This window comes from Panthera pardus, unplaced genomic scaffold, assembly GCF_024362965.1.
Source record: "Panthera pardus isolate Hobbes unplaced genomic scaffold, ASM2436296v1 HiC_scaffold_26, whole genome shotgun sequence".
Taxonomy (NCBI): Eukaryota; Metazoa; Chordata; class Mammalia; order Carnivora; family Felidae; genus Panthera; species Panthera pardus.
The window spans coordinates 16,404,021-16,638,346 of NW_026526832.1; the positions used below are offsets into that span (position 1 = coordinate 16,404,021).

A 234,326-nucleotide genomic window follows, 5' to 3' on the forward strand; every position below is an offset into this window, starting at 1 on the left:
TTGCCTTTTGGTTCCATGTCTTGGCCCAGCCTGCCCAGCACAGCACCTTCCTGGGACCTGGCTCCCACTCCCCTACGACAAAAGGTGTTGCTGCAAGGGGTGTGCTTCCAAAATGACCCTAGCGGAGGGGAGTGGAAGGGAATTCACGTTCACCCAGCACATGCTATGTGCAGGCGTTTGCACCAGGTGCTTTTTATGAGCAATCTCAGCCAATCCTCAAACTCCACCTATTAGAGTGGAGTTAGAGCCTATTTTGCAGGCAAGAAACTGCCACTCAGAGTGAGGTGGCTTATTCAACGGGATGATAAGAGATAATCGCAAACTTTCAGATTTCGCTTACTCTGTGCCAGGCACTGTTTTAAGTTCCTTACAAATATTAATTCATTTTGTCCTCACACGAAATCTGTAGTGGATGGAGGCGGATTATTATCTATCCATTAATGTAAGGGCCAGAGCCAGGCTCTGAAGCCTGGGCTGCCCTTTCCACTGTGTGATGCTGACCCCACTATCAACACTAAAGATAACAGCTCAGGAAGTGCGAGGTCAGACGCACGGGAATGAGCTGACACTATATTGGATGGTGAAACAGGATGCCAAGTGGGATTTCTCCTCACATCCCAGAATTGCAGCTGAAGACCGAAGCTGAGGGTGGAAAGCATTAAGGGCCCCATGGTCTCAGTTCAGAAATCCACCTGCAGGGGCACCAACCCCTCCCTCAGACTCAGGAAGAGAACTGTCTCCCGCCAAACACCAAGTGCTCTGCCCACTCAACCTGCTGGTGGTGCCAGAAGGTGCAAGAAGAGGCCTGGGGGAGGACAGGGGGGCCAGGGCCTCCACAGGCTGGTGGAACTCGTGGTGAGAGGCTCCTCCCCTGCAACCTGGTGAGAGGATTGTCAGAGACCCCCTGGTTACTTGAGTGTCTGCGTCAATGAGAGGAGGTTGGCCTGTTCCGAGGCTGGACTGATGTTCACTGAGCTGTAGACCTGATGCCATTCCTGAGTCTGCTGCTGGGGCCATATGACAAGGGGAGTCTTGGGGAATGTTCTGGGAACACTTGTCTGATGTAGGCCCTCCCTTACTATGGGAAAAAGGGTGCATGGCAGTTTCCTCTCACCCCCTATACTAGTGCCTACCTCTGGTCTAGAGATTTCCAAAGGCAGAAGCCTGGTAATTCTCAGTTTCCACATTCTACTTTGTAATTTTTCCTTCCTGCCTTCCCTAATCCCCATCCTCAAGAAAACATTGATTCTGTGTTATTATCACTATAGATTAGTTTGTGCTTTCCAGAACTTTTTGTAAATGTAGTCCTAGACCATGTACTCTATATTGTGTAGCTTCTTTCATTCCGTGTAATTATTATGAGATTTACTCCTGTCCATTCCTTTTCATTGCTTAGTAGTATTCCATTGTGTGGAATTTGTTTATCCATTCACCTATTGATGGACATTCATTACAAACAAACTGCTGTACATATTTTTGTACAAGTCTTTGTTGGGGATGTATGTTGTAATTTCTCTTGGAAAGCACCTCAACGTGGAAGGGTTGAATCACATAGAAACTGTAGGTTTAACATCTTAAACTATCAAACTGATTTACAGAGGCACCTGCGTGGCTCAGTTGGTTGAGCATCTGACTCTGGCTCGGGTCATGATCTCACAGTTTGTGAGTTAGAGCCCCATATTGGGCTTGCTGCCATTAGCATGAAGCCCACTTCAGATCTTCTGCCCCCCACTCTCTACCCCACCCCCGCTTGCACTCTCTCTCAAAAATAAACATTTAAAAAAAACTGATCTCCGAGTGGTTGTACTATCTTATATTTTTACTACTAGTGTTCCAGTTTCTCTGTATTTTCACCAAAACTTGGTATGGTCAGTCTTTTACAGTTTAGCCATTTCAATAGACATGCAGTAGTTTCTCTGTGTAGTGGTTTTAATTTGTATTTTCATGTAGTTGTTTTAATTTGCATTTACCCAGCGCCTTATGATGCTGAACACTTTCTCGTGTGTTTAATGGTCATCCATGTGTCTTCTTTGTTGAAGTGCCCAAGTCTCTTGCCCATTTTTAATTAGGTTCTTTGTTTTCTTATCACTGGTTTTGAGAGTTCTTTTCATATTCTGTATACAAGTTCCTTTTAAGTTCCTTACAAATTATTAGATTTATGCTTTGCAAATATTTTCTTCCAATCTTTGGGTTGCCTCTTTTTTTTTTTAATTTTTTTTCAATATTTATTTATTTTTGAGACAGAGAGAGACACAGCATGAGCAGGGAAGGGGCAGAGAGAGAGGGAGACACAGAATGTGAAGCAGGCTCCAGGCTCTGAGCTGTCAGCACAGAGCCCGAAGCGGGCTCGAACTCACGAACTGTGAGATCATGACCTGAGCCGAAGTCGGACGCTTAACCGACTGAGCCACCCAGGCGCCCCTGGGTTGCCTCTTTAGTCTCTGACAGTATTTGATTTTGATGAGGTCAAATGTATCAATTCTTTTGTTCATGGGCTGTGCTTTTAGTGTCATAGTCTAAAAAATCTTTACCGAACACAAATTTACAAAGATTCTCTTCTCTTTTCCTCTAGAAATATTGCAGGTTCAGGTTTTACATTTAGTTCTGTGACCTATTTTGAGATAATTTTTGGGTATGGTATGGATTGTAGTTTGTTTTCTGCATAAGTATGTCTGATTATTCCAACACCATTGAAAAGTAGAGTCTTTAATCCATATTTAATTTTGCTAAGTCTTGAAGTACTCACATGTTCTTTTCCATGACCCTCCACTGGTTGCTCTCAGAAAGATTGGGGGAAGGCAAAACCTATATTGGTAGCAATAAGCATGAAACCCAGGTAATTTGCCTTAGAGGAGGGGCACAAAGTCCCATTCCTATCCAGGACTCTTTTACAAGCAAAGAGCCTTAAGCCACTGGAAGGGCAGGAAACTAAATACCTAGGCATAACTCCATTACCTCTGGAAGAAAATAGAAACAAACCCATTTGACACTGGAGGCCTTTCTGTTCCCTGTCTACTGCTGGTGAGTGCCAAGAGACCACTGAGTTCCAGGACCCTGCATTGATACAAAGCAGAGGTCTACCATCACCGAGGTTGGGGTAAGGGGTAAGGCAGGAAGCCCTCCCCTGCCCAAGATGTCCCACAAGTACAGGCAGGGTTTGGTTTCCACAAATGTGACAGGCAGGAGAGGTGAAAGCCAAATGCACACAGTCTACCTAGGACAAAGGCAAGATCAGAAACCTGAGAACCCCGTCTGCTCCAACGTGAGCCTTACACCCAGTACTGAGCCGTAACAATCTATAGCTGGGGAAGAATACAGAGAGGCTCCCTCTATGATTCAGGCCACACAGGACCTGAACTATTGGCCAGTAGGAACACTGAGAAAAAGTTTACAGCATGCAGATCTCACACGAAATGCAAGATACCACCACTTCACCACTGGAGGGATGTGAAGTCCGTGTTGCAATGAGGTGAAGTATAATGATTATTAAACTAAAACTCAGCACAGCTGATGATTCTATTTGGTTCAACCCCACACACTAATAGCCTGACAGAAAAAAGAGGGATTCCCCACTTCCTGTCATAAATTCTATTTACCTAAGTCCTTACTGTTATTCTACATACAATATTCGAATACATTTACAAATTATAAACACAAAAACACAATTATAAGACATAAACAAAAAACAGGAAAAAAAATGCCAGCATATTATCAAGAGATAAAACAATTCACAGAATCAGACTCCAAGATTACACAAATGTTGGAACGAGCAGAGGCTTTAAAGTAATTATGATTATTTTGTGGAAAAGGATCTGGTAAAAAAAAAAAAAAAGGTGGAAAACATAAGTGAACAAATTGAGAATTTCAGCAGAAACATATAAAGTATAAAGAGAGTTAAATATAAATATTAAAATTAAAAAAGACAAAGCATTCCTCTGATAGCTTATAAGCACACTATACACCCCAGAGGAAAGAAGCTGTGAACTTAAAGTAGTTCTATCAATAGATATTATCCAAACTGAAACACAAATTGGCAAAATAATGGGAACATCCAGAAATGTTCCAACATCCAGAAAGCATCCAACAGTTGTGGGCAATGTCCGTATCAATGATCCAAAACTGAGAGATCAATGATCCAAAAAGAGAGAAAATGGGGCAGAAGAAGTATTTGAATGTATATAATATCCGAGAATTTTCCAAAATTAATTAAAAGCAACAAACTATAGTTTATGGTTCCATGAAATTCAGAGAACTCCCCCCCCACAATAAAGATAAATTTAAAAATGAAACAAAATGAACAACAACAGTGACAAAAACTCAAAGGGCTGAAACTCAAAGAGAAAATATTGATGGCAAACAAAGGGGGAAATACGATATGTACGGGAGGAAAAGGTTTGAATCACAGCAGACTTTTCTTCACAAATTCTGCAAAACCAGAAGTTAGTATAACATCTTCAAGGTACTTGGTGGGGAAAAGAAACTGTTGACTCATAGTTTTATACCAGTGAAAATATCTTTTGAAAACAAAGGCAAAATAGAGACTCTTTGAGACAAGCAAATCTGAACGAATTCATTACCAGCAGATCTACACTATAAAAGACATTAAAGGAAGTTTTGCAAATAGAAGGAATATGATATCAAATGGAAATTGATATCTGAATAAATAAGTGGGGCACCTGGGTGGCTCAGTTGGTTAAGCGTCCAACTTTCAGTTTCAGCTCAGGTCATGATCTTACAGTTCATGAGTTCAAGCCCCAAAATGAGCTCTGTGCTAACAGCGTCGAGCCTGCTTAGGATATTCTCTCTCTCTCTCTCTCTCTCTCTCTCTCTGCCCCTCCCCCCTCACTTTCTATCTCTCTCAAGAAATAAATGAATAAACTAAAAGAAAAAAAGTAAGTGAAGATAGCAGGAAATGATAAGGACAAGGGTAAATGTAAAAGACTTTTGTTCTTATTTTCAGTCTCTTTTGCAACAAGTAAAATGTCTGACCACAATAGCTCAAGGATGGAAAGGGGGAATGAAAGTATCCTATGACCCTCTTACACCATATATGTGTAATGGTATATGTGAAATCTATTTATGATAAACCCTAGAGCAACCACTATTTCAGAAAATTGTAGATTGGAGTCAAAAGTCAAAATTCAGGGTTGTCTGAGTGGCTCAGTGAAGTGTCCAACTTCGGCTCAGGTCATATCTTGTGGTTCGTGAGTTTGAGCCCTGCGTTGGGCTCTGTGCTGACAGCTCAGGGCCTAGAGCCTGCTTCTGATTCTGTGTCTCCCTCTCTCTCTCTACCCCTCCTTCTGCTTACACTCTGTCTTTCTCTCAAAAACAAATAAACATTAAAAAACCAAAATCGAACTAACATATACCCTGACCATATACTGTTGGTACAATTATTTTAAGTAAGAGGGACAGGCTAAAAAGACTGAAAGTAAAGTTTGCTAATTGCCTCATCTGTAACCTGTGATCGTGAAAATCTAACAAACATAGCACTAAACGTATGTGCATATTTAACATGGCAAAGATAAATACAAAACGATATATTTAAAACTCCTACAACTCATTAGCAAAATAATAATAATCCAATTTAAAAATGAACTAAGAACCTGAGTAGACATCTTTCCAAAGAAGATATACAAGTGGCCAGTAGGTACCTGAGCAGATGCTCAACACCAGCCATCAGGGAAGCACAAATTAAAACCACCATGAGATATCACCTCACACGTCCTAGAATGGCCATCATCCAAATGACAAGAGAAGACAAATGCTGGGGAGGATGTGAAGAAAGAGAACCCTTGCGCACTGTTGGTGGGACTGCAACTGGTGCAGCCACTACGGAAGTCTGGAGGTTTCTTAAAAAATTAAAAATAGAACTATCATATGATCCAGCAACTCCACCCCGGGGGGATATACCCAAAGGAAACAAAAACACTAACTTGAAAAGATATCTGTACCCCATATTGATAGCAGCATTGTTTACAATAGCCAAGACGCGGGAACCACCTAAGTGTCCGTTGATGGATGAATGGATAAGAAGTTGTGGTGTAAAAAAAAAAAAAAAAGTTGTGGTATATATATAATGGAGTATTATTCAGACATTAAAAAACAAAGACATCCTGTCATTTGTGACAACACGGATGGACCTTGAAGGCATTATGCTAAGTGAGATAAGACAGACAGAAAAAAGATAAATGCTATATGATAATTATTATATATGGAATCTAACTTAAAAAAAAACCAGGGGTGCCTGGCTGACTCAGTCAGTTAAGCATCCAACTCTTGATTTCAGCCTAGGTTATGATCTCATGGTTTGTGGTATCCAGTCCCACGTGGGACTCTGCACTGGGCGTGGAGCCTGCTTGAGACTCTCTCTCTCTCTCTCTCTCTCTCTCTCTCTCTCTCTCTGTCTCTCTCTCCCTTTCTCTTAAAAATAAGTAAAAAGAAAAGAAAAGAATATTTTTAGATAGGCTCCCAAAACAAAACCCAATTCTGTGCTACATGCAGAAGACAAACCTATAACAAAGTGGTTTGGGAAGGCTGAAAATAAAAGAATAGGTAATGTTATGCCAGGCAAATGCCAATGCGAAGAAATCAAGAGTCATAAAGCTAAAATAAGGAAAGGAAGAATCCAGGTCAAAGAAATCATCAAACAAGTCAAAGACAGTTTGTAACGCCAAAGGTTATAATTCAACAACTCAGAATAATTATGAATAAATATGCCAGTCCACATACTAAAAAATTTCGTACAGCAAAAATTACAGGAAATAGGAAAAATTGACAACAACACAGGAGGATATTTTTGTCTCGGTCCTGGGCAGATCAAGAGAACAAATGAAAAGAAATAGATCCAGTTATGGTCAGCCTTAGTTAAATAATAGGGCAGACTCTGTACCTGATAATAGAGAACACACCTTCTTTCCAATGCCCAAGGAAGTTATGAACATTCGTGAAAACCTTATATAAAGCCACAAACATCACTACATAGTATAGATGATATTCTCTAATCCCAGGGTAATAAAACTAAGAATTTATAGCAATATCAGAAAAAAATTCCTTTCACCTGGAAATTTATAAACTGCTTTTAAAACTGCTCTGGAGTTAAAGGTGAAAATACAAACAGAACTTCTAAAACCCAGTGGAAGAGCACACACATTAAATCTACTGGAGTCACAAATAGAGCAGATCTCAGGGGGAAATTAATAATGCTTGATAGATAAATCAGTTACAAATAATTAAAACAGGTGAATTAAGAGCCAACTCAGAGAGAAAAAGAACAAAAAACAAAGCAAAAGGAAAGAAAATATAAAAACAGAAAGTAATTAATTTGATGACAGAGGAACCTAGAACCCATGCATGAATCCAAAAGCTGTTTTTTCAGAAAAAAAAAAAAAAAAGCAAATGAAATACATATTAGCTAACCTAATTGAAAAATTAAAAAGCAGGCACAAACAAAAAGCAAAACAGAAATATGCTAAGGAATCGAGAAGAGAAAATTAAAACAATCATGTGAAACTGCTTTGCGCAACTATTAAGTAAACAGACGTTAAAACTTTGTGAGACGGAAATCACTTCAGGCCCAGAGGAGTTACACGAGTAACTGGTAGAGCGAAGACTGTTTTTCAGTCTTGTGACCTCCCAAGCCAGGGCTTCGCTAACCGGCCCGCTGCCTCCGGCCTCCCACCGGGGACCTCCGTGGCCAAAGGCTGTCTAACATCTGCAGGAAGGACGATTGGCAGGAAGGGGAGGCTCTGGATTTGTAGAACCAGTGAAATAAAATCGTGCATCGTGGTCCCAGGGGCCCAAAGGACCCAGCCAGGCAGGGTCCCCCTTCTTTATGGCAGCCCCAGCCCTGTCTACTAGGATCAGCCAGCACTCCGGCAGTAGAAGACTCCGCAGTTCACGGTGCACCCCATATCACAGCCCGGCCTGCATCCTCCACCTGGCCTGGAGTCCTCACTCAGACACGGTACGGGCTGGGCTACTTCCTCTATTCCTCTGCTTCTAGGGTTAGGGCCCAGCTGGCTGCCACGGAGGCCTTGGTCTCCTCAAGAGCCCAAGGGGTGAGGGGTCACACCAGCATTCCCAGACCCACGTGGGGAGTCTACTCAACAGACAACAGGCTCCAAGAGAGCCGGAATCTGGGCGGTACCGACAGACACAAAAGCTGTCGCCCATATGTGACTCAGTGGAAGAGAAAGTTAGACCGATGTGATTAATACGACCTACTTTGTAAACTGTTTTCTTGCTCGTTGTAAAAGCGGAATAGAGAGAGAGACACGGAGCCTGAAAGAGGGAGAGAAATAAAATATAAAGTGAAAGTAAATTGTCTTATCACCCGACTCCCGTCCCCAGCCCCTATGTCCAGGAGGCAAGCTCTTTTGCTAGTGTCGCATGTATTCTTATTTTTCCAAAGACATTCCATACCTAAAATAGCATATACCTGTATATAAATAGGTTACGCATACACGCTGACACATCATATTAAATTGTGACACCAAATGGAGCCATTCATTCAGTCAGTCGGTCAGTCCTTCATTTAAAACAGATTAGATGCTAAGGATACAGGCCCTGCTTGCACGGAGTCCAGAAGCCAGCGCAGTCCCCAATTAACCTCATCAGTACAGGTACAATCAGGAACCGAGAAACAGTGAGGAAATACGTGTGAACTGAGAAGCCCCGCAGGTCATAGTCTGTCATTGTTTAACAGACGGTCACCAGCAAGCTGGGCGCCCGGACCTGGCCGCGGTCACACTCTCTCCAGCGCTCAAATACGCTTCCGATTAAGGGGCAGAGCTGTGACTCACTGGCCTCCACCATCTGCTGTGCGGGACTCACATGACTCACGCCCCCACCCCACCCTGTCCCCCAGGAGTGCTTCAGAGGAACGAGAGACAAGATTATTCCGTGTGACTCAGGCAGAGAAAGGCACAGCCTGGCCTGGCTTTCGCCCACCACTCCCTCCCTGCCTGAAAAACGGTGGTGGGCATGGCCCTGCCTCGGCCTCCCAGGGACACATCTTGTTAGCCTTGTGATGGTGGAGGGACCGTCCCCTCCCAGCAGGGGTCCGCAGAACACCAGTCGTGATTAGTTTTCCACCACAGACGCCAGCTGAGCTTGCCAGGGGAGAAGTGAGGAATCCTGGCCTCGGCCCCCCACCTGCCTCTGCAGGGCCCTCCCTGCCACACCCTTTTGTGGACAGTCCCAAATCTGGGGCTCTGCTCCGCAGGCACCCCGGGCCCGGGCTGCTGCAGCCATGCGTTTGCATGGGGCTGCCCTACCCCAACACCTCAAACTTCACACACCCAGCAGAACACCATCCTCTGCTCGGCCTCCTTGACTTACTCCTCTTTCCGTCCTGCATCCTGGTCATGAGGTCGGTGTGCACAGACCCCCTCGCTCCCTCCCCACCCCCCCAGTCTGCCCTTCCTTCCATTCCCCTGCCTCTGCTTTCTTTCATGCCCTGCCCTCCACACAGACTCTTTCAGGAACCCTTCACTGACTCCAGGCTCCAGACTTCTCTTCACTGCCCTCAACATAGTTTCTTAAACACATCTTGGTGGCAATTCCCTACCCAGATGCCAGATACTGCTGGCATCTCCTCGGGGTCTACAGCAAAGACCACAAACTCAGAGGCCTGTGGAGGGCGGGCAGGTGACACCCAAGAGGGAAGCAGGCTGAGGGTGAGTTGATAATTGGCCACAGTAGGGAGTGGTGAGGACTAGGGCGGCCTGGAGAATGCTGGTCCTGGGTAAGGGTGGCCACCACCCAGCCACAGCTAAGTGTAGCCACAAGAGAGCCAGGGCCTCAAAAGACCAGGCCTTCAAGGCTTTCACGAGAACCCAGATTTGTTTCTGAAATCCCTTGATCTATGAAAGTTGGTACCTAATTCACATTGGAAACCCTCGGAATGATTTCCCTGTTCCTGTATTTCCAAACCTCCTCAGTCTTGGTGCCACCTACTCGTCCAGAACCATCTCCCATGGTGGCCGTCCTCCCTGCCTATGGCCAAAACCACACCATGCTCCGGGACACGCCTCCCATGCCACACTGACGCTGTTCCCTGCATTGCCATTTGCTTCCTCTTTGATGTCCATCCACATCCTCCCCGCTCATGAAGGCCACCTTCCTGCCACCCCTGAGCCTGATCACTCTGTCCCTCTCTGCTCTTATGCCTCCCCTGCATGTCGCCCCTCTGTCCTTGTACGAGACACAGTCCGACCTGTGTTACCAGCCGTATGTCTGCCCATCGTCCTTGCAAGAGTGGAGACTCTCAGATACAGATGCTGTTCTATTCACCCAACCTGCACGTGTTAGGCTCTGAGAGACATTTCAGGGATTGTGCTAATTAGAAGTGAAGAACGGCACGATGTGGGGCTGGGAATTTGGGGATTCGGAGTCTCCAACCCACTCCACATCCAGGGTCTGCCTCCTTGGCACGCCTTCCCCGGGCTGTGCACCCAATTTCTCTGGGGCCTCTGGGCCTGCGCCCCAACCCAGCTGCTTGTGTGCGGAGATCACCGCCTGAGGAAGTTCTGAGTCACCATCTGAGCTTTGGCCGAATGTGCTTCGCAGACCTTGTCATGAGTAACCTGGCTCGTGTCTTGCTCTGCAGCTTACCCACCCCCCCGCCCCAGTTTATGGCTAAAAACATCTGTATGAAAACGGACCTCGCCAGAGTGTTTGTACTCTCCCTGCCCCTCCCCCTGCACCTGAAGTCCTGGTCCCCTTCCGGCTGTTTATGACTGTTTGCTGTGGAAACGTGTGGCTTCGTGGCCCAGGAGGGAGCAGGTGCTGAGGAATGGGAGAGTGAATGAGTTCATGCAAGTCAATGGGCCTGCTTCTCTTTCTGACCCCAAGGAGGAGCGGGGAATGTGGGCCAGAGCAGCCAAGGGAGGATGTGGAACACAATAAAATGCGGGCTGGTTTTCCGGGAGGTGTGAGCGGGATGTGAAATGACCTCCAGATGTGGGTCTGAGAGGTTGCCCGAAGTCTGAAGCAGAGCTTTTAGCAGTCTCCCTTTGAGGAACCAGAGAGCCCTCAAGAAGAGGCAGCTTTGTGTGTTTCTTTGCACAGGGGCCAGGCCACGGTCTACACCACTGTGTGCAGCTGCTGGGCCCTGCACATTCACACAGGCCTAGGCCACTGAGACCCGGGCATCTAGAAGGACACGGAGCCATCCCGTTCAGTCAGTTCCCCTGCAGGGGTCCCTTTCACCCCTGGGTTTGGTTCACATTTAAATTAGAGAAAAGAGGGGCGCCTGGGTGGCTCAGTCAGTTGAGTGTCTGACTCTTGATTTCCACTCCGGTCATGATCCCATGGTCCTGGGATTGGGCTCCACATCGGACTCCGTGCCGAGCATGGAGCCTGCTTGAGATTTGTTCTGTCTTTCTCTCTCCCTCTGCCCCTCTCCCCCACTCACACTCTATCTCTCTCTAAAATAAAATAAATAAAATAAAATAGAGAAAAGATGTTGTGGGGACCAAGGGAAAGGCTTGATGGGCACTGGAGACCACTATTTCTTATTGGTGGTGGTATTCACAGGCCAGGGAGCCTATGAGGAAAGAGAAAAAGGAGAGAAAGGGACCGCAACTCACTAGCAAATGCTCTTATTCCAAGTAGTGTTAATATCTTTCACTCAACAGGCTCTTTTCAAGCTTCTCCTATGTGCTGAACACAGTGTGAAACTCCACGGGAGACACAGGTGCAAGCCAGGGGTCCTGCAATCCATTAGGGGAGAGAAAACATACAAATCACTGCAAGTGCGGGGCGCCTGGGTGGCTCAGTCGGTTAAACGTCCGACTTCGGCTCAGGTAATGATCTCACGGTCCGTGGGTTCGAGCCCCGCGTTGGGCTCTGTGCTGACAGCTCAGAGCCTGGAGCCCGTTTCGGATTCTGTGTCTCCCTCTCTCTCTGACCCTCCCCTGTTCATGCTCTGTCTCTCTCTGTCTCAAAAATAAACATTAAAAAAAAAATTAAAAAAAAAAAAAAAACCAAATCACTGCAAGTGCTACAGGCCTAAGAGAAGAGCTCAGGATGGGGAGGAGAGCATCTACAAGGACAACGGACCAGGAATTTGAGCCTCATGTGCAGATGTCAGGGAGGGGTGCCCGCAGGCGGAGTGCTGAATGGCAGGGGGCGAGGTGGGGGCAGAGTTTGAGCACACGAAAGAGATCCAGAGAAAACCACCCTTTCAAGCACACCTGGCCAATGGCTTTGTCTTTGGGAGTTGATGGGAGTCCTGCTTTGTGGGGTTCCCTGAATAGTCATAGACAGGAACTGGTGGTCAGTGGAGTTGGCTGATGAAAACGGGGGTCTCCTCAGTTTGGAGGAGACAAGAGGCTGTTTCATTGTTGATATGAAATCACAGTATCTGCTTTGAGACTCCAACAGTGTCAGTCCCTTGGGTTCAGGGTGCTGACCCAATGGTCAAGGAAAGGCCTTGCAGCTTCCTCCTTGAGGAGATGGTCAGCTGTCAGGCTCCTTTTCCATGACTTTGGTGACATTGCCAGTTCTTTCTGCTTCAGAAGGAAGGTTTTCCCTCCAAGCAAGTAATCCCCTGGTCTCCATAGTTAGAGCCTCTGTGACCTCACGGAACCGTGCTGTTCCTACACAGGAGCTGTGCGTCTGCCTGGATTGTCTTGATACTCTCTATTCAAGGTCAAGGCTCTAGTTACACGTTAAGAACTTAGCCAATTTCTTGTTGGTAGTTAGGAGTTGTTACTGTGAACAAGGGGAGACATGTGTCTTCAGCTACGCTCCACTCTCTACACTCTCAAGCCCCCATGGTGAGTTCCTTGTCTATTCTGAAGTACTCTTTCTTCAGAAGTTGAGGAGCTGACTTTTGTTGCAAGTAGGAGGGGATTTCCAATCATGACACTAGAGGGTTTAATTACTGCTTCAAAGACTCCTTACTGGAGTGCCTGGGTGGCTCAGTCTGTTGAATGTCCAACTCTTGATTTCGACTCAGGTCGTGATCTCTCAGTTTGTGGGATCAAGTCCTGCATCAGGCTTTGCGCTGACAGCACAGAGCCTGCTTGGATTCTCCCTCTCCTTCTCTCTGTGCCCCTCCCCTTCTCTCTTTCTCTCTCTCAAAATACACTTGGTCTTAGCCAAAAGGCCGAGAAGCAATCTCTCTCTCAAAATAAATAAATAAACTTTAAAAAAATTTTTTAAATTAAAAACGAATATATTTTAAAGAAAGACTCTTTACCCATGAGTTCCCATAAGGCCTAGGAGATTTATACAAATTCGCTCTCCCTCCACTTCCCAGCTCTCACCATGTGCCAGAGTCCTAGGGCAGGTTGGCAGATCAGGCGCGACTTTGACCCAAAGCCACATGTCTAACGAGGAGCAGCTTCATGATCCAGACAGCATTCTTGTTCCTTTCCTTAATGTCTCCCAGCCGGGCTAATAAAAGCTCTACCCAAAGAACAGCCTCATGTGTATGTGTCCTGAGCTAACTCACCCAGCACAACAGCTGTTGGGTCAGAGGAGGCCTGTATTCTACATAGGTTTCTTATTTCAAGCCAAGAATGTTCTAGATCTTGATTAGCTGCTATTGTTATCAACTGCATACTTCTGCGCAACCCCTCAGGTGGAATGATTAACCACATGGAGCATTAGGAGCATGGAGGGAGACCAGGTGTTTTTCAGAATGATTCTTCTTACCTTCAGAGAGGCGAGTGACACTAAGGTTGTGCTCCATGTAGAGCTGGGAATGACCCAGATTCTGGGAGGGTCAGCACACTGCCCATGACTATCGTGTAAGGCAAAGGAGTCATGGACATCATCAGCCACACCTCCCCACCTTCTTGCCAGTTACATATTCTTTGCCAGGTGCCCTTTTTCAGGTCTGGTGCTGCACTACAATTCCATTGAACCAGGACCATAGATTAAAAGTGCTGCAGACCTGGGCTGGACTTTTCTCTGGAATGATACCAAGGGTTGATTGTCAAACAACTTGGGGCCTCAAATAAAAGGAGCTGTTCCTCATTTCTTTTCATGAAGAGCCAACATTCGCTTTCTGGGAGCACTCAAGAGTTTGAGCCTGGTTGACCATATGGTATAATGGGCTCCATAATTTTGTTTCCTCATCATGGAAAGGAGCCTTTTCTTTTCTCTTCCTCTTACTTTCCAGGCTCTACTGGGGAACAAGTTTACATCCATCCTATCCAACCATACTTTTCATGATGTTTTGTGAACTTTAACCATCTGTCCCCTCCTCCTTCATCTTCTCATCACTAAGACCCTGACTTCTTGAGTTCAGAAGGTACCAACCAGAAATGCTAAGTGTTCCTGACAGCCTCCCTAACGGGGCATACTGAGCTCAAAGTGGCTAAGTTAAGAATTGCCTCTATGACATGATATGATGGAGGCTTGCCTGTTATCGAGGCCTAACTGCTTCTTCCTGGGTTCCTGGAAGTCCTCCAGCTCCAAGGAGACATTGGCTGCTATCTTCTGGCTCTGTGCCTCATCCCTTCCTGGAGGATTATGACAGAGCCTGGGGCCCCACATTCATGCCAGACTGACCTGGGGGAAGCAGGATGTGCTGTAGGCTGTGACATTGGGGAATCCATGTAAGCCCAGTTGGCACTTCAGGAGCCCAACTTCCATCTTCTGGCCTCCCTTCAACCCTGGCTTAGGGGAATTCTTTTCTGTGCCGCTCCAGGGACTTTTGCATTGGGCACCTACCTGGAGGTCTGGGCTTCAGCACAGGGGCTTTCTCCTCTTCCATGGAGTCAGGACAATGTGGGCTCAAGGCCCTGGGGCTTTGGCTACCAAGGTGCCAGGATCTCTTTGTATTGGGGTCATTATGAAACCAAAGTTTCTTCCAGAGGTGGGTTCCATGTCACAATGTAAAATAGTAATCAGAACTCGCACCCTTGGGTTTCCCATGTGGCTGCGTGTAGTAAGGCACCTTAACTCTGTGAGCCTCCTGCCAACCCTTTAAAGTGCTATGCATGGAGACCTGTGTGTCTCTCAGTCCGTTAAGGGTCTGACTTCAGCTCAGGTCATGATCTCGTGGTTCGTGGGTTAGAGCCCCACCTTGGTCTCTGTGCTGACAGCTCAGAGCCTGGAGCCTGCTTCCATTTCTGTGTCTCCTTCTCTCTCTGCCCTTCCCCCACTCTCTCTCTCTCAAAAATGAATAAGCTTTAAGATAAACAAATAAAAAAGTGACAATCATGCCTTCGCAGACTTGCTCTTTCCTCCCTCTGAATCGTGTCTCCACTCCTTTAACTCTGCCTCCTCCACGCCACTCCTCCACCTGGAAAATACCTCCCCACCTTTTAAGACACAACTGGAAACTGTCACCACATCTTCTGCCTCTGGAACAACTGCAAGCATGGGCAGTGGCCACCTCCTCTGTGACTCTGCAAGGCTCTGTGCCCACCCTCTCCACAAGCTCTTACCACGGATGGATCGATCTGTGGGGCAGCTGGGCTCCAAAGATGACCTTGAACAACTCTGCCTCTTCCTGCACACACCTTCCCCTGCCCCCACCAAGAATCAGGGCCCATTTCCTCTCTCCTTGAATTGTGGTGAGGCCTGTGGCTGCTTTGAGGAAATGATCCATTCCAGGACGGCACCTCCTGCTTCTTCCATCTTGGAACCCTCGCTATTGGGGCGCTCCTTAGAATCCAGCCACCATGCCTTGAAAAGCCCAAACTGCATAGCAGGCCCCATCTCTGTTCCACTCTCTGCTGCTGGCCATGTGAGTAAGTCATCTCAGACATCCTGGCCAGCCTGGCCCCCAGGGGACTGAAACCCCAGCCAACACCACGTGGGGCAGAGGAACGACCAGGCTGAGATAATAAAATGATTGTTCACAGCCATTAAATTTTGGGTGGTTTGTTATGAGCCATGGATAAGTGAAACAAAAGATCTGTATTGCCTATGAGACTATAAACCCATTGAGGACAGGAGTTGGGGTCTTGGTCATATGTGTGTGTCTAGTACCTAGAACAGTGGTCTAGCTGAGTGGTTAGAAGCTTAGAATCTGCTTTTGAGGGGCCTGGGGTTGAACCCCTTCTCTACCCTTTACCGGTTATGTGGCTGTATCGGTCAGGCAACAGAGCCAGTAAAATGATTATGGGACAAAGAGATTTATTACAGGAATTGGGCCTTAAGCAGATAAGAGCTGTAGAGATGGTGGTCTGGAAGGGGAGTCAGAGGATCAGAGTCACTAGCCAGGCTGCCTGATGGGACAAGTTGGAACATACCAGGAAATCCGAGATGCCAAACCCACCCAGCCCTATGGTGGGTGAAAAGGGGACACATGTGGAGAAGTCTAGCCACCACCTCTGTGGGCCCACTGTCAACCTTCTGGTTGACAGCGCAGAACCTCTGTTGGTCAGGAGGATCAGAAGTCAGAGTGACAAGCCTGTGACAAGCCTGATAAGAAGCAGAGGAGAACAAGGGCAAGGTGGGACCTGCTAGATACCTTTGAATCTGTCAGACACCAGATGCATTGTGACAGCCTTCAGAGAGCAATGGCCACTGCTCCCCTTCCACCTTCCAGATCTCATACAAGTTGTTTTTTTTGGTCAACTCTATGCAGCTCCTATAATCTAGAGCCATATAGGGAAAGGAATTCTGGGAAGTGTAGCACCCAGCTTAACCTAACTGACACAGCACCGTCCCGCACAATTACCTTTACTTTAGCAAATCACTTTCCTCGGAGCCTCTGTTCCTTGTCAGTAGAATAGGAAAATTAACACTTACCAAATTCAGATTGATGGAAAGGTTAACTGAGAAACCCATGCATGGTTTGGCATATGCTAAATTCTCAACACATGCTAGCTATGTTGCTTGAGGTAGAAGAGCCCATTCATGCTTATGCTTGTTGGATGAATGAATCGGAACTCTTTGGGGAGGCATAAAGGGGGCAGGAAATACATCATGCCCCAGAACTTCAAGGCCAAGCAGGAGTAATATGGACCTGTCATAGGAAGCTTCACTTATATCTTTAGTGACTCAAGGAAGAAGAGGGAAGAAACCAGCATCGGTGGCTTTGTGGGACCCCAGGGCTTCCCTGCAGGCTTTGCTTCATAATGGGAAGTTTTGCAAATGTGGAATATATCTTCCTCTTTAATTCTCCAAGTCTGCCAAGAATTTCATAGATACTAGCTTTGGTGTGTTATCCCCAGGGTATCTACCAACAGTGGAAGAGGCAGAGAACAGCTGTGAGTGTGAAGGTGAGGGCAGGGGCTGTGCTTTTGGGTCTGTTCAGAGCTGATGTTTGGCACATAGCAGAGTGTCGCTTGGGTGGCTGGGAGAATGGGTGGAGTCACCAGGCCGGAGGATATCTAAGGGAGAGATCTCAGAGCAGGTTTGGCAGAGTATGAGGGGAAGCGAGATGCTGGCGTTCCTCTTTATGTGGACAAGAAATGCCTTCGCCCAGTGGCTTCCCCTGAATTGACAAGCTGCTCACCACAGTTCCACTGTTAACCCCTAGAGCCCATCCTTCACACAGAGCTAAAGTGATCTCTTTATTGAAAACATAAACCAGACCATGAGACTCCCGAGCCAACTCTCCAATGCATATACAATATGCCATGTACATCCTGTGCTGTAGCCTGCAGGATCCCGTGTGAAGTGGCCTTACCACCCCTCCCCTCCTACTATTCTGCACCTCAGTTTCTGTGCTGAACTGCTCTCCCCCTAATCCCCCCATCCACACCCCCGCCCAGAGTGAGTAAGCAGACCTGAGCTGCTGACTGGATCATGTCTGCCCCCTCGATCTGTTCTTTTTTTCTGGCTTTATTGGAATATTATTAACATATAACATATGTAAGTTTAAGGTGTGCAACATGATGACTAGATACACGTATATATCGTGGAATGATTGCCACAGTAAGGCTAGTTAACACTTCTATCCCTTTACATAATGGATCTTGTGTGTATATATATTTAAAATCTACTCTCTTGTGGCACCTGGGTGGTTCAGTCAGTTGAGCGTCTGACTCCTGATTTTGGCTCTGGTTGTGATCTTGTGGTCATGGGATCAAGCCCCGTGTCAGGTGCTCGCTCTCTCTCTCTCTCTCTCTCTCTCTGCCCTTCTCCTGCTCATGCATGTGCTCTCTCTCTCTCCATAAAACAACAACAATTAAAAAAAATAAAATGAAATCTCTAACTTTTTTTTAAGTTTATTTATTTTGAGAGAGGGGGGCAGAGAAAGAGGGAGAGAGAGAGAGAATCCCAAGCAGGCTCTGTACTGTCAGCACAGACTGATGTGGAACTCAACCCATGAACCATGAGATCGTGACTTGAGCCAAAGTTGGATGCTTAACCAACTGAGCCACCCAGGTGCCCCACAACTTTTCAGTATATAATACAGTATTGTTAATTATAGTCACCACACTGCACATTAGATTCCCAGAATTTATTTATCTTATAGCTAGGAGTTTGTACCCTTTGAATCAACATCTCCCTATTTCCCCCACCTCCAGCTTCTGGCACCTACTATTCTGGTCTCTATTTCTAACGAGCTCAACTTTTTTAGATTCTGCATATAAATGAGATCATACAGTATTTGTCTTTCTCTGATTCCTTTCATTAGCATAATGGCCTCAAGTCTCATCCATGTTGAAAATGGCAGGATTTCCTTCTTTTTTATGGCTGAATCATATTCCATTGTACAGATACCACATGTGGTTTATCCATTTATCCATCGGTAGACACTTGGCATGCTACCATCTCTGGACTATTGGGAATAATACTGCAGCGCAGAGTGGAAACTATCCATCTCCATGGGAGTGCGGATATCTATTTGAGATAGTGTTTTTATTTCCTTTGGATACACATCTGGAAGAGAGAATGCAAATTCAAATGGTAATTCTATTTTAAGTGTTTTGAAGGTCCCCTCAGACTGTGTTACATAGTGGCTGCACCAGCTGACATTCGCAGGGAGGCTTCCCTGGCTTCCACATCCTCACCAATGCTTGTTATCTCTTGTCGTCTTGGTGACCAGCCATTCTGACAGGTGTGAGGTGGACTCTCATTTGTGGTTTTGATTTGCATTTCCCTAATGATGAGTGATGTTGAGCCTCTTTTCATTTCCTGTGGGCCTTCTGTATGCCTTCTGTGGGAAAATGTCTATTCAGGTCCTCTGCCCATTTCTAGATTGGTGGGGGTTTTATTTTGTTTTGCTGCTTGAGTTGCAGGAGTTCCTTGTATATTTTGGATACTAACCCCCTGTCAGAGAGATTGTTTATAACAATTTCTCCCATTTGGGGGAGGTTGCCTTTTTATTTTGCTGATTTTCTTTTGCAGAAGCCCCTCGATCTTTTCCAACCCCCTCCTTCTGAGCAAAGGGACCTGACTTTGGGGATGTCCAGTTCTCCACTATTCTCTGACTAGGTTTGACCAAACTCCCACTCAATTCCTCCTAGCATCTAGAAGTTCTTAAAGGGGCTCACCCAGCTCAACCTCTGTCATGATGCAGTGAGTATTTGAGCCCTAGAGGGGGAAAGTGAATCGGCCAAGGTTAGGGAGAGGCAAGGCTGCACCTCTCTCTGGCTGCCACCTGGAGGGCAGTGCCCCCTGCTGCCCCCTGGGCTTTGGGGCCTGAGCTGCAGGATCTTGGAGAATGGCTCCTCATCATTCCTCTGGCCCCCTGACAGGCTTTGACCCCGCAAGGGTTGCAGTCTAGCCTCTGCATGCCCTGGTCGCTACCCAACTCCCTCCTGGCTGAACCTGAGCCCCTGCTGACACCTGGGGCCTCTGGAAGCATCTCAAGTCAGCCCCAAGGAAGATGGTCTTATTGTTCTAGGAGCAAGAGGGGAGCAGGAAGGAAGCTGAGGAGGATGATAGAGAGGGGAGGGCATCTAAGCTCACTGTGAGGAGGGAGAGAAAGATGGTTCCAGAGGGAGCATTTCAAGAGAAGAGACGGTGCCGGGGTAGAGGGTGAAGAAGGGGGATGTGGCAACAGAATGGAAGCTTGCAGGTAGCATCACTGTTTGTAGCCAACTAGTCAGAAAGCAGGGGCTGAAAGCAGAGGCCCGGAGCCAAATCTGCCAAGCCTTCCAACCTCGGCTAGTAACTCAGGAACCTTGACCAAGTAACTTAACCCCTCTGAACTGAGTTTCCATACCTATAAAGTAAGCACAACAATGGTACCTATCTGCAGTAGACCATTATTTGGTGGACCATGCTCCTACCCTGGTGAAACCCTCTTCCATGCTGACTCTTGGGGTGATTCTGTGAGGAGCTTTGTCCAAAGGGTCTTCCATAAGGGTGATGCAAATGGAGGTTTGCTGAGCTCTCGCACACTGGAACTTCTCCTCTTGGAACATTTCTCCTTAGAGGCCACCCACCATGCTGTGAGAGAGCGCAGGCAGGCTTACAGACAGGCCCACATAGAGGAGAGTCAAGACCCTGGCCAACAACCCCACTAAGCTCCCAGCCAGTAGCCAGCACTACCTGCCAGTCATGTGACTGAGGCCATTGTAGACCTTCCAGTGGTTCCAGAGCCCCAGTGAACACCAGGCAAGATGGAAGAAATGCACACTCCATCTCATGCAGTTATGGCGAGGACAGCAAGTGTGAGGCAAGCGCTCCATCAATGCAGCTGTTATTTGTACTGTGGCCTATGATAATCATAACAAGCCATGAAATGTTAATCCTTGCTGCTCTCCACACACACGTACTTATAAGTAACAGGCATAATAGTTTGCAGTTTGCAAAGCACTTAATCAGATTTGATCCACATTATGACAGCATGAGCCCCAACGGGATTAAGGGACATGCCCAAGGTGACTCGGCTCCTAAATGGCTGAGCAGGGGCAGAAACTCGGTCTCCATATTCCAAATCCAGTGCCATTTGACACAAGAACTTCCTCACAGGCAGCAACAACAGGTCTTGGAAAGAAATGCAACAGTGTAGAGACTTAGCGGTTCCCTAGAAAAAGTGGACTCGGGGACCACTTCCTAACCATGTGGTCTTAAGCAAAATACTTAAAGCAAGCTTGGGGGCCACATCTGGGAGATGGAGGTAATGCCCATGGCCTGGCTTCCTTCCATTAGGGAATGCCATGAGATTCAAATAGAAGAATGCGTGAGAAGGGGTAATGGGTTTTCAGCAGTTTCTGTAAAATTCTTGGACAGGTTCTGGCCTCTTCTCATCCCCATGGTGGTCATGCATCTCTCGCAGGACAGTTTGGGGTGCCCAGAAGGCCTATATGCCCTGCCCTCTGAGCGCTTGGAGTGTGGGAACATCTGACCGCTGCCAGGGGCTGGGCAAGAGTGCTATTGGTCTGAGTCACTGAGCAGGGCTGGCTCTGGCCCTGGGCCCTGAGCAGGAGGGTAGAAGCTACCCTAGTGGGTAGAAGCTGTCCTTTGTTCTACCTAACAACACCCCATTTGGACATCTGCAGGCCCCACTCAAGGCTACCACCCCTTGACCTTCTTTTCATCCAGCCAAGAAAGATGACGCACTAGCCCAGCCTCTCCCACCCTTGATATTTTCCTTCCCGGTCTCAATAGGAAGATTGTGGGGATGTTTCCTGCAAAGTGAATGGGGAGCACATGGCTCAGTTGAACGACATTCTCCCACCGCGGAAAGCTGATGACATCTGAGACCTCAGCATGTTTGAGTAAAGACCAGAAGGGAATGAAAAAACAAACCATGTGGCTATCTGGGATAAGAGCTAGCCTGGCGAAAGAAACCACACGGGCATGGAATCTTGAGGCAGGAGTGTATGTACTTCCTCTGGCTCCCCCAAATCTTACCATCTCACATAACCAGAGCACAGTCATCAAACCCAGTAAATGGACATGGGTGGGATGATATTAACTGAGTCATGGAGCATATTCACATTTTGTCAGGATCTCATCCATGACCTCCCTTCGCGTTCAGTTGTCTTGTCTCCTGAGTCTCTCTACTTCCCCAATCTGCTATACCTTCAGTCTTTGTCTTCCCTCACCTCAATGCTGCCCAGTTAGCTTGCAAAATGTCTCTCAACTGTCTGAGGTCTGCTCATGATTAGATTAAGGTTGTACATTTGGGGCAAAAATGATGCTGTGCCCTTCGCAGGAGCTGTGTGATGTCAGTATGTCTTAGGCCTTGTGATGGTGATCTGGATCACCTGGTTAAGGTGCATTTTCTGGACTTCTCTGCTACAAAGTCACTATTTTTCCCTGTGTCATTAGTGTCTTGTGGGGAGATCCCGTGAGGCTCTCTAGATTTCCTGTTTCTCATCACGTACTTTTTGCTCACTAAATGTAGCATTCATTCATCATTCTTGGCTGCACCGATTATTACAGAGGTGTTTGCCAAGTGGTGATTTGCCCTTCCCATCATTTCTTCCACATTTACTAATTGGAATGCTACTGTAAGGGAGCAATGCCTTCTCTCCCATTTGTGTATGTATTCAATTACTTATTTGTATCAGGATGAACTTGTGACTCTAACTCTACTCAGTGGGTTATCACCCATTTCTATGTGTTTCTTTGTTGCTCGAACTGCTCCAGCTTTGACGTTTGGGTGTTCTGTAGCCTTGGTTCCTGCGTGTTTGTATGTGCCACGTGGAAGCTTCTATATCTGGACCCCCAAGGTAGCCATCCTGGTGTAATTGATGTGGAGTGGGGCCTGGCTTTCTGACTTTCTAGCTGCTCCCCAGGCCGTTCTGTGCAGCCTGGGTTGAGATCCACTGATGGAGTGCAAGGCCTCATTCACAGATGAGGAAGCCAAGGCTCAGAGAGGGGAAAGCATTTGCTCAGAGTTGAGCCGTTGAGTCGGGGGGCACCTGGGACCAGGGCCTTCTCTCCGGATTTCCAGGCCCGTGTCTTCCCACTCCTCCCTGGCTGCCAAATCACATGCCAGAGCAAACAGACATTCTGGACAGTGGTGTGTAAGATTTTCTTATGTTTTTTATTTTTGAGACAGAGCTACAGCATGAGTGGGGGAGGGGCGGAGAGAGGGGGAGACACAGAATCCGAAACAGGCTCCAGGCTCTGAGCTGTCAGCACAGAGCCGGACGGTGGGGCTCAAACCCATGAACCACGAGATCATGACCTGAGCTGAAGTTAGACACTTAACCGACTGAGCCACACAGGCACCCCAATAAGTAAATGTTTAAATACAACAGTGTTTCTTCCAATGGAATGGTAGATAGCCATTTAAAAGTTCACATTTCTAAATTAGGTAGAGACATAAAAAAGCTTTTTTTTTTTACATTTTTAAAATGTTTATTTATTTTTGATATCAAGAGACAGAGCATGAGCAGGGAGGAGCAGAGAGAGAGGGAGACACAGAATCTGAAACAGGCTCCAGGCTCTGAGCTGTCAGCACAGAGCCGGACGGTGAGGCTCAAACCCATGAACCGTGAGATCATGACCCGGGCTGAAGTCGGATGCTTAACCGACTGAGCCACCCAGGAGCCTGGACAGGGGTGTTTATATCTGGGGACCCCTGCAAGTCATTTTAGAGAGTCCATCAGGTCAAAGCCTGTGTGCCCTGCCCTCTGATCGGGTGCCACCTTGGAATAACGCTGAGATAATATTTGCCTTTTTCACTCCCACTCTTGTTCACACACGCAAGTGTACAATGTAGTTTTCCAGAGACTATATGACAGGTGATATTCAACAGATTGACTCCAGAAGCAGATCTGGAAATTCAGTCTTCTGTTAAGCCAGACGTTAAAGAGATTGGAAAAATAAAACGACACCGTGTTTCTCACTAATTTCTTTTTTGGAAAATACAGTTATCTGTCATAAGAAATGCATTATTCAGGTTTATTATTTTAATGAATTAATGAACATCTTAAGTATTTGTCCCAGTAAGTGTTGATAGAACCCATACCAAGTGCTTGGGACTTCTCAATAAGTTTTAAGAGTGCAAAGAGGTCTCAGTACCAAAATGGTGTTCTAGAATATTCTGGAAACCTGTTTTTCTAGAATATTCCTGCCAAATGAGGTATAACAATTTAAAAAAGAAACCTACACTCTACCACCTTCGAATTCTCTAAGCACTGGTGGAATCTGAGAAGGGTTTTCTCGTTTGCTGCCTCGCCATAGTGCCAGGGACATAGGCTCCTTCTCTGCCTTCCACAGAAATAAACATAGAACTTCCCAGAACACACATGAACAAAGGGCAGTGTGGCTCACACATCGTGAAAATAATTTCCAAAATAAATGACAATATGATAAGTTTATGAAAAATACCAGGATAATTAAAACATCTGCCAAGCAGATATTTTCTAGTTTCGAAGGGGCCGTGATACAGATGGAATTCTTGAGTTGTAGGTGGGCACCAGGGACAGTGGGGAAATCCCGCAGAGGCCCGAGTCCCTCTGTCACCCTGTCCTCGGGCGGGTCGAAGCAGCTTGCCCTGGGGTGTCTGTGGTGTTTCAGCCCCAAGGTCTCAAGAGGCAATGAAACTGGTGTAGATCGCACGTGGGGTTTTAGTGTAAAGGATTTGGATGGGTGGGGGGGAATGTTTTTTGAGCACCGGCTGTGTGTTGGTTCCAGGATTAATGAGATCCATCCAGTCTCTGCCCCAGGGAATGGGAGCCCGGGAGCTTCTGCGCAGCCTGGCTGCACGTGAAAACTGCCCTGGGGGGTGGGGGGGTGGGGGTTGACACAACACTGATGCCCGTGCCATCCCCATTTTGGGGAGGGCTGGCTGCCTGCAGTTTTAAAGAGCATCTGGTGATTTCCATGAGCAGCAGGGCTGAGGGCGATGATTCTAAATTAGACTTTCCTGGGTCTGCTACGGCCTCCAGCAAGGACTGGCCATGCAATTCGTGGGGCCTTGTGCAAGGGGAAAATGTGAGGCCCCTTGTTCAGAAAACTATTAAGAGCTTCTGGACAGTGAGAGCAGAGCATTGAACCAAGTGTGGGGCCCTTCTGAGCCCAGGGATTCAGTGCAGCTGCCCAGGATGCCCACGAATTCAGACCTGCCCCTGCCTACTATTTCCCCAGCCACATCCTCACAAGGACCCATAGCCAACTTTGCATCCTCAGTGGCTCTCCCAGGTAGAGTCATGGGCTGGTTCTTCAAGGCGGCCGGCCCTCTGGTCCCATGTACCTGAGGACAAATGAAGTCATCTCCAAAGCAGGAGGCAGGCGAGGGAGAGCTGGGCCCTTTGTTTGCCCAACTCTCCTTCTCCAAACGACCTCATTCTTCCTCAAGGTCCCCTGCGCACTGGCTTCTGGCTGCAGGCCCAGCCCTGCATCTCTCACTGTGCCCTCACGCCCTCTGAGCAGTCGGGCCCCTTCCCTGGCCCACTCCCTGGACCCAGAGGGACCGACCAGGGGACGAGGCTGCTACTAGACTCCCCGGCAAGTGCCGGTCACTAATGGCCATTTCCTGTTGGAGCGGAGCCCTTATGGAGTGAAGAGGTTAAGAGATGACGGACCCTCTCCAGTCAGCCCAGGGGATGGGAAGTTCCCACTGTGGGTTGTGGTTACTTGTCGTCTTACCAAAGTTTCTGGAAATCGTGCTGCTGGCTGCTGTGCAGATCACCTGCTTAGCCCTATAGGGCGGACAAAGCGGTCACCGGGCTGGTGACTTTTGTTTGCCAGGTGCATTCAGGGAGTCTCCGGTCCTGTCTGTGGCCAGACTTTGGCACCAGGTACAGGGCTATGCCGCGGCCAGGATGCCTTCTCTTATTTACCCTCTTCCTTTCTGTCTGGTTGGCTTCACACCTGGAAGGTGGAGCTTCATAAACAGCGGTTTTGGGGGAAAGAAAAAAAGCAAGCGTGTATGTGGGCAGGAAGGGCAAAGCATAAAGCTTATTTGTCTTGGCTCCCTTCCCAGTCCTAAGCCTGGGCCTTACATCCAGTAAGTAGTTAATAAATATTTACTGAATTAAATCACCTCACAAATCATCCCAGATTTCCAGAACATCTCAGTCCAAAGGCTCATTTTATGCGCAGGGGCATGGGGACCTAAAGAGTGGACCCCCTCACTCTGAGCTCTAAGAAGGTGGACACCTTATTAGAGTCACCTGGGGAGCCTCAACGGCTCCTAATGCCCAGGCCGCACACCTGAGCAATTAAATCAGCATCTCAGGGAGTGGGACGTGGGTGCAGTTATCATAGCAGGTGGCCCACGTGAGCTGGTTGGAGAGTCCTGACCTCAGAGGGAGGCAGAGGCAGAGCTTACGCCTGGGGACCAGGCCAGAGGGAGCACTGTCCGGGTGCCTGCTTGCTCGCACGAGCCGCGGTGCCCGTGAGGTCCCTGCAAGGGGACCCCCAGGGAGAGATTGCAGGCAGGCATCTCTTAGGAAGAAGAGCTGGGTGGATTCGTGCAAGCTCGTGTCTACCTGGCCGGATGGCCCAGGACAGGATGAGGGGCAGCAGCTTGCCCTGGGACAGGCCCCCAGCCCTGGCTCAGGGAGAATAAGGGATTCGGTCAGAGCCCCACTGCTGTGAAGAAACTCGTACTAGATGCGGCCCCTGCAGCCCCCACACACCCTGCTCTCTTCTTTAGACTCGCCCTGCCTTCTTCTAATCAGCCAGGGGAGCTGAGACACGCATGGAGCTCTTGAGGTCGATTATTTAGCAACGGTTTCTTTGAACAGCTTATTATCCAAAGTGGACACGGTTTAGAGAGACCAGAATGATGCAGGCTCGCACACCCACCATGAGCTGCACGACCACCCCCCAGGGCTCTGCTTATCCATTCGTCGTCGATTCGTTCTGATCATTTTCAGTTCAAATTTAGAATTATGGGGATTTGGGTTAACTTAAAAAAATTTTTATATAAAATGTTTTTCCTTTAACAATGGAAATCTTGGTTCCTAGCAATAGCATCATAATCCCTCACAGGATTTATCTGAAAATAAACGCAATAATTTCAGAAAATAGCTATCATTACTAAGAGTATGATGACAAAAACAATTTGAGATTTTTTCTTTTTTTTGGTAATTCTTTTTGTCCTTAGGATATATACCATTAAGGATCTACATTATAATTCCCTGAAGTAATTCCTCTCTGCCTCATTAATCCACACACCTGATATGTTACATTCCTTTGCTTCATTTTTCTTTTGATTTCTAGAAGTTGCTTTTTCATTTTTTCATTGAATTTTATAATTACATAAAACATCCACTTGGTTCCCAAGTCAAGTGTATCATGTAAAAATAAGATGTAGTCAAAGAAGCCTAGCTTCTACTGTGGTCCCACCTGTCACGTTCCCTTCCTCCTTCTTCACGTTGCCATTTTACTTTCATGATTCATATTTTGAAATGACTAATGAACTAGTTTTAACATAAGCCTGTGTGCAAGCATCTGTATGGCTTCACCTCCTTTGATACAAGGCAGTCTGAGTATACACATTGTTCTCCACCTTTCGTTTTTCACTTAACATAATATTCTAGAGAAAAGTCCCCATCACAGTGTCTACACAGATGTTCATCATGCCACTGGACAGCTGTACATAACCCAGTCACGGGATCACATCATAGTGTACTCAGTTACTCCCTCCCATGAGCTTCTCAGTTGTTTCCAGGATTTTATTCCTACAAACGAAGCTAGCAGGAAGAGTTTTGTGTACGCATCTTATATTCCTTTCGGCCAGTGTTTTTGGCATAGATTTCTCAAGGTGGGATTGTGGGACAAAGGTAAACGGCGTAATCATTATGTTAGAACTTGGGAAATTTTCCGCCATAGGCATAGTTGGAGGAAAGTGAGATTAGTTGGACATCTTCTTGAGGATGTACATTTTAAGCCAAGTGTCTACTTTTTCTGACTTTTTTTTTTTTTTTTAAACTTATTTATTTATTTTGAGAGAGACAGAGAGAGCATGAAAGGGGTGTGCAGAGAGAGGAAGGTAGAGAATTCCAAGCAGACTCCATGCTATCAGCACAGAGCCTGATGCAAGGCTCGAACCCACAAACATTGAGATCATGACCTGAGCCAAAACCAAGAGTTGGGTGCTTAACCAACTGAACCACCCAGGCTCACCCCGCCGCGCCCCCCCCCCCCCCCCCGCCCAAGTTTCCACTTTTAATAGTTGACATGCTAATATATTTTGGTAAATCATATCATCAGTCAAAATGATTTGATTCTTGTAAAAAACAAAAAACAATGAATCATCCCCCAGATGTAGACGGCTTTGCATTTTGATTTTTTTGTTATTTTAAATTTGTAAATTTTTGCACCCAGCTTTAGTTTAGAGATAAACTAAGTCCTTTCTGAATGACTCCCATGGAATCACCAGTAAGAATTTATTGTGCAAAAAAGAATGGAAAAGAGAAATGTGAGGCATCCTTATCTTGGCTTTCCAGAAGCTTATATTCCAGCTGGGGTGATAAGACTGAAAAATAACTATAACGCAAGATAGTATGTAATGCAGTCAAGCATGAGCTGCAGAGAAATGACTTTGTGGCAGGAGGACATTTTAAGCTAAATTGATCATGAAAATGTGAGAGAAAAAGTGGGATTTGACTGGTCGTGGGTTGGTGACAGAAATGCCTTTCACGTGTGAGGGCTCTGTGTGAAGGTGGGAAGGGACATGAAGCAGTCAGGTACATTCATGTGAACCAGTTCACACCTGGGGACAGTCCCGAGGACTGGTTGGCTGGGTTGGGAGTAGGCTGTCTGGCAGTCAGCAGGAAGCCACTGGGGACTGCGAGAAGGGGGTTCCACGATCAAACCGGGTCAGGTGTTCTGAGGTCCGTACGTGGAGACCGTGGAGCAGGGAGAGCTGGTAACAGGTCCCCAGACTTGTCGGATCTAATGCACCAGGAAGGAAGGACACACGCGGAGGCAGGTGAGGGAAGACTGAGTGACACTGCAGGTGCGTGTGCAGTGCTGGGACATGGAGGGGCGTCAGAGCTGCAGTGTCATTACTTTAACAAATCCCCATGGAGAGAAAAATGTTGTCAATGTTGTCTTGCTTGAGTCTGGGTGTTGTGTGTGGAAGCAGTAACAGAAGAATTCAGAGGGACCAGTCATTGATGAGATGGTCTGTGCGCAACCATGGACGCCTGGGTTCCCAAATACCCCCTACTGTTGATGGAGAAGGCTCCCACTGTGCAGGACCAGCAACCCCGGCTGGACACCTTGTTGACCTGCTTGGGCCACATTAGGAGACATGGGAGCTCTCACAGTTGAGATGGCCGTGTGGCCATCCACCATCACCCCATCCTATTCTCAATAACAGTCTTCTTAAAATCCATCCCTCTCTGACACGCATCCCGGGGACGAGGGACCAAACTCCACCCCTACTCCGGGAGGTGGCAAGCAACCCAGGAACTCAACCCACACAGGGTTTCTGGGCAAGTGAGCAGTTCAGGAATAATCACTGAAACCCAGTTTAGGGTTTTTGTTGGGCCACTGGGGAAGCGGTTCCCTGGGCTCTTTCCCACTAGGTTTGCTCCTGGGAGGATATAGGGACACAGCAACCACAGGCTCAGGTCATCACGTGGATCCTGCGACAAGTCAAGCATGGCCAGCAGAGCACACATTTCCTCTTAGCAATTTACTTCTGTTAAAATGTTTTGACACGAAGATTAGCACGAAGTTGATGGCACAAAAATGCAATATGCATTGCACACACATAGATGAGCTTCTGTACACACCCTAGGGCACACTGGCTGGCATTTGAACTGCCTCATCAGAAAGCCATACTCCACTGGGAGTTGCTTAAGCCCTGTACACAATTTATCAGTAAAGTGAGTAATGTGGAGGACAAGTGGGCATCTAGCAAGACTATGCTCTCCTCTCTCTCCCTTGCATCAACAGTGTGTGGAAATCCCACCAGGCTATGGGCCAGTCCTTGAAACCAGCTCTCAAGATCTGGGCTCCTCGGTCCCTGTGTGTCCCTCTGCTAGAGAATGACACCGTGGGCTCCCCTCAGAGTGAATCCTTCAAGCAAAATGCTTGTAGAACCTGAAGACAGAGCGGCAGGCATGGTAGAGCTTACAGGACAGGTTCTGCAGGAGAGGAAAAATAATTTTCCCTCTACCCTTCTGAGTTCTTGTCTTGGTGATAACAGATTAACACGAGGAAGACGATCAGAAATTTATTAACATGTATCTCTCAGGTATACATAGAGATACCCAAGGAAAAAGGAGTGACTTCCAGAGGTGGCTTAGAATTCGGGATTAGGGATGCCTGGATGTCTCATGGTTGGTGAGATGGAGCCCTGCAGTGGGCTCCGTGCTGACATCGTGGAGCCTGCTTGGGATGCTCTCTGCCCCTCCCCTGCTGTCTCAGTCTCTCTCAGAATAAATAAACTTAAAAAAACCAATAACAACAAAAGAACTCAGGATTAAATGACACCTTCATCAGGAAGGGGAAGAGGCGAGTAAGGGAGGCCTCTTAGGGGAGAGTCAATGACTTTTAGGAAAGATGTACTGGCCCTTAGAAGACCAGATGGGACATATGATGTTTTGTGGCACCATTTATCTGGGTGTGGTGTTGACTTCATCTTCTCTCCTGTGACAGGAGTCCACCCTCGCTGGTTGATGAAACTCCCAGGGAGGGGGTTTATGGCTGTTGAGTCCTTTTGGGGAATGAGAATGGGTCTTCAGGCAGATGAGGGCCATTCATAGAAAGTCTTTCCCTCTGTTTGCTGCTTTTCAAGTGCTTATAGCTCAAAACCAGCAATGCACCCAAGTGGCATAGTTTGGGTGGCCTGTGTTTAGCTGTATTTTGGGGTGGCATATTCTGCCACCCTTAGGTTCCATGATTTGTGTGCGTGTGTTTGTGTGTGTGCAAGCATACTTGCCAGGCACATTTTCATGCTTTGATTCAAGGCTTTGCTCCAAGATTTGCTTTCCCAGTTACATACTCCCTGACAGTGATGGTGGGTGCAGAGTCCCATTTCCCTCTTGCAGCTGGTGGTGTGGAGATCTGCCATTACAGCCCCGCAAGTGTGAAATAACCAAATCGCCCTCAGGGCTGAACTGAGAAAAATGGAGGAAAACCAAGTTCTGATGACATTTACTGAGACCTAAATTCGACTGTGGCCCCTAGACTTTTTCCAGTTATCAAAGAGGTATATTCCCTTTGTGTGTGGGCATTTTTTTTTAAACATCTGTGAAAGAAAGAGCCCTGATGAGGATCTTCTTATACTACATACTGTATGGCTTTACCAACGTGGGAAAAGAAAGTAGCACCTGGTCGCCTGGCAAGAACAGAAACATGACACATGGGCAAACTGTATCTAATTCATTCCACTTTATTCTGGGATGTAAATTACAGATAACACAACTCACAAACATACCAGTGGACATTGAAAACTAAGGCCATTCTGTGAGTTATTTTTAAAACTTGGTGTTTTGTACATAATCTTTTAAAAAATAAATTACCAAAACCAAGATTCTCTTCTGAAATAAAAACTTAAGGTCGGTACAAGGCGGCTTTTGGGTCATCTCCAATCTGAAGCTCATGGTGTGACGGGAACGTTTTTGTTTCCTACGGCATAAATAACAACTCTAAGGCAAAAGCCACCTCAGCATCTAGCTCTCCTCTCTGGATGTCATCACAAAGTTTACGACAGTGATCAGTGTTTACAAACCATTTTCTTCCCAGTGAGTAGCAAAGAGAGACTCTTACCTAAGAAACACATTGCAGAATTCCTGGAACAAGAAAAAGAAAGGGACCTGTAACTAAGGCACTGAAAGCACATTATTTATATAAAGAAATGTAAACAGTTGGCTACCAACAGGCTCCCTCCAGCAGAGTGTCGATTAGGGAAGTGCACGGGGGCATCATGGTCGCGGCCCGGGTGAAACGAGAAGGGCCCCCTTTCTGCAGAATTCGGGCTTGGCCACCAACGTCCGACTCCTGATGTGGTGAGGAGGAAGGAATGAATTTCAAAGTGACGTGAAGGGAAGCTGGTATTTCTCCCTAAGCTGTGGGTTAGTGTTATAACAAACAAGGAAGGGTTTTAGTAGGACTTTCAAATTACGGCCGCTGACTGTGTTTTCTTCCCGCCTCTCACCACTTGCTTCTGCTGATTTGCACGATGGCTTCGGCCTGCTTCATCAGCGGGGTCTGCTAGAACGTGTGACCTGGCCGGTGCCCTTCCCTGCAGGTGCCTACTTCAAGTACAATGGTTCACGGCCCACACAAACCACACTTCAGTTAAAATGCTTCTAAACAGTGAAGATTGAGCAAATTGGACAGACAGTACTGTAAATGTTTCACGGTCCAATGGGTTTACCTTCAAGGGCCTGAGAGGGCGCGAGGTGGGGTATGGTGTGTAGACGCAGCCTGACAAGTAGCTGTGGAGTCCAGGGTGAGGGGTGGGAAGGGTGGGTGCATTCCTGAGGCCGATCACGACACCAAAGTTCAATTACTTCCTGCTTGACGTTTTGTTACCAATTTTACAAAGCTCTGAGTTCCAAATCATCAAGTGAATAGTTCTTGAACACTTTTTAAAAGAAAAAGACCAATATATAGGAACACAAATAATTATGATTTTAAAAGATGCCTTGTTGCAAAAACACAAAGACCCCCTCCCCCCAAAACCAAAAAACCAGCAAGAAGCAGCTTTTTTCTTTTTGAAGTTATCATTCCTGATTCAGCAGGTACAAGGTCTATTATTCCCCAGTTTTAGTGTGTACGAATTTTGGGTAGATAAAACAAAGTTTGAATCTTCTATGTGTATTTTTTTATGATCAAAAGGAAAACATTTTCTACAAAAGAAAAAAAAAAGATTTCCTCTTTTACGGATCTCACGCCTCGTATGGAGGTTACACTTAAACCAGGAGCCGTGAGAAGCTGGAGGAGGGTGGCAGGCGGCAGTATAAAGTGTGGGGCGGGAAACAGCTTTTCTTTATCGCCCAGGACAATGTGAATGCGATGCTGTGAAACTCCTTCTATGTTTCCAAATATAACCAAAAGGAAGTCTGAGAGAAACCTAAATTCGAAAACTCTTTCATTAAGGAAAAAAAAAAAGCTAAAAAAGAAAACACCTGAAAAAGCCAGGAGATTCAACAGCTGGGTTTAGAGCAGATGTTCATAATAACGAATTAGTAGCTCCAGGCAGCATTAAGAACAGCCTTGGGGGAGCAGATAAATACAGGCTGGTGCGTGCCTGCGCGGCACTGGTTAGGTCCCTCCCAGGAGAGGTGATGTGTCAACAGCGTCATACGGGCAACCTGTACTCTGAAGGAATGTCCTCCGTAAGTTGGGCTCACGATGTGCTCACCTTTCACGGCAATGCACACTTCAATTGTCGGGCTAAAAGTCGCTGTGGAGCAAAAAGAGGCCGTAATTAAGGAGAAGGCATTCATGCCAAAAGAGTAATAAAGCAATGGCTTTTGAGGCTGGTTCAAGGCAGGGGTGAAGTAGACGGGTTTGCTAACAGCTAAAGGCCTTTCACTGCCTCTGACCAGCACCCCTGTCCTATGACAAAAAGCACAGTGCCTGGCCTCAGCAGGGTGGGGAACATGACCCCGCACTTCTGCCTCAGAGATTGGTGCTGTTGGTTTGCTGGATTTCCCATGGGCTCCAAATCGAGGACTACTGAGGCAAACAACTGGTCAAAAGTGGGTCTGAATTTTAGTACTGAAAAAAAGCCTGGGCCTAAAAAGAGTGAGCGAGCCCTGGTTATCCTTAAAAAGGGGTTCATTTTCGTGCTACCATTTTGGTTCCAAGAGTAAAATTTGTCAAGGCTACGAGGGTTGAATAATTTAGGATAAACCATTACTGCCCCGTCTGCAAGTGCTGTTGTTTTCGTGGCAGATGTTACAGATACCTATGCACGTACAAGAAATACAATAACTTTCTCTCTGGGGGCAGGTTTGAAAGAAATATTTCAAAAGACACAACTTCGAGAATTTCTGACTCCAAGAACAGAACCTTCTCTATGCTGTTCCTTTAGAAAGGTAAGTGACCTGATGTGTATCATTTTTACGCAGAAAGAGCTACACCTGCCAATAAGCGGCAGAGACCCCGGCACTGAGCATGCTAGGGTACGTAGAAATGAAGAACTGTATTAATTCCTATCTTTAAAAACTCAAACCAAGGTTTCTAAGTGGAGAGCCTGTGGTTGCTCCCTGAGACACGTCCAGGTCTTCGTGTGAAAAGAGGGCACAGGTGGTCTTCTGATGTCTAGGTCAGTGCAAGGCTAAATGCCAAGGTTTTATGAGTAATGAAGGGCTTCTTATAGAAATGGTTGGTTTAAGGGCAAGGGATTTCTGGTCTCTGGCCTTAAGGAAGGCTGCAGTGGTCTGACTGGTGTAGAAATGAGTGTGGGGACAGTGCCGAGGGAGGGAGCTGGGAAGAAGGGCCCTCACCTCAACAGTCAAGTGCCAGCACTTGATCTGAGCCAGTGCTCCCAAGCCCCAGATCTGCTTCTTGTCTGGGGAGTTGGCTGGGGAATTGGTTAGGGAAGAGGACTGGGCCTTTAGGAAAATCGTGTATGTGTACCTTAACAGCCTGGCGATTGCTTAATAAAACTCTGGCCCGAGTTATTTCACAGCGATCGCTCCCTGCTTCGTGTATTGAAATTACATTCAGAGATTTAAAAAAAAATCGTGTGTAGCAATATTTTCCCACAAAACTAAGTGCAAAATATCTTTAACAAATAATGATGGTAGTAGAAATATCTGACATAGTCATGCAAAAATGCACCTCCATTTAAAAAGGCTCAACACATCTCCAAAAGACCCTTGGGTTGTTACCCTACGAGCTCACTCATTTTTTTTTACATTTAAATGTGGCTGCTTGTGTAAAAAACGATAACATGCAAGTTCAATGATCTCAAGTCCACCAAATATTCTCTCTTGTAGCACAAAGACAACAACGGTGATGATAAAATACCACCGAACAGGACTGTACAAATATATGAGGAGGCACATTGCAGGGCTGAACAGGGTCCAATAAAGTATAGAGAGCAGTTTGACCGCAAAGACCCTCAGCTCAGACTTGCAAGGTGGAATTATGGTGTGGCCGGTGAAGTGAAAGCTCTTCTCCCCTTGGTAGAAGGAGCGCAGCCTCTGTTCCTTCTCCTCCCACCGCCTGTGGCACCAGAGCTGGAGGCCCTCCCTGGAGGCGGGGAGAGTGTCCACTGGGTAGCGGTGCACGTGGAAATGGATTTCCTTGGGAAAGTCGCCGTAGAGAAGGTGCTTCTCTGTCTGAGGAATGTTGTGAGGGTACGCCACTGTGATGTCATGGACGGCATCAAGGTTCTTCCCTAGGTTTTGTAAAAGATGAAAACACAGACTGAGTGATGATCAATGGGGGTAGTAACGCTGATGCAAACCACAAGGCAGAACCAAAAACGGGGGTGGGGGGGGTGGAATCGGGACAGAGAAAGCCACGGTGAACAAAAAGGGCTATTTAAATACTGGTGTTTCTAGGCATTTGGGTCAATAAATTTACCCGTCATTTTTAGTCTTTTATCTGTTTGCTAATCACCACCAAAACCGTTAGAAAGAAATTATCTTCACAGAAAGAGTAACCTGTCATTCTAGAACTAAATGGATGAGCACATTAAGTCAGGTTTGAGGTAGAAATAAAAGGATTAGCCCTTTTATACCAGGGGGAGTCACTGCTTTGATACCTCTTATTAATATACCTTCTCTCCAAATAAAAACACAGAATTTCTTACCTTTAACTCATTGCTATGAAAGTACTGGAAAAAAACACTCAGAATTAGATTTAGTGAAGTGGTCAGAAACGTCTGAAAAGTTCCATATGATTTTTAATTTTTTTAATTTTTAATATTTTTATGTGATTTTTCTATTTTTTAAAACCATATCAGCTTGAAGTCCAAGTAAGACCCTGCCAGGACACCATCATCCTTAGCAGTCTCCTGATTAATTACTTTGGGGTTAAGTGTTTTTAGCAAAGTCACATGCCAGATGCTGAGAGAGAGAGAGAGAGAGAGAGAGAGAGAGAGAGAGAGAGAGAGAGAGAGAGAGAGAGAGAGAGAACACAAACATAATCTCTAATCTCACTCAAGAGTTCATAAGAGAATCAGGGAGACAGCTGCATAAACAGTGCCCTAATAGGGGAGGAGAAGGAGGGGAGGGAGCTGGCCAGGCAGGTGCAGTGGGCCCAGAGAGCATAGTGGGGCTAAGGGGCTCACAAGTACACTGGAGGCATCTGGTAAAGGCCTTCAACTGTCAAACTTGAGAATGTGAACTCCATTCTGTAAGCGACAGAGAAGCACCTTAGATGGTGGAGAAGCACTTAATGATTATCAACAGAGAAGGGATGAGAATGTGTTTCATTTTGGCAATGGTTACCTTGGGGGCAGTGACAAGAATGGTCTGGAGAGGACCACGGACAAGAGAGGTAGTAAGAGTAATTTGATGGTCATGACAAGGCAAGAAATGACAGTGAGGCAGGGGCCAAAGGAAGTGACATGTCTAAAAAAATTACAAGAGAGCTGACACGATAAGAGCGGTCAACTGGATGTGGGAGGATAAGGTGGAATGAGCTCCTGTGTTCTGGCTCAGGGTACTGAGTGGATGGTGGTGTCTCTGAGATTAGAAATGTAAGCAGGAGTAGTAAATCCTTAAAGAAACATGAGGATCGCCTACTTGAATCCTGTATACAAGGGCCAGAGAGGTTAAGCTTTTTGTCCAATGCACACAGCATGTTGGTGCACAATCTCTGAATGTTGCTTTCTTCCATACCATGCCCTCTTCAGTGAGAGCCCTTGGATCGGGCTTTGATTCATTACAGAAATGTATGATGAAGGCAAAATTAATCTGTGGGAATAGAAATCCAAACAGTGGCTGCCACAGGGGTGAGAACTGATCGGCAAGGAGCACAAGGAAGTGTTCTAGGTGGCCGAAACACTCTGGATCTTGATTAGGGTGTGGAATATACCCAACTGTGTGCATTTAAGACCCATGCACTTCACAGCATTTAAGTTTTACCCCAATATGAACAAGACACAAAGCAACTTCCCACCTTAACTCACCATGTTTACCCTTCCCATTGACCTTACTATTAGAGGTTGTTCTCCTTGCTTTTTTAATGATTAGGTCTTCTGTAAATGTCTACTGTCTCCTTTACTCTGTGATTTACTTCAGGATAAGGACTGGCTTGCAGTCTGGTTTCCTAAGTGTCTGATAGATATAATCAGCCCTTAATTAGGACTGTGGTCTAGAAAATGAAAATACCTATGTCAACAAGGCTTAGATTCAAAATTGGAGGACAGTGTTTTAGGGATGCTGAGCATTGTTGATAGGAGAGCGGAGGGGGACGGAAGGCCCGCTCAGGACGGGTCTGGTGGAGTTGGATCAGAATGCCTACAAAAAAAGGCGAGGCTGGACCTTTTTGACTCCAGCGGGGGGTCCACTTCATCTCACCTCGGGAAAATAACAGGACACGTTTTGTCACTCGTCATGCCGCTTAGCCTCTTATTCAGAACCGGGTGCGCATTTCACTTACTTTCAAAACTCCCCTGCAATCAGTCAACATTTCTGCTTCACCTGCCCACACCCTGCCCTGAAAAGGTTGCCAGTCTCCTCAGCCTCACTCATCCACGGCCTCCCCCAGCAGCTGCCACCATCCTCAGTCACCCCAAACCACTTCACAGGGCTCCCCCTGAGCAGGGGGCTCCTACAAGCCCGCCTTCCTTCCACAGGTGGCCCTTCATGCTTACAAACTGGTATCAAAAGGACAGGCCATACTAGTAAGAAACTAAAGTGCCCTTGCTTTCTATTTCTTCTGGGCAACCCGTAGAGAAGGGCATGTATGCAAACACCTGTCTGTTCACTGAACAAACGGCAAGTTTTAAAACTCTGTTGGTAGCACTTACAGAAATGTTCCTAAGTGAAAAATTCTAGAAACCCTGCTGTGTAGAGCACGGAGAGCTGTGGAAGGAGACCCTTTGGGTTCAAATCCTAGCTCTGCCTCTTACTGACTGACTAAATTACTTGTCTCTGTAGCTTAGTTCCTGTATCTACAAACTACTTCACAGGGTTGTTGAGAGCATTAAATGAGCTAATACATATAAAAACACAAAAATAGGATCAAAAGTATATATAGTAAATACTCAATAAATGTTAGCTGCTAACATTGAGTGAGCAGGAGAACTGGGGAAGGGAGAAGAGCCGGCTTATACCTTGCTTCTCATTTCCCTTGAGCTGCACTGGATCCTTAAGAATCACAGAGACTCAGGGGCGCCTGGGTGGCTCAGTCGGTTAAGCGTCCGACTTCAGCTCAGGTCACAATCTCTCGGTCCGTGAGTTCAAGCTCCGTGTCGGGCTCTGGGCTGATGGCTCAGAGCCTGGAGCCTGCTTCCGATTCTGTGTCTCCCTCTCTCTCTGTCCCTCCCCCGTTCGTGCTCTGTCTCTCTCTGTCTCAAAAATAAAAATAAACGTTAAAAAAATTTTTTTAAAAAGAATCACAGAGACTCAGAAACGCATTAAAGCCAGAGCAAGAGAGGAGATGGAGAAAGGCTTTTACACCCTGAGGTATCTTGATACTTCGTAAACTTTATAGTAAGTTTCTTGTCTCCAGATAACTCAGAGCCACACGCAACCCTTTATCGCTAATAGAGGAGCTTACTTTTCACTGACATCCTATCAAGACCTCCTGGCCTCTAAGCCTAGAGGAGGCATTACTACTGGACCTGTTAGTTTCCTCCCAGAAGGTAACAGGTGAGGGTTAGCAGACTCGAGGGGCATGCTTCGTTCCAAAGTGACAATAACAAAATGCATATTCAAAAGTTGAAATGTGCCTTCATTACATGTATCAGCTTGTAATAGAGCTAAAATAATGCAATAATAGATTAAGTTCCTTCAAGTGCAAAGGATTTATACAGCCTTTAAAGCTTTTGGTATGAAAACAACATACTTTAAAATATGCAAATTAAGATGGCTGCCATCAGTAATATCCGTTTTTAAAAGCTCTCATTTTTAGATAGCATCTAGAGTTGTAATCTCAACTATCTAGCCACTTGTCATCTGTCTGTATGGTGCTTAGAAAATAATCTGTTCTGTTGCTGATACTGTGTCTTCTGGAAAGTTTCAACTTTATTATTATTATTATTATTATTATTATTATTATTATTATTATGTAAAGCTACCACTCTGTTACAACAACCACACTCATGTGGGTCCATAAATATTTCTTTTCCTCTCCTGGAAGAACAGGACACTTAGTACTTCAAATCTTAATTTTTAGTCTAAGGCTGAGACTGAGGGAATATTTAATACATCAGTCAGGTTTAAGTAACCAACAGAGGTTTAAAAGATATGACTGGAATTTATAAATGTAATATGCAGCAGGGAGTGTCTCCAAGCATGTCAAGTTGAGCCCATGATGATTACAAGAGTCCTATTCAATATGAAAAGCTCACTGGGAGTGAGACAAGTTTATGTTTCAAATGAGAGTTGGGTGAAGAAATCCTGGTCTGCCCACAGCTGCTGAAGAACACATCCATCTATACAGTTCAGTGGCAGAACAACAGAAATACAAACTTTTTTTTTTTTAACCCAAGATGGTCTGAAATTTCAGTTATCAACTTTATTCTTTCCCCATTCTACTTTAAAATACATGGAGAATATACAAAAGTACAATCTATTTTGGATTTCACCTTAATACTTTTTTAAAAATTAAAAACACATGTAAGCTGGAACACCAGGGTGGCTCAGTCAGTTAAGCATCTGACTTCATCTTGGGTCACGATCTTGCAATCTGTGAATTCGAGCCTCACGTCGGGCTCTGTGCTGACACCTCAGAGGCTGGAGCCTGCTTCACATTCTGTGTTTCTCTCTTTCTGCCCTTCCTCCACTCAGGCCCTGTCTCTCTCTCTCTCAAAAATGAATAAACTGAAAAAAAATGAAAAAAAATACATATAAGCCTATATTCTATTACTCAGATCTAAATCCATAAATCTAACTATATATATTGGAGACTTATTTTTTTTAATTTTTTTATTAAAAAAAATTTTTTTTAATGTTTATTTATTTTTGAGACAGAGACAGAGCATGAATGGGGGAAGGTCAGAGAGAGGAAGACACAGAATCTGAAACGGGCTCCAGGCTCTGAGCTGTAAGCACAGAGCCCCACGCGGGGCTCGAACTCACAGACCGCGAGATCATGACCTGAGCTGAAGTCGGCCGCTTAACCGACTGAGCCACCCAGGTGCCCCTATATTGGAGACTTTTAAATAAAGTAGCTTGTCATCTAAGATGCATTTGTGTTAAAATGCTGAGGCTGCTGGTTTTGTGCACTGTTTTTCAGATTAAAAAAAAAATTACTCCAAGATGATAAAAGTTGGATTTAGTAACTCGACAATCATTCACTGTGGCACTTTAACACTGACATATAATAGTACATGGCTAATAATGAGCGTGACAAATTGGCACTAGTCAGAACACTTTGAAGAATGGCTTTGAACAGACAGATTTAGATAAACTTAGACTAAAAACACTAATAAGACAACTTTCAGCTTCAAAATAAAAGGGCATGCACAAACCCACTGAAAATTAAGTGGCATTGGGACTCAGTACCATTTTCTTACAGAAAATACTACTTCCCACTGAGAACATTATTCATTTTGCTTTTGTATAAGTTGAGTAGTTACTTAAGGAATGAAAAGTAGAGAGAGGCAGGCAGCTTCTGATCCTACGTCTCACCAGCTCTCTGGCCTTAGCTTGTTAACCATAAGCCTCCTCTGTGTGTGCAGATAATAACAGTGCCTACCCTCCTAGGGTTTTGTGAGGATCCACTACGTAAGACCTGTAAAGTGCTCAGAGAAGGTCCTGGCCTGTGGGATCTGCTCAGATTCCTGTCACTATTCCTCCAGGTGGAGTGACCACTTAGAGCACCTGAAGGGAGTTTAGGTTTAGGCTGCTACCCTCGACCTTCCTTCCTTCCTCTAGACTTCCTCTTCCTCTGGGAGAGGTTCCAAGTGGGCTCTAGCACACCTTGTGGTTTATCCTCTGATTGCAGTCACGCCTCTCCCATAGCACAGAAGCAAAACCGTTGAGGAGACTGACCTTGGCTCTAGAGGGAGGCCCTATTCCCCTTTGGATACACATTTCTCTCCATCTCTACCAACTCATCCTTAGACATTCTCAGGGAAGTGTAGATACTAATCCTCTGCTGGCATTCAGAATTAGAAGGTGATGGTCAGTGCTCTAGCATTGTTGACCTGCCCCATCTTGCTTTTACTTTCTTAGAAATCAAAATTAGTACCTCCTCTTTTTCTAAGAAAGAACCATCCTATACTTAAAAATCAACTTTTAGGGGCACCTGGGTGGCTCCGTCTGCTAAGTGTCTGATTCCTGATTTCAGCTTGAGTCATGATCTCACAGTTTGTGAGTTCCAGCCCCATGACGGGCTCTGTGCTGAGTTGGCTTTGAATTCTCTCTCCGGTCCACCCCCGTTCAACACACACACACACTTTCTCTCTCTCAAAATACATATTTTTAAAAAATAAACTTTCACCTGGAAAGGTGAAATTAAAAATTGTGTATTTGTGAACAATTTTGCTTATCTAAACTGAATTTGGTTCCTACAGATAATTTCAGGGACCTATATTTTCACATTCCTATCCTGAATCTGTTCAGCTTTGGTGTTTTGTATAAATGTTTGAAATCTTTTCAGTTTTGACAATCTGTTGTCCAATAGACACTGCTTCTCTGAGTCTTTAAAACAAGTTTCATTTTCTAGATAGAATGAAAACATGTTGACATTTTCCACAATTGACAACATTGGTGTATTAATAGATCATTTAAGGCAAGATCAGAATAGTGTATACTTGGTGAGGACAGACTCACATATATATAGACATATACATACATAAGTATATAAAATGTATGTCCTGAAAAAAGAGATCTGTAAACATTTAACAAATAGGACCATACTATACATACTGTTTCATAACTTGTTTTTTCATTCATTTTTCCATTCGTGCCATTAAAGATTTTCTAAGATGTCATTTTATGGGTGCATAATATTTGTGTAGAAATCTTAAAAATTCCTTTGTTTTTCAGATATTTAAGGTGTTCCCACATAAACTACATTTAAATTGATCATTATATAACTAATGATGATGATTTTCTAGAATAAATTCCAGTAAATTGCTGGATCAAAGAATATGAACACCTTAACACTTTTTGCTAAATATGGGTAACTGACCTCTACAATGTTCAGCTAAAACCTGAGAAACGTAGGATCGTGCTTTTCACACTTTTACTTATAATGCTTGGTATTATAATTTTTATTAAGTTGCAAACTGTATCATTTTTGTTTTAATTTGTATGTCTTTGATTAGGTTAAAAAGTCCATTGGATGTATATACTGGTCATATCCTTGACTTGTTTTGAAAATTCAGTTGTTTATCTTCTGGTTTGTAAGAACTCTACCCTCTATCCTAAGCGGTGAATCTTTCACACTGGTTTCATCAGCTGGTCACTAGTGTTTCCCTGGCCACAATGAATCGATTTTGTTGGATTTGCTGCTCTGTGAAAGCAGTGTTTCTTTTAGCCAGTTCCTCTGTTGTTTGTCTCTTTTTCAGTCAAATTTGCAAAACTCCTTCTTCATCATGGATTAATCCTCTGCATTTTTTTGTTGCAAATATTCTTACACAATCCATGATCTATGCCATTTATAGAAACTTTTCCAATAATTGTGTGTGTGTGTGTGTGTGTCTATATAAGTTCATTTTTCTATTATAGCTTTTGGATTCCTATTTATCTCCCCTGTTCCTAGACTGTATGTATATTCTATATTTTTCTGCAAGATGAAAAACATTTTTTCCATTTAATTTTATAATTTAATTTTCTTTCAGTAGACATCAGTTTTTCTAGCATCTTTTATTAAATGACTCCTCTTTCTCTATAGTTTGGAAATACCAACTCAGTCACATGTTAAACTCTCAAATATATAAACATGTAGTCTCCCTCCTCTCTTCTGCGCTGTATTTATTCTGGTTCCAAGACCACATTGATTTCCCTAGTGACGTATCTTCGGTAAAGCAAATCTGACTGTTTTCTTTTTCACACTGTACTTGATTCCTGCTGGTAACTGTTTTGCAATGTAAACTTGAGAGCATTTAATTCCATTCTAAAATAACAACCCTCCCCGCCCCCCCCCCCCCCCCCCCCCGAACTTCTTCAGAAATTGCATTTGCATTATATTTACATTGTAACTTTGAAAGATCTGACCCTTTAATATTGTTTTTTTCTCTAAGAAAAAAGTGTGCTTTTCCATTTGTTCAAAACTTATTTTATGTCTTTCCATAAGATTTTAGTTTTCTTCACACAGCTTCTGTGGCTTTTAAAATTTATTCCTAAGTAATTGAAGAATTTTTGCTGGGATTATGAATGGAATATGTGGTCCTACTTCTGCTTTTAGGCACTTACTGCTAGAGAGAAATCGTTTGCTGTACATTTATATGCAGCCGTCTTAACAAATTTTCTTATTAAATTGTTTCCTTTTTTTCTACATTCTTTTTGACTTTCTAGATTTTCTATCAGCTGCAAAAACCGTTTCATGTTCAACTTTCTCATCTTTAAGGTAGTCTTTAATTTTTTAAGTTTATTTATTTGAGAGAGCACAAGCGGGGGAGGAACAGAGAGGAAGAAAGAGAGAATCCCAAGCAGGCTTTGCACTGTCAGCACAGAGCCTGCCTCAACTCACAACCTTAAGGTCATGAGCCGAAAATCAATAGTCAAGAGGCTTAACCGACTGAGCCCCCCAGGCATCCCAAGGTAGTCTTTTCTTAGTGCCTTCATTAGCATTTACTTACTAATAAAAAGGATAGTTCTGACTTTACGATGTGGATTTTAGTGCATTAGATCACTGCTGTTGAGTTTTGGTAAAACACTAGTGTATGTTATTCTATTTTGTTCTAGTTTTTATTAGGAATGGCTTAAGGTTTATCAAGTATCTTTTTAAGCATCTATGGTTAAGATTAAACTTTTTCTTTGTTAAAGAAAATAATAGCCAAACATCTGTATGAACCAAAGTAGGTGTTAAATATTAAAAGGAAAATACGAGAAATGCAAAGGGAATTTAAAATTATAGTGTAGGCTTCAGTGTCCTCCATAATAGGTCACTCCAGTAATAACCAATCACATGAAAGAACTGAATAACTATTGATAAATTTGGTTTAATAAGATTATATAGGTCTATAGGTCTTTCAAAAATATTTTAGAGGGGTGTATCCATGGAACACCAATAAATAGGATTACTTGCTTGGCAATAAGAAGATTTAAACCCATTTTGTAAAAGTTAAGATATTAAAAGCCACATCCTTACATCAAAATCCCATAAAAAAATAAAATATGATGTCCTCCTTTAACAGAGCACTTTTAGATAACCCTTGGATCAAAGACGAAATCAAAAGGAAAATTATGAACTCCTTAAAAAAGAATGAAAAATGGAATCAATGGGATATAGTGAAGGCTGTAGTCAACAATAAATGCTTCATTATTAAAGAGGAAAAAGGAAAAAGAGAAATTACTAAGCTTGGAAACTGGGTGGTGGCAGTGGGGTAGTGGGGGTGGGGGGAGAATACAAAGGGAAATATAGTGGAAAAAATTACTACAGATAAGCAATAATTAATGAACGAAAACTAGGAAATAGTGAAAGAATAAAGAAGTACAAAAGCTGGTTATTTAACAAGATCCATAAACTACTAAACTCTATGAATGTGATTAAGGGGAAAAAAGAGAGAGGCATATTTAAGATTACAGATAGCAGAGGAAACCATCATAAATATGGAAGAGATGAAAAGAATTATGGGAATGTACACATGATAAAATCGCTCTTACACATATACAAACTAGAGCAGAGTGTGCTTGTGCAAATGTACTGCAATACTAGAGACGTGCCTGATAAAATTCTGTGGTCAATTCAAAAGCCATCCAATATCATTATTGAGTCTATTTTCACCAGAAATGCAAACTATTCTGGCACTACTGTGTGATCAGGCCAAAGGGCACAGGTGCTAATTTTCTAGGCAGGCCAACCCAGCAGCTATACTCTGGTGCCACGTCTTCTCAATCACAGGTATTTTAGTGTAGAAATTACAAAGCAAAAATGGACAGCCAGGAACAGAACAGCAAAATGAGCTAGGAAGTAAAGGGACAAGAATCCGAGTTCCAAATTCATCCCAGGACCTATTAAGCACAACGGCCACTTAAACTTGTTTATCTGTAGTGGGTGGTGTTGATGACATGAACGTATTTTGCCTAGTCTTTGAAAAACTTAAAACTTTGCTCATTACTCTTCAAAAGAAATATATGTGCTAAAATGCTGTTGAGAGAAGACCATCAAAATGCAGTGCGAAAAACCAGAGCATTGACGACATATAATTTGTCGTTACAAAGTTGTTTAGATGTTCCCAAACTGCTAGACATGCATCAGTAACAGATGAAAAGATCAGTAGTGTCAGCACATGCATCCTCTCTACTCATTTGCTGGTCTTCAAATTCAATGAGATCAGAGACCACACATTATTTAGTCCCCTCGCTCTGGTGTTAGGGTTGAAGGTGACTAATAATGCATTTGGGACATTACTATTTATTTATTTCTAAAAAAAATTTTAAATGTTTTCATTTTTGAGAGAGAGAGAGAGAGAGAGAGCGAGCGAGCGAGAGCGCACGCATGAGCAAGGGAGGGGCAGAGAAAGAGGGAGACAGGCTCCGAAGCAGGCTCCAGGCTCTGGGCTGTCAGCACAGAGCCTGCTGCGGGGCTTGAATCCATGAACCAGGAGATCATGACCTGGGACGAAGTTGGCCACTTAACCGACTGAGCCATCCAGGAGCCCTGGGATATTACTATTTATTGAATGACTACTAAGTGCCAGGATTTTGAATTCAACAAGCTCTCTTTTGAGCACATCTTCACTGTGCCAGACACAGCTGTAGGCTTAGGGGTCACACTGGTGGACAAAAGGAAGATCTCTGCCCTCGTGGAGCTTAACAGGATACAGTCACTTTAAAATAGCATCTTTTTTAAAAACAAATTTTTAATGTTTGTTTATTTTGAGAGAGAGATACAGAGCACGAGCAGGGGAGGGGCAGAGACAAAGGAAGACACAGAACTTGAAGCAGGCTCCAAGCTCTGAGCTGTTAGCACAGAGCCCAACGCGGGGCTTGAACCCACAAACCGTGTGATCGTGACCTGAGCAGAAGTCGGTTGCTTAACTGACTGAGCCACCCAGGAGCCCCTAAAATACGATCTTTAACAATCTTTGTGACATCATCCCTCTTTTATAGTTGTAGAAACTGAGGCACAGAGAAGTTAAGTCACTTGCTGAAGATCAGTTAGTCAGCAATTAGTTTGACTAACTGCCTGTTTGACTCAAAGCCTTTCCGCCACCCTATTCTACCTCCTAAGAACTGCGTATTAAAAACAGGAGCTACAGAGTCAAACTGACCTGGTTTTATACCTAGGCACAGTGATTTATTAACCATGTGGCCTTGAGCAAGTTACTTAACCTTCCTGAGCCTCAGGCCCCTCATCTGCAATCAATAATGCTTCTCTTGGAGGGCTACCAAAACCCAGAAAAGGAGGACCTGTCAAGCCAGTTTATAAAGGTGGTCTAGTAATGTAAAGAAACCAATTCTATGCAAATGAAAGGTCTTGATGTTTCTATTCAAGTTTCTTTTAACCTTGCACTATTATTATTTCCATCTTTGAAGCACAATCACACACATGTTCTGAGTAAGAGCTTTGTTATGGTTTGATATAAAATCTAAATGATGACCTCTTCTATAAAATTCTGTTATGCATTCCTGGAATGTTTCATTGATGGACACACCCAGTCTCAAGCTAGGCCCTACCACCCATTTTTGGTAGCTATGTAAAATACAGTGGAGTATCTAAGTTGCAATCTTGTAAATCTTAAAAAAAAATTTTGCTAGTAACAGTATAGCTCAACTTAAAAAAAAAAAAAAAAAGTTCCCAAAGCAAAGCCTAATGTGACTACAGAGTCTTTTCTGCAATTTCATCTTTTTCTCCTCTAAGAGGGAAAGGAAGTTTGGCTGAGGATATGGGGTATTATTAATGGGGTGTAGGGTAAGTTGCTGTTTTCAAGAGCAAGGCAACAAAGTAGAAAGAAGGTGAAGGCCTCTGGTTGCAGATGAGTTTGATCCTTGCCCTGGGCTCCGCACGGGGAGCCACACGGGTCCTCAAAGGTCTCATCAAACTGCCTTAGGCTTGTGCCACATCCCCTGTGACACACTTTCTCCTTGGATGATCTAAGAATTAAATTTCCTTGTTTTCAATCATTTAAGAGTCCGAATTCCCATTCAGTAAGCTTGACCGCAGTCTAAGATTCGGAGATCTCAGTAAAACAAGGTTTTCTCCATCAACCAGGACTGATCCAACCACAGTTGTATGCATTCATTCTACAGTAGGGGCTTATTAATCCACAAGACCCTCTGGGCGATGGAAGGCATGTGGGGAGATCTTTCTGAGTGAAGGGCTATGCCTATTTTGAAGACTGTTTCCCACTTCTTCATCCCACCGCCACCTGCTCATACGATGTTCTCTCAAACAACCAAATTAAATATGCCACCAGGGAAAATACTTTATAGCCTTGAGTTCTTTCTTGTGTTTGTATTTTGTTTTAATGAGTCCTGTAAGGCAGAGTACAAAGTGAGGTGGTGGTGGTGAAGAAAATGGATCAATCCGGGGGACCACTCCAAACTTCAAATGACGAACTCTCAAATGCAGGTCGTCTTATGTCCAGTTCTTCATTTGTGCAAAGGGTGCCACCATGGGATGAAGGGATAATCTGACAGGGCTGTAACTTCTTTTTTACTGAGAGGATAAAGAATCAGGCTGTGTGTAGCTCAACCAAAGGACAAAAGTCTCAGGTGCTTCCAAGATGGCAAAAGAACAGCAGGCTCTTTTCTTATATAGTATATGGAGCATCTTTTGAAGTTTAAAACAATAAGAAAAACCAAATCAAGTTTACGTAGGTCAGAGGATGTGTCTCAAAGAACAGAGCAGACCTACTGATAACAACATCGTATACCATTTTGATACTTCTGGCCAAAAGAGGTTACATTTTTCTTTTTGCATGTTGTTTTCCTTTTTGTACTTCTTTATTTCTTTTAAAAAATATATGTGGATGAATCTTAAAGACAAATGGTTAACATAACACAGAATCAGACATGAACCCAAATAGTCCTAAACCTTTTGATCAGAATACCAACCAGGTGGCAGTCTACACCTATAGACTCATAATTCTTAGTTTTGAATAACTGCCCTGCTACGTGCTCTGCCAGGCAGAAAACTCATTTGTTTGCATCCCGTAGACTCTAGACTCAACTGTTGACATGAGGGAGGGAATATTCCATATAACAATGTTCCTTCTTTGTATCTTATGCCTTAGAGTAGACAGGATCAAAGATTCTTCTAAATATTCCCCAAACTTCAACAAGAACTTCCTTAGTGTTGACCTATTTCTCAAAGGAATACTCTCCAAAGAATCAATGGAGACTGGGGATGGGGAGGAGAATTAAGGGTGAGTTTATTTTCTAGTAAACTTTGTCCAGTTTCATCAGAAAGCAGAGGTCAGGGCTGATAATCTAGCCCACTTGTTTAGTAAGTGACTATATTCCATTTGAGCCGCAGAGGAGTGGAATCAGGACTGGGGGCCACTAAAGTACCGTTTATTAAGGAGCAGTTTCTTTCTTTGAAAACAGTCATCAGGACACAGGATGTAGACAGAGAAAAGGGCTCCCCGCTAAGGATCAACTCCTATGAATTGGCATAAAATCAGTCATTGGAATAATAACTTTAAACTTTCTGTTTAAAGTTCGTTATAAACACATCCCTCATGAGGGAAATGTCAAAACTGCAATGAGCTATTACCTCACACACCTGTCAGAATGGTTAAAATAAAAAAACACAAGAAACAACCAGTGTTGGTGAGGATGTGGAGAAAAAGGAACACTCATGCTCTGCTGGTGAGAATGTAAATTGGTACAGCCGCTGTGGAAAACAGTATGAAGGTTCTTCAAAAACTTGAAAGCAATAATAACATGATTCAGTAATTCCACTACTGGGTATTTACCCAAAGAAAGTGAAAATGCTAGTTTTTAAAAGATATGCACACTCCTATGTTTACTGTATTATCACTTACAAGAGCCAAGATATGGAAGTAACTTAAATGTTCATCAATAGACGAATGGATAAAGATATAGTGTGTGTGCATGCGCGCGCGCGCATGCGTGAGAGAGAGAGATTACTCAGCTATAAAAAAAAAAAAAAAAAAAGGATCTTGCCATTCATGACAAGGATGGACCTGGAGTGTATTATGCTAAGTGAAATAAGTCAAAGAAAGACATAATTTCACTTATATGTGGAATCTAAAAAACAAAACAAATAAACAAAAAAGCAACAGACCTAAAAATATAGAACTCATGATTATCGGGGAGGGGGATCAAGGATGGGCAAAATGGGGGAAGGGGATTGGCTGATACAGGCTTTCAGGTGTGAAATGAACTAAGTCATGGGAATATAAGGTACAGCACAGGGAATATACTGGTACTGGATACTGAATATACTGGAATATCAATGGTACTGTCATAGCGCTATACGGTGACAGCTGGTAGCTACACCTGTGGTGAGCACAGCGTAATGTATGGAACTGTCAAATCACTATTGTACACCTGAAACTAACATAACCTTATGTGGCAACTATACTTCAATAAAAATAAAAATAAATAAAATTTAGTTATAGGAGCGCCTGGGTGGCTCAGTAGGCTGGGCATCCGATTTTGGCTCAGATCATGATCTTGTGGTTTGTAGGATTGAGCCCTGCATCAGTCTCAGCACTGACAGCATGGAGCCTGCTTGGGATTCTCTTCCTCTCTCTCTCTCTCTCTCTCTCTGCCCCTCTCCTGCTCATTCTCTCTCTCTCAAAATAAATACACTTAAAAACATTTAGTTACAGACATATGGAAAGTCAACATCTGGATATGTAACTACCAATCCTGAAATTTAAACTGGGAGAATAACAATGTATGAGGGAAGCAAATAAGTATATGTAGTGGGATGAGTAGTGTCTTCCTGAAAGCTCACTTCTACTGGAACTTCAAATGTGACCTGATTTCGAAATAGGGTCTTGGCATCTTGGTAGATGTCATTAAGGACTGAGATGAGGCTGTTAGGTGCTCGGCTAGACTGGAGACAGCAGCCGGCCTGCCTTCTAACTCAGCCTACTTCCTCAGTTAATCCCACTACCTTCATACACCAGGATGAGGGCGGGAATGTTTTTGAAGGGTACATGGGTAAAGTCTTATTAGTGCTAGAATACAAAGTGTCCTATTTGTAGAAATCTGCATCAGTGGGACAATGGGGATGGGGCTGCTGACCATGAGCGAGGGAAATGGCAGACACATACTAGAGGCTTCCTGATTGATGGCAGGGGGCGCTGAAATCTGGTGGTCTGCACCCTAAGGTTAAGGAGAAAGCTATGGCCTGAGTCTTAGAGCCATGTGGTACAGTAACCTATTACCACTTCCCCACACCAGTATTCACTCAGCTGAGGCTATACTTCATAGTGGGTTTGGGTTTTTTACATTCCAGTGTTTATAAGCGGTATGTAAAGACCTAAAGTTTTAATGTATGATAAAAACCAGTGGTTCTCACCTTTTTCCCCAGACCTAGCTAGAAGCTCACCAGCACAGAGATGCTCAACAAGGGGTAGGGAGAGCTGTTTGAAAAATTAACCCAAGTTATTAGGTAGAATATTCCTGGTCTCTCATTCCACATATCTGAAATAACACCAAAGCATATACCCGTCCTACATTAATATGATAGCACTTAATATGACACACATGGTATGCAATGCCTAATCATTGCAATAGGCAGAAAAAGGCACAGAGATTGAAAAGGAAAAAGTAAAACTGTCTTTATTCAAAGCAATATAAAAGACTGTACAGTATCTTTAGGAATCTACAAAAAAGGTTGCTGGAATAAGTGGAGTTAGCAAAGTTCCAGGATACAAGTTCAACATAAAAAGTTACTTGTACATACTAGCAATTAACAACTGGAAATTCAAATTCTAAAGAATACCATTTAAATATATGGAAAATATGAAACACCTGGAAATAAGCTTAACAAAATATGTGCAAGACTGCAAACTGTAAAACATTGCTAACAGAAGTGAAAAAGGCCTAAGCAATTGGAGAGATACTAGAAGATGGACTATTAAGATATTTCTCCTCCACACTGACCTATAGATTCAAAGCAATCTCCATTAAAACTCCTAGTATGCTTTGTGTAAATTAACTGATTCTAAACGTTATAAAGATCTGCAAAAGAACTAGAATAACAAAACAATTTTGAAAAACAAGAACAAAGCTGGAAGCCTTCCACTAACCTATGTCTGGACTCACTATAACGGTTCAGTGAGGGACTGGAAGAAGGCTAGATGTATACATCAGTGCAAAAGCAGACTCCAGGAACAGAGCCACATGCAGACAACTTCATTTTCAACAAAGTTGCCTGGGTGACTCAATGGAGAAAAGATGGTCTTCTCAACAAATGGTGCTGGAACAAGTGGATGTCTACATGCAAAGGCAAACAAATCGGATGCTTACCTCACACCATATGCAAAAATCAACTCAAAATGCATGACCGGCCTAAGTGGAAAGGCTAAAACTATAACATTTCTGTAAGAAAAAACAGAAAATCTTTGTGACTTGAGGTAAGCAACAATTTCTTAGGACAAGAATAACAACCTAAAATTAAGAAATGGAGAAACCCTCCTTCATCAAATTAAACACTTGGGCTCTTCAGAAGACAACCTTAAGGAAATGAAAAGGCAAAGCCACAGACTGGAAGAAAATATCTGCGAACTGTATATATGAGAAAAGACTTCTATGCAAAATATATAAAGAAGTCTTACAATATAGTAAGACAATGCGATTTTTAGGAATGGGTAAAAAGACTGGATTTGACACATCTCCAAAGAAGATATAGGAAAGGCATATAAGTCCAAGAAACACGACTTAAACATCTTTAGTTATTAGGGAAATACAAACTAAAACCACAATAAGATAAGCACTGCAAGGTAAGATACATTGTACACTTATTAGAATGGTCAGAATTTAAAAGGCTTTCATGGGGTTTTGGTGAGGGCACCAAACAACTGGAATTTTCCAACACTGCTGATGGGGATGTGAGAGCACAACCGCTTTGAAGGGAGTTTGGCAGTGGCCCAGCAACCATACTCGTAGGTATCTGCCAAGGAAACAGAAGCCCACACAAATGCTTATACACAAATGCTCATCTCAATTTTTTATAGTATATTCTAAAACTGGAAGCCAACCCAAATGTCTGTCAACCTATGAGTGGGTAAACAAACTGTGGTATATTCCATACAGCAGAATACTACTCAGCCATAAAAAGGAATAAACTGATAAATGCTGAAAGAGGCCGACACAGGAGACTACATACTACTTAATTCCACTTCTATAAAAATCTAGAAAAGCCAAAACCATAGTGACAGTAAATAAGCAGTTGCTAGCAACTGTAATTAAGGGGAGATGTCTGAGTGCAAAGGCGGCTGGGGGGGGCATATGAAAGAAATTTTGGGGGTGATGGAATGTTCTAAATTTGTACTATAATGTAGTTATGTGACTGCATTTATCTAATACATCTAATTTGTACACTTAAAACATACTTGTGTTTTACAGCAAGTAAATTGTACCTCTAAAAGCTGTTATTTTTTTAAAGCTTTTCAAATATGTGCCCTAAAAAATACTTAAAGTGATAATATATCCCAAATTTGTAATATCTGCTAAAGTCTAAACGGAGCTTTAATATAGGCTGGTTGGATTCTAACCAAAAGGTTAGAAAACAAAGTATTTAAACCTTGAAACAAATCCAAAATTTATTTTCATGTACTAATTTTTAATGACTTTTTTGGTATTAGCATTTTGTGGAATGCAGAACATTTTCCTATTCATTCAAATGAGCATTAACATATCCATATGCTCTGCATTATTGTTTTGCAACATTTCCTGGCTAATGCAAGATATAATTTCCTAATTAAAAGATTACTCTAAATACAACCCGATGTTTTAAAATTTCTACTATCATAATTTCTTTCAGGTCAACAAATAATACCTAACATGTTTTCTTGCTGCTATCTAGAAAGGAAAAAGATCAAATCAATGTGCTCCTGAAAAAGTCAGATAATTCAATTAGGATTGACAAAGAAAATAATAAAGATAACAAGATAAACAGAAGACAATGTGTCTTGAGATCAATATTTTTTAGGAGCAGATATTTCTAATTCATTAGATTACCACAGTGGCAGGTTTATCAAATGAAGCAAACACACACACACACACACACACACACACACACACGCACCCCTCCATCCTTGGGCCCTTCAATATTAGAGTAACAGTACAGCATCTAATCTCTTCAGATTTGGGAGTATGTACTTCTGCTTTTAATGCTATGACACAGAAACTTACAAAACATTTGGGAACTAGTTCTACATACCCCCTCTAACCTTCCCCCTCCCCTGGCAGATCCTCCCTCCCCCACCACTCAAAAGGACAATCCTTTCACACCCTACAGCAACTCAATGGCAGCATTCTCTCTCAGCTGTGCACACAGCAGGACACTTGTGTCAAAATGACCTTGCATAGCTTTGCTGACTCTTGCCTGGTGGCTGTAGATGAGGCCAGGCCTGGGCAGACTGTGGAGGGCACACCTGCTCTGTAACCCAGGGCCCCTTCCACCTCTGGTACACAGGGAAAGGTCTCCCTTCAGTCCTTTATACAGGTGATCAATGACTGCTTAATATTTTGTTATGAGTGGATTTCAAGAAGTCTTAACCATTCAATCAGTCTTGAGACTTTACCATAAAGTAATCTGATTTTGTCCTCCTGACATAGAAGTTCTCATTCTTTTCCTGGTAAAAATTCTCCACCATACCTCCACAAAGCAAATCAAAGCAAGTGAACTGGAAGGCCCAGTTCTGAAGGTTTATCTCCTTTCACTTCACCCATTTATGGTACCACTCTCGCTGCTAAAGGTTTCTGAGTTTGCTGACTCTCCTTTGCCCAGAAATTCATTTGAGCTTATTAGATGGGTACATGTTTTGGTGGGCGTTATTTTATTTGATTTTTTGGCTGGGAACGGAGACGAGTGGGAGTCCTTGGTAAATTCCGGATTGTTACGCAGAAGTGGGCCCTCAGTGCTGTTTGGCAATCCTATGTATCTCTGTAGTCCATTCTGTGTCCCATCTGCCCAGATTTGAGTGCTTCATGCCTTTGCTTTTCTCTTAAAGCTTCACTACTTCCTCACCATCTCTCATTCTCATTCTGTTTCTCCCAGGAAATAAATAAGAAACTTCCACAGGCTCTTACCATTCCATCTCCCCACCTAAGTGGGCACGTAAGTCCACGTACTTATTTTGCCTTCTCTGCTTTGTATGGATGATCTGTACACACTTGTGTTGACAGCCAATGCCTTCCCCTATGTGCTCCATCTTCTCCCCTCTTGTCTACTTGATGATTCTGCTCCAGCAATCTCCCCTCTCTCCTACGTCAATTCCACCTTTAATCGGTCAGTCCCCTCCCCCTTCTTGCTCATCATTAGCTCATTAACATGCTCATAAGTTCTCCCATCATTCTCCCATCATTCACTTGATGCCCATGTCCTTCCAGCTACCACTCATTTCTCTGCTTGCCTACACAGCTAAACTTGTTTGTACTGTCTTCAATCCTCCTCTCTCATTTCTCTCTTGAATCCTGCTGTCATCACTCTACCAAAACCATTCCCATCAAGGTCACTGGTGACCTTCATAGAACGAGATCCAATAAGTCCCTCCCTCCTTGAAAGACCTTTTTACTTGGCTTCCCGCCCACATTACTCTTGGTGCTTTTCTGGCCTCACCAGTCACTCTTAAGTCTCCTTTGCAGGCTGATCTCTAAATACTGGAGCTCCTCCAGACTTGGGTTTTACTCTTCTTTCTCTGCATTCCTTCCCTAGGTGACCTCATCCAGTCTTGGAGCTTTAAATTCCAAATGTGTGCTAATGCCTCTCAAATCTGTATCATCAGCCTGTCTCCTGCCCTTGCAGACTCACATATTTGACTCTTAACTTCACATCTCCTTTTATATGTCTAATTAGTACCTCAAGTCTAACATTGTCTAAACTAACTTCTTCCTGGTCTTTTCCCCCAAAGCTGTGCTTCCCACATTTTTTTGCCTCAAAGGCCAAACTGTCCTTCCTCCAGTTCAGGCCAATAACCTCGCAGCCAACGATGTTTCATCTGTTCGTAAGCTCCACACCCAATGGGTCAGAATGTCCTGCCTGTTCTACCTTAAAAGATACCCAGGATCCAGCCAGTTCTTATCACCTCACTGATTTTACCTTAAGCCCCCCTCTCCCACCTGGATTATTGCAAATACCCTTCTAATTGGTTTCCCTGTTTGCCCACCTTCCCCCCTATAGACTTTTTCACCCTAACAGGAGAAAACGGAGTAATCCTTTTAATGTTAGTCACTGCACTGTAACACCCTCATTTGTCCCCTCACCCCAACAGGCAGACCACCCACCGAGACAGAAGACCAGAGTCCTTCCCACACTTCACGCTCCATAAAGCTGTGTGTTATCTGGAAGCCTATTACCTTTCTGTCCTCATTTACGAGGATCATGCCCCTGGCTCACTCTGCTTGAGCCACACAGAGTTTTGGGTCCTTCTTTGAGTACACCAGGCACACTCCCATCTCGGGACCTGTGCTGTTTCTGTACCTGAGATGTTCTTCTGTCAAATTTACCTTTTCGGGGAGGCCCAAGTACCCTATTTAAAATGGCAGGCTTCCCTCATTCTGGATTTACTTTGCTCTACAGCCTTTATCATCCTCTGACATACCACGTATTTTACTTGTTAACTGTCTTTTTCTCCTGCTAAAAGTGCCACAGGGTAGTAATTTTTGTCTATTCACTGACCTTCCCTGGTGATTCCTCAATGTGCTCGGTAAATACTGCTCGCCGAATAAGCTGAATAAGCTGAAAAAGAGAAACTGAGCTGAGCTTCCCTCTCTGGTGTATTTATGCATGGAGGAGCCCCTGAGAATACAGCCCTGACTCACAGCCTGCTGGAGAGAGAGGCGCTGTGAGACCGCCACCAGACAGTCCTTGTGCTCAATGGTCCTCCAAACCACAGGAGAGAAGGAAGACGAGAATGTATGCTTCTGTTCATCTGTGAACATCAGACACTCTGCTCCTGCCATCCTCTATGCCTATTTGTGTGATCACTGCTCTCTTACTGTCACAAGCACTGGTGTTCCTGAGTTCTCTATGAGTTAGTGGGCAACCTGGGATAATTTCAGTGATCTATTGGGAAGTCAAGGTCAGGTGTGTGGTAACACTAGCTCAAGGGAGCCAACTGCAGGATTTCTACAGGGAGCCACAAGGATAGGCGCTAGCGATCTAACCTATCCAGTGTGGACAGATGCCTGTTGCACGTTTGAAGAGCTAAGTGAGTTTGATATCTGCCCTCTCTCACTACCTTCAAACTCCCAGATGGATATTTTCTAGTTGATGGCATATTTGATAATGTTAAATATATGCTTTTTTTTTAAGCTGAAATTGTTTCCTGAGATTCAGAATGCAGTGCTGAGTGCTTTCTGCATCATTTCTCTCTGATAACAGAAGATGTTTCGTTAAGCATGCTGGAATGCAGCCTCTTCCTTAATTGAGCTATTACTGTGGAAGTATTTGTTTCCTAATCAATTCTCAAAAATACGTCTTGAAATAGAAGCACCAACCTCCCCAAAGAAAGCCTTGTAATTCTCTACTGTGCTGGGTTTTAATTTCTGTCCATGAGCCACATGGGTTCCTACCAGCGTGAAAAACTCTCAGAGCTGGCAATTCTATCAGCCCAGACGTTCCTCTGAAACTAGTACTTGGTGCTGTACTTGCATGGCACCCCCGTTTCTACTTTGATCGCTTATGGGGGGGGTTCTTTGTCAATGACCACAGTATTTCATCACTTACAGTTTAGCATCCTGTGGGTTCATGTGGTCTGTCTGCTACACGGTTCATCAACCACCTCCCTCTGCTCACTCAGACAAGCACCTTTCGCCGCTGCTGAGCTGCTTAGAGCATTTCAAACCATGCCGACCTGTGAAGAATCTTACTGGACTCAGTCTAAGACCCCTCAGTTTCCAGTCCTGACTCCAAGCACCCCAGCCCGACTGGTTGGGTTCTCTGTGCCACTGTGTTCAAATGGAGAATAGCTCACTGGGGCAGAGGGGAGTTGGAAGGGAAGGATGAGCCACTCTCAGGAAGCTGAGGCCTGAAGGGACAGGCTGCGAATGGGACCTCAGAAAGTTCAGGATACAGAATGCCTTTCTTTTCCTCTCATGGCACTCCCTCTCACCTCCACTGAGAATGTGGACGCGCGCGCGCGCACACACACACACACACACACTCCCCTTTCCCTAGGATTTCCAAAAACTGGAGTGAAATTATGATTGGAACAAATTTAGTTTGCTTCATAATGGACTTTCTTGATATCACAAAAGAGTATTTTCAGGATCTTTTTTTGGTAACAGATTAGATATGTTTTGGCTTCATCTGATTAGTTCACGTAGCTGTAGTCCTATTCACATGCAGACAAAAATGCAGGCTTGCTTCTGGTCACACAATAGGAAAGGAGCAAGGACTGAAAAACCAAAAATAAGCTGAACACAGGAGTCAGAAGAAAAAGGCTAAAAGTTTAAGACTGAGCGGTCAGGTTAGACTTCAATGAAGTATGGGGGAATGTGGGAGGAAAATAGTTAAGAAGGAAGTAGACAGATCCCATAATAAAGTATGGGGGAATGTTGAAGAGAAATGGTTAAGAAAGAAGTAAACTGACCCCAAACAAAATTAAATTCAATATTTAATATCTATTAAATGTTCATCATTGAAAAACAAAGGAAAAGCAGAAGAAAGGTAAAAGGTAAGGAAGCAAGAAGGAGTCCCAAGTAGTTAAAAAAAAAAAAAAATAGCATTCATGTTCATGGAGGCCCTTAATTAAGGATATTTATAGATGGTCTGCTTGTTTCTAGTAAACAGTGAAGTTCTGGTAAAACAGAAAAGGCACATTTGATATGTTGAACCAGCTAACTGGAATGAAAACTGATTTCCAAACCTGAGGAATACAACAGTGTCCTAACTCTAAGCCCAGTATTTTGATATGAAATAGAATCAGTGTACTATTTTCAGTGGTGGCCCATTCCAGCACTTGTGATCCACTAGAATTTAGCAGGGGCATCAGACCTGGTGGACAGAACAATTCAACTAGCAAGGCCTTAAATACTTGAGAGATCTGTGAATATCAAGATGATTTTAATATTCCTAATCTTCTGGTGTTAAAAACAATTTCTACCAGACCTTGATACACAAGTGGATAAATCACATTAAATTAAATCAGTCTGTACTTGGGGAGCTATCTTAATCAGAAAGAGATTTAATGAAAAGCCTTAGCTTAGATGAATACTCTAATTATTACAAGCTAGTATTTGTCCACAAAGAAGAATTTGTTTCAGGATTAGTCAGAGACCAGGAGAAGCCAGAGACACCAATTCAATAATGGAATGCCTAATTAAATGATAATGGAATCCTAATTATAATATATTGCTCTCCCTTGCACATGATTTATTTACCACCACTCGGTTCATTAAAGAAAACTAAATAAAATGTAATTACTAAAAATAAAGGGGGGAAGAAAAAAGAATTGGTAAATTAAAACTTTTTTTAATATGGAGAGATTGAGATGTAACAAAGTCTAATGGTGAAAAAAATCCTGCCACACAAGAGATGGCTATGTTGAATTAGTGCATGTAGACACTGTATATTTGTATTATGTCCTTCATAAGTCAGTTGTTGCTCTTCTATGCTTAGAGTTCTTTTAGGGAGACACACATCCGTCAAATCAAAAGTACTGATGAAAGGTCCAGTAAGTGCTAAGTCCCAGTTATGATGGTGATCATAGATCCTATGTTAGCTACAGCTACAATAGGTTCAAAGACAGAGAAGAAATCCGTGCTTTTTTATGTTTATAATCTAATTAAAATATAAAATATACACATGTGAAAGGTTAAGTAATAACACAGGAAATAAAAGTTAATGCAAAATTTTAACAGAAGTGAAGTGAGTGTAACAGAAAAAGAGTATCATGGGTTGAGAGAAGGACAAGATCACTGAGCTGAAATGTGTAAACCATGTATTCTAGTTTAATATGTGCATAAACTAGTTGCTTGAAATTGAGAAGAAACAGGGTCTTTAATATGGGAAATACATTCTAAAAGAATTGAGTTAGGGAAAAACACACACCAGATATCTCTTTTAAAAAGACAAACTAATGCAACAGAATAGAGTTCAAAGCCATTCTGATGGATGAACGGGAACTTCTACAACACAGGTGACCCCACAAAGCAATGGCGGAATGACTGATGGCTTAATACATGGTGTTGGAGAAAAATAAAACTGGGACCTCACCAACAACAAAGGAGGATTCCAGATGGATAAAAACTAAATGTAAAAGGTAGTTCTATAATTAACAGACAACAGAGGCTGTTTTTCTAATAAGAAGCAAGGAAGGTTTTCTTAAATTTCAAGAGCATAAATTTTAAGGTAAAAAATAATGATTTTGATTACATTAAGAATTTCTGTTTAATGCATATGTCATTGAAGAACATATTTGAAATGTCTAAAACTGAACATGGGATTAAATATCTAGCACATAAGAATTAGTACGAATCAGTAAGTCACTATGGTAATCTCAATACAAAAACAAATTATAAACATAAAAGAGAAAACCCAGAGACCTACCAGGCACATGAAAATCCTTTCCGATCTGATAAAAGCAAATCAAAACAACAGGGTACCCACTTTATATATATATTCAACTGGCAAAAAGTAGAAAGCTGGATAATACCAAATGTTGGTAGGAGTGAGAGGAGATAGGCACCCTCGTGGCTTGCCAGTGGAAGTTCAGGGGAGAGTAACCAATTAGGTTAGTCAATTTGGAGCTAGTCAAATTAAGGTCACCCAGGCCTAGGACTCAGCAATTCCACTCCTGGGCATCTATCCCTAAAGAAATTCCCACATGGGCATCTAAGAGAGCCTTTAGAAGATACTCTCTACAATGCTCCTGTGATGGTGAGAATCGGGGGCTACCTGGGAATCCATCTTTGGGATTCTCATAAATGAGTTGTGCAAAGGACATACCATGGAGAAGAAGGCCAAGTCAGAAGCCAAGGATTAGATAAGCACATAACAACATGAATGTATTTTAAAAGCAAAATGCTAAATTCAAGAGCAAGAAACCAGAATGAGATATAGAACCGTCCTATTTATATAAGCTTAAAAAATATAGGTATGTAAAACAAGTTTTACAGGAACACTGTAAAGCAAAAGATACAAATTAAATATATCAGAATGGTCGCCCGTGGAATGAGGAAGAAATGGGAGTAGGGTACAGGGATAAAGTGGAATAAATAACAATAAGACAAAAGAGAAGCTTTTCCCAAAAGCAATGATAATATTCTCATAAACTGAGAAGTATGACTAACTCAGTCATCTCAACCCAAGGTCTTTATCAAGTAATAAAAGTATTCTTAAATAGTTAACAGACACTAAAAAATACAAATCAATCAGGCCCTTTAAAATAACACAGCCCACAAGTCTTTCAACTAGCTACCCTACCCATTCAAATAATAGCATATTTAGAAAAGAAGCGCTAACAGGGGTGCCTGGGTAGCTCAGTCGGTTAAGCGTCTGACTTCAGCTCAGGTCATGATCTCCTGGCTTGTGGGTTTGAGCCCTGCCTTGGGCACTGTGCTGACAGCTCAGAGCCTAGAGCCTGCTTTGGATTCTGTCTGTCTGTCTGTCTCCCTCCCTTCCTTCCTCCCTCCCTCCCTCCCTCCCTCCTTCTCCCCATCCCCCTGCTTGCACTCTCTCTCTCTCTCATGCTCTCAAAAATAAACATTTAAAAAAATTAAAAGAAAAAAAAGAAAGGAAGAGCTAACAAATTTTTGAAGCAGAATTTAAAGGTCAATCCTGCCATAGAATGCTCTAATTTTAAAACACATCATGGGATAGGGGAGGAGAGGATGGTTTGTCTTGGCCGGTAAAACCTGTTGTAAACTGGAATACAACAGATTCTGAGAACAAGATTATTTAGATCTCTTTGATTTTTATATGCATCGTTTTAGTTTTTGGTTGTGGGTCAAATGAAACCTGTCAAAAGCTTTTTAAGATTTAGGAACTAGCTTTGCTGGGTTTGCTCAGCTTCCCTTAATTCTCCCGTATAAATCTAAAACAGATCTCTCCTTGAGCTATGTGAATCTGCAAAGGATTTATACTATATGAGGATCCATTTTCTTGCTTTTCTTGGTTTTAATTTGAGATAATTTCAAGTTTATAAAAAATACTGTGAAGAACCAGGAAGAGTATTTCAAGTAAACTTGACCTTATACAGCCTATACATGTTAACATCTTTTACAATCATAGTACAATTAAGCAAAACAAGATTCACACTGATACTTTACTATTCGCTAACCTAGAGATCCAGTTTTATGCAAATTTTTCCAATTTGTCCCACTGTTGTCCTTTTTCTGAGGATCCAATCCAAGAACTGATGCTGGTAGTTATTTTGTGGAGTATCTCTGTCTAGTTTGCCTGATGTTTCCTTATGACTAAATCCAAGGTATGCATTTTGGCATGAATGCTTCAGAAGTGATGATGTGCCCTTTTCAGCAAATCCTATCAGGATCCATTATCTTTTCAATATAAGCTGATGCCACTCGTGATGGGCCACGTTCACCTCTTAACGCATACATCAGTGTGGTCTGTGGTGATAGTTACAACATTCAAAGGTTTTATCCCCACCCCCAGTCCTCTAACCTCTGGGGTTTTGTGAGGACATCCGCGTGGCCTTCCTTCTCTAAATCCCACAGTTCTTTACGTGGCCTTCTCCCACGCACCTACCATTTTTCTAGTTTATACTAAGCATTTATTCAAAACCATTTGTCTTAGATGAGATGATCTACTCCTTAAAGGCAGGATGCATGTCTTTCTCATCTTTGTTGTCTTCACATTGCTTTGAACATACTCTTTGTACCAACAGCTGGGAGAAAAATGGTTCTCCTGTATCATGGAGACTAAGACAAAAAAAAAGAAACCCACTGAATAAGTGCCAAACAGTATGCTGGGTACTTTCTCTTGTTACTTTATTCAACACTCATAATTATCCCATGAAGTGGGTCTTGAGACTCAGGTTGAGTAATCTGCCCAAGGTTACAAAGCCAGTAAGGGACAAGGTGATGGTTCTAACGTAGGGTCGATAGGATTCTAAGGCCCTGGGGTTGGGGTTAAGAATTTAATATTGGGAGACAGTTGAGAATTTCTCCTTGTCAGTTTGGTAAACAGAAGATCAGACAGATTAAGTAAATTTTCAAAAAGGCTTAGAGTTGGCTGAATAAAAAGACTACATTTAGAAGCTAAGTTTCCTGCCTCCCGGCTGTAGTTAGCACTTTCCACTGCGTAAAAGGACTGGAGTGAAGGCCCCCATATTGTACTCTGGTATTCTCAACAAGCACAGTTCTTAAAATCTGGAAGAATACAATTGGTTTCTACATTATCTTTTAAAAAGTCTCTTAAAATGTTAAGTTTGGCAACAAAAGCCCTTTAGACACACTTAAATATCTTAATTTTATTACACTGCAAATATAACTGAAATTCTTTCCATTTCTGAAACGTATTACAAACAAAACATCAATTAATCAACATTTACCCACAGCAGAAAAAACACACTGTTCTAATTGAGAATATGTCCAATGGAAAAGGAGGGGGCTATGGTATGTTTTCTTGCATGTGGTACTGAAATGGAAAAGTTTTCCATTACTCTTCTAGGTATGATTATGAATGCCTAATTTTACTTGAAAGAATAATGGGCTCACATGTAAATTTTTAAATGCTTCCTTCATTGACCTATAATAAAGTAAGAAATGGTATGGTCGATCACATTCCTAGGGTGAACTGGGTTAGCTTTTACTCCAGTGAATTTACATTGCTTGAAATAAATTTGTTACTCTTACTTTACTAAAAGGAGGTTTGTTCATATTATCTTCTATATCCAGTCTGACCGAGAAAACTAAAAGTTTGTAAGTGAGGAGGGTGATCATATAAATGAATATTTTCTACTGGTTCATTTACCTCTATAGTTTTATCTTTATGGTGCTGCTACTGTCCATTATTCTCGTGAAAATCAGTGACTCTTGGGGCTACAAAGCAATACTCTCTTGTAGTTCCGTTATATCTGGCTCAGCTGTAGTCACAGAATGACTTCAAGTCTCTCTGATTTGACACACTCCGAGACCCTCTCCAGATGTAACATCCACCTTTCTTAACCAAAGGCTAAGTACAAAACTAACTGAGAAAGTCAGGCAAAGCAACTTGAGAGCAAAAGTACATTCAAGAAGACTCCCTCAGAAATATTAGCTTGCACATTTAAAATGAAGGCTAAACTTACACTCTGGTGTATCTGTCAGTCTAGAAAAACAGCTCATTCTAAGGCTATTTGTCTTACATACTGCTGCAGATACAGTTTATAGAGGCTCCGTGTGTGTGTGTGTGTGTGTGTGTGTGTGTGTGTGTGTGTGTTTATTGGGGGATCCTGCTCCAAGTTGCAAGGTCAAAGTCCATTTCAAAGTCAAACTAGGCTGTCCCTGTTCTACAATGGGGAGGGATTGAGAACACCTCATTCTTGATCCTATCAGTGTTTACAATGGCTTAAAAGTAGCCACACAATCAGCTCTGGACCCTCGTAAATATACCTAAAATGAGAATTAACACTTGAGACTTCCAAAAATTGTCACAGACCATAGGAATTCATCACTGAATCATATGGAAGCAGGAAGCTTTCAATCTGATAGGTTTTTTTTTTTTTTTAAACTCACCAACTCAATCAAGAATTTTACTAAATTGCGTAGGTTCCTCAAGAGTAATGAGTACAATGATGCCTTTATAGGTCATACATCACTTAGTTCAATGCTATCTCATTATAGACATTCAATAAGTATCTGTTGAGTGAATGGATAACTACCATAATTGGCTTAATAAAACCGTCTCAGCCTTCATTTTCATTGACGTATCAAAAAGATATTAAGTTATATCTTAATGACTTTAAACTTATGTGGCTTTAAATTCATGACTTACATGTCCCAGTCACCTGGGACAATCAGTGATAATGATATCAGATTTGCCAGAAAATGGGGTATACTCACATTTCTTACTGCATTTGAATTATAAGCCCAGCTGTACTTGATCCTCAGTCATGTACCTGAGAAAAGAGCTGCATGAGCCACTCATCCAAGAAACAGAATGGAATGCCACTTGCTAAACTATTTTAAAAAGCAACCATGGGAGATCCATTTATAGCCAATAAATAGCCAATAGCTCTGGGCTGATGACCTGGACCACCCTTCCCCTTATGATGCTTGAGAACAGAGTAATTTCAGGACCCTCAGGGAATTTTGTTCATTTTAATTAAAACTTCAAATGATTTGGAAACTCTTGATCCAATTAAATCCCTATCCTCCCTGCCTAATGAGAAGCCCCATAAATCTCTGCATGGTGGTCGTGGTGGAAGTTGAGGGTACCTGACTGAGGGCTAACTATAATTTCACTGGGTCATTATTAATGGAATAGATGCTATGGGTATGCTTGGGCTGAGAAGAACTTAATTCTATTCAACTGGCCTAAAAATAAGACAGGTTTTTGGCATTCATCGAAAGAAACAAATGAACTATTCTTTAGATTTTCTATATTAAAGCTTTGTGGGCTACCTCCTAGAACATTTCTAGCTTGAGAGGATGTAAGAATGGTGGCATTGCTGAATAGAAACCAAGAAGAAAGGAAGGAGTTTAGCATTAGGTACATTATATTTGAAGCAATAGCAATATATCTAAATAAAATTATCCAATCCACTTATTGGAGACACAAGTAACTCAGACCCAGGAGACAGGTTAGCCAGAAGCATAAATTTGGAAATCATTAGCAAACAGATGACAGTGCATGGAGGTATATTCTACAGGAGACACTATAATGAAAGAAGAGCCAAAGCGCAGGACATAACTTTGCTGGATGGTTTTTCCACTGGAGACCATAAAATGAAAGGAAGCCAGCAAAAGAAGTCCAAAAGGATAAAACTGTTCTGAGGAAAATCAGCAAGATAGGAAGGTACTGGCAAATAGGTGAAAGATAAGGTCCAAGATACCCACAGGGTCTAGGTACACTGAAACTTTTCTATCTGAACTTTTTTAATGTTTGAGAGAGAGAGGGTGAGCGAGCATGTGCGCACAAGTGGGGGAGGGGCAGAGAGAGGAGAGAGAGAACCCCAAACCAGGCTCGGTGCTGTCAGCATGGAGCCTGATGCAGGGCTACAACTCACAACTGCCAGAGACAGCCAAGTGCCCCTTATCTGAGCTTTTTGCACTCATTCTGATAACTGGTTTTTTGGCATGGCTGGGAGATCCTTTTTGTGTCAGGGTAGCAGCAAACTCTAGGTTATCTCCCTTGTTTTTGTTTATTTATGTATTTTGAGAGGGAGAGAGAGAAAGCTGGGGAGCTGCAGGAAGAGGGAGAGGGAGAATTCTAAGCAGGCTCCATGCTGTCAGCACAGAGGCCGATGCAGTCGAACTCACAACCTGTGAGATCATGATCTGAGCCGAAGTCAAGAGTCAGATGCTTAACTAACTGAGCCACCAGATACCCTAGGTTATTTGTTTTGATTAACTATCTCTTGTGTAAAATTAGTTAGAATTCAGGATTTTGGGGGAGTAAAAAATGTGAACTTGGTATTTAAATTGGCACTTTCAGAATATAAAAGATAATTTAGAGGACTTCACGTGACACATGAGATTTTGCTCATCAGTTTCTAGAACAATCTAGATTCATTGCAATCGTTCACTAAAACTGCTACTGAAGTGTTCTTTAAAGGTGGAGCTTTAGAACTACAGGGGAAAAAAGAGATGCGTATTTCACTCATAGGAGGGGGAATTATGTCACTGATAAAGAAAATAGCTTTCAGAATTATTTTAAAATTAATTTTGCTAGACTGAAATTGCCTTAAGTATCTAAAAATTGTACATATTTGAACGCTTTTTGAAAGCCAAAGCAATTTCTAAGAATAGCAATACAGAGAAATCTGGAGAAATAAATATACTAAAATGTGACATGCAAATTGGTCTACTTTAGAATAAATCTGCATATAGAGTCCTGCAGTGGTACATTTTACAAAGGGAATTAAAGCCATGAAATTAACATTTTAATGAAGCAGACAGACTATTGACGTCAAGACTACTCACTGATTGCAGCTTCCAGGTGGCCTAATGAGATGAAAATGAAGTTTATACCTTCCGCTAGTCTAGGCTAGGGCTGTTTGGAGATTATGATTGAATTTAAATTAGAAAATACTGCTGTGTGCAAACATGTTTAGGCTAGCAAGCAGGCTCTGCAAACCTTGGCACCATAAATGCTTAATTTAAAATACTTCACACACACACACACACACACACACACACACACACACACACACCTTCTTCTAAGAACTGTCCTAAAACCCATGGGAAGTGACTATACTCTGGAAAACATGGAAATAGCTTTATCAGAAGGATTTTCCTCTGAATTGTGTTATAGGGCCAGGAAACACAAGAATTAAAAGGGAGCTCAGTGGTTGGTCATCTAGGGCAACCTCCCACCTCTGTGTGAATATTTCAAGTACAGAGACACCCTGAGGCAGCCTTTTTCATTGCAAGGCAGCTCTAAATTTGTAGAAATGGTCTTGTTATGCAAGGAAATTTGAGGCTGAAACTGATGCCCCTGGGACTCCCACTCTTGAATTTCAGGTTGTCTTCTAAGAACAACAATAGGGATACTGTTAGATTTTGTGCATAATAATCCTTTGAATATTTAAAGCAAGTCAGCGAATTCCACCTGTGTTTGTGTAGCCTGTGGGCTAGTTAAGAATGGCTTTCCCCATTTCTGAGTGGCTGAAAAAATCAAAACATTAAATTTTACAGCACATGAAAGTTATATAAAATTCAAATTTCAGGATCCATAAGTAAAGTTTTACTGAAACACAGACCCACCTCTTCATTTGTACTGCAACAGTGGAATTAAGTAGCTATGAAAGTAACTGTAAGTAAGGCCTGCATGGCCTACAATATATACCATCTGTCCCTCTACAAAAAAGTTTGCCAAATCTTCTCTTAGTCTTCTAAGAGGTCACAGTTCTAAAGAACATAGGAAAGTTTTCCAGACTACTGGACATATTCCAGTCTGTCCCTGTCCCTTCCAGGTTGCTGAGGCATGGGAAGGACGAGCTGAAGGACCAGGCTGCCATAGTGCTCCGTCTAGGCCAGAGCTGGTCATACAGTCCTGACCAGCTGGGAGGGTGTTTGGACACACATGTGCTTCCATTTGTCCGAAACGAGAGAAGAACTGCACTGGTGAGCATTAGTAATGTTTGCCATGGCTTATAATCAATACAAAAAGCAATCACCTGCCCGACACCTCTGATCTGTAATGTCACTCTCCAAAGATAAGCATTTCCAACATTTTAAGCTGTTTATTCTCAGGTTTACCTCCATATAGCTAACTAAAATGCCTACAATGATCTTTCTTAACTTTTTTTCAGTTTCCCTGTTATCAACTTTCCTGTTATATAAGAGGATTTTCCTCTTACAGCCTTTTCTCCCCGTATTTCCCTTCCTCCAAGGTCCCAATATAATAATAATAATTCTCAGTAAGGTTAATATATAGTCTTCTCTAACAAGACAGATATTCACAGAGTGGTGGTGTAATGGCTATTATATATCTTTTTTGTGCTACTAACCATTTTCCCTGGAGTTAATGTTCCACGTTTTTCTCTTTGCTTACTTTTCTAGAGACCTGCCTCTAGTTCATCCCCCAAACTTGGCTAGAAGGACAAATCTCTTTCTAATAGATTCATACACATCAGACAATCTATCAGTCTCATCTTCTTGAAGACATTCCTTGGAGACCTCTGTGTCCCTGCTTTGATCAGGAATATAGTCCACAAGGCCTGTTGCACAGCCATCATCCTGGAAACTCCCTTCCTGGGTTGTTTCCCTTGTTTCCTGAGTCCACTCTCTTCATCTTTTTCAGTTTACTTCTTTATTTTGTTAGAACACCTCCTTCAGGGGCACCTGAGTGGCTCAGTCTGTTAAGCATCTGACTTAAGCTCAAGTCATGACCTTGTGGTTTGTGAGTTCGAGCCCCACATAGAGCTCTGCACTGGTGGTGAGGAGCCTGCTTGGGATATTCATTCTCTCTCTCTCTCTCTCTCTCTCAAAATAAATAAACCTAAAAAAGAAAAGAAAATCTCCTTCAGTAGCCACCTAAAAAAGGTGCATGAGAGGTAAATTTTGAGACCCTGAATGTGTAAAAAATGCCTATTCTGTCTTCACACTTGAGAATTTGGATATATCAGGATTGTTAAATGGAAACCATTTTCCTTCAAAAAAAAATTGAAGGAGTTCATCCACTTTTTCTACACACACACACACACACACACACACACACACACCTTCGTTGTGTTGCGTTGGATAACAAAATACTCTAATTTTTGATCTTTTCAATGTTATTGCTCCTCTTTGGAAACTTTTAGGATCTTTGTTTTGTTGTCAGTTTTCTGAAATTTAATACTTTATGTTTTATGGTAGGTCTTTTTTCTTTTCCTTATATTGTGTACCCTCTTGGCTTTCTCCATCTTAAACAGTCATGTTTTTAAAAAAATTCTGGCCTGATGACTTCTTGAAGAATTTCTTTGATAACTAACTCCCTGGGGCAAAGACTGCAGCATTCAGGAAACGACTGTGTGAGTGATTACTCTGTGCACGTACTGTTTCTTACATACTTTGTCTTATAGATTGTGCATTATAGATTAATGTAAAGCTTCTTACATTTATTTTACTGAAGCAGCACAATAAATGTTAGGTAAAGCCTTATTATCCTTATTTACCAATGTTAACTCACCAGGGTCACACAGCTAGGAAGACATAAATCACGATTCTAGCAAAATTCTATGCTTTCCTAATGACAATGTTCTAAATTATTAGGTTTGTTTCTGAAAGAAAGATGGAAAGTCTCTATTTCTAGAGATCTCATCTTCCTCTAAATTCATGTGGGAGCAATCTAAAGACAAAAGAAGGGAAACCAGGGATGGCCTTCTACTAAGTGTGACTGGAAAAGCCCTACCTAAGGACCAACAAGCTAAGACTCCTGAGTAGATGGCCATGATGCTTAAACTTTCCACCATTAGAATCACTCCTTTATTTCAGAGCATTAAAACAAAAAAGCTCTCTGTTATACATAGAAAGGAAGAAAAAGAAAGGCTTTCAGAAGAAATAGTTGGTTAGATTCACTGGTCTGTGAAAAACTTAAGGAAAACAGACACGGAACTGATGCTTTTGAACAGGTCTGGAGGATAGAAGAATCCACAGTGCATGTGTGTCCAGGCAGAAGCCTCAGGTGGCCAAAGAACAGCAGGATCTCAGTAAAGGATGGGGAGTCCAGAAAGGATAGGCAATGACCTCTGAAACCAATCTCAGCTTCTTAACCATTTTACCAAAGGCTGGCTTCATGAAAGCACTTCTCAGGACTCTCTTGAACTCTTGGAGTTGAAATACTTTGGACTTGGTTGCCTGCAGGAGGAATGAACTACACATTCTTCTGAGGAGGAATTTTCTAAGGTGCTGGTAAGGCCCAGTAAGATTGATAATACTAGAAAGGGTGTGTGGTTTCAAGCTCAGTCTGCTCTGCTGTACTGTTACCACAGCTGCAAGGATAATCTCACTCAAGCACACTCACCAGCCCATTACTTCCTGGTCAAAGCCCTAAGGTCATCCACTTGTCTGTCTGATGAAATCTAACTACTGTAGCCTAGCACTGGAAATCCTTTTGAGAAAAACGCTGGATGAAAGACAAGCAACCAGTCCCCTTGACCTAACAAGAGAGGTCTGCCAGGTGCCTCCTGTCCCCATTACTTCTATTCACCCTGACAGCCCACTGTTGGAGTTGGCCCAAATCTGTCTTGTTCTCAACTTTGTTATTCCATTCTTCTGCATTTAAAAAATTTATATGGCTAACAATTGTTTTATATTTATATGATATAGCAATTGAATTGTACTATTTACAAAGCACTTATATACAACACTGATATCACTTTGTTGGTATGTCTCTGGCATTGCATTAAAAAAAAGGCAAATACTTTCATTAAAATGTATTATTTTTCTGTATCTGCTACCTTTGGGATATGAAGCTTGTACCACTGACGATGATAAATGGGTATGTGCTAAACTAGTCTTATTTATGTGAATACTGAAAAGTATGTGTTGAAGTTAACTGGCCCACGTGGGATTAAACCCACAATCTTGGTCTTATTGGTCTTTAACCCAAAGAAATAACACACTGAAGCAAAGTTAGTGTTCTGCTTTGGTTGTTTTACCACTTCAACAATTATCTTCACTGACAGAGCAACTTAAGTGTTGAAAAGTCGTCCAGAAATATTACAACAGTTCTTGGCACATGGTAAAAATATTTGAAAAGTGATAGCATACCATATTCAAATTCAGAATCCCAAAATTCAGACTCTTGATAACTATGCAGACCTATTATTTGAAACCTTTGTTATAAATATCACCTTGATATAAACAAAGAAGCCTTTCTAACATACTATTTTTAAATGTACCTCTTAAGGTCAACAAAAGCTCAAAGTAGCTGGGTCCGGATGGACGCTGGTTAAGAATGACATGGGGTGGATGGAATTAGAATGGCATTGCAAACAAGGGCAAATGTTCCAGGTGGAAAAGGCTACAATGTGTTCAGAAGGTACTGAGAATCCAAACTCAGCAGAATGGGAAGATAGGGTGGAGGCATCTTTTTGGCTCAAGTTCGGCCTGGCACACTCAATATATTGGTGATGTGAAGGAATAACTAAAGCTTGAGAGAAGAAAACTACTGGGTCTACTATACAAATCAGAAAGTAGGCAGGTCTGGGAGAAAGACAAGGAATGGGAAAGCAGACAAGAAGGTGAAAGGTCAGAGGGGCTGACCAGAAGGGTACACCAGTGATAATGTAGTACACAGAGCAGTACCTTAAAAAAAAAAAAAAAAAAAAAAAATAGGTAAAGGATGGCGGAAATTAGGAATATAAATGGGTGTATCCCATACAACAAAAATGAAAACAGATTCTCTTTAAGTTTCAGGGAATAAAAGAAATATAATAAACCTCTTATTTTCAAAACTGGCTATGATTAAAACTGATCTTTAAGTAACACAGGAAAATGATCAAAGGCAAACCAGTAAAATCTATAGGCAATCACTTCTGAAAACTAGCATAATCAAGGTGATAGCCTTTAGGTTCATGATTTATGGAGAAAATATATATGTATACAACGATTATTTTGTGCTTGATTAAAATATTTGAGGATTACATGGCAAGATTCCTATATGGCATAAACTCCGTAGACAACTTTATCCACTAAAATTTGCCTCATTGCTTTTTTTCCTAGCAAAGCATTAATTATGTACTGTTTCATTTCAATTAAAATTCCTGAGACAAGAGTAGAAAGGAAAAGGGAGATCACAATTTTATACACGGTGCTGAGAAATAAGACCTTCCCACATGATGGTTAATCCAGTAGAAATAATTGGTCACTTTGGTGGGAACTCTGGTTCTGAAAATGTATGCAATAACCCACACATACACACACATGATCAAGGGAATCTTAGTAAATAGGGCTAAATGAAACTGCAATATAGCTTGATGCATATAAAGAAAAAAGGTAAGCCAAAAAAAAAAAAAAAAAAGAATTCATAAAACAGCACTAATTAGGGATTACGCCCAACTACCCAAGTGTCTAACATTATCTAACAGATACATGATCAAGTAAAGTAAGGTGTTTGGTGTAGAATCTTGATGGTGTTGTTTGGATGTTCACTGTAAACTTTCCTGAACTTTGTACATTTGAAATTTTCATAATGTTTGACAAAAACTAATAACTAAGTGAATCTGCAGAGAATATAGAGGGGGAAAAAACATATATTCTGGCAAGAACAAGTTTATAAAACTTCTGATTATTTTCCCTTAATTTTTATTAGAATAACATACACATCAATTAAAATATCAAATAGCACAATAAGGCTTATAATGAAAACCAGCAGGCCCTCAAGCATCTGGGTGGTTCAGTCGGTAAAGTGTCTGACTGGCTTAGGTCATGATCTCATGGTTCATGAGTTCAAGCCCCACCTGGGGCTCTGTGCTGACAGCTCAGAGCCTGGAGTCTGCTTCAGATTCTGTATCTCCCTCTCTCTGCCCCTCCCCCAATCGCACTCTGTCTCTCTCAAAAAAGTAAACAAACATTAAAAGAAAAAATCAGCAGGCCCTTACCATATCTCTGAGTTCCAGATCCTAAAGACACTAGTGTGAAACTAGAAAAACTTTATCAAAATATAAAACCTGTATTACACCTCTTGCGTAAGTTGAAAATGAGCGTGTGGGGTGAATAAATGAAGAGTCACGGAATGCCAAAAATTTTACAATTAAAATTTTACACCTTGTGATGAAACTCGCAGGAAGTTGTCTTCTAAAATGTCACAGAAAATGTCTTCTGCATATAACTGGAGGGAGTGAATAAATCACAGCGAAACGCAGGGAGCCTAGTGGAGCAGGGGTTTCTTAGTGGTGCTTATTTCTTGGGCAAGAGAAAGGAAAATGCTCAGCTAATTAGGAAGCCACACAACAACTTAAATATTGAGACTTGAGCATTTACATCATTGCCCAACCCACTGATTAAAAGCCCAACCTGAGTCAAGTACTACGTGAAAGGAATGGATTGGTATATTGCCTTGAAATTAGTTTCTGGCAAAATTACCTATTCTCTAACTAGATAGGTGCTAGGATCGATCCCAGGGAAAATCTAAAATTGATCTGCCATTTTGCCAGTTAAAAAAAATTTTTCGTATGGAGTTTTGCAGAAATACCAAGATTTTAGTATGTCCAAATTCTTGATTAGCTAGTCAGGATCACTCTTTTTAAACAGTGATGTTAAATTCTAATTAATTCATTCTGCCAATAATTAAAATGAACAATTTACCAAGCACAGGAAAAGTATTTTCTTGAACGTGACTTTCTGACAATTCACTGAAGTTTCAATATAATATTCTCTTCATAGTTTTTAAGCTTAAGACTTACTGAATTTTGCCTTAAGTAATTTAAAACAACTGGAAATAGCAATGGATTTCTTGGCTCTTAACTTCTAAGAGCTGAAAGAGTTCAAGAAGAATATGTAGTTAACACAAAGGGAAGCCCAAGAGACCCAAAACAGATTCTAGCTCTATCGATTTTTTTAGTGTAGTCCAACTCTGTCATCTAAGACACACATCATTTTAGTATAAATGTCAAATAACCTTAGTTTTCAAATAACAAATACAGTCAACCAGGAAAAACTTCCTAGAGATTTAGAACATTACTCTAAAATATTTTTGTGATGTAGAATCATAGAAAGGACAACACTAAAACAAAAATCAGCATAAGTAACAAATGGAATTCTTTTTACTTAAAGAAGTTCTTAGGTTTAGCTCATCATTTAGTTGCATCTCACAAAAAGTAGATTTTCAAGTGCTGAGAGTGATTTTTGAATAATAAGTTTTATATACATCTGTAAAATCCTTGTAGATAAAGCATTCTTTGGTGGTTAATCGTATCCTAAATACTGAATATCGGTTTTAAAGGGATATGTAGAATCCATGATCCATATGCCAGAAGATACTGATATACTGGATTTGATCTTAAATTATAAAAGTCCTTCATCTAAGCGTTTGTTCTATAGCTACTCAACGCTAAGAGTAGGGAATTCAAAAGCTATTTAATTTGGATTAAGTGGGAAGATGAGGAACTATTTTCCAGTTCAGATTTCTTCAAAAATGGCATTTTTGTTGCCTCAAGTGTATTCTGTTAAAGGAAACTGCTAACTTGGCAAATAATAGCTCCTACTGGATATACTTTTACAAACAGACCACTCTTTTATTATCATTTGTAATCAATATCATACGTAGCTGAATATAATCAAACGAGTGCCATTAAAATGTACGAAATGGTTAAACAATCATCCAGCAGCTTTATTCACACTATTCTCTGCTTGGCAACCTCCTTCTTCATACATAAAATAGTGATTTATTTCAGTCCTGTTCTATAAGCAATGTAATTCATTCTGAACTGAGAAAGTCACATTAATAGGCCTTTGTTATACATGAATATAACTATTAAGCTTGGAATGAAAAATGTTTTCCTATCAATCGACTTCATAACTTATTATTCCTTTCTACTAATGAGTTTCACTTCAGGTGTTTGATGTTCCACCACTTGTTTTCAAGGTGCATGATGGAATATGGGAAAGGGGCTGGAGAAGGAAGGATAGAAAGTATCCAGTCATTCACATTGAGGGAGTCCTTGGGAGGTGCTTAGTGCTGTGCTGGGAGCTGGGATCAAAAAGGTGAATGATCACTCTCATGATGTTAACAGTCCAGTAAGAGAGATAGGCACGGAAATAAACTACGAGAGTACTGATATAAGAACGTATGAGATACAGAGACATTCAAAGAAAGGAATGAGTAACTATGGTGGAGGGGTTGAGGCAAGGAAATTTCTAAGAAGAGCAACAGCCAAACCCCATATTCAAGGTGTCTAGCTATTCACCTCTAGACTACGGGAGTATTTATAAGGCAAAGAGAAAGATAAAGAAGGGTAGAATGGTATACAGTGTTACTGTTCACGTTTGTTTCCCCTGAAAGTCTACGGGCTTAAGGATATTATGCAAGACAGGCCTACATTTTATTAACTACTGTAGTTTCAGGGCCTGGTTATATATAGTAGGTGCTTAATAAACAAAACAAAACAAACAACTTTTGCAGGATTGTTTCCTCTGTCAGTGGCCATAACATTCCACCTATAACACATGAACCATAAAACACTTGTTTTCAACATTTGTAGACAATAATGACCTAAATTTAAAAATTAAAGCAACATGTCATTTTACTTAATGCAATAAAAAGGACTTCCATTTGTTGACCTTAGAGGATGCAACAAATATTCTACTTCCTAAGTTCATTGCTAAACTCAGGACACGGCAGTTGAAATCTGTACTTGAACAGATAGTAATACTCCTGATGACGTATTTATAGAATGCCAAACACGGTCCGGGTACTGAGCGAAGCTCTTTATACAGGTTATGTCACCTGTTCCTGATAATAATCCCAAGAGGCAGGTATCTTCATTTTACAGATGTGACGGGGATAATAGTTTAGCCCACTGATCATCACACTCTAGTTTGGGAAGTAAAGTGTTTTTCTCCTATGGTTGTAATCAATACATTTCAGTGATACAAACTGTTTTTACAATGCCCTAAACTGTGGAAATGGCACTATTTTATCTGCTGATTGACAAATGTCAAGCAAACTGCCTATCAGCTATCCAATTTTACCTCTAAGTTGAAGGACTGAGAAGAGGGGAACATTTTAGAACGTGAAGCCTGTAACTGACAGCATGTTTTGATGTTACAAATCACACAGTGTATTCCATTAGTGATATCTAGGCAAGTAATGGATGGCATATTAATTAGCCTTGGCTAGGCATAGCCTTGCTGGTTTATTAGCACTATTTTTTCTTGTTTTAATACGGTATTGGGCACCTTCAAATCTTGTTTTATTTGTGCAAAAATAAACTGACCTGGCCCTTTGGTATGCCTGAGTATCTGAGTTTTCTATGTATATTTATTTCCATGCCACTACCTGCTGCTACACAATTAGTTCCTGAAACTCTTACTGAATTTCAAACAGTGAAACCTAAGATGATCTGTTTTAATGTCAAGTTTCCATTGCAAAGAAAATTTGTAATTTTCCTATTAATTACCCTCCTCTGTGTAGGAGTCATGCCTTATCACTCCCAGAATATAGATGAGGCCCACCTTCTCATAAAAGTAGGTAATAAATAGGTTTATTGCCTCTTGGTAGGGCCATCAAATCTCTTTCTTTCTAATGCATTCTTCTTTTTGGAAGCCAAGTGATCTCCTTGCCTCCTATAAAGTTGCTTCATCTAAGGAATAACTAAGCAACTATCTTTTTTCCTATTTAAAAAGTAATCTCTCAAAAACCCTCATTATAGTATTATAAAGTCAATGATGGAAGCTGAAAGTAAAGAGGTGGCAAAAGTTATTTTGAAGTTTTAAGTCACATCTTCACCTCCAAATGTTCGAGAATCTCTAGGGGTTTATTTGGATGAAGGCCCTTCCTATGCAGAAGGATCCAGAATTCTTACAGACACAGCAGGTTCCAAAAATCTTCTCTAGATAAAGTTGAAGAGTAGAACAATTACATAAGGAATATCAAATGCACCAGAAGGGCAGCACTGAAGGCAGATGTCTTTGAACTCTCGCTCATGAGGAAACATAATTATCACCTCTGTTTCAAAACAGTTCAATAAAATAAAATTGAAAATGCCATACAGAAGGCAGAAAACTTAGTTTGAATTGCCTCTTGGATGCTGAATTTTATTACAAGGGTCCCTTTTCAAATGCTGAATAAACAGCAAGAAAGAATCCTGGCCCTAATTTACCAAAGAAAACAAAAGGGATAAGAAAGCTTGTAGGAGAGGCAGCAGGCCCCAAAAGAACTACAACATTACTGGGTGAAAGTTCGTCCCTCATCATTGGATACTTTAAATTAAAAGCTTGCAATAAAAAATATATCTAAAATAGCTTTTTATGTATAGTTGTGTCTATGTGTGCATATACACATTTGTGTTTTGTTTTATTGCTTTGGGGTTTTTTTTGCAATGTTAATATATAAATTCAATTCACTCTAATACTAGCTTAAAGAACAGACATTAATAGTTCTATAATTTAGGAACTAGGTGAACAGGAGAAAAATATATTCTCACTCAGTTGTATGTGAAATTTAAATCTTTAATAGATGGTAATATACTGTCCCCTTTCTCTACTTTTTCTCCTTCACACGGTACCCCTCAGTTATGCTCCAAGCCTAGGATAAACGTATTCCAGCTATCACCCTTTCCTCACTTTGTCCAACTAAAAAGAAATGAAAATAAGGTCAGCATCCAGCCGTGCTGCAGGGTACTCTAACACTGTATCCTGGAAGAACTACGGTAATTGTGTTGCAAACACCGATTATAAACCCCAGAGAGATGACAACATTTTGTTCTCAATAAACCCAAATGTGGAACAACATTTCAATTGAATACCTCATATATATTTAAAAAGCATTCTGAAGCCCACTGTCCTGAAAGAGCTATGGCAGTAGGAAGTCCCAACTGAAGCTGAGATTTAATATCTGATGTACTGGAAAGCAGCCCCATTTGCTAAAGGACCCATATACCAAATAACCAATTTGCAGAGTTTACAAAATGTACCGTTTACCAAAATCTTATTTACCTATCAAGTTTGTAGCAATTTGTATTGGAAAGGAAAGATATTTTTAACAACTTTTGTGTAGCTTTATTTGACTAGATTTCTTTGAGTGTTTCACTAATTTGTTACAACTGGACAAAATGGGGGTTGGGGGACTAAGAGGCAAGGGGAGAGTCTGAAGCCTCAGAACCCTGGAGTTGTCTGGCTCCCAAGAGCTCTAGCAAAGTCTCCAACGGGACTTTTCCTCCACTCTCCTGCCCTCCTCACCTCCCTTTATGAGCACGGCAGTGCCAAGAGGCCTCTGCGGAGGATGTTTGGGGTCCAGCCACAGGAGCAGAAACTGCTACAAAGAAGGCAGAAAAGAGAGAAAGGAGTTTTCCCCCAAGGATGAGGTCTGAGTACTAGGCGGTGAGCAGATGCTAACTAAAAGCCTAGGGAACTCTTTCCAGGAGGGCCTTTGGTCATATCCAAGGGAGTACAGGGCCACATGGCCCTTGGGAGAGGGCAGGCTGGGGAGCCTTAGGCAGTGAAGCCATATCCATGGCCCTTGCTACCCATGATATGACGTGAGCTTCCTTGAGCAGACTGCAGGACAGACTTCTACCAGGAGCTCACTCCCAGGAGAAATATTTGGAATTACTGGTGAGAAACACCTAGAGAGAGATGCCAAGGTTCAGTACCTGGGCTGGAGGGCCTCCAGGACAGGACTTTGCCGGTATGAACAGTGTCTCATCTGCATCTGTAGGCTACAAAGAATCTGGGACATTTAGAATGAGTGCAACAGTATCGAGACTGGCCAATTATATTGTTATTTTTTTAATGTTTATTTATTTTGAGAGAGAGGGAGACCACGAACAGGGGAGGGAGGGAGCGAGGGGCAGGAGGGGGAGAGGGAGAAGGAGAGAGAGAATCCCAAGCAGGCTCTGCACGATCAGTGCAGGGCCCGACATGGGGCTCAAACCCATGAACTGTGAGATCATGACCTGAGCCAAAATCAAGAGTCAGATAGTTAACCGACTGAGCCACCTACGAGCCCCTGGCCGATTATCTTTTAAATACTTCTCTTGGATAAAAACCAAATTGTTTAATAGAATAAAATGGTTTGTCTAAAGGGAGACGTGTTTAAAATTTTTTTACCATAAACAATGGAGTTCTTCATAGTCGAGATATTTTTAGGAAAAGGAGGAAATTCTAAACTATTCATGTTTTGCTGAATTCTTTTATCAGTTTCTTTCCATTTTCTCTTATTACTTTGTCATCTTATCCTCTTTGAAAAATTAAATTAGATAATAAACCTATTTTTATAGATATAAAGCCTTAGGATATTACAAGAGGACCTTTCAGACTTCAGAACTTCAAAAGATAACTTAATACATCAAAGTCTGTATCTTCAGATCTTAGAATTTTTAAACTCAGTACAGCTAGTTTCTATTTAAAGTTTCCCTAGTGTGTTTTCTATTTCTGAGAAATTTTACAACAACAAATACAGTTACTAAAAATAATCTCTTTGAAATTACAGTAACTGCATGAGAGAGATGTTGCATTCTGTAGTCTCAACTTTTTTAAAAAAGCACTACCAATGTTTAACCACAAATTGACTAAAAGTTTTTTTTTAATATGAAACTTATTGTCAAATTGGTTTCCATACAACACCCGGTGCTCATCCCAACAGGTGCCCTCCTCAATGCCCATCACCCACCCTCCCCTCCCTCCCATCTCCCATCAACCCTCAGTTTATTCTCAGTTGTTGTTTTTTTTTAACGTTTATTTATTTTTGAGACAGGGAGAGACAGAGCATGAACAGGGGAGGAGCAGAGAGAGAGGGAGACAAAGAATCTGAAACAGGCTCCAGGCTCTGAGCTGTTAGCACAGACCCCGACGCGGGGCTCGAACTCACAGACCGTGAGATCATGACCTGAGCCGAAGTCAGATGCTTAACCGACCAAGCCACCCAGGAGCCCCTATTCTCAGTTTTTAAGAGTCTCTTATGGTTTGCCTCCCTCCCTCTCTTTTTTTCCTTCCCCTCCCCCATGGTCTTCTGTTAACATACGGTATCTGTCTTTCTCTGTATGACTTATTTCACTTAGCTTAACACTCTCCAGTTCCATCCACATTGCTACAAAAGGCCATATTTCATTCTTTCTCATTGCCAAGTAGTATTCCATTGTGTATATAAACCACAATTTCTTTATCCATTCATCAGTTGATGGACATTCAGGCTCTTTCCATAATTTGGCTATTGTTGAAAGTGCTGCTATAAACATTGGGGTACAAGTGCCCCTATGCATCAGCACTCCTGTATCCCTTGGGTAAATTCCTGGCAGTGCTATTGCTGGGTCATAGGGTAGGTCTATTTTCAATTTTTTGAGGAACCTCCACACTGTTTTCCAGTGTGCACCAGTTTGCATTCCCACCAACAGTGCAAGAGGGTTCCCGTTTCTCCACATCCTCTCCAGCATCTATAGTTTCCTGATTTGTTCATTTTAGCCACTGAGACTAAAAGTTTTAGAAACACAGAGAACTGAAGATTCCTGAAATCTCAAAAATCATCAAATCTCAGAATTGGAAGAAATCTCAGAAATCTTGTAGTTGTATCTGAGAGCGGGGAAAAGAATAAAGGCATTAAGCAAAGGGAGGTATTAATGAGAACAGCTACGGGGGGCAATAATTTAAAGTTATAAGAAATGATGGCCAGAAAATGAGGTGTTTAAATTTAATGTTTCACAGTTGGAGCAGCTCCAAAAGACGAAATCTGAAGTATGAACTAGTGTGGATAATGGGGAGATCAGGACACTAAGCTAAACGTGTCCATGTGTCGATAGTGTGGTGACCTGAGAGGAGGGCTAGACCAGAGGCAAGAAGGCAGGCCGAGGGGAGCCAGGTGCCAAATCTCCTCCCTCCGGTGAAGTGAGGGCTGAGAAAGGATGGCTAATATCCAAGAGGAGTAAAAGTCGTTGCATTTATATGCAAAAGCCTCAAAGAAATCAGTTATTTTGTGATTTTTTTTGGTTGCTGTTATAGCTCCAAGGTGCATAGGTCAGAAGTGAAGAAAACTTCCTAAGGTAGAAAGACGGGACAAGGAACAGATTTCACTTGGGAGGGCAAGAGGATAGAAGCATGAGATCAGGAGACAGCTATGTTTTAATAAAGGCAGTAAGGTAGACTGTGAATGTTATGGGTAAGGCTTCTAGTGGCTATCAGTAGTTAAGTTTTGGGGAAGTCAAAGTTATATGTGGATTTTTGACTGTGCAGGACAGTGTGTGTGGTGCCCATAACCCCTGTGTTATTCAAGGGTCAGCTATACTGAGCTTTATTTTAACGACAAGCCACAGTAACGACCTTGTAATTAATACCCAATAAATAGTTCTATCTGTTGGCTAATTTAGCTGTATCTTAAATTTGTGTAGGCCAACACTTTAGATAAAAACACCAAAGAGCATAAAATAAAATGAACTGGTTTATAGGGCAGGAAGTATGGTCAGAATACAAAGATCTGAATTATTAAAATTTCTGAAGTGATATAAAAAAAGGATGACCTTTACGTGAGAATAACAATGTGCTTCAATTTATGCAAATGTTATGAGCGCCTACCCAATGGGAATCAAGGCTTCATAAAAGCTAAGAACTCTCAGGCATGCTTCATCATATTTTGCTGTGTCTAACTCTGCCATTTTCTGTAATTGTTGTTTTCAGGGTAAGTGTCCCTCCCCTAGCCAAACCTTGTAAAATGTTCAAGTTGGTACACAAAGTTCCTTCAGCATAGCACAGTGAAATCACTGAGCAAGAAACTAAAAGGGAATTTAAAAAGGAAGCCTAATCTTTGGACAGATGGTATATTAAGGTATGAGTGTCCTTACCAATAGAAAAGGCAAGGTAAAAGCTCCATTAAGAAACAAAGGTGGGCACATTAGAGCTTGGGGAAAACAGAGAAAATACAGGAGAATACAAATAATCTAAACACTAAATCACCTGAGCCACCAAGTTAGAGTAATCTTACCTACAAATACAACATACTTCACTGTTAGTGTTGAGAGGGAAGTTAAATACCTAGAGAAAACAGCATTCTCCAAGTTAATGCCTCTGGGGTATTAGCCTGGTAAAGAATTCTGACACACTTTACCCTCCTATAGAGGGCCACCATTCTCTTCTACAATGTGGCTGCAGTGGATGTGTGGTCTCAATTTAGTCATTCAGTAGCTACGGAACAGCAGAGCAGCACTGAGAGAGAGAGAGACAGAGAGAGAGAGAGAGAGAGACAGAGAGAGAGAGAAAAAGACAGAGAGAGAGAGAAAAGAGGGGGTGGTGCACACAGCAGCCTGACACACCCATGAGTCTTGCTCCAAAGAAACCTCAATCTAGGGAAGAAGATAAAATAAGTTTGCAAGTTATTTGACTCTTAAATGTGGTTCAACTGTTGCAGAAGGCTGCAGGATTGGTTTTGCAGCTGAAGAGATGGAGACATGAGCTGGACATAGAACAGGTGGGTCTGTTCAAAAGGAAAAGAGACGGAAGTGTTGCAGGCCATGGGGGGAGGGAGGAGTGAGGCTGGTGCAGGCAGTGTGAGTCACCACTTTGGATGGGGCTTAGAGCTGCAGTGGGGAGTCTGGGAAGCCAGACGGGGCCTGTAGCCCAAGGTCAGAGAGCTCAGCAATGCTTTCACTTGTTTTTATCAGCTTCCTTTTATTTTCCACGGCAAATATTCCAAAATCTCATTAATCACCTCTGTGTCCCAGGCACCCAACCATCATCATCACATTACCCGACCTCCGATGTGACCGAACAGTCTTCCATCAAAGCATGGCTCACTGTCTCACCACCTACTCCCTAAACCAAAATATATATTCAAGCTCAGCCTTGCTTCCTGCCTTAGCAAGTGAGGAATCCTCTGTTCTTTCCTTCTGTTCCTGTCCCCTCATGATTTCTGAGAAAATTTGCTCTGTCATGAATCCACTCTGCTTTCAGCTTTTCCTCTATTGAGTTTTCTCCACCTTTAAAAATACGTCCCTAGTCCTCCTTGATGCAGCTGTCCCTTCTAGTGACCACCCCAGCTCTGCCCTCTCCTTTATCAGCAAGTTCCTTGGAGGAGCCACCTAAACTTGCTGTCTCCACTCACATCCATCTTTGCACCACTTAAATCTGGCTTCAGAAACCCCCAGTACCAAGAAATTCCTCTCGCCGAGATCAACAAATACCACCTAGTCACTGCACCCAAGGGACTCTGCAAGTAAAGATTCCGTTGGCACCTAGAACTTCAGAGAAGTTGCACGTGTTTCAGAGAACGAATCCATTAAAGTCCATGAGCATCTGACCTTGCTAACAGGCCAACTACTGCTGAAAAAGACTTACTTAGATGAAATCAATATTTGCAAATACAAAATTGTAGCCATTTATAGCCATATACAGAAAAGCTAAGATGTTTTTTAAAGTCTCAAAACCATTTGTACAAACACAAATAAGACATTTGTCCCATGATTCTTTCTTAGGAAATAGCTTTGTAATTAGGATGAATCATACTTTTTTCCTACTATATGCCACCATTCAGTCTGTAAATACCTCACTCATGAATCAAAAGAGATGTAAAAAAAAAAAAAAAAAAAAGATGCAATTACTTTTACGGAGTTCTTCCTTTAAACTGCACATAATTCAGAAATCTCAAAATAGGACTCTTTGGCAACGACTATGATGATGACAAAGCCAAGAGATCTTACTTTATCTGAGAACAAGTAGTAAACTGCTTTCAAAGTTTCTCTAGTATTCTCTTAGAATGCTGAGAAGAGAATCACTTACTCCCCAGCCGCAGACTATATAAAGTCATAAATACTACTTGTGAAATGCCCACTATTTCTGATTCCCTTTAATCTCTACTTTGTTAGAAGTGAGGCTTCATGACAACTAAGACGACCTCTCTAACTTCAGATCTTACCACGTAAAAAGATGACCTCTGGCCCCTAGTCAGGCCAGTCTCCACTGCTGGACCTTGAGCCCTCACTGTTCTCTCAATTCCTTTACCAAATCAAATCCTCCTATTCCTCAAGATCTAATTCAAGGTCTGGGGCACCTGGGTGGCTCAGTCAGTTAAGGTCCGACTCTTGATTTTGGCTCAGGTCATGATCTCACTGTTCATGAGCCGGAGCCTGACGTTGGGTTCTGCACGGACAGCAAGTAGCCTGCTTGGGATTCTCTCCCTCCCTCCCTTCTTTCTCTCGGCCCCTCCTCTGCTTGTGCTCTCTCTCAAAAGAAAGAAACTTAAAAAGCTCTAATTCAAGGTCTAACTCAATCTAACTCTCCCCCTTACTCTGCCAGCTCACTACGCTTCTCTACTTTACGCTCGTATATTGTTTCTGTGGTACTTGATCATACACTTTCTAAATGTGAGCACACGGATGTGCTCACCAGTGTTTATTCTGATGCTGCCAAGAGCATGCCTTGATTACACAGTATCAAATGTAAAACACGGGTCTTATCTAAGATTCTTATCTAAGGTTACATACATTTAACAAAAAGACACTTTCTTTAGAATATTTAAATACAGGGGTGCCTGGGTGGCTCCGTTGGTTAAGCATCCCACTTTGGCTCAGCTTATGACCTCCTAGTTCATGAATTTGAGCCCCACATCGCGCTCTCTGCTGTCAGTGCAGAGCCCATTTTGGACCCTCTGTCTCCCTCTCTCTCTCTCTCACAAATATTTAAAAAAAGAATACTTAAATATAAACACCTTATATTTACAATATTTAGTCACAATTTTAATGATAATACATTACAGGGCAAATTTTTTATAATGTTTGTCTTTGCCTAAACTCTATCAAGTCTATCCTAATTTCAGCTCTTACCAATGTCCATCTCTAACCTATTAAAATATAAGCCTTCATTATGACTGATTTAGTAACGTAAGTAGTGGGTACAGTCTACCTGAATTACTAAGGAAACTAATATTGGAACCAACATACTGTTTTTACTGATGAGAAAGGTTATTAATTTCTTTAACAAAAATTAATTGGTGGGGTGCCTGGGTGGTTCAGTCAGTTAAGCATCCGACTCTTGGTTTTGGCTCAGGTTGTGCACGATCTCACGGTTCGTGAGTTCGAGCCCTGCATCAGGCTGTGTATGGACAGTGCAGAGCCTGTTTGGGATTCTCTCTCCCTCTCTCTCTGTTCCTCCTCCACTCATGTGTGCATACTCTCTCCCCACCCCCTTCAAAATAAACATAAAAAAATTAATTGGTAAACTACTTGGAAACTTCATCTGGATTTACTATTATGAACCTATTGTGCTTGTTAAAATTCTGTTCTAGAGGAAAGCAAGTAAGCCTTAGGACATAGAAAAGAATATGCAAAGTCATTTCCATGTATTCCCACCAACAGTACGAAGTTGCTCTCCTGAGCGGAAGCATAGACTGGCCAAGTGATAGATTGTCTATCAAAATGACATCTAAGGGCAGTCTGCAAAAACACGATACAGGTGGCTGTCCAGCTATGAGGACTGCTGATTAACTGGTTGAGGAGCTCGTCAGATCTGCTACCCCAGAGCAGTGATAACTGTGGCAGAGCAGATACTGACTAACACCACTTCTGCTCCAAGTTAGTTCATTACCATCATAAGTCACCAAGAACTTCATACCCAGTGAATAAAATGCAGGAAGGCCCCTTGTGTCTTGACTTCTAAGAAGGTCACTGCCAAGGTTCATGTTTGACTAGGGCAGTTTTTCTTAGTTTGGGTAATAATATGCCTTCCCTTCAAGGCCTATGCACACATACGCTCTAATACCGGACTTTGGCACTGCGGGCCATGTTTTCCTTACGTGACCTTCTGCTAGAGGCCATTTCAAACCTATGAGGAAATGGGAAATACAAATCATAAACGATGAATACCGGATTTTAAAACTTTTGTACAACAGACTCAAGAGTTCTGCCACAAGTTCCCACATGGAGCCCCAAGGTACTTTCAGACTATATGTATGCAGTGCAAAATTACTCCAACCAATGGACATTGTTTGGCGATACAATCTATCACTTCAAAGAAAGTAGCTCTTAACCTATCAATGAGACACACAACCCTCAACACAAATATCTCACATTATCATCTAGGAAACTGTATAGCACCTTCACAGCTTCAAACCCTAGTTGTTTAAAAGTCTATAATATGTTCTGTAAACTCTTTTAAAATGTGTTCTGTATGATAAGGAGTCACAGACAGATGTTTACTTCACAGTACTGAAGTCTCTGTTGGAGAAGTATCTTAGTCCCCATAAACAGGCCTGTAACACGAGCAGGAGAACAACAAAGACCAAGAAGAAGGGCACAAACAGAACACCTGCTGTCCCAAGATTTAAGACAGTATTGTTCTCATGTAATCTTAGAATGGAAAGAATCTAGCACATAGTAGGTTACTGTGTGTTTATTATATTCAAATGAACTATAACTGGAAAAGGGACTTGATAAAACAAAACTTGAGAAATCAGTAGAAGTCAGTGGTTACTTTCGTTTCTCTTTCAATTATCATTTCCTACGAAAAAGACAACTAAGCCATAATGAAAAGTATTTGCATGACGTTATTATGACAGGATAAGCACACTCACATGGGCATGCTGAGCGTCTGTGTCTGCTCTGATGGATTCTCTAAGTTGGTTATCTTATCAAGTAGGAGAATACTTGGAACGTGCTTTAATGTGTTCAAATGTAATACTTCTGTACAGAGGGAATGAAAGCCATTGAGGACAGACATGCTTCCCTCTCCCACACAACTCTGTTAGGAGAAAGCAACTTAATTTTAGAAAGTTCCTAATATACTTTCATCTGGCCCTTCCTCAGTGCAATGCAGAGGGACCAGCTTGTGACAACTGTGCCAGGACTCGCTTTGCTCCGTCCAGATTCTATGACAAAGTGAGATTGCGTTTAGCAATCCGATGATAAATGTAGGGTGCCTATGTTACAAAATCTGTATAACGACATTATATAGAAGTGAGATTTACATCACATATAAAAATATTCTCTGCAGGGGCATCTGGGTGGCTCAGTTGGTTAAGCATCTGACTTCTGCTCAGGTCATGATCTCACGGTTCATGAGTTCGAGCCCCACATCGGGCTCTGTGCTGACAGCTCAGAGCCTGGAGCCTGCTTCAGATTCTGTGTCTCCCTCTGTCTTTGCACCTCCCCTGCTTGCGCTCTCTTTCTCTCTCCAAAATAAATAGACATTAAAAAAATTTTTTTTTTCTGCAGAAAAAAGAAAAAAAATGCCTTATTCAGAAAGCTGTCCAGATATTGTTCAACATGAATAAGTAAACAATTTCAGTATGTAGTTTTATGTAAGAGACTGATTGTTCACCATCTATTTGTAAAAAGCGAAGGCACATGAACTTGGTCTGCATGTGCGTGTGCAGAGACACACACACCAGCGAGGTCAGTGTTGTTTTAACAATACCTTTGCAATACTCAAAACAAACATCAATTTATTTAAAAACAAAATAAGAAAAGGTCCTACACCAAGTGGAAAACTACACAGAGAAAGTATTTTTAATACGGAAGAAAAAAATCTGTAAAGCTAAAAGAGAAAAGGTACAACCTTTTATAAATAATGCAATGGACACATGCCCAGAATAAAGGAGAAACCAAGTAAAGCTTTTTTGGACAAACCCAAAAAAGAAATCTATCCACAAAGAAATTATATACTATATAAAACCAAAAGGCAGTCACAAGTTCCTGTTAAGATGAATTTCTGGATTCACGGGTCCAGAGGATTTAGATTCAGGCCAACAATTCAACTTGCATGAGGATATATTTTGATTTTCACATTAACAGGAAACTAAAGCATATTGCTACATGCATTTTGCATTTGCACTAAATTCTTAAAATTTGCTTCAATACAACAGTATAAGGACAGAAAAACTGAACATGTAGCTGCCACACGGGTCTCGAACCGCGTGAGGGAATGGTACTGGCGTCCTCTACTGTCGTTCTGTAGCTCCCACTTCTACCTTCAGAGGGAAAGCTGGCAGAACATTTTAATGTATGTAACAATATTCTTTGCAATCAATGTACAGTTTGCAGAAAGTTCTCAAAGGCAATTCCACAAATTTTACTTACGCAGCTTCTTCCGCGACGCTGAATTCTAAAATAAACATATTTTTGAGTGTCACAGTTATCAGCGTTTTTCAGCATGTTACTCTTAAGAAAATAATATAAACATGGTAATGGCATCAATACTTAGGCAAAGACAAGCCTTTTGAATGAGTAAAATATACCAGGTATATAATTTTCACTCCCCTATGAAAATGATAATCTAACCAAAACCAGTATATAGATTAATGGCGCCACAAGACCTGCATCCATAGTCATCCTGGCCTACCTTCCACACTAATAGGTATTTATTATAGCTGGCTGGTATTAGAAAAACAGTAGATAACCCTAGGGCAAGAGTTTCCTCCTAATGAAGTCAAATAGTACAAGAGAGGCCCTAGGTTGCAATGATGGTCTCCTCAGCACTATCTCAGAATCTGAACCTCACTGAGTAGGGAAATACTAATAAACTAGGGAAACCCTACCTAAGAACCCCAATTCCATACTGATTTTTACATGACCAAATGCCAAGACCTTGTTCATTTAAGTTAAAATTAATATGCTTTTGTTAATGTCCCTTATAAAAGCATAGGTAATCTAAAAAACAGGAACAACAAAAATCAGCCCTACTTTTGTCCTTTGGTAATTAAAAAAAAAAAAGACTATCTTAAGATAACATTTATTATCAAATGTGCACCTGCCTTATGTGGCCCTCTAGCACTGCCACAAATCTCTCCTCTATTGCAATAAGAGAGTCCATGTGAATTAATATCTGATCGCTAGACTGAGGGTGGTAGGGGCATTACCAATCAGACGTGCAGAAACAAGCATATCAAGTGCGTATGTGTAAGATGCTGAAAATAGATCATCTACAAAAAACTGTACAAACCATAAATACACTGAGTACCTGTAATATTCATGACGGTGTCCTAGGGGCTCAAATACAAAAACAAGACACATTATCTATCCTAAAGGAGCTCAGAGTCCAAGGGAGAGAGAAAGAAGAAAAAAAAAACTATAAAAGAGGATGAAAGAAGTGATGAAGACAAATGTATAAATGAGAGTAAGAAGAAGGAAGCCCAATAACCTGGAGAAGCCAGGAGATGGAATGAAGTAGAAAAGTCATTTGAACTGTCTTGAAGGATCAACAGGAACTACCCAAATGGTTGGAACAGTTTAGGAAAAGGAATAGCATGAGAAAAGTATATTCCACGTAGGTGGACTGAAGAGAGGGCAAGAGGTCACAGGAAGAAATCAGTCCAGAAAGGTCAGACAGGGACTGAGCTTTGGGCAATGGTCCACTGACTATGTGACTATTTGGTTAAGCATTGCAGAGGACATAATCCCAAGTGTCTTATAAGAAACACACTGGCCAACCTCAGTTCAGAGGTAGGTTGCCTTCACTTCACACAGGATGCTTCACTCAGTAGGCTCTTCAACGACCCTAAGAGAATCCTATTAGTAAAAGCCCCTGGCCCCACACTTAAACTCGTGACACAAGATATCTGTAGAACAGATCCTTTAGGAAGAATAATCAAACTCTGCGTGAACTAATTCCTACCTGAATCTCAGTGAGTGAAATCCTATTCATGGAGACGGGTTGAAGACATGCAGTGTCTCCAAACCTCTGGAGTTGAGACACTCTCAATCACATATAGCCGGCTGTGCTGGCCTCTTAGGAGACTGTCTTTACTGAACTGCTCTTTCTCATTCTGCTGTCAGCCAGTGAGGATGAACGCTCTGAGGCTATGTGTGACATCAAACTTAAAGTAAAGACGCTGGTCACGACAGTGTACAATGTCTTCCGTGAGGAGCCATGCGTGGGAGGTCTTTCTCTCAAGTCCTTCAGAAATGGTCATATTTTTTCTGAGCATAGGATATGCTTTAATCTTATGGATTTGTCAGTGATACTATCCAGTTTCCCCCTAGAGAAGATGCCAGAAAGCTCAAGCCAATTTATGGACCCATATTTTATAAGAATATAAAACCTATGTATTTTGTGTATTAACCATATAACATGTTTTATATACCAACCTTACACCCTTATTTTCCCTTTAATTTATTCCCTAATATTGTGGTGCTGCTGTCATTGTAGCATACATATTTATGTCCACCACTTTAGCTCTTTATGGGAACACAGCAGGGTATGAAAATACATCAACCAGTTAGCTGATGGGTTCAAAAAACTTAGAGTATTATATGCGAGGCCTATGCTGAAGGCTGGGGATAAAAATGGTCAGGGAGACAGACTTGATTCTAATGGACATGAAATTGAAAGTTCATAGATGAAATAGACAAATGATAATACAGTCAGTAAAACATCTATGCAGGGCGGGCAGAGGAGGGAACGCACTCATATGGGGAACAAAGAAGTCTAAGAGCCGTGAAGGTTTCCTGAATGAGGCTAGGAGGGGCTATGCCCTGGTAGGCAAGGCTCAGAGTATTGTGCACTCTGGGAATGGGAAGCAGTTCAGGAAGGCAAGGAGTAAAGGGACAACAAAGGAGAACGGGGAGAGGTGAGAAAGCTAAGCAAAGATCAGGTCATGGAGGGCCTGGAAAATCAGGTTAAAAAAAAAAAAAGGAGATTTTTAAAAAAAGGTTTATTTCTTTAAGAGAAAACACAAGTGGGGGAGGGGCAGAGAGAGAAAGAGAAGACCCCAAGCAGGTTCCGTGCTATCAGCACAGAGCGCGACACGGAGCTCCATCTTGCAACCATGAGATCATGACCTGAGCCGAAATCAAGAGTCGGACACTTAACCAACTGAACCACCCCGGTACACCTAAAGAAAGTAGATTTAACCTTGGAGCATTGTGAAACCCAGGACGGGTTCTGGCCAGGAGCTGACACAATCAGATTTGCACTGTAACATTTATCGAGTGCTTGCTCTTTTCCAGGCACTGTGCTAAGTGCTTTATGTACTGCACTGAGTCCTTATAAGAGCCCTACAAAGTAAGCACAGTTACTCCATTTTACAGATGATGGAAGTAAGGCTTGCTGAGGGACACTGCTAATTCCGGTGATGCCAGGGTTCTCTCCCAGGTCTTCTGACTCCGGAGCCTGGGCCTCTAACTTAGTGTGCTGCCACCCTCATTTAGAAGAAGTCTTGATGTTCCAGTACAACATGGAGAAAGGACTGGTTAAGGCAGGCCCAGAACTAGGAAGACCAGCTGAACCGCTATCTGGTAATTCAGGGGAGATATGATGGCAGAGAGAATGAAAAGAGAAGAATGAATTTGAGAGTAAAGAGAATCCCAAGGCACTTACTGGTTGGGGTTTCACGGCATGTGAGAGAAGCAGAGGGGACGGATCCAAGAATGACGCCCAGGTTGTAACTTGAGTAACTGAGTTGATGATAAACAGCGGTTAAGGCAAAGACTCCACAGCTAGATTCCTAGCTCTGCCATTTCAAAGGTGGAAATCTTGGATGACAACTTAACTTCTCTGTAGCTCGGTTTCCTCATGCATAAAAGGAAGATGATAATGAAACCTCCTCTAAGAATGGGATGATTTAGTTCATGTGAAGCACTTAGGATAATCCTGACCAATAAGTACACAATCTCACCAATATTACCATTATCGTCATTATAGTGCCAGCAACTGGTGTGGGGATATGGGAGGAACAGCAGTGTAGGGGGAAATGACAAGTTCAATTTTCAACAGCACCTACAGCACCTACAGCACCTCCAAATGGCAAAGTTCACATGTATGGCTCTGCACTAAGAAAGGGATTTACGAACAAAAGATTTGGACTCAAGCCAAGAGCATATGGAATGATCATTCAAGCCACCAACCTGAGTGACATGGAGTGGGAGAACAAAGGAACCCAGGAAGCCTTATAAGGAACACAGACACTGAAGGGATACCCAGGTAGGAAGACTCTACAAATGAGTCTTGAGAAGTGGCCAGAGATGTAGGAGAAAAAAGGAGAAGCCCCAGGGAGAAAGTATTTCAAGAAGAATCTACAGTGCCAGTTGTTGCTAGGAGAGGAAGTAAGATATGGATGGAAAGATATTCAATGGATTTAGTAATAAAATCTTTGCCCTAATGGTCTAGGTGACATGGCCACTGCTGTCCGTTTTGGAAGCTAAGAAGTAAAATGTATTAGAGCAGCTATTAATAACAGGTCCACTATGCTAACTAAGTCCTATTAGAGTGGAAAAAGATAGTTCAGATGACTGCCAGCAGCGGAAATAGGGATGGACCCTTAGAAGATCACTAAAGGACAGTATCTGGGGATTAAAGCAAGGAACAAAGCACTACAGGTTTTAGCCTGAACAGACTTAACTAGACGCATGATGCACAGAGCATAAGGCACAGTCCAGAATAGTCAATTATTTCAAATAGGTTGGCTCACATGGTATGAAGAGGGGCTTCTGAGTGGTAAAATTTAAAAAGTAGATTAGAACCATATTATAGAAAGGCCTGACCATGAAATATGGAAGTGATGCAAACGTTTAAATGCCTTTCCTCCCTGGAAAATGCCTAATTATTCTTTAATTCTCAGCTCATATGCCACCTCTTCAGTGTCACTTTAGGTAAAGATCAACTAACCTTCATGTCCTCAAAATACTTTCTATTCACATCTTACGGCACTGCGTTACAATTATGTTTTCTAAACCGAATGATACTCACAGGAATGGACTATGTCTTGGTACCTGCGTCTTGCAGGCCAAACAACACCTGTGCCCAAGAAACATTTTCTGAATAAATATATACACAATTACATTAGAGTGGAACCTTATGAAGACTGAGAGCTAAGTAATATGGATTGGCAAAGAAGAAACCAGAGGTAGACCAGTCAGAAAGCCAGGAAGTAAAAAGGAGAAGTAATGGGGTCCCATCCATTCAGGCCACTGTGGAAACAGAAGAAGGTGGGATGTCTCTCTAAAAGGCAGTATCAGTAGAATTTGGTGGCCGATTGAAATAGGACAGAGAACAGGAGTAAATTTTTTTTAAAAACCTTAAGAAAATGGGGGCCCCTGCGTGGCTCAATCGGTTAGGCGTCCGACTTTGGCTCACGTCATGATCTCATAGTTTGTGAGTTCAGGCCCTGCGTTGGACCCTGTGCTGACGGCTCAGAGCCTGAAGCCTGCTTGGGATTCTGTGTCTCCCTCTCTTTCAGCCCCTCCCCCACTCACGCTCTGTCTCTCCCTCAAAACTAAATAAACATCAAAAAAAAAAAAAAGTCATTTAAAAACCTTAAAAAAATGTATACCCTTTGACTCAGTAATTAGCCTTGGAAATATATCCCAAGGGAATAATTAGAGATTTATGCATACTTTGGTATTATTTATAAGGGTGGTAAACTGGAAACAATTTTAAGTTTGAACAATGGAGGACTAGTTAAATAGTGGTCCTTCTATCTAATACGTGCATACATTAACATATACTTACACCAATTATGCAAGGATAATGATAAAACATGCACATTATAATAAGTCTTAAAAATATTTCTAAAACAAAATATATGATCTGACTTTAATTTTGTTTGCTATGTATGAATACAGGTGGAAAAACACAGGAAGAGTTTCTGTCAAAAGGTATACAAGGCACATACCAGGTATTTCTGAGATGTGACTGAGCAGACCATAGGTACCTTTTCCTTCTTTATAATGAACTTTCCAGTATTTTTATAATAAATATATTGTTTTTATAATTTAAAAAATTCCGTTTTTACAGGAAGTGAGTTAGTATTGAGGAAAATCAAGTCACCAGTTTATTGTTTTGAGGCTCAGCGGCAAAAGAAAATTACGGGACCACAATTTGAAAGAACAGTAGGAGTGTCACGTTTCTTTGTTTTGCCTTACAGATTAGAGATATGAAGGAGGAGCAGATAAATACAGGAACCAGAATAATGACATGCTTTACAAAAAGGAAACCCTTGATGTATTTTTCCATTTAAACAAAATGCAGAGTATAGCTAAGGATACCAGGCAGAAGGTCTTGGAAAGAGAGAAGAAAAAGAAAAAAATCCTACAAAGGTTACATCTTTGTAGCACTTGGCACAGAAAAATTGTTAACTTACTACATAGTGGGAAGAACATGGGCTTTGGCATCAAATGGAGCAGAAGTGAACTCATGTACCACCCAGCAGCCATGTGACCCTGGGCAAGTCGCTAGAGTGAGTCTGTCTCCTCAGGGGTGGCATGGGGCAAAGCACTGCCTAGCGCAGCCATGGGAATGAAATGATCTGTATGACAGTGACTAGTCGGGTAGACATGAGCTCAGGACCCCACCACTGGAATTTGATTCATTTAGCAGGTCTGAGCCCACAACTGATCATCTGTGTTTTAAATAGCTCCCTGGGCATTAGTACTGCTTGGGCAGGGTAGAGAAACATGTGAACCGCTCAGTGCCTGGCACATGGTAGGTACTTGTTAGATGGCTGTTTTCATGTAGAGAATGAGGGCTCTGTCACTTTTCATTAACACAATGCCAAGACCTGTCCTAAATGAGCAGCTCAGATTTTCTGCTATGAAAGAGAACTAAAATGAACAAAGATAACAGAAATGTCATTAAAGACCTAAAGGCATGCCATGGCATTCAGAGATTCAACCTGACAGACTCCAAAGGTCTTTGACATGTAATCACATATAATTTTGCTGAGGAGAATTTAAATCATTTCTGCTTCATGACATGTAGGACCAAGTCCTTTAGTTGATCCATGTGCTTTCTTACTGATCAGAACCCAGGTTCATTTAGGTTTGCTGTATTCTATTCATCACCATAAACAGATGAAAGCATTGTTCTTTGTAAAAGGGTCTCAAAAGAGAGTCAAATGCTATGCTACAGAGAAATTTGCAAATTTGGGGAAATGGAAAAGGTTTCAGAAAATATTCTAGCAAATGTCAAAGATCTGTATAATTACATTTTTTAAACATAAGGGAAAGGTCTTATCCTTTTTCATAGTTTCCAGCAATAAAAAGTCACATGAAAAGGTCAGAGTGCATGGCATTTAATGCACTCAATATTTCAACAGTTTTTCTGTCTTTCTTCCTAGTATCCTAGATTATGCTAGCTGTTAGGAAGAGTCACCGAAATGCAATCCCGAGGGAGGCTCATCACTCATCAACTAGGATAAACATAATGTGAGCCACAGACAGCAATGGCTCCTACTGGCCATCTTTGGTCCCCCACCATCTACATCCACTATAGGCAAGAAACAGAATGGATTATTAGCTGTGCATGAAGCAAAAAGTCCAAGAAATTAAAACACTCTGAAAACACTGAAGATTGAGCTATCTATGATTAGTCTACTGCCTAAATGCCAACTTTCGTGGAGCAAATGAGAACTATCATAGACCAAAATGAGAGAGCCAAACACAGGACTACCAGATACTACATATGTAATCTGGGGATTCGAGTAAGCAATTCTCTGTCCCTGAATACAGACCGAAGAGTTTTTTAATCAGATGTGCTGATCTAAATTACCTGGTGGGAATTTTATTTTTTCCTTAGTGACTAGCCCTATATCCCCTAGATTAGTAGAAATACACCATCTTTCATATTTAGAATATAAACATATGAGCTAAACATGGATTATCTTGGAATTTAAAAACTCAAAACTTGGGGTGCCTGGGTGGCTCAGTCGGTTAAGCGCCTGACTTCAGCTCAGGTCATAATCTCGTGGTGAGTTCGAGCCCCACATCAGGTTCCATGCTGACAGCTCAGTGCCTGGAGCCTGGAGCCTGCTTCAGATTCTGTGTGTGTGTGTGTGTGTGTGTCTGCCCCTCCCCTGCTCACACTCTGCCTCTCTCTCTCAAAAATAAATAAACATTAAAAAAATTATTTTTAAAAAACCCAAAACTTAAATATATCTATATGATGTTTTATAGTCTTAACACCTGAGCGGATTTGCTTGAATGACTTCAGCTAGAAATCGACATCTAAAAACATGACTATTTGGGGGCAGGAGTTTAAGTTTTTCAACAATGGCTCCAAACAACCTTCTTAACTACTGTCTATTATTCTACAGTACAAGTCTTCAGCTCGATCACATTCATTGTGCCTAGTTTACTGCACAGCCTCATACTGGCCCAAACTCTATGCCCTTTCTTGTACTCTTCCTATCTTGCCCTCAGCCATCCTTGAAAGTCCAAGGAGAAATTAAGCTTCTTAAAGAAGTGAAGTGTTTCAGGGCACCTGGGTGGCTCAGTTGGTGAAGCGTCCGACTTCAGCTCAGGTCATGATCTCGCGGTCTGTGGGTTCGAGCCCCACATCGGGCTCTGTGCTGACAGCTCAGAGCCTGGAGCCTGTTTCAGATTCTGTGTCTGCCTCTTTCTCTGACCCTCCCCTGTTCATGCTCTCTCTCTCTGTCTCAAAATAAATAAATGTTACAAGTGAAGTGTTTCAAACTATATGCTCTCTCTTTACTGAACACTCCTATAATTACTCAAAATGTTTATATACTATATACCATAAAATTTAACATGTAATGTGATATTTTTTAAGAATTTTCTAGGTGTATTCTTATCTACCCAAGAAGACTGTAAACTTCTAGGCAAGGTCATATTTTATTTTTAATGTTCACCAGTTTATTAAAGGATATGATAAAGCATACATATGAACAGTCAGATGAAGAGATACATAGGGTCTGGGAGGGTCCCAAGCAGAGCAGCTCTGTCCCTGTGGAGTTAGGTCAGTTATCTTCCTGGTATGTAGATGTGTTCACTAAGCAAGGTCGTATTTTAAACAAGACACACCCTCAAACAAATATGAAGTGTTTTATCCTCACCCCCAACCACTTTAACCTAACTTCAAGTGTTTCAAATGTACACATTTGTGCCGCCTAATGGTGAAAAGTAATTATTGCAGGGTTATAACTTAGTAATTGGCTTCTAAAACATTTAACAAAATCAAATAATGGTGGGACCAAATCTTTATTTAAAATCAAAGAAGAGTAAAGCTATTGTTAAAAATGATGAAGCACCAGGGGCACCTGGGTGGCTTAGTCGGTCGGTCATCTGACTTCAGCTCAGGTCATGATCTTGCAGTTTGTGGATTCCAGCCCCATGTCGGGCTCTGTGCTGACAGCGCAGAGCCTGGAGGCTTGCTTCAGATTCTGTGTCTCTCTCTCTCTGCCTCTCCCTTGCTCATGCACATGCTCGCTCGCTCTCAAAAATAATAAACATTAAAGAAAAAATTTTTAAAAATGATACAGCACCAGAGATGATGATAATATAACTAACTTTTGGTATGAATGAGTTACAAGTTTAAAATTGTCTGATAAATTTATTAGCACTGTCAATTAAAACAAAAAAAACTTTCTCATATAAAAAGCCTTTTTTCCCTAAGTTAGAAAGTTCCTTTTGGGTTTGGGTTAATATAGTACTGGAAAAACATATAATCACATACTGAAAGGTTGTGAAATCATCCAAGACAGATAATCTATCAGTGTAATACATACTTAGAAGAACATCCAGGACACTAGGCTTGTCTTCTTTTTCAGATAAAAGGAAAAACCATTTAACTCCACCATGTGCAGAACATTCCATACCCTCAAGAAGGTTATGATCTAGTAAGAGTATAGAGCAAGCACATTAATGGTGAAATTTAAGGTACTCAGGGTAAACCTTTTGCAGTTACTACCACAGGAATAACACATCTGTGTAACATTATATAATGGGTGCTATATTTCAGGGTAAATGTGTGTCTTCTAAATGTTCCTAATCTCTGTGACATGTATTCAGAACAGAAGTGCAGAAGCTACTTTCCTTGTTTTGCATTTTCATTTATTCAGTCCTTCTTGGTAGGACTTCATCCTTAGTTTCTTGATATCCTAAACTTCTCACGTGCCCATTGCCAAACAGACATCAGCAATGCTGAATTTAGTTATTATGGTGAGCAGTATTCCACTGCAATAGTTTATTTATATAGTCATTTGTTTTAACAGAGAGCTTCTTTTTCCACCTAACTGCTTATCAAAAGCAGATCTCAGGAAGCTAAAGATCAGAAAGTTGGGCTTGGCCCTTTTGGGGGCTTTAATTTGTTTCTAAGATCTTCACTTCTGATCCTTGATGAAACTTTTGATGCTCACTAGATACCACCCCTCGTCCCCCAAAAGTAGAGCTGCCCTTGACTCTCCACCTGATGCCCCCTCCCCTGTCATCTTAGGCAGAACCATAACCTCCTCCTTCGGGACTACCATCCCTCCATGATCTGGCCATTTAGCTACCGCTTTTTCTTTTTCAACATCTTTTTTGAGGGAAACCACTCAGTTCACTATTACAAAAGTGCTTTATGGAGACTCTGTTAACTAAAATCATACTACAAATACAAGAGGCATGGGGCATGCCTGGGTGGCTCAGTTGGTTAAGCGTCTGGCTTCAGCTCAGGTCATGATCTCACAACTCGTGAGTTCGAGTCCCATGTCAGCTCTGTGCTGACAGCTCAGAGCCTGAAGCCTGTTTCAGATTCTGTGTCTCCCTCTCTCTCTGCCCCTCCCCTGCATGTGCTCCATCTCTCTTTCTCTCAAAAATAAAACATTAAAGACAAAATTTTTTTAAAGAGCATAGGATATTCAGTCAGAGGAACCAGATTCTAATAACTCTGACAAGCTTCTTCATCTCAATTTCTGCTTCAGTTTTGTCCTACAAGTTAAATATTAATAATAACTACCATGTATGGTAATTGTCAGGATTAATTGACCTTAGGCATATGAAATACTTGGCTCAATGCCTGGTACTTAGTAAGTGCTCAATAAATGTTAGCTGCTGTTACTATGATCACAATCCTATTTCTTTATTATTATTATTATTATTATTATTATTATTATTATTATTATAAGGTACAGATTCTATTCCACTTTTCCAACTGAAGTAAATAGAACCATCTAACTGTGTTTCTCTTTTTTCTGATATGGCGGGTGGGGGGAATCAGTTGCCAGTTCTAGCAGGAAAAATTACACAGTGGTTGTCGACTAGTTCTCTGAGTGATGACTAAGTAACACACATTCCCCAAAGTTATAAATCAGCTTGCTTCTGAAATATTTTCCAGATCTCAGAACAGAGAGCTCTACAGATATATCCTTATTCACTATAAAATAATCTATTATCCTGCCTACATTTAGGAAGATCTTTTTTAGCAAAAGATGCGTTCCAACAGCATGCTTGTATTTACAGAGGAATCCAGTCGATGAATGTGTTCTATGATGTCAGAAATACCTTCAAAGAAATCATTAAATACTATAAGCTATCAGATTAGTAAGGACATAAAAAACACATTATTGAATAAGAAGGGTGAGCCTAAGCTGGATGCCACAGTTAAGTGGTACCACATATTAAAACAAAAACACACAAAAAACCATCGCCACTTTAATGTCTTGGTGCCTCCCTGTCCCATTCCATAGGCAGGAAAAACTGTGTTCTCCAGGAGCTTCACTGGGTAGAGGGACACTTGCTATTCATATACAATATGGCCATCAAGCCCACAAGTCCATTTCACATTAGCTATGACCATAGAATTTCAAGAGCAAGCCAAACTAATAGGAACAACATTTTTGGTTTACTATCACAATGTAGTTTTGGATTGACTATACGTTTTTTTAAATCATGAGTATTTACTTGGAAAGATGCTTCAGCCTGGCAGAGTTCATTAAGATTATACTTTGTACCTTAAAGCACATTAAACCCTAAAGGAACAACAATGATGCCATTAGGGAAAGATAAAATAACTTTATACCTTTGCTTGTATGATGGTTCAACATCTTTCATGTTAATCCACAAGCAGTTTTATGACAATGTAGCAATTATCAGATGAAGGTGATAATTTGTCACAGATGCCATCATCGTACAATATGGCTTGGTAGAAATCAGAGTGGAGAGCAGAAACACGTAAACAAGATTTTTCTTCTAGGTGTCTGTGGGCTTCAAATCATTCTTGTAAAATCAGTAACACGTCAGCACGTTTCTGGATAGTTCCATTTCCATATACTTTCATAAATGTTATGTGTCTCTACACATGTATGTATCCATATACAAACATATAAACATGCAGCAATAAGATGTACAATTGGCTTTTATATAACAAATATAAAAATGTAAGCATTTAAATGGATGTGATATCATCAATGGAATCACCTTGTCCTGATATGCCCTTCAACAGACACAACTCTTGAGGAAGTGTGAGGTAGAATTATGAGCTACAAAGTAGGAAGCAGAAGAATGAGGTTCTATCCCTGACTATAGAAATTTCCTAACCACCTGGAGGTCAGTTCAACTTAACTATAAAATGGAGGATGCAGTCAGTACTTGCCTTCCTACCAACCAGAATCATTTGTTGGAATGAGCGGAATAATGAATGCAAAAATACTTTATAAGGTATAAAGAACAATAGTGTAAGTGTTAAGATACTTTCAAGGTAGTTTTGCTACTTTGAGAAAAATTTAAAAAGAGAATGATAGTCTACTTGTATTATTTTCTGTTATTCCAAGAGAAGGAAACATTTTTTATAAGGCTATCTTTGATATTTGATAAAGAATACATACTAAGACATTTTAGTGCATGGGGTCAATTTAGTATAAATGTGACAGTATCTTATACCTTGAGAAGAAAATATGAAAAAGTGCTTTGTAAATTCTAAAGGGCTACATACAAAGTTCAATAACCATTGCCACTTAACATAAAAACACAGCCTTTTGATGGTGCTTACCTTCTCTTAGGCGGTCTACGACAAAAGTGAAGCCTGTAGTTCTTGGGTGTAAGACATATTCATATTTCTGAAGCCCATTCTTTTCAGCAAAATCATTACTTCGAGCTTTGCTGTTTTCTAAACAAAACAACAAACTGTTAGAAGCCATAAAATAAAGGAAGAGAAGTGAGATAAGGAACCCCTGAAGGATTTCTTTGATGAAATGGCAGTTATTCCATCTGTAAATACTGAATATGGCATATTGAGTCAAATGAGAAGATACAAACACTGCAGTCCCTAACAAAGATCCTAGAGTTTGGGGAATTTTGAAATTTTTATAATAAGGTATTAAATAGGACTTGTTAGAATGTTTCCTGAAATTCATATCAAAATCTTTAAAATTCTTAAAGGGATTTCATAAAATAGTCAACATACAATGAAAGCTGAGGTACAAATAAAATACTAACAAACCAAAATTTTCATAAAATAGTCCTTACATAACAAAAACTGAAATACCAAAAGAGGTTAATAAAACTAAAATACTTTAAATAAACATAAGGACCTCTACACTCAGAAAAAAACAAGTAGTCAATATGCCAAATATATCAAATCAACATTTTTTTAGCCCAGTAATTTAGGGCTTCAATGCAAAGTGAAATCTCTGCCCTGCTCAGGCATAGAGCATGCTAATATTACTAACCAAAACCTCTCCCCAACAGAATGGGCACATGATTAGCACATCGTGTACAAACATCTGAACATGGTTTGGCTGAATATAGTTACAGAGTCAAGTATATGTTCCAGTTGTTGGCAAAAGTTGCTTTTTCCATTCCATGAGGTAACTTTATAAGTTCCAAGAAGAACCAAACCCATTATTCAGCAAATATATTTGGAAAAAGTAGTGTTCAGAAATTTGGCCTCAACTGCTGGGAGAGATCATGAAATACCTTCTGATGACAGCAGATGTTAGAATCCGCAACTCTCAGCTGCATCCTAAAATTTATAGACTATTCCAAGTCACAAGAAAAAAAACTTTATATAAACCCAACCCTCCTCGGAATAAATTTAAGATCACGGAGTCCTCAAACCTCAAAAAACCATAGATGAATTCTTCAACATGACAATATTCAAAGAATACCCCTTTAAAGATGTTAACACTATTTTATAGTTGAAGAATCGAGTCAAAGAACTAATACCCATAGTCCCTAGCAAGACAAAAGTACAGGCTGGAAACATGAAAAGGAGTAAGCTCTTCTCACGTTCATTTGAGAATATCCTGGGTATGGGACTCCAAAATAGTTTTTGATAGACAGCCAGGGGGCCCTTCCATGGAATGAAGAATCCCAGGGACACTACAAAGATGAGTAGTTAACTACTCTTCAGTTTCCTCTTCTGGTGCATCACAGACTCTGGGGATCGGAACTCTGTCGTAGAATGGGAACACAAGTAGTTCTAAAAATGTAAGGTCACAACGTGGGGCAGTAGAGATAATCAGAGACACAAAGAGATTAGAGATGCAGATTTTTCCTTCCATCCCACTTCATCTACCCAACCCCGGACTCTGATTATTAGTAAGCATACCAGCCTCCCTCTTTCTGACCACAGCCTCCTGTCTCGTCAGCTCACTGCTGGTAACACTCCAGCCAGCCCTTCTTACTCCTTACACTTGGAGTTGACTACTGGCCACTCTGCATTCTCAAACCAGCCAGGCATGTTTCTACTTCAGGGTCTGTTCAGGTATTCCTTTCCCTGCCTGGAATGCCTTCCAGATACCTGCAAGGTTTTCTGCTTCATTCAATTAGTCTCTACTTTAAGAGAAATTTAACGGGCTTCTTTTGACAAACTTCTATAAAAGAGTACTCTATACCCTATCTATTCCTCTCCCTGTCCTTATCTTGCTTTATTTCTCTGCACAGCATTTATGAAGACTTGACATGTTTTTATTAACTGATTGGTTTTTTATTCTATCTTTCCTCATAGAATGTAAGCCTCATGAAAGTAGGGACTTTGTTTTGTGTATAAAACTTCATGTACTCACATTTCTTAAATGAAGAAATTCTATGTACAAAGTGTTTAATTACATGAAGTATTATAATTGTTAAAACCCAGAAAAGCTTTTTTTTTTCCCCAAATCACAGACACAGAACTCAAAATTACAGTATACCAGCTGTTATGGTTAATTTTATTTATCAAAGTGGCATAGCCAGGTTACCCGGACAGTTGGTCAAATATTATTCTAGATGTTTCTGTGAAGGTATTTTTCACTGAGATTAATATTTAAATCAGAAGACTTTGCATAAACAGATTACTCTCCATAATATGGGTGAGCCATATCCAATCACTTACAGGCCTGAATAGAAAATGACTAACCTCCTCAAGCAAAAAAGAGGTCTGTCAGCAGACTGCCTCTGGACTTGAACTGCAGCTCCTCTCTGGGTCTCCAGACTAACTTACCCTGTAGATTTTTGACTCGATAAACCTCCACTACCATGTAAGTCAGTTCCTTAAAATAAAGTCCCAATTCCCATCAAAACTTCTTTCCATCTCACTCTCTCGCTCTACACACACACACACACACACCCTGTTGGTTCTGTTTTTCTGGACCCCAACTAATAAACCAATATAAAACTCCCCAACCTTTAAAACACATGTTTTGAAAGAATAAATAATGAAAGGAGAGATAATACCACATTAAGTGCAAAGAAAAGTGTAATTCCAGTTTCACCATTATTCAAAATTATATGTGTGTACATATGCACATATACATGTGTATGTGTGTGTGACCAAATGACCAAAGCAATGGACCAAAATTACAATGGTATTTGTTTGTGGGCAGTGGGATTATAATTCTTGTGCTCTCTTCTGTTTCTAAATTTCCCCAAATTCACATCTATCACTTCCATACGCAAGAAAAAAGTTACAACCAATAACATATAAAGATAAAATATATGTAAAGTTACATTTAAAAACACTAATTTGAAAATGTTGCAAGCCAGTTGGACTCTGAACTTAAGGTTATAAAACATTCCCTTCAGGCTTAAAAAAAAAAAAAACAAGTTTCAAGTTAACTGTGGTAACTAAAAACACCCTTGAATTAACAGACACTTTTTCAAAGACAATCATTATCTTAACTCAAAACTACATGTATAACCCTGTTAAAAAAAACTTCTGAAAGCTTCAGGACCTGTTTTTTCTAGCTTTTGTAAGCTGGCCTTAAAAAATGTAAATATCATTTTAACTTAAAAAATATACAACCACAACATGTAATGGTGAGCAGAACCCTGAAAATAAGCAACTAGATGTTAAGTTCATCACATAAAAGAGACAGCTGAGAACAAATACAGACTGAAAAAAGTTTTAAATATATACTTCATAGGCTCTGAAGATCTAACATATAAGCATTTTAACACTAATATACCATAAAGTCACACCAATCCAGAAGCTTTTTTTCCTTTAGCTTTTAATGACTAAGTAACTTCTAAAGCTGCCATTCTTTAATGTACATTTTGGCATTTGCAAATATAAACCAATCTATCACTTCAGTAAATTACCTTTTATAATATGGCTGATATTTCAACACCCAAATATATTCTACATTCTTTTTTTTAAAGTTTATTTATTTTGAAAGAGAGAGAGAGAGCAAGCATGAGCGAAGGAGGGGCAGAGAGAGAGGAGAGGAGAATCCCAAGCAGGTTCCACGCTGGCAGTGCAAAGCCCGATGTGGGGCTCTATCTCACAAACCGTGAGATCATGACCTGAGCCGAGAGAGTTGGATGCTTAACTGACTGAGCCACCCAGGCACCCCAAAGTATTACATTCTTAACTATTATAAGATTTAAATATGGCTATGTGTCCATGGTAATTTCCTAATGATAGTTCAGTTCTGGGAATCAATTAATCTACAAGCTACAATACATTTTCAAGCTTCAATGATATGTATCCAATATTATCCTCAGTATTATTCTCTGTGATCCAACTACTTTTAGAATTTTAACTATAAAAATCAAACCTATATAGTAAGCATATATTAGTACATTAGTACATAATACTACTGAATAAAAATTGCCATGGTTCACTTAGCTCCATCCAAACAGGTAAGTCCAAGATCTCTTCCGTGATATCAACGGTGAATGTTTCCCAAAATATCTGAATTTTCCTCATTAACATATTATGGCTTAGTCACCCATTCACTTAAATAGTTGTATAAAATATATTTTTCATCTTGAACTCTCTTTGTAGGTACCAGGTTCCACAAATTATTATGTCCACATAATGAATTAGTATGTTCATTTACATCTTCTCCCCTCTTAAGCTCTAAAAGTTGCCCTGAGTTCTCAGTAGCTCTTGAGTTGCCTCGATCTGGTCTTGAAGATTTGGAAGACAAGTTCATGTTCTGTCTCTCCATACTATTTGTGACTTTTAGACTTTAGTTTGTCTTCTCTCGTACAGCAGACCTTCATTGACTGGATCCTTCCCAAATTCTACTGTATCTTTCTTGAAGTAGCCAGGTTATTAACAGCTTTAAAATTTTGCTCTTTTGAGTCGGATTCTATAGAACTGCTTCCTGTCCAAGCTTACCCACCCTGCCAATATTCAACCACAACAGTTCTTCTGTCTTAAATGCTAGACTGCAGTAGGTGGCTTCATCTGCAAAAATGATCTGTGACTTAAAAAGTGTGAGAACCACTGATCTGGAAGAATAAAAGACTATTTTGGTTTTAATCTTGTAAAGAATTCCTTGAGATCCACTGGTATTCTTGGCCCATGCATATAGTTTAATAACTGGGAAGGCACAAAAGTCCTAAATATATCCTCCTGTGTCCCCTCCACAAATCTGTGGTAGCTGAATTTTCTTGAGGACAGGACAAAGCCTTTCCTGCTTATAGTAGGGATAAAGCTTTAAAATATCCAGAGAAAGGGGCACCTGGGTGGCTCAGTCAGTTAGGTGTCCAACTTCGGCTCAGGTCATGATCTCACAGTTTGTGAGTTCAAGCCCCGTGCCAGACTCTGTGCTGACAGCTCAGAACCTGGAGCCTGCTTCGGATTCTGTGTCTCCTTCTCTCTCTGCCCCGCCCATGCTCACGCTCTGTCTCTCTCTCTCTCTCTCTCTCTCTCTCTCTCTCCCCCCCGCCCCAAAAATAAACATTATAAAAAATTTTTAAGAAATACCCAGAAAAAGGCAACATAATGACTTAAATCAACAATAAATGAATGGGTTACATCATATGTTTTTCTTAGGAAAAAAAGTTGAGAAAGAAGGGCTTGATGGATAAATATATGTATCTTGAAAGAGGACAGAGAATATATAGAACAGGAAGGGGATTTTAAAATTTGCCTTTATTCTTAACATTTCATTGGCTATTTGGGTTTGTGTGTGTGTGTGTGTGTGTGTGTGTGTACAGTGGTTCCATACAAACCATATACAATTATATAAAAAGCTGATACATGATATATATAGTGAGACTTAAAACATAAAGCTTGGGGCACCTGGGTTGCTTAAGTGTCTGACTCTTGATTTCAGCTCAGGTCATCCCAGAGTCTTGAGATCGAGCCCCACACTGGGCTCCACACTAAGTGTAGAGACTGCTTAAAATGCTCTCTCTCTCTTTGCCTCTGACCCTCTCCCCTACTCACGCTCTAAAATAAATACTGTAATTAAAAATAAAATAAAAATATAAAGCTCTAGGATGGCAAGTAGGAACAGTAATGGCCTCTTGAAGTTGCCCATCATAGATTCTATGGTCTGGAAACCAGGAATTCTAGGTTCTGACGTGCTACTGATGAACTGAGTGAGTGATCTTAGTGGCAGGCCATTAATCTTAGTTCAGTTGCTTCATGTGAGGAATAAGTTTAGACTAAATGATTTCTAAGTTCCTTCATGTTTTAAAATTCTGTGATCTAATCCTAGGTTACCTACCTGTGAGATCAGTCCCTTCTGGGAATATGAGGAGTTGAAGTGGTTCATGGATGTCACAAAAATAATCAATCATGTCTTCAAAATGGCTCTTGTCATCCTTCCATTTCCTATGAATGAAGATATAGGCAGCAGCCTGCATGGCCCAACCTAGAATCAATTTAACAAGTATTTACATATAATTTTATTACCAATATCCACATAGTATTGAGTATTTCAATTTTTTTTTTTTTTTTACTATGGATTAGTTACTATCCTAATCACCTCACGATATACCTTGGGTTAAATAACACCTATACCAGAGAATAGTCTTAAAGGGTTTGCAAAATTCTCAAAAACTTTTTTTCAAGCCAAGCCTAGCTATTAAAATAGCAAGGAAAAAAACTTTCCTAATATTTACCAGTAAACCATCCAAAGTTTTAACAATCCTAACCAGACATTTTAACCAAGGTACCTACAAGAGATATACAACAATATGTTATTAGGCTTATAAAACAGTAAGCAAAGGATTGTTCTCAAGTCATGTATACAAGCATTCTCTTTCATATTTCCCATTCTGTACCAGTCAATCTCTAAATTCAACTATTTTCAATGCTGGCCACTTCTTTAGATTTTATTGAAAAGACAAAATGTGTAATGGGTACTAAACACACTAACCAGAATATACACTGTGATCACAATCCCTTTACACTTAGGGCGAATCAACCTTGCTACCAAAGAGGCAGCCAGCCTTGGACGAGCCATGTTTTACCTAACCAGCCATCCCTTCCTGGCCAGAAATGACTAAAAGTAGTGTGGTAAATAGCTGACTTAAGGCAGCCAATCTATAGCCTGTTCAATAGTCTATGAAGCACGAAACACTTGGCCCAAACACAGTAACTCTCGTGGCCAATCAAATGTTCTCTCTCAGAATTTTACCTGAGACCATGGAGAAAAAGCACTGGCAATATAAAGGTAAATGGATGGATAAAAAAGCAGATACTATGACAGTAGCAGCTGAGGGAAAATAAACATTGCACACTGTAGTACAGATCTAAAAATCTTGCTGAAGTGCCTAAAGTTGATTGTAATCCAGAGCAGAAGACAGTTTTAGTCTCCACAAACTGGCCAGTCTATGGATCCGCCTCTCGGGTGTCCGTAAGAGTCCATCTCCCTTACAGCCACGTGTATCTTTGCAGTAAGTGGTAGTTCCTTGCAAACAAAGAACACGACTAAAACGATAGTTTTAAAACGTCATTTGGTAAAGACAGTGGCACCCTGGGAATATATAAAAGGATCATTAAGTCATTTGTTAATGATTTTAAAAACCATAAGACTCTTTGGTTTGAATAAGTCCGAGCTAGAATACTGGAGTCTACAAATGCAAATGAACACACACCCAACAACCCACTTCAGCGTAGGTCTTGCTGCTGTACTCCCAATTATTAGTCACGCACTGTACTCTCAGTCATATCCATCAGTACTGGACTTGATCCCATCATCTCTCCTCCTTCACCCGAGGACACCGAGGCCCACAGTGTAGCACCTTTCGGCAGTGTAGCTCTGGAGTAAGATTGCCTGGGTTAGAACCATAGCTCTACCACAAAAGAGCTGTTCAGTCTTTGTCCCTCACCGACCCCAAATGTCAAAATGAGCATAATGCCGTGATAGTATGTACCGAATAGGGATTGTTGTAAGAACTAAGACTTATCACAAACTGCCAATAAATAATAGCTATTATCATTATTGTGATTAAGAAGTTATAATAATACTAAGAATATTATATCAAGGAACATAAAAATGTAACAAGTTCCTATTCACAATATCAAAACAAAAATGCTTTAACGGTCAGTTATATGAATATGCCACAACTTATACTCTTGAGGGAGAGATTTCTTAGCTATTAGGAATAAAGTTAATATGGATATTCTTGTATCTTCTGTCAAATGCAAGCACTAAGTTCTATAGAGTTGAGTACTCAGGAGTGAAGCAGCTTCATCACAGGATTTACGTATGCCCAGCGTCAGTAGACAGCATGTTTTCGAAGTGATTGTACCAACTGACACTCCTACGGCAACGTATGAGCGCTCTACCTGCTCTATTAATGGCCTCAGCAACTCTAGGTCTTATAGGTCCTTTTAATTTTAGCCCTTCTAATCCAGGTACAGTGGTTTGAGCTTGAATTTCTCTTATGATTAATGACAGTAACAGCCTTTTCATATGCAAGTCTTCGATGTCTTTGTGAAGCGCTTCTCCAAACTTTTTGCACACACATACACAGTAAATCTATATAACTCTAGGTTGCAAAGATACAATATGCCAAATATCATCCCTCAATCTGTAGCTTGCATTTTCTCTCCCTTAACGGTGTCTTGTTATGCACTAACATCTAACACTAATGAAGCCCAATTTACAAATCTTTTCCTTGTGGCTGGTGCTTGTAGTGCATCATTTAAGAAATTTTTGCCTGCTCCAAAGTTAAGAAGACATTATTCCATGTATTCTTCTAGAAGCTCTACTGTTTTAACTTTCACATTTTGGTTTATAATCCATCTCAAATGAATTTTTATATATCATGTGAAGTAGCAGCATAGGTCCTATTTTCCATATGGATATTCAAATGACAAGTATTGAAAGGACCATGAGATCATTAAATAATAAAATATTTAAAAAGCATTACACAATAAATGAAAACCTATTACTATAAAAAAAGTATCAAACAAGATAAAAGTATATAGATTCAAACAAGAAATATGTCTTTATTACCACATCTTTCAACCCTGGTCCACCTGTCATAATTTGTTTTATAATCACAGCTAATAGTTTGATGTGACTTATTCTACATTTAAAAAATTCATTACATGTGTGATTGGGGTTTTAAAAAAACACTTAAGAGTCATACCTTGTATACTGTTCTGTGATTTCCTTTTTTTCATTTAACGTGTCTATACATATGGATCTACTTCATTTTTTAATACCTGCACTGTATTCTTTACTAGTGTTTCTCAAACCAGTTTTAATTTTAATTCCTTAACCATTATTGACTAACAGTTTCGTAAAATACAATAAAATGAATTACTAGGGCAATGATCACACACTTGGAAGTTATAACAATGTCACGACACTCTAAAAATTCCCACCTACTATTCTTCCCTGTTTATGTCCTTACCTCATAGTGGACCAGCCAGAGTTTGCTAACAGTCACTGTTACAAGAATCACACTTTAAGTAACACTGTTCTGTGCAGATATACCATGATCTGCTAACCTATTAGCATTTAGGATATACCCAATCTGAGAATCTGTCTTTACTAGAAAAGTTTACTCCATTCACATTTATTAGGGGAACTGCTGTTTCTTTTCCTGACATTTATGTTTCATGTGTGTTGGACTTTGATTTCTCACCCACCTCTCTCCCCTTTTCTGTCTTTAGCTGAAATTACTAAGTTTTCTCAGCCTCCTTTCTTTGTTCTCTGATGCAGAGGTCAGCAAATTATGGACCAAATCCAGCCCACTGTCTTTGAATGGCACACAATCCAAGAATATTTTAGAAGATACGAAAAATACATCAAATTCAAATTTCACATTAATGAACAAAGTTTGATTGGAGCTCAGCCATACCCATTTATTTATATAGATTATCCATGGCTGCTTCTGTGCTGCAGGGGCTGAGTCAAACAGGTGCAGCAGAGACAGTACTGCCCACAATGCCTGAAATATTTTACTATCTAGCCCTTTATGAAACAGTTTGCTAACTCCTACTCCAGTGATTTGGAAACTGCATACTCTATTTTCTTCTTTTAATGGTCATCAAAGTTTTTTCAACTTTCTATTTTTGACAAACATTTAAACTTCTATAATTATATCAACATTGAGTCAGACAATAATGCTCTCCAAACAAAAAAGTATGTTTTCCTCTTGTCCCTTTTCCAAAATTTGTATAAATCATCTACTAGTTCTCCAAAGTTGCTATTACTAACACATTCCTTATGCTTCACAGAAACAATTTTTTTTTTCATGGAAACAATTTTAATTACTTAGACCTGATTCAAGTTCACTGGCTTCCCTGCTTATCACTGGTTCTTTTATCTTATGTCCTTTTTAGTCCTCCTGAAGGAATTTCTTTCAATAAATGTTTGACTCTTTGCATTCCTAAAATGTATTTATTTGTCCTCAACTTTTTGGAGGGTAGTTTCGCTAAACACAAAACTTGAAATTCCAAATCATTTTCCCCTGAGAATTTTAAAGCTTTTTTCCCCACACTCTTCCATCATCTAATATGGCTTGTGAGAAACTGGACATCAATCTGATTTGTGGAGATAACCAAATTTTCCCCTCTGGAAGCTTTCATGATTTCCTCTTTATTCTTAGTTTTATGAAATGTGACCTGTATGAGTCTAGGTGAGGCATATTTTCATTAGTGTCTGCCCAGCAGTCGTTACATTCCTCCAATATGAGTCTTTAACACTGGGACTGTTCTTTTAGGTATTTAAGAAAATACACTTTCTCCTCTTCATTCTCTCAAACTTTCTCTCTGGAACTTCTGTTAGCTAGATGTTAACTTCTGGACTCATCTTCTCCTACTTTTCATCTCCTTTCAATTGACATTGTGCTCAAGGAAAATCCAATCCATTGGTTTCATCATCTACCTTACTAGTCTGATTTTATCTGGCCTACTTACTGAGTTTATTTCAGCAATTGCCTCTTTAATTTTTAAGACTTACAGTTGGTTCTTTCTATAGCAGCCAATTATTATGGACAAACAGCAAAATATAGAAGCTATGACAAATAAGAGTAATAATTTTAATAAAACTGCTCAGTGAATGATTGCCATGTGCCCAATATTATTCTAAGCTGAATTGTTAATTCTCAAGACAACCCTATGAATTAGGCAAAATTATTATCCTATTTTATGGATAAGGAAACTGAGGCATACTGAAACTCAAAGAGCTAATCAGTGGTTAAAACCAAGTTTCAGACAGAGACAATCTGGCTCCATAGCTGATGTTTTCAACCAATGTGCTAAACAGTCTCTCTGCAATATATACTTAAATCTCTTTAAAGGTATTAGGTAAATAAACATAGTTTAAGTTCTTCTAGGAGAATTATATATTCCTCAGAGGTTAGACTTCCCATTTTTTTTTTTTTAGTACTAGACTCTCTTTAACACTGTGCATTTTCCTCAAATTTCAATTCTAAACTGTCTTCAAATTTATAAAGGATGTTCTAGACTGAATGATACTGACAGGTAAAATGTATTTCTCCAAACCAAGTGAGAATATCTGTTGCTCCCTTGGGGAAAGGGAGCTGTAGCAAGACTTCTGGGGCTGTGCCATGAAACTTGTCTGATGGCCTGTATATGTCTCAGAAATCCCAGAAAGGGAAGTAAAATGGATGCATCAGTCAGGTTCTTGTACCTTTCTCCTCTAAAGATGGGATTATTCTTCTCCTTTGCGCCTTCGCCTTCTCAAATCCATTTGTACATCACTAATGCTTCTCAATTTTTTCTACTCCCTTAAGCTTGAACGTTTTTCTCCCTTTCATAAGAATCACAGGAACAATCTTGTGAATTTTTTCCCCCCATGTCATTGCCATCAATGTATACTTTGTGTTTAAAGCAATATCCACAGTTTTAACATTCTGGAGATCCTCAAACATACATTTTTATGACATTTACTTCACACGTCTATGGCTGGATAAATAACAGTACAATTGATCGTGTCATCTGGAATTAGTCTGTATTACTTGTTTTTTTCATACTTTTCCACTGGAGGGCATTCCATCCATCACCTGAATTTCTCAGACAAGGATTGGGAGTCTGGCAGGTTTATAAAGACAGATTTTGTGCATGCTGGCATGGCTCCTTCTGTCTTCCTTCTAAAACCCCATTTATGTTATCAGCATTGCCTTCTCTTTCTCAAAGCAGACAAGAGTAATCCCCAAGCATACTCTATTGTCAAAAACCACTGTATAATTTTAGAAACTGGTTTTCCTTGGCTTAAATTTTCTTTTATCAAATTTCAGAGTTGTATTAAAAAAAAAATGAATTGAGTGGATTTTTAACATCATGCACTCTTTCTGATTAAAAAAAAGCTCTTTACACATTTTTTTTTCCTTTTTTCCACTTCAATGCGGATACAGTTAAGGGAATCATAAAAACATCTGCACTACTCACCTAGTCCTATGAAAACTGAACTTCAAAGATAAATTAATCTGATGTATCACTGTTGTCCATGTATTCATTAATTCATTATGGTTATCTACTATGAGACTATAAATGTGACACCAAAAACAACATGGAAGAGACAAATTGTTCTCTTCATTACATCTTCAATCCTAGGGGAATGTTATCCACAGGCATCTAATAAATGAGAATGAGTGATATAAACAGATGCAAATTTTTGTATAAACTTATATCACAACAGTCATGAGCAAATACTGTATTTACTGAAGGTGCAGTTATGCACAATGATAATTTACATATAAATCCAGAACAAGTAATTATTTCTCAGAATTTCAACTTTGGTCAGGGTGTTAAATGCTACACAAAGTTAGGGAAGCCCTATCTTCTTTGAACTCAACATTTTATATTAGGTAATGCTGTCTACATCCCTCTCATAAGCTGCTTAACTTGCAAGATAAAAACCAGCCTTACTGCAAATTTCACAGACTCCACAAAGAGATTAACCTATCTACCTGCAGAGAGTAGGATGTCGTGCTTGACACTAAGGAAACACCTACTGATGGCTTTTGGTTGGCGAGATAAGGCTCCTTGCTTATAATTTGTGGGTTCACACTAGTGTGGGACTAAAATCTGTCTTTCATACTGGGCAAGATTTCCCATTTAATCAATTTCCTAGATGAACTGACATCTAAGAAGCCCACTGCTGTGCAAAATGAATTCCTAAGTGAAGCACATTACTAGTTCTGTACACTGAGAAGAACAACTAGCATGTGATAGGCAGAATAATGTCCCCACAAAATAGGTCTATCCTCATTCCCAGACCTGTGAGTATGTGACATGGCAAAAAAGAATCAGCTGAACTTACGACAGGAAGATTATCCTGGATTAGCCTACTGGACCCAATGCAATCAGAGGGGTCCTTAAAAGTGGGAGAGGGAAGCAGGAAAAGACTCATGTAAGCGAGAGGGATGCGACCAGTCTTTATTGGCTTTAAAGGTGGAGAAAGGAGGCCAAGTGCAAGGGACTAAGTGTCCAATTAAAGCTGGAAAAATCAAGGAAACCGATTCTATACAAAAGCCTACAGAAAGAAACCAGTCCTGCCAATGCCTTGATTTTAGCCCAAAAAGAGTCACCTCAGACTGGTAACCTCCATAACTGTGAGATGATAAATGTGTGTTGTTTAAGCCACTCTACTCACAGTACAAGCACTAATAGGAAACTAATACAGAGCACAATCAGGGCCAAGATCTCAGTTTCTAATAGCATTCATTAAGAAATGGAACTAGGATTCCTTAGAGAAATGTGGAGTCCAGGGCTGGGGAGGGAAAATACAAAAATCTTATACCACTAGAAAGTGAAAAGTTAAAAAAAGGTTTAAAAAAAAAAAAAAAAAAAAAAAAAAGATGGAGGCCCAAAAAGACACAAACGCCAACCTCCAAGATATTCCACTGGACAAAGCCATACAATGTCAGCACTGTAATAAATAATACGAAATTATAACCCAAAGGAAAAAATATCAACAAGTTCATATTGGTATAATTAAATGACTGAATAAATAAATAAATGAGAAGGGACAAATCTTCCTTACAGAATTACAAATAAAATATGTAGACACTCCTCACTGCAGGAGGTAAAGTTCAATACCCACACCCTCCCAGCCCTTGTACGTGGGCTGCTGTTAGTGAATAAACATATATAAAAAGGGGGAGAAAACAGAAACTTTATGGTGGAGAAACCTGGCAGGCACCACCTTAAGACAAATGATTACAATTAACAGCACCAGTGATAAGCCATGTGGATATCATGGACCTCCCTGCTAAAATGAGAAGAGCACTTTATCTCCATGGTGCTTTTCCCTCTAACCCATAGCCCCCATCTAATCATGAGAAGATATACAAACTCAAATTGAAGAACATTCTACAAAGTATCCAACCAGTACTTGTCAAAAGCACCAAAACAAAGAGAGACTGCCACTGAATGGAGACTAAGGAAACATGGTGACCAGAAGAAAGGACAGGATCCTCAACTGGCTCCTGGCACAGAAAAAGGACATCTGAAATCCGAATGAGATCTGTAGTTAATGGGATTGTACCCTCTTCTTTTGATACATGTCCTAAAGAAGCTAGGTGAAGAGAAACATTTTTTGTACTATCTTTGCAAGTTTTCTATAAATCTAAAATTATTCCATATAAAAAGGTGTTTAAGAATCAGCTATTAGTTGATCCAAATTTTTGCTTGATTAAAAATATATATATAAATAACCACTGCTTTGCATTCTAAACTCAGAGACCTTAATATTCTTACTTGGGATTCATTTACCATTTACTTGACTATAATAGTTAAAAGATTATCAGTAACAACATTTCTAAGATATAGTTTTGGCATTATTTGTACCGTGGAGGAACATTTCTAATTCTTGGCTACATCATATGTCCCTGCCTGGTGTTCATTACACAATGGTGTAACACTCAGAAATATCTGACTGCAAGCACAAGGAAAATGTTTTCTGTAAGATTTATGATAAGGAATAAGAAAAAAAACCCACAATTTTTTTGAAACTCCTCTAATAATGACATATATAATAAATCTAACAGCCAATTCGTTTTTTCCTCAGTATTGCAATGCTGCCTTTCTCATAATAAAAAATAAAATAAATAAAATTTCAATTTAGAGAGCCCTCTCTTAGACACAAGTGAAAGGACAGCTGAAGGCAGTGCAGTCCAGTTCTCTATTGACATTAAGGTCAGGGTCCATGGGGTCCACTGGGGCCATCTCTCCTATCTTTTTACTATTATTATAAAGTACTCTTTTCAAAGTTGGCTCAAACTGATCACTGAAAGATTTATTTTGTTTGTGCTTCTCCACTAAATGCAAAACAGACACAAGACCCTAAAGCTCCCCCCTAATTCTTTCACTGCTCTCTCCTAAAAATCACCCTGTCATAAAAGCATTCTTTTTAGGTAATTTTTAGAATCTACTTATTAATTTAAGCAAAGGAATCCCTTCATTTTCAGTAGGCATAGGGGTACTGAAAAGCCTAGAATCGAAACACGCTTCATAAGCTCATATTTATTTGGGAGGCCAAGCAGCCTGAAGCAATGCAAATCTGACTGGGGTATCAGAGATGGTTCACATCTCTAATTGGGATATCCAACTGAGGTAACCAATTGTATTAACTTCAGTAAGTGATTGCTTGGATGGCCTTAAAGCCCAGAGCAGTTTCTCCCACCCCAAAGAAACTGTAAACTTCCATACAGCTCAGGCTTTAAGTTTTGTTAAGGAGTAAACTAACAAATTCAAAAGCTTCATTTAAATTACTTAGATCTCAAGACAATCCTAAAGAGTTACTTAGTTTTCAGTATAATCCTAGAAAGAAGTATAATCCTGGTATATAGCCTGGCACATGACTTAACTGAACTGAACCTTTGTTCCCAATGGGTTTCCCTCCCTCCCTGACCACCCCTCGCCCCCGCCAAAAAAAGGCATCAAAACTCATCTCAGCCAAGTAACTCTGGCAACTGAAACTATAAAATCAACAATTACAAGAACTCATTTTGCAACTAGAATTGCTAAGATGAAACTGATCTTTGCTTTGTATCTGAAAAGACACAGATCTGAATGTGATATCTAGCCACAGAACTAAAAGGTTTAATATACTGCACTATATTTCATTTGATGGTTTTCATAAAGATTTTGATTCATGATAAGCACTGAATAAAATGTACTGAATGAGTAAATCAATCATTGGATATTTTTCTTTAGAGCGTGGTGAAATGGGGAAAGCAAAATTTTGGCCATGAATGACAGAATACTAATCTGGAAGTCATATAAACAATCTGGATTTATGTTTCTTACATAAAATAAAGCTGGCCCCAAGGCTGGTTCGGAGGCCAGGCTCTCGTTTTCTACTCCGCCATCCTCTTGGACACAAGACAGCTGCGGCAGCTCCAAGTATGATGTGCTCTAACAATAATGTCCCAAGTAGGAAAGAGGCAGCTCCATCCTCCCTTCATCAACTCTTGCCCTTTGATGAAGGAGGAAATCTGCCCTAGAGCCTCCTGACACACTCCCTCCCTTTTGTCTTGACACTGGCTATTAGGAGGCAGAGAAAGTATCAGGTATTTTCATCCTGTCATGAGATGTATACATTAATAATAATTAAAAAAAAAAACGGTTCACTGTCAAAAATGGTGAAACATCATCTTTGGCCTTTAGGTGTTTAGTAATAAATGCAACAACACAGGGAACAAGGCTGCTGCGAAATCTTCTATAATTTAGATACAAGAAGAAGCCAGACATTGATCAGTTTGTGGTTTAGCCATACAAAAGTTTGCTGTGAGAGTAACAGCTACAGTATAGGTATTAAGTAGCCAGGATTTGTGTAGTTAGTAACCAGGAACCCTTGACGAGAAGTCCCCTTTGAAGAAAGGGTCACAGAGGGAGCTTCAAATATGTTTGTGGAAGAGATTCCTTCCCGGAAGGCCAAACCAGTTGTTAGCCTGGATGATGAACACACTTATCTAAGGTAGGCGACAAAACTCATGTCTTGGTTGTACCAAAGAAACTAGTGGGGCTGGGATGTTAGTGACACCAAGTCTTGTGAGAGATTTCTCCAATTAGAAATCTATTCCTCTTCGAGTTGTGAAGTAGCACTATTTTTTTTCTAAGTATAGTTGACACACAGTGTTACATTAGTTTCACGGTGATTTGACAACTCTATATGTATGTCATGCTCAGCACAAGTACAGCTACCATCTGTCACCATACAATACTATTACAATACCACCGACTACTTTTACCTATCCTGTACTTTCCACCCCTGTGATTAGTCCATAACTGGAAACCCACACTTCCCAGTCCCTCCTTCACCCATTTTTACCCGATATCTACCATCCACATCTTGTCAACCACCAGTTCTATTTATGTGTCTGTTTCTACTTTTTTGTTTATCCATTTGTTTCATTTCTTAGATTCCATATATACGTGAAATCACGTGATATTTGTCTTTCTCTGACCTATTTCACTTAGCATTATACCCTCTAAATCCATCCATATTGTCACGAATGGCAAGATTTCATTCTTTTTTATGGCTAATGTTCCATTGTATACATACAACATCTTCATTCATCTATTGATGGGCAGTTGGGTTGCTTTCCTATCTTGGCTATTGTAAATAATTCTTCAAGAAACATAGGATTGTATATATCTTTTCAAATTAGTGCTTTTGGTTTCTTTGGGTAAATACCTAGTACTGGAATTACTGGATTATATTTCTATTTTTAATTTTGGGGGGAGGCCCCATATTGTTTTCCACAGCAGCTATACCAATTTGCATTTCCACCAACAGTGCCTTAGGGTTCCTTTTTATGGACACCCTTGACAACACTTGTTACTTCTGACCTCTTGGATACTAGCTATTATAATGGAAGGTGATACCTCACTGTGGTTTTGATTTGCATTTCCCTGATGATCAGTGATGTTGAGCATCTTCTCATGTGTCTGTTGGCCATCTATACGTCTTTTTTTTTTTTTTTTAAGTTTATTTTGAGAGAGAACACACGTTGAGTGGGAAAGGGACAGAGAGAGAAGGAGAAAGAGAATCCAAGCAGGCTCTACACTGTCAGCTTGGACCCTGATGCGGTGCTTGATCCCATGTTCAGTTTCACATCTAAACTGAAATCAAGAGTCAGACACCTAACCAGCTGAACGACCCAAGCACCCCAGCCATCTGTATATTCTTGGAGAAATGTCTATTCATGTCTTCTGTCCATTTTTTAACTGGATTGTGTGTGTGTGTGTGTGTGTGTGTGTGTGTGTGTGTGTGTTATTTAAGTTCTGTATATATTTTGGATATGAACCCCTTATTGGACATATCATTTATAAATGTCTTCTCCCATTCATTAGGCTGCCTTTTCATTTTGTTGATAGTTTCCTTCACTGTGCAAAAGATTTAATTTTGGTGTAGTCTCAATAGTTTGTTTTTGCTTTTATTTCCCTTGGCTCAGGAGACATATGTAGGAAAATGTTGCAAAGGCCAAAGTCAGAGAGATTCCGGTCTGTTTTCTTCTAGTTTTATGGTTTCAGGCCTCACATTTAGGTCTTCAATCTATTTTGAGTTTACGTTTTGTGTACGGTGTAAGAAAGTGCTCCTGTTTTCTCAACACCACTTACTGAAGAGACTGCTTTTCCCTATTGTACACCCTTGCCTCCTTTGTCACAGATTAGTTGTCTGTATACACATGGGTTTATGTCTGGGCTCTCTATTCCGTCCCATTGATCTATGTGCCTGCTTTTGTACCAGTACAGTACTGTTTTGATTACTACAGCTTTGTAGTACCTCTTGATATCTGGGGTTGTTTGTGACACCTCTGAGTTTCCCTTTTCTTTCTCAAGGTTCTTTTTGGCTATTTGGGGTCTTTTGTGATTCCATACAAATTTTAGGGTTTTTTATTCTAGATCTGTGAAAAACGCTATTGGTATTTTGATAGGGATTGTATTGAATCCATGATTTGCTTTGGGTAGCATGGATATTTTAATAATATAAACTCTTCCATTCCATGAGCATAAAATATCTTTCCATTGGTCTGAATCATCATCAGCGTCTTCATCAGTGTTTTATACTTTTCAGAGTACAGTCTTTTACCTCCTTGGTTAATTTTATTCCTGGGTATTTGATTCTTTTCAGTGCCATTGTAAATGGAACTGTTTTGTTCCCCTCTCTTTCTGCTACTTTATTAGTGTACAGAAATGCAACAGATTTCTATATGTCAATTTTGTATCCTGCAACTTTATTGAATTAACTTATTATAATAGTTTTTTTGGTAGAGTCTTTAGGGTTCTCTATGTGTAGTATCGTGTCATCTGCAAATAGTGACAGTTTTACTTTTTTGTTACCAGTCTGGATGTCTTTTAATTCTTTGACTGCTATGGCTAGGATTTCGAGTACTATGTTGAATAAAAGTGGCAAGACATCCTTGTCTTATTCCTGGTATCAGAGGAAAAGCTCTCAGTTTTTCACCATTCAGCATGATGTTAGCTCTGGGTGTTTCATATATATAGCCTTTATTATGTTGACCTCTAAGCTCACACTGTTTGCAGTTTTTATCATCAATAGGTATCTAATTTTGACAAATGCTTTTCTGCATCTATTGAGAGGATCATATGATGTTTACCCTTCATTTTGTTAATGTAGTGTATCACACTGATTGATCGGTAGATACTGAACCATCCTTGCATCTCTGGAATAAATCTCACTTGATCATGGCAAATGACGCTTTTAATATACAGTGTGAAATTGGTAAAGTAAAAATCAGGTCCACCAAACTGGATGAAGTCAAAGACTTCCAGGGCTTAAAGATATTAGTTTTAGAGAATGTCAATTTAAAGTAGGAGAAAGCAAATAGTAATAATAACAATAATAATAATAATAATAATAATAATAATAAAGAAAATAAAGGAGGAAGCTATGTAGGAGAGGAAGAATTTTCCTTCTCATAGGAGATAAAGTTTGGTATTATAAATTGCAAATATCTCAAATAGGAAAACATCCATTCTTTGTGCTTAATACACAGTTGTTAATAAAAGTTAAGGTCACATCAATTTAGTAACTCTTAACACTGTAGGAGCAACGACATCTTTATTTCAACAATGTATACTTTACTAATCCTTATAAATACATCAATGAAACACAGTTAAGATGGAAAGTTGGACCACCTAAATGATTATCTTTGCATCAACACCTCCCTGTGTTACAGCACTTCCATGTGTACTAGCTGGGTGCACTATAATCGTTGTTGTTACTGGGGAGTTGTAGAGTAGACTTTGACTGTTTTATTCAGGATTGATAAAAAGAAAAATGCTTAGAAAACACCAAAGGTATTTGAAATAAAATTGCAGTTATTTCTGTAAATCAAATTCACAAAAAATATTTAATGTGACCAAAAATATTTAATGTTTTGGCAGACAGGTCAGTACTCTGGGAGGCCAAACTTGGGAGCTACCCCCCACCCAGTTTCAATTATCCTGGGAAAGCAGCCCAGCCCAGGTGAGCTTCTGGCATACACTCAGTCTGCGTGTCTTTAACAACAGAACCGATAGAAGCATTCATCAGAGGCCGTGCTGTAACTCCCCGTTCTCCCTGATCTCATTCTGAACAATCGTATTTCACAATTTCACATATTTCATAACAATTCTATCTCACAATTTGTGATTTTCCTACTTTTCACCATTCTGTTATGTTGCGGTTTTAGAATTGCAGAACTGCGTGACAATTTACTTTGAAACTATGATGTCAGGTCAGGGAGATTTTAAATTTAATACACAACATGGCCACTTTTTAAATCACTATCTCTTTAATATTTACTCCTCTTTATACTTTGGAAAGGCCTCAAACTCTTCTGCCACTAAGTGTCTGGAAAAATCAAGAAGCCATGAGTTGTGTAGGCACACATGAACAAAAAGCCCATTTGCCTGGTGATTCTGTACCAGGCAAATGGCTTTTTATGACATCTTTGGGTTAATATTTCATTTCATTAATTGCAACTAAGTGGTTACAAAGTTGGCTAAAAATAAAAATCTATGTGTATACTACCATTAGATACAGCTGATTTCTAACTATAGGACATTTTTGGTTAAAATTTAATTTCCTGTATCTTAGCAAACTCCACCAAACTATTAACTTTAACAAAATTCTTTATAACCTGACCTGGAATCTAAATACCCTTACTGATTTCTTTCCTAACCCGTTATATTAGTCTGTTATTTCACCTTAGTGAAAGAATTCTTAAATTCCAAACTCTCATCCATTCTCCAACTTGGCACTACAAATATAAAATATCATTTTTCTTTAGTCATTTGTAAATGAACTAAATAGATTAGAAAACCCTATTCTAAACATCCGGTAAACAAATATTTATCAGAAATAATTACAAATAGCAATATTAAATATTCCCTAAAGTCATGTCAAACTGTCAACAGGCTAAGTCTAGTATAGTCTGAAGCAGGACTGAGATGTTTCCATTCTTTTCCCTTTCATTTCCCCCTGCAAATTCCAGCTTTAATACTCTCATTTGCAAACATGCTCCATTTGAAGTTTGGTTTGATTTTCGTGTTTTGTTTTCTTTCTGCCTACATTTTTGCCTTAATTTTCTTTGCACTTATTCACCACTGGTTCTAAAATCATTTTCTCTAATCCATAATCAGTTCTCATTAAATTTTGCATTTTCAAGAAATCCTACCAAGTCTACAAATATTCAAGAACCTACAATATGAAGGATACTCTATAAGGAGCTTATAACTCATGTGGGGGTAAGATGTACAAATGGAAAAGCTAAGAATGAAATACTTAGGTAGGAATTCATGACAAAAGAGGAGAAAGATTTGTGACAATAAAAATGACAATACCAGTGAAGAGCAGGAAGAAATAAAGCTTAGGTGGTGGGATAAAGAGAAAGAGTATGGGTCTCTGAGACACGGGAAAAATGAGGGCCTAATATGGACCTCTGTGAGGCAAAAGGCAGAGGAGGGATGTTCCAAATGAACTACAGAAGCGACAAGAAGCAGCAAAAGCACTCCACTGGAACTTAATCCTTACAACTACCCAATAAAGCAGTGCTACTTTTTTAACTGAAATGAAACTGATATATAACATTAATTTTAGGTGTAAAACAAACTGATTCCATATGAATATATACTGGGAAATGATCACTATAGTATGTCTAGTTAACATCATTACCCATAGATACAATAGATAATTTTTCTCATAAGAACTTTAAGCATCTACTCTCAGCAACTTCTAAATGTTCAATCTAGTATTATTAATTATACTTACCATGCTGTATATTTTATCCCCATAACTTATTATTTTCTGACTAGAAGTTTGTGCCTTTTGATCACCTTCACAAATTTTGCTAAATCCCCAACCCCCAGGCTCTGGCAACTACCAATGTGTTCTCTGCATCTGAATTCAGGTTTTGCTGTTTTCTTTGTCGTTATATTTTGGTTTTAGATTTCACATATATGTGAGATCATATGATATGTGTCTTCCTCTGACTTACTTCACTTGGCATAATACCTTCAAGGTCCATCCATGTTGTCTCAAAGGCAGAGTTTACTCTTTATCTATGGCTAACTAATATTCCTCTGTGTGTATAACTCAAATCTTTTGTTTTTTCATTTTAATTCCAGTGGAGTTAATGTACAGTGTTATATTAGATTTAGGTGTACGATATACTGATTGAACACTTCCATTTTTACTCAGTGTTCATCACAGTAAATGTATTCTTAATCTCCACCTATTTTACCCATCGCCTTGCCCACCTCTCCCCTGGTAACCATCTGTTTGTTCTCTATAGTTAGGAGTCGGTTTCTTGGTTTGTCTCTTTTTTTTCCCTTTGTTCATTTGTTTTTTTTCCATAAATTCAACATCTGACTAAAATAATATGGTATTTGTCTTTCTCTGAATGACTTACTTCACTTAGCTTTACACTCTCTGGACATATGGCAAGATTACATTCTTTTTTATGGCTGAGTAATATTCCATTGAATACATATACCACCTCTTCTACCCATTCATCTGTCGACAGACATTTGGGACATTTGGGTACCTTCCATGATTTGGCTATTATAAATAATGCTGCAATAAACATAGGGGTGCATGTATCCTTTTGAATTAGTGTTTTCCTATTCTTTGAATAAATACCCAGTATTTATTATAGGGTAGTTGTATTTTTAACTTTTTTAAATTTATTTTTATTTTTTAAATTTATATCCAAGTTAGTTAGCAGATAGTGGAAAAATGATTTCAGGAGCAGATTCCTTGATGCCCCTTACCCATTTAGCCCATCCCCCCTCCCACAACTCCTCCAGTAACCCTGCTTGTTCTCCATATTTAAGAGTCTCTTATGTTTTGTCCCCATCTCTGTTTTTATATTATTTTTGTTTCCCTTCCCTTATGTTCATCTGTTTTGTATCTTAAAGTCCTCATATGAGTGAAGTGATATGATATTTGTCTTTCTCTGACTGACTCATTTCACTTAGCATAATACCCTCTAGTTCCATCCATGTAGTTGCAAATGGCAAGATTTCATTCTTTCTTTTTTTTGACTGCCGAGTAATGCTCCATTTTGTGTGTGTGTGTGTGTGTGTGTGTGTGTGTGTGTGTGTGTGTGTAATAGTGCAATTGCTGGGTCCTAGGGTAGTTCTATTTTTAATTTTTTGAGGAACCTCCATACTGTTTTCCAGAGTGGCTGCACCAGTTTACATTCCCACCAGCAGTGCAAAAGACATCCTCTTTCTCCACATCCTTGCCAACATCTGTTGTTGCCTGGGTTGTTAATATTAGCTATTCTGACAGGTGTGAGGTGGTATCTCATTGTGGTTTTGATTTGTATTTCTCTGATAATGAGTGATGTTGAGCATTTTTTCATGTGTCAGTTGGCCATCCAAATGTCTTCTTTGGCGAAGTGTCTATTCCTGTCCTTTGCCCATTTCTTCACTGGATTATTTGTTTTTTGGGTGTTGGGTTTGATAAGTTCTTTATAGATTTTGGATACTAACCCTTTATCTGATATGTCATTTGTAAATATCTTCTCCCATTCTGTCAGTTGCCTTTTAGTTTTGCTGATTGTTTCCTTCATTGTGCAGAAGCTTTTATTTTGATGAGGTCCCAGTAGTTCATTTTTGCTTTTGTTTCCCTTGCCTCTGGAGACGTGTTGAGTAAGAAGTTGCTGCAGCCAAGATCAAAGAGGTTTTTGCCTGCTTTCTCCTCAAGGATTTTGATGGTTTCCTGTCTTCCATTTAGGTCTTTCATCCAGTTTATTTTTGACTATGGTGTAAGAAAGTGGTCCAGGTTCATTTTTCTGCATGTTCCTGTCCAGTTTCCCCAGCACCACTTGCTGAAGAGACTGTCTTTATTCCATTGGATATTGTTTCCTGCTTTGTCAAAGATTACTTGGCCATACATCTGTGAGTCCATTTCTGGGTTCTCTGTTCTGTTCCATTGACCTGAGTGTCTGTTTTTGGGCCAGTACCATACTGTCTTGATGATTATAGCTTTCTAATACAGCTTGAAGTCAGGGATTGTGATGCCTCCTGCTTTGGTTTTCTTTTTCAAGATTGTTTTGGCTATTCGGGGTCTTTTCTGGTTCCATACCCATTTTCAGATTGTTTGTTCTAGCTCTGTGAATAATGCAGGTGTTATTTTTTTTTCAAAGTTTAAATTATTTTTTTAACGTTTATTTATTTTTGAGACAGAGAGAGACAGAGCACGAACGGGGGAGGGTCAGAGAGAGAGGGAGACACAGACTCTGAAGCAGACTCCAGGCTCTGAGCCGTCAGCACAGAGCCCGACGCGGGGCTCAAACTCACCAACCGCGAGATCATGACCTGAGCCGGAGTCGGACGCTTAACCAATTGAGCCACCCAGGCGCCCCTTCAAGTGTTATTTTGATAGGTACTGCATTGAATATGTAGACTGCTTTGGGTAGTATTGACATTGTAACACTATTTGTTCTTTCTATCCAGGAGCATGGAATATTTTTCCATTTTTTGTGTGTGCCTTCAATTTCTTTCATAAGCTTTCTATAGTTTTCAGTCTATAGATTTTTCACCTCTTTGGTTAGATTTATTCCTAGGTATTTTATGGTTTTTGGTGCAATTGTAAATGGGATCGATTTCTTGATTTCTCTTTCTGTTGCTTCATTGGTGAATAGGAATGCAACTGATTTCTGTGCATTGTTGATTCCTGCAACTTTGCGGAGTTCATGAACCAGTTCTAGCAGTTTTTTGGTGCATTTTTTGGTTTTCCATATAGAGTATCATGTCATCTGCAAAGAGTGAAAGTTTGACCTCCTCTTGGCCGATTTGGATGTCTTTTATTTCTTTGTGTTGTCTGATTGCAGAGGCTAAGACTTCCAACACTATGTTGAATAACAGTGGTGAGAGTGGACATCCCTGTCTTGTTCCTGACCTTAGGGAGAAAGCTCCCAGTTTTTCCCCATGGAGGATGATATTAGCATTGGGTCTTTCATATATGGCTTTTATGATCTTGAGGTATGATCCTTCTATCCCTCTTTCTTGATGATTTTTATCAAGAAAGGATGCTGTATTTTGTCAAAAGCTTTCTCTGCATCTATTGAGAGGATCATATGGTTGTCCTTTCTTTTATTGATGTGATGAAACACATTGTTTTCTAGATACTGAACCAGCCCTGCATCCCAGGTATAAGTCCCACTTGGTTATGGTGAATAATTCTTTTAATGTATTGTTGCATCTGGTTGGCCAATATCTTATTGAGGATTTTTACATCCATGTTCATCAGGGAAATTGGTCTATAATTCTTTTCAGTGGGGTCTTTGTCTGGTTTTGGAATCAAGGTAATGCTGGCTTCATAGAATGAGTTTGGAAGTTTTCCTTCCATTTCTACTTTTTGGAGCAGCTTCAAGAGGATAGGTGTTAACTCTTCCTTAAGTATTTGGTAGAATTCCCCTGGAAAGCCATCTGGCCCTGGACTCTTGTTTTGGGGGAGACTTTTGATTACTAATTCGATTTCCTTACTGGTGATAGGTCTGTTCAAATTTTCTATTTCCTCCTGTTTTAGTTTTGGTAGTGTATAGGTTTCTAGGAATTTGTCCATTTCTTCCATATTGCCCATTTTATTGGCATATAATTGCTCATAATATTCTCTTATTATTGTTTTTATTTCTGCTGTGTTGGTTGTGATCTCTCCTCTTTCATTCTTGATTTTATTTATTTCAGCCCTTTCCTTTTTCTTTTTGATCAAACTGACTAGTGGTTTATCAACTTTGTTAATTCCTTCAAAGAACCAGCTTCTGGCATTGATCTATTTTTAACTTTTTAAGGAACCTCCATACTGTCTTCCACAGTGATTACACCAGTTTGCATTCCCACCCACAGTGCTTCAGGGTTCCTTTTCTCCACATCCTTGCCAACACTTGTTATTTCCTGACTTTTTTATTTTAGGTATTCTGTCAGGTGTGAGGACATATCTCATTTTGGTTTTGGTTTACATTTCCTAACAATCAGTGATGTTGAGCATCTTTTCATGTGTCTGTTGGCAATCTGTACATGTTTGGAGAAATGTCTGTTCATGTCTTCTGCCAATTTTTAATTTGATTATTTAATTGATGTCAAGCTGTATAAGATCTTTATATTTTTTTGGTATTAACCTTTTATCAGATATGTCATTTGCAAAAATCTTCCCCCATTCCATAGGTTATCTTTTAGTTTTCTTGGTTGTTTCCTTTGCTGTACAGAAGCTTTTTTAGGTGTAGTCTCAATAGTTTATTTTTGCTTTTATTGCCCTTGTCACAGAAGAGAGATAAATCCAGAAAATTGTTGTTATGGATGATGTCAGAGAAATTACTGCCTGTAATCTACTCTAGGATTTTTGTGATTTCAGGTCTCACATTTAGATCCTTAATCCATTTTTAAAGTTTATTTATTTATTTTGAAAGAAAGAGAGTGTGTATCAGTGAGGGGGGAGGGGCAGAGAGAGAGGAACACAGAGAATCCTAAGAATGCTCCACGCTCAGTGCAGACTCCAACACTGGGCTCAATCCCACAAACCGCAAAATCATGACCTGAGCCTAAATCAAGAGCCAGACGCTCAACCACCTGAGCCACCCAGGTGCCCCGGGTCTTTAATCCATTTAATTTGTGTATGGTATAAGAAATTGTCTAGTTTCATCCTTTGCATGTTGCTGTCCAGTTTTCTCTTGTCCAGTTGGCCACCATTTGTTGAAGAGACTGCCTTTTCCCCTTCTTGCCTCCTTTGTTAAAGATTAATGGACCCTATAATCATGGGTTTATTTCTGGGCTTTCTGTCTGTTCTACTGGTCTATGAGTGTATTTTTGTGCAAATACCATACTATTCTGATTATTACAACTTTGTAATATATCTTGGAAGTCTGGAATTGTTACACCTCCAGCTTTGCTTTTCTTTTTCAAAAGTGCTTTGGCTATCTGGGGTCTTTTTTGGTTCCATATAAATTTTAGGATTATTTATTCTAGTTCTGTGAAAAATGTTGCTGGTATTTCGACAGGGACTGCATTAAATCTATAGATTGCTTTATGCAGTATAGACATTTTAACAATATTTGTTCTCCCAATCTATGAGCATGGAATGTCCATTTCTTTGTGTCATCTTCAACATCTTTCATCAATCTTTTAGGGTTTTCAGAGTACAGGTCTTTCATCTTTTTTGTTAGGTTTATTCCTAGTTATCTTATTTTTGGTGCAATTCTAAATGGGCTTATTTTCTCAATTTCTCTTTCTGCAGTTTCACTATTAGTGTATGGAAATGCAATTTCTGTATAATGCAATTAGTGTATAGATTTCTGCATATTGATTTTGTATCCTGTGACTTTACTGAATTCATTTATCAGTTCTAATAGTTTTTTGGTAGAGTCTTTAGGGTTTTCTATATATAGTATCATGTCAGCTGCAAATAGCCAAAGTTTTACTTCTTCCTTACCAAAATTCTCAACCAAATACTAGCAAACAGAATCCAATAATACATTTAAAAAAATCATTCACCATGATCTAGTGGTTTTTTAGTGGTTTAATACTCACAAATCAATGTGATACATCAATAAGAGAAAGGATAAAAACCATTTGATCATTTCTTTTTTTTTTTTTTTTAATTTTCTTCAGGAACTCCCTAGTGTCTTTTTTTTTTTTTTTTTTAATTTTTTTTTTCAACGTTTATTTATTTTTGGGACAGAGAGAGACAGAGCATGAACGGGGGAGGGACAGAGAGAAAGGGAGACACAGAATCGGAAAGAGGCTCCAGGCTCTGAGCCATCAGCCCAGAGCCTGACGCGGGGCTCGAACTCACGGACCGTGAGATCGTGACCTGGCTGAAGTCGGACGCTTAACCGACTGCGCCACCCAGGCGCCCCCATTTGATCATTTCAATAGACATAGAAAAACCATTTAACAAAGTACAACATCCCTTCATGATAAAAGCCCTCAATAAAGTAGGTTTAGAGCGAACATACCACAACATAGTAAAGGCCACATATGAAAAAGCCAGAGCAAACATCATACTCAATGGGGAAAAACTGGTAGCTTTCCTTGTAAGGTAAAGAACAGGACAAAGGATGTCCACTCTCACCACTCTTAGTCAACATAGTACTAGAAGTCCTGGCCACAGCAGTTAGACAAAAAAAGAGAAATGAATGGCATCCAAATTAGTAAAAAAAGAGGTATTAAACTCTTCTTTAAATATTTAGTAGAATTTACCTGTGTAGCTGTCTGGTCCTGAAATTTTGTCTGTTGGGCATTTTTGGATCACTAATTCAATTTTATTGCTAATAATCTGTTCAAATTTCCTATTTTTTTCTGGTTCAGTTTTGCTACATTTTCTGTTTCTAGGAATTTATCCATCTGTTCTAGGTTGTCCAATTAGTCGGCACATAATTTTTCAGTTTCTTACAATCTTTTGTATTTTTATGATATTGGTTGTTATTTCTCCTTTGTCATATCTAATTTTATTTGAATCCTCTCTCTCTTTTTTTTTTGTAAGTCTGGTTGAAGGTTTATCAATATTGTTGATCTTTTCAAAGAACAAGTTCCTGGCATCATTGATTTGTTCTATTATCTTTTTTGGTTTCTATATCACTTATTTGTGCTCTAACCTGTATTATTTCCTTCCTGCTACTGGTTTTGGGTTTGGGTGGTTGTTCTTTTTCTAGCTCTTTTAGGTGTAAGAGATTAAGCTATTTCAGATTTTTCTTGCTTCTTGAGATAGACCTGTATTGCTAAAATTTCCCTCTGAAAACCACTCTGGCTGCATCCCAGAGATTTTGGACTATTGTGTTTTCATTTCCATTTGTCTCCATGTATTTTTTTATTTCCTCTTTGAGTTCTTGGTTGACCCATTAATTGTTTAGTATCATGTTATTTACCCTACATGTATTTATGTTCTTTCCAGATTTATTTTCTTATGGTTGATTTCTGGTTTCATAGTGTTGTGGTCAGAAAAGATGTATAGTATGACTTCAGTCTTTTTGAATTTCTTGAGACTTGTTCTGTGGCCTAATATGTGATCTGTTCTGGAGAGTGTTCCATGTGCACTCGAAAAGGTATCTTCTTCTGCTGTTTTAGGAATGGAATGTTCTGAATATATCTGTTAAATCATCTGGTCCAAGGTGTCCTTCAAAACCACTGTTTCCTTTTTGATTTTCTGTCTGGATGATCTGTCCACTGATATAAATGGGGTTTTAAAGTCCCCTACTAATTTTGTATTATTATCGATTAGTTCCTTTTTGTTATTAACTGTTTTATGTATTTGGGTGCTCCCATATTGGACACAAAAATATTTACAGCTATTATATCTTCTTGTTGGATTGTCTCCATTATGATTATATAGTGTCTTTGTCTCTGTTACAGTCTTTGTTTTAAAGTCTATTTTATCCAAGATCACTATTACTACCCCTGCTTTCTTTTCATATGCATTTGCATGACAAACATTTCTCTATCCTCTCGCTTTCCATCTGTATGTGTCTTTAGGTCTGAAATAAGTTTCTTATAGGCAACATACAGATGGGTCTTTTTTTTTTTAACCAATCTGTCACCCTATGTCTTTTTCTTTTCTTTTCCCTTTCCTTTTTCCTTCCCTTCCCTTCCCTTCTTTCTCTTTCAAGAGAAGGAAAGAAGGCACAAGTGGGGCAGGGGCAAGGAGAGAGGGAGAGAGAATTCCAAGCAGGCTCCACACTGTCAGCACAGAGCCTGACACGGAGCTAGAACCCACAAACCGTGAGGTCACAACCTGAGCCAAAATCGAGATGGACACTTAACTGACTGAACCATCTAGAGCCCCTGCCCTGTGTCTTCTGACTGGAGCACAGGGCCATTTCCATTCAAAGTAATTATTAATAGGTATGTATTATCATTTTGTTACTTGTTTATGGTTTTTAAAAAAATTTTTTAACATTTATTTTTGAGAGAGGGAGTGTGAGCGAGAGAGGGCCAAAGAAAGAGAGAGGGAAACACAGAATCTGAAGCAGGTTCCAGGCTCTGCACTGTCAGCACAGAGCCTGACATGGGGCTCGAACTCATGAACTGTGAAATAATGATCTAAGCCAAAGTTGGACACTGAACAAACTCAGCCACCCAGTCGCCCGTATACAGGTTTAATAGTTCTTCTCTGGTCCTTTCTTCTGTTGCTCTCTTCTCTCGTAAGTTGGCTTTCTTTGATGATGTACTTGGGATTCCTTTCTCTTTATTTTTTTGCATGTTTATTACTGCTTTTGGATTTGTGATCACCACTAGGTTTGTAGATGACGTCTGCTGCATATAGCAGTCTAAATTAACAGTTACTTACATTTGAACCTATTCTTTACTCCCCCACTCCCACCAAGTTTGGGTATGTGGTGTCATACTTTCATTTCGTGAGTCACTTGACTGATTTTTCTTTTATTTTTTTAAATGTTTATTTTTGAGAGAGAGACAGAGTGCAAGTGGGAAGGCCAGCCCAGAGAGGGAAAGAGAGAGACAGAATCCGAAGCAGGCTCCAGGCTCTGAGCTGTCAGCACAGAGCTGACACAAGGCTTGAACTCACAACCTGCAAGATCACAACCTGAACCAAAGTCAGGTGCTTAACTGCCTGAGCCATCCAGTCACCCCTGATTTTTTATAGTTATACTTTTTTTTACTGCTTTTGTGCTTTCTACTTATTCTTGATTATGGTCTTTCTTTTCCACTCAAATATTCCCCTTTAACATTTTTTTTTTTTTTTAACATTTATTCGTTATTGAGAGACAGACAGAGCATGAGCATGGGAGGGGCAGAGAGACGAGAAGACACAGAATCTGAAGCAGGCTCCAGGCTCTGAGCTGTCAGCACAGAGCCCGAGACAGGGCTTGAACTCACAAGCCATGCTTCATCGACTGAGCCACCCAGGCACCACATCCCCTTTAACATTTCGTACAGGGCTGGTTTAGTGGTGATGAATTCCTTTAACTTTTGTTAACTTTTTAACTTTCTCTCTCCTTGTATTCTGAATGATAGCCTGGACTGAGAGAGTATTCTCAGCTGCAAATTTTTTCCCCTGTTAGCACTTTGAATATATTATGCCACTCCCTTCTAGCCTGCAAAGTTTCTGCTGAAAAATCCACTACAGTCTTGAGGTTTCCCTTGTATGTAATGGTATCCTTTTTCTTTGCTCTTTTAAAATTCTTTCTATTTTTGGCCATTTTAATTACCATATGTCTTGGTGTGGACCTCCTTGGGTTGATTCTGTTGGGGGAATCTCTGTGCCTCCTGGATCTGAATTTGTTTCTTTCCCCAGATTCAGTAAGTTTCCAGCTATTATTTCTTCAAATAAACAGTCTGCTTTTTCTCTTCTCCTTCTGGGATCCTTATAATGCAACTGTTACTACACTTGATGGAGTCGCTGAGTTGCTAAGTCTATTCTCATTTTACATATTTTTTTTTTTTTTTCTCTCACATGTTCAGCTTGATTACTTTCCATTACTTTGTCCTCCAGGCCACTGATTCATTCTTCTGTTTCCTTTAGGCTGACATTTATTCCATCTAGTGTATTTTTAATTTCATTTATTGTGTTCTTCATCTCTGATTGGTTCTTTTTCTATCTCTTTGTTAAGGGTCTCACTGATGTCCTCCACTATGAAGTTTAGTGAGTATCTTTCTATTATTTTGAATTCTCTATCAGGCATATTACTTATCTCTATTTCATTTAGGTCTCTTGCTGTGATTTTGTCTTATCCTTTCATATGGAACATACTCCTCTGTGTCTTCATTTTGTATGCCTCTCTGTGTCTGTTTCTGTGTGTTAGGAAAAGTCAGCTATGTATTCTGCTCTTGAAAGTAGTGGCCTTGGGGCACCTGGGTGGCTCAGTTGTTTAAGCATCTGACTTCGAGTTGTCATGATTTCATGGTTTGTGAGTTCTGCCCCTCCCCTGCTTGCACTCTGTCTTTCTCTCTTAAAAATAAACATTAAAAAAACTTTTTAAAAAGAAAGTAGTGGCCTTATGAAGAAGAAGCCCTGTAGTGTCCTACGGTGCAGTGTCCCCTGTTTACTGGAACCTGGCACCTCAGGGGTGGTTCCTATGTGTGCTGTGCGCACCCTGCTGTTTTAACTGAGCTGCTTTTTCCTTCAGTTCAGTCGTCTGCAGTGGCTCGCTGCCTGCTTTGGGCAGTGTTTGGTCCCTGTGGTGTTGGTGGGCCAGTCTGAGGCCACCTTGGGCTTGAGTTGAGTCAGACTACATGTTTGTCAGAGATGCAGTGGCATCTGCAGGACGCTATCCCCATGTTGTCCCCCAAAAAGCTTCTGTTGGTGGGCAGGGACTGCAATCAGACCAGCTGTTGGCCCCCCAGCTCTTTGCTGGGGGCTGTAATCTGAATAGTGTCAGGCAGGGCAGGAGTCACTTTGGAGTGGTGGTGGCTCTTCTTGGGGCTGTTTGTATACTGCCAGGCTTGTACCTTTTTTTTTTTTTTCCCCATGTTTATTTATTTTGAGAGAGAGACAGAGCATCGGGAGGGTCTGACAGAGAGGGAGAGAGAAATCCCAAGCAGGCTCCACACTGTTAGTGCAGAGCCCAATGTGGGGGCTTGAACCCACAAACCGTGAGATCATGACCTGAGCTAAAATCAAGTCAGATGCTTAACTGACTGAGCCACCCAGGTGCCCCTGAAAAAAATTTTTGTTAATGTTTATTTTTCAGAGAGAGACAGAGCACTAGTGTGGGAGGGGCACAGAGAGAGAGGGAGACACAGAATCCAAAGCAGGCTCCAAGCTGTCACCACAGAGCCCAACGCAGGGCTCAAACTCACAAACGGTGAGATCATGACCTGAGCCAAAGTTGGACACTTAACTGACTGAGCCACCCAGGCACCCCTGGACATGTGGTCCTGGTTTGAATAGGCTCCAGCCAAGAGAGTATTGGACAGAGTGGATCTGCAATATGCTGGGGGTGTGGCATGCAGTTTTAACAAGGTTTGTGAGCTGATCCTCCATGAGAGGGGACCCAGGCCCCACAAATCATGGGGTCAGGAGATAAGGTGTTGGCAAAGTTCGTGCTGGTCTTCTAGGAGAGGGCACCAGCAGCACTGGGAATAAGGCAAGCCTGGCTGGATGGGACGGATCCACAAGGTACAGTATAAGCAAGTTAGGTAGTGAATTTCTACACTACAGGTGGTCGCGTGTTTATGCTGGGGGCAGGGGGCAGGGGGGGGGCATGAAAGGGAAGTGGCACCTGCTCATTCATTTGTACCTGGAGAAGTCTCCCAGTGAGCTCTGTCCCTCAGAGATCCGATCTGAGATTAGTAAATAATTCTCCCTCCTGTATGCCCAACGCATTTTTTAAGCTGCTGCTGCTTTGCTGTTATCTCTTTGTGTTTGTTATGCTGTCTCTTTAAGGGCACAGACTCTGTCTTCTTTTGCCTTCTGCCCTCCCAGCTCTCAGAGAGCTAACCCACTGATTTTTAAAATTGCAGACTTTAAGCCCTACTGGTTAAAAGAACTCACAACAAATTTAAGCCCCTCTGGTTTTTGAAGCCAAATGTTATGGGGATTCATCTTCCCTATGCTGGCTTCCCAGTGTGATAGTTTAGTTCTATTCCCCTCTCCATGCCCACAGGTCCCTCCTTTTCTTGGACAGTACTGTGGTTTCACTCCCCATTGCATCTCTGCCCTTCTTAACCCTCTTCAATGTGGCCTCTTCTCTACATTTAAGTTATGGAGTTTGTTCTTCAGTCTTTGGTTATTTTCTGGGTTATTTACCCTGTTGGGAGTGTTATCTAGTTGTATCAGTGGGACAACATGAAATTAGGGTCTTCCTGTTCCCACATCTTCCAGCAATCTCCTATCTCTCATCTTCTTCATCCATTGATATGGATGGATGGTTAGGTTGTTTCCGTATCTTGACTATTGTTAATGAACATGGGGGTGTATATACCTTTTCAAGTTAGTGTTTTCTTTTCCTTCAGATAAATATCCAAAAGTGGAGTTGCTGGCTCACACGGTAGTTCCGTTTTTAATTTTTTAAGAATTCTCCATATGGCTTTCCATAGTGGCTAAACCAATTTAAATTCCCACCAACCATGCACAGGGCTTCCCTTTCTTCCACATGCTCACCAACACTTTTCTCATCTTCTTGGCAGTAGCAATTCTAACAGGTGTGTAGTGATATGTCATTATGGTTTGGATTTACATTTCCCTAATGATTAGTGATGTTGAGCACCTTTTCATGTACCAGTCATCTGTATATCTTCTTTCAAAAAACGTCTACTCTGATCCTCTCCCCATTTTTAAAATCAGGCTTATTGGGGGATTTCTGGTGTGATTTTTGTTTGCATTGTTTTTGCTATGCTGTTGAGTTTGAGGAGTTCTTTATGTACTTTGTATACTAACCCACTGTCAGATATATGATTTGCAAATATTTTCTGTAGACTGCCTTCTCATTTTTTTGATGGTTTCCTTTATACCGGAGATTTTTAGTTTGATGTAGTCCTTCTTTATTTGCTTTTGTTGCCTTTGCTTTTATTGTCAAATCCATAAAGTCACCACCAAGACCAATATTAAGGAGCTTACCATCTATGTTTTCTTCTGGGAGTCTTATGGTTTCAGGTCTCAAATTCAACTTCAATCCATTTTGAGTTAATCTTTGTGTATGTGGTAGGATAATGGTCCAGTTTCATTCTTTTGCATGTGGCTGTCCAGTTTTCCCAATATCATGTACTCTTCAATAATGTGTATTATATATTCTTGGCTCCTTTGTCATAAATTGACCATATTTGCATAGATTTAGTTCTGATGCTCTCCATTCTCTTCCAGTTATCTGTGTGTTTTATGCCAATACTGCTCTGATTACTATGGACTTGTAATACACTTTGACATCTGGAAGTGTGATGCTTTCATATTTGTTCTTTCTCATGATTGCTTTGGCTGTTTGGGGGCTTTTTTTTTTTTTTTTTTTGGCTCCATACAAATTTTAGGATTGTTTATTTCTGTGAAAAATACCACTGAAATTTTGATAGAGATTGCGCTGAATCATCTGTACACTGCTTTGAGTAGTATGGACATTTTAACAACATTAATTATTCTTATCCATGAGCACCAAATATCTTTCCATTCATTTGTGTCTTTTTCAGTTTCTTTCACCAATATCTTACAGTTTTTAGTGTACACGTTATTTTACCTCCTTGGTTTAATTTATTCTGAGGTGTTTTAGTCTCTTTAACACAGTTACAAATGGGATTATTTTCTTAATATCTCTGACAGTTTATTATATATAAATGCAACAGATACTTGAACTTTAAGTTTATTTATTTTGAGACACAGAAAATGAGGGAAGGAGAGAGACAGAATCCCAAGCAGGTTCCTCACTGTCAGGGCAAAGTCCCAAGGCAGGGCTCAAACTTACAAACTGTGAGATCATGACCAGAACTGAAACCAAGAGTTGGACACTTTTAACTGACTGAGCTATCCAGGGGCCCCAAACATTTTCTCTCTTTTGTGTATCTACTCCAAAGTTTTGCTTTGTAGTTAACCTGAGACTTACATAAGACTACTTGTATCTTTAACAGTCAATTTTAAGTTAATAACAACTTAAATTGGGACACATTCTAAAGCTCTACAATTTGTACTCCTCCCCCATTTACTGTAGCATGATCCACACATGTTCATCCTGCTCATTTATTGTTTATATAGTTTTTTAAAATAAGCTCTTAGATAAATGTGGACCAGCTAAGGCTATTAAAACAGTTATACATGACATTAAAAGAGAAAATTTAATAGTTCCTAGATTCTGCCTAAACATGTTTGGCTCTAAAGTTAATTTCACAATAGGAGATAAATATTCTATATTTAGAATCAAGTCAAAGTAATACCTATCTGGAGAGTGCAAGCTTCAAATCTATTTTGTACTATATTAAATGGGAATAAAACTTCTGAAAGCTATAAGGTAATGCAATCACACGGACCTAAACTCATTGTTTCTTCATACGCAGATGTAAAATTTTTATTTTACCAGAGACTTCCAGCCTAATTTGCTTTCTTGGAAACCAGACAACTCAGTCATCATGTAATCAATATGCAGTTATTCGAGTGAAGATAGTGAGGGCTTGTAGAAGACAGCTGTGCAATGAGGAGGGAGGGAGGCAGGCCTGTTTTCTTGGCTGCACCAGTTTAGAGTGGAATTTGCTTGACTAAATTGGGAGGTGAAAGGAACGTGTGTTGTTTCAAATACCACAGATTCTCACTGTTCTCAACAAATCTTGGTGCACTTTCTCGAATAAGTGGCCATTTGCCGTATGTCCTTGGGACCACTTCTAGAGACTTTAAATGACTGTTGTTTTAGAATTTTCACCATTTCTCTGGGCAATCGGTCCATGGAGGCTCATGCTTCATCCTGGAAGTGCCTCTCATGTTATCTTTTATGCCCAAAATGGTTTCTTGGGTTGTACTTTTGATTGTCTTCTTTAGGGACTCTAATTATATATACATGTCAGACCTCCTTTGGCTATCTTCCCTTTCAACCACTTTCTGACAATTTTTTCCCTCATTTCCATTTTCTTTGTTTTCCTGTACATTCCTGATAGGATTTTTTGCCTTTATGTTCTATTTTTCTTTTCTTGAATTCATTTCTTGTTCACATTTTTTGCTTTCTTGACCATTACTGTTCTTTGTGTTGCTTATACGGGTTTTTTTTTTTCATATCCCCAAATGCTTATTTGATGACATTCTCATTCTTAATTTCCTTGTTTTCCTCACTGCCACACCTGTATGAGGAGCTAACTCTCCTGTGTGTATGTGATTCTCCCTCAGAAGCAATGCTTCTCTGAGGCTGCCTCTTCATGCCCTGCTGTCTTAATAGTCATGTCCCTGTATCTTGTGCCACGAACCACTGTGTCTGACCTGTGTTCGGTATTTTGGTATTAGGCATTTTCTTAGTTGTTTCCCTCTACTCTTAAGCCTTACCTCCCCACCCTTAGCACCCATGGGCTTACAACAATAGGAAGTCAGAAGGAACACTTAGAATTTATGTCTCTATTAAGGCAATGAGAAGGTCATGGTATTCTTTGCCTCCTAGTCATACTGAAGAGATGAGTGAGCCATGTTTTTATTTCCTCTGATTGTTAATCTGAACACTTTTTAAGTCTGAGAAAAATCAGGCTGCTGCCACTATCCTCCAGAAAGCTTTGTGAGGCTTTTAAATTAGACACAAGACTGTTTAAATTGTTCTTCGTTGTTGACAAAGTTTGTCAGTTGCAATATTCTGTTACTATATTGTATGTGGAATCAGGAACAATAAACAAGACATTGTCATGGTTGCTACTGGTGACACATGCCTTCTCTTTTTTGATCAGTCCTTTTAGGGATGTGGCAGCTTTGAAAATACTGATAAGATCTCTGACATTTCTCTCAAGAACCGAAGTCTGTGCTTTCCCCCTAGAATCTTGAGGACAGTGACTGCTTCCACCAGTAATATACTGTGGATATGTGAGACTATATGAATTCCGAGGCGAGGTCATAAAATGCCTTGTCGTTTCACGCTGGTTTTATGAGGATGTGAACTCTAAAGGAAGTTAGTTGCTATGTAAGAAATCAGTTTATCCTGAGAGTACAAATCTCCTGATTAGTCCATCCTGAGGACAACACCTGCCTTTTGCCCTCACAAAACTATTTCAGTACACTGACAGGGGCAGAGTTCAGAAGGCAAAGAATTCAAATAATAAATGTTACACAGGAAGCCACAGAAGTAGAGATGTAATAGATAAAGCAGTCAAGGGGCTTTCATATACCCATATGTGAATAACTGGTTTGAATACATATTCAGTCTGCTCCCCCACTCCTTTCACATTGTGTATGGGGCAGGAGGGGTTAAGTTTTATCCCTACTATACAACATGTTGCATTTCTAGGAATTTTTAAACATAGTATACAACAAGCAAAATGAAAACTTTAAAAAAAAAAAAAAAAAGCTATGGATTAGTGAAGTTCAGAAAATACCAGCAACTAGTATACTGCTAAGAACCAATGGGTTGTCAATTAACATTTATTGCATGAATGTGGATGAATCAGATTATTTCGAGTAGGTTTCTGGCCTAAATCACCATAAGCATGATATGAAATAAAAAGTTACTGAACTATTAATTCATATCCTTCAAAGTGCTGATCTCTCTGGAACCGTATCTACTTCCTTGAGAAAGTTTAGTCTCTCAATGTAAAGTATTTCAAAAAAGATTAAAATAATCTTTTGTAATCCATGAAGAAAAAAACGAACTGGTGACTGTTTTTAGGCTAGTGAGAAAAAAAATGGGAATGACTTTAATACTTATGTGGCGTTTAACAAATTATTCTGTAGTTTTATCACATATTAAATGAACAGCTTAAAATAATTTGTGAATAACCTACCAAATCCAGGAACACTTTTGAGACTGGCTTTGAGGCAAATTTTCTCCAATCTGAGGTAGCTGTATCTCATCAGACAATTCCACAGGAACATCCAGTCCATTCTTGTCCGATGATTCATGATAATGACACTTCTTTCTCCAGGAACGAATGCATCACCTGTTATAATAACTTTTACACCAAACATGGTCTCCAACAATGCCTAAGGAATAAACAATATAGGTATGTGACAATTTAAAGTTATAATTTCCCATAGGTAAATTGTATCATGTTCTGTAAATAAATCTGATTTCTAGTAAGTCAATGGCATAGTGTTTCTCAAGATTATGGCTTCTATAATAAATCTCGAAAAAGAAGTTAATCTGGAAGAATGAGAACATAAAGGCAGTATTTCTATTTTTAGTTTTATTAATTTAGGTTTCTGACAGTTTCCTAATTAAATGTTAGCTTTCATTGAAATCCTCAAGATATATTAACTTGAAAAAAAGTGTAAAAGATACACAAGAAGATTCCACTGCATAATTTTTTAAGGCTATAGATATATAGGATGATTACTTTCTAGAAAGGATAATCAAGAAATTTAGCACTGAGTACAGGGCTGAAGGAACAGAAAGTCAAAATCTTCATTTTATACCTTTCTCTATTATGATCTCTTTAAACAAACACATGTATCTATTTAACAATATATAAATAATAAACCAGATGTTTATAAAGTCCTGCAACCCTAGCACCTACAACAGTGTCTGGCACCTGGAAGATGCCCAAATATTTGAATTTGTTTAATTAACTTTTCTGCTAACCAGCCGTATAATATACGTGAAATATTCAGAGGAAAGTATATTACATGCTGGAATTCTTGTGGAGAAAAAAAACAGGAAATAAGAAACCTTGATTTCAATCCCTTATTTAAATTTTCCAATAATTTATATATAACAAATTAATATAGGACTTCACTATGAATGGAGAGAAAACTGGTCCAAGACAGAGCAAAGGTAAGAAAATCAAAACTTCTCTCCGGCAACAACATCATGAAAACCTCTAGAGAAGCACAGCACGTACAGTGCAGTTGAAACAATGAAAGTAAATGAACTACAGGTGTCTATGACATGGATGGCACACAAACATAATACTGAGAGAAGCAAAACAAAAAGTGTCCTGTAGAAATTTTTTAAAACAGTAAGATATTTTAGGTGTATATAGCCAGTGAAATTGTAAAGAACAGCAAGGAAAGGGCTATCTTACAGTCAAGTTACTGGCTGCTTCTACCAAACAGATGATTGTGATTTGAAAGCTAGATGGCTTGCTGGAGGGCGGCCAATATTCTAGTTCTTGACCTGGTTGACAGTTACACCTTAATATATAAAGTGTGCGTTTATGTTTTATTAACTTTCAATATGTTTGTTACATTTCACAAAAACTTTTTTTTAAAGAACATGACACAGGTGAACAACAGGACTTTAAAACAAAAATAGGACCAAGAAAAAAACAGTTCAAAGGGAATATCAGCTAAGGAAAAGTTAGAAATGTTTTATGCCCAAAGAATTATAGAGTCAGAGTGTTAACACCTTAACAGAGTAAAACAGGTATCTCACAGGACCCAGTAAGTTACTTTCCCACAGCAGAGATTCACTTTAGGGCATGGGTGTTTAACCTGACATCAAGTCCTAGAAGGACAGCCTTCAAGAAGTAAATAAACATGCCAATACCATACTATCTTGATGATTACAGCTTTGTACTAGAGGCTAAAGTCTGGGACTATGATGCCTCTAGCTTTGGTTTTCTTTTTCAAGATTACTTTGGGTAGTATTGACATTTTAACAATATTTGTTCTTCTAATCCATGAGCATGGAATGTTTTGCCATTTCTTCGTGTCTTCTTCAATTTCTTTCATAAATTTTCTATAGTTTTCAGCATACAGATCTTTTACCTCTTTGGTTAGGTTTATTCCTAAGTATTTTATGGTTCTTGAAACAAATGTAAATGGTATCGATTTCTTGATTTCTTTTTCTGTTGCTTCATTATTAGAGCATAGAAATGCAACAAATTTCTGTACATTGATTTTGTATCCTGTGACTTTGCTGAACTCATGTATCAGTTCTAGCAGCTTTTTGGTGGTCTTTTGGATTTTCCACGTAGAGTATCAGGTCATCTGCAAAAAAGTGAAAGTTTGACTTCTTTGCCTATATGGATGCCTTTTATTTCATTTTGTTGTCTGATTGCTGATGCTAGGACTTCCAACACTATGTTAAACAATAGTGGTAAGAGTGGACATCCCTGTCGTGTTCCTGATCTCAGGGGGAAAGCTCTTAGTTTTTGCCCATTGAGGATGATAGTAGCTGTGGGCTTTTCATTTATGGCTTTTATGATGTTAAGGTATGTTCCTTCTTTTTCTTTTTTAATTTTGTTTTAATATTTATTTATTTTTGAGAGAAGGAGACACAGAATTAGAAGCAGGCTCTGAGCTGTTGGCACAGAGCCTGACATGGGGCTCAAACTCACAAGCAGTGAGATCATGATCTGAGCCCAACTAAGCCACCCACCCAGGCGCCCCAAGGTATGTTCCTTCTATCCCAACTTTCTTGAAGGTTTTTAAAGAAAGGATGTTGTATTTTGTCAAATGCTTCTCTGCATCTATGGACAGGATCATACGGTTCTTATCTTCTCTTCTATTAATGTGATGGATCGCACTGATTGATTTGCAAATATTAAACCAGCCCAGGAATGAATCCCACTTGATAATTCTTTTAACATGCTGTTGAATTCGATTTGCCAGTATCTTGTTAAGAATTTTTACATCTCTGTCCATTAGGGATATTGGCCCGTAGTTCCCCTTTTTAGTGGGGTCTCTATCTGGTTTGGGAATCAAGGTTAACGCAAATCTATAAACATCAAGACATTATGGTACTGGAACAAAAACAGACACATAGACCAATGGAAGAGAACCCAGAACTGGACCCACAAACATATGGCCAACTAATCTTCGATAAAGCAGGAAAGAGCATCCAATGGGAAAAAGTCTTTTTAGCAAATGGTGCTGGGAGAACTGTAGAGCAACATGCAGAAGAATGAAACTGAACCACTTTCTTACACCATATTCAAAAATAAACTTAAAATGGATGAAAGACTTAACTGTGAGACAGGAAACCAATCAAAACCCTATAGGAGAAAACAGGCAACAACCTCTTTGACTTCAGCTGTAGCAACTCCTTACTCAACATGTCTCCAAAGGCAAGGGAAATAAAAGCAAAAATGAACTATTGGGACCTCATCAAGATAAAAAGCTTCTGCAATGCAAAGGAAACCAACAAAACTAAAACGCAACCAACGGAATGGGAGAAGATATTTGCAAATGACCTATCAGATAAAGGGTTAGTATCCAAAATCTATAAAGAACTTACCAAACTTAACACCTGAAAAACAAATAATCCAATGAGGAAATGGGCAGAAGACATGAACATTTTTCCAAAGAAGACATCCAGATGGCCAACAGACACATGAAAAGATGCTCAACATCACTCATCATCAGGGAATTACAAATCAAAACCACATTGAGATACCACCTCACACTGGTCAGAGTGGCTAAAGTTAACTCAGGAAACAAGAAATGTTGACAAGGACGTGGAGAAATGGGAACCCTCTTGCACTGTTGGTGGGAATACAAGTGTGCAGCCACTCTGGAAAACAGGTGGAGGTTCCTCAAAAAATTAAAAATAGAACTACCCTACAACCCAGCAATAGCACTACTAGGAATTTACCCAAGGGATACAGGAGTGCTAATTCACAGGGCCACATGTACCCCAATGTCTATGGCAGCACTTTTAACAAAAGTGGAAAATCATGGAAACAAAAATAGCCAAATTATGGAAAGAGCCTAAATGTCCATCAACTGATAAATGGATAAAAAAGATGTGGTTTATATATACAATGGAATACTACTTGGCAATGAGAAAGAATGAAATCTGGCCATTTGCAACAATGTGGATGGAACTGGAGGGTATTATGCTAAGCAAAATAAGTCCATCAGATAAAGACAGATACCCTATGTTTCCACTCATATGCGGAAGTAGATAACAGAAGACCATGGGAAATGGAAGGGGAAAAATAGTTTCAAAGAGAGAGGGAGGCAAACCGTAAGAGACTCTTAAATACAGAGAACAAACTGAGGGTTGGTGGGGGGAAGGTGAGGAGGGTACTTGTTGGGATGAACACTGGGTGTTGTATGTAAGTGATGAATCATGGGAATCTACTCCCGAACCCAAGAGCACACTATATACACTGTATGTTAGCTAACTGGACAATAAATTATATTTAAAAAAAGAAGAAATAAACATGGACCCCTCTTGAAAAAGTATACACAGGGCACCTGTGTGGCTCAGTTGGTTAAGCATCCAACTCTTGATCTCAGCTCAGGTCTTAATCTCAGGGTCCCGAGTTCAAGCCTATGTTGTGCTCCACACACTGGGCATGGAGCCTAGTTTAAAAAAAAGAAAGAAAGAAAAGTATGAACAGGTACTTTGCTAAATGCCTGTAGTTTTCATCAGATTTTCAAAAGGGTCCATAACCACTCAAATAATTATAAGCCCCACTCCATGATAGAGAGGATCATGGCAGAGTCCTCTAGGCTTGGACCCACAAGCACATACTTGTAAGTATAAAGGGCCATCAACTCCCAAAATGAGTCACTGAATTATATGTCTTGGCCCAGAGGACATGTGTGAAGTCATCATCCATGGCTTATTAACTTGGATCAGCTCCATTCTGCTTTCCAAATGATATACTTTACAGTTTTTAGAGAATTGAAATGCAGAATGCCCTTCCCTTAACTGGTAGAAAGATGAAGTTGATTACTAATTGTGTGTTGCACCACAGAAGAGTTGTTAAAAATCTTAAAGCCTTATAAATCCCAAACCTCAACCCTCATCTTTTCAGTGCAATTTCTAATACATGTATCCTGTGGATCCCAAAACAATCTTTCGCTCTTCATTATGGAAAATGTCAAAATAAATCCAGACTGTCTGTCCAGGAGCATATCATATGGCATTCTCTCCCTTGCCATCCAGCACTCTATCAGAATGCACCTGAAAGTTATATATAACCTTTTGGACAGCCTAGATCTCAAACTCACATTCATCATTTGTAATACCAGATAAAACATAATCAAGTCAACGTTATTTACAGGTCTCACAAAGAATTACAAATATATACTACACAGAGGTAAAATTGAACGTCTGTAAAGAACTCCAGAATTCAAATTATCCAGATCAAAAACTGTTAAAAAGACACCATTCTTACATTTTTTTTCTATTTCTAGTCTAGAAACTAGTATAGAAGACAAACTAATCTTATGAAATTTCATAATGCTTTATGGAAGCGATTTCTGAGGATCTTTTATAGACCACTGATTACTACTTCCAAGTGTTCCACCGTGTCTAAAGGTTCCCTTCATGATCACAGAAAAATTGGTTTTACCATTATGCCCCAAGCTCTCATTTACCATTCCAATGACTCTTTATTTAGACTAAGCTAAAACCAACTCTGTGGCATTCCTCATCTCCCAGTCTGCCTGGGCCTTTCAGACTCCACTTAGCCTCGCTCCTGAAATCCTTTGCTTTATTTAAGGTCTTGCAATCCCAAGTCATTCATCAAACACAGCATCCCTTTTCTTAGCAGCAGGCTATTTGTTCTAGGACTGGGCTGGAATCAGCAGGCTGTGGAAGAGACCTGTATCCTAGGTGGGGAGTTAGAAAATGATCTCTAAATCCCTAAGTCATGACTTATGGTGAAAGGACAGAACTCCAAACAGTTTTCAGAATCCCAGGTTATTAGCTAACAATTGGTCTGCTGGAAAGACTCCAAATTTTGAGAAGTAAACACTGCTCTTGGACACATGCAGAGTGTGACCTTGACAGTATTGATTATGCTGAATAGAACTGTCCCCAAATGGAATGACCAAAGACCACCCCTCACTGTAGAAATGTACCAAGAGAGAATGAATGGACACTCTGCAGACTGTTCTGGAAGGAATTCTTACACAAGTAGGTTAGTTTTCAAAATGAAGGGTCTCTGGTTTACAACAACTAAGTGAAGCTTATAGAAGACTTTTTAGAAATATCTACTTAGTACAGTTAATGTGTGAGTTGTTTATTTACTTTTCTGGAGAAATACTTTGTAAATAAGCATGCTCTAGTGGGTAAATTCCATGTACGTTTGAGGGCTGTAATGAAACAATGGACTTTGTATCTTTAAAGTAATTTAAAAATCTACCTCTAAAAATTCACAGCCTGAGAAGTCACCTTCTGTCCTCTAACAAAGGAAGTAGTAGTCTCTCATCAAATGAAAGACAGAAACAGGTCAAACTGTGTATATCTACAGCTAGGAAAGATAGTTTAGGTAGAACACCATTACCTCCACAAGGCCAGAGGTCATATCCGTCCTGTTCGTCATTACATTCCAGCAAAATGCTCAGCACATAGTGGACACTTAATAAATAGTTGCTGGACTAATGTTCTAGGATCCTGCTGACTAATTCTGCCATAGACAGCAGTTAACGAAACTTACCAAAAAATCCTTCCTGCTATTATGAAAGGAAAAAGAAACTTTGCATTAATGTATAAGGAGGATCCACACTGATACTGTAAGATCATAAATATTCAATGCAAAGTACTTCCTACTGGAAAAATAAAAGAAAATAAATAAGCAAGGGACTGCTGCTTCCAGACCTGACAAAATAAGCGGTATCAGTCTTACCACTGAGATGAGTTGCAGGAAAATAAGGTTATAATGAATTATACAGGTGAAAACTCTCAGTTATGAAACCACTGAAGAACCCAACATAAATTCTAGAACTTGAAAGTACATTTTATAAATGTTTATTTATTTATTTGAGAGGGAGGGAGAGAATCTCAAGCAGGCTCCATGCTATCAGCACGGATCATCACGTGAGATGAAATCAAGAGTCAGATGCTCAGCTGACTGAACCACCCAAGCACCCTAAAAGTACAGTATTTTAAACAGAAATCCTCCATGTGAACAAAACAGCAGTTAAAGGTGGCAGAAGAGAGGGTCAGTGAACTTGGTGACTTGTGTAACAATACAAGCAACCTAACCTACAACTCTAGTCCCAAAAGGGGATGAGAGTGAAAGGAGCAGAAAAAAATGTGAGGAAATAACAGCCCCAAATTTTCCAATTTGGAAAAAACAAAGCTACCGATCCAAGAAGCCCAATGAAACACAGCAAAATTAACATCGAGAAACCTAGGACCTAGGCATAACATGACCAAAACAAACTGCTAAAAAAGAAAAACAAGAAATCTTAAAAGCAGCCAGAGGAAAAGGGCACATTATATAAATGGAAGCAACAACATATATGCTAATTAACTTTTCAACAACACAAGGAGAGCGTAAGACAGTAGAATGTGAAAGTTGGAAAAGAAGGAGGAAAATGTCATCCCAGAAATTTCACAGTCAGCAAACTATACTTCAAAAATGAAGGCAAAATAGGGGCGCCTGGGTGACTCAGTCGGTTGAGCATCTGACTTCAGCTCAGGTCATGATCTCACAGTCCATGGGTTCGAGCCCTGCGTCGGACACTGTGCTCACAGCTCAGAGCCTGGAGCCTGCTTCGGATTCTGGGTCTCCCTCTCTCTCTGCCCCTCCCCCGCTCACACTCCATCTCTGTCTCAAAAATAAAAAAAAAATAAAAATAAACACACATTAAAAAAAAATGAAGGCAAAATAAAAGAAAACCATCTACAGGAGCCCTCACTACAAGAAAACCTAAAGGAAGTTCTTCAGGCTGAAGGGAAAGGACACTAGACAGAAACTCTAATATACAGGAAGAACAAAGGATACTATGAATGGAAAATATTTAGATAAGAGATTATATTCTATGATTTCTTTGAAAGAAATAAGACCATGTAAAGCAAAGAATTATAACACTGCATTGTCGAGTTTATTTTGTGAGCAGACAGAGTAGGACAGCAGCAGCACAAAGGATGTGGGAATGAAAGTCCTACACTGTCACAAGCCTTACACTTTATGCAGTGTGCTAATAAATACCAACTCCAAGGACACTGTGACATACTAAGGATACATTATGTAATCCCTAGGTTGTGACTAAATTGTGTTCACACACAGACACACCATTTTCTTTCAAAACAGACGAGGAGGGAATATTGTACAACTCCTTTTATGAAGCCAGCCAGCGTAATTCTGACACCAAAGTTTGGGCTAGTCTGACCAGGGCACTTCTCACCCAACAAGTATTTATTAAGGGGTACCTCGTTCCAAGTATTTCAGCAACCTAGGTCTTTGGCTTCTCAAAGGCTTTGTAGGACTATTCCTTACCTCCTTTCCTCTTCCACTGTGAGGAATCACCACACCACCGGGACTGATTGTGTTAGTAGTTACCAGATTTTTTTTCCCTTATGAAGTGAGGCATTCCCTGACTTGAAAGAACTCCAAACCTTCTTCTTTTAAAACAATCAAGAGGTACCAGTTAACTTCTTACCACTGTAAGTTAAAGTCACGTGACCCTGACCAATCCTGAAAGATTCTTCTTATCACCTAGATATGGCAGCAAACTAGGTTTAATCTCAGCTCTGCTTAAATAATTTGCTTATGCGTATGGCCTTCAGCAAATTATTTAATTTCTCAAAGCTTCTACTTCTCATTCCTCTCCTTAATCCGGAACCAGTTATTTATCATCTACCAGTATGCTCTAAGTCCCTTTCTTTGCGCCTGTAGATTAAGTTCAAATAGAGAAAAGAAACGGGGAAGAGGAAAGGGAGGAGGGACAGAGAGAGATGGGGGACTACTTTTAGTTTAACGATACCACATTTCGTAAAATGTATCTGAATAATTTTTTTAACAAAATAACCTTTGACAAGGCACAAATGCAATTCTTAAAATTATTCACCAGAAGAATCGTTTCTAAAATATGAAAAGGGTGCACTGTAAACAACTCCTCAGCCTCCACGGGAGGAGTCCGCAGCATTAGTCTACCTTCGTCTCTGCAAATGGAACCTCGGCCGTCCGCCTGAGGGCAACTAGGCAACGGCATTTCAAAGGACACAGGGTGAAGAAAGACCCTTCAACACTCGAAGGAAAAGGATTCCCTCCCTGTTTTCCTTGTCGGGTATGTCCCCATCACCTCTACCATGACTGGTCAGTAAACCCAGGAACATGAAGTTTCAGCTGTTGCTCACGAAAAAGAAAGAACAGAACAGTCTCAGGAAATACAACCTATTCAAGGTAAAGGCAGCTACATGGGTGCCCCTCCATTTCTGGGGAAGGCACTGTGGGTTAGCAGCAACAGGGAAGGGCTAAAGCAGCTTTAATCCAGACAAGGGAGGAGTCTGGGCCAGCTCAGAATCACAGGGAAATGTGCTCAGAGCTGTATGCACTGACGTTGCAGAAAACACCTGTCTGTTCCAAGAATCTACTACACATTTTGTAGCACTTACATTTACAGATGTTCTCATTCTAGCCCACAGTCAGGAAATCACTTTATTCCTAAATTCTGTGGTTACTGAGAAGAATTAAATCAATCACATCAATGTCAAAAGTTCAAAACAACAGTTTCATCTCAATCTTAAATTGTCATTATTCGTAAAATAAAGGGAAATTGAAGAATTTTTACATCATTAACTGTCTATCTATATCTTTAGATTTGTGCATTTTGCAACATGTAAAGTATACATCAATGAAGGAAATAAACTTCATGAGGAATATAAAAGAAAACTCTTAATTTGGAATATGGCTCTTAGATATTACTTCAAGGACACGAATTATATTTCATGTTCTCTAGTTTCTGTATTTCCTCTAAATGCTAACGTACCTCTTATGAAACAGAAAGGATTCACATGCTTATCACGTTATCAAAGGGTAACATTCGAGTAACTCTGACTCTAGCTTACCACAGGTAGTGTGAGCCAAGTTGCCACGAGGCGGTTGTTGATCCAGCGATACCAAGATGGGTTTACAAACATCAAAGGTAAAAAGGGACCCAGCATGAATATGCTTCCAAAAAAGCTTCCCCAAAACAGAGTGAGTATGAAGTAAATCCCTTTCCATGACACCATGATTCTGAAAGATATGTAAAGAAAAAAAAAAGAACATATTTTGTTACTATACATATAAACTGCCCAAATTGAGAATGCATAAAATAATCTTAAATTACAAGGCCACAGAAAAGGCTCTGGTAAAGAATTTAAGAGCTTGAATACCATAAAGGTGACCCTCTTATGTCCTACAGGTCTAACAAATTTCCAGTACATTAGAAATGAATACTCTCAGCAGAGTAAGTGTCTGACTCCTCCCCCCACCCCAAAGCTATATTATTTAAGAAGAGCCTTTGGTTTTTTTAAATCTAGTTATTAGTATTAACATAAACATGTATGAGTTACCCAATACAAACTCTTAAAATATTCCAGAGGTTTTTTTATATCCTACTATAAAAAGTCGACTTAATGGGCCAAGAATTACAGAACAGTTTCCCAAGGGTAATCATGCCTAAAAGCGTTGACAATCTTATAGAGTGCACTAAATTTTTTTTTTAAACCTAGAAATGCTGGGGCTCCTGGGTGGTTCACTCAGTTTAGCGTGACTCTTGATTTTGGCTCAGGTCATGGCTCATGGAATAGAGCCCCATGTCAGGCTCTGTGCTGACAGCACAGAATCTGCTTGAGATTCTCTCTCTCCTTTGCTCTCTCTCTCTCTCAACATAAATAATTTTTTTTTAATGTTAATTCTTCACACTAGAACCTGAAAGTAATGTCTTTGGGCAACTGTTCTTAAACTGGCTTTTTCTTTATGAGCTGAAAGAATAAAGAGAAGTCAGATTCCTCACTTTATTTGCCAAAAGATTACTTTCAGGGTCCTCATAACCAGAAACACTTAATATTGACATTTTAAAAGAAACTGTTGGAAACACAGTTTAAAATGAATAATCAAACATTTGATTTTATAACCTAACCTATATTAGAGCAACAATATGTTTTGCCTCAGGATAATACAACTGTTGGAATCATTAAAATTCTGAAAATAATAATGGCCTTAAATTTTTCATTTTACAAAAGGTATTCCAGTGATCAAGACCTGTGATTCTTTTTAAATATTCAGAACAGGAAACAAAATTTCAAATGTCAAAGTGCTTTAATAAATGTCAGACAATAAAACAGGTCAAATCCTTTAACAACACAGATTCGACTTTATCTGGGTACAGAGTATGTTTTTAAAGTTTTTTTTTTTTTGTTTTTTGTTTTTAGCGTTTATTTATTGTTGAGACAGAGACAAAGCATGAAGGCAGGAGGGGGGGGGTCAGAGAAAGGGAGACACAGAATCCGAAACAGGCTCCAGGCTCTGAGCTGTCAGCACAGAGCCCGACGCGGGGCTCAAACTCAACAGACCGCGAGATCATGACCTGGGCCGAAGTCAGCCGCTTAACCGACTGAGCCACCCAGGCGCCCCTGGAGTATGTTTTTAAATCTCTACCAATACTTGACGGTGTGTGTACAAAATCCTTCCAAGTACAAAGAGAATGAGTAAGAACTGGTTTTTTCTGAACTCTAGATGAACTTCTAAGTAGAAGTCGGGTGAGGGACTGAGGGTACAGAGAAAAACCACTGAAATGCAGTGACCACTTTGCTCACCCAGGGCCCAGAAAGGTGTGTGTTTGTTCCTCCACACCCTCAGCTTTGCTTTGTGAGGCCTAGGTTCTCCTCTTCACACTGAAAGATGACACTCTTGGCAGCTTTTATCGAGTCTTTAGATTTAAGCTTTTTTTACACAGGAAAAAGAAAAAGACCATCTGCAGTGCTGCTCCTCTATCTGAAACCCTGTAACTTCCTTTTTTGCTGTTTCTGCCAATTAGCCATTAGCTGGCTCTGTTTAGACACTTAAGAACAGGACTCCACACTGTATCTGTACACATCCATCAAAGACTCAGACATACCTCTTCCTCACTTAGTAAACTATTTCTCATTTGATGTGATTAAACTCTTTTAACTCCGTATATTTCTTCCCTTAGATATCACCATTTTACAGTGATGAAGCGGAGGACCAGAAGAGTTCCGATGACTTTCCCATGTCCCCAGATCAGCTGGAAGCATCAAGTCTTCCTGCCTTCTACTTCTTTCATGATATTATACTACGTCCTTCTCGCCGAGTGGCCGGGAATGAGAGGCCCGAGTCAGCTTCTAAACACGTATGTAAACACAGACTCAAGTAGAAAAGGATGTGTCCCATGAACATACAGGGGTTATTCAGGCCAAGTCTCATCTAAAATTACTTTTCTGTCCTGCTCCTGTCTTTTCCCTAACTTCTCAATCATTTGTTCAATGACTCAATAAGCATACAAAGAGACCCTACTGTGTGCCAGGCTCTGTGCTAGTCACTTGGGGATACCACAGTGAGTATGGCAGTCATACCAAGCTCTCGTCAATCATGGCCTATCTCCTCCTCACGAACTTCTCCCTGGCTCTGCATTTAATCCAGCGCCATCCGGTCTTCTTCCAAGTCTCACAGGTTTCACAGACAAACACAGTTAACAGTTATGACAGCTACACGCTTATTTAGAATAGCTAAAATGGGGGGGGAGGGGACCTAGCAATACCAAGTACTGGTGAGGATGCAGAACATTAAGAACTCACACACACTGCTGGTGGCAATGCAAAATAGTATATATGCTTACCATGTAATCCAGCAATTCTACTACCAAATATACAGGACAAATGAAAACTTACGATGACACAAAAACCTGTACACAATTGTGTATAGCAGCTTCGTTCATACTTGCCAAAAACGGGAAGCAACCCAAATGGGGCGGGGGATACGCAAACAAATCCATAGACCAGATTCCTACAGCTTCTAGCTCAGGAAGGAAACCTCTTTTCCTTCATAAAATGTTCTTATGTAATCACCTAACAACTAAAATGTGCAGCAGCATTGTTCTCATATTCTAATAGGTATACTAAGAAATAAGTGCAATTCAATGGGATACATGCTACAATAGAAGGTATAACAGAGCATGCAACATGTGTTAAGGATAGTTCAAGGTAAGGCAGGATGAACTGTACTAAAAGGGATTAAAGAAGGCATTAGACTCTTGGAGGATGTGAGGCTGGGGGTGGGAGAGATTATTCCAGGCAGTAAAACAAAACATGCAGAGTCACAGAAATACAAAACAGCATGGCTTAAGCAGGGAACTGTAACTCATGAGATTTCAATTAGGTATACTGTACCCATTGGGGAGCTGCAAGAAATCACAAGAGCACAGGTCCCAGGGACAAACTGCACACACCCAGGCCAGGACAGCCAAGAAATACCACCTGTAACATGTCACCATGGGTAAGAAAAAAACCTAGGGCCTATGACTCATGTTTTGGGATAAGTGGTAAGGGTGCATATATAAGTGTCGACTCAATGAGTAAATAGACTGGTTTTGTTAAAAGCCTTAAGAGCAAACAGCTTCTCTTCCCTTCAAAACTGACAGCACATGGAACTTGTCAGCAAAAATCCCAGCATAGACAGATGCTGGTATCAAGGTCTGGGACCATCTGCTCCAGCTCCACCACGCAAAAGCCTGATATTGTGACCACATCACTTCATCTGGATGCTTACAGATGAGGAAGTTGGGGAAACTCTCAAAGGCCTACCTTTTGAGCACCTAATATTTGCCAGGCACTTTACAGAAGGCTCCTGGTCGTTACATATTTAACACCTAAATATTGAACTATTCATAAGCAATGAAAAGATCCATAATAGGTAAATAATTCAAAATTTTGCTGAAACTCCTAAATTTGACTACTCCGAGGCTGGTGTCAAAAAACAAATCATTTAGGTAGTAATAATCTAGTCAAGTGTCCAGTATCCTAATCTCAATGGCCCTTTATTCTGTCTCAGTTACCTCCTAAGCACTTGGTAGGGCAAGTTAGATACACAGTGGATTTGTAAATTTGAGGTTTTAAAAGGACCTTACTATATACCTTGATGAGTCAAGCATGTCTTAAAATAGGCACTTTACAAACATTCTCATCTAATCAAAACAAGAGCCTCAAAAGTAAGGTATCAGTAATATCAGTGGTATTTGCAGGTACAGAACTAAGGGACTCGGTTCCCCAGCACTGTTAATACTGACAGAGGTGCGCTAAAGAGCCTATCTATACCCAGGGGCACTCCCAGAAAACACAGTGGAGAGTTTGGAACTGGTATAAGAAAGATTTAAAGACAAAAAGAATAAATAATGAGTAATAAAAGTAAGAAAGAGTTAAGCATATTGTTTAAGCCCATCTTCTCTAAAGAAGGTATAACTGGGCTTCTAGATTAGGGGACACACAGTGGGATTAAGTAACCCTACACATAGAGAATCCTAAAGCTGAGACCCAGACCATCTTTCCTCACTGGGCTTTCAGGTGGCAAGAGTTTAGTCCTAGTCCAGTGCTCTCCAATAAACCCTCATGCAGTGATGGAAATGTTCAGTAGCTGTGCTGTCCAGTATGATAGCCAATAGCTGTATGTAGCTAATTCAGCTGAGGAGTTATTCATTGGATGTGGCAAGTGGCTACTGTACTAAATAGCACTGCTCTAGGCAGACTACTGGGGCGCACTTCTCTGGGGATCTGACCAGACATTGAGGAAAAACAATATAGAAGCACTGGGGGTACCCTAATAAACAGTCCACTTGGATCACCCTATAGTGAAGCCCAAAGTTCATGTAAGCCTCACCTACATACAAGTTCCTCAATGGCTTTTTAAGTCCCCTATTTTTCACTGTAAGCAGATAAAGAGACATCTGAGAAAAGTCTGTAACATAACATTAGAGACTAAAACAGAAAAAAAAATAAACTTGAAGGAAACAAACTATTCAGGAAGAAGAAAACTATCTTAAACATATCAGAAAGATTAAAAAAAATACTGCATCTAGTAAACAAAAAAGTGAGGAAACATTAAGAGAGTAAACAAGCTATTGGAAGTTGACCACATACAACGTTGAGCAAAAATTAAAAACTCAAAGAGTTGAAAAATAAAACAGAGGAACCCCCCCCAAAAGTCAAGAAGATAAAGGGCTGGAGAAAAAGAAAGAGCATTAGAGGACCAAACAGGAGGTCCCATATGCAAATCATACGAGTGCTAAAAAGAGAGTAGTGAGGAATTGAAGGGGAAGAAACCAACAACAAAAAAATTTTAAAATTTTTCCTCCAAACTTGGTAAACAGGACACTCCACATTAACAGGGCCTGCTGAAAGCCAGGATAATGGACGAAAACACGCTCACCAAGGCACAGCACTGTCACGTTCAGGACAGAGAAGACAAAAGGACATTCTACAAAACTTCTAGAGAAGGTAGAAGAGCAGGTCACAAAGGATTAAAAATGAGATTGGCTTTGGACTTCTCCGTAGAAACATCTCAAGAGCAATACCAGAAGCAAGATGAAACAGAACAATGCCTACAAAGTTCTCAAGAAAATTATTTATCCAGTCACTTTATCAAGGATAATAGAATAACATTATCATACATGCAAGATCTCAAAGGTACCTCCCATACAATCTTTTTTCAAGAAACTATTAGAAAATGGCCTTCCTAAAACAAAGACTAATGGAGATGAAACATGGGAAATGAGAGCTCCCATATAGGTGAGAGGTCCAGGGAATCTCCAAGAAGATCATGAATGAAGATCTGAGGATGACAGTCATGCACAAGACAGAGAAGGTGTCCAGTCCAAATTGGGGATGGGTAACTCAGAAGAAAGACTCTTTGAAAGCTGTATCACCAAATTCCTTATTCCTAAACAAACTATCTTTTTGAGCCAAGAACAGAATGTCCAGGTGAACCTTGGCACAGATTCTAATCTGCACTTGGCTTCTTGAACATGTTCTGATAAAATTCCTGCAGGCCAGCTGATGACACTCATTTTATCTACCATAAGTACTCTGTTTTGATCTACTCCTGAGACGGGGTGGGAGGGGGGTGTTCAAGGTGAATTTAGGAGAAAACATATTCCCACCAGAAAGCCAGAATCTGCAGACTCCAGCCAGATGCCCTGACTATGGTGAGCGCTGGACTGTGGTTTTTTTAGGACTCATTTTATATATGAACTTGCCCACTAACTTCCCCAGAAACAGATCTGGTCAATGCTCTGGGACACCGAGGTCAGACTACCACCCAGAGATTCTGCACCTCTAGGAGCCTTCATCTAATGATAGATTATGCTGCTTGCTTCTCAACTTTTCAAATACAAACATACATACATATGTATACATAAACGGCTTAGGGATACATACATAGGTGATAAAATTTTAAAGAGAAATAATGACTAATATAAAAGGGTAATAGTTGTCATGGGGGAGTCCACAGGAGACTGGCAATATTCTATTTCTTAAGGATGGTGGCTACTAATATGCTCACCAACAGTGCCATTTAAAGTAGTGTTCTTTATGCACTACTCTTAGAAGCTAGATGAATAAATACTTCACACCCAGACACAATCACACTGATTTAGTTCTTTCATAAACATAAGTGAAATATGTATGAGTTGATTAATTTCTTTTAAATCCAACAAAATTTTTAAATCCCTGGATGCATGTTAATTTGCATGACCTGATTCTGATGAATATTTCTGCATTTTTCAGAATTTAGTAACATACACACATCTGTCTCGCCTGATGAAATGGTTTGCTGCTTTATTCCCCAGTGAGAACTGTATTTGTTTTCCTTTCAAGTCACAAAGACAGAGCCTCAGAGCTAAATTTAACATTTAATTTGAGAAGCAAAGATTAGGGTTATTATTATCTCTTTCTCCTCTTACAACCTTTTTATTCTTATTGGCATTATCATTATCATGTATGTCTTTTATTGTAAATCAGTTTAAATTCTTTTAGGAAGCAGATTGTTAATTAAAAATAAATTTAAAAGAATGTTAACATTAGTGACCTTATTCATCATATTTTACTTAAAAAACAGTCTCTAATGTCAAGAAATCACTGGACTATTACACTAAAGAATTTAAGTTCAAGATATTCTGAAGACAAAAAGGTATACTCCTTTAACAAGCAAATCACCAAAAGAAACAAATGAACAAAAATAAGCCAAAGACACAGAAGGTAAAACACCTTTCTGTATCAACTTAGCAATCATAAGGCAGGCAGATGAAGCTGAAAGGATAATGTATAAGGTTTGCTCAAGCACCTTTACCTGTTTGGGAAAACGACACAGACAATAACAGGAAAGCCAGACAAACTACACAGTTTCATTCTTCCTGAAGCAGCACAAGAGAATATTTTCCCAGATACTAGAAGAAGCTGCAAGGTAAGCAGGCATTTAGTTACGATCATTTAGATGAAATAAAACCACAGTTTACCAATTCTGATAAACCCAACAGGCGGTTACAGAGCACAGAATGGGGTCAAACCTCAGTTAGACCTACCCAAAATGAAGCTGGATTTCAGTAAACAAGTCTGCTAACTCCCTCTGGCGGGGAGGGGTCCATTCTGAGAGTTTCTAGCACATCTAGGGTTATGTTAAAATGACTCTATCTTATTAAAGTTTAGTGAGAGAAGAAATTATCTGTGTAAATACTCAGAGTTATCTCTAAACCCTGATGCAATTCTTTCTCTTTCTTTTCTTTTCTTTTCTTTCTTTTCTCTTTCCCTCTTTCTTTTCTTTCTTTTGAGAGACACAGCAAGCCGGGGAGGGGCAGAAAAAGGAGGGAGTGAGAATTCCAAGCCCCACTGATGTGGGGCTCAAATTCACGAATTGCGAGATCATGACCTGAGCTGAAATCAAGAGTTAGAAGCTTAACCGATTGAACCAGCCAGGTGTCCCAACCCTGATGCAATTCTTTTACTTAAAGTGTACTTAAAGTTGATACCTAGAGGGACACCTGGGTGGCTCAGTCGGTTGAGCATCCGACTTTGGCTTAGGTCATGATCGTGCGGTCTGTGAGTTCGAGCCCCGCATCAGGCTCTGTGCTGACAGCTCGGAGCCTGCTTCAGATTCTGTTTCTCCCTCTCTCTCTCTCTGCCCCTCCCTCACTCATGCTCTGTCTCTGTCTCAGAAATAAATAAACATTAAAAAAAAATTTTTTTAAATAATAAAAAAGTTGATACCTAGTAAGAAGCAGACAGTATATACTGTATGATTCTATTTGTTTAACGTTCAAAAATAGAAAAAATAATTTATAATGTTAGAAGTAACATTAATGGTTATACTGGGAGGTATGGAGCATGGGTAGTGACTAGAAGGGGCACCAGGGGCTTCAAGGATTTTGGCAATATTCTGTTTCTTGATTTGCGTGCTGGTTACATGTGGTGTATTCACTTTACAAAAATTTGTTGAGCTATACATTTGCGATCTATTTACTTTCCTATACGTATCTTTTTAAAAATTTTTTATTTATTTATTTTGAGAGAGAGAATGAGAGAGAGAGAGAACATGAGCGGGGGAGTGGCAGAAAGAGAGGGAGAGAAAGAGAGAGATGATCCCAAGCAGGTTCCATGCCATCAGCGCAGAGCCAGCCACGGGGCCCCATCTCATGACCAGGAGGATCATGACCTGAGCCAAAATCAAGTGTCAGAGGCTTAACCAAATGAGCCACCCAGGTGCCCCTCTATATGTATATTTCAACAATATTTACCCCAAAAAGTTATATATGTAATAATTTAAACTGGATACCTTGTAAGTAATCACTTCCACATATGAAGTTTATAAGAAGAAAATACAAAGGGCCCATAAACATGACGAAATGTTCAACCTGTTTTCAAGAAAGTGGAAATTAAGACAACTAAACACCGAGGCACCTGGGTGGCTCAGTCAGTTGAACATCTGACTCTTGATTTCGGCGTAGGTCATGGTCTCATGGTTCATAAGTTTGAGCCCCACATCGGGCTCTGCACTGACAGGATGCAACCTGCTTGGAATTCTCTCTCTCTGTCCTTCCCCTGCTTGCTCTGTCTCTCAAAATAAATAAATGAACATTAAAAACAAAAAGTTAAAAAAAATACCAATTGTTTTCTTACCAGATTGACAAAAATGTCTAATTTTTGCCTTTGGTATTCTAAACATCATTTGATGTCTTTGCCTTCACAGCTGAAAGAAGTATACATTTTAGAGGGCACACTGATGAGCTGTAATAATACATATAAGCTATAATAATTTTGAATATGCCTATCATCATGAATTCCTTCTAAGTATTTACCCCAGAGAAATACTCAACTGCGTGTACAAAGATCTTTGTACACACAGTTGAGCATTATCTGTAACCAAAAAATCAGAAACATAAATGTCCACTGATGGGAGAAGGGCTAAACTGTGGTACAACCAACAATCATGGAACACTATGCAGCAGGTGGAAAGAATGAGGTCAAACTGTATTTTCTAAAATGAACAGTTCTCTAAGATATATTGCTAAGTGAAAAAGAGTATGATACTATTTTCAAAAGAGGGGAACCACACCCCTGGAAAAAAAAACTTATGCTATATGGTTTATATAAATAAATGTAAATGCACATAAATCTGTCTATAAGGACACATAACGTTTCCATGGTCTGTAAAGATGGAAGAGGCTGTGACTAAGGCTGGTGGTCAAAGAGAAATAGATGCTTTCTTTAATGTTTTAAAAAGAGACATTTCCATTTGATACTTATATAGCAAAATGGGAAGAAGCAGAAAAGAGAGGTAAAAGAGGAAGAATGAAAAAAAAAAAAAAAGCACCATCAATGTAGCCAAAACAAGTCAGCTAGTCAGATGCCAGCAATACCTGTTTCTCCACAATTCCATAATCAAAGTAAAAATGATTAAATGTTGAGGCAGAAATAAGTCCTATCTCTTAGACAAATTACTGTTTGTCATACTATCAACTCAAAGTTTTACAGACAAATTAAAAACTACAATTAAAAACAAACTGAGACAGGAATATGGTAAAGTTCGTACCCTGGGTAAGCTAAAAGTACGCCAGCACCCACTCAAAACCACCGCTGAATTTATTTTATAGCATTTATCCATGTTAACTTGAAGTTTAAGCTCACGTTCCATTTTTCACTTCATGAGACACAGAGCCAACCAGTAAAATGTCCAAAGAGCTAAGTGATGGAGGTATATAGACTGTCGGAAAGCAAGCAAGGAGTTTCCTGAAACTCTTCGTATACACAAAATAGGAGCCCATGAATACATGTGTATAAAAGTCTCATAAGGATAAAGTTCTAGCAGAAAGCAGTTATTTTAAAAGTTTCTAAAAACAGAATGTTCATTTCTGACTATCCCCATGGATACTTTAATCAAAAGCATACTCTTAAAAAGACAGAAAAGGAAAAAGTTAAAACAGCTGTCTAAATTTACCAAGTTATTTCGATCATTTAATTCTGATCATTTAAACAGAGAATAAGTACCAATTAGAGTCATTCCACAGTCATTAAAAACTCAAATAATAATATCTGCACTATTAAACACTAACCATCCTCAGACAAGGTACTGCAAAGAGTAACATAGAGTCTCTGCCCTCCTTGGCAGTATCATCTAGGTGCAGAAAGAAGAACACATCTGAAAAGGAGGGAGGAAGCAATACAAGGAAGTATATATTAAATGCCAAGTTCATGAAAAATCAGTAAGCTTGACAACCAGCTTGCAAAATCTTAGAAGTCTAGAGATAGAGTTAAGATCACTGAGCTTTAAACATCTTTCAATTTCATAGATGATTCTCTCATTATGCCAGTGAAGAAAGTGGGGAGCAGAAAGGTTGAGGGATCTGACCTGTGCTTACAGTGGCACAGCCGGTGGCAATGGAGCTAGGCTAAGACCTTCCACCAGCTCAGCGTTCCTTCCATTAGACAAGAATCATAGATGGCTAAGGCAACCAACTGAAACATGAAGAATTAAAATGCAAACGAGGTCTGGGCTTAGAGGAAGGATAGTAGTGAGTCAAGCTAGGACTAAAAGCAAGGGAAAGAGGCTACCTCTTAACATTCTTGATGGTGCATACTGTGCAGTGATTGGGTTAGTCATGAGAAAGATTTCCCAAAGTCTCGGGATTTCTGTTGGGTTTTGTTTCTTCCAAATTGTTTCAAACAAAATGAACTGTTAACAGCAAGCATTTTTTTCATGAAAATGCCACCACTTCTTTTTCTGCAAAAATGGCAAGCACACTCACTACATTTCAACAATTTCCTGTTGTTATAGAAGTTTCCTTGTAAGATGTAAAAGTTAAAACCACATACACCCACACTAAGTGGAACACTACTATATTAAATCATTTCAGAAAAACTGGTTAGTACAACTCTCTTATACCTCTTACCTATTATTCAAGAGACTACCCTCCTTGATCCAATGACTTACAGTCCTCAGAATGTTAGAGTACCACATAACCCAGCAATTCCACTCCTAGATATATACACCTAAGTGAAATGAAAATATATGTCCACATAAAAACATATAGATGAATGTTCATAGCAGCGCCATTCATAATAGTCAAAAAGTGGAAACAACCCAAATGTCCTTCATTTGATAAATGGACAAACAAAAGGGGTTTAGCCATCAGTGGCTATCATTCAACAACAACCAGAAATGGAGTGGAGTACTTGATACATGCTACGACACAGACAACTTTGAAAATATTAATGCTAAGTGAAAGAAGCCGATCACAAAAGTCCACATATTGTATGATTTCATGTATATGAAATGTCCAGAAGAGGCAAATCTGTAGAGACAGAAAGTAGATTAGTGGCTCCCTATGGCTGGATGCAGGTGGAATGGGAGTGACTGGAGGGTGAAAGAATGTTCTAAAATTAGACAGTGATGATGGCTGCACAACTCTGAACAGTCTAAAACCATTGCCTGTATGCTACTCTTTAAATGGGTGAACTGCATGGTATGTGAATTATATCTCAAAACAAAAAAAGTTCATTAGCTGGGAGATTACCAAGACACAAGTAACTCTAACCACTTTACCCTGAAGGCCGTGAATATTGAAGGAAAAGAAAAACTGTAAGGATGACGACCACTTCAGAAATTAGAAAGAAGCATATACAGGGGCACCTGGGTGGCTCAGTCAGTTAAGCAGCTGACTTCGGCTCAGGTCATGATCTCACGGTTCGTGAGTTCGAGCCCCACTTCGGGCTGCGCTGTTCTAACAGCGCAGAGCCTGGAGCCTGCTTTGGATTCTGTATCTCCCTCTCTCTCTGACCCTCCCCCGCTTGTGCTCTGTCTCCCCCTCAAAATAAATAAACATTTAAAAATTTAAAAAAGAAAAGAAAAAGAAAAGAAAAGAATCAGTCACGGGTGCCTGGGTAGCTCAGTCGGTTAAGCGTCCGGCTTCAACTCAGGTCATGATCTCACAGTTTGTGAGTTTGAGCCCCACGTTGGGCTCTGTGCTGACAGCGCAGAGCCTGGAGCCTGCTTTGGATTCTGTAACTGCCTCTCTCTGACCCTCCCCTGCTTGTGCTCTGTCTCTCCCTCAAATAAACATTAAAAAAAGATTTAAGAAAAAAGCATATACAAGCAAAACAAGAGTACAAAAGGGGACCAAAATCGAGACAGAGTGCAATCACTGAACAGAAAATAACCTAGACAGACAGACATGCATCAAAATATTACCAATGACTCTCCTTGCATCGTGAGACTATGATTTTCCTTCCAAATTGTGCACAGAAAGTTTTACTTTTAAATTATTTAATAAAATCCCAATAACATTTATTTCAAAAGGAAAAACGAGGGACCAGGATTTCTTACACTAAGGGACTAGAGAGGTGCCATTAATAATATACCATTGAGTTTGATAAAGTTAGCCACTAATGAAAAGCATAAAATGGGAATTTCATAACATTAAAACACTGGCCCAATGTTCTTCATATGTAAAAGATGCTGACATTCTGATATCAGTAACTTTTCTAATATAAATTATTGGTATTCACTAGAAGGTATAAAATACCACTGTCTCAGGGTGGCACCTAACAAGTGTTTTGACTGGGCAAGGAATAAAATGTTTTTCTGTTTCATATTACAGTTCTTCAACACATCACAGACTGATCACATTATTTCTAACATTACATTAACATAGTTAATAAAAGACTTTTTACAAATCAATATAAACTGAATGAAAACACTACCATATTCTCAAAAAAGTCAACTATCATTCATAGCAATTTTTTCTTTTAATAGATACAGGCAAAATAAAAACAAAAAACAAATGTTTCCTTTCTACAATTTATTCTTCACACAGCAAAGGGAAGTTTATCCGTAGATGGCTCATGGAATGTATTCAAGGCTTCATAAACCCCTAAAATTGTAAGCTAATTTATGTGTGTTTTTCTTCAGAGAGGATCCCTAATTTGTATCACAGGGATTTGTAATTCAAAGAACGTTAAGACACTACTGGTTTAGAGACAACTGAATAGCAGCCTGAAATGGTCTTCTGTTGCAAAGGAATTCTGGAGACATTCTTAAGTCTCAAGAAACTATACTGTGTAATTTTCATTTATGAAATACATTTATCAAGTATCTGAGCAATGAGGTGAAACCAAAGATAAATCATATAATGACATTATTCTAGAAAAAACTTAGTTGGGAAGCCAAAAAGCCCACAAAGTATTATAAGCAAAGGCAGAAATATTACATATCATAACACTATTTTATGTATATTTATTTATATTAGGCTTTGTTTTAAAAATATTTGAGATACCTTTATTACTTAATACCTTATAATATGAATGGAATCAAGTAATCTTGATTCAAGATATTTCAGACTGAATTTCATTAACACTGCTGTTACTCATACATTGTAGAATTCTGGGTGAATACTACAAATGTATAAAACATTTTTTTCTAACTTCTGAAAGACCATGACTGAGATTTGGGTCATGTATAAAAGTCTACTTTGTACAAATAACAACAGGGTTAATATCTGGAACATCTGTTTTGCTATTAAAGCATTACTCTGTGACCTTTTTTTCCCTAGACTTGCAAAAATCAAAATAAATAACAGATGGAGAATGACCCTGGAGCTCTCTCCATGTATTTTAACGTGTTTCATGTAGCATGTTCTTGCCACTAATAAAAACACAGGTGGAGTAATTAATACGAATGCCAATACAAATATTTGATAACAGAAGCTCATGACGCCTCAAGAACAGCAATTAATATTTATAGAATTTTTAAATTTATTTATAGAACTTACAAAGCTAACTCCTGAACAAGGAGGTAGTTTTCAGGACAGTATAATGTATAAAATATTATGAAAGACATCTCTGAAAACTCAATTTAAAAACCACATTGCCTATAAAATCACCTATCATGGAAAGTCAAGAGTTGTGAGAGGCTGTAGAGATCATTCAGTCCACTGGTTTGCAAACTCTTTCAGCCATAGGTCTGTTCATTCAAAAATCTCACCAGAAAGGCTCATATGTAGCAGAGCAGCTGTGATTCAGACCTGTTTCCACTCTCAGACCCGACTCCTCACCGTCACTGGACCTCTCTGCTCTAAAGGATGTTAAAGAATACCATTTGGAACCAGTGGCCCAAGCAAAAAAAAAAAAAAAAAAAAACCCTTCTTACCATAGATTAGGCAACAGAGATCCAGATTCACTTTTCCTTAGTGCTAAGAGAACTCTCCATCTAGACTACCTTAGTGGTTTTGTTCCTCTTTGAAAGACCTTCACATTAAGTCAGTCACAAACTCCCAAAATCTTTTAGACCGAAGGGGTCTTCAAGCAAGCCAGGACTTCTCTCTCACTCTCCGTTGGGTCTCTCCTCTATTCTACGCTGCCTTCTTTTTTTTTTTTTTTTTTTTTCCAGAGATGTTCAAAGACACAGGAAAGAGATAAATACTCTATCAAGTGTTTTACAATATTTACAACATAATTTACAGTAAAATACTCCGACATCTCAAAACTCTGAAAAGTAGGTAAAAATACACCCATTTTACAACTGAAGAAAGTGAGCTCAGAAACATTCAAACATGTTCAAACTATTTAACTGGCAGGGAGCAGAGCTAGGATTTAAACCCATATCCATTTAACTCTACAGCCTGTGCTCTTTCCAATAAACCACTTTACATTTAAAAGCCGGACTATAAAAGAAGGGGGAAATCCATAGTCCAGGCAGAGAGAAACACCCATATAATCTCCAAAATCGAATCAAGGTAATAGGTATCTACTAACATGAGCACCCTAAGTTAGCAGCACTGAAATTGGGTTGTGAAGAATATGGCTGACAAGACTTTAAGAAAAAAGAGAAACAAAATAAGCATAAGACCAGCAAAGCAAAGCCAGATTTAAATTAATGAGGCATAGCTGCTGAATGCAAGGAAAGATTCATGAACACATATTGAGGAAATCAACAAGAAATGGAATTGTTGCACTTAAGCAAAAGCATGGAGTCCAAAAAAGAAAAAAAAAAAATTACAGTCAGAAGGCTGCCAGAAAAAAGTTATCCTCTACTTAAAACAAAAATACTCACAGAAGAGTAATATGCCTTTCATATGCTTAACAAAACTCTACAAAACCATTAGTTCTTTTTTTTTAATTTTTTTAATGTTTTATTTATTTTTGAGACAGAGCATGAGCAGGGGAGGGGCAGAGAGAGAGGGAGACACAGAATCGGAAGCAAGCTCCAGGCTCTGAGCCATCAGCACAGAGCCCGACGCGGGGCTCAAACTCACAGACTGTGAGATCATGACCTGAGCCAAAGTCGCACACTCAACCAACTGAGCCACCCAGGCGCCCCAAACTATTAGTTCTTAATGCAAAAAGTCCAACACTAAAACAAAATCTGTTTTTCCTCTATAACATAATTACCCTTGATTACCTGGAATCTTGATGAAAAAAGAACTCAACGTAAGGGCTGAAGTCAAAAGTATCAAAGTTAAGTTGCTATAGAATTCCATATCAATGATAAACATCAGAAGCAACATTCTAGAAGTTTCAGGGGACACTGCTCCCTCAAGAGATTAAATGACACATGTACAAAGGAACTTGAACTGGCTGGTGCTGGGATAGCTTCCTGTTGTGTTCTGCCACAGGCGCCTCTGGAAACACCAGATTATCAGAGAGGGCTGAGCCTGGAGGGTAAAGACAACACACTTCCTGAGTGCTAATTTGACTCTATTTTGGAAATACCACTTTACCTGCAGCACAAGCACATAGGGTAGACTACAAAATTCTCATGGAACCTACAATCCAGCAGGGGAATCAACAGTGAAATAAGTAAATGGTGATATTGCAATAAAGGTCAGGAAATCTTTGGTTTTGGCCTTTTGTTTGTGTGCTTACTAGGGGATGAGCAAGTGGAGACAGGAACTGGAGACAGCACATATATGACACTCCAGGTCTCTCGGGCAGGTGGGTTCAAGGAACTGAAATAAGATTCAGATTAGAGTATTTATTATGATAATATACTAACTACGGAGTATTATATATTCTCTTTATAATATTGGAGGAGGAGGATGCGAGGCTTTCAGTTAGCATGAATCCACTGCATTTGCTATCCAGTTTACCACTTTCCTTCATGCTCTTTCATTTGGCCTTTGTGACAACCTGTGAGAAAGAAAAGGTAGGAATTTTACAGATTAAAAATGCGTTTGTGCCCAAAGTCATAAAGCCAGAAAACGGGAGCTCCGGCAGGATCTCTGAACCTACAGGATGTCCTCTGGTTATTACACATACATCCATATGTCTACTACCTCCACGATGTCCAGAAGAAAGACCCTAAGAGACTGTGCCAGGGGCAGGGCCAGAGGTCAAACGTTCACTGTGCTGTCACTCCACCACAGAACTCCCCTTAGCCAATAGATGAATTTAGAAAGAGTAACTTCAATGTACCTATGTAGCTCTACAGCAAGCAACAAGTCAAGAATAACATGCAGTTAACTCCCTCATTCAAAAATGAAAAATGTTTTCACATAAATTTTTAGAAAGACCATGAAGCTGTTTTTACTTCCTGTACCACTGGACTCATTCTCCTCCTAGAAGCAATGAATAAAACAAGAGCGGCAGAGCAACTCACAAGACCTGGGATTCCCGTGCAAGCTCTACCAGCAATCACACTAGTGTCATCCTGCAGAGGTGACACCAAGCCCTGTCCAACGCTCTCCTCTGCCCTTTCACCCCACCCCTCGTCTGCTTTACCAAAGATAAGAGAAGACTGCGTCTGGATCATGGTTCAGGGGGCAGTACATGTGCTTAACAGCATCTTAGAAATTTGGGGGGCTGTTTTTTGTGGGGTTTTGTGGTTTTGTCTTATGGCATAATCATATTTCATATTTTAAATTATTTTCCTTTTATTTTTCCTTTATATTACAGTTAGGGAATTGTATTAATCTCTTTCAATGATGTGAGTAAAACAATTTTTTGTTAACTATTAATTTTATTTCAAGACACTGAAGAGAGTATTACAAAATACTTACTATGAAAAAGGGGCTTTGGGTTAGATAGAATCAAGAATTGACTAGAAGATCTCAAAGGCTCTTTCCAGTTCTATAATTTACTGATCCTACTAATATTTTGAACACTAATAATGAGACAAAGAACAGTGATAGACAGTGTACATGAGGATTTGTGAGCAAGAACAAAAACTTCTAAATCTGCTTCTGCACTTGATTAAACAATTAAATTTGTAGAAAAGCAATTATATCCTACTGCCTAGGATGTTGTATACCAGAATACTGTGTACTTCACTTTTAAGAAAAAGATTAAAATGTCCCCCCAAATCACTATTACATTAGGGCTTAGAAATACAAGTTCAGAAGGAAGCCCTGGGGTTAGCAAAGACTCAGGCCATACATCTCAATCATCAACTTAAAAAAATCACATTTTATGAAATGGGCATAATGTGAAATGAACCCTAAAATATTATGATAAAGTTAAACAGATATGGGTACTCCTCCCTCCAAGCCAAAACAGAGAAACTGATGACACATTTCTAAAAAACTTATCAGAGGATTCTTTGACAATCAACCTTCCCACTCCAAAAGCTCTAGATATCAAGAGAACATGATATTTCTTTACTAAGCTATTCTAAAAGTTACTGTAAACTATATTACTTACAAAATACATTCTTAAAAAAAACTGATAGGAAACCTACTATGGGCCAGGCCACGTGCACGTGCGCGTGCACACACACGCGAGCACATGTGCGCACACGTGTATTTATATTTATGGATTTATGTTTATGTAATATCACATTTGATTATTGTAACAACTCTTCAAGGTAGATATTATTGTTCACTTTTTCTCTGAGGAACAGAGGTTAAAAGACATTAATTAATAGAAATTTCCAGTAATCAGGAAGATATGGAACAAAAGCCCTTCAAGACTATAAAGAAATAGCACAAGGGAGTTTTTTGGAGATGGAGGTTACACAAATCTATGCATACATTAACACCCATATAAGTACACCAAAAGAAAAAAAGTCTACTTAAAAAAAAACAGCTTAACTGCATTTCCTTAACTGCATGATACAGAAAATGGCTGACATAGAATATTTCTCCTGAACTGCATTTCCTTTGTTTTTTTTTTTTTAAGTTTTTATTCAAATTCCAGTCAGTTAACATACAGTGTAATATTAGCTTCAGGTGTACAATATAGTGATTCAACATTTGCATACAACACCTAGTGCTCATCACAGCAAGTGCACTCCTTAATCCCCACCACCTATTTTACCCACCCCCCTACCCACCTCCCCACTGGTAACCGTCAGTTCGTTCTCTATAGTTACGACTCCATTTCTTGTTTTGCCTCTCTCTTTTTTCCTTTGTTCATTTGTTTTGTTTCTTAAATTACCATACAATTTCATTCATATGTGGAATTTAAGATGCATTTCCTTTGAATGCCACAGCCACAGTATGCTTTAGGTTCATAAAATAACATAGAAACACCTCAGTCCTTTGATAGTTCAGGTTTTTTATGGAGATTCTAATTAAAGAACTTCTCTTGATATATCAACATTTTAAAAATTTAGGTTATTACAACAAATATTAAGTCAGATTTTACAAAAGTAAATGCCTTCCAAATTTCTTGGAGTTCTGCTGCATGAAAGCCTATGTTTAAGCTAAGTATATACATAATTAGAAGTTGCTAGTCACAACCATTTCAAAATCAGGAAGAAGGGAGAGAAAATTTACTGAGTATATATGTCCAATATGTCCAAACATTACCGCATTTTCTTTAAAGCGTCTTATCTCACTGAACAATTTCCTCACCCCTGGGAGACAGAGATCTTCCCAATTTTACAAAGAAAGAACATGGAGTTTAGCAGGTTAAACAATGCAGCCCATAGTTGCCAAGATAAGCCAGAACTTTAAGAGCAAATTTTAGTGTGACTATAAATAAGGGTACAAATTCATTGCATGTGGAAATTTATAAATGAAATTAACTGTCAGTGCAAAATACTGATTTGTCATCTATAGAAACAGACAACTATCAAGTATTTGCTAAGTGATACAAAATTCTTCCAACCAGGAAGTCTGAGATGATGCTAACAAGCCAATTTCATATGCTGGATTTGCCTAGTAACCAAGAAAGCAAGCTCTTCATTAGTTTTTTGTACCAACAACTAAAAACATCTATCTTGTTAAATCAAGAACATAACTTATTAGAGTTGTCTATCACATAAGCAGTAACTCAAGGATAAAGTATCACAGAGCCAAAGCTTTTTGTCTCCCCTCAACTCTGAACTTCTTAAGAAATCCAAATTCTTGGGACGCCTGGGTGGCTCAGTTGGTTAAGGCATCCAACTCTTGATTTCAGCTCAGGTCATGATCTCAAGGTTCATGGGATCAACCCCTGTTTTGGGCTGTGTGCTGATTGCATGGAGCCTGCTTAGGATTCTCATTCTCTCTCTCTCTGTTACTTTAATGAACTGCATTTCTTTTTTTCATGTGTGTCTCATTTCTACAGGACAGACATGTGACATCTATTCTTGTATCATCCACAGCATCTCATACCTAGCTGGTAACCAGAAAATATATATTTTTTAAATTTTAGGTTACAAACTAATTTAGGATGATTCTTAAATATACTTATGTGATATACATGACATAAATATCTAATGTAGGTTTAACCTAGACAGAGTATTACAGTTTCCTCTTGAGAATAAAAACTTTTAAATGTGTTATCTTTCTTAAGGCTAACATCTAAATGATAGCTTCTAAGCAAGCAAAGAAACCCAAATTCCTGTACTGCCTTTTGATACGACACATTTAAATTATTAAAAGGTTTTTTTTTTTTTCATTTGGCCATATACACTTCCCCCTGAAAGTCCAAGCAGATCTTTTACAATATACAAAATTTATGGAGCACTACCACAAATGCAATTAACAGGCTAAAATTAAGGCATAAACAACCACCCCTGCAAGTGGGAAATGTAAACAAAAATTATTCGCTCTTAGGCAGTTAAAAATAAATCCACAAAATGTAAATGCAAGCCAACACTAAGGCCACCGCTAAGCTTAAAAAACAAAAATCCAGTGCACGCATTACCACACTGAATCATAAGATTCAAAAATATAGCAAATCATAAGGTCATACAGTTTAAAGAGGCAATACAGGTTTCTCTCCCGTACCTGCAAGTGGTACTTTCCTACGAAACCTTTCATAAGCCGAATGGCATAAAGCGAAGAAGCAATTACCATTACTTCATTATGAAAAAACTTGAGCATTCCCAGGGCCAAAACATAACCTCCCTTAGGCTTTCTGATACCTCAGGACACATCTTGCTAACAGATGCACAAAATAAACCGAGAAAAAGCACAGATGCTCACACAGTTCAAAGCTATGGCGGCTTGATACCAAGATGCTGTGTGTGTGGCTCCCAGGATAGGAGCTTGGTGGCGCCACTCTCGCTGCTTGGGCGTGCATGCTGCCTCTTTAAGGGCTTGCTGCCAGACAAATGCTGAATGCTAATTTTGCTTCTGACTTCTTTTGATGAGCAAAAACAGGAACTAATATAAGTCTTTCATAAAAGGGATACAACATGAACTTTCAAAAAGCAGGGGATACCTGTATACCACAGTCTCTGAAGTCAAACTGTACAGACTCACAGTAACTCATTATTCACTGTACTGCGTGGCCTTAAGTGAGTAGCTCACTGCGTCCGGATCAGTAACAACAGTCACTGTGCCTGGCAGTATCTACCTGCCTGGCAGCGTTAGTATCAGTACTGAGTTAACATAGACAAAGCGCTTAGAAGAGTACCTGGTATATTTAAGTGTTCAATAGATACACTACTTTGTTACCCATGGTACAAATACACCTATTCTTTCAGTTAGTTTACTTTATCAAACATGTTCAAGTTATTATAACAAATATATATTATTCATCCATGGCTAAGTGGGAGACAATATACTGACCACTTCAGTTTACTAGACATGAACCAAATTAGTTTCCTATCCACAGTAACTACAACTTCTTTCTCTCACTGAAGACTCTCTACAATAATACTGTCCAACAGAAAAATAATGTGAGCCACGTATGTAGTTTGAAATCCTCTAGTAGACACACTTAAAAAGCAAAAAAAATTGGGGCACCTGGGTGGCCAGTCAGTTAAGCATCCGACTCTGGATTTCAGCTCAGGTCATGATCTCATAGTCCTGGGATGCAGCCCCACATTGGGCTCCGCGATGGTCATGGAGCCTGCTTAAGATCCTCTCTCTCTCTCTCTCTCTCTCTCTCTCTCTCTCTCTCTCTCTCTCTCCCCTCCCTCTCATGCTCTCTCTCAAAAAAAGCAAAATAGACAAAATTAATTTTAATAGATTTAACCCAATATACATAAATTATCATTTGTGTGATCTAAAATAAATTAATAAGATACTTTACATTCATTTTTTTCATACTAAGTTTTGAAATCTGCTATGTATATTAAACCCTCCAGCACATCTCAATTCACACTCCGACACGTTACAAGTGCTCAATGTCATGTGTTGAGTGCACAGTGCAGCTTGGCATACTTCAGCCCACAGGAATGTATGAAACACACTGATGACTACAAGGTAAGATCAAATCTATAATGAAATTTTCATGCTGTATTAAAATAAATCTGTTGAAAGGAATTAGGTATTATAACTTGTGAAGTCACAATCTTAAGACTTGTCCAACAGGAAGCACTTCAAAGACCTTGTTTCTTGAAACTCTTTATTTTACAGATGAAGAAACCCAGAGAAGTGAAGCAACTTGGTGTCATCAGTAGGGGCTCCCTGGAAAATCTCCTTTTTGAGCCCCAGGCCTCCGACAATGAAACTTTACACCTCTTCTCCATCAGGCTTGCCTCTTAATTAACCAAAGCATGTAGTCAGACAGGCTGTGGGTTTGAATCCCAGCTCTGCCACTTAATAATTGTGAAACTTCCAACCTGTTACTTCCGCAATTATAAAAATAGAGGTAACAGCAGTACCCACAGGTCAAAGGGATGTTGTTCAAAATCAGGTGAGCTACCACATGTAAAGCACTTGCAGCAGCGAGGTACACAGCACATACTTAGTAAATACTGGCTGTTACTGTTGTTATTAAAAGCTGATGGATGGTAGCCAGATTAAGATGCATCTGTATGAATTTAGTTAGATACAAATGCTTCATCTGAAAAGTAAGAGTGTGCCAGCTTTTTGCAATGTTTTAAAAGGAACAGTGGGCTTCCTGTACACAAGCAGCCAGAGCCTCAACTGGCTGTCTCCAGACCAGGCTGATACTACAGGGCACTCCTTGACCCCTGTCTTACAAAGCCCTGCAGGGCAGAATCGCCCTTTCTTCGTCGATCAGAGGACACAGAGCTGGCTCCTTCCCTGCTGCATGCCGCCTGTGTGGTAAGAAGCTGTGAAGGGCCGCTGCTTCTTGGGGCAGACACCCTTCCCTTCCCTCCTCACGGGGGCAGGGGAGTGAGAGACGCAACATTTCGTGTGTTTTCCGTCATTTTACTTACACTTGTGGGTCGTAATCTCTGCATAAAATCCATCCACCGGGGGAAGGGGGGCAGAAGGTCCTGCTCATCAAAGCTACCATTTACCAAATCTACCTCTGAAATAATACTAAATTTGTCTATGGTCAGACTAAGCCACATGCCAAGGTCACAAAGTGAGTTAGTGGCAGCACCAGGTCCAGAACTGCAATGCAGGTCAAGTGCTCTCAACTTGACAAGGAAGTGATTTGAAAGCTTGTCAGTACAAGGGAAAACTGCTCCTAAGGCAGAGTACAGACTGAGAAAAATGATTGGAAATTTAATAAAATACAATTTTTGAGTCAATAATTTCAAACATAATCCATAACAGAATCTGAAGAATCTCCATAGGGTCAACAAGAAGCTGTTTTATGAGCATTATTTGTCAATTCCTCATAGAAATACAGTCACGGTACCCGAGAGAGACATCAAGGACAGAATTAAGGATTGGTAAGTATAGATACAAGCTTTGCACTGACTATAGTTCTAGAACTCTAAACTTTCTAGCTCTAAGATCCTAAGTATTTTTAGGAGGAGGGATCTGAGTCCATGCTGCCTAGGCGGGTGGGATCCAGGTGAAATTGTGATACAAAGAAACAAACTAAAGATTATTTCTAGAGGAAAAAATAAAATAAAAGATAGTCTCTACGAGCCAGGATCTGAAGAAGCCAAGATCCAGGGAGACAGCCTAAGACAGGCTGTTCTGAATATAAACCATTTAAAGCAAACAGAAAGCAGGCATGATTCTAAAGGCAAAGCTCTCAGGCAACTGCCCTGCAAAGTCAGCATGGTCTCAATCCCAAATCGGTCATTACTGAGCACGAAGCCAACACTACCTTTTCCTCAAGTTATAAACGGAAAATAATCAACTGTTACTTTAGCAGCAAACCATTAAGAGTTCATATACATGGCAGATTTTAGGGTTGGAGTTTTTAAAAAGTTATGGCCAAAGTACTCTGATACGAATTTACTAACATTCATTATGATTACTGTGCTTTGCACAGTATCTGGGTCTGACTAGAACATGATCCGTGTGATTTACTGTAGTAACTACAACTCTACAACCAAACATTGCTAAAGAGAGCAGTGAGGAGAAGGGTTTTCTCCCAGGTTGATGCTGAAGACCTCGAAAGCTCTGATGTTTTCTTTCTGACCATTTTACTGAGATGTAGTTCACATACCCTAGAAGTCACGCACAGAAAGCGTGCGTCTCGGTGGGTTTCAGTGTGCTCACAGAGCATGCCATATCGCCATGGTCAGTGCTAGAACATTTTCATCACACTCACCCCGGGCTGAAGAGCACTTGTGGTCTCTTCTACTTACTCACTCTGTTTCCAGTTAGCCACATGTTTCTACTCACCTGGTTCAGGTCTTAGCCCAAAGGTCACTTTCCCAGAAAGGCCTTCCAGGACACCCACGTTAACACCCTAACACCAAGCCCACAGAGCAGCACACACTCAGAGCAAGCATCCTCTCACCTGCTGCCCCTACCCTCAACCCCCCCAACTTTATTTTTCTCCAGATACTGATCACATTTAGCATTCCAAACGTTTACTTGTTTATTGTCTGTAAACTCCAAGGAGGTGACAATTTTGTCTTACTGCTATACCCCCAGGGCCTAGAACATGACCCTGTTGTAAAAGTTTAGTGACTGTAGAGGGAAAGGGGGAGGGAGAGGAAAGCAAAGGAAGCAGCTTCACCACTACAAATTTCATGAGCTTGTAAGGTCTTTGTTCTAATTTATTCTTACAGGTTCTCTGTACATTTTTCTCCTTTAAAATTAAAGTCTAACCAGAGAAACTGAAAATAAATGAAGTTAACTAAACTTAACACCACTGCAGATGTCAATATCTATGCTACATCTAAAGATTTGTTCCCTGAGGCACCTGGGTGGCTCAGTCAGTTAAGTGTCCAACCTCAGCTCAGGTCATCATCTCGCGGTTTGAGTTCAAACCCCACGTCGGGCTCTGTGCTGACAGCTCAGAGCCTGGAGCCCGCTTCAGATTCTGTGTCTCCCTCTCTCTCTGACTCTCCCTCCCTCTCTCAAAAATAAATAAACATTTAAAAAAGTAATAGTAAAGATTTGTTCCCAAGTTTTCATTCCTCAAGGTCTTTACTGAATGCCTAAACAGTGTACCACGGAGAACACAAAAGAAATATAAGATAGTCATGGTCTTCCAAAAGCCTATAGTCTGTGTGAGCTAGCCGTGCACAAATTAAATATATGCTGCCTTTGTTTTTCTGCTTTTGTTTTTCATTTTTTTAAAAAGTATGTGAACAGCAAATACATAATAAACACCACAGAACTTGGGGAGAAAAAACAATATCTGTATGAACTGAAATAGTCAGAAACTGCTTCCTAGAGAAAGTAGTGTTCTTAGAGTCAGGGAAACTGAGGTAACCATCGAACCAAACGTCCAATGGCTTCACACACTAGTTTAGTTCTTGCATGTGTAGTCGTAGCAAAGTGGGGAGGAAGGTTCTGGTTGGTGGACAACTCTCTCCCACACAGTCACTCAGCGATCCAGGTGGCTTCCGTGTGGCTCCGCATTCCCCTAGTTCCACATTATGGTACACATCCAGCCAGTAGAAGAGGAAACTGCACCGAGAACTGCCACACATCATTTCTACTCACGTTCTAGAGGCTACAACTCAGTCACACGGGAGACAAGAGCCAGCTCCAGGCTCAGGAAGAGAAGAACAAATTCTGGTGGAGAGCCAGGAGTCTCTGCCACAAGGAGGATTTGAAATGAACCAGGAAGGGTAAGTGGCATGAAACTGGAAACAAAGGAACCACACGAACAAAAACAAGCAAGTGAAAATAAGGCAACAGTAGACCAGAAGAGTAAGAGGACAAAGCCGGCTATATTCTGAAGAACAGTGACAGAGACGGCGTTGGTCAGATCAATGGTTCCCAAATGTAAACTGAAGACACATCCCAACACATGTCAAAGTTTCTACTGGTCTACAATGAAGTGAGATAAATAAGTACAAGTCGATAACCTATTAACAATGCTAAATTAATTACAACATGTTTATAATTCAGTTTTCTGTGACTTACATAAAATGTGGTATCAGAATTTTGTGGCTTAATTTTTATATTAAAAAATGTTTTAAACATGGCAGTGAAGGCTATCAACAGTTCTTTCTAAGACAATGTCCTTTCCTGACTAAAACAAATTCAGTCTCTGCCTTGTAGGCAATGGGGATTTACTTGCACTATCCAGTTTATTACACAATTATAAGGCTTAATATTTTCTAACAAACATGTATAGCTTTGCAAATTAGGAAACACTGATTACTCCTAAATAGTCCTAAGAATTTAAATGTAAAAAACAGGAGTTACCTGAGAGTGGGCAGAAAGCCTTACATATATAAATTGAACTCAAAAAACATGCCTCAAAGATTGAAAAGAAAAAATAGTTGACTCTATATAAACATATATATGACAAATATTAAACTCAAAAAAAGGGAGCTCAACAAAGCAGTAAATTGACAAACTGAAAAATAATCTCCTATGGAATTAACTCAAAATTTCCTTTTCTAAAATAACTATCTTTAATCTAAACATTATGTAATATACTATGATTCTAATTATTTATCTTAGCTTACAGGGGGAAATGTTAGTTACCATTAAAAACAGCAACGAAGAGGGGCTCCTGGGTTGCTCAGTCGGTTAAGCATCTGACTTCGGCTCAGGTCATGATCTCACAGTTTGTGAGTTTGAGCCCTGCATCAGGCTCTGTGTTGACAGCTCAGAGCCTGGAGCCTGCTTTGGATTCTGTGTCCCTCCCATCTCTCTGCCCCTACCACACTCATGCTCTGTCTCTCTCTGTTTCTCAATAATAAATAAATGTTAAAAAAAAATTTTTTTTAAAAAAACAGTAATAAAGAATGTCTTTGTTAGAGACATTCAAATGTCATCATTCAACTAGGAGATAAAAATAAGAATTTTACTTGGAACAAAGGAGTGTGAAACACTAAAGAAAGTGAACACTGAGAACTACTTATGACCAATGGAAATATGTGCTTATTCAAGACAGAAAGCCAATTCTGAGCCTCTATTAAACCAAACTTCTACAAAAATCACTCTTTCTACTTTAGTATACCACTAATGCAAGGTTTGAAAAGGATAACACTGCACAGCATGCCTCCTTAAAGATAGGAAAACCTGGCAGAGGAAAGATAAGAGGTGCAAATTCCATTTACTGGATACCCAGTGCGTGCCTCAGGAAGTTCCCAAGGGTTGTGCAAATGTTAGCCATGCATCTTTCTAGTCAGTTTAGATCAGCTAGGGGGTGACCAAACTAGATGAAATCAATCATGCAAAGAAAACATCTGCTGATAATTTCTAAAGTGAGTGCTTTCCAATAGTCATATGTATCTCTTATCACAATGCTTTCCATGGAAAATATTCAAGTATTCATTGGAGAAAGATCAGCCTAAGTAGAATTATTATCAAAAAATACTTCTGGGGCGCCTGGTTGGCTCAGTTGGTTGAGCATCCGACTTCGGCTCAGGTCATGATCTCAGTTTGTGGGTTCGAGCCCGGTATCAGGCTCTGTGCTGACAGCTTGCTCAGAGCCTACAGCCTGCTTCAGATTCTGTGTCTCCTTCTCTCTCTCTGCCCCTCCCCTGCTCATGCTCTGTCTCTCTCTGTCTCTCAAAGATAAATAAATGTTAAAAAAAAAAAATTTTTTTTTTTTTTTTTTTTTTTAAATACTTCTACCAGGCCGCCTAGGTGGCTCAGTCAGTTAAGCATCTGACTCTTGATTTCAGCTCAAGGTCATGATCTCAGTTTGTGAGTTCCAGCCCTGCATTGGAACCCAGGCAGGTGTGTGGAGGCTAATATGGATTCTCTCTTCCACTCCTCTACCCCACCTCTCTCTCTCTCAAAATATAAATAAATAAATTAATTAAATAAACAAACAAACTTCTACCACACGGCAGTCTGTTAGTTTGGATAATTTAATTAGTCAGGTTCTAAAATACTTCCTGCTTAACTGAGAGATTACTTTTTAAAAATTTAACACATACACACGATTTCTATGGCAAAATATCTGAAAAATTATGTCTGTAAATAAATTTAAGTTTGCTAAAATTTAATTTACCACACATTTATTTTTAATTTTTTTAAAATATTTATTTATTATTGAGAGACAGAGACAGAGCGCAAGCATGGGAGGGGCAGAGAGAGAAGGAGACACAGAATCCGAAGCAGACTCCAGGCTCTAAGCCGTCAGCACGGAGCCCGATGCAGGGCTCGAACCCACAGACAGCAAGATCATGACCTGAGCAGAAGTCGGACACTTAACCTACTGAGCCACCCAGGTGCCCCTAATTTACCACACATTTAGCAAAATGAAATACTATTTGATAAATAGTTCAATTTAATTATTTAAAAATGTAATCACTTTTTAAAAATATCTGGCAGGGGTGCCTAGGTGGCTCAGTGTTTTGAGCACCTGACTCTTGATTTTGGCTCAGGTCATGATCTCATGGTATCAAGCACCTTGTTGGGCTGCCAGCCAGAAGCATGGAGCCTGCGTGGGATTCTCTCGTTCTCTCTCTGCCCCTCCCCTGCTCGCGCTTGCTCTCTCTCAAAATAAATATATTTTTTTAAGCGTCTGGCAAATATGTTACTAAATCATACACACTTGAGCAAACATTCACATACTGGAACATGCTCGTCATACCAGTTTTAGTCATATTAAAATTTGATGGCTAAGATTTAGTAAATTTATGGATAAGCTTCAGCATTCCCCTAAGCTTGTGGACAAAGAAACAGAAACTACATCTGCACTAGGGATTCTATACTGCACAACACAGCTCTTGCCCATAATACTCTTCTAGTGCTACTATCTTAAAATTACAATTTAAAAAATACTGGTTAATAGTAAAGCTAAGAGGGGCACCTACGTGACTCAGTGAGTTAAGAGTCTGACTTCGGCTCAGGTCATGATCTTTGTGGTTCATGAGTTCAAGCCCCGCGTCAGGCTCTGTACTGACAGCTCAGAGCCTGGAGCCTGCTTTGGATTCTGTGTCTCCCTCTCCCCCTGCCCCTCCCCCACTCTCTCACACACTCTCTCTCTCAGAAAATTAATAAACATTAAAAAATTTTTTTAAATAGTAAAGCTAAAAGGTATAAGACACTGAGAAAACACTAAAAATTTAAACTAGGAGTCTCAAATCTAGGGCCACAGAGTACAATGAAAGCCTCTAAAGTAAATCAACTTAAAAAAAAAAAAAAAAAGACATGAAAAATCATTATTTCCAAATGAGACCTATATGATTCAAAAAAACAGACTTGGGGGTGCCTGGGTAGCTCAGTCGGTTAAGCATCCAACTTTGGCTCAGGTCATGATCTCATGGCTTGTGAGTTTGAGCCCTGTGCCAGGCTCTGAGTCTGGAGCCTGCTTCAGATTCTGTCTCTGTCTCTCTGCCCCTCCCCCGCTCATGCGCGCGCACGCGCGCGCGCGCGCGCTCTCTCTCTCTCTCAAATATAAAATAAAACATAAAAAAAAATTTACAAAAAGACAGACTTGGGAAGTTACAATACTCACTCCAACAACACTACGCTTAAAATATTTTTCAGACTCCTTTTTGACAAATTCCTATAAAACCTTTAGCACATTCTAGTGATCATCCTCAATGAATGGCAACAAATCTTCAAACTTGGAAAGCCGTTTTGAGGTTTTCGAGCAATTTAGGAGTCACATCCTGCTATAGAGAATATGATGAATCATCAAGAAACATAATACATGGTTGATTGAAAATGAGATGTAAACATAAGGCAATGACAATTTTCTTGTGAGACAACCCTGGAAGGATAAATCCTCCCAAAATGCTCTGAGTACATTTCTCACCTAGATGTCAATGGAAGTCAATTTCACAGTTAAACATCATTTAGTCCAACTCTCTCATTTTACCACTAAGAAAACAAAGTGTCTAAAGGTGAAAGAAACTGCCCCAAACCTCACTATTTAGAGCCAAACTAGGGACTTAAAGTGAGGTCTAATTCCTAGTTCAATATTCTTTCCCATACACCACACTGCCTGTTGTCTTCAAGGTTTGCGAAAAGAAAAGCAGAATTGCCTTTAAAATCCATTAAGGGTTTAATTAAAGAGCACCTGGGTGGCTCAGTTGGTTAAGCATCCAACTCGGTTTCAGCTCAGGTTATGATCTCAGTTTGTGGGTTCAAGCCCCATGTCAGACTCTGTGTTGCTGGTGTGGAGACTTCTTGGGATTCTCTCTGCCCCTCCCGCATGTGCACATGTGCGCACTGTCTCTTGCTGATGTAACAGTTTTTCAAACTTTCCTTATTTTCGATTACCTAGAAAGTAAAAAACTAAGATCCCAGACGGGTCTTATTCCAGAAGATGCTTCTTAACAACTCTCCTGAACAATCTCCTATAATCCAAACTGCCTGTCCTTAGAATTTAAGGAAGCCTGTGTGTTGGTCAGTGCAGTGGGCCTGAATTGGCAGACCAATCACATTTGGAAAGTAAGATCCTACAATAATTTTTTTCTAGATAACTGCATTAATGCATGGTATAAGCAAAAGAATTTATGAATGAGCTGTCATGGTATGTAAGACCAAGTGACTGCAAAATATAAGTAATATTCCCAGTGACAGGACCAAGCAGGCAACATGATTGCTTCTTTTTAAGTGGCCATACTAGCTTTCCACACTACTATGGAAAAACAGAGGATTTTTTAAATATTCAAAAAATTTCTACTTGCTTTCATTTAATGGAAGGAGTGCTTATAAAATGTTATTAAATTTCTTACATACATTTTAGGATTAAGTTGTAGCCAGTGCTAATCATAACATGTCTGGAAAAAAATTTAACCTACATGGATTAAAATTCTATTTATAAAGGAAAAGTCCAAACCGCAGAAACAGTGCTTAGTTTAGAACAAGAACATGTACATAACTGGCAAACGCAATCCCTGTTTAGATGTCTCTCCTACTGAAACACTGTAATTACAAAAAACCAAAATGAATTTCTAAGTGTTTCAAGATGAAATAGTCCTTGCATAATTTCCAAGGCTAATAATTACTTTCCTGAAAAGGTAAATACTCCAAGTTTTAATTTAATAGAATACTAACTCTAGAAGTTAACACAGATTAAACATTTAACTCTACAGTGGAAGCCACCTATGAAATTCAGAAGCTCTTAAAATTATTTTATTTCATTTTTCAGAGAGAGCACACGAGTTGGGGAGAGGGGCAGAAGGAGAGAGAGAATCTCATTCCACTCAGCGTGGAACCAACGCAGGGCTAGTTCCCACGACCCTAGGATCAGGGCCTGAGCTGAAATCAAAAGTCGGAGGCTCAACTGACTGAGCCACCCAGGTGCCCCTGAAATTCAGAAGCTTTTAAATGAACAATCGAATGGTAACCAAAGGAAAAGTACTGGGAGGCTAAAGGCCAATGCTAACCTCCTACAGCCACTTAAGGGAGTGGGGTAGGGTGAGGGTGGGGGAAGCACCCCCACCCCCAAGTTTGCTGAATGGATTTTTAAGATTCCTCATACACGTCAAGGAAAATGCATCACAGTGCATGGTCCCTCACTTCCCATTTCCTCTTCAGTCAACTACAGTCCAGCTTTCAGCCTCTACCTTTCCACTTAAACTACTTCAGGAAAAAAGTCCGCTTTCTTAATTTTTTTTTAATGTTTATTTACTTTTGAAAGAGAAACAGAGTGTGAGCAGGGGAAGGGCAGAGAGAGAGGGAGACACAGAATCCGAAGCAGACTCCAGGCTCCGAGCTGTCAGCACAGAGCCTGACGCAGGGCTTGAACTCACAGACCACGAGATCATGACCTGAGCCCAAGTCGGACGCCCAACCGACTGAGCCCCCCAGGCGCCCCACAAAAGCCCACTTGTCACGCTGCCAAGTCCAATGGCCACTTCTCTGTCCTCGCTCTACTCCACCTCTCAGCATTCCACATGAATGGCCACCTCCTCCTTGAAATGCTAGCCTCTGCTGGCTGTTGTGACACCATTCTCCTGGTCTGCCTCTGACCTCGCTGGCCCCTCTCTCCTGGTCCCCTTGGTTGGCTCCTCCTCTCCTCTATGGGACCTCTAAATGCTGGGGCTTCCTACCACTGGGACACTGGTCATCTTCTCTCCATCCTCTTTCCCCTCCCTCCTTCCTCTCCATTATCCCCGTGCTGACCTTTCTGAAAGGTATTTCCAACCCAACCTTCTCCTCTTGAGCTCCAGGCTCTCAGATTCAGCTGGTTACCTGACACCTGGGTGTTTAAAAGTTCTGTCAAACTGAACACATCCAGAATAAATATCATTATTATTCCTGTCCCTTCCTCTCTGTCCACTCAGCAATCATTTTGCTCCATCTCTGTAAATGGCATCAGCATCTACCCCAATTCTCTACCAAGAAACCCAGGACTTACCTTTCATTCTTTCCTTTCCCTCACACTCCCAAAATCCAATAAAATCAGCAAGTGTTCTGTCAACTTTATCTCCAAATATACATCCTAAATCTAACATTTTGCATCAATTGCCATTGCCACCACCTTAACCCAGGCCATCATCATCTTTTGATTGAACTATTACTGACTTCCTCTCTTTCAGTCTTGGCCAAACCATATCCCCACCTACAGCCAGTCCTTTCTCTGTATTGTGGCAAAATAAAACAAAACAAAACAAAAACAAACAAACAAAAATGGGAACCTGATTATCATTTCCCTGTTTAAGACCCTTTAATGGTTTTCCACTGAGCCTAGAATAAAAATCAAATTTTTACCCAAAATCTACAAGTCTTACCTAGGTTGGCTCCCACCCTCACCTTTCCAAGTATATCACCTCTCATTCCCTTTCACCCACATTCCAAGGGCTCTCTCCCAGCTGGTTCTCTCACAGGCTACTTCCTGCTTTGGGGCTTTGTGCAAACTGACCACAATGCCTAAAATGGTCTTTTCAGACTTTGGCTTAACTACCTTCCTTTCTTCTTTTTAGGTGTCAACTTAGCGTTGTCCCCTTAAGGCTGACCTAGTTAGTAGTAGTTAGTAGTTAGCAGTTAGTAGTAGTGAGAGCACTACTTTTTCTCCTGCCTCAATCCTGATCGCATCTTTTATGACTCTCATTACAACTTGCGGTTACTTTGTTCATTCATCTGTTTTCCTGTTTTAGGCCTGAAACTCCCTCCAGAATTTTAGTTTTACAGTTTTATGGTTGTGAGAACTGTACTGATACTGCTCACGATTATAGCCTCAGCATAAAACCCAGCACACTCGGAAAGAGCTCAATTACTACTTGCTGAATGGCTTAGTATAAAAAATGGGGAAGATCAGATGAACTGCGACTGCCATTTTATGTTTTTTCAGGAATCCAAAAGCGGGTACAAATAAATATGGTTGAGCTGATCACAATGTCTTTCAATTCTTGGTCCTTTTATTGTTTTTGAATTTATACAGAGCCCTTTCTATTTAAAAGTTATAACCATACAAGAAATACAAGTAATACAAAAAAAATAACAGAAAAAATGTCATCTTACATTCAGAGAGTATTTCCTAGTCTCCAACATGTTTTCCAATGTTTACTTCAACTGAAATACAGAAAGCAGGTATTATTTCCACCTTATAGAATCATTAAGACTCAGGGAAGTCAATGAATTGCCCAAAATAATTTTTTTAGTGTCACAGCTGAGGTTTTGAATCTTGTTCAAACCTTGTTTCTTTTACTTTTTTTTTTTTTTTTTTTTTTTTTGTATTCTGTTTTAGTGCACAGTTTCAGCCTTTTTTAAACTGAAGCACACAGTAAAGCACAGTGAAGGGCACAACTCCTACGAGTATACAGTTTGATGACTTTTTACAAAGCATACCCAGATCAAGACACAAATTACTGCAACCCAGAAGCCTCCTTCATGCATGCTCCCTCCCAATCATTAACTACCCCCAATCTGACTGTAACCACTATTTGACTCCTAGGACTATAGTTAGTGCTGTTTTTTAACTTTACTGAAATGAAATCAACAAGTATATACTCTTCTGTATCTGGTTACCTCAAAGTTATATGTGCAAGATTCATCCATATTAATACCTGTGGGAATGGCCCATTCTTTTCCATTGCTGTATAGTATTTAACTGTAAATATATACCAAAATTTATCTATTCTGTTAGATGTTAGAATGTTTTCCAGGTTTTAGCTATTATGAATAATGCTGCTAATGAACGCTCTTATTTTGTAGATGAAGAAGCTGAGGCCCAGAAGAGGAAAATGACTTAGTCAAAGAAACACAGCAATTGGGCAATCCAACTGGATCTCAGAAGGCCTGATTTCCCCTTTACTATGTGACATGATCAGCACTCAGAAGTCCATTTAAATCTTAAAAGGTATTTTTTAATGCTTACATAATACAAAACCAAGTTTTAAGTTACAAACACTATGCCAAATATTACTGTAGTATCTGGTTACCAAAGCTACTTCAATAAAAACTTTTTAAATAAATGTAATCTTCTCTAATTTGTGGCATTCGATGAGATTATGAGGTTTGGGGTAGAAGTCATTTATTTTTATACATATCACTATTCCAGAGAGATTTATTTAATTTACAGTCAAATAAAATTTTGGTTCCCAGATTAGAAATGTCTCAAATTAGTAATTCTGACAAAATATGGACAGAGACAACAGTCCCAAATTATGAACAGGTAGCATTCCAAAACTTTGCTTTTAAATCAGTGGTTTGGAATTCAGAATGCACTTTCTCATAGAAATTATATAATACACAGTTACCACATTTTCAGATCAGCCTGCAAAAGCCAACTTTACTTAAACATACCTAAAAATAGCGCTAATAACAACACAGTCTTTAACTACTATGAACAAACACCTAACTTCAAATAATAATTTATAAAACTCTATCTTAATACCCCCCATCTCATGTTAACTCCTATCTCCCTGTCTTTTCTTCAAAATGCCTCTGTGATCAGCTTATGCCTATTTTTTAATCCCTCACCAATACTCTTCACTTTATGTTCCCAGATCCTGGGCCACAGAATTCAGACCACAACTTATCCCATAATTTCTACCCCTTAAGCAAGCCCTTGAGATTTTCAATGCTATAAAAAACTCTGGGAGGAGAAAGACAAAGAGAAATGAGGTAGGGGCGGGGGATCACAAAATCTCAAGAAACCCTAAAAAGTAGGTCTGTTTTCACCAGAAAGCACAATCACATGGAATTTTTCTAAGTTCCTACATTCACTGAAATGTTCTTCACTGCAGCCCCATTCAGTCCTTCTGGACTTTTTAAAATCCTGGGGTGGGCAATTCCGAGCAACTCCCCTTCCATTAGGAAAGCTACCTATTCCATTCCTTCTCACATTCTCTCTCATTTCTCACTCTAAATGGAAAGATAAAGGGGCATGTTGATAACATCAAGTCCTTAGGTCACACGGAACTAAAGGAGAGATGGTGCCCATTAGGAAAGCTACCTATTCCATTCCTTCTCACATTCTCTCTCATTTCTCACTCTAAATGGAAAGATAAAGGGGCATGTTGATAACATCAAGTCCTTAGGTCACACGGAACTAAAGGAGAGATGGTGCTTCGGGAGTATTCAGGCCATTAAGGTCACACTAATCTACAACATATTATATACAAGTTAGGAACCGCAAACAAAAGTTTTGGAGCAAATAAATAGTTTCAAAATGGATAACAAAGTTTCCAGAAATGAGAAAAATCTACCTTTATATCACAACATAACATTCCGTTTCTTGTGGCTCACCTTTTCTTTCCAATAATTATAGTGAAGATGTATCCTACATTGTCTCCGTACAACTAACACTGAACCTAGTATACCACAAATAGGTAGAATTCAGGGTAACAAAAAAACCAGATCCCAACTTGATGAAATTAATTTACCAACAAATGGAGAAGTCAATTTCTACTAAGTCTGGGTGAGGAAAACCAAAGGACAAGAGCTATATTAGCCTTGAAATCCAATGAAGATGATGATAAGTGGCCAAAAGAAACGTTAAAAGTCAAAAATGTCCTCAAAGAATTGTTAAGCACAAGAATGAGCACTGGAGTCTCTAAGCTTTAAATAATGGATGTTTTACAGGAGGTAAACTAGGAAGGAAAGACTGTATCATTCTGTCAAATAAGTCTTTAAAGTAAGTATGTAATGGGCCAATAACCTTAAATGGACTAAAAAAGTTAGGTGCAAACTATAAAACTACCATTTCTGTGACTGAAGGGAACAAGAAAGCACACATATTAAGTGTGGCAATGTAAAGATAATGTATCCAAAAGTAATCCGAGCTAGCTTGTTACAGACAACTAAATACCTCATCAGAGAGCTGCCAACCTATAAACAATAACAGTGTACGTTTACCTACCCACTATTTAATATAAGCTGGTCCTTCCTGCTTTCACCACTTACTGTATGACTTTAGGCAAATTATTTAACCTCACTGGGTCTCAATTTCTACATTGGTAAAATAGCACTAAAAATGCTACCTACCTCATCATTACTGTGAAGCTTAAATGACATAGGGTAGATTCTGAGTAGCTCCAGGGACAGAGTAAATATTCAGCAAAGGTTAGCGACTATTGTTTTCTTCAAACTGGTATATTAAAAAGTTACTTGAAGTCACTTCACTAACACTACTTTTGAAAACTTCACAACCCTCAGGACAGTGCTAACACTATGTGGATGTTCAGTATTTATTGACTGAAGACTAATAACTCATACGGAATCTAGAACCTTGAAGTTGAAGTAGATTTTAGAAGTATCTGGAACAATTTCACTTACTTCAACAATAAGAGTCATGGGAAATTATCAAATATTTGCTTAAATATTTCCAGAGACAGAAACTTGCTATCTACAACAAGGCATACAGAACAATTCTAATTACCAGAATGTTCCTTTTGAAGTTCTCACTGTCCTAATTACTCTCATAAACTTCCTATCTGAACAGATGAATTCACTAGAGGGCAATATTAGGCAATATTAGGAGAAATCATCTATCAGAAAAAAATCATTCAACATTTATTCTGGCTGAGAGAAATACTGCACCCAATTGTATAATACAAGTATGTTAATGTTTAAATTATTCATTTAAATATACACTAACATACATGTTCAGAAAGATTCAAAGAAAGGTTATAAAATCATTAATACTTAAATGTCCCTGGGAATAAGGTAAGTAATTCAGATTATCATAAAGCATGGGCTTTTTCCAATCCCACAACAAGGCCTCCCAACAATTTTAAGCAATTTTAATAATTACATGTTTATAAAAGAAAAGCATACAAAACCAGATTACATTTATTACTGCTCCTTGCAGCCATACTCTGAGTAACCACAGCTTTCCATGAAAGGACCCAGTGCCCAAAAGAAAATTATCAACTTCTTTAAGAAAATCCAAATCTGGACCTGTGTATAACCAATTATTTAAATGATCTAAAACCAAATTATTTTGAAATGCCCACATTCATTAACAAAGTGATGGTACAACTCTAAAGGTTCAGTTAGCTCCAAGACGGTCCCATGAGGAAGAACTGCCCTCGAATACCCTCTGACTCCCACTCATCGTAATTCACAACATATGTTCACAGTGATACATGGAAAGAAAAAACAAGGAAAAAGAGGAATTGTTTATAGCACACCCTTCCACCTCATCGCATTCCCACCGTATGTGAAATTTCACAGCTCACATGCAGATTCCATCCCATCAGGTAGAGGGCTCCACAGAATCCCCTCACCCACAAGCCACTTGTGTCTCCACTTGCAATCCATTTCAGCATTCCTTTACTTCAGATCAATTTGCAGGGCTTTTGACTTTTTTCCCTCTGAATCAGTTATACCATTTGCCTGATTCTCTTATTATGAGTTAAATAAAATCTTTAACATAAGTTTATTTTTCTATCTGTGTAAATCACCATATCATCATTTAATGCACTAGTCAACGTTTTTACTATTGGTAAGACATTGTTCAATACGTAGATGTTGTTCAGTACTTAGATTATCAACACAAAAAATACTCCCAACAGTGAGTATAACTGGACTTTCTGGAAAGGCCCATCTCCCCATGTAAATTAATAAACAGGCTTTTGAGGAATCAATACCTTATGAATTTCATTGGCATGAATGAGGTCATGAGCTCTGGATGAAGCAAGGAAATCAGGTTTCAGAACCTGCAAAGCTCATGTTCAGAGTGTAGATGATGGTCAAGCCAGTGAACAACCACCACAGTGAGGTGCTGTCCACTCACCTCCACTGGCCATTTAATGTTTCCCTTTAAAAAGTTAAAACAACCAAGAATTCATGTCAGAAGACAAATAAGTTGATAGTCTCTGCTCAATAAAAGGTTCTCAAAATGTGCCATCCCTTTGAATGTGTCCACATTCATCTACCCACCCATAAATGTAGATAAATGTTTATATCACTTCAGTAAAAATAGCAACACAAGAGTCTTTGTTTGGTTTCATAAATTATCAAGAATATAATCATGGGGTACCTGGATGGCTCAGTCTGTTAAGCGTCTGACTTCGGCTCAGGTCAATGATCTCACGGTTCACAGGTTCGAGTCTCGTGTCAGACTCTGTGCTGACAGCTCAGAGCCTGGAGCCTGAACCTGGAGCCTGCTTCATGAATTCTATGTCTCCCTCTCTCTCTGCCCCTCCCCCACTCGTTCTTTCTCTTTCTCTCTCTCTTAAAAATGAATAAAACATAAATATAAATATAAATACAAATACAAATATATATACATATATGCATGTTATATATATATTATATATTATGTATATATATATTTTTTTTTGTATATTTGTGTGTGTGTATATATATATAATGATGGATGGGTGCCTGGGTGGCTCAGTCAGTTGAGCATCCGACTTCAATTCAGGTCAGGAACTCACAGTTTGTGAGTTGGAGCTCCACATCAGGCTTTGCGCCAATAGGGCAGAGCCTGGATTCGCTGTCTCCCTCTCTCTGTACCCCTCCCACTGCCTCCCTCCCTCCCTCCCTCCCTCTCTCTCTCTCAAAAATAAACATTAAAAAATAATATAATTATAGAGAATTATAAAGGGAAGTAAAGAAATAAGAAGCATACTGATAACAGGGTCAAAGCAGATGTTCCAAATTCAAGTGATCTAAGTCAAGAGAATGGGTGGTTTCTAAACTCACCGGATTCTTCTCCATCTACATGCTCTCTTTACCCCAAAGACACTAAAATTAAAAAAGCATCATAATAGATATCAACCTCTTCTACTAATTACAATGTGATGGCTAATTTTATGGGCCAATGTGGCCAGGGACAACACTGTTTCAGGATGTGTCTGTGAGGGTGCTTCCAGATGAGATTAGAATGTGAACTGGTGGACTCAGTGAAACAGATTGCCCTCTCCAATGTGGGTGGGCATCACCCAATATGTCGAGGGCCTGAATAAAACAAAAAGCAGAGGAAGAGGAACTCACCCCTTTTTTGCCTACCTCACTGAGCTAGGTAGGGCATCTCATCTTCTGTGGCCCTAGGACTGGGATTTACACCCTCAGCTCCCCTGGGTTCTCAGGCCTTCAGACTCAGACTGAATGACACAACTGGCTTTCGTGAGTCTCAGTCTTGCAGAGAACAGATCATGAGATTTCTCAAACTCCATAACCAGGTAAGCTAATTTTTCATAAATCTTTCTTCCTACTTCCTCTCTCTCTCTACACACACACACACACACGTATGTGCATATATATGTAATAATAAATAACATTACACTACATTGTATTACATTATAAAACATACAAATAATAAAAAACAAATATACATAAATACATTTTTTAAATGGAGATATATATAAATATCTATCTTCTACTGGTTCTGCTTCTCTGGAGAACCCTGACTAAAACATACACACACATACACACACACACACACACACACATCCTGCTCTTGTTCAGAACAGTCTCATTTATTTTATATTTATATACATTTTTATTATATATATTTATATATGTATATGTTTATAAATATATATAGGCAAACTATCTTCCAAGAGGAAACACCTGCCCTCCATTGACTGCTGAGGCCATGGATATACTACTATAGGTCAAAAATCAACTATATTCAGACACAACAAATCATTACACTATGTTTTATACTCAAGAGAGGTTGGAGAGAAGGATATAATTTGTTTAACGCAAAAAAAAAAATAGTTTCAGGCAACACAATGATTCACAGATAATCTTTCCTCTTCCTTATCTTTGATTTAAAAGTCTCACTTAATGCATTAGCTAAACATGGCACAAAAGATTTGGGACAGGGAGGGAGGGGGAGTTGCTGGCAAGACTTAAAGAAGCAAAATTATCTAATAGGACTCTTGGGTTCTTTCCCAAAACTATTTAAGAAAACTGAAAATATCTGAAATGAGTAAAAAAGGTAATATCTCCTGCCTCTCTACAAAACAATACTTCCAAGACCTGGTCTATCAAAAATATTTTGCACAGGGGCGCCTGGGTGGTTCAGTCAGTTAAGCATCTGACTCTTGATCTGGGCTCAGATCGTGACCTCACAGTTTGGTTTGCGAGTTGGAGCCCCATATGGGGAAGTGCCCCCCCAGGACGGAGGCTGCCTAGGATTCTCTCTCTCTGCCCCTCCCTAACTCTCTCAAAATAAATAAATAATTTCTTTTTAATTTGCCCAAAACCTATCTGAATGCCATTAAAATATCTATAGAAAATTCAAGTAATAAGGCAGTTTACCAAATGCAAGAACAGTATGTATTATAACTCTAAGGGCACTTCCATTTTGATAAGAAGAAGAAAAAAAAGTTTCCATTTTTCTGAGCAATTTCTGATGTAGCCATTGGTCCATGATCCTTATCCTCTTGTGTAAGCCTCAGGGAACACAAAACAAAACAAACAAAACTAATATTTATGAACATGTATTTCAAATCAAGAAAAAAAATTAACACATGAAAAACTTTAAATTTAGAAGTCTCAATATGTACTTTTTCACATGCCAATAATAAAAGTGAAGCCTTAGAAGTAGATTTAACTGTCAACTGCAACAGTTCAGGGTGTAAAACCCTATACTCAATGAGGAGGTCTGAAGGCCCTGTCTCCTTTTTTCCCCTTTACCATAAATGTTTTCTGTATATTCCTGACCATGTAACCACTAAATACAAAAATTACTAACATGTAAAAACTACTTCTGTTCTCAATTTTGAGACTACTTCCCATAAACTGGCAAAATTTTTAAATTGGCTTCAAGTTTTGCAATTAATTCCAATTAGAAAAGTTTGTTTAACTTAAAAGAAAAACAAGGGCATTTATGAAAAGCCCACGGCTAACATCATACTTAAGAGTGAAAGACTGAAAGCTTCCCCCTAAAATAAATCTACAGATTCAATGTAATCTCTATCAAAATTCCAAAGGCCTTTTTTTTGCAGAAATAAAAAAGCTGAATCTCAAATTCACATAGAATTACAAAGCATTGCAAGTAGCCAAACAGTACTGAAAAAGGAGAACAAAGCTGAAGGATCACACTTCTCGACTTCAAATCTTACTACAAAGCTTACAATGATCAAAACAGTGTGCTATACAGGCATAAGAAGAGACATGCAGACCAACGGAATAGAACTGTGAGAATACAGAAATAGACCCATACATCTATGGTCAACTGATTTTTGACAAGGATGCCAAGACCATTCAATGAGGAAAGAACAGTCTGCAATAAATGGTGGTAAGTGGACATCCACATGCAAAAGAAGGAAGTTGACCTCTCTATCATACCCGTGGACAAAAATTAACTCAAAAGGATCAACAACTTAAATGCAAGAGCTAAAACTAAAAAACTGTTAGAAGAAAACACACAGATCAATCTTCATGACTTCAGATTTGACAATGGATTCTTAAATATGACTAAAAGCCCTAGCAACAAAGGAAAAAAAACAGATAAATTGGACTTAATCAAAATTTAAAACTTTTGTACATCCAAAGGATACTATCAACAAAATAAAAAGACAACCCACAGAATAAAAGAAAATGTTTGCAAATCAAGGGTTTAGTATCCAGAAAGTAAGCAACTCTCATAACTCAACCACAAAAAGACAAATAACTTTTTAAAAAGGACAAAGGATGTGAATAGATCTTTCTCCAAAGAGGACATACAAATGGTCAACAAGCACATGAAAAGATGCTCACATAGTCTTTGCCATTGGAGAAATGCAAATCAAAACCACAATGAAATAGTACTACTTACTCCACAAGGATGGCTATAATTTTTTAAATGGGAAATAACAAGTAATGGTGAAAAACATGGAAAATTTGGAACCCTTAAACATCGCTGATGACAGTATAAAATGGTGCATGTGCTGTGGAAAACAGGTTGACAGTTCCTCATATATAGAATGACTATATCACCCAGCAATTTCACTCCTAGGTATTTACCAAGGACTAGAAACAGGTTCTCAAACAAATACTTGTCCACAAATGTTTATAAAAGCAACATTATTCACCATAGCCAAAAGGTAGAGACAACTTAAATGTCCATCAATGGAGGAATGGCTAAACAAATTGTGGTATATACACAGGAAATACTACTCAGCCTTAAGGATGAATCAAGTACTAATATATGCTACAATACGGATGAACCTCAAAAACATTACATTAAGTAAAAAAAGTGAGACTCAATAAGTACATACTATATGATTCTATTTATATGAAATATCCAGAACAGGCAAATTCATAGAGACAGAAAGCAGATTTGGGTTGCCAGGGGCTGGGGAAAAAAAGAGAAGTATATGCTTAAAGGTACAGGGTTTGCTTCTGAGATAATGAAGTGCTTTGGAACGAGAGAGAGGTGGTGGTGGCACAACACTGAATGTACTAAATGCCACTGATTTGCTCACTTTAAAATATGTCAATTTCACCTCAATTAAAAAAAAATCAACAGACCAATACCAAATGTCATACATAGCCTTTTTTCCAAGTGTCCACAGTACAGGTCATTTATAAAAACTGATAGTCTGGGGCACCTGGGTGGCTCAGTTGGTTAAGCATCCAACACTTAAAATCTCATTGTCCAGAGCCTACTTGGGATTCCCGCGCCCCCCCCCCCCCAAATAAATAAGAAAACTTAAAAAAAAAATGATTATCTGTTAAGCCATAATTTTACAGGGCACATTTTCCAATTTTATTTATTTATCTTGAGAGAGAGAGAGGGCACAAAGGAGGGGCAGAGAGAGAGAATGCCAAGCAGGCTCCACAATGCCAACACAACACAGAGACTGATGCAGGCCTCAATCTCACAAACCCTAAGATCAAGACCTGAGCCAAAATCAAGAGTCAGATGCTTGACTGAGCTACCCAGGTACCCCACGTTCTTCCTTTTTAAATGGGAGGCCACATGACCAATAAAGTGTTACTGGTCAGAAACCAACGGATCCAATTCAAACTCTACAGAATACAGGAGACTGAAACGGTGTAGTGAGTCATATACAAAGAAGACTTTTAAAAACATACTCAGGGCGCCTGGGTGCCTCAGTTGGTTGGGCATCCGACTCTTGACTTTGGCTTGGGTGGTGATCTCAGGGTTCCTAAGATCGAGCCCCATGTAGGGCTCTATGCTGACAATGAGGAGCCTGCTTGGGATTCTCTCTCTCTCTCTCTCTCTCTCTCTCTCTGCCCCTCCCCACTCGCGCTCTCTTTCTCTCTGGCACTCTCTCAAAATAAATAAATAAATAAAAATGTAAGAGAAAAAACAAAAAATATATTCATCCAAATTTACCCAACATAAAGAATGCTATCTCCTTCAGACTAGTTACTTTGAATATACTTATTCTGCTGTTGCACTACTAAAAATACTTTCAAACTTGTATAGTTTGAAATATCCTTTGGTCAGCTCAGGTGACAAACAAAAAGGTAATTCTCAATTGTATTTACACCTTATTTTTAAATAAAACTGGTATTAACCAACATGATCACCTGACCTGATCACCTAGGTTGGCCCTAAGTTAGTTAATTACAAACAACTCTAACTTCATAGAATAAAGTTTTAGCACAAATTCAGTTACTTCACTCAATACACTAAAACTTTTGAAGACATGTCGTGTCTTCAGATCTGCATTTGTCAAAGTAGATCCAGGCTTCGGAAAGGGTCCCCCTCCAGATAAACTGAAGCATTCACTGCCATCAACACCACCTTTCAGTACATGTCCATCAACCTTCTCCTTTCCTTTCTACTCACAGGCTTCCTACCTAGAAGGGTCCTCTCCCCAGCCAATTACCAAAATCCTACCATCTCTTCAAGACCATACTCAAGTAACATCTGCTCCATGAATTGCTCTTTTGAATTCCAGAAATATTTCATGATCTGTACTGCTCACTTGGTCATCACATGCTATTTTTATACTGACATCTTTTAATATATTCTGGCTTTTCAATTATAGTTTTTAAGGAACTGGAAAATGTATCTTCTATCTCCAATGCAACTCACTGGAGATACACACTGAGTGGCCCACCCAAGAAACACAAGAGGTGTTTGTTTTCATTTGTTCTATATAAAGACTAAGACAGTATTATTAGCCTGGACCTGATGAAATGTGGTGAGTCTTGAGTAGCTGCCTAAGGAGTGTGGGTTCCATCCTACCATAATGGAGAATTGCAAGTTCCTGAGCTCCACAGTGATGTAGAAAAAGCAGTCCTCAGTCCACAGCTGCCAGAGGGGGAGTTGGTAAAGTTCCAACCCTTCAATCAAGAAGGAGCTCAGCAAAAAGGGTTAAGTAGGGACTCTACAATCAGAAGGCACTGAGTGTGCCGCTGCCAGCTCAAGGACTCTGGGCAAGCTATAGGACTTTTTAAAAGCTTCACTTTCAGGGTGCCTGGGTGGCTCAGTCAGCTAAGCATCCAACTTCGGCTCAGGTCATGATCTCGTGGTTCATGGGTTCAAGCCCCGCATCGGACTCTGTGCTGACAGCTCAGAGCCTGGAGCCTGCTTCAGATTCTGTGTGGCCCTCTCTCTCTGCCCCTCGCCCGCTTATGCATGTGCTCACTCTCTCTCTCTCTCTCTCTCTCTCTCAAAAATAAACATTAAATATGTAAGTAAATAAACATTTAAAAAATAAAATAAAAAAATAAAAGCTTCACTTCCTTTATAAAACAAGGATGATAAAACAAAAACCTACCTAGCTGTAATATTACATAAAATAACACACACCACAATGCCTACCAAAGAATAAACACTGCAGCCTGCCACCAATTCTCTGATATCAACTGGGTATCCTACAATTGCTACCTGGCGTTAGTATCAAATCCCACAAGCTAAAGGGCAAGACACCCAACAAGACTGCTTTTGCAGCACACATCCCCCAAGCTATCAGAACTTCTAACTTGGCTACAAATTCAAGGGCTCCCATAACCCTCATTCAAGTGCAGTAATTTGCTATAATGATTCACAGAACTTGTTGAAAACACTATACTTAACCAATTACAGCTTTATTATAAAGGATACATACAACTCAGCAACAGCCAAGTGGAAGACACGCATAAAGCCAGGTCTAGGGAAAGAGAATGGAGGGATTCAGAACTTCCACGCACCCCCTCTCTCGGGGAAATTCAGGTGTCCCCCTTCTAGCACATCCATGTGTTCACCAGCCTGGAAACTCCAGTGTCCAGAGTTTATATAAAGGGGTTCGTTACACAGGCATGGTTGATTGAATCATAATTTATGTATGACTGAACTCAATCTCCAGTCCCTCTCCTCACCCCAGAGATCAAGGGGTAGTAAAGTTCTGACCCTCTAATTGAGAGCTGAGTCTTTCCCAGACCCTCCCTTGAAACTATCTAAGGGCCCATCCCTGAGTCATGTGATCACCATAAACTCAGGTAAGGTTAAAGGGGGCTCATTATGAATAACAAAAGATACTCCTACCCCTACTCAGAAAATTCCAAGGGTTATTGGAGTTCTACATCTGGATCCAGGGACAAGAACCAGACATTTCTTTATTATATCACATGCACAATAAATGGAAGCTATTATTTTAGAAACCTAGTAGTAGGCTATCAAAATAACACAAGCATAAAGATGAGGAAGAAAAAAAAAACTTCAAAAACTTTACAAAAGAATAGAAAAAAGGGGGTGGGGGGGTCAAACTGAATATAACAATTCAAGTATGTATGACTAAATAGAAACAGACACATCCAGCAGGGAACTGAGGAAGGGACTGAGAATGAATTTAGTGTTAACCAAGTTGAGATTGAATCACAACCAGTGATTTCAAAAGGACCCAGGCAGATGAAGAATGTGCACCTAGAGACGGAGAAGGACACGGCAGACTCAGTTTTCAGACTTATCCACATAGAAAAGATTCCCTACCCGCCCCCCAAAGGAAGCCCTCACTACTCAAGAGAGGATACCTGCTAGTGGTGTCACATAACCATCTACTAGAGTCAAACAAGAGCAAGTTAGTTACTGCATTAAGCCTAAAAGGCAAGGGCTGACCTCTAGAACATACTCCATTTAATATTTTAGACTCTAAACAAAATGGTAATTCATTTTTAACATAAAGATTCAAAAAGAACCACATGACCTGGGAATGCAAGCTGGTGCAGCCACTCTGGAAAACAGTATGGAGGTTCCTCAAAAAACTAAAAATAGAACTACCCTACAACCCAGCATTTGCACTCCTAGGCATTTATCCACAGGATACAGGGGTGGTGTTTCGAAGGGACACATGGACCCCCATGTTTATAGCAGCACTATCAACAATAGCTAAAGTATGGAAAGAGTCCAAATGTCCATCGATGGATGAATAAAGAAGGTGTAGCATGTGTGTGTGTATGTACATATATATATATATATATATATGTACATACACACACACACAGACACACACACACACACAATGGAGTATTACTCGGCAGTCAAAAAGAAGGAAATCTTGCCATTTGCAACTATGTGGATGGAATTGGATGGTATCATGCTAAGTGAAATTAGTCAGAGAAAGACAAAAATCATATGACTTCACTCCTATGAGTACTTTAAGAGACAAAATAGATGAACATAAGGGAAGGGAAACAAAAATAATATACAAATAGGGAGGGGAACAAAACATAAGAGACTCATAAATATGGAGAACAAACTGAGGGTTACTGGAGGGATTGTGGGAGAGGGGATGGGCTAAACGGGTAAGGGGCACTAAGGAATCTACTCCTGAAACCATTGTTGCACTATATGCTAATTCAGATGTAAATTAAAAATAAAATTATAAAAAGAAAGAAAGAAAGAAAGAAAGAAAGAAAGAACGAACGAACGAACCACATGAACAAATACCAAACAGAAATGCTAGGTCTTGTTCTTTGACAGAAAAGGACCATTTTATTACCTATCAACAGGAAACTTATAATGCATCTAACAGAAGTGTTTATTTTTTCAAGGAAAAGTTATGGAACAACCACAGAACATTTCAACAACACAACATAAACAGAACAACCATAATCAATTCAGAAAATCTTCCTGTTCAGATACATGAAGCAGGATAAACACTTCAAGCACAGACACCATTACACAGATTTTACTCAAAGCTTTTACAGTCCAGCTTTTAGAAAGTACATTCAATAACTAGGAACTACCATTTTAATGGCCCACACTTCAGAAGCATCACAACTTATTTTACCCCACAATGTACATATTATAGAGGTGGCTTTTAGACAACAGGCTTGAGCACTGGAAACTTGATCAAGGCGAAAGGGCCCACAGAGACCCCCTAACTGAATACAGACATGCCCATCAAGCCACCCACTTCCAAATACTCATAGGCCATAACTATCCAAAGGGCTGCTTACAACCAGACACAGTTACCAAAAAAGGGAAAATTCCCCATGTTCCCATACCTCCTCACCTTCCCCCTTTAAAAACAGCCCTCACCTCCTGCCTCATGGCAGACAGCCTCTCCTCTGTTGTCCTGCCTGCTGCTCCCTTGAGGTATATTCAATACACTTCTATCCCTTTGTTCTGTCTTGGGCAAATCCTGTCACAGCCCGTGCCACTATCCCCCACCCAAACATCGCCCCACATCTAGGGGCCCCCATGTGACTGGCATAGACACCACACATATCATCACCTCCTCTTGTTGCTGGCATCCCAGAACAAAGTCTCAACTCTGTCTTTCAGCCAGTGAGGGTGAGAAATGGAGGAAGAAAGGGAAAGCAGGGAGTGGGAACAGCATACTGGGCTAGTCAGATGGTTCCTGGTATCTAGTACTGACTGCGTTAATGAACAGGCTTATTGACTCAGGAATCTGAGAGACTGTGCTGGCTGCAGTGCTAAGTAAGGACGGGAATGCCAGAACAGTGTGGTAAGAGCCCAGCGTGTCCCATGTTTCCAAACTCCAGACTGAAAGGGAGGCAGCACTGTTAAACCGGCCACGTCCTTGGAGTTTGGGTTTTTCCCAGATAGCAACACCTCTAGACAGAATATAGAGAGTGAGGGCAAAATCCAAGCCTAGATCCCAACCTCCATAGGGAATGGGGTAAGGGACAGCTCCCTGCCCCACACTCCACAACATCTGATGTATTCAAGTTCCAAAGACTGCTAGAGGAACTCGAAGATGTTCCGAAAGAAAGCAGGTATGACACACTATCCCCACTTCCTGGACTCTGGGTCTAAGGCCAAATTAAAAGGACGATTCTACTCTGCACACAGAAAATGTCTGCATCAGGGAGACAGTTGTTTTTGTTTATAGTAGTACTTAATTCCATTAGAATATGTAAACCAATTATAACTATAGTTATCTACCTACATATAAACTCCTTGTTCATGTGGGGGGCATCCTGCATCGTGGTTTATTTTCATTATCCTAAGCTAACAGTAGTGAGGATGCCCTTGGCTCAAACCACCCCCTAACTTGCTCCAAATATATAACCCACAGAAAGCCAAGCTACTCCCCCAACCCACTGCTAATTTCTGACAGGCTTAAATTCTCTCAGCCTCTGAAGATCCCCTCTCAATCAATTCACCAATGCTACCTTACTCCCAACACCTGAACCCCCAAAGCCCCCAAAATTCCTGAAGTAAAACATTTGTAAATACTGAGGGTCAGAGGGAATAGTCAATGTAAGTAACAGATATCCTTGAGCCATCTCTCCAGTTCCTCCCTCTTCTCTCACCTCAAGTCCTACTCCCCCCAAAAATCACCTTGGAAACCCCAAATGGTTACCCCTAGATTAAGCAAAATTCAGCCCTTTCCGGTTCTACTTACTTGTGAGCATTCCCAGTCCATCAAGGTGCTGAGCTCTAAATTTAGCCTTCCTTCTATCAAGATCTACCCTCCAAATTTTTTTAAGGCAAAAAGATAATATTTTTGTTACTTTGTTAAGCCACATTTCCAGCCCTAATGCTTCTTCCTAGTACAAAGGAAGGCAAAACAGGATCTCCATGACCAATGTTTACTGAATTAAATTACCAGGCCACTGTTGTAAGGAACTGCTCATCAGATCAGACTGTCCACTTCCCTTTCTCAGAGCAGCAAGGTCACGTGCATGTTTAAAATGTCCTCACTTCCAAAAGCAACTGTTATCAGTTGCTTTGCTTCATTCTTTCCAATTGTCACCAGTGAAATCTAGGACCTAACTATCAGGAAAAAATCCCTTCATTTTTTGTTACAAATTAAGAACTTACGTCTCAGGAAAATAAAATCAGTTGTTCACAGTCTTCTAAATTTTTTTTAATGTTTATTTATTTTTGAGGGGGGGAAGAGGGAGAGAGGGAGAGAGAGAGAGAGAGAGGGAAAATGAACATGAGCGGCGGAGGGGCAGAGAGAGAGGGAGACACAGAATCCAAAGCAGGCTCCAGGCTCTGAGCTGTCAGCACAGAGCCCGACTTGGGGCTCACAAGCCGTGAGATCATGACCTGAGCTGAATCGAACACTCAACAGACTGAGCCTCCCAGGCGCCCCAATTGTCCACAGTCTTCTAATAACAAAACAGTTCGTCAGATGTAGGAGGTACTGTGAGAAGGGTGTGACATATCTCTTAAGCCTCACAACCACCACAGCAGAAAAAGCACCGAGGCTACTCCCAGTGGTTTAAACAGGTTAAAAAACAAAATCCCCTGCTCCGAATCACAAGGACAGGAAATGCTACCAAGGGATTCAAGCCCATCAGGCTAAATTCACAGTTCAAGCTGTTAATGGATTATTTAAACAAATAAAAAGATAACTTGGTGTCTTCCATGCAAATATAAAATGAATAGCTGTCTATGATTTTACTTTACTCACTAATTATGGCCCAAATAAGATGTTCCATCTGGCTCAAAAGGCCATCTGGCGTTTGGCCAAAAAGCACAAACATATAGGCAATCAGAAATGGTGAAACGAGGGACACCTGGGTGGCGACTGCAGTTCATGTCATGATCTCGAAGTGTGTGGGTTCGAGATCCACAGCGGGCTCTGTGCTGACAGCTGAGAATCTGGGGCCTTCTTCGGATTCTGTGTCTCCCTCTCTCTCTGCCCCTCTCCTGCTTGCGCTCTGTCTCTCTCTCTCTCAAAAAGAAATAAACATTTAAAAAAAAAATGGTGAAACAAATTTGCTTAATAGATCCAAAACTTGGCCCCTTACAGAAGAGAGGAAAAGAGACAAATTGTATCTCCGAACAAAAAATTCATATGCATGTCTTAAGGACAAGAATAATTTGCGGCACCTGGATGGCTCAGTCAGTTGAGTGACTGACGCTTGGTTTCGGCTCAGGTCGTGATCTCACAGTTCATGGGTTCGAGCCCCGAGTTGGGCTTCGTGCTGGCAGTTTGGACACTGCTTGGGATTCTCTCTCTTTCCCTCTCTCTCTGCCTCTCCCTTGATCGCTCACCCTCGCTCTCCTTCTCAAAATATATAAACAAACTTAAAAAAAAAAAAAAAAGAATTTGCATTGCTGTCAGTTACTGACAACTTACGAAGTTGTAAAATAAATGAAAAAACAAAAGCTGCAGACCCCATAGGCTAAACCTACTGGAAAAGTGCTCTAGATATCACACGGTTTCCAACAAAGACCCCAGTAATCCTCTGCGTTACTGAAAGACTTTCACAGAATTTCCTTACATAGCTCTTAATCACTATGCACAATGCCTATTTCTCCTTTTAGAAAAGAATCCACAGCTTCAAGGTTTCCAACAACCTCTAGAAAAACGGAGTCCTCTCCAGAAAACTAATCTTCCACTAAGATAACATTTTCTCTGTCACATACTAAGCCAGAAATTTAGATTCACTATGAATTTATAAATGTATATATATGTATGTACATATGCACATGCACACACACACATACAAATACAGAAATAATCCACTAGATTGTCAAATTCCTTAAGAGATCTAGAACGAATGAAGGCATGGTTTTACTGAACAAAGACACAAGGAATTACTCTCTGGAGAAATAAAGACAGAGTTAAACTATCACTTCCAAGTAAATGACCCAAAATTAACTTCTTCAGTGTCTTACTGGCCTATTTATGTATCTTAATTTCTATCCTATGTTTTCTTCCATAAAAAAAAAAAAAAAAAAAAAAAAAAAAAAAAAAAAACCAATCCCAGTCCAACTTCCACCTATGGTAAAGTTGATTAGATCTGCTGCCCCTACTGTTCCAGCTAACAGCAATTAAAAAACCCTGAACAAACAAAAGAAGACTCTGAAGGTGGAGAGAGAAAGGCACACCAGCTTGGAACTCGGGACCCATGGAACAACACAGTGGTGAATCTCCTGGGCTTTCCTTTTGGCTCATATACCATACGGACATGGAGTTGAAGAAGCCAGTTATCCAGAAACGCCAAAGGGGGTAGGCAAAAGAAGTCTATTCTCTTTCAAAGGACCAAGAAAAGAACAGCACAACAAACTTTTAGATAACAACCACTGCACTCCAGCCAAAAACCACAGACAAAACTGTGGCCCACGCCATCCACTACAGCATTGGCCAAGTAGGGAGCTAACCTTTCACTCTCACCAGGCTGTAACATTACACCTCAACGTGACTCCTTCCCTTAGCCAATCCTTTACCCCTGCAGGGGTGATATCAAAGGCCAGACTTCCCTGCCAGGTAGGTTTAAGACTCCCTTCCCCAGCCACACAGTGTCTATGGAAACTATCTGTAGAGCCTGGACTTTACTCCCGTGACAGTTACAAGGCACTCCTTCCCATCCCCATGTGGGCAGTACGCGGCAAGGCCTAGTAGAGAGGCAAGACTTTCACCACCTCCATAGTGTGGGGTAGGAAAGCCACCCCTCCCAGCAAGGTCAGCGGAGGCCCATGGCAGGAAACAGACAAGGATGCAGAGTAGTATTCAGCGGAGGCCTAGAGGGGAACTGAAATACCCACCCCTGCCAGGCAGCAATGAGGAGCCCCACTCTGTGTGCAGGACAGACTACAACTCACCCAAAATGAAACAGGTAATTTGAAAAGCCCTGTAACCATTAGGAAAATTGAACTCATAATTAAAAACCACTGGAAAAAGAAATCTCCTGGCCCAGATTGTTTCATGAGAGAATTACACCAAATTTTTAAAAAGGAGTTAACACAATCACTTCCAGAAAATACAATAGGGAGCACTTTCCAATTCCATTTACGAAGCTAGTATATTACTCCGATGCAAAAACCAGAGAAAAAATAGTACAAGAAAAATAAAACTACAGACCGATACATGAATAGAGGCACAAAAATATGTAACAATGCATTAGCAAATAAAATTCAGCAGGACATAAAAAGTTGAATTTAATCAGAGATGCGTGGTTAGTTCAATATTCAAGAATCAATCAGTGTAATCCACAATATTAACAAACTGAAAAAAAAAAATCCACATGACCACACTAATCTATACAGAAAAATTATCTGATAAAATTCAATGCCTGTTCATGAGATAAACTCTCGGAAAAAAACTGGAATAAAGGAGAATGTCCTCAACCGGGTAATGAGCATCTACAAAAACCCTCAGTAAACATTATTATACTTAATGATAGAAGACAAAATGCACAATCCCCATTACTGGGAATGAGGCAAGGATGTCCCCTCTCACCATTCTAGTTCACATAGTACTGGAAATACTAGTCAATGCAAGGAGACAGGAAAAGGAAATAAAAGCTACACAGAAAAGAAGTAAAACTGTCTTTATTTGCAGAGGACATGATGGTTTACACAGAAAATCCCAAGAAATCTACTCCAAAAACCTCCCAGAACTAATAAGTGAGTTCAACAAAGTTGTAGATACAAGACAAACATTTTTGTCTATTTTTTAACGTTTATTCCTTTATTTTGAGAGAGAGAGAGTGTGTGTGAGTGAGAGAGAGAACGCAGCTGCAAGTTGGTGAGGGACAGAGGGAGAAGGAGGGAGAGAACCCCAAGCAGGTTGCACACTGTCAACGCAGAGCCCGATGTGGGGCTCAAACACATGAACTGTGAAATCATGACCTGAGCCGAAGTCAAGAGTAGGACACTTAACCGACTGAGCCACCCAGGCGTCCCCAAGATAAACATTTTAAAAAGCAACTGCATTTCAAGTGAAAAGGCAACCTACATGAGAAAATTTTTGTAACTTATCATATATGATAAGGGGTTTTGTATCTAGAATATATAAAGAACTAGTATCACTCAGTAATAAGGAAGCAAATAACCCAATTTCTTAAATGGGCAAGGGGTACCTGGATGGCTCTGTTGGTTGAGCCTCTGACTTCATTCAGCTCAGGTCATGATCTCACTGTGTATAAGTTAAAGCCCCACATGGGTCTCGCTGCTGACAGCACATAGCCTGCTTCGCATCCTCTGTTCCCCCTCTCTGCCCATCCCCCACTCATGCTTTCTCTCTCAAAGATAAACATTAAAAAAAAAATGTTTTAATGGGCAAAGGATCAGAATAGACATTTTTCCAAAGAAAACATACAAACGACTAATAAGCACATGCAAAGATGTTGGACATCATTTGCCATCAGAGAGATGCAAATCAAAACACCTCACACCTCCTGGGATGTTATAATGTAACTTCTCTATAATGTCCCTATAATCAAAAAGACAGGTAATAATAAGTGTGGGTGTGGATGTAGAGAAATGGGAACACCCACACACTGCTGAGGGATTGTAAAATGGTACAGCCTGGAGAACAGTCTGGCAGTTCCTCCAAAATTTAAATATATGTTTACCAGACGGCCCAGAAATTCAAGTTCTAGGTGAACACCAAAGAACAACTGAAACATACATGTACCCAAAAACTTGTACTTGAGTGTTCAAGGCATCATTATTCATAATAGCCAAGAAGTGTTCATCAACTGATCAACGGATAAATAAAATGTGTCCTATCCATGCCTTGGAACAGCTCATTATTCAGCCATAAGGAATGATGCACCGACACATGATACAGCATGGACAAACCTTGAAAACATGTTGGGTGAAAGAAGCCAATCACAAAAGACCACATATTCTATGACTCCACTTACGTGAAATGTCCAGAATAGACAAATACACCAAGACAGAAAGCAGATTAGAACATGCTTCTAAGGGGAAAGGTTGGGGGTTAGGGAAGCGTCACTGCTCATGAACAGAGGGCTTCTTTTTGAGGTGATGAAAATGTATTAAAATTAATTGTGGTAATGGTTGTACAACTCAGTGAATATATTAAAAATCACTACCAAATCCACAGCTGAGTTCTTTGCAGAAACTGACAAGCTGATTCTAAATCATATGGATTTGTTGGGGAACCAGAATAGACAACACAAACTTGAAAAAGAAGAACAAAGTGAGAACTCATACTTCCTGATTTCAAAACTTACCACAAAGCAACCGTAATTAAGACAGTGTGGCACTAGCATAAGGACAGACATAGACAATGGGATGGAGAGTTCAGAGACAAACCCATTTGTCTATAAAACCACAATATGACTCTGCGACTGCATTCCTGGGCATTTATCCCAGTGAAATGAAAACTTAAGTCCACACAAAAACCTGTATGTGAACGTTCATAACAGCTTTATTTATAACAGCCAAAAACTAGAACTAACCCAAAATACCCTTCAATGGATACATCCACACCAAATGCTAATGATCTTAAGGAATACGAAGCAAGAAAAAAGAACAAACCATTGATACAGGCAACAACATAGATGAACCTCCACGGAATTATGTTACGTAGAAAAAGACAATCCCCAAATGTTACACACTGTATAATTCCACTTATATAACATTCTTGCAATAGCAGAAATTACAGAAAGGAAGAACATATTAGTGGTTGCCAGAGAAGAGGGTGTGTGGCTATCCAAGTACCACATAAGGAATCCATATGGTGAAACTATTCTGTGTCTTGGCTGTATCAATGTCAATATTCTGGTTGCAATATTGTGCTACAATTTTGCAAGATGTTACCTTGGGGAAAATGTACATGGGTTCCTTTTGTATTACTTCTTGCAACTGAAAGTAACTCTATAATTACCCCAAAATAAAAACTTAAAAGAAAGGCAGAGGAAGATCTGACCACATACAGAAGAAGAAAAGGCAATGTGACCACAGATGCAGGGAATGGAGTGATGTGGCCACAAACCAAGAAATGAAGGCAGTCACCAGAAACTAGAAGAGGCAAGGAACATATTTTCCCCTAGAGCCTCTGGAGGTGGCACAATCCTCCCACACTTTGACATCAGCCAGTGAGTCTGATCTTGGACTTCTGGCCTCCAGAACTGTGAAAAAAAAATTTTTTGATGTACTAAGCCACCAAGTTTGTGGTATTTATCATAGCAACCACAAGAAACTAATATAAATACCCATCTCCTAGAAACATTATAAACAACGAACAAATATGTATGGAAAATGCCCTGACGAAGTCAGAAGCACAACTGCAAAAGAGAAAAACGTATACAATGTTAGAGGGCTTAATTCAAAATAAGAATATTCATGCCCCTAATTTTTGAGAGTTAAATAAATCTGAGATAAAAAGAGAAATAAAAATAGCTTTGGGAATAATTATGTCCCATGTAGCCTGAGTTCCCTGAAGATTAGCCCACTCAATACACAAGAACTATTTATAACAGTGGCTCTAGCAATGATTCAGTCTTGATTAACTTGACTTGTAAGGTATTTCTTCTCAGAAGGCAAGAGAAGGTAAATTGGGCTGGTTTCACTCCAACCCTAAATAAACTCAGCAAAATAAGGTTACTCTAGCACCCCCTAGACTACTCTACATTACTTCAATCCTGCTTCTACACTTCTCTCCCATTGTTACAGAGGACAAAGCAAATATAGTTCTTCTTTTAATTTAATCAATTGGTCTTAATTAACAGCCATGCAGAAAGTACAACTTAAGTTTCTATTTGTAGTTATTCACATTAACAAGTATGTCAGTCCAGTAATTCACAAATTCTCCAGTTTGAATACTACATCATAAAATACCATTATGTACACACAGAAATAAAAACCCAGTAGTGTATGTTTACTGAATTTCACAATGATATAAAGGCACATGCAAGAGTATTAAGAGTGCCAGGACACCCAGGTGGCTCAGTCAGTTAAGAATCTGACTCTTTATTTCAGTTCACGTCATGGTCTCACGTTCATGGATTTGAGCCCCACATTGGGCTCTGGCAGTGTGGAGCCTGCTTGGGAGTCCCTCTCTCCCCCTCTCTCTGCCCCTCCTGCATGCTTCCTCTGGCTCACTCACGCGCTCTCTCTCTCTCTCCCCCTAAAATAAAAAACTTTAAAATATATTTTTTATATATTATATATATGTTAATGTGTAAGTTTATAAATTTTTATATATATGATATATATATATATAAAGAGTGCCAAAATAATCACAACACACGAAAGGGGAAAAGGGCAAAAGGATGTCTCATTTAAAAATCCACATTATAGGGGCACCTGGGTGACTAGGTTGGTTAACCGTCCAACTTTGGCTCAGGTCATGATCTCACGGTTCGTGGGTTTGAGCCCTGCATCGGGCTCTCCACTGACAGCTGGGAGCCTGGAGCCTGCTTCCAATTCAGTGTCTCCCTCTCTCTCTGCCCCTCCCCCATTTGTGCTCTGTGTGTCTCTCTCTCAAAAATAAACATTTAAAAAAATACATTAAAACTCCCACATTACAGAGAGAATCACCCTATGCAGCTAGTCAATTGTGTTCGCAAGGATATACAGGAACTTTGAGCATAACTTGTAATACAAAGCATACTCTTATTCAAATCATAATCTCTTACACTTAAAGCCACATAAGTATATTTACATAAAGTATATTTTAAATTTAAACTAGATTAAAACAGGCAAAACAGCAGACTCTGGAACTAGACTGCCTAGGTTCAAACCCATGTCATTTAACCTTTCTGGGCCTCAGTTGCCTCGACGGTAAAACAAAGACTATAATAGTATTTACAGGGGACACTGTGAGAATTAGAGGAATTACAAACTTAACAGCATTTTAGGACTGAACCCAATATGTAGTAAGCACTCAACAAATATTAGCTTTTACGATTAATAGCTACTAAAAGAGAGTGTCACCAAGACTGCCTATGGACCTCATGTTTTACAGCTGCCATGCTTACCTTTCATCACAGAAAACCCACAGGTGACAAGAAGTGACAAAAATCTCAGTGATCTCTGTACAGAAGGCACTGATTTATCCCTGCCCTCTAGACAGTAAATGCAAGGACAGGAATTGTGTCTTATTCAACTGTGTCCCATCACCAAGTTCATGGTTAAGTGTCCAAAAATATTCCAGTTAAGTAAATAAACATTACCGTGTTCAAGCCACTCCATTTACCATCATTTTCCTCTGTAAGCCCACAGAGGCAAATTTTTATTTAAAGGCTATGCAATAAAAACACAATTCTAAGAAAGCACTTGTATTACAACAACAGGACAGCAGAAATAATGAGAGCCAAGACAAAGCTGCCTTCCCCAAGATACCAGAACATTCCTGTAGGGAAAGAGTTAATATCTGAGCCAAAAACAATCCCCTTCTCTCCACACGAAGAAGGCTGTGAATGGCTGCAGTGCTCACTTCTCCTCCTCCTGGTTCTCTTATTCCTAACTTCTGTCATTTGCTTTGTGACACCTGTCCTTACCAGGTCACCAGCTCCACGAGTTCTCCCAAGGGGATTAACTATACACTTATTTTAAAGCATAAAATGGAGGTGAGCTCTTATGTGACATGGAAAACTAGGGGTAGCTTAAGTCTTCCCTTTATTGTCCCCAGAGCAGCAACCTACTTCCAGTGAGGAAGTTAACGATTTCAGTTTTCAGAAACCTCAACTGTGAAAGTCTGCTGATAAAAGTGGCTGATCACCCCTGGTCAGCTTTCATTGATGGTGCCCCTCAGACATGCCTTCCATCTGCCTCTGGGGTTATCACAGTAGGATCCCCGTGTCCCCACTGCCAGACAGAGAGGACCAGGTAAAGACGTGATGGCTGAAAGTTCACAACTTTCGAACTTTTTCGAAACTTTTTTTCGAACTTTCCCTCACTGCTACTGGGAACTCACCACAGGCTTTTCTCAGCTCCATTACTTTATCCAAAACCTTGCAGCCAAAGGGATCACAGGAGTCCTCGTTATCCAAGAGCAATTAGCATAGAATGGAAAAAGCCACACAGTGATTTCTCTTAAACAGCGACATTTCACAATGATGAAAAAGATAGACTGGATTAGAATTTTCACCTTCAAAAATGAAATGAAATACAAATCAACTTATTTGCATAATGTATCTTATATTAACCAAAATTTAGGTTACACTCACAACTATGCACTAATTCTTAGGACAAGGAATTAATAAGGGATTGGGACATAATCTTGTGGCTAAACTGTAAAACGGCATGATATGACAATCTTGATTTCACATCTGCCTTTTGCAAGACAATTATCACAAAAGAAAAATCCTAGATTTCATCATTTATTCCCCTGAAGCCTCTCATGCTCCTTTTAAATTCTTACAAAGCATCTCTCTTGTCATCATTCCTGCTGGTTTTCCTCATCAAGTTAATTAGCCTAACATGGCCAATTCTCACTAGCACCTCTTTAAAGGATAACAGAAAGTGCACAAATCTTAGGTGTGCAACTTGAGTTTTTACATATACATACACCCATGTAACTACTGCCCAACTCAACATACACAACATTTCCAATACCCCAAAAGGTTGCCGGAGGAACCACCGCTTCGACTTCTAGGACCAGGAAATAGCTGAACCTGTTTTGGGACTTCACTTAAAGGAATCATATGGTATACAATCTTTTGCCTGGCTCCTTATGTCTACGAAACCCATTCATGTGGACGCGTGTATCAGCAGTTCATTCTTTAACTGCTTTCATAATGTTTCCTTTTATAAATGTACCACAGTTGACTTGTCCATTCTACTGCTAATGTACGTTGGGTTTTACCTAATTTTTAGCAGCCACAAATAAAGGTTCTACAAACATCCTTTTACTTTTGTTTTGTTTTGTTTTTGTAGACATATAAATCTGTTCCTCTTGGATTCCAGCCATTCTAGAAGGTGTGTAGTAGCTCACTGCTTTAATTTCCATTTCTCTATTGACTAATAATGTTGAGCACCTCTTTTTTTTAATGTTTTATTTATTTTTTGAGAGCAAGAGAGTGTGAATGGGTTAGGGGAAGAGAGAGAGGCAGACAGAGGATCCAAAACGGGCTCAGTGCGGACAGGCTGACAGCAGCCCAATGCAGGGCTTGAACTCACCAACGGTGAGATCATGACCTAAGCCGAAGTCAGATGCTCAACCTACTGAGCTACCCAGGCGCCCCTTGAGCTCCTCTGAAGGTCTGTATACAGACCTTCAGAGATCCTCTAGTAGAAAGAGCCTGTTCAAAATTTCTGTATATTTTTTAATTGACTTTTTCTTATTAATTGTATACACACACACACACACACACATTTTGGGTAGGAGTCCTTGGTCAGATATATGAATTGCAAATTTCTTCTTCCAGTCTGTACTTTGCCCCTAATTTTTTTTTTTTTTTAATGTTTATTTATGTTTGAGGGAGAAGGAGGGAGAGAGAGCAGGGGAGGGGCAGGGGCAGGAGGACAGAGGATCTGAATTGGGCTCTGCACTGACAGCAGGGAGACGGATGTGGGGCTCCGTCTCATGAACCATGAGATCATGACCTGGGCTGAAGTCAGACACTCAACGGGCTGAGCCACCCCGGCACCCCTGCCCTTCATTCTCTTAGTGGTGTAGAAGGAGAGAAGTTCTCATTTTAACTTTAGCACTGTCCGATGCTAGACAACTCTAGGGTTATGAATGTTTGCATGGAGATCACTTTTACGACTAGAGAATTCATTTGTGATTACTTCCATATTATAATGGCCTTCTGCACAAATATATTAAAAACCTAATGTGGGGCGCCTGGATGGCTCAGTCAGTTAAGCGTCCGACTCGGCTCGGGTCATGATCTCACGGTTTGTGAGTTCGAGCCCCACGTCGGGCTCTGTGCTGACAGCTCAGGGCCTGGAGCCTGCTTCGGGTTCTGTGTCTCCTTCTCTCTCTGCCCCTCCCCCGCTCGCAATCTCTCTCTCTCTCTCTCTCTCTCTCTCAAAAACAAATAAAACGTTAAAAAAATTTTTTTACATCTAATGTAAAAATAAATGAAAAAATGTTATTCTAACAGTTTACCCCCAACACACTTACGAGGATTCTTCCCACTCCTTTTTCATGGCTTTACTCCAGTGGATCTACCTTCACACTAGACCCTGCAGACTTTTATGATATGTAAGTTTTCTGTAGTCTATGAAACCAGAAGCATAGAGGAAGTTATATGCCTGATTCTGTTAAACTTTATTGACCCAACGACATCAAAGGGTTTACAATTCTCCCAAAACCCAGTAACAAAGAGCTTTCTGCTCTACCCTTCACTAAATTAACAACGTCTCCAATCTGCAACCATATTGTTACCAAAACAACCAACACCTGTTTACTTGGTTATCAAGGGTTCCCTTCTCCCACCCCATTATTCTTCACACCCAGTCAATCTTCCATTCCGCCTTCAAAATGTGGTGGCAGACTCTGTCTGACCTCTGGTCTGCCAGTAAATGCCCTGCTTCGCTCCCTCACCACCTCTTGCTTGGAGTATGGAAACTGTCCTTAACTGGTCTCCTTACATTCTGAGTATCGCCCTGTCACCAAAATCATCTCTCCAGAACATAAACTTGATAATATTACTTACTTGACTAAGATTGTTTTACAGGTCCCACTGGGCACAGGATAAACTTACTCTCTCAGATGAGAATTCACAATCATTGCTGGGTTCTCTCTCAGCAACTTCTGCAAAACTCTGGTCTAACCCCTGGACACCAATGCACTCTCACTTGTCCTGACTCTCCACTGCTAACTCCTTTGGCTAGAAAACCTATCTCCTTTATCCTGCAGTCACTTCTCTTCCTATCTTAGCCACGGCCACCCCCAACAAAAGCAACTTGTATGTGTTTCCACAGCTCTCTGTACCCACCACAACTATACGAGTCCCTCTCCCACTGCATTAGTTATTTATCTTATTCACTGGTCTACAAACTTTTGGACCTGAAACTTCTCCCTGTACTCCATTATGATAAGGTCAGGAATTAATCTTTACATGCCAAAGACTTGGCAGGGCAATTCCATAAAGGCTCAAAGAAACAATGAATGTCCAAGCTACTTTTATTCCATATCCTTTTTTTCCTAGAGAGACTAGAACACTTAATGCAAATACATCAAAGCAATGAACCAACCTAACGTAAGCTTTCGCTCAAAAGTCACCCAGCAAATTATTCTTTTGGAGTTTAATAAAAACCAAATCTTCCTTAATTATTGATTTTTGCTTCCTGTTAGAAATTAGTCAACTCTTTGTTTTAAAATAATTTTTAAAATAAAGGGCACCAAAAGTAAGATGACTATACCACTTAACCAAAGTAACTGTAGTCATCACCATATAAATCACTGTTGGATGCTAATGGAATGAAACACAATTTTTATAAAATATAACCAAAACAATCACAAAAGAAATTACTTCATTGAAAAACTTGTTCCTATATATCTCCTTAACGCGTAACAAATCTGTATGATACCGGAAAACCATATGGCAGTTAAGAACAGAGTTTTTCCATTCGGTGCCTCAGTTTCCTCATTGGTATAACAAGATGAGAAAGTACTTCACAAAATTGCTAGGTGACTGAGTCAGCACAAATAAGGTTCTTGGCAGAGAAACCGCATAGTAATAAATGTCAACTGCTATCATTGAATATTTTTAACTTTCTTAACCCCTTTCATATATACATTGCCTTGTTTTGTTTTGTTTTCTTCACAATACAATGAGCTTGTTTGGACAAGAAATGCTTTGCCCGGTCCAGAGAGGAGACACAAAGAGGTTATATGATTTCCCTAATGTATTTTAATTGGCAGAGTAGGAACTAGAAACCACACCTACCCCAGCCCCAGGCCAAACTGACCAAATCTCCAGGTAGCACTTTGGAAGAAAAAGTCTTTTAGGTTTTCCCCACTGTTTCCTCTTGGCGGTCAGCAACAGGCAGATGGGGGCAGATGAACTAACCCATTAGCTCAAATTAAAACGTAGGAGAAGCCTCACTTTCATAGTACCTGACACACAGTGGGCACTAAAAGACAAGAACTACTGGGGCTGAAACACAAAGTGCTACCGTGTTTCTCAATGACAGAACAAGGCAAAATCAAGCCTGCTATCAAAAAGAAAAGTCACTTGATAATTAACGCTCATCTATCACATCAAAGTAAAATGTGGCAAGAGAAACTTTTCTTAAAAAAAGAAAAAACGTTTAAAAGTTGGACAATTTCCTTTTATTCTCAAAAATCAACAGTTTTGCAAAAAGGACTTTCATTAAGACACTTTTTGAAAACTCAACTAATTATATTCCATGACATGTCTTTGCCCAAGTAAGCGACTGATGTGTATAGACAGTATTTCATCTCTGAAAGCCCTTCACCATACTTGTTACTTCCCTGGGCTTAAACTGAATCCCAATACTCAGCCACGTCTACAGCCACGTGCATATGGAATACAGTTAATGTGCTTCAAAGGCAGATGCAATATTCCAAGGAACCCACCTGAAGCAGGTAAGTACAAAGGAACCAAAAGGTCCCTGAGGCATCTCGAGTGCCCTACCATTATTTCTTCTCTTTAAGGAGCAGGTAGAAGTTAAAAACACCTCAAGGATCAGGCTTGACAGCAGCTCCTGGCTGGGGCCTACCTTTCCTTTCGTGGCACCACCACTCGGGCACCTATGGGCAGGCATCTGGCGCCTGAAGGATATACACAGATCAGGGCTCGCACGTGGTGGCCACTTGGGACGTTTTGCACAGTGGCCGAAACAGGAGTATGTCCGGGGCGAGGCAGCTCCCAGACCCGCTCACATCTGGAACAGGAAGGTCTGGACGCTAATCTGGGCCGTCCAACGGGACACCTGGCCCTCCTCGCCCCGCAGCCGCCTCGCCTTTGCCTAGCCGGCCCGCGCGGTCCCAAAGCCCCCCGACGTGTCCCCAGGCTCCTGGAATCGCTTCCCCGCGCCTCCTCTCACCTGAGCCCGCGACGCCGCCACCTGCGTCAGGACCCCAGTTCCTGGCCAAGTGACCGTTACCTGGGCCGCAGCCCGGGGAGAACCTCGGCTCCAGGGGAAGAGCCCGTGAGACTGCTCCCCCTCCGCCAACTCGGGAATCCCCCGGCCGCCGCCGCCATTTTACCGGCGCGCAACCCCCACCTGATAGTTCAGGCTTCCCACCTGTGACCAGCAGAGGACGTCGAGCGTCGCCTTGGGGGACGCGTGGGCGACCTGGAGAATCCGTGGGGGTCACAACCTCCGAACAGAACCCGCCGCTAATTCATCCCGGAGCGGGGAGGCGTCCGGCCCGTCGCCCTAGTAATGCGTCCCGGAAGGCTCCATCCTGATTGGCTGCGAGCTCCATGACGAGACGGCGTCCCCGGCTGCGTGGGAAGCCCGGGTTCCCAGCGCCCCGCCCCTGTTCCCCTGCGGGGGCCACCCCGGGCGTCCGTAGTCGAGGGCTCCCTTAAAGGGGCCGCGCTCTCTTCCTCTTTTGGCCCTCCCGAAGAGGGGGGCGGTGTAAGGGCGAGGAACAATAGCAATAGGAAACCACGGAGGGCATTGTCCCAGGGAATCTCATCGTCCAGCCAACCCCTAGTTTCAGACTGGAAAACAGAAATCTGGGGAATTGAATTTACAAGCCTACTTTACTAGCTCGAGGTCCCGGGGCAAATCAGTGGTAGAACCAGTTCTAGAACTCCGGTTCCTGATCCGCAGAGCCAAGTTCTCCCTGGCAGGCGCAGCATTTCCCCCCTCCTAGAGAAACTTCTCCTCCGAGCGCCCACAGCCGTTACTAACCCTCGTAAAAGGTGCTCGTCGCTTTGCACTGTGGTGTATCCGCCCCCTGACCTACAGGATTCTAAAGTTCCATAATGGTGGGACTGTGGTTAAACCCCTTCATTTCCCACGCTACGCTTTCCTCCTGCTGGCCTTCAACAAAGACTCACTGAGTAAAAAATCTTAAAAAATAACAAACATAGCCACGCATCACACACAGCCACTCAGAAGTCATTCACGTATGTTTATGTATTTGTTTATTCAACACGTCACGGGATGGGGGGGATGAATTGTCTAAGTACAAGGTTCATGTCCTCACAAAATTTACAGCGTAATAATAACGGACATATAGGTTTGGGATGCAGAGCTTCAATACAGCAAAATTGTCCCCCAATTTCTTTGTGAATCAAAAGTTCCTGAGCTCCTTTCCTAAATCGGCTTCACAACCTCTCCAATTTTGTTCAGAAATACGGAAGTATTTAAGATGTGCTAAAATTGTAATAGAAAACGACCAGAAACAGCAGAGGTAAACACCAATACAAAAGCTGACTCTGCCAATTATCTCTATAACCTCAGGCCTCATTTTTAGCTTTAAAATAAGATTGCTAGATAAAAGATCTCCATTTTTCGCGCAACTCTTACAAGTTTTTAAGTTTCTTGATGTCAGAGACCAGGGGAAAAACCCTGAAGGCACTCCTGGGTTTTGAAAGCAGGGACTATGCAAATAGTTTATCTTTGCATCTCTGTAACTGCTAGAGCTGAGGAAGAGAACTCTGTGTATTTGAATACAACAGATGTTAAATAAAGATTAACTGACTTGAGTGAATCACCCTGGTGTCTTCTCTATTTCACCTTCTAGCCTTTGGCCTTTCTTGAGGGTGAAGGTGGGACCTAAAGGAAAGGACTGAAACTGGAATCTTGAGGGTATTTGCTCTTTTTTTACCCCAAATACTCCCAACACCCACCACATATGTGAGTTTCCTACACCACACAACTCTCCAATTCTCTCTGGACACAACTGGGTATCCTCCACTGTAACTCAATTCACTACTAACTACTCAGAGTTAGCGCAGACCCCACAGGTTAAGGGGTCAGTCGTACAAGGCTGCCCCCCACTTCAGACACCAATCAAAAGTTGGGGCCTCTGGTACCTCTGACCATCCAGCTATAAACTAGGAATTCCCACAACCCCGGTGCTCTAGTTCTAATTTGCTAGAACAGCTCACAGTACTTGCATTTACTGTTTATTGTCAAGGATACAAACTCAGGAACAGCCAAATGGAAGACATAGATGCACAGGACAAGGTATGGGTGGGTTGGAGGGGACACGAAGCTTCCATGCTCCTCTAAGCATGCCAGCCTCCCAGCACCTCAGTGTGGGTACCAACCCAGAAACTTTCAGAACCCCATTAGTTAGGGTTTCTTAGTGGAGATTTCATTACATAGATGTGTTTGATTAAGTCATTGGTCATTGCTGATTAGCTCAACCTTCAGCCCCTCTCCCCCTCCCTGAAGGTAGGTCAATTAGCTTGAAAGTTCCATGATTGGTTCTCCTGGCAACAAGCCCCCATCCTCCAGGGGTCAATCATTAGCATAAACTCCTGTAGAAAGGAGCTTGTTATGAATGACAAAAGACCATCCTATCTCCAATCACTCAACAAAATACTATGGTATTAGAAACTCTGTGCTAGGAATGGGCACAAAGACCAACTATATATTTATTATAGCACAGTATTACAGAAGGTACAAGGAAAAAGACTTGAAGGAGAAATACAAGAAGTATGGCATTCAAGCACCCTGGCTCAGTCCCACTATGGACACTACAAGTCTTGAGCCCAAACCATCTCTTTGTAATCTCAGAAAATTTGTGCTACTGTCATCCAGGAAATTAGGGCCCCGCCCCCTCCAATAAGTGAACTCCAACAGTGTACAAGTGACCTTCTGGACATTTCCTGTGGTGTTTATCTGCTGGAACTTTCCACACTGGCCACTCTTGTACTGTGTGCTCAGCTCACTGCTTAAACTTCATGAACTTATAATATAGTTGGGCATCTCTGATCATAAACTTTACAAGTCAGGTAAATACCAAGGAAGAAAAGAGTTCAAATTGTATAGAAGACACTTTTGTCCTACTTCAGGCTATCACCCCAGTAATAACTTATTGACTCTTGGTAAAGAAGGTCCTTTGCACTAGGAATGAGGTCCACTAGGCTAAAACCGTTCTTGAACCCCAGGCCCTGATGGAATTACAGCTTTCTTAGATTCTCCCCATAGAATTTTCCTAAAATGAATCCCATCACCAATCTTGCCCTAGTAAGAGAAGATGTAAATAGTACAAAGAAAGCTCAAATGCCAGCTTCTTCCACTTACTAGTTATGTGGCCTTAGGTCACGCAATCTCTCTGACACTCAAGTGCCTTTATCTGTAAAATAGGGAGGATAATCTTTCCTTTTTGAGTTGTTGTAAAGGAAAGAGAGAACTCATCTGATAGCAAGCTCTTGTCTTGTACCTCACTTCTAAGTGCGGTTCCTCCAGTGCAGTGTTAAAGCCATCCATGGGGTTGGAAGCCAAACAAATCTTATAAATCCCATTTCTGACACTTGGTACACTGATAATTTGGTTAAGTCACTTAATTTCCTTGGGCCTGTTTCTTATCTGATAAACCTGGTTATTAGTGCCTATGTCATAGGATTGTTGAGCATATTCAAAGGAATAGCAACAACTACCTGCCATTTATTGAGTACTCTCAGTGTGCCAAGTGTGCCAGTGTACCAAGTAGCATGTCAGCCCTTTTGATGAATGGGGTAGGATGAAACTCAGGATGGTTAAGCACCTTGCCCAGGGGCTCACAGTGGGTTGGGGGCAGAGTAAAGGATTTGAGTGTGTGTCTCTCTGACATTGATGCCCTTACTCCTAACCCTTCTGCCCAGCTATACTGAATTTCTTTGGGGATAATTAGCATATGATCCAAAGGTCCTCACAATTCATGCTGACCCCCTTAGGTCTTCACCCCAGTCTTTCAAGCTTGCTCCTTCTAGGCCACTTACCAGCCAGCTAAGCCATTTGCCACTGCCTTTGTCCATGTATATCCTCTTGAGCTAATTCCCTCCCACACAAAATAAATGACTACACACACTGGCCTCAACTGTGCCCATTGGGAAGACTACTCTCACCCAGAGTAGGTCTGCAGTGAAGTAGCAGTCCATTTTCCTCTTGCATCCACAGATCAAACCTGTCAACTTCATCACACTCAGGTTTTTCCTTCTCTACCATCTGGTTTAGGGAACTTCTATGGATTAACGGAGAGGCATTGGTGCAACCGTAGTAGGAGAAATGGAGATCCAGGCCATCTCTTCATGCAGCTACTGTGTGTCTGCTGGGCCTGCTCAAATTCAATTTTGGATGTACCACTTCCATTTTAAAAGATTGCTGCTAGACCCACACTCAAGAGCTGGTAGATCTGATAGATCTCTTATTGCCCAGTTCATGATGGACAGTTTGAGTTGCATAATGACTTGCCCTGTGGTCAAATGCTCAGATTCCATCAGGGCTCAGCAGCATTCCAGGAGATGCTTTCTAAATGTGCATGGCTCTCTCCTGCAGGTGGCATGGCCATGCCCCAGAACCCTAGGGGGCTGCACCATGATTCTTGTTTGGGGACTTGCCAGGGGCCCTGCATGGTCTTACCTCCACAACAGATACCTCTGGTTTCATGAGATGTGTCAGGTGGTATGGCACAAGTGACAGGGCTGCTTGTACCATGCATGGGCTAGACATTCTGCTGAGTCCTTTCTTGATCTGAGCCATACCTTCCACAATCTGAAGAGTTCCACCAAGTGTCATGCTTCTTTCTCATTGGGAAAAAATACAAGGTGCAGTAAGTTGTCCTTGATTTTGGAAGAGGTCCTGACATGCCCTAGACCATTGGATCACTTTACCACCCAAATAAGGTCTACGCTTTAGATAATTGTATCATGCCAAAGTTATTTTCTTTGTTTCTATATATGTTCTACACTGATATAAGATATTAACTTAAGGACAATCTGGGTTGAAGGCATACAGAAATTTTAGTTCTCCCTTCGCATCTCTACCATAGGTCTAAAGTTATATCAAAAATTTTTTGGGGCGCCTGGGTGACTCAGTTGGTTAAGCATCCAACTTTGGCTCAGGTCATGATCTCACGGTTCATGGGTTCGAGCCCCACATTGGACTCTGTGCTGACAGCTCAGAGCCTGGAGCCTGTTTCAGATTCTGTGTCTCCCTCTCTCTCTGCCCCTCCCCCACTTGCACTCTGTCTCTCTCTGCCTCAAAAATAAATAAACATTTAAAAAAAATTTTATTTTTATAATAATAACTGTTATATAAATTTGTAATCAATGTAGCAGGCTTCTGAATTTTTCTGGGGTTTATCCACTTTTTGGAATTTATGTGTCTCATTAAGGCATACAAAATACTTGCATTTCTGCTCATCAGATCTGACTAGCATGAAATTTCAATATGATAGACCAAATGTAGTAGTGTGTAGAATGGCCAGATGGTCCAGGTCTCTTTGGAATATATTGGGACAGAAAACAGGAAATGAACATAGCACTAGAGCAAGACTCTAAAAGTGTAATATTGTCTGTCCCCCATGAATGTTATTTTCCCCTGAATCTTTTGTTTATCATCTTCGTTGAGAGAGAGGGAGCAGTTCCAGGGGCTTTGTTTGGCTTTTCTTGCTACACTAGCTCCTACTCTATGGGTTAACGCCCAATAAATATGAGGGCTCTGTCAACTCCTGAGTATGTCCATTCCAAGTACACATTCAGAAATCAGGGAAATAATCACCAAGTTGGTAAGTGGACCTGGTGGACCCACTGTGAGACAGACCTGAGAGAACATTTATTATCTGACTCCAATATGCCCCTACTTTAACAGGGGGCCCATGATGGTGCTTTGGACTCCTGGGTATCCCCACCAACTTAGACCCTGGGTTCAACATCTCTCAAAAGTTCAGGCTATTCCTCTTTCCCCAGTGAATGGTTATCTGGGGAATAAACCTAAATCACCTTGGAGAAGGACTGGAGAAATGTGAATATACTTGCCATGCTGTTCCAGGTCCTTCCTCATGGACACCCAATCTCTCCTTCAGTCCATGTGTTGTAGGTCTGGGAATATGCTCAGTTCTTGAAATCAGACAAGAGATCATCGCTAGCCATTGAAGAGAGTTTGACCCCAGCCTTCCACTCATCCTTTATTAATCTCTGCTGATTACATATTAAGCAATACCCTTCCTTGCTGCTCATCTACTTCTTGTCCCTAGAAATACTGTGGTCTCTTATTGAGCTCCATAGTTCAGGTCAGTCTCCCTGGTTGCCACAGTGGTCTCTGCTATTCTAGGATCCTGTTATCTCCATTGTACTAGGGGATCCTATTCTATAACATCACTTTCCATCATCAGCCCTGGTCTACAGAATTCAAACACCGCTGAGCTTCTCAGTGATGCTGGTGTCCCTATGGAGCATTTGCTATTTGACTTCAACCATAAGCATTTGTCCTTAATAGTCATCCAGGCCCTCCTGAAGAACAGAGTCAGCTGAAAGGGTTTCTGGTCTTATTTGGTCAAGGTATTTTAGCACACTTACTTCTAAAGCTTTTTGATTCCTATGTCCACATTCTGTCATGATAGTTCTGGCATGTCTACTTTATTTAATGTGGTCATTACTTTCCCCAGTTTCTAAGAATCACCCCAGCACTATATTAGAACTGGTTCCAAGAGTCTTTACCACAGTGTTAAATACTGTCATGGGAATGTGACTTTTATTAGCAAATTTCCCTAAACCAGCATTTTTTTCTACCCCCTTAGTCCAATGCACTCATGATCCACACATGGTGAACTAGATCCTACAGCCACTGTGGCATATAATCTTTTCTCTCCTTTATAGCCCAAGCACCTCTCCTATCAGATCAGGGTGAGATTTGACCCATTTTGAGGAAGGGTGGCTCCTGTGTTCCAAACACACAGAGAGGCCCACTTCTGCAGGTATAGATGGTTCAGGGAATCTGAGGGAATCAAGTTGCATCTACTCAGATATCCCAACTCTAAGTCTCAAGGCTCCTTTTCCCCCCAGTTTTATTGCGATATAATCAACATATAATGTCTAAATTTAGGGTGTACAACATGATGATCTGATATACACATACATTGTGAAATGATTACCACAATAAGTTTAGCCAACACATCTATCACCTCAAATAATTACCCTTGTGTGTGTGTGTGTGTGTGTGGTACTCTGGAACACGAATTATACCACAAGGTTTTTCGACCTTGAGACAAGGGGACCAGCCATTTATATTCCCATATCAGTCAGTTATTGACTGCTGGCTGCCCCAGGGTGGGGGTGCATAACCAGCTGGGCAAGGCAGCTCCTATCAGGCTGACGGGAGTCCTTGCAGAAAAGGGGAAGCTGTGAGCCACTAGGAACCATTGCTCACAACAGCAGGGGGATGGGTGACCCATCTGGAATGGGCACCAACAGCATTCACTACAGACAAAACACAAAAGCTAAGTAAATGTTAGCTTTTTTTTTTTTTTTTGGAGTTTGCAGACCATTTACATTTAATGTAATCATCATTACTTTGTGCTTGAGTTTATCCATTTATTTTTTAATATGAAATTTATTGTCAAATAGGTTTCCTTACAACACCCAGTGCTCATCCCAACAAGTAAATGTTAGCTTTTTAAAAGAATACATATATGGGCACCTGGGTGGCTCAGTCTGTTAAGTGTCTGACTTCAGCTTCAGCTCAGGTCATAATCTCATGGTTTGTGAGTTCAAGCCCTCATCGGTCTCTCTGCTGTCAGCACAGAGCCCGCTTTGGATACTCTGTCTCCTTCTCCCTCTTCCCCTCCCCTGCTTGTGCACACTCTCAAAAATAAATAAACATTAAAAAGGGGGGGGGGAGGTAGGAAGTTGCCTTTAAAAAAAAAAGAGGGGCACATGGGTGGCTCAGTCAGTTAAGTGTCCAACTTCGGCTCAGGTCATGATCTCGCTGTCCGTGAGTTTGAGCCCAGCATCAGGATCTGTGCTGACAGCTCAGAGCCTGGAGACTGCTTCTGATTCTGTGTCTCCCACTCTCTGCCCCTCCCCTGCCCATGCTCTGTCTCTCTCTGTCTCAAAAATAAATAAAGACATTAAAAAAAAAAAAGAATACATATATGATCTTACCTGCCTCGAATATCGGAGAATGCTGTATAGGAACCCATCGCAGTAGCTGCCTTTGGGAAGAAGAATTGAATACCATTGAACTGACACATCAATGTATTGCCTTTTGTACTGTCTGAATTTTAAGCAGGTGCACATATTACCATTTTAATTTTGAGGAGAAAAACATTAAAATCCCCTTTAATGTGCCTATAACATTAGGACATGATGTTAAGCCACTCTACTGCTCTGAAGGTCAGTTTTCCACGAGTTTCAGAATCCTTCCCAAAGCCTACACTAGAGTATCACAGCTGATGAATTACTCAACCCCATGAGCCATTGATTTAATAGTCATATTTAATAGGGCACCCCACAATGTTCAGGGAAATGCTATGACAAGCAGGAAATCCCAAGTCCTCATTCTTATTGTACTTTTGTTATTTTAGGGGATAATCTCTACACCCATGTAATTGCTTCCTCCTCTTCAAAATGGGATAGTAATGAGGTAAAATATGTTCTCAGTAACAGAGCTCAGAAAGAGGCAAAGAAGCTACTGCTTCTCCCTCCTGAGGAACCACTCTCCTCAGTGCTGATGACTAGAAGGAACACGCAGCCCAATGCCAGCAGAGGCCACAGGTACCTGACAGGAGGCCAAGAGATAACCATTGCTTTTAACTCGGTTTCCCCATCTGAGAAAGTCCCTGTGACTGAGACTTAGCATACTCTTAGTTACCCAGCCATGTTCTGGAACTCAAAAGGTATTTGGAAGTAAGGGTTTTGATTTCCCGAGAAGGCAACGTGATTTAGGTAGTTCAGGAGTCTCGGTGCTGGAATGAGTGGCTTAGAAGATGCAAAAAATTGGTATCAACACAAACCAGGGGTACAATCTAATTCTGACGATTCTCTGTTTGCTCCTCTAGCTCTAAAAGGTGTGTGTACGACCCTCCCCCCACACACAGATGCTTTTTGCTGATGTGTCCAGCTTGCATCTCCCAGCTCCCTGGCTATCTGTCTGTGGCAGAGTTCAGCCAATGGGAGGCACTGGCAGGAGTCTGCAGGGTGGGCTGAGAGAGAGATCAAGGCATTTGTTGCCCAGGCTGATTCCCTGTGGTCTGTGGGGTGACAGTAGGTTTATACTCCACCAAAGGCCATGGCTCTTCTCCTACAGCTCAGCACTCACTGAGTTCTGGGACCCATTCCCTCCCCTGCCTCTTCAGGATGTATGGTTTTCCTGATTTATCATATCTAGACCTGGGGTACTTCACCATCCTCTATTAGTCTCCCTTGATTCAGACTCCACCTTTATGATAATCCCTTTCACTCTCTCCAAACATCCCTTCTGAACATTCCAATTGTTTCTTGCCGATATACTACCTGATACACCAATGGACCAAAATTTCACTTAGACTAGTAAGATTAAAATGCCAGAAAGTAAATTTAGGACCCTGGTGATGAACCACTCCTCCAACATGACATAAGCATTTGTCCTACTGTTATCTGACATAAACCCTCTGTATCAGTAAGGAATGCTTGCGGCTGTAAGTAACAGCAAATTCAATTTACAATGGCTTAAACCACATGGGTATTTTGTACTAATTAACTCAAAGTATAGATGTAGGCAGTCTCAGAACTGGTTTTCTAACTCAAGGATGACAGCAAGGACCCTAGTCCTTACCATTCTTCTGCTCTGCCTTCCTGAACATGTTGGTTTTAAATTTTCTTACATGTTGCCTCATAGCCACAAAATGGTTGCCACAACCCCAGGAATCACAAAGGCAGGAAACCGTAAATAGAGGAAAAGGTGTTCTCCTCGGGAGGCTTTTTCTTTTTATTCAGGAAGAAAAATCCTCCCCAGAAACTTCACAACACATGTCCCCGATTGTCCCATCTGTCAGAACTTAGTCTCACGGCCACCTCTATCTGTAAGGAATGTGGGAAAGCAAGCATCTGACTTTCTAGAATCTGTAGGGGGAGGTGACAAAAGAAAAGGGGGTTGGGAACCGAACTGAGTAACCAGCCAACACTGTTGATCACATCCTATGCTGCCAGTGACCCTCTCAGCCCAACTGTTCCTCTCTGAGAAGTTATTTGTCTTCCAATAAGAAATGCCTGTTACCTCTTCCCTACTATTTCACTAAATGGTGGTGAACTTTAAAGCCCAATCCCAATTCCTTCAGCATCTAGTTATGACCTCCACTGAATCACCCCTGACGTCTACATAATCCATCTGGGATGGCCATCCAGAAAATTGTACTAACTATATTTTCTTAATTTCTGTGTTCTTGCTGCTTTAGTGTCTGGGGCCTGACTCCCCCATATGGCAAACAACTTGCCTGGGAGTCTGCCTTTCATAAGCAAGCTAACCAGTCCAGAGCTTGCCCCACTCCCACCCCACCCCCATCACCCTCTACATCTCTCCTCTCTGGGTCTCATGCTCCAGGCTTAATTTCCCTGCCCTGACTACCCCAAGGTCAGGAACCAGACAACTTGGGACATCCCCTATACCCCAGAGCCTGTTGAAATTACTCAAACTAACCCATCCTGAACCTGCTTACTCTGCTTTGCCTGTCCCTTCCTATGGAAACCACAATAAAGGCTCTGCTCACATTGCCTTCCCACTGCTTCATCTCCTAACTGAACCTGGTGCTTCCCCATGTGGCCACTGCAGTACGCAGGGTCTCCTCCTCCTGGCAACCATGGCTAACCAACAGTGTTTTCAATGGCAGTCTTATGTGTTGATCTCACCTTACCTGGATAATATTAAAACGTACATTAAAATTTTTTTAATGTTTATTTATTTTTGAGAGAGAGAGACAGAGACAGAGAGATAGAGGAGAGGCAGGGCCAAAGAGACAGGGAGACACAGAATCCAAAGCACGCTCCGAGCCGTCAGCACAGAGCCACACACAGCACCCGAACCCACCAGCCGTGGGATCGTGACCCGAGCGGAAGTTGGATGCTCAACCGACGGAGCCACCAGGTGCCCCAAAATGTACATTTTATTTTATTTTTTAATAGGTTTATTTATTTTTGAGAGAGAGACAGACAGCATGAACGGGGGAGGGGCAGAGAGAGGGAGACACAGAATCTGAAACAGGCTCCAGGCTCTGAGCTGTCAGCACAGAGCCCGACGTGGGGCTCAAACTCACAAACCGCAAGATCATGACCTGAGCCAAAGTTGGACACTCAACCGACTGAGCCACCCAGACGCTCCCCAAAACGTACATTTTAAAAGAAAACCCTTCTCCATAATCCACTCCCCTTGGTGGTGTCCTATCTATCACCCTCTCTATCCAGGGATCAGCTCTGTGGGGTTATTGATCCTGGACTACAATCAGTCATGTCTTACCATCGTTCCCCAGAATAGGCTCATATTCCCCATGGTCATCCCACCAGAGTTCCTATGAGACAAACACATCTTTTCCTGCTAATATTGCCACTGCTGGGAAGTATAATTAAAGGCATGCCAAAGACCACCTGCTTTCAGCATTGAGGAGAAAGACACAACTGGCATTTTAGGAAAAGAATGCCATCTGCTACAAACTAAATTCTTTAATATTACTATACCCCCAGAAATGATATATCATTCTCATTTTACATCTGCAAAAATGTGTATTAGTTTTCTACTGCTGCTGTAACAAATTGCCACAAACATGGCCACTTAGAACAACACAGATTTATTCTCTTACAGATGTAGAGATCAGAAATCCAAAATTAGTTTTACTTTGGGCTAACATCAAGATGTTGGCAGGGCCGGTCCCTCCTGGAGGCTCTGAGGGGAGAATCCACTCTCTTGCCCTTTTTTGGCTTCAAGTGACCCATCAGCATTATTTGGTTGTGTGGCCCTGTCCTTCAAACACATCACTGATCTCCCTGCTCCCCACAGCTTATCACCTTCTCCTCTTCCACAGTAAAATGTCCCTCTGCCTCCCTTTTTCTTTCCTTTTTTTTTAAATTGAAGTGTAGTTGACACACAATGTTACATTAGCCAGATGTACGACATTGGACAAGTCTGTACGTTATACTGTGCTCACCACAACCTGTCACCATGCAACACTATTACAGTATCATTGACTGTGTTCCCTATGCCGTAGCTTTCATCCCTGTGACTTATTCACTCCATAACGGGAAATCTGTATCTCCCATTTCCCCTCACCCTTGCCTCCCTCTTATAAGAACACTTGTGATTACATTTAAGGCTCACCCAAATAATCCCGGATAATCTTCCCATGTCAAGATTTGTAATTTCCTTATAACTGTGAAATCTCTTTTGTCATATGAGGGAACATTCATAGGTGACAGAAATCAGGACTGCATAGTTTTGAGGGCAATTAGCCCATCACATGGGATCTCACTGAGCTGAAATCATACTGCACATGACATTGTTGCAGGATGCAAGGCCTGTGTCCTTCTGGAAGGTCTAGGGGAAAATCCATCTCCTTGCCTTTTCCAGCAACTAAACTTGCACTCCTTGGCTTGCGGCTGCTTCCTACCTCTTCAAATTTTTTTTTTAATGTTTATTTATTTTTGAGACAGAGAGAGACAGAGCATGAACGGGGGAGGGTCAGAGAGAGAGGGAGGCACAGAATCTGAAGCAGGCTCCAGGCTCTGAACTGTCAGCACAGAGCCCGACGCGGAGCTCGGACTCATGGACCGTGAGATCATGACCTGAGCCGAAGTCGGACACTTAACCTACTGAGCCACCCAAGCGCCCCACTTCCTACCTCTTCAAAGCCAGCAGTGGAGTCTTTAAACCTCTCACTGATTCCAATGCTGCTTCTGTCATCACTTCCCCTTCTTTGACCCTGACCCTCCTGCTTCCCTCCCTCTTTCCCTTATAAGGACCCTTGCGATTACACTGGGCCTGGGAAGACCTCACCTGCAAAGTCTGTTCGCCATATAAGGTAACATATTCAAAGCTTTGCGGGGTGTGTGTGTGGGGCGGGGGGAGTGTTAGGACTTGGGCATCTTTGTCTCTGGTGGGGCCATTATTCCTGTCTACCTGACTCAGGCAGAGAGCAGCTCAGTGGTTGTTGGGGACCGGGGTGGAGACGAGCAGAAGGGAGGGCCTACAAAGGAGCAGGAGAAAACTTTTGGGGGTGATGGTTGTGATCAGCGTGATTGGGGGATGGTTTTATGGGTATACATATATGTCAAAACTTATCAAATTGTACCCTTTTAAAAAACATGTGCAGTGCGCTCTACATCAATTATACCTCAATAAAGCTATTAAAATATTAAATGTGGGAGAAAAGTAAATCTTGAGGTTCAGAGGTTTTGGCCCAAGTGTAGGAACTAGTCAGTCATGTAGGGCGAGAGGTACGCTCAGTCTATCTGATGCTGAGCCCCGAGACTGTGACAGTGTCGCTTCCTTTGTCCTATCTTCTGCGTATTTGAGACGATAATGTTAGCCCCCTGGGGCTACGACTACATGGTACTTGCTTGATAAATGGTCACTTCCTTCCCTTTCTTCTTACTGACTAGCTTACTGACTTGGCCAGAACTTCTGAGTATCCTGGAGCATGTTCTGTGTCACAGAACCCGAAAGTCACCACTTTCTTCATGAGGGACAGAAAGGTGTCTGAGAAAAAATGCCAAATGGTGCCAAAAAGATAGTAAATCAGCCTCATCTTCAGAGATTCTCAGCCACAAACGCCCCCAGACTCTAAGATGCAAACTAACAGCCGGGATCAGACGTAGTGTGATCTCTCAGAAATGGAGGCTCATTCTTTCTGTTGCCTGGTGATGAGAGATAATTCCCATGGACAAATAAGAGGCGGCAAGCATCTAGAAGCTGCCCTGCATTACAGACAAACAATGGCATGCTCAATGCTTGCTGTAACAAGGTCACAAAGCCCTTCTGCCTGAGGTGCCATGCTTGGACCATGGTGGTGAATCACAGCAGTCAGGACACCAAGCCTGTTTCCAGGATTTCCTCAAGAGAGGAAAATATACCCATCTTTCCATCAGTTATATATTTATGTGTTTAGAAGACAAAAAAAAAAAAAAAAAAAGGCAGTGTCCTCTATTCCTAGATAAATTAAAACCGTCTTGAAAAAAGGGCCCAGATATCCATTTTCCCTTGGGATTCTTCAGAGAACACTGTGTACGAGAGTTGCCCACCCTTGCTGGCACTTGTAGGCTTGCAGGTTGCAGACCTTCACCTTGGATCCATTTCCTATGTCTTAATCTCTGTGTCTACTATTTCTACCCGTGGCCATACATCTTCGATGATCATATTCAGCTTACGTTGGTCATGTCGATCAACCTAGGAAAACAGGAGCCAATAAACATAAAGAACGATGAGAAAGAGAAGAGGCGAGAGGAGATGTTGAAATCTTCAGTTTACCACCGGGAAGCACTGTCCAGTTCATAGACCTGCAGGCAAGCTACTAACATACAATACATTTAAGATGTATTACAGTCATGGTTTCACAAATGGTAAGTAGGGGCGCCCTGGGTGGCTCAGTTGGTTAAGCGTCTGACTCTTGATCTTGGCTCCGGTCATGATCTCACAGATTATGAGTCAAGCTCTGCATCGGGCTGTGTGCTGACATGGTGGAGCCTGCTTAGGATTCTGTCTCCCTCTCTCTCTGCCCTTCCCTGCTTGTGCTCTCTATCTCTCTCTCTCTGTCTCTCTCAAAAATAAACATTTTTTAAAAAAGAGTAAATACAGTAGAGAGAGCTGGACGTGATTGAGTTCTGCCATCACTTGTCAACCCTATGATTTGAGGCAAATGAGTTTAACTTCTTTGAGCCTCAGTTTCCCCATCTGTTACATGAGAGTAAAAAGTAGGCTCTGGCTGTGGAGACGTTGCGAGGTGCTAGCACACGAAGGAGATACTTAGTGGTTAAAGGTTGCTTTCTCTTCCCTTCTTTTTTTTCTGTCTGCCTTTATCTAATTTGGCTTATGAATCTGTTCCAGCTAAATGCTTCTAGGGAGACGAAAATGTGAACGTCAATCAACCCAGAAAGAAAGTGCTAGTACACCGCGACCCACGACCCACGGTGAACCATTACTCCTCAAAAGCACCGAGAGTAGGCAGTTCTGGCCCGCAGCCATGGTTTGGCACTGAATCGTGTCCTGTTTTGCATTGTGCTCTAATTGTTTCAAGTCATTTCCCCTCTCTGGGAGTCAATTTCCTAGCCAGTTGAAGCCTGGGCATGAATAAGATCCTCGGTAAGCCCTGTCTAGTTCTTCTCAGTTCCCTCTTCTACCCAAATACCTCTACTTGCGACGGAAAAACCCGGAATGTGGTAATGGTGACCGGGAGCTAAGGCAAGCCCTTTACTTAGAGCAGGTTCTCTCCAGTGAAAGGTAGAGGTGGTGCTCGAGGCCTCTGACCGCTGTCCAGAACACCACCTATCTCGGACGGCCCTCGTACAGAGCCATCACCAGCCACCCTCAACTCAATGTCCACCCCACCCCCTCCTGCCCAGAGCATCTGATGACAAAAGAGGACTCTCTGAGTTCAGGTAGTTCGAGACCAGCATTCTGAACAGTCCTGTTGGAATTAGGTGGTTCATTGGGGGTGACTGAGTGGCTCAGTCAGTTAAGCGTCCGACCCAGTTTCGGCTGGGGGCATGATCTCACGGTTTCGTGGGTTCAAGCCCCGCTTCGGGCTCCACTCTGGCAGTGCACAGCGTGCTGGGATTCTCTGCCTCTCCCTCCCTCTTTGTCCATCCCCCACTACGCTGTCTGTGTGTCTCTCAAAATAAACAAATGAACCTTAAAAATAAGTAAATAGGGGCACCTGGGTGGCTCAGTCAGTTGAGCCTCCAACTTTGGCTCAGGTCATGATCTCACAGTCTGTGAGTTCGAGCCCCGCGTTGGGTTCTGTGCTGACAGCTCAGAGCCTGGAGCCTGCTTTGGATTCTGTGTCTCCCTCTCTCTCTGCCCCTCCCCCGGTCATGCTCTGTCTCTCTCTCTCTCTCTCTGTCAAAAATAAATAAACATTAAAAAAAAAAAAGTAAGTAAAGTTTAAATATTAAGAAAAAAAAAGAATGAAGTGGTTCTCAGGCATTGGTACCTTCTGTTGTTTCCCACAAGGTAGCTGACATGGCCAGGCTTTGTGCTCACCCTCGGGAACACTGGTTCTAAACTTGGGCTACACATTAGAATCACCTGGGGAGCTTTTAAAAGCACAGAGATGATAATTGTATTGGTTCAGGATGGGGTTTGGGCACTGGTATTTTTTAAAAGCTCCCCAGGCAATTCTAAATGCATTCAAGATTCAGAATCATTGATCTAGGTCAGAGACTGGAGTGTAATTATTGGGGCCTGTACCTGATTTTCTGAATACATCTGCAATAGCATAGTGACAAGCCCCAAAAGGGAGAGCTGAAGGAGTGAATGACTCTGGGTCTGAATTCCCAATACTTAGCATGGTGCCTCCCTCATAGTAGGTGCTCAGTAAATGTTTGTTGGACAAATAAATGGGTAAAAAAAACAAAAAAGTTTTGAGATTGTATAATGGAAAGAGTATTGGACTACAGGCCAGGAAACCATGTTCTCTGCTGTGATATTGTGATTTGTAATAAGAAGTATATGTTCTTGGGGTGCCCAGGTGGCTCCGTTGTTTAAGCATCTGACTCTTGATTTCAGTTCAGGTCATGATCTCATGGTTCCGGAGTTCGAGCCCAGTGCTGGCAGTGCGGAGCCTGCTTGGGAATTCTCTCTCTCTCCCTCTTTCTCTGCTCCTCCCCCTGTTCACTCTCTCCCTCTCAAAATAAATAAATAAACTTAAAAAAATAAAAAAGAAATATATATTCAGTCTTCCTCCCTGTTCCTGGTACAGAGTTCCTAAAACCCTTGGAATTTCCTAAGTGAGGATAGCAATCTTTTGTCATGTTAGTGAGGTGAGTTTTAGAAAGCTCCTAGGTCACCTTTGACTGGGGGCTGGTTGCCAAGGCAATAAACCACCTGATCTGAGGGTTGGAATTTTCAGTCCTAGCCTTCCCTCCAGCCCTATCTCTGGGGAGGAGAGAGGAGCTGGAGACTGAGTTCCATCACCACTGGCCAATGACTTCATCAAGTATTTCTGTGTAATGAAGCCTCCATAAAACCCCAAAAGGATGAGGTTTGGAGAGCTTCCAGATTGGCAAACACATGGAGATATGGGGATACTTTGAGATCCCGGAAGCTCAGGGCCCCCTCCCACACACCTTGCCCCATGCTTCTCTTCTATGTTACTGTTCCAGAGTTCCAGCTTGCAGCAGAGTTTTCTTCTTGCCCCCAGTCTGATCCTGGCGTCACTAGTCTTCTGGGGATCTTCAAGCCATGCTGGCTGACCCACATCCCAGCCCCGACAGCAAGCCTTGGACAGTAGGTTCTGCCTGGGCCCTCCCGGGAAGCCCTTTACTCCCAACTCCCTGATTCTCAGCACAGTATTGGCCCAAAGCGGGTGCTCAACGGGTAAGTGAACGAACGTGCCTGCATTTCTGTCTCTGAGCGCAGCTTTAACATATGCCTCTGTCTCTTGTTCCCATCGGATGGCTATGGACTTGGTTTCTTGAAACGGGTATGAGTGTGCTGGCTTGAACGTCCCCTGCTGCCACCTGGGAGAAGCATCCGCTGTACCACCCACAGCTCTCTGCCCGCCTCCCCCGCCCCCCACTAGCCAAGCCAGGCCTTGGCCCTTCATGTAGGGGTATTTGGAATTCAGACAGAACACATGGTGTTTGCCCAGGATCTTGCTGTTTTTATTTATGTTTTTAAATAACTTGTTTTTCTTATTATTACAAAATAACACATGTTCTTTTGAAAAATATCGGAAAAACCGGGCAAGCAAAAATTAAGAAAGGACAGATCTTTCATTAATCTCTCAGTCTCAGAGAATCACTGCTCAATGCTCCTCCCAGTTATACATGCACACACACACACATGTGCACACACATGCACACATATTTAGGAAATGGGGTCATCCTGTACTTAGTGATTTGTAACCTGCTTTTTTTTTCACTTAACAAAGTCTCGCTGCTTTAAATTGTCATCTTGCACTATTATTTACCCTCACCCCCAAGGGTCTGCTTCTGTTGTCATTAGTTGCTCACAGTTTTTCTGTTTGTTTGTTTGTTTACAAAATGAGCCACATAAGTCAGAAAAACCCAAATCAATGGGCAACCCGGAGGACTTTTCCAGCTGATCGATGCAGTGGTAATCTGTGCTTTGACCAGAGGTGTCTGCTCAGAGAGAAACCTTGCATCCTATAAAATGTTTGTTTCATCAAGAGCTCCAGGGCTCAGGCTTTAGTAGAAACAAAGAATTTACTGAGCAGCTGTAACCTTAAAATTGCTACAGTTTCTATGAAACTGGAAAATTCCATCACCACAGCCAATGTCAACAGCACAGGCAAGAAAGGAATGTAGGAATTCAAAGGAAGGGAAGAATTTGATTAAGAGCGACTATGGGTAACTGGCAAAAACTCTCTGAAAATGACCAGAAGGCGCCGGCTTCCAGCACAGGCGTCCAGAAATTAGATTATAGGCACTGGCCCTCCCTGAAGCGGGCAAGGTGGCCGGCATATCACACTCGTTTGTGCAAAAAAATGAAGCTAGCCTAGATTTCAGGTTCTGGCAGGTGGGCAACAAGCTAATAGCATCCCAGGAAGACCCGCCCCCCCAACCCCTGCCTTGGGGTCACGTCCCTGCCAATCTTACAGTTCTTCTGCCACATGCCCACATGTGCACACCTCGGGTTCATCCCGTGACTCCCACAAATGCTGTGCCTCCTGACCGAGAGCATAATGGCTGGCAGGGGGGAGGGCGCAGGCTTGCAGGGAAAACACGAGGATTCAGACTGAAGGAGAAGTGAGGAGGTACAGCTTGCATCACACATCAAACAAGAAGAGCTTAAACTGCATTATCTTCTTGGTTCATCCTTCTCACTGAGAGAATTGCCAAAGCCTCCAAACACAGCTCCCTTCTTTTCTGATGCCCTCGAACATGGCTCACTCACCAACGTGCCGCCCGGCGTCATTTTCATAGTCTAACTCTGCAATCTCTTGTTTTCGATGTTCTCTTTATTCCTTACAGTTATAAAACATTTTTTTTTAAATGATGAGGACTCTTAAGCTTTACTCTATTCCCTTTCAAATATGCAATTTGGTATTATTAACCATGCCGTACATGACAAGCTCTCTACTAATATTTATGAAAAGCAAGTAATACTTGCACACTGTTTAGAAATCCAACAGAACCAAAAGGCCCATAATGGAAAACATTAGTCACTTGCTCTAACTCCCTACCAACTCCCTACCGCCCTGCCCCAGTTGTGGCTATTCTGCTGGAATTGTGTTTCTCTTCTTTATTTTTCTAATATTTTTGTGATGTAGTCATACTGATAGGGAGCATTTTCTAATTCACTGTGTGCCAAGAACTGTGGATTATTTAATTTAATATAAATTAAATTAATTCAATTTAATATGAAATCTTACCAAGTTAGTACTATTATTATTCCCATTTTTTTTTTATTTTTTATTTATTATTTTTTTTTTTAATTTTTTTTTCAACATTTTTTATTTATTTTTGGGACAGAGAGAGACAGAGCATGAACGGGGGAGGGGCAGAGAGAGAGGGAGACACAGAATCGGAAACAGGCTCCAGGCTCCGAGCCATCAGCCCAGAGCCTGACGCGGGGCTCGAACTCACGGACCGCGAGATCGTGACCTGGCTGAAGTCGGACGCTTAACCGACTGCGCCACCCAGGCGCCCCTTATTATTCCCATTTCACAGATGAGGAAACAGAATCAGAGAAGTTCAGTGACTTGCTTCAAATTGCACAGCCAGCATATGGTGGACCTAGCATCACTTTATATTGCTTTTATAATTTTAAGACCGGACTCTACACATGCTCCCCTCATATAATCAACACTAAGTCAAGCATTAGTAGGGCAGAAAGGATCTCACTAAATACACTCATCCCACCAGCCAGCTCCAGTTCCGGTTCTTAGATGAGATAAAATTCAAGAAACTTAGGAAAGATTAGCTTAAAAAACAAAACAAAACAAAACAAAACTGTAGATCAGTCCCTAGGCCTGCACTTGAGGGGGCTCCCTTGACTTGAGGCCTGCAGTGTGGAAATGTGGTTTCTTTCTCTCTCTCTCTCCTTCTTCTTCTTCCTCTTCTTCTTCGTCCTCCCCCTCCTCCCCTCCTCCCCCTTCTCCCCCCTCCTCCTCCCCCTCTTCTTCTTCTTCTTCTTCTTCTTCTTCTTCTTCTTCTTCTTCTCTTTCTCCTCCTCCTTTTTGTTGGGCAACTTTCCTTCCTTCCTTTTCTTTCTTTCTTTCTTTCTTTCTTTCTTTCTTTCTTTCTTTCTTTCTTTTCTTTCTCCAGAGACAGCAGAATTATTAACACTATCTTTGATTTGGGGGAACCAAAGAGAAGCTGCAAAGCAAACCTCTTCCCTTTCTGATGAAGTCCATGTGGACCTTTGTGGTTGCCACTATCTCTGAGGTTTTTAGAACACCTAACCCTGGAGATCACTTCCTGGACTCATTTTAATTCCACGAATCATCTCTGCACTCCAGGGTCACTCCTGCAGACAAGACAAGGAGACTGAAACAGAGTAAAATGACCTCCAGGGAGTCCCAGAAACAGAAACTCCTTGTATGGAGGATGAGTTCTTGATGGAGTAAGAAGAATACGCAAGCACAATGTTGCTCCTCGGAGTTACTGGTACACAGGAAGCATAGCCTGCGCCCCAGCACACAGAGATTCAGGAAGGAGAGAGCACATTTGGGGGCTGCTGAAATTTACCATGACTTCAATTGGATTTAGAGAAGTGGAAAGTTCCAGTCTGTGTCAGAACACCCTCACGGGGACAGGAAGATAGAACTGGAACTTTGCGTTCTGACGTGATACAATTACTTCACAGATACTGTCTGGTACTCAGTTCTTGACACCTAAGAGCTGGCTTTGGGCTGAAAGGAGGACATAGCAAAAGGCAGGTTGAAACCCTTGGAGATTTCAGGTGTACAAAACAAAAGCGTCGGGCGCTGCTTCTGAAAATCAAATCGGAGAGGAGGCTGAGTGAAAGCCAGCTATGGAATTTCTCCACCATTTCTCATCATCTCCATTGATGAGGTAAATAACCAAACAGTTCCTGGTTCATCAGACTTTGAAGGGTACAAAAACCCAGACCCAAATATCCTATCAGAGAGAATCTGAACACGAACAGGGCACTGAACATAAAAGCAAGGAGTGCTCATCTCATCAGACAGACAGCTCTGGATCTAGATAATGAAAACAGGGCAGTTACTGCCCAGCTCAGCCACGGAGATAAAGGCTAGTGCGGACACGGGGAAATTGCAAGCAAGGTATTACAGCTCAATGAGGATCTCTGCTGGAAAGCAGGCAGGAGCTAAGTAAAGTAATAACCTTGTGACTCACGTATCAGGGCCTGAGACGACAATGGCCTGTTTGGTTGGGTCTTCGGGACAAGAAAAAAACTGGCACCAGCAGAGCAGGGATTGGCCCAATGGCAGGAAACAAAGGAGAGTAATAAAACCAAATGTTTCAAGGTAGGAAGAGATCACTGGTGATGAACGGCGGAAAGAGATTTCTGAGAGCAACATTTTATTACTTTGGGACGCTGACAGCCAATGTATCATATCCACGTTTTTCCTGATGGTAGAGTAACAACAAAGGCAAGGCAGTAATAAAGGACAAGGCAATCAAATAAAAAAAAAAAAAGATTTATTTTATATAGTTCCTAGCACTGACAAAGGCAGATGTAGCACAATGCAGATGAGTGGTGGAGACAAATGAGACTGGAGAAAAGGGAAAAGTAGGTGAACCAGGTTGGAAACCCAGTTACCTGGAGCAGAATGACAAAAGACAAGGGGTTGGGATGGGTAATTTGGGAAAGGGACAAGAACATTTTTTGAGATGTTGGAAAATTGGAAGCATTTAGAGGTCTTGGTCCTTTTCCAGAAAAGAACCCTATTGTTCTTTCTTGTTATGTCTGTGAAGACCTGTGGCCAGGGATGATGACCTAGGAGATCCAGTGACAGCCCTGCCTAATGCCACAGAGGATGTCCTGAGGACGTCTGAGGGCATTTCTGAGGTCCCAAGCCTTTATGTTTCCTGTGCAAGGACACCAAGGAATCGCTTGATCAGCCTCAGTGGGGTGAAATTAAAGTTGGCCTTTTTAAATCCTTGGAATGGAAAATGAACATATGAGATTTCACACAGACCCGAACTCTGTATATATCTGACTTTGTGTTTTTTAGATTCTGGCGCTCACCCCCTCTTCATCTAAGTCATTGTTGGGTCCCTGAGTAGATACTGGATATGGCTTTCCCATAGGGGCCCTGGACCCCATGCTTCCAATCCTGCCTTCAGATTTACTCTCAGTGGACTCGTGAGTGTCTTACCCAGGGTCAACACTTCAGTATCTCTATCACCAGTGACTACAAGGTACA

At 40.6% G+C, this 234,326-nt stretch overlaps 1 protein-coding gene and 1 long non-coding RNA gene across 5 annotated transcripts; one reads left to right on the top strand and one right to left on the bottom strand.

Moving 5' to 3' along the window:
- Window positions 1–31,116: 31,116 nt before the first annotated feature.
- LCLAT1 (lysocardiolipin acyltransferase 1) lies at window positions 31,117–212,293 on the bottom strand. Of its 4 annotated transcripts, none has more exons than XM_019448273.2 (6): window positions 212,126–212,293; window positions 148,442–148,610; window positions 138,528–138,726; window positions 105,970–106,116; window positions 100,074–100,190; window positions 31,117–35,098 (listed from the first exon to the last, which is right to left on the bottom strand). In XM_019448273.2, the coding sequence occupies exons 2-6, from the start codon at window positions 148,604–148,606 to the stop codon at window positions 34,596–34,598; spliced, it is 1,131 nt and encodes a 376-aa protein (XP_019303818.1). In that variant the 5' UTR covers window positions 148,607–148,610; window positions 212,126–212,293; the 3' UTR covers window positions 31,117–34,595. The 4 variants fall into 4 exon arrangements, with proteins under 4 accessions (XP_019303818.1, XP_019303826.1, XP_019303839.1 ...); XM_019448281.2 differs by having other exon boundaries at window positions 212,105–212,293; XM_019448294.2 differs by lacking the exon at window positions 212,126–212,293 and adding an exon at window positions 211,925–212,041.
- On the top strand, window positions 144,383–150,897 carry LOC128773669 (uncharacterized). The gene is made up of 2 exons (XR_008418054.1): window positions 144,383–144,563; window positions 150,570–150,897. It is a non-coding gene; the product is annotated as an uncharacterized LOC128773669 (long non-coding RNA).
- Window positions 212,294–234,326: the final 22,033 nt, after the last annotated feature.

Bases quoted from the DNA above. Each gene is read 5' to 3' on its own strand.
- LCLAT1 (XM_019448273.2), bottom strand. From the start codon at position 148,606: ATGGTGTCATGGAAAGGGATTTACTTCATACTCACTCTGTTTTGGGGA. The intron at 106,117-138,527 runs GTAGGTTATTCA...AATTGATTCTAG, and splicing joins CAAAAGTGTTCCTGGATTTG to GTTGGGCCATGCAGGCTGCT. The intron at 35,099-100,073 runs GTAAGCACCATC...TACAAAACCTAG, and splicing joins CGTAGACCGCCTAAGAGAAG to GGAAGAACCTTGATGCCGTC.